This window comes from Panthera tigris, chromosome C1 (genome assembly GCF_018350195.1).
Source record: "Panthera tigris isolate Pti1 chromosome C1, P.tigris_Pti1_mat1.1, whole genome shotgun sequence".
In the NCBI taxonomy this organism is placed as follows: domain Eukaryota; kingdom Metazoa; phylum Chordata; class Mammalia; order Carnivora; family Felidae; genus Panthera; species Panthera tigris.
This window is the reverse complement of record NC_056667.1, coordinates 137,924,823-138,213,180: the sequence shown is the minus strand read 5'-3', so window position 1 is coordinate 138,213,180 and position 288,358 is coordinate 137,924,823. Positions and strand designations below refer to the sequence as shown.

The 288,358-nt window shown below is 36.9% G+C and overlaps 2 protein-coding genes, 1 long non-coding RNA gene and 1 pseudogene across 4 annotated transcripts; 2 read left to right on the top strand and 2 right to left on the bottom strand.

The window, feature by feature from the left end:
* Positions 1-55,909: 55,909 nt before the first annotated feature.
* On the bottom strand, positions 55,910-215,515 carry MBD5 (methyl-CpG binding domain protein 5). 2 transcript variants are annotated; one of them, XM_042994409.1, is made up of 13 exons: positions 214,469-215,515; positions 197,041-197,162; positions 128,799-128,972; positions 117,672-118,345; positions 108,181-108,283; positions 106,880-107,060; positions 99,406-101,541; positions 86,219-87,244; positions 84,374-84,585; positions 79,419-80,627; positions 68,567-68,640; positions 59,973-60,048; positions 55,910-57,060 (listed from the first exon to the last, which is right to left on the bottom strand). In XM_042994409.1, the coding sequence occupies exons 4-13, from the start codon at positions 117,782-117,784 to the stop codon at positions 56,989-56,991; spliced, it is 5,202 nt and encodes a 1,733-aa protein (XP_042850343.1). In that variant the 5' UTR covers positions 117,785-118,345; positions 128,799-128,972; positions 197,041-197,162; positions 214,469-215,515; the 3' UTR covers positions 55,910-56,988. The 2 variants fall into 2 exon arrangements, with proteins under 2 accessions (XP_042850343.1, XP_042850344.1); XM_042994410.1 differs by lacking the exons at positions 128,799-128,972; positions 197,041-197,162; positions 214,469-215,515 and adding an exon at positions 126,685-126,786.
* Positions 86,500-92,753, top strand: LOC122240918. The gene is made up of 5 exons (XR_006220709.1): positions 86,500-86,587; positions 87,197-87,322; positions 89,116-89,152; positions 89,858-90,023; positions 92,607-92,753. It is a non-coding gene; the product is annotated as an uncharacterized LOC122240918 (long non-coding RNA).
* LOC102955096 (ATP synthase F(0) complex subunit C2, mitochondrial-like) lies at positions 205,442-205,831 on the bottom strand. Its single transcript, XM_042993891.1, has one exon. It carries the CDS (start codon positions 205,829-205,831, stop codon positions 205,442-205,444), a length of 390 nt encoding a protein of 129 aa, XP_042849825.1.
* Positions 215,516-288,261: 72,746 nt separating the features above from the next.
* The window catches only part of LOC102955389, a 650-nt pseudogene continuing 553 nt past the window's right edge, over positions 288,262-288,358 (top strand).

Here is a 288,358-nt window from a genome sequence, read left to right as displayed (position 1 = left end):
GTAAATCAACAAGTGCAGCAAGTCTGGCTAAAGAAGGGCATGGCAACCGCAGACTCAGAGAGCTTAGAGTTGAGAATCCTCATTCTCCCCAAGAGGATAGTCACCTAGACTAGGATAGGTACTAGCTGAGGCTGAGGAAAATTGAGAACGGGTAGCAGACAATGAGGACCAGTTGTCTCAAGATCAGCTTTAGCTGTGGGGGCTGTAATTTGTGTCATTAACCTTATTTTAAGTTTCCCTAGAGAAATGAAGAATCCTGGGGAACATGTTTCGAATGAGATATGTTTCTTATACTAAAAAGCAGATCTTAATGCACAAGGGGTGGACTGTAGTGCACTGGCTAGAATTCCCCCTTCAGGGCTGAGGCTGAGGCACACACTGTATCAGCTGCTCTAGGAGTGTTGTTTGCCAGAGGCTTGGCTTTCAGTTGAGTCTCTCCCCAAGAATTGCCCTTAGCTGAAGGCAGGGATCTCACCCCCAGTTACAGTTATGCCCCTTGCTGGTCAGCCAGGATCTGATGGACATGAGGGTCTGGAAGGCCATCTTGACTCAATTTGAGACACATCTCTGTAGGGCCACCCCAGCTTCAGAGCTGAGGCCTCTGTTGTGACTGCATCACAATGCAACTTCTCTGTCACCCTGTTTCCCCCATTCCCCTACAGTGTTTTTCTGGAGAGTACATTCCAACAATCCACCTGCACACAAATCTCCACCTCAAGTCTGTTTCCTAGGAAACCCAACTCATAATATTGGTGATTGGACATTTTAGAAGCTGATTCCACCTCCGCTTTGTGAATACCCACAAAAGGGAAGCTGAGGGTGGGGGGTGCAGAAAGATGACAGGGAAATCTCAGAGATACCCCCTTGCATCTTTGGCTCCTGGTTGGCTCTGCAGAGCAACAGCAGCAGCAGGAGTGAAACCAGGAGTTCTACAGGCTCAGACATTTCCCTTTTTCTCTTAGTGGTTCTCCAGAGCCTGAAGCCAGAGGACCTGTCTCATTGCTCTTTTGTGCTGGTTATTCTGCCTTTCCTGACATCCTTGAGAGGCCTCCTGTTAAGCAATCAGCAAAAGAGCTGACTACTGCCAGAAATGAAAATAAAAGTGCTTCTTCTACTCTGTTCTTAAATGTCTCCTAGAAGAGAAACTAAGGGATATTTCCCAAACAGGATGTGGCTTAACATTTTTCTTTTAAAATACATTTTTAGCAACCTACGGTAAAAGAAAGTTTTATCCAAAAAAGAAGCTTTATCAACCTCAAAACCATTTCATCACACTTCAATTCTCTTCAACTTTTAAAAATGTGTCCTTAAAGTCTATTAGTCATCAAAAAAAAAAAAATTAGAGCAGACCAGAAACAAAGTTGGAGAGACAATGAATGATTCAGAAGATCGCCCTTGTGGTTTGGGGGCCCAGCACAAACTGAGAATTTGGCTGTATATATTTTTGTCAGATTTTCCGCAGTCCCAAATGTAGAAGTCTCCATGTTTTTTTTAAAATTTATTTGTATTATATTATTAGAAGTCTCCATGTCTTAAGGTCAGTGTCAGAGCCGGCACAAATGGCAAGTAGAAGGATGAAAAATTGGTAAATAAAGAGTTGCCTCTGCTTCTTCCCTGTGGTCACACAATCCTACAAAGGGGACTGGAGAGAATAGGCTCATTTAACAGGTAGGTTCAAAGACTGCTGGCTGCTAGCATACTCTACCTTCTTCCCTGTTCCAGTGCCTTCTCTGATGCCCACCCTCCAGGCCCAAGGAAACAAGGAAAGGAGACTGCCACTTAGTTTGTATTATGATTCTCTCAGGCAGAAGGGAAGGTGCTATGAATGCCAACTGGTAAGTGGAAAGGGATGGCTGGAGGTATTTACTTCAGTCTGTCTCTGCTGCCTGTCATAGGGAAGGACTGATTTGTAGGACGGAAGCTATCCATACCACCTGAGAATGTTCAGGTCATGAAAGTGTCAGTTTACCACAAGATGCATTGATGCAGCATTTCATTGGCCACAGTCAATTTCCTAATAAGCTGACTCTCCTCTTCTTTCTCATAAAGACAGAGCTATCAGGTGCGCTTTTGCTCCAGCAGACTACCCTACATCTGGAATACATAGTTACAGGAACAAGCACAGGAAGAGTAGAGCCCTGCCCTGCCCCCTGCCTCTTACTCTCCCTCTGTGGGGTCCCCAGCCTTGACCTTCCTTCCTTTCCCTGCTATCATTCTCCAACTCTTGTCCCAAAAGCTGGGGTGAGGATGTTTCCAGAAGGCCCAGGAGCCTTCTTTTATCAGGCTAGCCCTATGGAAGATCCACTTTGTACCTGTTAGCACAAAGAAAGCCAGGATGTGGTGATGCTGAGAAACCCCACATGCACAGCACTCTGGGTGGTGCAATAAGGCAGTGTGTTCACCAACGCCCATGCTGCTCTCACCAGCTCACGCCCAGGTCTGGGCAACACTGGCCCCACAGGGGACATTTTCTACACTCTAGAGAGCTTTTAATTTGTGTTAACTTAACAAAATTTTTAACCCTGAGGATGGCCACAGTCTAATATTATGCTCACCCTTGGGCTCAGGAAGGTTTCTGGTTCAAAAGGAAAACAAAGGGAACTGTGGTCCCTCAGGGGCATGGATTTTTTCTCAAACATTTCTCTGTGCTTTTACCTCATGTTCTGTGTCCTTCCATCAGAAGCCTTTCCACCATCTGCAGGTCCTGCCATGTCTTTCAGTCCTGTGGCTTCAGTCAGCTGGCCTACGAAAGAGATGAAACAACACCATGGCTGTGGTGGAACGAGTTGCCAAAGGTCACTTTGTAATTAGGCTGCTTCTAGAAAAATCTCTTCACCTTAACCAACTCCTGTTGGCTATTCCACACTTGATCTTAGCCAAAAGGCTGAGAAGTGATCCTGTGTGCTAATCCAGAATAGGAAGACTGCTGAGAAGGCACAGTTCTGAAGTCCTGCCATTGAGGTATGGCACATGCAGTGATAAAAGGCTATACAGAGAGACAGCATAGAGGAAGAAGTACATTATCCTTTTTCTTTTTTCTCTTTTTTTTCCCTTTAAAAGTGAGGTGGTCAAGAAGCCCTGTAGAGTAGACAGCTGAGTGAGATGTTAAAGTACAGCTCTCAAAGCTGTTGCACTATTCACAGGTAGGAATATGGCAGTATGGACCCTGGAGGTCAAATTCTGCCTCCGCTGCTTGCTAGCTGTGGGGCCTTGGGTAAGTGATTTAACCTCTCTTGTCAGAGTTTCCTCATCTATAAAACTGGAGAAAATAAAAGTTCCTGACTCACAGGTTTATCGTGAGGATTGGGTGAGTTAACATAAGTGAAGCTCTTAGCATAGTGTCTGGCATGTATTAAGTGCTCAATAAACGTTGGCTAGTAGACAATTAAAATTATTACTTTTCTTTATTTTTGAGAGGCAGAGAGAGAGCGCGTGTGGGGGAGGGGCAGAGAGAGAGGGAGACACAGAATCGGAAGCAGGCTCCAGGCTCTGAGCTGCCACCCAGGTGCCCCGACAGTTTTCGTGTATCTGCTTTTACCCTTCCTGTGACAAGAGTCTTTTCATCTGGCCAGACAGATATAGAAGTAGAGAAAAAACAAAACCCAAAAGATGGAGAGAGAAGAGGAGAAGAAAAGAGACGGGTCTGGAAGAGTGAAAGGAAGGGCAGAGCTGCAGGTATATCCGGGGGTTAGGATGGCAGAGACTCCCACAGGCTGCTGTGGCCCAGGTGAGAGCCTTCTCCCCTGGAGAAGGAGTGACTTGGACATTCCAAAGAAGAGGCATTGCCTAAGCTCTCACAAGAATCAAAAGGAGAGTATTTATATGATTTCTGAGAAAACTGAGAAGCTGTGAGACCACAAGTGTGGAAGATACACACCCCCCAGTTTTGCTGTCTACTGGGGATAATGCAGCATCATCAGTGGGGGAGATATGGTGGGGCACCCAGGGAAGTCAGTCCATGCACTTTGCATTGTTTTTATATGAGGTGGTGTAGGATATACAGAATCTTCTGTTGATTACATTTCTTGGTGTACTTAGGATACCATGATCCAGTATTTCATATGTTCAGGAATGCTGGGGAAAAGGGCAGGAAGCACTGTCATTTGACTACATTCCATGCCACTGATTGCCACTGATGTTTAAAAAATGCCTTGTGTGGCTACCACTAAGGGATGAAGAAGACTTCCCAGGTAGATAAGCAGGAAGGGGAGAGGCCTATCAAGCAGGAGGAAGAATGTGTCTAAAAGTCCGAATATGAAGAACAGCTTGGAATGTCTCAGCGATAAATTTTACCTGAGGGTAAAGTGCAAGCACAGGGAGGTGAGGCTGAGAGCTGGGGCTAGGAGGGACATGGTGGGTCTTGCCTGGGTACTTGGACTTGATTTTTCTGAGCTGTGAGAAGTCACTGAAGGATGTTGAGTAGGGGAATGCCATCTTAGAACAGTGGAGAATGGTTTCAAAGGGGCTGTGACAGACAGTGGGAACAATATTAGAGGCATCCTGCAATAGTGCAAGAAGGACTGATGAAGGTCCGAGCTGCTGCAGGACTCCAGGGGTGGGGCAATTTACCCTCTGGAACTTTGCCAGTGGAACTTGGAGAAATTACCATTAAGAGAAGGGATGATACCCTGGTTTCTGGCTTGGGTGATTGAGGGGATGGCGGTGGTTTAGGACGCAGTATGTGCAAGTGGAAAGAAAACATCCCGTATGATGCAGGGCGGTGAGGACAGGCTGGGCGGGGAGGGCAATGTGTATACATATGAGCAGAAAGAGTGGAATTAGTGGAAGATGCCTTTTCTAGGCTAAATGGACAAGACGTTCAGTCTATTTGCGGTTTTTTATGATCATTGCCACCTCTTCTCTTCTTTAGAGAGGGAATATTTAAAGACACTCCAAAAACAGAGCAACTAATATTTACTAAGTGCTTCCTTTGTGACTTCTTTGGGTGTTAGGCACTTTGCATATATTACTTCATTGATCCTCAAAACAGTCCTATAAAATGAATATTATCATGTCTAGTTAGTGACGAACACATTGAGATTCAAAGGGGTTAAGTAAGGCACTAAAAGCCTCACCGTTAATAAATGATAGAGCTGATACCACTCAAGAAGGATAAAGAAAATTTCAGGACAGAAAAAGTAAGAATTTTTCACCGTTCATATTTCTGGGTGGGGGAAGACAGGCTAAGAAATGTAGGTGAACAAATGAACTTTGGCAATTTTATTAACACCTTATGTTTACATGTTCATGCTTTCGAAACATGTTCACATCCATTATCTCAGATTTCTCTCCAAATGTCTACATGAGGCATCCAGGGCAGATGCTGGCATCTCTATCAATCCATGAAGCAAGTTAGCTAGTCTTTACGCCAACTGAGCTGCTGAGCATCGCCCCTGAGCAAGTCACTGTTCACAGGGTGTTTGCTGAAACTTCACCCATGGTCCTGCTCACAAGAGGTTTACCATCTTGTAAAGAGTTGCTATAGGGGGCTGTGGGGCACACAGGCTAAGTGCTAATTGGAGGCTTTCAATCATTCATTTTCAAAGGAGATTCCCCAGATTCTAGTGCCTCTAGAGCAATGGTTCTCAACGAGTGGAATGATTTTGCCCCAGACATTTGGTAATGTCTGGAGACTTGCTATATTCTCCCATCTTTGGGGGCGGTGCTGCTGATCTCTCCTGGGTAGAGGGCAGGGATGCTGCTCCACATCCCACAAGGCACAAGACAGCCCCCACAACAAAGAATTCTCAGCCCGGTGTGGCTGTAATGCCAAGGTTGAGAAGGCTGCTCCAAGTTAATATGATTACTTGATTTGAATTTCATTTTTTAAATTACACTTTATTTTAAAATAGCAATAAAACAATAGCTATGCTGAAAATTACATACGAAATTTTAATGCATTGTACTCACCAAAGGATTAAACTTGTGCTACCAAATTAAATGCTTTTGTGGAGACTTGGACTAAATCTTCCCTACACGGTGAGTGTGAAGGAGAACAATGTCTTAACATTACCTGCTATGAGGAACATCCTACAGTTTCCAGATAATTATTGTTTTTGAAAATGTACCCATTTGTGACTATGTATCTGTCAGGATTTTCTCAATAAAATACAGAAATAAATTTGGAAGCTGAGGCTGACACAAGACAAGCAGTCATCCACAACACTCAATTTCATATTTTTGTATTTATCAAACAGCCCAAGTGATTGGCTTTGAAAGTAAATGTTAATGGGGCATGTAGGTGGCTCACTTGGTTGAGCGTCTGACCTCTGCTCAGGTCATGATCTTGCAGTTCATGAGTTTGAGCCCTACAGATCCTCTATCTCACCCACCCCCTCTCAGAAATGAATAAACATTTTAAAAAATAAAACAAAAGTATGGGGCTCATGGGTGGCTCAGGTGGTTAAGTATCCAACTTTGGCTTTGGCTCAGGCCATGATCTCACAGTTCGTGGGTTAGAGCCCCTCATCGGGACTGTCAGAGCCTGGAGCCTACTTCAGATTCTGTGTCTCCCTTTCTCTCTGCCCCACCCCTCCCTCTCTCTCTCAAAAAGAAACATTAAAAATATATATTTTTTTAAATAAAAAGAAAAATAAAATAAAAGTAAATATTAAGTTTGAACTTGTACAATTGAATTAATGAATGAATACTGATCTCATTCGGGGAAAAAAACAAAAGGCCTGTGTATTAGAAAGAAATTTGGAAAGCACTGATACGGGGCATAGGATTCGTGGCCTGGCCTTCAGAGAGCACTACTCAGACCAGCAGCGTCAGTGCCACTTAAGCGTTCGGTAAAACGCATGATCTCCGGCCCCGCACCAACCCCCCTGTATCAGAATTGGCATTTTCAACAAGACTCGACACATATTAGCGTTGGAGAAGCACTGGTCTATAGGACTTCACAGAAAAGGAATCAAGTAGGGCTTACGGTATAAACAGACTGCGCACAAGGTGGGATTTCAACGGGGCATGACTCCAATTAACTAGGCAGGGAAATGTGGGGAGGGCCTTTCAGGTGGGGGGAGGGGCAAGATGAGAGGCCCAGTAATAGACCACCCTGGCCAGACAGAGGATTCTGCGAACAGAACCCTTAGGACCAGTTTGACGAATCTGGGGGCAAAGGGGAACTTGGGGCTGAGGAATGCAGACAGCCAGCCAGCTCGCCGGCTCCAAGCTGCTTCCTCATGGGCTGCTTCCGGCCCCCTTACCTTGTTGACAGAGCAGCTTTGGTTGAATTCTGGGCCAGAATCACCAACCACTTCACCACCATGAATCAATTAAACCTTCAATAGCCCCAAGAAGTTGGGGCTCATTATCTCCATTTTCTGGATGGAGAGCCAACCACTTCCGAAGCTGTAATTACTGAAGGTCAGAGGGCACCCGAGGCAGGAAGTCTGGTCTGTAACAGCACATTCTTAGCCCTCCCAGGTTCTCCCTCTCCAGGGGCACTGAGGAGCTGCTCACAGCTGCTGGGACCCCTTCCAGAACTTAAGGGGCTTCAAGGAGCCCTGGCAAGGAGAAAAGGGACTATCAGTGTCTCCACTAAGGCCGGGCTCTGGGAAAAGAACAAGACTCATCTTGAGTCAGGAAGGGGGAGGCTTCTGAAAGGGTTTGCTGGAAAGACGCTTGGATAGGGGAGCAAGAAGAGGGTGCTGGAGAGGGGTGGAAGAGAGGCAGCCACAGGGGAGAGCCCTGCCTCAGGGGGAGGCCTCTAGTGGGGCGATTCCTGAGAGGAGCTCGAACTGTGATAGCCCTCCAGGCCAGCAGCAAAGAAACTTCAGTTAAGAATCACTTATTTTTCTTAAGAATACAAATAGGCTTAACTGAAGCCTTGTGTGTCAGCTGAATTCTTTACAGGCCCACAAATAAACCCTGGGAAATGAAATGTGCAGCTTGGCCGTTGGCCTGGAGTTTTGATTCTGACTGGGTCGTCCCTACCAGCCCTGGTTTTGCTCGGAGTCTGTCACAAGGTCAGCTTTCTCCTGACCTCTTGAGAGACGTGGTGAATTTCTAAGCCAAGGTAATGGACTCGACACCAGTAGAAAGACAAGTGCCTAAGGATAAGAAGAGGTGTCAGGGCGAGCTAGCCCGTCCCTGAGGGCCCCTTCAGCCACCCTGTCCTGAAGATGGAGAGTCTGGGACCCTACGCTCACTGCTCAGGGAATTTGTTGACATTCAGCTGGGGCCCCTTAACTCTGCCTTGAGGCTGATTCATCAACTCCTGGAGGCTGTGTTGAGGCCCTGCCTCCCCTTGATGCTGCCCTTTGATTCCTGGTTAATGACTCCCAGCTGTGCCGTCCTGAGTTTGTTCAGACTTTCTGAGAAGGAATGGCTCTGAAACCTGAGCTCTTCACTTGGTGGCTGTGGACAGGTTTGGGGACACAGCAAGTGCTGCTAATCTACAGTGGAGGCAGCACCATGGCCTGGGGCGTCTCCACACAGGGTGGGAGAAAGAGGCTGGGATTGCCAGGGGCGAAAGCAGGGAGGTCATCCCCACCTCTGGGCCTCTCAGACCTGCCAGACAGGCCTCAGGCACAAGGTCTTTCTCTAAACTCAAGGAATGATCTTTGAGACAGGTCTCAGCCTAAAGAGCCTAGGACTTCACCAGAGCAGAGAGACATGGATCTCGCCTCTCCCCCAAATTCCCGAAACTATTCTCTGATGGTTGCAAAAACCCGGGGAGGGAGTAATCTTAAGCTGAGGGCACCTTACTAAAAGAAGCCTGTTTGGGACCTTCTGCAAAGTACACCTAGGGAGGGGAGAGTGTAAAGAAAAACAGGGAGGCTCCAAGTTCATTATGCATTCAGGTAAGGGGTGACCTAGGAGGGGTCACCTTCCTCAATCAGGGAGGCAATGTGGGCACTTGAGAGTCTCCACGGGAGCACTTCAGGGTAAGGCAGGGGCTGAAGAGAGAAAGGAAGACAATGAAACTCAAAACTGAGGGGTCAGTGCAGCCCCAGCCTAGGTCCCAGTTCCTGGTGCATTGGAGAGGAAGGCAGGTCTGGGGGCTGGGCTAGATTTGAGCTGCTGGGGCAGGTCATGAGGAGACCAGACACTGTCACAGCTGACAGATTTACCTCTCCAGAGGCCAGGGCAGCAGCGAGGTCAGGTGATTTCAAAACCTGAAGGCCTGGGGAAGTGTAGGATAGCCGTATACCCATAATGTATAATTATATATACATACACGCCAACTAGCCACTAAAAATCAGACTATTCTTTGAGAATACTTATGTGTATGGGGAAATTCTCTTGACATGCTTGCAAGTGAAAAGAAGCTAGTACTACAAATAGTGGACACAGATTCCACTTGCTTTGCTGAATACACACACACGTACACACTGGAAATCCACTGACACATTCACACTGCTTATCTCTGTTATTGTAGTACTGTGAGGAGCGTTTATCTTCTTTATATTTTTCTACACTTTCCAAATTTTCTATAAGCAGCCTGCGTTGCTTTTATGAACAGAGGGGACAATAACCGTTTCCTTCAATGATAGCAGATCTATGTAGAGTGTTAAAGAGTCAGTGGAGCTGTGAGCCAATGTGATGGGAGCTTGGTGAACACTGTTAGTTGCCTAAAAGCACCCATTTCCCCTTCTTCCTTCCTAACTTTGGCCAAATCAGAGGGTAACCTGGGGGCTTCTAGGCAGTTCCTTACTCCTGTGAGAGAATCACAGGAAGAGATGGTCCTTCTAACCCCCTCCTTCCTCTGGACTTTGGCCTGTCTGGGCACAATGCCCACAACTGCTGTGGCTATCAGTGAGGGAGCCAAAGAATCCTCCAGCCCTGAAGGTGGTCTTGCTCTGGACTTCCTGTCATGTGGAATGCCATATTTCTATATGGCTTACTTTGATTTAGGGCTATGTTATTAGTGGCTGGAAGCCTACCAAAGGATAGAGAATTCGATTGGTTGTATATTACCTTAAGCAAGGTTGTTCTAATGGTTTAAAGATCCCAGCACCTTTTTAAAAAACTTTCAAAACTTGGAAGCTCTTGTAAAAAAAAAATTCACCATGTATTCAGTGTGTTTACACGTGGTTGGCAAATGGTAGGGAAGCAAAATGTGTAGAGATTTATAGTCAACCTCCATGTTAAATAGGGAGAGGGCCTGAAATAATAACGGTAAGGTAACACAAAAGTCTGTGTAACACAACTGGATATTCAATTCAGCAAACAACTATGAAACCTACATGCTAGGCACTTAGCACTGAGGTATCAAATCAGAATCAGACACTGGTCATTTTCCTTGAGGTGCTCTTAGATGGTTAAAAAAAAACACATTTTTTCTAGGTTGTATTTCATCCAAATCATGGAAAAATAAATGCAAAACTATTCATCTAGCAATAATTGCACCGTTCACCTTCTGTACTGCTCTTGATTATATACTTTGTAAGAAATGTACTGTTATAATCAACATGAATGCAATTCAGAGGCAGAAAAATAGGAAGGAATTTGATTCAGAAAGATCACATAAAGTATGAGAACAAAACTGATCTTTACCCCCAAATGCTAAAAACTATGTTCTGCTTATAAAGTATTACTTGGAACTGTTATAGATCTTTCCCAGGGTCCAGTTGGAAGAGAACTACTTGGGGCTTGGGGGAGTGCGTGCTGGGCCTGCCCACCAAACTTTACAGTAACACAGGTAGAGACGGAGCCATTTCTCCAGCAGCCGACACCCCTGCCCCTTAATTCCAGGACCCAGAAGTAGAAATCCCTCAGTGAGTGTAGAAGATTCCTCAATCAAAAATCACTCCCATCTCTGTGCTGACAGTGCAGAGTCTGCTTGAGATTCTCTCTCTCTCCCTCTCTCTCTGCTCCTCATCTGCTCACACCATCTCTGTCTCTCTCAAAATAAATAAATACCCTTAAAAAAAATCACTGCTACGAATCTAATTATACACCAGAGAACCTTTCCTTTGGGTCAAGTAGAATAGCTCCATGAATCCTTTTCAAAATTCTAGTTCTCTTAGGAGTGGTGTTCAAATTAATTCACAAGAGTGGCTGATTCAATTTTTCAACAAAGCTCTGGGAGAATGGGACACAGAGGATGAAGAGAGAGATTAAGGGACTGTTGTTTGGGAAGTCTGGCACAGGAAGGAGATCCAGATTGGAAATCCCTGGCAGGTGGAAGGCTGAGTGAGGGGCCGCGAGACAAACCACCTACTTTTTCCTCTCTCCTAGGTCCTATTTCTCATCTCAGCTTAGCCTTCCTCTTTTGAGGAATGCTTAAATAGAAGCCAACCTCAGCCAATAAACTTTCTCAAGTTTTGCTCCATGGAACAAGATACCTTTATCTTGTCCTACAAGATACCCTTAGAAAATTCTGGGTACTGAAAGCTCTTGGAGAGTTACAAATAGGTGAGCACATTGATGCCTCTGCCTCTGATTCCTGCAGTTGGGAATCCTAATCTGTGATTGTGCAATCCAGCATTTTCCAAACTTTTTTTTTGATCAAAGAGCTCTTCAGTGCATGCGAATTATCATGTCTCAGCAACATATTCTGAGAAATGCTTATCTGATGCTCAATTACAGTGTTTTTTTTTTTACCTGGGTTTTTAGATCACATAGTCCTATACTCCCTTCTTTTTCCATTTCCCTAGTTAAGTGCCACCTATAGCATGTGAATAGGAAAGAGAAGAGGCCAAAGGCACACTGGACCCTCAGCTCTTCTTGTCGGCTTTCTTAGCAAATGATTTCATTGGAAATAAATTTAAGCAATTCCTTACTTTGTAGTTAGCATGTTAGCCACAGATTGCAATTATCTAAACTCAGTTCTTCATTAATCTGGAAGAATTGGAAGTTGGCTTTTACTGACTTGTTCTCAGCAACACTTGGCTCCGTTAAAAGCAGTAGCCTCCCTTAGGAAGCATCTTTTCATTATTCTGTAGTCTTTGGAAAAAGCCCAAACACCTCTCCTCCCCAAGGGGAGCGGGTTCAGGAAAACCACTATTATTCCTGGCCAGAAAACGTTTCAAATAGAATCATCACAGATATAACTGGATATTCAGGATGTTGCCTGGAAGACACCAAACCACTGGATATTTGGGACCACAAGAGACAAACCCAAGAGCTCATTCTAAGATCCTTCCTCAAAGTGATCTCTCTGAACTAAATACTGAGAATTTGTTAAAAATGCAGAATGTGCCCCTCCCCCAGACCAGAGAAGCAGATTCTGTATTTGAGCTAATCCCCAAGTGATTCCTATCACTTGTACATCAGAGTCTAAAAAATATCAGGATTTATCCCATCATTTCTCATTCATTCAACGAGTAATTATTGAGCACCACACGATACAACCGGCTCTCGTCTAGGTATTGAGGAGATGGTGGTTAGAAAAAAAAAGCAGAAAAGTTCCCAGTCCTCATGCAGTTTATACTCTAAGGGAGAGATAGACACAGACAAGTTTAAAATGAAAGATTGCAGGAAATGGTAAATGCTCAAAGAAATAAGCAATTATGGATTAGAAACTGACTGGGAAGTTGGGGGTAAGATGCAGTGGTCAGGGAGGGTCTGTCTGAACAGAGATCTGCACTGTGACACAGAGAGTGGTCCTAGTGGGTACCACTAGGGGTAGAAACATTCCAGGCAGATGGCACAGCCAGGGCAAAGGCAAAGGGGAGAGTAGGAGCTTGGGAACAGCAAGAAAAAAGGCCAGGGTGTCTAAAGCTTGGTAAATTAGGAAACTCAGAGGTCAGGAGGTAGGGAAGGGCCAGATTATGTGCACCAGTGGTTCTCAAACTTAGTGTGCATCTGAATCATGCCAAGGAGGGCTTGTTAGACACAGATTGCTGAGTCCCATCCCCAGAGTTTCTGACTCAGCAGCTCTGGGACACAGCCCAAGAATTCACATCTCTAACAGGTTTCAGGTGATCCTCATGCTGCTGGTCCAGGGACCACACTTTGAGAACTGTGGGGTCTTGTAAGGAGCTCAGTTATATTCTAAGTATGATGGAATGCCATTGGAGGATCCTAAGTAGAGGAGTGACAAAATCTGATTTTCATTTTCCTCTGTCACTGCCGGAAGAGGAGCAGACCTTTCCTGTCATCCATTATCATCTGAACTCGCATCCCTTTCCTGCCTTGCTCATCTCCTGATTTGGGTTTTGTTTTGACTTGATTTTTAAGCTTTTATTTAAATTCCAGTTAGTTAATATATGGTGTAATATTAATTTCAGATCTACAGTATAATCACCACCTGATTTGACCCAATTTCCTACCCTTCCCCTCCATGTCTTCCCAAACATTTCCACTGTGTCTTCTGGAATCTCCCCACCCCTCATTCTTGGATCTACAATTCTTACACATCCTCAGCCCATGACTGCCTTCCCTGCCACTTCTTGGCTTGGTTAGAGCCAGGCTGGTCCCAAGGACACTGTACTTCTGCAGTTTTTTCTGGGAGAGCCTGTTTGATCTCTTGGAGCACACAACCTTAAAGGCCAGGAGGTGGTAAATGCAGGTGTCTGCTTGTTCTCCATTGTTGTTCCCAGACCATAACTCTTATTCCCTCTTACACAGCCCCTGCCTGGTAGAAGGTCCTCCTGCCTGATTCTATCACTAGATCATGTCCCTGTTCACTGAGGGCTACAGGCCCTGCCTCTCAGTCTTCCTGTCTACACAGCCCTCTTTTGTCAACCTCAGTGAGGTTAACTACACCCATGTCCATTCCAGCACCCTGGGTTCTCTGTTTCCTTGATCTTTTCATCTCTAATGGCCTTTTCTTCATTCCACCTCAAGGTCATAATCTGAACCTTGTCACCACCAGAACTTCATGCCTCTGCAAGCCCCTATGCCCACCATCTTCCCCAGCTTCCTCTCCTTCAATGCACTTGTTCAAGCGCTCACTGAAATAATTCTTCAACTCTGTTGAGATCTCCTTTCCGTTGACTCCAACACTTTTTGCTCTCCATCAGTCACCTCTTGTGTTCAATCTTCTTCTCCAACATAAAGTCCATCACTGTGAACCCTCCCATCAAAACCTCTCATCTGTCTGATCCCCTTGTCTTCTAGGATAGAACCCTACAAAACACCAAATGGATCCAATCATCTATTTCTCTATACTTACACTCAAGTAATTTAAAATTGCTATGGAAAACCATGTCTGCCCTGTAAGCAGACTGTTTTCACTTTATGTTCATGATCACAGACCTCAAAGGAGTGTACATAACTGCTAGGTAACATTACTGTGTTTTCTGGTAAACCAGCATTCATATTTTAATGCCTTTTTTATCTTTAAAAGATTTTTTTAATGTTTATTTACTTTTGAGAGAAAGGGAGAAAGAGAAAGAGAGAGACAGGGTGTGAGCTTGGGAGGGGCAGAGAGAGAGGGAGACACAGAATCTGAAGCAGGCTCTAGACTCTGAGCAGTCAGCACAGAGCCCGATGTGGGGCTCGAACTCACGAACGGTGAGATCATGACCTGAGCTGAAGTCAGATGCTTAACCGACTGAGCCATCCAGGCACCCCCATACCTTTTTTATCTTTAAAACTCCCATGTCCCTTCCTGCTTCTTACTCAACTGATGAAGCCTTCTCATATTTCATTGAGAAAAGAGAAGCTGTCACATGAGAACTCCCTCATCTCCCCATTGTCCCTGAAATCTACCCAAGTGCACTTGTTGGCCTCTTCTTCCCTCTCTCTAGTCAGATATGTCTGTTCCCATTAAAGGGCCATCAGTCCCCTGGTGCTCAGGGTGGCCTCCCCTCATTCATGCAGTCACCCTCCATAGTGCCTCCATCTCTACTGAATCATCCCCACTGATGGATGCACATGCTTTGGTATCTCCTGTTTCTTCTGTGATTTATACCTGTACTTCTAAATAATGCAGCTATTTTTTAGCTTCTTCAATTTTAGACACTTTCAATTGTCTTCCTGAACCCCCTTGTACACATTTCCCCTCCTTCCATCCTCCCAGTGTAGCTATATCACCAATTTTAGTTAAGTCAATGTTCAATATTTGCACTGTGGTCACTTAAGTACTCACAGCTGAACCATTATAATATGTTATTCTTTTATGGGTCGACTTTGTTTTTCTTGGGGTTACTAATTACCTCATTTTTTCATTGCTTAGTTTGTAAAGTATCTATTACTCCTTTCTTTCTTTAACCAAACTTTCTAATCAAATTATAAAATCCCTCTCATGAGTCACAGGTAGCTAATCAAGATGGCTTCTTCACTCTTGAGTCTGGCACCTGGGTTGTTAAGGCTAAAGTACACAAAGCTGGGAATGTCGACCTGTGTACTTGCATGTAGTCTCTCCAGCATGATGGTCATAGAATAGCTGGACTTCTCACATCATAGCTCAGGACTTTAAGAGTGAGTGTTCTGGCAAACTGGGTGGAAGCTGTATGGCCTTTTAGGACATTGGTTGGGAAATCACATAGTATCGCCACACTGTATCAGTTGATATAGGTTCACTCAGAGTCAAAGTGAAGGGACGTAAGCCTCACCTTTCAATGGGAGGAATGGCAACGAATAAATGTGGCTATGATTTAAAACTGCCACAGAGACACATTTATACTTGCATATGAGTCAAATGTCTTTGGAGGGAATAGCAAGAAATTGGTAAGGGGAGAAAACTGGGTGACTAGGGAAAGAAGTAGGAAAGAAATTAACTTTGTCCTATAAGCCATTTTGTATCTTTTGAATTTTGTGTCATGTGCCTGAACTTTTTAAAAAATTAAATATTATTCACCATATCACAGCTTTGCCTAGAATTGCATCTGTCTCTAAAGGTCTGACAATTTCTAGGATACTCTAGACCAGTGCTGTTCAACAGAACTTGCTGTGATGATGGAAATATTCTATGTCTGTACTGTCCAATATAATAGCCACTAGCCACATGTGGTTATTAAAATTAAAATTAAACTAGACAAAAAGTTAATTCCTTACTCACACTAGCCACATTTGGAGTCCTCACCACATGAGTCTAGTGGCTACATATTGAATAGTATAGCTCAAGAAAGTGGGAGGGGCTTACACAAGTGGGATGAGGGTAGGGGAGCCTGAGAGGCCTTGGGTCAGTGGTCTCCAAACCCTTTTACACGCGTGCTTCCTAAAGTAACTTTAAGGAAATACATTACCCCCGCAAAAATTAAAGTTGCCATCTAAATCTTTACCTTTAATTTGAAAAATTTATTTTTGGGGCACCTGCGTGGCTCAATTTGTTAAGCGTTGTGGGACTCTTGATATTGACTCGGGTCATGATCTCCCAGTCCGTGGGACTGAGCCCCACATCCAGCTGTGTGCTAACAGTGCCAGAGCCTGCTTGGGACTCTTTCTCTCCTTCTCTCTCTGCCCCTCCCCTGCTCACATTCTCTCTCTCTCTCTCTCTCTCTCTCTCTCTCAAAATAAATAAATACACATTTTTTTTAAGTTTATTTTTATTAGGAGTTACAAAAGATTCAACATTCCGTAAGATGAGAACTAACTATAATTAGAATAAATATTTCATGAGATGGTTTGATAAGATAGGTTTAATTACTGAATCATGCAGATTGAATCTGAGAGAAATTGTGTAAAAAATTTAGCACCACTAACCTATCCTGCTTTAGTTGTTCTAAATTTAGAGTATTTCAATGTGGGCCATGCTTCAGCCTTAACGGAAATACATGCAAGACAGGGAAAGACAGGAAGCCCTAAGAGGCAAAGATGCCTTGATGAATCATTAAAGAACCTCTCCAGAAAGCAATATATCAATTCCTCCCCACTTTTTGGGGGGGCTTGAGGTTTTCATACCCTAGAGCAAAGCTCCGTGGTGAGATTATCATGAGTGAGGGGGACATGGGAACTTTTGTGAGACAGTTTCAGAAATGTGTACTTGGAAGTAAAGATTCTGAAAGCAAAACTCTTTAGATCATTCATGGACATTTATCCCCTTTAGAGTAGACCCTCAGGTGTACTTGAACCCTGGTTTGAAGATGGCTGCCATAGGAAGATGGAAGCTGGGCTTGACACCCAGGTGCCTGCTGGAGTAAAGATGAGGACAGGTCCCAGGTGCCCCTGAAGCTGAGATGGGATGGCACTGTCAGCGTCACTGCCACAGCCCTGGCCTGCTGTCCAAGGCTTGTTTGTTACTAAGGTGGAACGATTGCCTCAGGTTCTTCCATAGGAGCTTGCTTTCCTTGTGTGGAATTGTTAAGCCTTTTCCAAGAGGAAAGGGCCATGCACAGGGCTTCCCGGACTTGGGAACAATGGGCAAGGGCAGAGTGAGTTTCTTCTTACCAGTTGATTCTGTTCATACCTCCTTCCTCACCACTGCTTCCCCCTTCCCTCTCCATCTAATTACTTCAGATGGAATATAGATTAGAGATGAAATTGGACAATCATAGTTCACTAGAATAGGGGCAAAAGGGCTGAGAGGAGCTGACCCGGTGCAACAAAGTGGACAGTAGTCTAACTGAGGTCTGATTAGAGTGGCCTCCCCACAGAGCTGTTTATCTGACAGCAGGAGATTGCTCATAAGATAAAAACCTCACATAGTCAAAATTCCCCTAAAAAGTCTCTGAAGTCAGCCTCTGAATACAGCTCACAGGGTGGTGTTTATGTGCCATACTGGAGACCAATACATCATCTCTCAAAATGTCCAGTATGGAAACCATTTTTTCCTTCTGGCCAAAGAAGGATAGATCAATGTTTCTTTGGTCAGATACTAGATGTGTAGTTGGCTTGCACCTAAGAATTATATTGTGTGAAACATATATTTCTTTGAACCCAGGAATCACACTAAGCATGTAGGGTGCTGACACCGTGAGAGGCTGGAGGGAGCTGAGACCCTGGGGGCAGAGCAGAGCTCTGTTCTCAGGCCTTCCTCACACCAGGGCAGATGAGCATTGTGTGAACTCAAGGGCAGAAGCCCTGAGCACTTATATGGCCATTTAAAAACCTTCCCCTGCTCTTCATTCTTGGCCCAGCAATCTGTAGTTGAATTTTGTGAGCCTGCATCTGTATATGGCATGTCTCTCCTGTATTCCCTCACTTCTTTACTATTTTTGGTTGTCTCAGAAAGGTAGCAGGTACTTAGCAATTGCTGCTCCTTGCCATGCCCTGGGCTAAGCAGCCTGTCCCCATCTTTGAGACAGGGGTTAGCATATAAGTCCTTCAAGGGCACCCCACTCTCCACTTAAAGTAGACCCTCCTCTATCTACTTGCAGAGCCATAAATGATACGGATGACTAGGAAGATAGACATGTTTGGCTTACTTCCTCACACATGAGGGCCCTGAGACTGCGGCAGTGAGAGGAGTATCGGTGATTAAACACCTAATGATCAGATGAGAGGAATGGAGTCCTCCTTGGGGGGTGGCAGAGGGTCCCAGACACACAGCAGCTGAACAATTTGAGTTGAAAATGAAGACAGATAAGTCTGAGAAAGTGAAGGTACTTCGTTTGCCAAGAGGGGTGCCATCTTGATGATCTTCAGTGGAAGAAGTTTAAGTCAGCAATGTATTGCCTCTAATTTTCTGCTTTGGGGTGATGTGTAAAACATCAATTACTAACTATACTGCATGTTAACCAATTTACCTGTAAGTGTCATTATAAAGAAAAGCAATTGCCTACGGTGAACATATTTGGCTTAATAGCTTGTAAGACCTGTCTCCATTTATTCCATCATGTTAATGTTGGTTGTGGATGCTCATCTCTTCTTGGAAATGGATTCCATATTAACATTGTCACAAGAAAATGCACATGCTGTTTTCTCTTGCCATAGCGCAGCCCCATTAAGCTTACGTTGTCCATTTCCCAAAGACCACGTGGGAAGGTGTGCGGAGGCAGGCTCAGCAAGGCTCCCCCTTGGCCAACTACCTAACTAGCCCATCTCACCCTGCAGACTCCAGGAAAGACACAAGTACAAACCAACCAGAGAGCAAGTGACATGAGCTCCCCAGGGAATCGTACTTCTGGTCCAACATTACCAATAGACTGCTTCCTGCCATTTTTAATAACCTGACTGATGCTTTATTACCTCTGTCACTGTATTTTATTTGAAGTACTCATTACCAAACTATCAGGATGCTATTTATCCAAGTAGAAAAAAAGGCTGGTGTTTCCCTTTGTAACTTGGAACCCAGCCCTTCTGCATCTCTCTCAGCATCAGGGCTCATCTGTTCCTGAGTCAGAAGCCCAAGTACCATCCACACTAGAGTGTCTGCCCTGGAATTATTAGTTGGCTTGTGCACTCTCTGATCACACATGGTCAGGGCCTGTCTTTTAAACATGTCTTCATGCCTAAACTCGCGATTCTGCTCACACTTCACCCCTGTGATTACCCTTCCACTCTTCTTCTGCTAAGGTCTAGTTGCAAGCAAGGGCATTCTTAGTTCTGACACCCACCAGGCATTCTCTCCCTTTACCAATGCTGACACCTTTTCTCTCTGAGCTCCGACAGCCCTTCCATGCTGCCCAATTCCACGGCACCTATTTCTGCCCTGGAGTTGCTAATGCATTTGTATGGACAAGTCTTAGCTTCCTAACCAGGTAGGCCTTCATCTTCTTCAGAGCACAGACTTTGGCTTATTTATCTTGGTTTCCCTCTCCCCCCTTACTGGCATGTCTGGCACCAGGCCCTGCACAAGTAGGGGCTCCATCCATGGATGGAGCTCTGTTGCCTGTGCAGCACCCAGGGCCAGAGCTTAAGAGAAACACTTTGGCCTCTCAGCATGCAACCTGTGGGTCCACAGCTCCTCCTGCCCTCAGCCTCCCTGTTCTATTCTGGAGTCAAATAGATCCTTTGGTGGGCAAGGTGGTCTTTGGGGATTCCATGCTGGAGTGCTGAGTGGCAAGCACCTGGGTGGGCTCTATCTATCAGGTGGGATCACTCTGAGAGTCAACGCTTGGGAAACCCTCAGGCAATAGACAACTTGAGACCACAAGATAGAAAACCAAGGTAGGCCCTGCCTTTGCTGTATCTCTTACTTGAATTCCTCAGACAAATAAAAAATAACCTTTTTATTCCCTGCCATTTGACCACGGTAGTCCCTGCTCCTAGCCCTGCCACCTTCCTGTCCCCTGCAAAGGAGCTTTAGCCCCTCCATGTGGGCAGGGGTGGAAAGGTCCTGGTTCAGGTCTTTATTCAACAAAGGTTTATGGAGAGCCTACTTTGTGTCAGTGAACAAAACAGACCCTGTCCTCAGGTACTCACAGAAAACACCTGTAAGAATGTAGAGGAAACATTTGGACAGTGGGAGTCAACAAACCACCTCAGATTTCATGTGTCACAGAATTCAAACATATAAAGAGCTCTTTCACTTATGGAAACATCACCCTTATCAGCAACACGGAGATTTCCAAATAGGAACTGGGAACCTGGTAAAGCTCAGGGTTGGTGGTAGAAAAAACATTCAGAAGTTCCTGGGGTCTTCCTGATGGTCTTTGTGTTCATTTCCTAGGGCTCCCAAAACAAAGTGCTACAAACTGGTTAGCTTAGAACAACAGAAATGTATCATCTCACCGTTCTGGAAGCCAGAAGCCCCAAATAAAGATGTTGGCAAGATGATGCTCCCTCTGAACACGTAGGGGAATACTTCCTTGCCTCTTCTTCGCTTCTGGAGGGTGCTGGCAATCTGTGGTGTTACTTAGCCTGTAGTTTGCTACATAACCCCAGTCCCTGCCTTTGTTATCACACAGTGTTATCCCCACATTTCTGTGTCTTTACTTGGTTGTCTTCTTATAAGGGCACCAGTCATGTTGTATAGGCTCCTTATAAGTAGGGCCCATCCTACTTTGCTAGAACCTTATCTTAACACATTATAATGGTGATATATTTCCAAATAACATTTTGAGGTACTGGGAATCAGGACTTCAACATATCTTTTTTAGGGGGACACAATCCAACCATAACAGCATTGGATTGGAAGAAACAGGGCCAAAGATAGATGTCCCTTCACAGCTGGAAATCTAATAGGAGAGAGAGTCAGAGATGACCACAAAACTCCTTTGAAAGTGGAAATATTTTCAGAAAGCAAACACTCACGAACACAAGGGCACGGGTTAGGAAGAAAATAAGTCTTGTGGAGCAGCATGAAGGGGAGAGGAAGTAGAGCAAGAATAAGAAGAGAGGAAATACTACTTGGCAATGAGAAAGAATGAAATCTGGCCTTTTGTAGCAACGTGGATGGAACTGGAGAGTGTTATGCTAAGTGAAATAAGTCATACAGAGAAAGACAGATACGATATGTTTTCACTCATATGTGGATCCTGAGAAACTTAACAGAAAACCATGGGGGAGGGGAAGAAAAAAAAAGTTAGAGAGGGAGGGAGCCAAACCATAAGAGACTCTTAAAAACTGAGAATAAACTGAGGGTTGATGGGGGGTGGGAGGGAGGGGAAAGTGGGTGATGGGCATTGAGAGGGCCCCTGTTGGGATGAGCACTGGGTGTTGTATGGAAACTGATTTGACAAGAAATTCCATATTAAAAAATAATAAAATAAAATAAAATAATAAAATAAAACTAAAAGAATAAGGAGAGAGGAGGTCAAGGGAAGGAGGAGGCACCTGAGCCCAGAAAGACACACAGGCAGTGAGAGGCATAGGAAGGGAGGGCAGGAAGAACGTTCTGAAGGACAGGAAACCACAGACGCAATGTAAGAAATCTCGTCCTTGCAAGTAATTATCTTGGAGTTCATTAAGCAACTTCCTGCATGAAGCTAGAAGGGCAGTGAGTATTCTGTCCAGTGAGTTGATAATCCTGCTTCATCTTGGTTTAAAAGGTGGAAGAGCACACGAGAGAAACCCAGGGTCATAGCATTTTGAGCCAGTTCCCCTGAGCTGTGGCCCCAACCCCGGGCTGATAGACACCTCAGCTAGGGGACTGGCAGAAATGCCTGGAGGAGCAGAGCCCAGGGCCTGGCTGGATGCCGCCAGCCCCAACCCTCAGCAGGAAGTGGCACCCCCAGATCCTCCCAGCAATCTCCACACAGGAAGAACACCACCCCTAGCAGCCAGCTAGACTCCCCAATGTCACCCTGTCCATCTCTCCTCCAAGGGCACTTGGCTATAGTTCTGGCTGAGAATGAATGAATGGGGTGGGAGGAGCAGATTCCTCCATGTGGGGTTATAAGGAACCATTTACCACCTCCTTCCAGACAGAGGCTATACAAAGCACAGATCTTTGTGGAACACTGATCTTCTTCAGGGTCACCACTCAGATTTAGGAAGGAGGTGGCAGTTCCCCCACAGCCTCCAGTCACCCAGCATCCTGGGCTAACATACTAGACTTCCAGGTCCTCATGGTGGGTCTGAACCTCTTGTGTCCTCCCCCCACCCCCAGAAGTGTCCCTCAAAATAGCCCTATCCTGTGTTCCATTTGTTCCTAATAGTTGGCAAATCTTTAATTTGATAAGGTAATCAGAACAATGTAAAAGCCCCAACATATTATTAATGGGTGATCGTTATCAACTGACTCTCTTAGAGATTTTGCTTGCCCAGAGCAAGAAGTGACTCTAGGCACTTAGGTAGGAGTCATTTACTGAAAGGTCAGGCAGAGCATGGGCAGAAGGAAAAAATCAGCTGCTATGGGAAGCACAGCTGAGCAGAAGTGACTCTTGGGAATGTCTTCTTGGTTATCACCCTGGTGGTTCTGGCTGCTTGGCACTGTTCCCTTGGATTTGACCTGGCTGTACTACCTGTGGATCATCTCCAACTGGCCTGGGCCTTTGGTCCCGGCCTGTAGCATTTGGTTGGAGCTCAAAGTCCTGTGTCTCTCCAGTTTTCTCGAGGTGGGGAAAGACCATCCATAAATTCAGTTTCTGTAGTAGAAAGTATAGCCCTTTCTCCTATTTTAGGATTCTTCCAAAATAGGAAGAGTGTTCCATGAGGGCAACTCAAAAGAACAACTGTCCACAAAAATAATATGGTGAGTATTTGGAAGGGCCTCCTAATACAACTCCCTAATCCCAAAGAGTGCCCCTCTGGAGATTTCAGGCAGTATGGCGGTGAATGAGGAGACTTGCCTGATGTCGTAGATAGAAGCCCTAGAAGTCAGTCAAAGCTCAAGTCTTCTGATTATAGATCCATGTGCTTGCACCAGCCTCACTGAGTGCCTTGTACATAGCTGATGCTGAAGCAGTATTTGTTAAATTAATGAATGAATTGTGGAGTCTCCCAGTATGTAACCACCTGCCTCAAATACATCGTGAAATGAAGCAGGTTAGAATCATCAATAAATAAAATAAAATAAAATCTGAGGGCCCTGGGGTAAGAAGTTATTTCAACTCTTCCACATCTCACTCTCCTTATCTGGTAAGTTAAGAAGTTGGGTAAGTAAGTAAGTTAAGGGCTGATCTCTAAGAATTTACTTTTGAACAAACTATGAACAGAAATTTGTCACCTGTAAGACAATTTAAAATGTTTAGAAATTTAAACACTGCTTAGATAATTTGGTAATATTAAGGAATGACTGTTAATTAATTATTTTTAAATTAATGTCATGGTTTGATTTTGAAGAGTGCCCTTTAATATGGATGGACCAAGAGGACATCATGCTAAGTGAAATAAGCCAGAGAAAGACAACTATGACATGATATCACATATATGTGGATTTTAAAAAACAAAACAAATTAACAAATAGCAACAACAATAAAAAGCAGAAAGGCAGACTCAAATATGGAAAACAAAGTGGTGGCTGCCTAAGGGAAGGCATTGGGGGAATGGATGAAATGGGTGAAGGGAGTTAAGAGGTACAAACTTCCTGTTATAAAATAAAGAAGTCATGGTATAAAAAGTACAGTATAGGGAATACAGTCAATAACATTGTAATATACTTACTGTGGTGAGCATTTTGTAATATATGCAATTGTTGAATCACTAGAGTATACACCTGAAACTAATTTAATATTATAGGTCAACTATACTGCAATTAAAATTGAAAAAAAAACCAAAAGTGTTCTTGTCTTTTAAAGATACATGCTAGAATAATTTTGGATGAAATGATACAATGTCTGGGATTTGCTTTATCACGAAGTGAAGCAGGAAAGCAGGTAGGAAAATAGATTAAAAAGGCCGGGAGTTGCTCATCGTCAAGGCTTGGCAATGTGTATGTGGGGGTTGGTTGCACCGTTTTGTCTACTTTTTATATGTAATGAAATTTCCATAATGAAATGTTTTTTCAAAACTTACAATTCTCTTTTCCTACAGCCCCTGTAGTGCCCATCCCAGTCAGAGCTTATGGTAGACCCTGGTAGCTGCTGACCAAACATCTCTTGTTCCCTGGCTCTTTCTTAAAAACAAAAAACAAAAACCCAATTCCATCCAGGCACTCACTCTTCCACACAGCCCCTGTGACCCAAGGTAAGGTGACCCCAACCCAACCTCCAGCCCTAATTAGTCTCAGCAGATAAGAGTGAGGCCAACCTTCTCACTAGTGAGTGCTTCTGAGAGGATGAGGACTGAAGGAGAGCTTTGCTAGGACTCTGAGAGGTTTCTCCCTACTCCTAGAGGATCACTGAAAACACTTTTCTCCTGTTGGAAAGAAGCAGGTGACCGCAAATGTCCAGCAGCCATGCTGTATCCTAGAGGAAACCAGCCCCAGGAAGACCGAACATGCCGAACAGCAGAGCAGAGAGATGAAAAAATCCAGAGTCCCTGATAAGTCCACTGAACTTCTGGATCCGATAAGCTTGAAGTCCACCCTCTCTCTGGACTCCTCATTATACAATATAATAAATGTTCTTTTTATTTTATTTTATTTTATTTTATTTTATTTTATTTTATTTTATTTTATTTTATATTTTTTTTACAACCAAGAGTATTTATAAGCAAGAGAACCTTAACAGACCCAATCTCAGTGAATAGTTGCCTTGACAGTGGTGGAATGGGGACCAAACTAAAGGGAGGGATTCCCCCCACAGTACGGCTACCACCATTTAGGATGCAGGAAGCAGTCAATGAAAGAGAAAAAGAAGGGTGGTGGTAGGAGGGATCTTTCAGAAGGTGGAGACATTGTTATACTCTGTACCATTTTCAGCCCAGATAGTTCTTCCTGATGTCTGGCCATCTTGCTTTGAATGACAATAACCTAAAGCTGCATAAACACGATCAAGGGTCACCATTAGGAGAGTTGTGCCCAGTCCTTGCTGCTGTGGATTGCCTTTGAAATATGATGGCACCCATTTCTTGGCAGACATTCCTCACAGATATTATGCAAATCTACTTTTCTTGTTATGGGATGCCGAGAAGAGCCATTAGCAGAAGAGGGTGATGGGAGAGGGTATGCAGCCAGTGGAGGGCTCTGGTTTTCCCCATACATTAGAGATGGAATTGTGATCTTCTCCTTGTCTAAGTGTTCTTGCCTCCTTCTCAAGTGGATTGAAATCCAGTGGACAGCACCCTTGAATGAAGCCCGAGGTTATTTATAAAGCAGAAAGTGTCTCCTCAGTTTCCAGTGGGAGATGGTGTTGAATGTTTTCATCCTGTTACTCCTCACTCAGTCTCTTATTGGTTCCACTTTCTCTGCCACAGCCCCAGTGCAAATCACCACCATCTCTCACCCAACAACTGACCAAAGGGGCACAACTACCTCCCTGAATGGATTCCTGCCTCTTTCCAACTCCATTCTTCTCACCACAGCCAGAATGATCCTTTAAAAATGCAAGTCTGATGGGGGACCTGGGTGGCTCAGTTGGTTGAGCTTCCGACTTCAGCTCAGGTCATGATCTCACAGCTTGTGAGTTTGAGCCCCGCGTCAGGCTCAGTGCCGACAGCTCGGAGCCTGGAGCCTGCTTCAGATTCTGTGCCTCCCTCTCTCTCTGCCCCAACCCACTCGCATTCTGTCTCTGTCTCTCTCAAAAATAAATAAACATTTAAAAAAAATGCAAATCTGATGGTGTGTTTTCCTTTCCTGGAACCTGTCAGTTGCATTCCACTGGCAACCAGGGTCTCCCTCCCTGTTCTCTTCACTCCAGACACGAGGACATTCTCTCACCTCAGAACTTTCCACATATGCTGATCCCCTAGGTTGGAGCTGTCTGTACTCCATCCTTCCTCATCATTTGCACACAGGCAACTCCTTTAGGTCTTACCTTAAATGTCACTTTCTTGGGGAGAAGACTTCTTACCCCCAGCCAAGCTACATACTCTTTACTTGCACCCACAGTATCTTGCCTTTCTCTTTCATAACATTCAATGTCATTGGAAATTTTGCTTAACATCTCTCTTCCCCATTAGATTTTAAGCTCAAAGAGTAGAGATTTTGTCCATATTGCTTTATACTCCATCCCGAGGACCTACCACAGTATCTGGCACATAACCGACACTGTGGACACAGTGTAAGTAAATATTGGTTGGTTACCTAGCAGGTGCAATCACAGTTGAAGCCTCCCAAAAGTGTGGCCCCAATGATTCCTCCAAACCCTGTTCAGCCTCTTGCATTCATGGAGCTTCACACCTACCAAGTTCCTGCTCTAGAGGAAAGAGTATGGAAAGAAACAGATGTAGACAGATCAGAGTCCAATTTGGAACCAAAAAACAATGTTGTTGCCTTACAGAGCAAATGGCTCATTAGAATTCAAGACATTCCCCTTCCAAGCACACTTGTTTCTTATTGTTTGCTCTAAAGTGTTTTGTGTGACTCAGAGATACAGACTACAGACTTGAAACAGAAAGCAAAGGCTGAGAGGAAGAAAAGCCGGAGCCATTTCCCGTTCAGTGACAGCACACACCAGGGAGGAGAGTGTCCTTGTCCTCCCCCTGCTGCTTCGGCAATAAGCAGAAGGCTTTCAAGTCCCCAGGTCAATGCTCTCTCCTGGACTACAGGCAGAGGTCTAGCAAGAGAAGCCACAGGTATGGTGTCCAGGGGGTGGGGATGTCAGGAGGTGCCATGGGTGGGAACTGCTGGTTCCTTTCCCTTGGACACTCAAGTAGTTCAACTTCCTGAAAGGAGATGTGATGGGGTGGGGAGAGTGCACTCTTCTTCCTCCACACTAGGCTGTTGGGCTTCCCTTTTCAGGATTACGTAAGCCTCATCTTCACTCAGTGCCAGTGGACACCCTCTTTTCTTCACAGCCAGCCACAACCACTAGAAATTCATCGCCAAGAATTCCTCTGGGAAAATCTTGGAGTCACTTTATCCTGGAGTTAGATGTGGAATGGCTGAGACCATTCTGTTCAGGGAATGGGTTTAGTTGAAAGTCAAGGGAGCCCAGTGGCAGGTTCCCAGACCCAGTCAGCTGGCTAAGGCATCATGGCTTCCTATAAGTGGGCCTGGCCTCAGGGACTCTGAAAGCCTGCCATATTGGATGGAGATGGAGAAGGCCAGAAGATGGGAAGCATGAGGACAATTTTCAAAAGGTGCAGGGGTGATGATATTCAGTAGGCCTAGGCTTGAATTCAGGCCATGCAACTGAGAGCTAGCTCTTCACTTCTTGAGGCTCAGTGTCCTATGAAAACATGGGTCTTGAAATGTATGTGGATGCCCTAACACACAGTATGCTCTAGATTCAAGAGGCAACTTGTATAATTATTACCCAGGGGTTGAGCTCAAGAACCTAACTTCCATTCCCTTCTGACTCACCATGCTTCCTTCAGAGTGTTTTTTCCAACACATGAGCTGACTCCATCAGCCCTCAGTGAGGGAGATTTGGGGCCTCCCCGGGGTCCACTTCTCAAACTTTTCTGCTCTAGTGTCCCTAACAAGAGTGAATGTGTGCCTCGGAGCACCAGAGATGAAAATTCCTTTAAGTCCCTTGTTCTATTTTAAAAATTCATGTGAATTAGGGGTACCTGGCTGGCTCAGCTGGTAGAGGATGAGACTCTTGATCTCGGGGTTGTGAGTTCAAGCCCCACATTGGGTGTAGAGATCACTTAAAAATAAAATCTTTTTAAAAAAAGGTCATGTGAATTTATGTATCTTAATCTGTAATATAGTCCTGCTTGTTTAATATAAAAATAATGTATTCTTCAGCTATGCAAATAAAATGTACAGTTCTGGGAGGTCACTGGGAGAAGGAGAATGCACTGACCACGCACATCTGAAACCTTGTTTCATTCCCCCCATAACCGTTTAAAATAGAGACTTTTTAAAAAGAATGAAAACATTACAGCCATTACAAAGCAGAATGTGAGCATTCCCCACACTGTAACTCCCTAAAAGAAACCCTTGTGAACAGTATCTGTGACACCTTTCTTTTCCTTGGCCTTGTGAGTTGTTGGACGTCCCTGCCCCCTGGAGTCTGTGAGGTGTCTCAATTGTACAGTCAATTGCAGACACCGTCCCCACCCTTTCAATGGAGAGTGGCAGCCTCCTGCCCAGAACCCATTCTGTTAACTCACTGTAAGCTTTGACCTCAAGTCAGCTCTGTCAGAAATCAAGAGAAGTGTTAGGAGGAAATCTCACTTCTTCAGACTTTTGCCTGATCTTTATTTTAGAAGTAGCTGAACCTAATGGGAATGTGTTGTCTGGCAAAGCCACAAGCTGGTAGCCAGCTCCTCAGGGGTCAGTGTGCAGAAAGAGAGGAGGTGATGTGGACTTCAGTTCAGACCCTGGTGGGGAGGGAGTGGAGCTGGATGGTGTGCTGTCTAGGACTCCTGCTTTGTAGTAGAGGGGCTGGGATTGGAAAGAAGCTACAGGCAGGTCAGTGACCTGCTTGCAGTGGGAGCTTCCAAGACTCGGGTCCTGAGGACAAAATACAAGGCAGGATTGGGATAAAGGTCTATCTCCCTATGTCTGCAGGGTGTCCAGGAGCTCAAGGAGGAAGGCACTGCTTCCAGATATCCTGGCCAAAATGGCCATGAGTGGCTTTGGGGGCAGCGGTCAGCAGTGAGGGGCCAGGCAGAAGGGCCTGAGAGCAGAGATTGTTCTTTCACATAGACAAGTCTCCAGCAATACCCAGCGGGAGCCTTACAGGGGATGCCAAGGCACAGGCAATGGGCCAGTATAACTGAATGTTAATGCTTATGTGGCCTAATAAGTATTCGCATCCAGGGACATCTTGAAGAAATTCTGTTTAGGGAAGAATTCTGTCAAGCATTTAATCATGGGATTTCTTCTGCCTGTATATGTTCCTAAAAACAAAAACCAAAAAAACAAAAAACCCCACAAAAAAACCCCCACAAAGTGGAACTTATATGTGAAATGAATTTGCCCCTTCAAAGTGGTACTTTTGGAGCTAATGCACACATTCTAGGATGCTCGTGATATTTGCAGTAATCATCTTTGGGAACTGACTTCAGAGCCATCCTAAGAGTCAGACCTCAGAGTCAGCTGGTTTGATCACTCAGCTTATGCTTCAGATGTGTCTTTGAATAAGTTTTGTTTGATTCCAAAGATGAAATCCTCCATCAAGTGATTATGTTTTTTCACCAAGTCTGTTCCTCTGTAGACAGTAAATTTCTTGAACCAATGGAGCATGTTGGGCTCATCTTTGGCTGCAGGAGACCTGGCCGGGCACTTGAGAAATGCTTGATCAATATTTAGTTCTGTGCTTGTTAACTACACTCCATAGGCCTATTTCTGCCGCTGTTGTGTTTTGCACACATTGCAGACACACATTGCAGACATCGAAACATTTGGGTTTTCTTCTCAGGTGGCTTTTTGTATTAAATAGTTAATATTTAATCCAGAAAAGGAAGGGTTATTCTAAATCTGCACCCACCAAAACCCACAGTAGAAATGCCTTCTGGAATGAGCATCAACAATTTAGCCTTTTCTGTTGGTTGATGTCACAGAGAACAGTCTGTCAACATTTTTCCCTATGTTGCTTTTCTTTCTGGGGGCACAGAATAAAGATGAAAAATCACAGCTCTGGGAGCAAACAGAATAGAGAGCTGGCACTCGAGGGATTGATTATGTATTCACTTATTTATTATAATTTTTTAAAAAATGGCCCAGCTGCTTCAGCTTACACAAGCTGGGCTGAAATATTTCAGTTGATAGTATTCTCATCTGGTGGTTATAATACTGTTTTTTTAACCCTAAAAGGAGAAAATAAAAATTAAGTAAAAAAAATAATGCTTGAAACTAAGATTCAAACATTCCAGTATTCTCAAGAAATGGCCACTGTTTTGTTCTCCCTTCCTTGTGAGTTGATCCATAGTAGCCATGTTCACCAGGGGTACACGTGGGAACCAGCTCACCTGGGAGAATTTTCCAATTGTTCACGTGTCCCTCATGTGACCTAGAAGGCCCAGGCCCAGACCTGTTCACTTGTACGATGCAGACCACTGATTGAGAATATGTGATCTATAGCAATCTGACCACTGCTGCTCTGTTATTTCTCTCCTGTGGTCATCATTATGCCAAATTAAGTTACGTTTTGGTCAAATGATAGACTAGCTCAACTCCAGCTGTCTCAGAGAGAAGGAGGAATGTATTGGCTCATATAACTGGAAAGTCCAGGGAAAGGTTTGGCACAAAATATTACTTGATTCAATTACCTAAATGGTGTCAAGATCAGGCTTCTCTTATCTCTTGGCTTGGCCCCCTAATTGGTACTTTTCTCACACAAGCTCTTTTGTGAAGGCAAGATGGCTGCCAGCTGCTCTGGCCTCATAACCTCCAACTCCATTGGAAAGTTAGCCTCTATTTATCAACTTTTGGAACGAAATTCTGTGATATGTCTCTCCTTGGTTCAAATGGGGTCCCAAGTATCTATCTCTTCTGTACCAGACAGAATTCACTCAGAATACAGAAGCCACTCTAGATATTTAAAGCAGAGAGGGATTTCATTCCAGTACTGAGTTCTTACAAAATTGGTGGATGGTCTGAAGGAGTGAGATAGATAGATGATAGATAGATAGATAGATAGATAGATTTTTTTAATGGTAGCACTGGGGTTTATTAAGTTGTGCCTTAGTACAGGCTCTGGGACTTGCCCGTGGTGCTCTTGATGTATAAAGCCTGGATGTTCTGCCAATTCTTCTTGAGCAATGGTACCAGGAAATTGACAGCTAAGTGGATGTTGTGCCCAAGCTCATCCTCTGTCATCTTCACATGGCTGATAGCCACTGCCAGATGCCACACCATCTTCAACTGGGAATTTAATTATGGACTTCACTTCATCTACTTTGGCCATCACGTTTTCACTGTGGATCAGCAAGGAAAGGAACTTGCCAGCTTTATTCAGGCCTGGTACCAGGATTTGTGACATTGCCTCCAAACTGCTTCTGAAACCCAAGACACAATTGACCAGATGTGGAACCACTGCTTCATGGAAAGTGTCCATAAGCATGCATGCCTACAGAAAATGTGAACATCATGGGACGCCTGGGTGGCTCAGTTGGTTAAGTGGCCGACTTCGGCTCAGGTCATGATCTCGCACTCCGTGAGTTCAAGTCCCGCGTCGGGCTCTGTGCTGACAGCTCAGAGCCTGGAGCTTGCTTCGGATTCTGTGTCTCCCCCTCTCTCTGGCCCTCCCCCCATTCATGCTCTGTCTCTCTCTGTCTCAAAAATAAATAAATGTTTAAAAAATTGTTTTTAAATAAAAAAGAAAAGAAAATGTGAACATCACAGAGAAATTATCTCTTCCAAATACAGTTTGAATGGAAAATTTTGGGTAATAATTTGCATTCCTATCATTGCCTATAGAAAAGTATAGAAAGGTGGTTTTTAGCTGTATAACTGCTACAATATGGATAACACACTGGAGGATGGTTTGAAAGGAGGAGAGTGGGAGGGTGCAAGGCTTTCCTATGCAAGGAGCCACACCCCCAGCTTCTGGGACTATCCAGGGTCAAGTACACCTGTAGCCCAAGGATTAATAGTGGGATCAGATTGGTTGTCCAGAGGAAATTTATGTTATGGGTTATAGTCTGGGTTAAATTTAGTTTATATTATGCTGATACTAGAAGGAGAGGAAAAGATGTTGGGTGACAAAACCCAAAATTGTCTCCTGCAAGGTGTATGATGCTTTATCATTACAAGTACCTTCACCTACACTGTTCCATTTGATTCTCACAAAAGCCCCATAACTCGAGGAGGAGTGGGGGGGGGCGGGGTAGGAGGTGCAGTAAGGTCAAATACGGTTGTTCCCATCCTATAAAGGAGAAGTCCAGGAGATGCTTCGGAGGTTAAGAACCTGCTCAAACTAATCTCTTACAGCTGGTGAGAGGCAGCACTTGCATTCAGACCCAGTCTCCTGACTCCTGACTCCAATCCCATTTCCTTGGGCTACAGCAGAATGTTCTTTCTGAAACAATGGTTCCAACCCCCCAGCCCTCATGTGTAGAGCCTTATGCCAGGCTTTTCCTTTAAGGAAAGCATTCCTCTGCTTTTCAACAGCTATGGCCAGATTGGAACACAAGGTCATGGAAGATGCCAATACTAGAGAAGAAGAGGGAAACTTTCACAAGTGCTTGGATGCTTTGTACTTCTCTTCATTTGGTCTTTATCTGAAGAATGAAACAGGGAGTTTCACATTTGTTTGTTTAATGCTGGGTGTTCCAAGATGCTATAGTATCATTTCAAATATCTGAATTTAGGACATAGATTGGCTGTTTCTCCCAAACAGCAATATTTTTAGTATTAGCCATTCCCACGTAAATGCAAAATCTTCTTTGATAATAGATCAAAGCAAATCCCTCCTCCTAGCCTTCCTTGTGGGCTGCAAAATGACAGGGTTTGCATTACAAATGGCTCCTGGTGTCAGCACCCAGGAAACCCCCGCTGCCTTATCAGCAAGAGCTTCCTCTCCATGACTCTCAGAGATTCAGGCCACCGCAGTGACAGAGATCTCAAAACTGGACTACACAGTGTCCCAGAGGCACCACATCCCAAAGAAGGGGACTTGCCTCGAGGCCAGTGGGTCAACAAGACTCTAGGGACGTGTTCCTGGGGAAGAAGAGCAAACATCACGGCCTGCCCCCTGGAAGTTCTGCCTCGAGGTCAGACCTTGTGGGGCGCACACAGCGGCTGCATGCAAGGCATCTCCACCCCAATGGGCAATAGGGCCAAAACTGTGATCAAGGACGTTCTTCCTTTTCACATGTGTGGTTGAGGCATCACACTCCTAGAATCCTCGCCATCTGTCTTAGCTCAGGCTGCTGTAACAAATTACCATAGATGGGGTGGTTTAAATAACAAAACTTACTTCGCACAGTTCTGGAAGCTGTAAGTCCAAGATCAAGGTCCTGGCAGCTTCTGTTCTGATGAGAGCCCTCTTCCTGGTTTGCAGATGGCTTTCTTCTCATATCCTCACATGCTGGAGAACAGAGAGAAAGAGCAAACTCCTGAATCTCTTCTTATAAAAACAGTTATCACGTTCGCAAGGGCTCTACCCTCATAACTAATCACCTCCCAGATGCCATACTTCCTAATGCCATCACATTGAGGGTTAGGATTTCAACGTGCAAATTTGAGGGGAACACAGATATTCCGTTTATAGCATCATCTGGCTGTAGAGAAGACTTTTGGCAGAAGCTGGTCACTCCTGAGGTCCTGGCCCAAACTGGCTAAGTTGGGCCAGTCTTTTTGTCATTCACACCAGGTCTCAGTGAAGCCTTTATGACATTTCACACAGTGAGCTAGTTAGTTCTTTTTTTCTCTCAATGCTTCATTTTAACAAAGTTAAGAAAACACTTCTGTTATAGGCTGAATTATGTCTTCTTCCAAAATATGTATGTTAATCTCCTAACCCCAGTACCATAAATATGACTATATTTGGAGATAGGGTCTTGGAAGAGGTAATCTAGTTAAAACGAGGACATTAGGTTGGGTCCTAATCCAGTATCACTGATGTCCTTATAAGAAAAGATTAGGACACAAACATGTACCAAGGGAAGACCGTGTGAGGACATAGGGAGGAGACCGCCATCTGCAAGGCAAGGAGAGAGTCCTCAGAAGGAAGGAGCCTTGCTGACCATTGATCTAGGACTTCTAGCCTCCATAATAATGAGAAAATAAATATCTGTTGTTTAAGCTACCCAGTCTGTGGTACTTGGTTACAGTAGCCTTAGTGAACTAATACAACTTCCCTCCAGACCAGCTGGTATGATTTCCTGCCTCCGTTCTCCAGCCCTTTTCCTTGATAGCACTACTGACCATTTGTCCTCTGGATGCAGAGATGACAATGAGGCCATCACTAGTAGGTGTGTGCTTGGAGCCCTTTCCCAAGTACGACCATGGAATCATCCACTTATTCTCTCTTTCCCTGGACTCTCTCTAGGGCAAGAAAACAATAATGGCTTACCACATGCTTCTGGCTGGGGAACATTTCATGAAGGGGAACTTCCAGGGGGAGAGGGCCCACATGTGTTTGATGCACCTCCTTGGTTCCCACATTTACCATTCTAGCCAACTGACTCACCACATATTTACACCTCCGTTTTCGCTCAGCATCATTGGTTTAATCCATTTGGACCCCACCTTCCTAAGTTTATTTCCAACTATGTTGTCACAACACACAGACACATGGATTGCCTGGATTGGCTTGTGTTTCCTCCACAGGTTTAGTACTTTGCCTCATGCAGACATGATGGACTCACCCATCTGAACTGATCAGACTTTATCGATGATGACAGTTGACACATTGTCTTACTTTCAGCCCTTTACGGTATAGCTTGTGTTCTTGTTACAGTGTATTTAATAAGCATTGTGAACTCTTAGGAGAATAAGGATTAAGCATATTACTAGTGGTTGTACGGGGAAGGTTGCATCTCTTTCCCAGAAGTCTTATAGAACCTAGTGTTTTAGCCATCCTGGTTGCTCCATCTGTACTCGAGGCAATGGTATTTATATCTCCTGTCTCCTTAGCAATTGCCTCTTTGTGGACAAGCTTTTGCTGGGACTCTCTGTGACCTCCCCACTGTACCCAGCACAAGTCCTGACATGCACAGGGGCTCAATCAAGATATCCTATAGGAATAAATTATGCTTATTATTTAGATTAATTTGCACTTATTAGTCATTTTAATTTCAAAGTATTTCTCCCTTTTCATCTTCACAGTAACCACCAGAACAGTTAAGGAATCAGAGACATGTACCTGATGTGATTAAAAGGCTTAGGCCAGGGTGCGTAAGAAATATTAGAATGCCTACTCGTCTGTATTTTTAATTTTGTAATTCAATGTATGTTTCACTGATATTATTAATGTGTTACATGGTACAGTGTATAATATAGTACATGTATGCACATGCCAACAAACAAACAAACAAACGAACAAACACATTGCAGCTGCCTGCTGAAGAAGTTTCCCTAAGGGGTTGGCATTTTTAGCAATGTTTTGAGACTGAACCAAGACTAAGAACCAGCCATTCCTGTCCCTCTGAGCCTCATTTCCTTACCTGTGACACAGGACCATCCACAGGTGTGGTCCTGTGACCAGGGCTCCTTCCCAGCTCTGCCAGTCCACTCTGTATGGACTTATCTAAGGGGCAGATTCCCCTGGAGCAAGAGAAATTCCTGCCTCCTTGGACATTTTGGACTCTGGCATGATGATGCGTGTGATGTGTTAGCTCTGCTCCTGGCCCGGAGAAACCCACGTGTGATCTCTGCCATTAGTATTACTACTGAGAGAGCCTTAAATGATCAGCACTAAATAAATGTTTGTTAAATGAACATGTGAGGTGCTCTGAAGACCAAGTCCCTGCCCTGGTGCTCAAAGGATATGTGTCTTCCTTACCCTGCTCCTTGGTAAGAGGACCAGTGGAAAGCAGGACTGTAAAGTCTGTAATTTGTCCCTGTCTCCTGCTCCCTTTAGGGTCTAGGAAGGGGATGGGAGATTGAGAGTCTTTGACTTCATGAAAACCTGCAGAGATAATTCTTCATTCCTCTTTTGCCTGATGAGGTGCTGAGTTAGGGTATCCCCATGGGATTTGAGGGTAGCCCTGCCCTGCCTTAAGCCCGGATGGCAGTACAACCCTGGCCATCCCAGCCCCCAGTTCTGGGAGGCAGAACCAGAGAGTGAGAGTACTCCTGGGCCCTGGAGTACTGGGGGAAGCAGGGCCTGCTGCCTGGTGCTCCGGGGCCCCTCAGAGCAGTGCTTATTATACCCCTTCATTCCAGCTGGAGGTTTCTGGAAGGACAGCCCTTTTCTGAGAGCACGGGCAGCTACAGAAACCTGGCTTGTAGTGACATCCAGAGGTCATGGAGAGAGGCAGCTGATTGGCAAGGGAATGCATGAGGGTGGAAATATTAAAAAAAAATTTTTTTTTTAAATCTTTATTTATTTTTGAGAGAGAGACAGTGTGTGAGCAGGGGAGGAGCAGAGAGAGAGGGAGACACAGAATAGGAAGCAGGCTCCAGGCTCCAAGCTGTCAGCACAGAGCCTGATGCGGGGCTCGAACTCACGAACCGTGAGATTGTGACCTGAGCTGAAGTCGGACGCTTAACCGACTGAGGGTGGAAATATTTTCATCTTAATTTGGGTGAATCTACAGTTGCATTTTTAGCTGGATATCAACGAGAGCCTGGAGGCACAACATTCCCTATGGGCACATTCCCAGAGTGCAGACAAATCCCGCTCAGCCTGCCAAAGAGAGGGTCCCAAGGGGAAAGAGATCTGCTACAGAATAGCAGAGACATCTACACACACACACAGCACAACCAGAGGGTCTAGAGAGCTTCCTCAGACGTCAAGTGCATCACTGAGCTGGGCAGCTTGTTACAGACCCAGGTTTTGAAGCCCCGCCTCAAGGATTATGACCCTGGGGCTCTGGGGTGGTTCGAGGAAATTTGCAAATGAGCTCCTCAGGTGTTGCTGATAGGGTGATCTGTGAGCCACACTTTGGGAAACACTTTCTTAATGCCCAGAATTACAGTGATGAGAGTTTCGATTGCAAAGCCTGAGAACTAAATAATTTTGAAGCCTGACTCACTTTTGGGGGAGGCGGGTCTATTCCCACCCAACTACTCCAGAACACTGGTTGCAGGGTGGGGAAGATGGGGTATGGTTAAGGAGACAGAGTGCCAGGAATGAAAGAAGGAGGAGATGCCAGTTTAGCAAAGGAGGTAGAGGATGCAAAGATACTTTCTGATCTTTAAATGCGTACTGCTCTTTCCTCTCTCCCTTATCTGGACCACTGTGGGAGGCAGCAGGGTGAGGACGAATCAGTCGGTGAACTTACTCCTTGTAGAGGCCAGGCTGGGCCAGCCTCAGTGGGGCCCCGCTATAGTGCGTCCTCCCTGCCTCCCCTGAACCTGCCAGGCCCCTCCAGCACCCCCACACCTTCTCACCTTTCCCCCACCCCATTCCACACAGGCCCACCCCACCTACCATCTTCTCCCCAGGAGAGGCCTCAGCGAACATGTTGGGCCTTGTTCTCCTCTTAAGGACAAAGGCAGGTTGGGAGAAGGCAGGAGGCCATCACCGGCTGCATCTCTACCAACTGGCTTAGGCGATGATAGCAAATGGGTTTCAGACCCTGCTTAGTAAAGCCCCACCTTGGTGGGCAGGTTTCTAGAACTCACTTCTCCCCTTTTGATCAGAGCAGCCCAGCTCACAGGTACCTCCTTTGTTTCTGCTTCCTGGCAAGACTTCTTTTGAAGACAGGCTTCTTGTGGTTTAAAGAAAAAAAAATGTTTTCAACCACAAATCTAGTGTGACTGCCTCGTTTTTCAGATAAGGAGGCCCAGAAAGTTAACTCGCCTTCCTAGCTTTCAGTTTTGATTTGGGTATTTGGAATATTTTTGTAAATGGGATCATATTTTTTATCCAAGTTCCAAAGTGGAACCAAAAGAATTATAGTGAAACAATTTTTTTTGGAAAGCCAAATTCAGGTCAGTGACATTGGCCATGGCTAACCAGCCAGCCAGCAAAGCAAGCTGCCAGAAAGGAAGGAGGCTGCTTCCCCTCCCCCTCCCTCCTTAAGTGTATGCAGCTGGGAACACTGGGCTGGAAGTCGGTTTGCAGAGCAACCCGTAAGGCCCTGATTTCTCATGTTCAACCTTTGTGTATCCAGAGTCTACATGTAGCCTCTAAACGCCACTCTTCCAGGTGTCCCCTGGCCACTGACCAGTCCCTCCAGCGTTGGACTGTGTGAGGCAGGAAAGAGAAGAGGGAGAAACAGGAGGACACACAGATGGGCTTTGCTTCCGGCACCAACCTTCTCAGCCCGCTGCTCGCCTAGCTGGCTACCTCCCGGTCTCAGTCTGCCTGAGCTGCAGGCTGGGGGGCTTAAATAACAGAAATTAATTTTCTCACAGTTCTGGAGGCTGAAAGTCCACGACCAAGGTGCTGGCAGGTTTGGTGTCACCTGAAGCCTCTCTTCTGGGCTTGCAGATGGCCGTGTGCTTGCTGTGTCCTCATGTGGCCTTCTGTCTGGGCACGCACTCCTGTGGTGTCTTCTTATATGGACACCAGTACCGTTGGATTAGGGCCCCACCCTTGTGACCTCATTAAAGGTCGTATGTGCCCATCACCCTGGGCATTAAGGCTTCAGCATATGAATTCTGGGGGACCTGATCAGTTGTAATAGTCCCCTGAATCCGGCAGCAAGAATGAGTGGGGCAGAGGCTTACCCTCTCACACATCGTGTCAAGCGTCACCTGACTCAGGCCCAGTACAACTCTCACTGACTTTTTCAACAGGCAACTATGGGCTGGGAACCCATGGCCCACAGAGAGCTGCTTCCTCCTGTTTTGCTTATGGAGATCTGAAATCCTCAAAACTCAGCTAGGCGCTAGGAAACGTGCCCTTGTCTGATGTGACCCACATGGGACCTGGCTGCCCTTTGAAATTTAGGTTAAACCTGGCTCAGACTCTAATTGCATGGCCTCCTTGCAATTTCCTTGCCTTATTTTCTCCAGCTTCTGACTTCTCATTGTGACTTCTTGGCCTCAGACTGGAGCAGGAGTTTGCCCCTTTATGGTTCCCACACACATCCAGACTCACGTAGCATTTTCCCTGGTCACTTACTTTCCTGATTCCAGGCAGGGGCAGAGTGAGATTATACCAGTAGGGAACAACCTTCTGCAAACACCTCCTGTCTCCTCTCAGCCCCCCCGACCTTTCCCAAAGTCCATGCTCCCCTGCCTTATTTGGCCCCTGAGAAGTGGGGTTCAGTTCTGGTGCATAGATAATGCAGTGATGTGCTACCCAGATCCTTCCTTTCAGGGCCAAGGCACACATTCCCCCATCCACATGGGGTGTTGCTTCTGAAAGTCTCAGAACTGAGCCTCTTCCCAGGAACTGCCCTTGACTCAAGGGAGCTGCCTCACCTAACAGAGCATCCCAAGCTCAAAGACTTCTCGGTGAGGTGGGTACAAAGGCACAGCCCATCACTGTGGGGACAGTTCTGAAGAGCTCAAGTTCCCCCTGGAACTGGCTGCTGTCATTGCTGTGACTTCTCCCTCTGCTCAGCCAGATGCCCTCAGTCCTCACAGGTGTTGATACCGAGCACACTCCCTGATAAGCTTCCTGCACTCACACCTCCATCTCAGAGACTGTCTCTGGAAAACCTGACCTAAAATGCCAGGTCTGGCAGCCACAGGGGGCAGCCCCATTGTGCTGATCTGCACCTTCCTAGTCTCCCTAAAATCTTGATAAGTCAAATTCTCTCCATTTTTTAAAATCATCATTCCCATCTTATTGACAGAGAAACCAAGACTCAGAAAGGAGGAGGCATGTGAGCCCAACCTCACCCCTTGTGTTGTGTTGCGCTCTCTCAAAAATAAATAAACGTTAAAAAAAAAAAAAGAAGAAGCTCCCTCCTTCCCTGAAACCTAGCTACGGAGGCACCTGTTACCCCACAAAGGGGTTATCCCAGCATCTTTCCCTCAAATCCAACCTCCTCCCTCCAAAAACCTTCCCATAACAGCTACCAGAAAGGTACAGCCTGAATTATGTGTCAGTCTTGTTTGGTTAGTTAACTGGCTACCATATGGCACTGTGGGTGCCTGATGGTAAAACTAAGCCATATGGTTCTGGCTATGGGAGAGAAAAAGTCTCTCCCTTGCCCTTAATCCCATCCTCCTGTGCTTCCTTATAGGTCTGCTACATGGACACCCCTCTTTCTTTCATTTGGAAAGCCCAAATCTCCCCATCTGGTTTGGTTTGGGTTATTTTGGTTGCCGGGAGCTGAAACCCATTCTGGATGGCTCATATGATCTCAGGATATCCAATAAAACAAAACTGCCTGAGCTTAGGAAGTGTTGACTCCCAAGGGCTGCAGGAAGTGCCTCTCATGTCCCTTTCAAAGGGCAGTAATGCATGGTAGCTAAAAGTAGGGAGTCAGGAGTCAGCCTACTTAGTTTACATCATGGCTTTACTGTGGGTCATCTTGGGCACCACTTCTTTGTGTCTTGGGTTCCTCGTCTGTACAATGAGGATAATCACAGCACCCATATCCAGGGATTTTTGGAGAAATAAATGAGGTACTATCAATGTAAAGGACTTAGTACAGTGCTTGGCATATATGAAGCACCGTGGCTTCGTTATTGTCTCTTACTCATGGCTTCTCTAATTTTCTCCTTGTATCTGTTGTTCTCTTGTTCTTTCTTTCCCAGCCACTCTCTGTGGGCCCTCATGACTTGGATATGTACGTGACCTGAAAATATCCACTTTATTTTCCTTTGGTTTTCAGGTCAAGGGTCCATTCCCATGGAGCATGCTTCATCTGTACCTCTTAGTTTGGGGCTCCTATGAGAAGGAATGTGACTGTCCCCAGTCATCCTTTTGAGCCTAATCATTCAAGTGAAAGGTCATTGGCAGCTTAGATCAGCCCTCCTCACATCAGGTGCCCACCTCAGTGGAATCATCTGAGGCTGGGAGCATGGAGCTAACCAATGCCCTCTCCCTCAGAAGGCCCACTGGGCAGGGGCAGGCTCTAAGAGAAGGGTGTGTAGGAAGGGCAGCAATCCCCAACTCTGCTTGCTGCATCACTCTGTGAAGCTGATGCAATCTTTGACTTCCCCCATGACTATGGTTTCTCTCACCACACATGTTGAAAGAGTAATCTTTTATGATGGCTTTGCATCCTCTCTACCTCCTTAGCCCTTTGCATCGGACCGCCTGCTCTACCCACTCACCCAGAAGTAATTCCTTGAAGACCTTGCTCAGCCCTTTTTCTCCTTGAAGTGCCTGCATCATTGAACCTCCCAATCACCTCCTCTGTGAAATTTTCCCCTCTCACTTTTCAGGCTGCTAACCAGCCTTATGGTCCTCCAGCCTCACTCATCAGCTTAGCCACTTCTGCTACTTTAACGGATGCTTGGGCATCTAATCTTGTCTTAGATTGTAAGCTTCTAGAAGGCAGACGCTATCTTGTACAACTTCATATTCCACAAAGGCTTCCTCACAGCAAGCATGTAACTTACATTATGAGTGTTTTAGTCAGCTTATGCTAGGTTAAGCTGTAGTGACACCCCAAAATCCTAGTGCCTGAAACCAACAAAGGTTTATTTCTTGCTCATGCTCTTTATTTCATGGCTCTTGCGGGTCAGCTACAGCTCTGCTGAGCTCCATCCAGCTTCATTCTACATGTCTCATCTTCTGGGGGATTGAGAGTGAAAGAATACTCCTCATCTAAAATATAAATTTGTGGATACAGAAAACAGCAAGAAACATGACAGAAACACACAGTGACTCTTGAGGCTTCTTTTTGGAATAGGCTCTGTCACTTCTACTCACAATTCACTGGCCAAAACTAGTCCACAGTCAAGTCTGATTGTCAGCAGGGTGGAGAGGTAGAAAGACATCACAAGTATTTAAAAATGAAGTCCTTTTATAGAAAGAGGTTGTAGACAATTAGGGGAAATGATACAGTATTCTACAAAATGATTAAACAGTACTGTTTAAGGGAACCTTGACAGAGAGAGGCTTAACGGTATTGCATAGGAGGGGTCATGGTATCCACATTTCTACACAATGAGGGATCCATTTTAAGTTATGACTCCAATCAGAATATAAGTAATACCTCCCATGAGAAGGGTCATAAAGCCCTTGCTCCTTTTGGTGCTGTAAATGTGTAGTCATCTCCACAGGGAAAGCACAATAACCATCAGAGTGTGCAGGTGGTAGTGATAGGAAGCTACGGACCCTACCATCCCAGGGCCATTTTTCAGAGCTTGATGGAGGAAACGGAAGCATTTTGAAGAAAACAATTGACACCTAAGTGTTCAATGGCTATGTTTGGTGTAAATGTTGAGGCTTATCACCAAGAATCTGTGGCAAGAGGCAGCAGACGACAGTGGACAAGAACAACACAGGAAACCCAAAGTTGGCCTAGATCAGACCTGAGCTGTGCCTTCAGCTAGACAGATTAAGAGTTATTGCCACTTCCCTAATGAAAGGGAGCCAAAGACAATCCTGGAGGCTCTTTGGTGTAAGCATAAAGAAAAAATTTATTTGATTCTCACTACAGAGTGTTGGGTTAGTCTCAGTGGGTACTTGGAGTTGGTTTCATACTCATTGCAGAATTATTACATATCTGGACCAAATGAGACCTACCTTCCACGTAGATTCCTGGTAACCAAAGTAGGCAAAACAAGGTGAACAGCCCCTCAATCCGGAATTTAGTCTTACTGAGGTTTGTTCATATCTGGGTATGACAAGTGCCATAGACACTCAGTAAGCATATGCTCAGTGAGGAAATTCATTCTTCCTGGAACAGATTGGGCTTGATGCCAATTACTGGGAAGGATGAACAGGCTCCTAGTGGGACTGAAACTAGTTAATGAATTCCATCACTCTGTCAAGGACACGAACTACTTGTTATAGGGCATGATTTAAGAACCCAGAGGTTAGTGCCCCCCGCTTTATTAGCATAGGCTAATTTTGAGCAATTCATGATACAAAACTCACCCTCTAAACTAGCTGTAAAAATAAATTGAACTGGGGCGCCTGGGTGGCTCAGTCGGTTAGGCGGCCGACTTCAGCTCAGGTCATGATCTCACGGTCCGTGAGGGCTGTGAGTTCGAGCCCCGTGTCGGGCTCTGTGCTGACAGCTCAGAGCCTGGAGCCTGTTTCAGATTCTGTGTCTCCCTCTCTCTGACCCTCCCCTGTTCATGCTCTGTCTCTGTCTCAAAAATAAATAAATGTTAAAAAAAAAATTAAAAAAAACATAAATAAATAAATTGAACTATACACACTCACCATGAATTTTTGTAATTTCACATAAAAATGTTGGAGGCCTGGGGGGAGTTCATGTTACACAGCACATAGCATCTTACAAATCCCTTTGCAGGAAAGAAATCTCTTTTAGATGTCTCTGCTCCTAAAATCTCCTTCTGATTGTCTTATGGAAAAAGGGGTGGGTTGGAAGGTCTGGAAATTGCCTATTTCTTCACCATTCTTCCACAACCCTCAATACCTCTCCCTTCAAGAAGCTCCCTCCTGGGGCATCTGGGTGGCTCAGTTGGTTGAGCGTCGACTTTGGCTTAGGTCATGATCTCACGGTTTGTGGGTTTGAGCCCCGCATCGGTCTCACTGCTGTCAGTTCAGAGTCACTTCTGGATCTTCTGTCTCCATCCTTCTCTCTGTCTCTCCCCCACTTGCACTCTCTCAAAAATAAATAAACATTAAAAAAAAAGAAGGTCCCTCCTGCCCTGAAACCTAGCTAGGGAGGCACCTGTTACCCCACAAAGGGGTTATCCTAGCATCTTTCCTTCAAATCCAACCTCCTCCCTCCAAAAACCTTCCAATAACAGCTACCAGGAAGATATTTTCTCCTTATTGTTAGGAACTGTACAAGCATATTTTGTGTGTGAGGTTGGATACAGTTATACATCCACTTATTAACTTTGAAAAATCTATTTCATGCACCTGAAACTCATACATGCAAAAGAGAGCCTGAGGAAATGTTGACAGTTTGGCTATTAATGGACAAGCCTGCCTGGGCTCCTGTCCTGGGACTGCCACTTTCTACCTGGGTAACATGGACAAATTATCTAAGGTCTTCAAGTTTTAGATTCCAGATTGATGAAATGGGGAAATAACAGTACCTGTCCTGTAGAATATGGGATAGTTTGTCATCTAACTGTCACACCATGTAGCGTGCTTAGCATTGTTCCTGGCACATGGCAAGTGCTCCGAAAACATTAGCAATTATTTTATCTTAGCAATACTTACAGAGCAAGAAGAATATGTTCCAACCACATGTTTTGTTCAAAACTTACGTGGTGGTTTTAAATTTTTTTTCACTCCATCAAGAAAGGCAATCAAGGGGCACCTGGATCCTCAGTCAGTTAAGTGTCTGACTTTGGCTCAGGTCATGATCTCATGGTTTGTGAGTTCAATCCCTGCATCAGGCTCTCTGCTGTCAGCACAGAACCCACTTCAGATCCTCTGTTCTCCCCTATCTCTCTGCCCCTCCCCCCGCTTGCACTGTCTCTCTCATAAATAAATGTACATTTTTAAAAAATGAGAATATTTCTTTTTTTAAAAAATGGCAGTCAAATTTCCCTTTTCTAGAATACAGGCTGGCTTAAGGGCCTTGCTTCTAACCAATTAGATTGGGTAGAAGCAATGACATGTGACTTCAGAGGTTAGATTAGAAAAGGCAATACAGCTTCCACATGGCTCTTTCTCTGTGTCTTGGAGTATTTGCTCTTAGAAGCCGGACACAATGCTGTGAGGAAGCCCAGACCACACAGAGAAGTCAAGTGTAAGTGTTCTGGCCAACAGTCCTTGTCAAGGTCCTGGCTGACAGCCTGCATCAATCAACCACTGGACATGTGGAGGGGAAGCCTTCATCATGAGCCCTCAGGCATCACTGACTACTACCAAGATGTCGAATGATAGCCACCCAGCTGAGGTCGGGGTAGGCACACACAGGTGACGTGTACATAGTGGTGGTGAATCTTGACAGGAGGTGCCATTTATGTTCTTTGTTCTTTTCTCCTACCTTGGAAAAAAGGAGTTTCGTAGATGCAGAACAACATATGAATTACATGTCATCACGTAAGTGGCATCATTTTTAGGCATGTTGACAAGCACACTACCATTTTGTCACCTGGAATGACAGAATGTGATACTGGGACACCCCACCCCCATCTTCCCTGCCATTCTTGATACAATTGTCAGGCTGTCAGGTCATTTGTCTGATCTCACAGGGATTTGTTAATCTTGGTCATGGAAATTTCAGACATTGAGACGGGCTGGTATAAGTTTTGGTGCCCATCAAAGCTCATCCCATGTAGCTTCCTGTTCTGGTCCTGGAGAAAGCATTAGCTTCTTGCCTAATGAGGAGCTGTGCCTCATATAATCTTTTGTAGTAAAAAAAGAGAAAGGCAAAATCCAGTCGGAGGGATCATAGCCTGCTGTGAGGTCTAAGGACAACATGCACACATCAGTGGGATTGTTCCTTGTTGCCCCATCTGTTTGATTTGATTCAGTCCAACAAAAAGGACAGTGTGAAGTGAAGGACTGTGTTGGAGGGGGGTGAGTTACATGGAGAAAGTGCTTCAAAATAAAAACTTAAATTAAAATATAAAAATAAAATTAAATTTAAATTTAAAAAAAGTACTTCAAGAAATTGTCTCTTCATTGTCAGTCCATGAGTAGGTATATCAGACAAAGATTAACCCAGAAGGCCCTAGCAGGGTTGCCATTGAATCTTAGAACATTAATTTGGGGGGGGCGCCTGTCTGGTTCAGTCAGGAGCACATGCAACTCTTGATCTGGGGGTTGTAAGTTCAAGCCCCACGTTGGGTGTAGAAATTACTTAAAAATGAAATCTTTTTTTTTTAATAAAGACCATTAATCTGAGAATAAATCTATTATTTACTTGAAATTAGTAAGCCCAGTGAATGGTGTGATTTGCTCAAAGTCACATGGATAAACAGGAGCAGAGCTGAGACCACAGTATAAGACTTTTGATTCCAACCTTATGGCTCTGGGTTCTAAATACAATCGTATTAAGTTGTTGACCTTAACCTAGCTCTTCCCTATGCCTTAATTTTGGAGATCAATAATCTCTCTCTCTCTTTCTCTCTCTCTCTCTCTTTTTAAGAGAGAAGGAGAGAAGGGCAGAGGGAGAGAGAGAATATCTTAAACAGGCTTCACGCTCAGTGCAGAGCTCAATGCTGAGCTGGATCCCATGACCCTGGGATCATGAGATCATGATCTGAGCTGAAATCAGGAGCTGGACACTCAGCTGCTCTACTGATTCAGGCACCCAGGCACCCTGAGGTCAATGATATCTTGACTATCTCAGAGAGCAGCTGGGTTTTTACCCTGAGGTCAATGGAGTGAACTTGAACTGTTGGCACTTTTCCAGGAGGATAGGAAGAATGATCCAACCTCTTCTCTGATCAGAGTGACCTTTCTAAAACAATATTAAATGGTGGCATAGAACCCTATGGTCATCATAACACTCATTACAGTTTAATAATCTTTTGGTGTCTGTCTTTGACCCTAGGCTATACATTCTATGAGGGTTGGAACATGGGAGTCACATTTACCATTGTATCCTACAGTAGTGCTGGCATATGTGAAGTGCACAATAAATAGAAATATTTGTTGATATGTGTATAGATAAATGATTGTTGCTCATCTGACTTAAAATGTTTCAAATGGCTTTCCATGTTCTGCTGGCCTAGAAGACCTGCCAGCACCCCACTTCCACCATGAGCTAGCTGGCCTCTCCTTACTTTCCAGGCTTATCATCTCCCGCTCTCCTTCCTGGAAATCAACTCAAGACTTACTGAGTCCCTCACAGTTCTCAGAAAATCATGTTGTTCTCTACCCCTTCCTATCCTCCTCCCAGCCCCTAGTCTTTCACTTTATTCCTTCTCGTAATATTCTTTACCCCTGCTGGCAATGCCTGAATTCCTACTCTTCCCTAAGTCACTTAACCTGATTCCCCAATATTTAAGTCTCCCAATATTCCAAAGCTGTTTGTAACTCACACCTTGCAGTGGCTCTTACCAGTGTACTACAATGATTGTTTATACAACTTCCTCACTCACTGGAATGGGAGCCCTTGAAGGAGGGGCTTTTTTAACTTTCTCTCAGAGATAAGACGCTCTGTAAATATTTGTGGAATGAATGAATGAACAAAAAAATTACACCTCTTGGAAATCTTGGCATTATCTGGAAGCATGGAAATGTACCTAAATATTTAGAAGTCATCATTGTCCACTTGGTTTATTCTTTAGGGTTACTTATAAAGCTTCTAGGGCTCTGAGTTCAGATGAGAAATCTACCATGAGCCAATTTCCCTCTGAGCTGGGTTCCTCAAGAGAATATTCCGCAGGATAGTTAATTCCAAGATTTCTAGGACAAGTTTGTCTTTATGCCTTGAAAAGGCCTTTAATACATGAATCTGAATACCTTTGTATTTGCACATTTTGCTTTTCGCAAAGCACCTTCATAAGTATGTTCATTTGAACTTCATGGTAACCCTGTGGGGCAGGAAGTATAATTCCAGTTCCCCTAGGGACAGATGAGAAAGCTCACATTGGAAGAAGTTAAGGCACTTATCCAAGGTCACACAGCTGAGCTGGGCCTAGAACCCAGTTCAGCTCTTTTTCCACAATATCATGACTTAATGAATGAGATGCCTGGAACTACGCAATTTGGCTACTTGTCAAGAAAGTTCCAGAACTTTCCTGAGACTGGGGACGCATGGAGTACATGTGCATGTGCACAGTGAGGGTGCCTGACTAGGTTTGTGAGCATGGGTGTGGCCTCTCCTACCAAGAGTGGCATGGGCAGTGCTGGGCCTGCAGTCAGGGTTGGCAACTCTCCTGAGCAGGTGACAGAATCTGACAGTGACTCTGTCTCACATCCAAACAGACATAATTAATAGACACTTTGAACTTATAGAGAGATTGAGGTTATTCATATAACCTAACATAAAACATGGATTCCATGTTATTTATCAGATTTCCAGGAATGCTTTCTTTCCCTTACCATTTAAGTAGAACTGAGCACAGAAAGTTGAGTAAGAAAAACTGGGTCCCCCTCCCGCAACTCCCTTTGATCGCTCAGTGCTATCACTGCCTTTGCTCACTGAAGCAACATATTCTGGCCTCCCTGTATTTTGTCACTTAAAGCAATCTCCGAATGTGGATACACACACCTCAGGCACAGTACAAGATAATCCACTGGGATGAGAGAGGGGAAAAAAGAAAAACTCTTATTTCTGTTCAGTTAATCTCAGTCTTTCTTAATTTGTATTTTGTGTGTTTCATAACGCACATCTATAATTATTGCAGTAGTACACACAACACACACACACACACACACACACACACACTTGTATATAGTTAGTCCTCAAAGTTTGGCAACCACTGCTTCACAACAAGGAAATCCATTCTTTGAGGGAGAAACCACACCTCTTGTTGATTTTGTTCTTCACTCAGAGAGCCATGCCTCCTCATGATGGCAGTCACCATGGTCTGATCTCTTTTGGCTGACCTGATTGCCTTGTGAAGCACAGAATCACAACGCACACACTTTCTCTCCTCCCAGGATGCCCCACCTGCTCCACGATCGCCTTGGACATTTGGGAAGAGCTGGAAAACAATCAGAAAGGGGAGGGAAGGGTCTCTCTCGCCTTTGGTGACTCTTGCTCAGACAGGCAGCTTATCCATAGCAAGCCAGTGCACTTCACGCCAATTCTTAAACGCTTTCTTTTCCAGCTCCTGTGAGTGTCTGCTTCCCCATTCTTTGCCAACTAAACCAGAAGAGTGAGACTCAGCCTGAAATCACAGGCCCCTGACCTCCATGCTTGTTTTGAAATTTGAAGGAACTTATTGATCCTAGATGATCTCTATTTGATTGGGAAAGGGGGATAGAGCCCATAAAAGGTCACAGAAGATTTCCTAAGGATATGTTCTCTGACCACAAAAGCTGCTTAAGATTAACTTGGCAGGAAAAACTATGTTCTGGGGAGGATTCAGTCACAGTCCAGGGACCAAAGCTCCTGGCGACTAGTCCCCCAGATGCTTTCCCACGTGTGTTGTTCTACAGCAGCCCAGGATACTGAACAGACGGGAAACCCCAAAGAGGCTCTGCCCCTGGGACCTAAGTGCTCAGTTAAAATCGACTCCCTCCATCAGTGTTTAACAAATTTTGCCCCCTCTTTTAGCAAGATGTGACTAAGAATTCAGTCTAAAAAGTCTAGGTTCAGTATTTAGACATAAACTTCCAATTTAAAAATAAATAATAATTCTTAATGACACTTGAAGATACTATCACTTCAGATTATTTGTTCTTTCCTTTCCCTTTTTGAAAGCATGTCTCAGTGTATTATCTCTTCTCATTTTCATATTAGTCCTCTGAGTATAGCTAACCCTAGGAGAGTTATGAACACTTTCCTCCCACCCTCCGTAAGTCTCAATTTTTTTTTTTAGGAAATTCCTGATTCTTGCTTGGTTCACAGTCTTACTCCTCTCAAGAGCATGCTTGTTTAAATCAGGGAAAATAAATAAATGGTTAAATGTAAACAGTAGGATCCTCTAAAGTGATCATCCCACAGAAGACTGGATCTTTCTTTGAGACAAATAAAAGCTATGTCATTTCCGTCTGTGGATGAAGGAACTGAGGCTCAGCCCCTACTATTAGAAGTAATAATAATGACAACATCTAGACTTGCATAGCATTTACTCTATGCCTGACACTCTTCTAAGTGCTTCACATAGATTGATTTATTTAATCCTCTAGCACATTGATGATTCTATTATCCCTTAGTTTTCAGATGATGAAACTAAGGCACCAAGAAGGTAATTTGCCTGAAGTCACACAGCCACTGAATAACTGGTTTCGCATCCTAGGAATCTAGACCCAGGATCTTTTTAGTGATTTGTTCTAAATCATGGAGTCAGTCAGCGGTAAGAACTGGGACCCCAAATTTCAGTCTCTTAAGTCAAATATACTCTTCTCTGTACTAAGCTCTGTAGTCCTGATCTGACTGATTTGAAATTGTTTAAACTTCTCATACCTTGAGCTACTTACTCAAAGAACTCGTTCTGACTTTACTCTGAGGCTGAAAGCTAGAAGTTCTGTTTCTACCATGGTTGCCACAGTCAGTGAATGTAGTTATCTTCTTAGAGAAGTCATTTTCCCGCCTAGTTTATTAGAAAACCATTTTATTGATTCATTTCTGCATGTGGCATTATGGGAAGTAGAATTAATCTAAGAAACACCATAGGTAGAAGATCCAGAAGCACAGGGCTGGATAGGAGAGCCAGAAAAGGCTTCCATGATGCAGTTTGCTTGGGCCAGAACTGCCTTGGACAGGTAAATAGCACTTTCCTACCTTTAAAGCCTTTCTGGAGAGACACAACTCCTCCTTACCTGTGACACTTCACTGGCAGGAAGCTCCCTTTCCTGATCTAAATCTTTCATACTGCAGCTTAACAATACACGTTCTCTGAGGACCTGTTATGTGACAGGCGCTAAGAACTTTATCTGCATTATCTCATTCAATCCTTAACCCCATGAGGGAAGTGTTCTCCTTTTACAGGTGAATCTAAGCATAGATAGGTTAAATAACTTGCCCAAAGTTAAACAACTGTTACTGGCACAGTCTAGATTTGACTGGATATGATCTGTCTCCGGGACCCAGTTTATCAACGTTATAATGGGCTGCCTCCCTGTCAAGGGTCCGTTTCCTGTATACAGGACCTGTTATAGAGGGAAGGCCTATTTGCTGGCCTCTGGATCATAGGATTGAATGCCTGTCATTGCACTGCCTCTGTTGTTGTTGTTATAGCTTTTTTTTTTTTAACTGATAATTAGCTTTTAAAGCCCTTATGTTCAATGTTCATTGAATGTAGGAGGTGATAATAGTGGTTGGGGATACTTTGAAGGGCATGTACCTAATAATGACCTGGGATGGATGATGAAAGACCCCTGCGGTCTCCCCTGCTGTGGGGTAGATGCCCCTGTAGCCAGATGGCCTTGTCCCGGGTCCCTGACTCCCTGTAGTCCTGCTTTTCTGGGCTTTGACAACCCTTGGTGCTTACCTGGCACCTCTGGCGTCTCGTGAGCTCTTCTGCAGCTTCCTGTTTCCCGGTGGAGCTGTGTGGGAGGAAGTAGGCATGCCGAAGGTCTGTACCTGACCTACACTTACCTGTGCATTCTGGTTAGCAGGCCTCACTTTCTAACATTTCTTAACACGGTAATGCTTTGGGGTTCTAAACTTCTGTGGCCTCTGATCATCAAAATAGAAACATTATTGGTCTGCCAGCACAGCACTAATTTGTGTGAAGGAAATAAGGGATTGATGCTACCTCAAGACTGGGACGGGGCTTTGCTCAACAAATGTGGCATGAAGAGTTATGGTGGGCCCAGGATGTTTTTCGCTTTTTGAGGATTAAGTGCTTTTCGAAAATGCTGTACTCCAGACGAGATCTATGCTCCTCAGTGTCGTCTCACTCCAAATGCCTGTTCTTCCCATAGCTGTCGGAATAGTCTTTCTAAAACACAGACCTTGATCATATACACCCCACCTTAAAACCCTGCAGTACTCCCCACCACTGCCATGCTAAAGTGCAGTCTGGGGAATACTTGTCCAGATCCCCCTTAGGGCTTCACCCCACTTCTCTTCTCGACTGCCTCATGCACGCTACTCCTCAGCTGTTCTCTCACACTTCCGCCAGCCTCCAGCCTTACGCGTGCCATTCTCTGTGCCCCAACACACTCCTTTACCCTCCTCCAGGCCACACACGTCTTCTTTGCCCCATTCCTATTCATCTTTCCCTCATCCTCACTAACCTAGGTCAGGGGCCTGCCATGTGCTTCCCAGACCAGCCCTTATCACCCTTTATTGTACTTACGTGTTCCACTGGCCATCTCCTTGGGTTGCTCTGTGGGGGCAAAGAATGGGGTCTGTCTTATTCACTATTGTATGCCTACTGCTGCCTACTGGGTATGGCATAGAGAGGAACCCAAGAATATTTATCAAATGAATAAATGTATCAGTGATATCTGCAAGATCTACGGAACTGCTTCCATCAGAACTAAGAGGAGGATCGCACAAAAACTACTGATACTTGAACCAGACTGCTATAGAGAGCTGTTAAAATGTATACATGGCATGGTCTCCTTAGCCAAATTCCTCATCTTGACCCAAGGCAGGCAGCTACACTATCAGCCTTCTATTACCTGAAGCTCCATACACACATCCAAAGCGGGCTATTAGCCTTCTTGTAAACTGAATCATGGCATTTAGATAACTCTCCTAAGCCCAACATGGGAGTTCTCAAAACATGATTGTCTTGGGTCTTATGATCACAAACGCCAAATGTGCTCAACATGAGGCTGAAGCTAATATATTCACTTCCTTATTGATGGATTGAGAAGCACTACTTTGGCATGGATTTTGTTTTGGATTTTGATCTAGGAATCAGTTTCCTGTTGATTACAGCAGGCAGAACATGCCAATATTTCACACAGACATATGTCCCCTAACTGATTCTGTTAAGACAGTGGTTTTCAAGTCTCACTTTGTCCCCTACGCCCACTCTCCATTCCCCACCCCCACCCCAGGAGACATTTGGCAACGTCTAGCATCATTTTTGATTGTCACAATTTGGAAGGGATGGTACTGGCATCTAGTCGGTAGAGGCACGGGCAGCTGCCAAACATCCTACAATGCACAGGACAGGCCCCAGGACAAAGAATGATCTCACCCAAAATGTCAGTAGTGCCAGGGTTGGGAAGCCCTGCATTGAGGCGTCCCTCTGTAGACACATTGGTGCATGAGAACTAGGCCCTGTTTATCTGTGTAGTGCTTTCCAAGATGTGTGGAAACAAAGCAGAAAAGAACAAGTTAAAAAATGGTAAGAAGGCTGTGGTTCTTCCCTTGCCTATGATTTAGAAATTAAGATGCACAGCCTGTTCCTAAAGCAGAATAATTCAGTTTGGGGAGGTTTCCTAGGTAGGTCCCAATCCCAGATCAAGGACTCTCCTATGGAAATATAATAAAAGGCATTTAGTATGGAATTGAACAGACACTTGAGTGTGAAAAGGAGTTTTGGTGATTTCAAAACCATATTTGTTTTCCACATTGAAAATGTTCAGGTCATTTTCTTGTCCTAAGAAGATAACCACTTGGACAAAAATATCCACTTGAAATGCAGGTGAAATGTAAATTGCTACTCTTCTACACAGACAATCCAGTGTATTTATACTTAATCCATAAAGGCATGATATTACAAAACACATTTGTATATTGTGAAGCCATCTGGCATCAAATTTTCCAATTTATAGACAACTTTGTATTTACATAACAAATTATTAAATCAACCATCTTTCCGGTTTATAAAAGGTCGCTGAGGTACACACACAGTGTGTATAAAAGCAGATAAGGCTGATATTACATATTTACAGTAGATACAAATTAATCTTTCATATTTGAAGATAATGCTTTTTATATATTTTTTCTGTATCAGACCCCCCACTGTTAGCAGGATTTCCCATGCTTGAGTTGTTTATTGCTTTTTGGCTCACGGATTTAAAATTCACTTCTGGGTTGTTTACACGTATGAATTACTAATGTTCTTATCTCTTTGGCTAATGCAAATGTGATAGAGTGAATGAAAGAAAAGATAAATTAATTCAATATTACAGTTCTGGCTGTTGATATTATTTTTTTCATAGCCCCCAAATGAATCAAGTAACGCACAGCTCATTTTATAGGCTACATTGAAAAGTCTTGAGACTTGTGTTAAACACCATTTGGGCATCAATGGGGAAAGTAAACAAGGTATCATATTTTCGGTAAGGTCTAGAATCTTGGCTTCCTTTTCAGAAAGAGTAATGTCACCAACATCTGAAGCATCTTAGATTTTAAAATCTCAATGCAAAACCACTTGTGACTTACAAGGGAACATTGCAAACTGCAGAGAAGATTACCGGAGTTAACCACAATGTGTTACCCTGGTCTGAAATGAAAAAAGAATTACCTCATGGAATAAGTCAGTTGGGAATCTTCATAAAACTTACAGAAAGCAAAATAGCAGCTCTCTGCTGTTCCCACAATTCTGCAGTGTTATGTTCAAAAATGAAGGTGGGGTTTACTTGAAAAAGAGACATTGCCAATAACTCAAAGTCAGGGTCCAACTACAAGAGTAAAAGTGGCCCATGATATCACTAGGGATGAATGCTATTAAAGCATTTACATTCACAAGGAGACTGAAAACTACAAACCAAAAATATTCCTTTAAATAAATAAAAACCCTGATTACTTTTAATGCTACAAATGAGACAAATCAAACAAGAGCTGCTCAGTTAATTTTCATTCGCTTGAAATAATCTTTAAAAACTACTTAAAGATGTAGTTTATTCTCGTTGTGCTTCCTAAGACTGTTAAGGGACACAAAATAAAATGAGATTTTCTTTTCCAAGAGGGGTATTATGTTCTTTAAAGGAGCAAAAAAAATTTTCATTGTTTCAATTGTCAGATTTGTTGGGGGGAGAAAAAAGTTTACTTTAGGAAATAAAAAATTTACTAATGTATAAAGGCTAGCCTTCATTTTTAAAAAATGAATTGGCTTCAATACAAAGAGAAAGAAATGGCTCTATGGGCAAAATTCAAGTATGAGTGACCAAGTTTTTAATTGTAAAGTAGGTGCAACATTTAAAAAAATGTTACAGCACTGCATGACCTGTAATGCTAACAATATTTACATTAACTGCTTACACGAAACCATATAACTGTAAAAGAGAGGGGGGAAAACCCCATGTGGACTGGAACAACAACACCTAGCAGCCACATCAAAGCCATAAGCAACCAGTGAAATCATGGGCACAAACATACTTTACATGGTCTACAGATGTAAAGTATACATTGGTGGGGAACCACACATCTAATTAGCTTAAAATATCTAAAAGAAGGCCAGGTGGACACAAACTCGTTCTAAAGACAGGAAAGGCTAAAAAAACTTCTACGTATCAACACACACATCCACACCCACATATACGCAGACACACGCCATGCACAAACACGCATATGCATCTATCTGGGAATAAAAACAACCATGTAGACAGAACAGTAGAAAAGCAGATCGGTGGGGGGACAACAAAGGACATTTATGGTTTAAACATAGCAAACACGCAAAGATGTGTCAACTGAACTACACAAAAGATTACTTAGGGCGACTGCGCGAAGGACTGGCAGGCAATCCCACTGTTACATGAAAGACAAAATGGACCTACCCCTACAAGGAAGGTTTCCTGCCTCCAGGCCATGAAGCCTGGGTGCCAGTTGTATTCCATCAGGCGTGGGGGTAGGGGTGAGGGTGGGAGTGAAAGTACAGTGAGACACAGGAGACCCAGGAGACCCTGGGGGGAAGAACTAAGAGCTGTTGCTATCAAAAGTGAGCCCTGGTGGAGTGCTCTGTGCTGTGGCCCCAAGAAACCAACTGGAAGAATGACCTTGGTCTCCTTTTTCCTGAGTTACTGGAACTCTGCTACATCGTGGGAGTGAGGAGTATGCGGGGTGGATGAGAGGGAGGGATAGTGGAGGTGGTGGGCATCTGGGGGTCCAGAGCCTGCTATTGAAGGGCTCCCGGTAACTGGAGCATGAAGCTGTTGAGTGAGCCCCAGGCTAGGGGACAAGGCAGCGAGCGCTCTCTAGGGGTTCATGGGTTTAGGGGTGGGGGCTGGTGATTCTAAGAATAAAGGGATAATGGATCCCTTCTTTTGACAATCCATCAGCTGAAGTCAGGCTGGAGGCCTGAAACTTCTCTCAAGTGCGTGGGAGACAGGGTTATACCACCACCACAAAAATCGTGAAAAAAGACGGAAAATCATGTTGTGCTACATTTCTTATTAATAACCTTGTACTTTACAATGGCTCACAGTTTTAGGTTTGTATACTTGTAATGTAGTATTTTCTCTCTACATTTGTTTCACATTTTTTTTCTTACTTAATATAATATAAATAATTTGGTTAATAGATTTAACCTGCACATTTCAGCCACATTAATATATATAAGAATCTGTTAATGGTATAAATAATTCTTTAAATAAAATAAATCTGATATGTTACATAATACTGATAAAAAATTACCATTGCTAATAATTTTGTAAGCCACCTTCACTTCTGGTTTGAGTAATACTGATGAATGGCTATGACACTTGCTGTGATGATTGGTATTTTTTTTTTTTTTTTTTTTTTTTTGCCACTACAAGAAAACTGACTTATAATCAACCTTACCTCTGATAATGGTTTTGAAGGGGGGCTTTTGCCTCCAGGTGTGGAAACAGAGTTTTATCTTGTCCGGTATTGTTTGCCAAAAAAATTCAACTCTGAGCATCCATGGTGGTGCGGCCTAAGCTATCTGAGTCAAGAGGTGGCTATCAAACATTAACTACAGAAATGACTGAGTAAAATATTCCATCTAAGATTTTTTTTTTTATAAAACCTATTCTACTTTAAAACTTAGGTAAAAAAAATATGCAACAAATGGTTGCAGTTTCTGAATTCTTAATTTAGACCTGTGAGCCCTCATCCCTTTAGGAATCTGCAAGGTTTTGATTTCCTAGGCACCCGAAATCGGGTCCAGTGCTTCCGGATAAGGTTCATTCCAAACAGACAATAGAAATGGACACTTGGTGGTGTGCAATGTATGTCATAATTCAGGTAATACATTGTCATGCCTTTTCTCTGCTGTTAAATACAAAAACAGCATCTTTTACATTATCATAGAAAAGCATTTAGGTTGTATTTTTATTTATCACTTTACACTGGTAGTCTCTGGTAGGTGTACTCCATAGAAACCAAAGAATTTTGTACACTATTTCTTTGTACAATAAAAGATAAAGTGTGCATTAGGTACGCTTGTACATGACAATATTGTACAATATTTACATTTCTGATATCGCCATGAAATTCTGCATTTTCTATATACAACATTGAAAATTCTTCAGAAACATGTGGACATTTCTTATAATCACAATTTTAGTATTATAGAAAAAGTTTCTCAGTAATCTCTTGACCATTTATTACTCTCATCATTCAGGGATTTTGATTGGTTTTCCAGCATTCATTATCCTTCCTCATCAAAAAAAATATCGTATCACTGTTTCTTTTAGCACCCTGTGGTGGTGGTAGCTATCTGCCATAGTATAAATACTGATATAACAGTGGCTATATCAATACCTATATAGAGATAATATCTGTGCACGTTCCTTTAATAAACACTGCGCATTGGTGGAGTAGTCCCTGTTATCTGGAGATCTTCCTCCTCTTGGGTTTGGGGGGTCTCATTTGTCTGTCTCCCTGTGGGATTTGGTGAACCTGGAAATAAAGAGGTGGGGAAAAAATAACAACAAAGGTTGAAAGTACAAGCACCATTCGATTTCTGACAAAGAAACAGGGGAGGAAAGAGATTCCACCTTTCATTTCCAACCACTGATCTCCTAAGCCATTTAAAATTTTTACCAAGATCTCAGATCTTAGTGTGTCCATAGTCACTACAGGGAATGAGGAGTCCTAGGAACAGGTAAGCAGAGCAAACCTGTAACACTGGAACGCAAGGGAGGAACCAGAGAACATCACGTGTGGGAAATGACGTGTGCAGTTGCTACCTCTGCTGTGCATTTAAGACAAAAATAAAGCCCTTTTTGTTAGGGATCCCTAGATCGCCAACTTCAGCAGAGTCTAGAAAAGCAGAAAAATACATACCAAACATGTTTTCTTCTTTACTTCATCACCCGACTTATTTTACAACTACTAAGAAGGGTCAGAGATGGTAAGAATATGCACTCAGCTCAGCCCATGGAAGTTTATTTAAGAGAACAATCAGAGTGAAAAATAGAAGATCACTACCATCTGTTGGCAGATCTGAGCTTATATAGTCTGGAAAGTGTAACTGATGAACTCATCTCTGTATACTAAATGCAGAAACTGTAGCAGTTAGGGCTGTGTATCAGATTGAGCAGGCATGGAGCATGGCAGAGTATGGTTACCAGGTATCGGACAGCAGGTATGGTTTGGAGGGGCAGAGAACAGGTGCTAGGGAGGTGATCAGGTGCCCCACAATGTATGTGGTTACTGACAGGAGAGGGCAAGCCTAGACCCAGGAAAGGCAGGATGGTCCCAAGGCCGTGGTGTAGCTAATGTTTAACAACCAGTACCCTGTGGAGGGACACAAGCCGAGTGTAGGATATGCCAATTTCCATGGTGTACGTACTTGTACCACAGCCAATTTCAAAGTTACCAACATAATGTCACAGAATTCATAATTAGGAGATGTTCCCAATCAGCTCTCAAGATCCACTACAAGTTGGCTTAATTGTTTTAAAATAATGTTAAGATAACAACGAAGGCCAATGCTATTCGAAGGCAAACGCAAAAAGCTGTTTTAAGAACTTAAATTTTAAAAGTAACATTTATAAGTTTGTCACACTGCCTCTTCCTCCTAACCTGTCCATATACATTTTTTAAAAACCACTAGTTTCTGACGAAGAATGATAACTGAAAACTTGTTATAATTGAGGAAAGAAGTCTTTATCCAAGGCTGCAAACAAGTCTTGGTAATCTGTGAACCAAATATGGCCTGAAAAGGTATTTTGTTTAACAGCTATATGATGTTTCAATGTTTACAAAGACAGTTGTCAACATGAAAAAAGTTGGAATTTCACTTCTAGACTTAGCACCTTATGAAAAATTGGAGGAGCTGGCAATTCTGGCATAATTTCCCATAGGTTTGGACCTGCTGGAGTATGGAAGAAGGAGTTCCTTCTGGAGAGAGCATGGGTTCCAGGTTGCCCCAATCCCATCACTCCTCACTGCCTGCTGGCCACAAAGGCCAAATGTCCTGCAGCAAAGACCAGCAAGAGGCTCACTGAACCCATTTTCTCTTCTTCCTGAATGGGCACATTGTAGAATGCATTTCCTAGTCCATTTGCCTTAAGAAAGCCAGATGAGGGGGTCAGTCCAGTGGAAAACAGCAGAAGTGAGGAGCCTATCCTGGCACCCCTGTGCATACACACTTCTCTCACCTGCTGGGCTGCATGCAAATGATATGAAGGAGCACTCGGAGGCCCTGAGGAATGGGGGACACTAGAAACAGAAAGAAGAACCTGGGTCTCTGAATGACTGTGTGTGGAAAGCCCTTCCCCAACCGGCACCAGACCGAAGTAAGCAACAGTCTCTATTGTGCTGAGCCTCTAAGGTAGCCTCCCTGACCTCTAGTTGGCATTTTTCAATCCACTTGAATTGCTGTTTTTTCTCACACCTGACCCGCTTTACTTAGTGTATTTGCCTGGCCTTGGAAGGTGTTGGACTTCATGATCCCTGCTTCCGACCTTTCCTACATTCTGTCAGGAAGTTTAACTTCTCAGGGCCTTAATTCATCCATCTGCAAAACGATGGGTTAGATCACAACATCTCTAAAGCCCATACCAACCCCAACATTCTATGAGTCTATAACTTATATCTGTCAATAAGTAGCCACTGAATGGGTTGTTGGGGTCCAGGTGACTTTAACACAAAGTGTTGAGTGAAAGTAAATTAGCTTTCATTGCTGAATAGCCTTGGATAATTCACATTTTTTAAAAGAAATTACCAAAATTATATTTTGAGTGTTTACACTCACCAATGTTTGAATTAGAGAACAATGATGAAACTTCTCACATTCGATACTATTATGTGAACAGTTAAGTAAAAATGTAAAGAAAGAACAGACACAACTTCTTGAAAACCAGAGGTTACTATGTTCAGTAATTTAACAATAGGACTTTGTGCCAAATATTTTACTTTTTAGGTAACAATAGAAAGGAAATGAGAGGTCGATACACTCTTGATCTTGACCCTATTGTTCAATATCCCTCTCCCCCTTTTTTTTGGTTCTATGGACAAAGAGAAATTTGCATTATTGAATATTTAGGCAACAGTAATGGCTACTGCTGTGCAGAGAGTTAAATGCATAAAGCTGTGGTTTGAACTTTATTTTTTGCTGCTTACGTTTAGAAGGAATGTTATGTGGGAAAAACAAAAGTTATCTCAGAAAAAAGACACAGTTAATACTACTAGGTTATTTTTTCTTAAATTACTTTGAATCTTTTCTGATATCAGTCTTTTTTGGAGCCTAGTAATTTAGTATTGCTACGTGAGTTGCTTGTCAATATTGAAGATGCTTTACCAAAAAGTGTAATACAATTTATTTTCAAAGAAACATAGTATAATGGAAAAATAAATTAACTTACAGTCCCAGACATTTTGTCCAGTTCACTCATGGCCTCATGAATAGCAGCTTCTAAATGGTTATTTAGCTTTCCACTTCTGGAATTAATGAAAACAACACACCAGATTAACAAATTAAGGAAACAAAGTCTCAATTTAATCCCCTAATCAGAAAACAGAAGCACCAATTCCACCCTAGAAAGTCAATTTATATTTACATTTGAAAAAGTCAGATGACAAACATCCCTGGATTCTCACCACTTAATACTAATAAAAGTCGCAGAATTACGAAAAAACGGAGCACATGATAGGGGACAATGGATTCTTTCCCTTTCCACATGCTTCTTCCACAGTCGGATGATTTTGCAAGAAAACTGGGCCGTGGGTCTCTTTTCCCACAGACGCAGCCTGTCGTCCAGGATTCCAGCCTGCCCTGCACTGCCTGTTCTGGCCTCTTTCTCAGGCAGCCAGGCTGCGTGGCCAGGGGGAGGGCGGAGGGGCTGAACTGCAGACTCTGGCCACTAGGGAGCTCCCTCTGCCCTCGCTGCCGTATCCCGGCTTCTGAGTTGAGCAAGTGAAGGCTGAAATCCTGGTGCCTGCACAAGTTCTGGGTGGGAAACAGTTTAACAATCTATCACACCTAAGGCTCCCTCCTGGGCCCACCACCTTTTCTGCGAAACCAAAGTGACTTAACTATTTGAACAGATAAAGAATGGCTGTCTCAGAGTGTCTATCGCTCATCTGACTTTTTCTCTCTACTCGGCCTAGCATTACACGCATGTGCAGCCTGAATAACACAAAACGGTATATTCAAACTATAGGAAGCTGTGCAACGAACTACTTAAAACCAGGCAAATCCACACCATCTACCTCTGTAATTAGGTACCCTTTGTCTATTCTAACTAACTTACTTTATTCTTTTTTATGCATATAAATAGTTACCCAATTATTCTGAGTACTAAGCTGATTCATTTCATTTATCTTGTCACAACAATTACTAGAAAAGCTGCAGAGATAAAGCTGCAGGCTGTCAGCATGGTTTTCCAAGAGTTAAGTCTCACCTCGGCACGTACACGGAGATTGGAAATTTGCAGTTGGGGAAGAATTTGGCTCATAGTTCCATTTAGTTTGGCTCACGTCGTGTTTAAAAACATATTTGAACTTTAGTGGAATGCCTTTATATGAGGCCTTTTGGTTTACCACAGCCCCCACCAGGTTTTACCCTCATACGCAGGGACTAGACAATTCGTACATTTAGTTTCTGTGTATACCCTGAGGAGTATACTGCTGGGCATATCACGGATGTTCCACATACTTCCTAAATAAAAAATCTGTCCAAAGCTAACACGACGTCTGTATATTCTGGGATATACATATATGAACTTGAATCAGTTTAACTGGAAAAAAAGATTAATGTATTGGTTTTAACTAAATTATGTGGGCAATACAACAGCAACCCCTTACCTTTTGCCAGCCTGTAGGCTAGCCTCTAGCTTTCACATTCTTCCTATTTATTCTTAGAAATATAAACAATGCAGAAAAGTGCATAGAATAAGTTAACCTCTAACAAATCCACTTCTGAAAATAAACTGATAATAAATTATTATTTCCTTTCTTTTTTATTAAAAAAAAAGCTGAAATTCCCATTTGTTATCAATTCCTAGTCTCATTCTCTCCTCCTCTTCTCCCCAAAGGCAACTATGTTGTGTTTCTTTATAGTATGTTTTTATACTTTATACGATATATCCATGAATGGTACGTAGTGCTGTCTTTTATGTGTGTGTGTGTGTGTGTGTTTAATATACACACAAAGGTGTCCATCAAGGGTGGTATGGTATACATGCCCTTCTGCAACTTGTCTCTTTCTCCCTTATCACTGTTTTCGGGCACTGTTTAAGTTGATATAATCTATTCATACACTGTCTTTTATTTACCTACCTATTCCAATTTTAAGGGACCATGGGCATCTCATGGAGTTGGTCTGAGTTGCTTTCCCAGTGAGGAGTTTGCCAAGCCTGATTCTGGGTGACTGGGCGGGGGGGGGGGGGGGGTGGAAATCAAATGCCAGGATTCCATGGGGTCATGTAAGCTTGGCTGGGGTTGGATTGGGATCCCATTTGTGGGCTGTTTGGCAAAGGTCTTGACAGTATCACACATTGCCTAGTTGCCTAACACTATTACACCTTGTGTAACATGTTACATAGATTTGCCCTATTTCTTTTGTACTTAAAAGTATGAATATACATTTCAAAGGATATTTGTTATGGATTTTTATTATAATACCTTATGGGTTTATATTTGACTACCTAAAATTCTAAATGTCTAAAATGAAGGTAAAACATTTCAATAGAAAACCATTAGAGAATTTTGGTTCTCTCACTTTTACCTTAATAACAAGAATTGTTACTATTTATTGAAAATTGTCTATTTGCCAAGAGTTGTGTTAAATCTTTACATACATTATCTCATTTAATCTTTACAGCAAGCCTATGAAATCAGTATATGACAACTGTTTCTATGCCATACTTTATGACTTTATAGGGAGAACTGGTGAAACCGATTCTAATTTGTCAATGAAGAACATGGATATTTAACTACAGTTTTTAAAAGTAATAAATTCAAAGAGTCATGAAAAAGGTTTCCCTATGAAAAGTTGCAATAACATCAGCATTAAGGTACAAAAATAATTCAACATTACTTGCTGAACAAAAAGATAGAATTTAGGGGTCACCTGGGTGGCTCAGTCAGTTAAGCATCTGACTCCTGATTTTGGCTCAGGTCATGATCTCACAGTTCATGGAATCAAGCCCTGCATTGGGCACTGCACTGAGCATCAAGCCTGCTTGCGATTCTCTCTTTCTCCCTCTCTTTCTGCCCTTTCTCCACTTGTGCGTGCGCACACACACACCCTGTCTCTCTCTCTCTCTCTTAAAATAAATGAATAAACTTTAAAAAAAGAGAGAATTTAGGACTTTGTGATCTCTTTCTTCAACAAGATATTTAAAACGTTTATAAAGAGTTTATATTAACTTAAGCTAAATTTATTTTTCCTTTAACAAACTTAAGTAGTTAACAGAGGGAGAATTGACTACTTGTGGAAGAGAGAATAAATACAGAGAGGTGGGGCATGAAATTACTTGAATGCATCATGAGGTTCAAGAGGTAAAGGGAGACTCTCCCAGGTGTTAAAGCTGCAGACTAATTTTTACACTAACTGGTCAGGTCAGGGAAGAATGCACTTAAAAGAGGAAGAAAAATTTCCATGAGTTCATGAAATGAATAATTAGTCAAAATTCAGTCTTCCAGTACAGAGGGCCTCCCTGTGGAGTTTCATCCACTATTTTCTATTTCCTGCTGACATTTAATAATAAACATTTTTACTAATGGACACTCTAAAACCTACTTGATTAAGCAATAGATGTTCATATAATGACATTTCTAGTTATTAATGGAGATAATTGCCACTTCCATTTTTCACTGCCTATATTGTCACACATTATCCTTATCTTCACTAATCAAGGAAAAAGGCAGGTACACATCTGTGAATGGTATAAGAAATGAGGGAAATGAGGAACCACATGTCGCTCTACACTGTCAGTTTAGAATTTAAGCAACTCGCTTCATGTAGAATGGAACAAATTTGGGTGAGACCTAGACATCAAGAATCGTAGATTCTGAAACTTAATCCGCAGAGAAAGTATGAAGAATTTAAGGAATTTAGCATAACTATAATTTCTTGATCTTAAAGTGGAAATAGGATGTATTTTATCACTTTATCACTTTTGAACTCCACAAAAATCAGGTTACCAGATTTTAAATTTATGTGTAAGTATAGGTAGAAGATTTGATCCTCATTTCAATGAAAATCATAGCAAATCTAAAAGCTATGAAATTTTTTTCTTTAATGAAGCTATTTCCTCTTTCAAGTATAAAATGACCCTGAGTAATGTTTTCAATAAATATGTTAATATTTCTTCTGTGATTAGGCTGTAATAAGCATATATGTTTAAAGATATTTATTATACAGTTTGGTTGTAGAATATTAAAAATTAAAATGATTACATAGAATTCTAAACATCTAATATGGTGGTAGAATGTTTCCACTGGCAAAAATATCTCATAATTTCATTTGCTTCACCTGTATCTTTATAATAAAAATGGCTGTTTACTAAATACTTACCATGTGCCAAGTACTGTGTTTATATGATCTATATAATAACAATGCTAAGAGGTAGATATTAATATGCCCATTTTATTTAAAAAATTTTTAATGTTTATTTATTTTTGAGAGAGAGAGAGAGGCACTGTGTCAGCAGGGGAGGGGCAGAGAGAGAGGGAGACAGAATCTGAAGCAGGCTCTAGGCTCTGCTCTGAGCTGTCAGCACAGAGCCCGATGCGGGGCTTGAACCCATGAACTGTGTGATCATGATCTGAGCCGAAGTTGGATGTTCAATCGACTGAGCCACCCAGGTGCCCCTCTATGCCCATTTTAGAAATGAAGAATTTAGGCTCAGAGAGGTTAAGCAACATATGCAAGGGCACACAGCTATGAAGTGATGGAAATAGGATATGAACTCAGGCCCAAAACCAGCCTCTAAATCATCTTATTCAAATGCCACCTTCCTTTTTCACTCACTTTCTCTCTCCTTTTCCTTTGTCTACAAAAAGCAGTCACATCATTGCCATTTAAAAAATTCTTCCAGTTATTTTTCAGGAAAATTTTATATTACAGGTAGAAAGAAGACCAAACTAATTTATATCAACTCTCTCTACTCCCTTCTCATTCACTCTTCAACCCATGGTCACTTTGTTTTTACACCTGCCACTTTATTGGAAATGGTTTTCACTAAGGTTGCCAATAGCCTCCAAATTGCCCAGTTTCATGGAGATTTTTCAGTTCTTGTCTTACTGGACTTCTGTTTATCATTCTGGAAGCTTTTAGCCTTTGGTTTCTAACACCCTGCTCCCCTGACCCCCTATTCTCTTCCTCCTTTTTGATGATTCCCATCTGCTTCATTATCTCTAGTAAACATTCAAATGCCCAAGAGGTTCAATCCTTAACCCACTGTTCAAATTGGCCAAAGGATCTCTGTGTGATCACAGCCATTTTTACGTAGTCAAATATCACTTCTTCCCAGTGTCAGACATGGGTTCAACATAGTCCACAGGCACCCCACATGCACTCAACAGCCCCCCTGTACTAAATGCCATTTCAGTGTCTCCACCACCCACCAGGTCACCCCAGCTGAAACCCTGAAAGTTGTCCTTGATTGCTTGCTCTCCATATTCCAACCAATCACCATGATGTTTTGTGAATTTTCCCTCCTAAATATTTCTTGACCACATTCCTTCTCCTCCATTCTCATCACTCCTGTTCTGTTTTGAGCCCTCATTCTCCCTTGACTGCTGCCATGGCATCCTAAACAATGTCCCTGTTTCCAATATGGCTCCCCTAAAATTTATCCTCCGTACAGACATATCTAAAGTGAAAATCCATCTAGCTGTCCCATCAGGCACTTCCAATAAGATAAAGGATCCCACTGGCCCTTACTAACCTTTTCATGATCTGATTGCTGCTTATACCTTTGGCCGCGTCTTTTACAATTTCCTGTCTGAGGCTTTATAGTCCCCCAAATCCAACTGCTGATCTCATCTAAACATCATCCCACCCCACCCCATCTTGGTCTTTGTTTTCTTTGTCTGGCTAATATATATGTATTGTGCAAGACCTGGCTCAGATATTTCCTCTAGAAAGTCTTCCTTTACCTGAGTTTAATGCCACTTTCTATGATCCCCAAATACACTATACATATTGCTGTCATTGCAATTTTAACATTTTAATGGCCTTTGCTAAACATGAGCTCCAGGGGCTGTAGCACTGGGCCCAACACAGGTTTTTGCTCAATTAGTCTCCTTAACTAGGGCAATAACTAAATGATTAAGTAAATGAATAAACACATGATTGGGTTCAATACACCATTCATCACTTATGTGACCTTCAACTAACTATTAAGGTTATTTGGGTTAAAGTGTCTTCATTCATAAATAGGCATAGTTATTCTGGCCCATCTTGTGATTGGGAGAATAAAATAATCGAGTTTAAATACTATATGCAAAATGTAAAGTATTCTAATGGGCATTTATAAGGCAAGTTGGTCTGAATAGACAATAGCATAATAAATAAAGCTGTTTTTACTAAAGTTTGCCTTAGATTTTCTTCTTTTACCTCTCCAATCCATATTCTAAGTTTATGGTTTCATGAGTTTACGTAGATAATGCCACTTAGGACCCATGCAAATTCACCACAACTTGTAAACTAGCTTTGAAGAAAAACAATTTAAAATTGCTATTTATTCCTCATTACCTTTCAAAATTGATTAATACCAAATTTATGGGGAAAATGAAATTCATTTCAAGGCAGTATATTTATAAATATATATTTAAAAAAATTTTAATGCTTATTTATTTTTTGAGAGAATCAGAGTGTGAGTGGGGGAGGGGCAGAGAAAGAGGGAGACAGAATCCGAAGCAGGCTCCAGGCTCCGAGCTGTCAGCACAGAGCCCAATGTGGGGCGCGAACTGACAAACCACGAGATCATGATGTGAGCCGAAGTCGGGAAGCTTAACCCACTGAGCCACCCAGGCGCCCCTCAGGGCAGTATATTTAAATATTTTAAGGAGTTATTTCATTTCTGTGTTATCAGTCAATTGGATATTTTGCACATAATTCAGCTAATGGCATATCTCACTAGAGGAAAGATTTGAGAGATCTTTTACGTCAAATAAACAAGTACTATTGAATACTCCATAGCAAACAGCCCATTGCAAGTTTGTGATTTAGGTAATTTGCAATTTCCCTCCTTTTCTCCAGACCTTGTATTAATTCTATGGGCCTTATCCTACTACAAAGCTCTGCATAGCAAGTAGTACTTCAGTCAGAGCAGAGGGGACTTGCCTCACTGTATTCCTTATCAGATCTACAGCAAACCTGGCTATTCACTTGATCATCACCACAACCCTCACTACCTTCCAAAGAACTCCTGAACAAAAGGGGGAGTTTGCTTATTGTGGATGGCATCTTTTTGTGAGACATTCTATTGAGATGAAGAGTCTCCCCAAGAGTTGTTGAATTTTAAAATTTTACCTCTGGCAAGAATTATTAAAGATACCACTAAAAGAAAGAGTGCTCTTTAATAGATACTATTGATATCATTATGTACATAAGACACACTATTAATCATTCTGATCTCATAATTCTTAGATGTTCGATAATGTGAAAATTGTAGTAATTGAGGAGGTATGTCAATTATATGTATATATTTTTAAATGTTTATTTCTGAAAGAGAGAGAGAGAATGAGCAGTGGAGGGGCAGAGAGAGAGGGGGACAGAGGATCCAAAGCAGGCTCTGCACGCTGACGGCAGTGAGCCCCATGCAGGGCTCGAACTCACAAACCATGAGATCATGACTTGAGGCAAAGTAGGAGGCTCAACGGACTGAGCCACCCAGGCGCCCCCATTATATGTATTTTTAAAATAACTTTTCATGTGCATGTACAGAAGCACATTTGTAGTTCTCTACCTTAAGATGAAATAATAATTATGATACATAAAACTACATTGTATGACAGGGAAACTGTGTTTCAAACATTATCTACTTGTCCTTACAACATTTACCCAGAACATACTAGAAATATTTGAATAATAACATCCCAAAGTAAAACTTCTTGTTATAATTCCAAAGAAAACCTATTACTCCTGCCCCAAGAAAAAAGAATTATTTACCATCACTTTGACTAATAGTTAATTGGATGAAATTACTTGTGTAAAATTGGGGATATCTCCTCAGCCCTCCTCCTGAAGGGACAGACTTTTTTTTTTTAATTTTTTTTTTAACGTTTATTTATTTTTGAGACAGGGAGAGACAGAGCATGAACTGGGGAGGGTCAGAGAGGGAGACACAGAATCTGCAGCAGGCTCCAGGCTCTGAGCTGTCAGCACAGAGCCCGACGCGGGGCTAGAACTCACGGACCGCGAGATCATGACCTGAGCCGAAGTCGGCCGCTTAATTGACTGAGCCACCCAGGCGCCCCTGAAGGGACAGACTTTTACTATACTTTTATTTTTTAATTTTTTAAATTTTTAAAAATTAAAAATATATTTATGTATGTTTGTATGTATTTATTTATTTTTTAGTAATCTCTACACCCGGTGTGGGGTTTGAACTCATGACCATGAGATCAAGAGTTGCATGCTCTCTGACTGAGCCAGCCAGGCACCCCTTGCTATACTTTTAGAAACTACTTAATTGGCAAACATTGAGAGTGTTTCTTTCCCAGTAAATGAGAGGGATGGATATGGAGGGAGTGAGGAAAGAGATGATGAAGAGGAACATCCCACACACAGTACAAATTGTTAAGAAAAGAAAATATTTTCTGTAATAGCTAACTAATTTGGCTTGTCTATAATGATCCTCTTGGGCGATAACCATTAAACTACACTTAGGGAGGCCCTAAGATGGACAAAATTAGTGAGATTTTCTTGTCCCTATGAATAAAACCCAGTAAATTATATACTTGAGAAAGAAATGGCAAAAAAATAAATAAAATTGGTGCTTACTTTCTGTTCCTTTTCCGGGCTCGGCTGTAGGCTTCTAAACCTTCTGTTAGTGTCTTCAACTTCTCGGGCTCCACCTGAGTGAAGGCATGAAGACCAAACCATATTACCCAGACCTGCAATTGTTAACACCGTTTTTTACTTTCCTGCTGTGGGGAGGGAAGCTTAACTTTCACTGCCCTGTCAGGTGTCCTGTCCTTGCTCAAGCTGGGGCTGATTGTGTGGCTCCAGGCTGTAACATCAATGGAAATGAAAGATTGGTTGGCTTTCCAATTGTCAACAGTTTGTAAAGAATGTTTTAAGAACAAAATCGGCAATTTAAATAACCTTCAATTCACAAAATCATATAAATCAGAGATGGTTTGCTTCCCCTACTGCCTGATACCCAGCTACTGCAAATCTGTACTCCAGGAGAAGGGGGACAGAAGCGGTGGTGAGTGAAGGGGGGCGGCCCAGCTACTGCAAATCTGTTATTCCAGCAGAAGGGGAACAAGAGCCATGGGGGCGGCCTTTGGAGCTGGCAGACGGAAGTTTGAATCTGACCTCCTCGGTTTCTAGCGTGAATAAAACACTCAAATGTTCTGAGCTCAGTTTCCTCCTGTTTAAAATGAGGACAACGATACCTACCTTCCTGCTACTATGGCTGTGATGATTAAAATGCAGCAAGTAATGTTGAACACAGCCAAGCACAGAGCGGCTATTATTACTTAGGACATGTTGGGTTCTGCAGAGGCCACAATTTGAGTGGGAGGTGGGCCACCTTAGTCCTTACTGCTGTGGGAAAAGGTGTGGCTACACCTTGTGGGTGTGTCCTCTCCCTTCTTGCTTCATCCCTGTCAGCCTGTGTGAAGCTTGCTACTTCTTCACAGTGCGGCCACCAATGGTGGCTGGGGTGTTGGTGGGGGTGGGGAGGTGCAGGCTTTGCCATTTGCCCCCAGTAATCTCTGTCACGGTTCTTGAAGCCACCCCCCACCAAGAAAAAGTTACTAAATAAGAAAACTTGTATGTAACTTGTGAATAAAAAGACCTTTAGAAAAACATTGTTATTTTTTGTCAATCTTAAAAAAAAAAATCAACTTAAGTAAAAACAGTGTTGCTTGCTGTGTAAACACAGCTTCAAGGCAAGTCTTCTCAGCCATCTCTTAGCCCCACCGCCCCTATGCTACTTTTATATAAAAATTCAAGAAGTTGTCAAAACGCCTCATGGGTAAGACAATAAATACTAAGAAGCAAGGAAATGATTATTAACTTTTCTCTTGAAATCTTCCTGAGTCATGAATATCATTATTAAGTAATTTTTCTTTGACCCCTTCAAATTGAGCACACAGTAATGGGTAACAAAGGGTTTCCTCTCTAAAGTTTGAAAACAGGCATTTCTAACTATTCAGTGAGGAAAACATATAACGAAGACACTTTCCTCTTCACAATTTTGTATTTTGTCCTAAAGGATGCAAATACACACAACTTCATGGGGGACACCCAATCTCTTGGATGCTAGAAAAGGAGACAATTTTGTTCTAACAGCACTTCACAGGAGCCATGAAGGAAAGTGTCTTGTTGAAATAAAAAAGGGAAAGGAAAGGAAAGGAAAGGAAAGGAAAGGAAAGGAAAGGAAAGGAAAGGAAAGGAAAGGAAAGGAAAGGAAAGGAAAGGAAAGGTGCCTGGATACATTTTCACATTTCATGTTAGAAAAGAGGCTTCATTTTGTATTTACTCACATGAAGAGCATAGGAAAGATATTTCACACATTAATTTATGTAATCTATAGCTAATTCCACAGATATTTAAATAACCTCCTTTGGTAGTAGGAAGGAAGCTCTCTTGTAACATAAACTCGTATTAGACACAAGTCGGTGTAGTGAAAGATCTCAGAAGGGAATGATGCAAAGCAACAGAAAGTGGATTCACAGTGAAATAAAGCAAGACACCAACATGAAGACCTACCCCCTTGGTCTTAGTTCCTCAAAGTTAAGTTAAAACTATTTTTTAAACCTCAGTTTTTATTTTTAGTTAAATAAAGAATAAGGGGTAATAAAAACATTTCTTGTGTGTTTATTACAGGAAAGGTACTGTTCTATCATTTAATATGGTAATACTGCAAACTAGTATTATTTTTGTTGTTTTACACATGGGACTCAGTGAATTTAAGTAGCATAGCCAGCATTGAAACTCAGATATGACTCCAAAGCACTCAACCTCTCTCCACCATACCAACTCCAATATACATTGAAGTATACAGTCATTTAAACACCCACTCCCCCACCACAGATATACCAAAAAAATAGATCAAATTAATTTAAATCAATTACATTTTTACAAAAATTTAGATAACACATGCCTAAATTTATCTTTTAAAATTTTTTATGCTTGGATAATTTTCTGGTAATTTTGCTGAACTAATACTCTTCTGTGATTTTTTTCCCCCATTTAAATTGCCTGTAAGGCTGTAGGTACTCCATAATGAACTATATTATTTATAAAGGATTCAATGACCTTGACACAGAAAGCAATGATGGTGCTTTCCAAAACTAAATATAAATAAGATACACATCACTGTTTATTTCTGATTTGACAAGACCATACATATCCAGAGGTAAATGTTTAGTTTATTTTGTTTCAGAATTTTAGTACTCTACTGGATTGTGAAATATATGAGGAGCGTACATTGTTTGTAGGGAATTATTCATACACTTATGCAATATTCAAGAAACTGTTTAAAGATACCGCCGTCCCCTAAGATGGTATCGGAGAACAAAATAAATTCAATTTCTAGTCAAATCGAAATCATATTTAATGATTTAATGAATACTCCCTCATAAATTACTTAGCTAACTTGTAAATGAGGAAAATACTGAGAAATCAAATACATAAATGCAACATTAAAAAGGAAAAACACACAAATATTTTTATAAAACTTACACTGAAGGAGCCAGTAATTCAAGACACTTAATACTTTGATCTGTAATTATAACCTTATGTTCCTGTATAGTCATAAGTCAGAAGTTCCATAAATTATTTAATTCTTATCTTGGTGAGAAATCAAGGGAGGACTTTATAATGTATCTTTCCTCATAATCTGCCCCATATTCTTACTCAAATAAGGATGATGTGAATAGTAATGACCAACATTGAATAACTCTCTTCACAGATGTCAGTTGAGACTTAGAAAAAATTACCAGATTTTATATGTATTTATAGTTCACATATTACCTCATGTATAAATATATTTTTTGACTCCTAAAATCCTCCTTTCACTCATTCATATTCTTTAGACATCACAATTCTTCAACACAAATAGTTCTATAGCCTGTTTGTTCAGTATGGTTGGAAATATACCCAGAAACATACCCATATACTCTTATAGGGAGGAAGTTTCAGACTTTTCTGAACAAATCTGAATCTCGGTTGCTGTTTTTGTTCATGAGGCACACATTAAAATTTGGTAATTTAACTAAGTTTGATTTGGGGTCAACATGGTAGCATGTAGTGTATCGTAGAGGTAACTTAAATCTACAACAGAGGGAGACACAAACCTTTAAGGGAGCCAAACTGACCCTCTGAAAGTGAGGTGGGGTATATGTTAGAACCTGGATCAAAGATCTTAGATCACTTTTTTTTTTTTACGTTTATTCATTTTTGGAAGACAGAGAGCATGAATGGGGGAGGAGCAGAGAGAGAGGGAGACAGAGAATCTAAAGCAGGCAGCACAGAGCCCAACGTGGGGCTCAAACTCACAAACTATGAGATTATAACCTGAGCTGAAGTCGGACGCTTAAACAACTGAGCCACCCAGGAGCCCCTTAGATCACTTTTGAATAGAGCCAGTTAGGTGGACACAATGTCAAAATTTCCTGCAAGCTTGAAACCTGGTAATGGGATTGCATTTCTTGGTGATTTACTTGGCTCCTACTTAGTGCTGAGGCAAAGTTGTTCCACAAAGGTCAAAGGACAGAGTACAAGCCACAATCCAGATTTCCTAAGACAGACAGGACAGCTGAACTCAAACCCGCTCTTCATTCCTTACATCTCCATCCAAGTTTTACAATGTCCTCAGCTCCTGTTATTGGGGAATGGTACTGTGCACAGAGTACCAAGCTTAGTTTAGGAGACCAGACAGGGTGCCTGGCTTAACTGCCTGTCATGTGTGTTCTTAGGAACGCCACTTTGCTGAGTGTCAGCTCCCTGGCCTGTAAAATGGGGATGGTTGTGCATCTTTATGGGTCATTGAGAGAATCCAAAAAGATAATGAAGACAACGGTGCTTTAAAAACACCAAAGTGTCACTGGTGTCACGTGAAACAGGACCAACCTTTAAACACTTTTAGTAGTTATATATTCATATGTTTATATTAGAAAAATACAAAGAACATTATACCTGTGATTTCACACATATTATATCTTAGACTAAGACTGAAGGAGTTATTTAAAAAGTGGCTTGAATGGTGCCTAGTTCATAATAGGAGTCCAAAAAGCATTTGTTGAATAAATAAATAAAGGAGTAAGTGAATTTGAATAAAGTTTCTAGCTAAGTGGTCATACAGGTAGCATGCAACTTTGGCTGAAGCCTGGGAAATACAGCTCTGAAGCAACAAGCAAATATGAGGCATTTATCAGGTTCATTATTGTCAAACATTTATTAAACAGTAAATATTAAAAAATATCTTCAACCTGAAAAAGTCCTGCTAACCTAAGGGCGATATTTCAGTATTTTTTTTTTTAAAGAATGGGAAATAATGATAAAGAAATATTTTGGAGTAAAGAGTTGACTCACCTGTGACAGAAGGATGAATCTAATTTTCCATCAATCGTACTCGTGGAAAAATCCCTAAAGCGAATCCCATTGTTCTTCCAAATGAACTAACCAAATACACATGAACAATTTTTGCCAGTAGCATTATCTGAGGTTGTGTGTGTGTGTGTGTGTGTGTGTGTGTGTGTGTGCGTGCATGTGTGTTTCCTTTCTTCTTCACTTTGGAAGCAGTGTTTTTAAGTAGTGGAAAAGTATACTACAGGACTAGAATAAATCTATTCTAAATGTACAACAAATTTCACGTTGATCTGCCACACATAAATGGAATTAAATGGTTTGCGTAAGCTCATATTTCTAAAGCAGGACTGTTTAAAAGTTCACATCACAGAAACACGCATTGGCCTCAGACTAACTCTATGAACACTGTCCTGACAAGCTCGAGGACACTGTGTGGGTCTCAGCTATCTGCAAATGGAACTAGGCCTCCTTTCCCTCTTTAACCTTGTTTAGGGAAAAAAGGCTACAAAATTCCACAATTCACTTCAGTGATGTTTACAGTCTCACCCAGGCTTTTACTTTGCTTAGTCTTTTTGCTAATATTCACATTTTTGGTCTTCTCTATTTCTTCATTTTTATTATCCTCCAAATTTTGACCAGGCACTGACTTTGTTAGCCTGGATTTTATCTTGCACAGAACTTTCCCAAAACTATTTTCCTCCCTTTTCAAGGAGATTCTGTTGCTACAGAGTGTTGATGGTCTTGCCACCCCACCAGCCACAACGCAGCCCAAATACTGTGGTTGGTGACTGGGTGCAGAGACAAGGACTCATTTCCAACTGTAGTTAAGAAAATATATAAGGCAAAGGTAATACACAAAGAACACTTTCGACGAGAATAATAGTACTAAAGAATACAAATAGCTAATTCTGATCATCAAGCACAGGAAGCTGGTTCTTCAAAGTAAAATGTTTAAACATCGCAAGAAAACTCAAACTTAAGCTATACATTCCCAAAATGCGATGGTAAGCTGTCTTTATGTTTCACACTGTCAAAATATGTGTGTGTGTGTGTGTGTGTGTGTGTGTGTGTGTGTGAGAGAGAGAGAGAGAGCGAGATAGCCACCTGACATACAGAAAGTGTATTTCCTCAAATAAGTTTAGTTATGAGTTTTAATAATAAATGATGGGTTTTGTGTCATTTGAATGACTATTCAGAGAATTATTTTTATCTCTACCTGCCAAATATAATCATGTGAAAAAAGGCAAAGTGTAATTCTAAAGACAGAACCCTGCCCACTGCTATTAAAAACATGCCTTTATTTGGTCATGTAGTGTGGCACTGAAATGTAGAACTTTTCTGGGTAATCAGGAGGTGTCTCTACCTGTCCACCAACAACCAATGTTCCATTGAAAAGAAACATTATGGTGCCAATCTAGAAATAAATCCTATCCTAAATTTGGCTCAAGGCAGACTACACATTGAATGTAAGAGCAATGACATGAAGACCAACGGGAAATGTTCAAGAAGAGTAAAATTTATGTACTAAAAAAGGAATTTTATTATTTGATTATTACTTTGACAGACAATACTTGTAGGCTAGTTAATGTAAGATCAGAGATGGCAGATGATAATTTCAAAATATAGTTTAGAAAACAGGAGCACTTTTCCCATTTTTAAATAATGACTGAAACAAGTATATAAAGATACCCATTTCCCCCACCCCCGTTTCATAGACTCAAAATGCCTGTACATCATGGTGGAGGTGGAGAGGTGTAATGCCAGCCGAAGCCACTTCCCTTTCCAAGAATTCCCTAATACTGTGCCAAGACCTGGCAGTGCGCCTCTCCGGCTATGATGATGTACTGGAGCCCAGCACTGAGGGCTTATTCTTGGCCACTGAACCTTAAACTGTAAAGGATTTATGGTTCAGAGAGAAACTTGCATCATTTATTTAGAAAAAGTATAAATATCTTTCAGGCCATACTTCATTACAAACTGGTAACTGAAGGAAAGAATGTAGCAGAGGGTAAGGAGATGAATGCTACTTTCTGAGTGGTGTAATACCAGGCACAGGATATTCTCCAGTGTTGTCACATAGCTTCAGTATTGGGGCAGTATTCTGCAGGGGCGATTCGGTCCAACTTTCCATGGACTGTTAAAAATCTCTACTAATTAAAATTGTTGTATATGTGGGGGTGGGGTAGGAAGGTAAAGGAAGAAAGTCTGAGTTGGTAGTTTTTAGCAACACTGTTGGGAGGGACTTTCAAGCTTTAAAATGCTTCCAAGTAGAACTCATGCTTGAAATGAACAGCTAATAACAACTTGTAATCCGATACGCCAATTTGTATGTGATGTGCTGAACTTGATTAACAAATGGTTATAAACTATTTCATCCATTAAACATATATATTATAATCCTCTCACCCTCAACCTGGTTAGTAAATCTTTTATTCATGGATAATGCATAGGTAAACAATAAATAAAGTCAAATTACCACAATTCCACGGTGGTGAAATCCAAATTAATAAGGTTGTTTAACATGAAACAACAACAACAACAAAACAAAAACAAAAATAAAAAAACCACAAACAAAGAGATGAAAAAAAAAATGGACAAGGAGGCTAATTTTTACTGAGCCTCATTTGAGTGTTGGATAATCTACTTATGGTATCTCATTTAATTCTTAAGACATTATTTTGAGTAGGAACTGATATTCCCACTTGGGGGGTGAGGAGATTGCAGCTTGGGTGATTAATACAGCTACCCAGCATCATTTAGGAAACTGACAACCCTGGGATTAAGCTCATGTGAGAATGCCCAAAGCCTATACCTCTTTCTGCCATACTCTGCTTTCTCTCTAGTTCTCTGTAGACTATGTTTATAGAGTACTTGATGTTTTGAAATAAAACCTCTTAGGAAGCAATCTCAAAAAGTGCTGAACAGTTCTAATGCATTATTAGTAATTGTTACATTTAATATCCCACCAAAGATTAAAAATGCCTTTCTAAGACCATAAACTGACCAGGTAGGTCGTTTACTATGACAGTTGGCTAAGGTATCAACTTAAGGACAACATGGACATCTCGGCCCTAGGCAGACATCAGTGCTCCAGTCACAGCATTGATCTGTTGGTCCAGAGAGGACCCACACAACCTGAAAACAAGATTGGTGCCCAGCTTAATTAATTACCATAATTTTTTTTTCTTTTTACTTTGCTTGCTTCTGAAAAGAATTTGAAGTGGTTTGCTGAGAACAAAGACTGCAACAGAAAATAAATGATAGGTTTGTGGGATGTGGGGGTGGGGAGAGATAAGATAATAAATCTATTCTAACACTTGAGTTAACATACACCTTATCTGGAGGGATCTGACAGAATCTTGGATTAATTTACTTTGGTGGACATGGAAATAGTATGAAAAACTGAGGAGCTAAGAAGGTTTAAAATGATAACGTGTAAGAAAATTGGTTACCTAACCTTTTCTTCTGAGATACTACAAAGATAAACACTAGGGGATGTGGTCCTAACATTCCACATTAGCAAGGTGGAATCAATTAGATTTTCCTATAATAAACAAATTGTTTATGGAGTCAGTCTCTATCTTTCTCTCTTGACTTTATTAAAATGTCAGCCTTTGCTACAGTATATAGAAGGAAACCTAATGCATTGCTTATCTTTTTAAAAGCAGAAATCTGATTATTAATGTACAAGACTTTATTTGTCCAGCATTGCTGAGGACTAAGGGGTTCTATGTAAATAAAATTTACATCATGACTGGTTTGTTCACCGGACTAAGAGTACACATTTTAAAAATGTTTTACTGGAAATCTTTTCAAATAGAATCATGCTTTGTCTTACACAGATATTGAACATAGTTTAATTTTTTCTTGATAAACCAGAATCATCAAGACATCAAGGAAAGGCCATTTGGCTTGAAGTCAGACAGACTTGTGTTTGAAATTTCGCCTTTCCTGGTCTTATACATTGAGAACATTGGCTTTCGGGGGCATCATTAAATAAGCTATGAGGAAGCCCTTCCTTTGTTTTGTGAACTATAGAAGAAAAAACAGTGTTTGTGAAACAGCACTTTGTTTTGTTTTTTTTTAATGTGCAAAAGTGAGGTAGGTCCTGAAAAGACCAGAGATTTTTAAAAATGTTATGTGCCCTAGAGCTTCTAAGGCTGTTATACCTTACTTTTTAATGATAGATAAATATTTCATGTGTTATCATTAATATTTTATTATATGTTTTCAATTTTGCACCTCTAAATATATGCTTTACATTATTTTTTGTGAATCACTAAAAATATTTTTAGCGTATCATGATATCAAGGTTTTCATACTAAGGTTGTCAGAATGCCAGCTTACAATGTCAGGCAGTGGGGAAGGACATTTGAATTGACAGAAATGTTATGCTCCCTGTTAGCAATTCATCTATTGCCTATAATAAGGAAGAAGAATCTGGATATTTTAAACACTTACAATAAACATAGTGAGTGAAAACCAGGTGCTTATTCAAATGCAGCAAAATAAATGTTTCTTGGACTCTTAGATAATGATTTTTTTTAAAGTGTATCTCCCCAAACATTAGTGAGCAACTCAGTCCCAGGAGTTTGCAAACACACACTAACCAGAAGATTAGGACCATTGTTTAATGTGAAATGTGTTAAAAGTACATGCCTTTATTCTCCTGAGGACATGAAGAGATATTTAGACAAGGCATTTAGGACAGGAAGAATGTTTCCAGGAAAGGGAGGCCATAATCTTTTTTTTAGCTAAGCTTTTTGTAAAATGGCACCTAAAAAGACGTGGTTTCATTGCACAGAGATTGTAAAACAGTTCAGCGTCTACATTTTAAATTTGTAGCAGTCCATTTATATTATAAAAGCCCAGTTTTGCTGTTTCTAATTACTTTTTGAATAAACTGTCAAAAATATTTAGGTTTATCAACCTAAAGAATGTTTTGTCTGGTCTCAGAGAGATTAGAGAATAAAATGTTTTGTGAACAGGAGTATGGAATTCATTTTCTTATCAAACGTAGAAACATTATGCCCAGAGCATATCCTGACAAGTATATATTAGGCATTATAAGCAACGGGTTTAAGGACCTCCTGGTCATTTGGAGAAAGACAATCTTTTTATTGTGCTGGCAAAAATGTTTTTGGTTTCCTGCCATTAAACCTAAGTGCCAGTGGAAGTTTGAGCAGAGTTGAAAATAGCTTTATATAATATACTCTTTAAGAGAATAATATATATTTGTAAGAGTAATTTTTATTTCCTAAGGAGATGAAAAATTACGTTTCTTCATTACATGTGGGGAATGTGCATAATTATCTCCTCCTGGTCAGATATAAATTTTTCTATCTGCTTTGAACATTCTGCATATTTCTTGCCTCGTGAGCCAATTCTACCATTGTGAGAGGGGGTAAAACCCAGAAGACCCCTACTAATTTCTTCTAAATTGAATGGTAGTTTCATGGAGAAGTTTTCATTTAATTTATATGATCAGATTGTGTTAAGTAGAACCAGACTGTGGGGTTAAACATTTCCATATGTTATAAAGCCCCAGAACTTTTCCTGAAAGGAGACACCATTCTGAACACAGACGTTACCTGTGGCTTCCAGAAATGGCTGCAATTGCACCCTGGTTTGGCCCTCTCCTCAGCAGTATGTGTCACATGCGAGCACATGGAGGAGACGCTGTCCCCTGGCACTTCCTGTTGCCCTACCTCTGCCACACCCGTGGACTCCAAAGGTCACCAGATTTTTTTCCCAGTCATTGCTACTTGCCTTCATCCTCTGGGTATGGAATGAAGAGTTAGATAAATGCAGGGAAGGAAGGCAGAATTAACAAAACTCTGGAAATCTGGTTTCTAGGTTACAGGCCCTTGTGGAATCTACGAATGCTTCACAACTCACCCCTTGATAGGACATTTTGGTGACTACAACCATCCCCTCTTCATTTTATGCTCCAGAAGTTTGTGAGACCTCAATGAGTCATGAAGAATCCTAATTTCAAATCCAAAGAATCCAAAGTGATGATAACATAAAATAACAATTGACATCTGAGCAAAGGTTAGTATTTGACAATGGATAAAGATTGGTATACCTTCCCTTCCTCGGGGCTTTGTTGACATGAATTGTGAACGTCGTCTTCTCTTACTAATTTTCCAGGCCAAGAAGTGAGTCCTTTGATTTGGCCCCAGACCAAGTCGCCAACATTGAACGTCCTTGGCCTATAATGTATCAACTCATTTGAAGAAGGGGAATCTGGATTCCTTAGGTCATCTTCACTACTAATGCTCTTAGCGTCTGAAGGGCTAGGCACACACCCATTAATGCTTTTGGCATTAAAGTCTCCATTGTAATGGATGTAGTCTTTGACTAGAGAATTTTCCAAACTATTTGAGGAGCTTGGAGATTGCTCCTCTAGGACCAGGTCTTGCCTTGTGGTGCCCAGCAGCTCTCCAAAGCCCCGACTCTGTCGAGGTCTGTTCCCATTAATGTGTGCACATCTTTCCACAGTGTTCTCTAGTCTCTCCTTAAAACTCATCATAGTTCTTTTGTAGTTATTATACCTGAAATTTTCCTCCAGAATTTTATCCCCTTGACAGTTTCTTGGTGGTAACAGTACCGGGTGCTGTTCCCCAGGCAGAAATGGCAGTGTGGAGACATTGTTGGACCTTTCGTGACAAGGACTACTGTGGACATGGCCTGGATGATCTAAGAATTCCTCACACTTCCACCTGTTTCGCTCTCCTCCAGGGCTTTGCTCCCCATCCCACTGTTTTTTGGATGTGTGGCAACTTGCTGACTTGAAATATTCAAACCCATCTCCTTCATTTGAGTTCTTCCCATGGTCCAGATTCCTGGGCAGCCGAGCCCCTCTTGCATTCCTCAGCCTACCATCATGATCGACACTGCCCATGTTTCGTCCATGAATGACTGCACTGACAGCACTGGGGAGACTTAATGGGTCACCAATCGAGGCAGTGAAGGCACTCATGGCACTCAGAGCCGGAATGGGGCTGATCTGAGTTGTACTGTTGACTGCAGTGGTGATGACAGCCTGCACTCCTTTGCTGGCTGCATCAACCACTGCTTTGTAAATGGCATCCACAGAAGCATCGCCTGGGCCGCCCACGATGAGGCCGTCCTTCACCTGCTGACCAAGAGATGAGTCAATCCTTGGCTGCAACTCACAAGATGGATCTTGGAAAGGTGGAAGTGGGGTGTTTGGATTCTCAGGAAGAGCTGTGAGCCCCGGCTGAGTGCTTATTCTTTTGTTTAGGAGAGCTGCATCTTCCTGCATTCTCACCTTGAAGAAACAGACAGGAAGCAATGAGAGAGAGAAAAGTCTTTAAAGACCTCAAAGAGAAAGACCGTATTTTTAAGATTTGCCAAAATGCAAACAAACATAACAAGGAAAGAAATATAAAGGAAGAGCAAGGCTCAAACATGAAATAAAAAGCCACTCTGTTTACAAAAGCTTGTGTCCTGATCATATTTGGGTCCCGTTTCTTTGGTTGAAATCATTTCACAGATTTTTTTTTTTAGAAGAAATCATCATTACCAAACATTCTTTAGCAAAGTTACAGGTGAGGTGGTTGGACACAAACTGTTTTCAGGTGATGACTCCACCTATTTACCTGTCATTACAGGTTTTGCAACTTGGAATTCAAAGAGAGAAACAAGTCCATCACCAGCACTGCTCGAATTACAAAGGGAACCAAATTTTGAAAAGGATTTCTCACTCACTTATATTTCTACTGAAATACAACGAAGCTCCCTCCCTCTCTCTCTGTCTCTCTCTCTCTCTCTACATATATATATATATATATATATATATATATATATATATCTCATACTCTTTTCATAACAACAAAATGTTTCTGATATGACACTATTTTTGAAGGTTTCGGATAGAACAGTGACACCTATTCTTCAATCTTACCTGGCTACTGGTTGGGGGACACCCCTCTGCTGTCAACAGTGTCAATGTCTCTCTATAGATGTGACTGTTAATTGGGAAGAAATGAAGGGAGGGAATGCCCACTAGGTAAGAATATGCATGTTCAGGACAGGAAGGATGATGCAGTTTGAAAAAGTCCCCAAGGTTATTCTAATTTCACCAACCCCACTTAAGAATTGCTGCTTCAGACCCTTGACACATCAATTTTTCCCCTCAATGATCTCTCCCTTCTTGTCTTCACATCCTTTTCCATTAACCAGAACCTGGGATCCATCAGCTTATCAACCACTCTCTTGTTATTCTTCCCCTATCTACACCTACCAGATAAAATCTCAATCTGGGATCATTTTCACTGCCTGCTTATCTGTATCCACAGTGAGGTTGCTGAGTATCTGTCTAGGAATTCAGGGCGTTCAACTGCAGCTAGGGGTTTATTGTTCTCATCAATCCAGTGACCCTTTAGTTAGGTACCATTCTCCTTCACAGCCATTCAAATCTTCATCCACTTCTTGAAGCTGGCTGCTTACCATCTCTAGCACTATTCTTAGCTGATAGCCTTACTTAACAGAGAAAATGGAGTTCATAAGGTTAAGAATTCTCATAGTTCTTATATTCTGCTACTCTCTGCCCCCTGGCAGGACACACTTCTCTGCAACTATCTATGCCCCCAATCCTACCCTGCTTCCCAGCGTAAGGGAGCCCTCTTCTGCTCTCTGAAGGTAAATCCTTCATTTATGCTCTGGATCCCAAGGCACTCCTCAGGGATCTTACCTCATCTGTTATCCCTTGTCTTCCTTATGTTCAATCTTTTCTACTTTTCATTTTTATTTTTCTTTTTCCTTTAGCATACAACCATGTGCATAGCTTCCATATTCTAAAAGTTTGCATTCAACCTACGTCTGTTTCTCTTATGTTCTTCCTAGTCACGTTTTTGAAAGAGTAATCCATACTCTTTAATCCTAACCTTTTCATCCCTCCACCCACTGCAATCTGTCTTGTGCTCCCATCACCCCACCAAAACTGAATTCCACCATCACTGGTGATGTCCTAAATCTAGTGGATTCTCTTCAGGCTTTATCTGCTTGTTTCAGATTCTCAGTGACATGGCTGAGCACTTTCTCTTCCCTTCTAAATTTATTTTATTCCACAAGATGTACATGAACATTTTCTCATTGTCAAAATAGACAAAATTTTCTTTATCACTACTCCCCACCCAAATCTGACTTTCCCATCCCACTCTGATCCCATTTCCTTTCTCAGAAGTAATCAGTGCTGGAGAGCATCCTTGCAGATACTTATTTTTAATACATTAAGGTGTTCAGGTGTATAGCTGATTTTGTTTCTTTCCTTCCTTCTTTCACATAAATGGTTTTGTACTTTAGTATTGTTCTATAATACTACAGTATTGAAGTCTTGCAATCTTGTGGATCTTTTCAAATCAGTTATATAAATCTACCTAAACCTTTTAAAGTACTAGGAAGATGGATATACCATAATATATTTAATTATTTCCCTACTGATAGACACTTAAGTGGCTTCTAATTTTTGCCACCACAAATCACATTGTAATGAACATTCTGGCATGTGCCCTTTTGTTCACATTTGAAGATTTCTCTAAAATAGATACAAAGAAGTTGAACTTCTGGGTCATAGGGTATGTATATTTATTTTTTACATTATTTTTGAAAAATGCTTATTTTTGAGACAGAGAGACCATGCACGGGCACAGGGGTGGGAGTGGGAGAGAGAAAGAGGGAGACAGAGGATCTGAAGTGGGCTCCGTGCTGATAGCAGGGAGCTCAATGCAGGACTCACACTCACAAACCACAAGATCATGACCTGAGCCAAAGTTGAACGCTTAACTGACTGAACCACCCGGGCATCCCAAGGATATGGGATGGTAACCACCCAGGCATACCCAAGGATAGGTATATTTAAAAACCTGATAGGGGCACCTGGGTAGCTCAGTTGGTTAACTGACTGACTCTTGGTTTCAGCTCAGGTCATGATCTCACGGTTTGTGGGTTCAAGCCCCAGGTTGGGCTCTGTGCTGACAGCACTGAGCCTGCTTGGTTGGGATTCTCTCTCCCTTTCTCTCTGCCCTTCCCCTGTTGGCTCTCTCTCAAAATAAATAAAAGAAACTTAAAACAAAAACCCTGATAAACTGTCAAGTTACCTGGATTTGTATCAGCATACAATCTGTATCAGCATACAATCAGACCAACAATATCTCTAAAAGTCAGCAAGGAATATCAATCAATCTGATTGACACATGAGTGTTGTAATTTGTATAACTCTGATTACTCTTTTCATATGTTCATTAATAATTTATTTTTCATTTTCTGTTCATATCTATTGCTCATTTTTCTATTATCTATTTCTATTTCTATTATCAATTATCTTTTTTCTTCCTGATTCGTAGGAGCTCTTTTTGTGTAATGAATGTGGATTACTTGCCATTATTATGCAAGTATTTTCTGCCAGGTGCCACTTGTCTTTAACTTTGTTTAAAATGCCCTTGATCATATGGAGATTTTAAAGTTTTATGTGTTCAACCTTATTACTTCTTTTCTTTTTGACCTCCTGATTTTGTAACTTACTGAAAGAAACTTCTCTGCCTCAAGATTATTAAAAAAAAAATCTGTATTTTCTTTTTATATTTATTAAGTGTCATTCTTACCATCTAGATCCTTAATCTATCAGAAATGTATTCAGCTTGTAAAGGTAAAGGAAGGCTATGTGGCTGAAGCCAGGGAGAATGGTGAGGGCAGGACTGGAGAGTCAGGCCAAGTTGGCATGTTAAAGATGTAGATTTCAGTCAGGAGAGCAGTGGAAACCACCAAAGGGTTTAAGAGGATCATATGATCAGTTTTTACTGTCCACTCCAAAAGGACCACTGAGAGGCCTCAGTCAAAATAAAATAACCTTCACACAAAAGACTGGAATGTTTAACAATAGTCATTCTTGGGAAATAATAGTAAGTGGATGTGAGAGGGCACATGACCTCCTTTTTCTGTCTCTTCCCCCCAGTTAAGTATTTTAACAGACCTAGACATTGTTTACTATTTGAATAACCCAGGGAAGGAGAGTACCTGAAAGTTCTGAAACAGACAAGCCATAGGGTTACTGTTAGCCGGGCAAGGAATTGTGGGCTGTCCTTGAAATGCTTGCAGGTTCTGGTACCCCTGGAGAAGTTGCTGCTGCGGCTGCTGATTTGGAGGAAACATCTGATTGTTGTTTAACAGCGACTGCAGATGAGTCAGTTGATGGTTATTCAATGTATTGTTTATTGAGGACATGTCACCTATAGTTTGAAAAACATAAAATGTAAGTCAGTGTGACTCTTCAGAGATCCTATGCCTATCTATGCACCTGAGGATTCCTGAAACAAAAACTGAAAACTGCACTTGGCATGGTCATTCTTTTCTCTTTTTCTCATCAATGTCTTACTAAGTGGTAAACAGAGAGTATTATTATTAATTAATTTTATCTTTCGTAATTAGTTTTTTTACTTTATGTCCTGGAGACACTACTTAGTTTTTGCTCTATCCATTAGCCAATCATTATAGATTGAGCTTCAGTGTTATAAACTCCTTGATATTATTTTTGTTAGAGCACCTAAAACTAAAGGTGGAAATTAATCGTAAAATGTTTTAGTAATCATAAGTATCTGAGCAAATTATTAAAATGAGTGGATCTGATCAGGCCTTGTTAACAAAATTTAGTTCTCATGCCACAGTCATCAATAAATACCACCAAATAAAATCAGATTTGGCCAAGGAATATGTATATTGTTTTTAAATAAAAGGTTGGTCACCTAAAATTAAAACTGTAAAGAAAGCTAATAATACAAAAGAATTCATTGCCATAATCATTAAAAATGAATATTATTAAATCAGATGGGATTAGTCAACAACTAAGTTCATATTCATAATTCAAAATTAACTTGTTTTAAAATTACATTGAAATTATCTTGAAGACAATGCCATTGAAATTGTCTTGTAACTTGAAATATGTAAACCTGTGATGTATTTTAGGTTATTTAACTATTGATTTTGACACCAAATAGAACTAATAAACTATAGCAACTATTAAACTATAAAATTAGTAAACTATATTCTAAAGGTGTCCATAAAATCTGGAAACATTATTATTAATTTTTAGGTACTTCAGATGCCCTTTTGACAGTGTTATGTGTATGTGCCTCTTTCCAGACTTTCTAGATAGATCTCTGCACTTAATATTACAGCTATCTGCATCAGTCAGTTGGATATACTTGCATTATTTTCTAACTTTTTTGCGATAGAATAATATACGTGAAGGATTTTGTTTTTAAGCCACAAAGTTCTAAGGAATTATACTGGCTGAGGAAATCTAACAGCAGCTATTGAGACTGTCTGTTTCCTTGAACTTGAGCAAAATTTATCTTTGGATGTTTTTATGCCTTGTTTCTTATTTTGCTGGATAAGCATTTACTTTTGTTTATGTAGGGGTCACCTGGAAGAAACACTTCCTCAAACAGTTTCCATCCACAGTGCAGCCGCTCATACTAACCCTGTGATGCCACACCAACTAAAATTCAAATAAGAGTTATTTTTATGATGGGCCTGTGCTTTATTGTTTGGAAAATAAGACTCTACTTGGCTTAAGAGAATGATAGGTAGGTTAAGTTTAAGTGGCATCAGAATTAGAAGATCAGAGAAAGCAGATTAAAATGTTATTCAGTACTGCTAGAATAGGGGAAGAGGAAAAAGTCATTTTCATGTTTGTATAACTATGGGTGTGTGTGGGTGTTATTATATTTAGTTCCTTAAGCAAGCTGTGACATAACAAAAACATTTTTAAAAATAGTGTGACAAAATGGAGTTTTTAAAAAGGAGAAAATAGAATTAGAAAAACGTTTCTTTTGTAAAAATTTGTGAAAAAATTTAACTTACCAAGCAGACCTGTCCCCAGTAGAGGGTTAAGTAGCTGTGGCACCACAGAGTTACTGTTGAGTTTAGCTGGACCAGGTGTATTCCCAGCATTATTAGATATATTCAGCAATGTTTCTGCCATTGACACCACTGCTGTCCCACCAAGTGTTGAGACAGTCAGTGCTGCCACTGCTGATGATGTAGTGGTTGTGGTAGTGGTTGCCTGGGAGGAAGTTGCTATGGAAACCTCTGGATGATTAGCGGTGTTGGCCGATGCTGAGTTCAGGACACCTCCCAACAGCTGGGGATTCAAGGCCATTAATCCTGAGGCCCCAGTGACAGCTGGGAGGAACAGGGGGTTAAAAGTAGTGTCACTGCCTGCAAAGCTCGGTAAAGGGTTCCCCAGGGGGCTGGTTAAAAGGGTCTCAGCTCGGCTGTTCTCTGACTGATTGCTTGGCAAATGGTCTGGTGGGGCTGTCATCTGTGTTAATGAGGGTAAAGGGGTATTTTGCTGTTGCAAAAGATCTGAGATGGTCAGATTGAAAGATGGCAGGGGAAGCATGGCAGCTGCTTGGGCTTGGTTCTGAAGCAGGGCTGCTAAGAGCTGAAAGTGAACAGGCTGCAATACCTGCCCATCCATGTCACCGGAGAGAAAAGCTAAAGCAGCGTTTACATTCGGGTTGAGAAAACCTAAAGGGTGGAGGTTGATCTCAGACTTGCCTTCTCCTGCTGAAGGCTGGAGGATATTTAATAGATTCTGGTTTAGGAGATGCTGTTGATTCACTGGCAAAGAGATAGGTAGAGAACTGAGGAGGCTGGGGTTCAAGGGGTGTGGAAGATGGTTGTTTGAAGTGCTGTTGGATGGAAAATGAAGTGCGTGCTCTTGGCCAACATAAGGAAAATCACTCCCAATAGGCAGCTGACTCTGCAGTGGGTTTCCAGCTGCGGTGGTAACTATGACGCCGTCTTGAAGAACAGATGTTGTCTTTGTGATGGCAGGGTGGCTGGTGCCAGCTATGGCTATGGAGGATGATGGTCCTGAACCGCCTAAAATGAAGAAGAAGAAGAAAAAACACTTATTAATTATGGACGTTAAAGAAGACAACCCCATAAAAATACGTTAAGGTATATTTCAATTAATTTGTTACACACCACCTTTGGGAATTTAGATAAGATTAATTGTAATCAGAGATGATTTGGCACTGTTTAATAACACTTAAATTTAACTCTATACTTCCTCATCTACTTTGAAAATAGGTATATTGAAGAAGTTTAGAAATATTAAAAAATATTAAGAAATAGCTAACTATTCTGTCAAATAGCCTGCTTTTCACAAAGTGGACAAGGTGATGAAGATAGGGCAATCTGTGCTGTAGCTGGTAGACAAAGGTAACAAGGCTTTATTTTTCAAAATATGTTTTCATTTAAGAAAATGTTTTTGGTCTTTATTTATAACACTACCTTCCTTTTAGTGACAAAAAAAACCCTAGAATATACATGAGAGTATAAAACAAAATACAAAATACCTATGGAGATAACTATTAATATTTTAATGTGTAGTTCTGCAGGCTTTTCCCACCTGTATGTATATACATATGCAGACATATATACACATATTACATATTTTAACAAAAATGGAATCATGCTGTTTTGTAACCTTTTTCTTTTATCGATAGGTTTTGACTATCTTTCCATGTTAAGTCGTGTTAACTTTAGAGCCATTTTACTACTATCATGTATGAATATACCAAAATTTAATCAATCTACAGTCATGGATATCTGATTGTTTACAATCTTTTACTGTTGTAAGCAACACTATGGTAAACATTCTTATTAACTCATCTTTGCCAATATGCTCAGTTATTTTCTAAGGATAAATTCTTAAAAGTGGAATTCCAGGGACAAAAGGGTTTACATATTTTTAAAGCTTTGAGTACATATTGTCACACTGCCCTACAGTGAAGTTGATCAATGCACATTCAACTTACATTTTCATAAACAGGGTATGGCAGTGTTCATTTCTCACCAACACTATGTTTTATCATTTAATTTTTTTTTGTCACTGATAGCATAAAGATACTCTGTACTTAGGATTCCTTAAATCAGACCAAATGCCATCACCCAAATAGCATTCTTAATCTTGAAAGTCTTACGCTTCAGACGAAAATTCAAGGAACTTAATATTTAAAAATATAAAATTTCAGTTGCTTATTATAATCGTTTTAGTTGTTCTCAATCCAAGCTGCACAATAGAATTACCTGGAGAACTTCAAACAAACAAATAAACAAAAACAATGCCTGGGACTTATCCCAGGCTAGTTGAAAGCTCATCTCTTAGGGTACAGCTTGAGCAGTAGTATCCTTTGAAATCACCCCTGGTGATCCAGATGCACAAGCGATGGGGTGAGAATCACATTCTGTTGAAAAGGAGCCTACAATCATTGTTTTCATAAAAGGTCTTTCCCTAAAGAGAAGCATTATGTAATATATGCATTCATCAACTATTGTTACAGGCTTATGTAACATGTATATGATATAATGAACAACACTAGTGTTACTGAAAATCTAAAATAATCCAAACACTTTACTGCTGTGCTATGCCATCAAAAACTTTATATTTGACCATGTTACCATTGAGACCTTGTATAAATACATATACGCAGAAATGTTTCCATAGTTGTAATAGTACTACAAATTTTATATGCTTCTTGTTTTCTTCTAATGGAATAACACAAGAATTTTTCCTTTTTGGTATATGGACGTTTGCATGAATATTTTTAACCTTGTAGTCTATGGATTGTTCATATTTGTTGACCTATTGTGATAAAGTTTGGTATTTATACTTTTATCATCGTATATAACACAGGGATGAACATCTTCCTGCATATGATACTTTGTTACCTTTGAATTTTCCTTAGGAAAAACTGGCATGATTGTTGTGAGAATCAAAAACAGGTCAGTGACAGGCTTGTAATGTCTAAAAGTCTACACAAATAAACGGAGTTATCATTGTCAGCATTATTATTTACATTAGTAGCTGCAGTTAGTAGTGGTGATGTAGTAATAGTAGTAAGTATAAATCAGTATATCCAACACACCTTATAGAATATCTCTATATTGCATGACTTTGCAATTTTTCCCAGCTGTCATGTCTGTCTTTTTTTTAAGTTTTCAGTGTTTCATTTAAAGAATGAGATTTATAAAAAATCTGTTTAAAAATATATAAATATTTATAAACCTTTATCACAAGACAATGACTATGTGCACAATGAGTAGAGTAAGAACATATCAAATGCTGAAGGAGGCATATGGTATACAATCCTTTAAATGTTAATTCAGCTTTGTAACAAAACAGTCAACACCTTAAGCATTTCATTGCTTCGTAAAGCTTCCTATTTCTGCAAGTGGCAAAAAATGTGCTTTATTTGCATTTTGAAACCATCTTTTTAAACAAGCCAATAACAACTCTTATTTACTGGTAATTGCTATCTGTGGCCATTTTTTCCCGTCTGCTAACCAATAATGACATATTTAAATGTACAGATCACTGTTCTTTTAACCACAACCAGAGCACATTTTCAAAATACTCTAGCAAGGCATTATAGATGTAGGGTTTCCTTAGAGTTTACCATTATTAATATTTTTGTCTTGTTTTTTAAGAGAGAAACATCTACATTTAGGAGCCATTTGGGGACATTATTCTAAAAGTTCTTCATATAAGTATTCTTGAGGAATGACAATAAAGAAAGTATGGTTGCTCTTGAGGAATGACAATAAAGAAAATATTACAAACAAGAAGGTTGTGGACATCCCAAGCTTCTTAAGGGTAATATGTGGATCAAGCCCTATTTTTTATTTTCTCTAACTTTCAACAATGAGCAGGAAGGCTCTGTTAAATAAAAGGATAGAAATGGTGATATAAAACAACCACAAAAACAGCTCCCTGCCCTTTCCTGCAGGAACTCATTGTATAGGAAAAGTGATAAACACACAAATCTCCCTGTCTTTCTTTTTCCTCTTTCGATACACATTTATTGGGAGCTTATATGAATCAGAAATGTTAAAGCTCTGTTCACAGAGCTAGTGTAACTATAATGCAATATGCTAAGAGATTTGACGGATATACAACAAAGGGACAATTGGAAAACTAAAGGTGTGAGGGTAAACTAAGCAATGGTAACATTTGATCTGGGATTTGAAACTGGAAAAGGAGATACAAACAAGGTCATTAGAAAAAAAGAGAAGGCGATAATGAAGTGCATGGAGGATAATAAAGTACTTGGAGGTACATATCCTGAAAACAAAGAAACTGACCAAAAATATTGTATGCTGCTTTTCCACACACACCTCCCCTCCCACCATGGTTAAACCTATTGCCTTAGACAAGCAGCACAGAAATTTGAAATTATCTTTCTAAACCATTAAAGGCAAGGATCACTTCTTATTTCTGAGACCTAACATGGTCTCTAACACACGGTTGACATTCCAAAAATGTTGGTTCAATGAATCTATTAAGAACATAAAACCGGCATTCAACGTCTAGAAATCAGAGCTTTTGATGCTGTGTGTGTGGCATGTGTGTATGGGAAGTAAGGGAGAGGATACCATCCATTTGTGGATAAAGTAAAAACTGATTTCAGTATTGGTCCAGAGCCAGGAGGTCAGGGACAGGAAAGGAGATGGTTGGAAGGTGACAAGTTACTTTAGACTCTCACGTGGTCCAGGGAGTTAAAATCACCTTACAGAGGAAGAGGCACATTCCAAAGTATTCTGAGTTAGTTCTTAAAGTCACTCAGAAATGCTTGGGGTCATCCAAAGAAGACCCTGAATTTTTATATCTGGAGTGAAATTGGAGATTGCTTATTTCTGAGCTGCTTAATCTGCTTAATAGGCACTCTCTGGCAAACCTACTTCACAGTTCTGCATAAAAACCATATGGTCTCTGGAAGCACATGGAAAAAAAATGTTTTCTTAAAGATGAATTTTTTTTTTCCCAGCCAAGATGTTTTGTACTTAAACTAATGAAAGGGACAGTTACTAAGTTCTTTTAAAAAGCAAACTATTCACTAAACAATAAACAGTTAAATAGCCAAATGGCATCTGGAGCCTGGAACAAGTAAGTAAGTTGGAGAAGTCCTTTAACTGAAAAAAAAAGATTATTTCACACCAGCCAGCAGCACCATGAACTGGCACAAATTCTTTTTCTCATTGTCTCTGTTGCTTTTAATGAAGTAGGAGATGAGACTGAAAAGTCACCCAAATAAACTTTCCTGGAGTGAGGTCACGTGCCTAGACACCCAATCAGAGATTGAGATAAACTGGGACAATCAGGAATTGACACTGTTAACCTTCCCAGTGGGGTAGATTTCCAGATGTAAACAGTACTCTTTGCATACACATATGATTTATGACGTGTGTGAGTGTATGTATATGTGTGTGTACACACAGAAGTAGCACCAGTAAAATTTTTAAAGGTTTTTAAAGGATATTTTCCTATTATTACTAGTTTCATTCTTGAGATGTTTTTTCTGCTTCATTTAAATTTTTTTTTTTGCTTTTTAGAACAAAGGTAATATCTACCGCTTTAGATTTATTTCTCTTGTCACCAATATTCTTTAAGGAAAGTCATTGTTAACATTATGCTAAACTCTTCTATGGTCGGCTCTTAAGTATTAATATTATTGTACATGTCTTCGTATCCACACAAGAGATGGCATAAAACTTATACCAAATGGACCAAAAGGGCTTTTAAAATGTCATTATACCCATTTGATCTATATCCCCAATTTTGAATAAACACTACTTTATGCTAGAAAAGTTTTTCAAAGTTAATATGCCCAAATACTGATTTTTATCTATAAAAATTTAAGAGCCTAAGAGATGATTCATATAAAAGATATGCCTTCACCATTTGACCTTTATAATTTGCTTTGACAAGTGTACTTTAAATGCAAACAAGGTCAATGGTAATCCTTAATAAAAATGAATGCTTGTAGAAACAAGAGGAAACATCATGCCCTAGTGAGTCTAATAAATATAATTCACTTTTCAATCCTATGGAAATAGTAAAAATTTTTCCTCTATACTTAAAGGATTAATTTAAAAAATAAATAGATAACTTGTATGAAAAGTCTAGATCTTCCAACAAGACATTATTTTCCCAAGCCTTAGTAATTGCATTGTATATGTATTTATAAAAATATATCAATTTCTATCTTTGTGCTTTGGATCCTGATGTAAATTCCTAGCATTCTTTTAGCAGAAGTAGGCAGGAAGACCTAGGGACTGGTGGCTATTTGCTCTGTAAAAGGAAGGGAGGGAGGGGGACCCCAAACCAAAGCATTTAGAGAAGAATTGGGGGTAAGGGATCAATGGCAGTGTCTAATGAAATGCTCTCCGTCCTTAACAGGGCCAACCTGGTGGGGAGGAAGAAAAGAAGTGGAAGGGATGCTTGAATACTAGAATATGAAGTTTGAGTCATGACTGTATCAAGATCAGTCTTGTGGTGGTAATGGTGTCAGGCAAAAAAAAAAAAAGTGAATTTGTGTGTGTGTGTGTGTGTTACTGATCATTTGTTTCCTTAACACAGAATTACTCTTATACTGTTGGAGTAAATGCAAAAATGCTTGAGATGTTTCAAGTAACAAAGTTTTGGTTTATTTTTAGAAATGCTTTTTATCACATGATAAAAATTTTTATTGTAAGGAAACCAATTTTGAGAAAAGAGGTTAAATCCCTTGCTTGGTGGGATTTCTGCTCTCTGAATATGAGTGTAGAGTAACACTTAAAATGTTTCAATATTCCATTCAGAAGTTTTATCTCCTTATTTTGTTTAATGAGCAGAGTAAACTGAGTTTCTAAGTTATAAATACAGTTAACTTTGTGTCCTTCCATTGTATACTACTTTATCTGCAGTGCTAAAACAGTGCTTAGCACATACTAGGTGCTCAATAAATATTTGTTGAGTTAATTACCTCATGAATATTCTAAGACAGTTTAGACCTATTTGGGGCTGCAAAACCAACTTAGTGTGCCCCAAACAGTATATTTTGATAAATGAAATAGAAAAACAAAAGAATACATTGTATATCTAGGGCACTATTTTGTGCAAACTGTTTCTGCTAATTTATATATATGAGTGCTAGGTCATGTTAGTAGGTGATAAAATCATTTCAGTGGGCCATGACTGTCTTAGAGAAAAAAAAAAAGAAAGAAATAGAATAAGACAGGATAAGATAGCATGGGATCAAAAAGATCAGAGTGCATCACATATAATTGTTTTATTTTTGGAAACTTTTGTTATAAATTAAAAACATATATCTAGTGGATTATAATGCAAGTTAATTTCTTACTGTAGGAAGGAAGAAGTACCAAAAGGCTGAAAACATTGCTTTGGAGTCAGGCCTCTGAGTTGCTCAACTTTGTGGGGAGTGGTTTGTGGAGCTGTGCTCCAGGAAGCATGTTTGTCAGAAGAGGTGTCCCTGTGGAGTTGTAGAGCACAGGAGCTCTGCCCTAGGTTATCTATGATAAATACTCTCCCTTGTACCTGTACCCATGGGTCTTGGACAGATATTTTGAAATTTCCTGGACTAGCTCTCACCGAGGAGTAGCTCAGCAACTCCTTCACACTTCTGTTGTTCCATTTTTAATCTGTAGAAAGGTGAGCTGTTACTTTGAATTTGCAAGTATAATTCTTACAAAATAACTTTTAGTCTACTCTTTGCTTGACTGGCATTAATGCTGTTTGATGTAAGTTCCTATAAAGGAAGAGCACTAAGATTTATCTAGTACTACATGCATGTGGAAATGAAATCTATTTTGATGATACCACAGGAATATTTTTAAGCATTATTTTTAATGAGTCAAATTTGTGTAGAGTGAACATCACTGCCTAGAATTGGGTACTTTTAGAAGCTGCATCAGTGTTTTCAGACCACTTGATTTTAGTAAATAATAGCTTAGGCATGTCCTAGAGAACTGAAGGATTTCTAGTGACTTCATAAGTGAGTTTAGTGTATTGCAATGGAATAAAATTCTCCCAATTTGCACACTGGGACAATTTATTTCTTGAAAGGTACAAAATAGATCATTGAATCAGCAAACATATCACACCACTCTGAGTTCTGTCTTCACCTTTGATTATACAGACTCAATGTCTAAAGTCAAACATATTTTAAGTCCTTCTTTTGTACACAAGGAAACATTAAGCCTCGAATATGTAAACAAACAAGTGGTGTAACCCTGATAATAGGAAACCTTCTTAAACAGCAAGACATTGTTGTAAAAATATCTTACAGCAAAGAAGAAATGGCTCATTTTGCAAAAACTTAACTGAAAGAACAGACATAGATTTTTATCACACAATCAAGAATTTAATAGAGTTTTGGTATTGGCTAAAAAACAAAGCAGAAGGCAACTTTTAACCTGGAAGCCTTGTGCATCAGAGGAGGGATAAATTCTAGGCATTTAATGTTTGGTTGCAAATACTGTCAATAGCAACTATTAGTAATTCATTCACAACCTTAAAGGAGCCTTTGCCCTTCTTCACTCTACATTAGTCTCTGTAAGACTAGAAGATTATTTCCACACAAACGTCACGTATCCTGAGAGGGCTAATAACTTACATAGTACAATCCATCCGTGAACATTTTTATCCCATATTCTCTTTGCACCTGTAACTTCAAAGGTAGGGAATGACAGTTTCCCTTTATTTTCTTTACTGGCATGTTCTGAGAATAAATAAATACATAGAACATAACACCAAGCTCATTGCTTTGCAGTCTTTTACCTAAAGTGTTCTTTTGTGGTCTCTATTTCATTTTCTTATACCTACCATATCAATGGCTGTACTGAGTTTCAATCACATGCTTTTTGTGCTGAAAGAAAAAACACTTTCTTTTCCAGAGTTTTTAAAAAATATATATAAATATCCGTGAACATATATTTATTCATAGGTTTATTTATATTCTTGTTAGTCAGTGTATCTCTTTAAGAGTTAAGGCAAATAAATGAATTATTTTCTCTTCTGGTACAAACTCATACTCTTCCTCTTCAGAGGATTCTATTTTCCTGTGTTTAGAAGAGTTGATTAAATGTTTTTTACTAGAAAAAAAAAGAATATAAAAGGGGTTTTGAAGTGAAAAAGTTGTATTTAATGACTATCACATTGGAGAAGGTAAGGTTGTTATTAAGTTGGTTAGCAGAGTAGTCCCAATCTTTTTGCTTCTTCGAAATTGTGAAAAACCACAGGGCTACGGAAGGGATAAGCTGTCCCAGGGACACTGACAGGACTTGGTCCTCTGCAGAGGCCAGGGTTACTGGCGTGTGTGATCTTGTTCTATGGCCACAGCGGTCAGAAAACTGAGGAGGCACAGGCCTGATAACATTTGCCAGTCAAGGGCACCTGATTTGGGATTCCTCCCTGAACCAAAACCCCACAGGACATGTGCTGGAACCATTTAAATGCTGAAACTTGGCTCTCTTCATAAATGGAAAGTTGCTTTAAATGGACACTACTGATGGATTTCAGAACATACCTGCATTCAACAGTTTGAGTATTTGAACTGAGAATCAGGAACTTTGGGGTTTGGTTTGCCAGACCCAGCCAGGCTTGGCTTTACAACTTGAGGAATGTCAGCAAGGATCCTACTGGTCATTTTCTAAATCTGTTACATGGAGATACTAAGCTTTACTTGTAATTTGAAATCCAGAAAGTGAATAGAAACCTGTAAACTTTACGATGCAAAGTGTTCAGAGAGCTTTAATGGAAAGGCAATTTCAAAACAGCAAATAGAATTAATAAAACCTTGCATAGTCTTAAATTTTAGAAATATTTTCTAAGCATTTTATATCTTTTACCTGATTTTTTTTTTATCTCAGCCTCCAATTCCCATATTTGAGATGTGATACATTTTTAAATGTTTCCCATGGAATCCACATGTAGGCCTAAAAAAATCAGTATCCGGGTTGTTTATAATAGAAAAACTCTCTTTAAAATAAGTTTCTGACAATAAATAACCAATCAAATTAAGTGTTCTCAGAGCGAGTGATTTCTCCTCTTAAAGTCTTACTGTAACATTTTTGAGTTGCTTAGGAGAGTGGAAAAGGCACTGGATTAAGCAGGTTACTTGAATTCTGTCCGGGCTCCGTTACCAGAGAGAAGAGTAGCACTATGTTACCTGTGGGTTTCTTTCACCTTCACTGTGTTGTCATGCTCGGAAGGGCAGAGCTAGCATCTGCATAGGTGCCTCCTTCAAAGGTCTACTGACACATCGCCCAGTAGGAAACCCATTCTTATCTGATTGAATGAGGTGATACAAATTCATTAAAATGAAGGTCAACAAATGTGACTCACAAATGAGGGGCAGTTCTCTTGACAGTTTGGACATTTCATCTGTGTTGACACAACATCCTAGCATCAGAGTACGGAGAGAAGGCAAAAATCACTGACCTTTGTCTAAAAGTGCATCAAAAGTTTACAAATGTGGCTTGTAACATGCACTGATGTGTTTTAATGTATTACCTGTTGGGTATTTTTAAACATTTTGAAAGTGAAACATTCAAAGTTTTTTTGAGTACTGAAGTTTTTAGATGAAGAACTTACACAGCTGGGAAGAAAATGGATTTTACGATCAGATGAACCTGAGTTCAAATTTTAATTCAGTTACGCACGAGTTTGGTCAATTATTTAAATTCTCTGAAGTTCAGTTACTCATGTGTAAAATGGGGGCAATAATACCTTATACTTTAGAGAACTACACAGATTAGAAAGAACATAGGTAAATCACTTGGCACGTCATAAGTACTCGATAGCTATGATAGCTTTAAGCAACATTTTAAGAGTAAAATGTATTTTTCTTCCAATGTCTTATTGGTATGCTAGGGCTATGTAGCAGAGATTATAGGGATAGCTGTGACTGCCACCTGCTAGCTCACTCTGCATGCCCAGCCTTGCTACTTATTTCATGGATGAATAAATGTCAGTGCAAATAAATATTTAGGCTAAGCAATTATAACGACAGTGCATTCAGTTGACACAGTTTACTGTGCATCAAAAAGAAACATGGAATTAGAGACGTTTTCAATATTCAGCTCATCAAAAGAGTTACAGTAATTAGTAAATCTACCCATTTTCACAACCAGCTGCACATCAGATCTATGTACTTTAATTAGTATTTAATTTTATTAGGTTTAATATTTTAAAACTTCTTACTGACCTAGATTTTTTATCAAAGTATATGCTTTCTGTTAGCTTACACATGATTGGTCAAATCCATATCATTACTAGACATTTATTCTTGTACAATTTAGCTATTTATATGCTAACACTTTTCTTAGATTAATAAATTTTCAACCTGTGTTTGACACTCCCAGCACTGGCAATCCAGATCTGATGCTTTACAGAGGTTCATGGAACAAGAAAATACATGTCCGAGACTGTATAAAATAAGTCTAAACTGAACATTCAGAAGAAACAAAAATATAAATAAATGTTGGTCTTTTCCATTACGGATGAATTGAAATACATCATTAATAAAATATATACACTTTGCAATATTAACTCAGACCTGAAACAAAGTAAGTTGAGGTAAGGGGTATCAAAACGTAAAGATATATAATACAATGAGACTAATAATGTCTCATCTAAATGATTGAAGGCATGCTTAATAAATATGGTATATTTTAAAATAGTTACTGATTTCATGTCACTTTCATCTGCTAAAAGCATAAGGTTAAATTTTCACTTTTGTGGAATTATTTAAAAAGGTATATGAGTCATTGAAAAGTTGGAAGCCCCTTTGGAACAAGTATCCTGTTAAACACATAAAAAATAGTTTCATGAGATTCTTTAGACTAAGAATATCTAGAAGGCACTAATCACTTCAATTATCTTCTCCACCTTATATTCTTTTTAACACAAGAGGTCAATGAACAGTTCATTAAATACTGACACCAAAACATAAAACAGCACAAGTTGTGGAGGATGGCAGGTGTAAAGAAGTGATTCCAGGAAGGAAAACACTCAATGTTACTACCAGCAACAGAGACATGTAGGTTCTAATGCTTTTCCAGCATGACGGTATAATACAGTCTATACATATCCAAACAATGTCTTGTTATTAAAAGCCTCAGCAGTTTTCTCATTTCCAGTAGCAATCTGGTTTTCAAAGCCCGTTGTATTCATATCTGAACAATATTGTCTCTACAATTATCTTTTGTTTCCTCCCTGTCATTTCCTACAAATCTCTCAAACCATTAGTGTTGGGTTTTGGGTATTCTTTCTGAAATACTTCCATGGTGAAATTTCCTGATGTCTCCATGAATTTACCTCTTTAGTGCTTCTTTACTGATTTTTATAACAATTTCTGATGACCCTATTGCACAAAACACAGTTCTTTCTAATGTGTCTACTTTTAAATAAATTGGTCTCCTTCATTATAGTGGATGAAGAGATATAATAAATTTGGGTTCAAAACCTTAATGTCAATGGTAAAAATAATGGCTAAATTCTACAAGAAAACTGTAAAATAATTTCAAGATCAAAAATTCTGGAAATCAGGTTTTCAAGCCTTTTTTATTAGAAAACTTAAATTATTATCTTTTTTTTTAAAAGGGAGTAGCCAATATCCATTTTTGAATTTTCTCAACAAATAATAATAAAGGATAGCAAACTAGGATAAGAAAACACATTAGAAGGCAGCTTTCTACTTCATACAACTTCTAGTTACCTTTCCTATCCATTTACCTATTTCTGGTCAGCAGCAAGAACAAAAATTCTGTTTATTTTTGCCTTTTTGGGTTTTCCAAGATGAGCATCATTTACCTGAATACAAACAAAAGCTAGGGGAAACGGCTTTTCTATTGGCATAGACCGAGTACATGTCTCGTGAACCAGGAAACCCTGCCTTCTATGGCTTCTTTTGTAGTTTAGAGTCCAATGGTTATACAACCAACCGAAAGTCAAACAAAATTCAAAATGACAGATTGACAACAAGTAACGGAAACACATGGAATCCCCTTGGTTGTTATTTTTTCTATTAGACAAATCCCTAGCATTCTGTAAATAAAATTATAAATACTAAAGAAATGATGACAATTTCACAATGGGGAAAGGATCATTTCTTATCATAATAAATATTTTGGTACAAATTTTAAAAAACGTAGAAAAGTTTAGTACCTTGGGGTACTTTTTTCTAATAAAACCATACCTGCTTCAGAACTTGTTTGATTATAGCTGCTAACAATGCTGTTTGGTATCACTGGAGTGGAGGACGTTGAAATTCTTGACTGAGGTGGATTGGGATGTAATGAATTTCCTAAAGCCATGCCCGACTGACTGAGCATCCCACAGTTCCCGCTAGCCTGAATCTGATTTATTAAACCTGCAAGATGGTGGTTTGGGACTGGGCTGTTACTGTGAACAAAGTTAGTGTTTGCATTGTGGCAGTGCACGGCTTCCCCTCTCAAAGGTATGTTCTGTGTCAGTGAATTCTGAAGAGCACTGGAGTTCATATTGGGATCTGTAAAATGCAGCTGGTTAGCAGAGCAAGGCAAAGCAGTATTTGAGCCCCCACAACCCGGGGTACTATTGCTACTCAAGTGAGAGCTTTGACAACTCATAGACTGTAGTAACTGAGACATTGAACTGATGGGAAATGAACCCTGACCCTGCTTTCTTAGCAAGTCGGGTCCAGGTTTAGGAACTGCAGAACTATCCATTTGAGACTGTCTGAGCAAACTCAACACTGTGGTAGGTGGCTGTTTTCTTTTCCGCAATGAGTCTTTTTGCTGAGACATCAGCTTATCTCTTAGTGCTGCTCGACCACTTTGCCCTTCCCCTGTTGGGAGAAGCATGTTGGCAGTAGGAGTGAACATGGTGTTTAAAGTGCTATGTCCTTCAGTGTTGCCACTGCCAGCAACAGCTCCAGAATTGCTACTGCTGCTACAGTTGTTACCAGCAAGTTTGTTTTGATTTGCTAGCTGTGCTTTGGCTGCTGCTGAGAGTAAACTACTTGCTGGAAAGGAGGCAGCATTGTGCTGGTTCAAGATCTGATTTAAAGGCATTCCCAGCAAACCAGGCTGACTCTTTATGGAACCACTTCCGGCAGATGCAGTCGCAAAAGCTGCACTGCTTGGGGAATTTAGTACATTACTCATTCCAGCAATTAATGGGTTAGGGATATCCTTGTACTGATGGTGTCCATCGGACTTGGTAGAAGGGCTTGATGGCATTGATGGCCTTGGGGACCCTATTGTTGACCTTGGTGACCTGGGTGGAACCTTAATACCACTACAAGTGGCCTGGGGTCCTAGAGGTGGCATCATGAAATTTCCGTGATCTGATGATGTGGAAGATGAGCGTGATCTTTGGGGCGATGCCTCAATCCTTCCAATTCCAGTCCCCATCATGTGCACTGGGGATGTCACTGGAGAAGGGGACAGGGAGGTTGAAGCTGAATGCTGAACTCTTTGTATATGACTCCCATGATTCATATGACCAGGTTTTACGGTTGGCAAAGGGAGATTACTTGGCAAAGGAACAACAGCAGGAGGCATGCTTACATTCATCACAGGTACCTGAGAGTGGACATTTGAATGGAAACTAGTTGGATTAATGATAACAGGGTTCTGATTCACCGGTTTACTGGGAATAGGGTCAAGAATGCCAAGTGGATCTTTCTCGGATGTTAATGGCTTTTTCTGAAGAGCACAAGAAGGTGGAGGAGGGGGAGGTGGGCCTTGGGGTGGTTTGTGGTGGAACATTGCTCGTGGTATTTCCATATTAGTTGAAAAATTACACATTGGTTTTTTCATTACTGGACTCTTTGTAGTCAAGGTTGGGGAAAGAGGTATATTAGTCCTTCCAGCCATTGCACAGGATGACTGTACGGGAGAACCGTGTAGCATTACTGAAGGTGGAGAAAGAGGAGTCCTATTTAGATGAATAGGACTAGAATTGGGAGCTCCATGAAAACCAGGATTATTTCTTGGGAAAACATCAGGGCTTCCAAGTGGGTCAGTCCTTGGAGAGATTGAGCCATCTCCATATATCTGGGAACCTGACGATGCTGGGCTGGGGAGGCCTCCATGGCTGCCACGGAATGGAGATTTCTGTCCGTGTTCACTGCTGCCCAGTCTCTGCCGGGGGTAGATGGGGTGGAGTTCTTGTTGCTGGCTTCCAGGCAGTTCTTGTACATATAGCCTTCCCATGGCATTGGATGATCCAATCATTAACTTGAAAGGATTCTTACATTCAGGCATTACAGAATTTGTAATTCCTTCATGCGACTTATTTCTTACAGATCTTGGAGTTGCTGCCCGAGAAGGTACTACTGGAGTTGCATCTGGTGTGAAAGAGAGAGAGAGAAAAAAAGAATTCTGTTAGTAGTCTCAATTCTTTTGTGTTGGCATGGGGGGAGTGAAGGAAAGGAGGAAATGAGGAAGGGAGGGCATCTGGAAATAGAAATTTTCAAAAAGAAGCTGTGACTCTATGCAATTAAAAAAAAGTTCTGTACTCTAAAATAAACTTTGATGGAAAAAAAAATGCACATTATTCTCCCTTAGTTGACCAAAAGTTCTCAATAACTGCTCATTATGCTTGTTTACTTCTTATCTGTTGAGAAAGGATGGGGATCTGAATCAGTACATACTGACATTAGCCATCCTAATAATATTTATAATGTGAAGACTCAAGATTGACAGCCCATACAGAAATGGCAATGTTACTATCTTGTTGGATTTGAATTTTTTAAGAACAGGGTTACATCAGAAAATTAAAATCTGCATAGTATAATTTCTTATAATTTAAATGCACGGCCGGGGGCGCCTGGGTGGCGCAGTCGGTTAAGCGTCCGACTTCAGCCAGGTCACGATCTCGCGGTCCGTGAGTTCGAGCCCCGCGTCAGGCTCTGGGCTGATGGCTCGGAGCCTGGAGCCTGTTTCCGATTCTGTGTCTCCCTCTCTCTCTGCCCCTCCCCGTTCATGCTCTGTCTCTCTCTGTCCCAAAAATAAATTAAAAACGTTGAAAAAAAAAATTAAAAAAAATAAATAAATAAATGCACGGCCATTTTCACCAGAAAGTGTGTTACCCTATAAATCTTTCTGTTTCCTTACTGAAACTTCCTCAGGACAGCTACAAAAACTCTTCCTTATCTCACCATTTTTACTGTGAGAGCAAAAGAGTCTTAATTTTTGTGAATTAAGTGGATGGGATTTTGAATCTTTTAAAATGGGAGTGATAACAATAGTGAGGGCAGTGATACTGCAATCACGCTTAACTTCATCAAGTCTGTAACACTATCCAACACTGCAATTTCTTTGCCCTTGATCAGCCGTTATTGTAAAAACAGCCTTAGTCAACCAACTTAGGCAAAAGATTGCAATTCTTTTATTAGGCTGGAATTCCTATGCAAAATTTACTCAGAATACTAAAATCTTCAGTACTGGTTTCCAATCGAGTATTCTCTTTTTGCAGAAAGCATCGCTCCCTCTCTGGCTTTTTGGAATCCCTTCAGTTTCTTTGGAGATCAGACAGAATATAGGCAACAAAAGCAAGCTGGCTCATCACACAGAATTTTCATTTTATCATGTCCGAAGTCTAAGTTTAAGTTTTTTTAGCCCCTAAGGATGTTTAACTATTTATAAAGTTGTGCCTTTTAAAACAGAGATGGCAAATACAATCAGTTTCGTATGCCAATTCCCATCAACTGGTGGTGGCTGCTTAGAGAGCTATGTAGAAAGATGTCGAACTCCAGCTGGGCTCTGTGAGAAAATGCCAATGAGTCTTACAGGCACGGGATATGAAAGTGGTCCCATGTATACCATAAACTGGCCACCCCAATTCCGAGACTTGTAATATATTAGCAAGTATACTTGGATCCACTTGTAGTTAGAGGTATCTTTACTTAAATGGATAACTGTAGACTTAAGATAAATACCCTTTTCCTATCTGCTAGATCATATATAGGTCAAATTATATCATAACAATTTCTAAGACTGTGGTTATCAATCTGGGGTAAAGCGAAGACTAGGCAGGGTATATTAAAGAAATAAGAGAATGCAGTGAACATATAGTTTTCTTGGAAAAGTGGGCTTTCTATTTCTAGTATGGTAGAGATTATTTGATACAGTGGTTTCTGCATATAATATATGAAAAGTTGAGAACTAATGATATAAGAGAATTGCAGCCGATAAAGTCAACTTATTTTCTTGTTAAAGACAGAATTTTAAGGTTTATAATTAAAGGAATAAAATATGAAAAATACTTGGAGCATTGCACATAGCATCTAGTGAGAACACAGGTGTCTGTAGTAACATCACTAGCATTATTATGTGATTAACCGTGTCTTCTTTAGTAACAAAACCACTGAGTTGTGTCTGTTCTGAGTGTTTATACAGTGTACAGTTTATACAATATACAGACGTTGGCATCCTTATATTCAACAGAATTTAGAAAACAGCTGTGGTTTAGAAAGGATGTCTTCCATACCTGGGGAAAAATAGTTACCATCTTTAAAATGACAGGAATACTGAATAAACAAACAAAAGTCATGCTGATGTTATGTTACGTTTAGGAATTAAGTAGTATAAGAATTGGCAAATAGAAATGCTAGGCACTCATCAAGTGTTTTCATGTACACTCAAGTAGACCTTTCAAAAGAATAAACAGAAACCAAATATATCCTTATGCATGCAAAATAAAGAGAGATGTAAACTACTATATGAGTCTTCTTAACTTTTAATTACTTAAATCCCAACCCCATAATATAGTTCAATATTAGGAATTTGAAATAAACACTATGTCTGAAGCTAGTGAAAGAATAGCAACTAATCCAATAAAGCATATCATTTTTTAAAAGCAGAGGTTTTAGGGTTTTTTTAAAAAATGTTTATTTATTTTGAGAGAGAGAGAGAGCAAGCAGGGGTGAGGCAGAGAGGAGGGAAAGAGAGAGAATTCCAAGCAGGCTCCATGCTGCCAGTACAGAGCCCGATGTGGGGCTCAGTGTCATGAACCATGTGATTATGACCTGAGCCGAAATCAAGAGTGGGACGCTTAACTGACTGAGCCACCCAGACACCCCATAAAGCATATCGTTTTAAAAGCAGATGGAGATACACCTCTTATACCTGTACTAGTTAAAGATTTACGTTTAATTTCAATAATGAAATTTGTATGTATAGGGTATGACAAAGGACCTAGATCAAGATACTAGTAGGGCCAGGGGTGCCTGGGTGGCTCAGTCAGTTAAGCGGCCAACTTGGGTTCAGGTCATGATCTCACGGTCCGTGAGTTTGAGCCCAGCGTCGGGCTCTGTGCTGACCGCTCAGAGCCTGGAGGCTGTTTCGGATTCTGTGTCTCCCTCTCTCTCTGACCCTGCCCCGTTCATGCTCTGTTTCTCTCTGTCTCAAAAATAAATAAACGTTAAAAAAAAAAAAAAAAAAAGATACTACTAGGGTCATTAAAAAAGCAACAAGGCAGACTTTGTAGAAAGAGGTAAAATTGATATAATGTGATACGAGAGCGGCAGCAGATATATGCAGGGTGATATGCAAAAATGAGAACAGTTATATCAAGGTGGCAAGATAATGGTATACTTCAAATAATTTATTACTATTAAATAGGTCTTTCAATTGTTGCAATATCTTTTAGTTTAAGAAAATGTAGCTCATTAAGAGAAAAAAAAATTTCCTAATTTTTTTTTCTTACATACCTTTGTGGAGCAATTTTTTTCTGATCATTCCTGTTAAAGTTCAAAGGTTAGAGGGTTCTTGAAGAAGAGCTCTCTGCTAATAACTGCCAAATTTGTCTCTTCCTACTCTCTTCACATGAGTTCTAAGTGTGAATCTTTAATTACCTGTATGATGTCACAACTGTTCCTCTTTGTATCTAAAGCTGTCAGTAATTTGGTCCCAACTTACTTATACAGGTTTAATCTTCCATTCAAGTCAGACTAGTTTCCACATCATCTCTTAATTACGCACCACTCATCCTGAATAAGAATTTTCTTATTTCCCTCATATGTCCAAATCTTAACCATTTTCCAGGGCTAAAGATTTCTCTGATCACTGCAGTTTATACGTATCATCCCTAATTTTCAGAACTCTGCAGAACAATGTATAATTTGCCTTCAAAAACAAATGCTTTGGTGCTTAGCCATGTTTTATCTTGAAATATCATTCAAAATATTGTAATATTTTGGAAGGAGTTCATATCCTAGCCCATACAAAAAAAATTTCCTCAGTCTCAAAGTATAATTCCACAAACTACATATTAGTTATAAAGGGAAGAGTTACCTTAACAACAGAGAAAAGGGAAGAGTTACCTTAACAACAGAGAAATTGGATATACCTAACTTTATCCAAGCACTCGAACTTAATGTCATCAATATGGGATAAACTGACATATGTGTCTTCTAATGAGGACATAACATTACCTATGCAGTATTTCTACCAAACTGTGTTTAACCTGAGTATGAATAAATATCTGGAAACAATTAGGCATATCTGAAATGAGAAACACCTGTAAAACTGACCCAGACTCTTCAAAAATAGATTTCAAAAGACTGGGAAATTGGTGTAGATTAAAGAAGTATAAAAAGTTAATGCAGGGGCGCCTGGGTGGCTCAGTCGGTTAAGCGGGTGACTTCGGCTCAGGTCACGATCTCGCAGTCCGTGAGTTCGAGCCCGGCGTCGGGCTCTGTGCTGATGGCTCAGAGCCTGGAGCCCGTTTCAGATTCTGTGTCTCCCTCTCTCTCTGACCCTCCCCCGTTCATGCTCTGTCTCTCTCTGTCTCAAAAATAAATAAACGTTAAAAAAAAAAATTAAAAAAAAAGTTAATGCAGTTGTACAATCTTTGATTGCATCCTGGGTTTAAAAAACTGTAAGAAATTATTAGGACAACTGGAGCAGTTAGAATATACACTGAATTTTAGATAATAATATTATCATCAGTGTTAAATTTTTTGAATGTGATAATTAGATTGTGGTTTATATAGGAGAACATCCATGTGTTTTGAAATCTTTAGAGATGAACTGTCAGAATAATTGCAACTTCTGCCACAAAATGTTAATTGTTGAATCTGAGCAAAGGGTACATGAGTGCTTGGTGAACTGTTTATGTAATTTTTCTGCACGTTTTAAATTAAAAAAAAATAAAAGTATATGTGTGTGTGTGTGTGTGTGTGTGTGTGTGTGTGTGTTTGGTGGAGGTACAAAAAGCTCCTGACAAAGTGACTTCTCTTAGTAGGTGTTCAATAAATAGCTATTCAGTGACTGAAAGAACAACACTCTGGATGATATTGCTACTTGTGGGGGAGGACTTGAAACCACATCCATTCCAGCTCTAGCAAAAAGGTGACTTTTGTTTCCTAAAAACTGATGGCACCTTCTATTTTGTGAGCTCAGCTCTACATACTTGCACAGCATTTGGATGTGCTAATTGGTGTTTATTCTGCTCAGTTAACTCAAGGATTTAAATAGGAAATGTGGGGAAACAACTTTGTAGGAATTTTTTAGAACTAATTTGCTATCTGTAAAAAAAATGATAAAACACAGACAACTTTAGAAGCACTGTGTATGTTTTAAAAGGGGACTCAGAAAATGCTTCGCAGAGTGATTTCCAGTGACTCTTCTGGGAGAGAAGTTGCAGAGGCAAATTTCTAAACCCTTCACCGTATTACATACTTGTTCCTCCCCCAGGACTGGTGAGCACCAGAGAAGGATGTGGGGCTTCCATGCTCTTATGAAGTGTGGCCACTGCAATGATTTTTCTTTTATGTATGCATAGCTTTGTGACATCTTCATCTGCTTTAACATCTTCTGCGGTTCTCTGTTTCACAGCAGCTCCAGGATCGAAATTAAACACCTGGAAAAAGCACAGCCTCTGTTAGAATATGTCTGTAAAAACATCAGATTAAAAAAATCTTATCATCAAAAAAAAAGTTTTGTATAGATTAGGGCATATATCTGAATAAAAGTGTCTTGAGTTTTTAAATTTAAGAAAAACAGTTTTATATATAATCCAATAAATACTTCTGCTGGACTCATGGTTTTTAGTGATAAAGTAAATAATGAAAATTATCCTAATTCTAAGATAGCCAAGGTAAGTATATGGAAAGGTATAATACCTGATAATGTTTTTAATTTTAGATACTTCCTGATGTTATAACAGTACAAAAACAGATGAGGTATAGTTAAAAAAAAACCAACAACAACCCTAAAAGCTGACATTGCTACATGCTAACTTTTTCTTTGGCTTTATTTAATTACTATATTAATATTACTTTTTCATGGATTTAAAAAGTCCATTACTCTATTTTTAAAAAATCTTACTTGCTGTGTATATATTGATAGGCTGTTTCCAATGCTTTGTGGCGGTATGTGTGTGTGGAATGAGGTGAAACAAATAAAAGGAAAAAGTGGTCTATTAATCTTTAGTTCTAAAATTAGCACATAATAGATACTCAGAGAACAATGTCCTGTTTCTATTCTACTCTAAAATAATACTTTGTCATTAAAAATAACTGTATTTTTTTACCTTGCAAAGGACTAAAACAGTTTTACTTTTGGCTCAGAGGGCTCAGCTTTGCGATTTTAAAAGTATTTGTGGCAGATTTATCAACACTCATGCAAAAAATAATATTGCAGATTGAGTAGTTATAGTAAGGAAGAAAATATTGCGCTATTAAATAATGGGCATGGGTATAGCTCAAATGAAAAGGTGTTAAAAAGATTTTGGTGAAATATTTAATATGAATATAGGTTTGTCACCTTTGAAAATGACTGGGACTTGAACCATTTTCTACAATTTTAAGCATTCCAGAGTGCATGCAAAAGATATCTAATTAGATAAAGACTTTAAAATGCATATATGATTGGAGAAGTAATATACAAATGAAATGCCAGATGAGAAAAATATATGAAACACCTAAAAAAACAAAAAACAAAAAACAAAATGGCCAATAGATGTGTTGTGAAATGGTTACCTTGGGAAGAATAAGAGGACATTCCAAGCCACACTTGCATGTTCCGTCAGTAAGCAGGTATGTTTTAACCTGCTCCAAGCAAGATAACAAAGACCCACTGGGACTGTAAAAAAAGTTAAAAAAAAAATATCAGGAAATAATTCTGACTGCACATATTATATGAAAAAAGGCGTAACTTAAGTCTTACTGTCCTTCAAAAGATAACATTTTCCTATTAAGGAAAATCATTTTCTTTGTCAATATTATGTTATCTGCTAAATTACATCTTTTAACACTATCGGTCTTTCTTCTAACCAAACTATTTCTCAGAAAAATAGAGATTTTCATAGAAAATTAAATAGAAGTATTTTGAAAACCAAGAGTGGACTAAGAACGGCAAAGAATGCTATCCTTAAGAAAGTACAGAAACAGGCAAGAGAGGAATGAGAAAACTACATGAAAGTAATCATTATTTTAAAGTAGATCTACTTTTAAAAGCTGTTTGAGGAAAGACTGAAATTTAGAAACATGTTGGAAGTCAAACCAGAAAGTCATTAAGTCTACAAAAGTTGTGGCCAGCAAGTTCTTCCTTTTAATCTTGGAATCTAGAACCAAACTGTCCCAATGTTAAAAACAGATTTCTCTTTTTTTCCCCAATCCCCAAACATTTCCCTGCAATGTTTCTTTGTAGATAGATAAGTATGGTCCAACTCAAATTGTACTGGGGAACCAAACCATTTTGGCAAGGAAAGAGGAGCAATGCAGAACTGACAAAGATCACGAACTCTGTAAGAAAACAGGGTTTTAGATGTCAGAAGGTGCTGTGTACATCTTCTGGCTGGTAATTGGGGGTAATGCTCTCAATGTTACTGCTCTGTGGTCACAAAAGGCAGTATTTTCTGTGAATACTGATCAAGTTCAAGTCTACAGGTTAGGTACAAATTCAGATGGTAGGACAAGTCTTTTGATTTGTATTTACAATGAAGGTTAGTTTAAAATGGGCAATCTGTATTAATATGTTGATTTTAATAGTATTAAATAGATATTATGCTTTGAAAACTATTATATACTTTTCATTCAAGAATAGCTTTTATTTATGACTATTTACTAAAACTTTCACTTTAGTCTTCTGATCGAATTTATCCAGAAAAAATACTCTCCATGTTGTATACAAAGCATTACTCTACTGGGGGCAGACTGCTTGCATAAAAACACAGGTAATAGTTTCATATCTATACATAAATAAGGGGCGCCTGGGTGGCTCAGTCGGTTGGGTGTCTGACTTCAGCTCAGGTCATGATCTCACGGTTTGTGAGTTTGAGCCCCGCCTCAGGCTCTGTGTTGACAGCTCGAAGCCTGGAGCCTGCTTCAGACTCTGTGTCTCCCTCTCTCTCTGCTCCTCCCCCACGTATGCTCTATCTCTCTCTGTCTCTCAAAGATCAATAAGTTAAAAAAATTGTTTTTATACATAAACCAGTTTTAAAATGCAATTCATATTTTATTTATGGACAGTCAAAGAAGTGACTTATGCACATAGAAAATCTCATTTAAAATCCTCAATTTTGTTGACTGAAACATTCATTTGTTTAGACGAATACTTTTTTTCAGATGATATGTAAAAAGTAATAATTCCCATATTACAGACTCGAGTTCCACCCCAGTGGTAGGGGCAATCTCATGCTTTTGAAAGTCTGATAGTGTTAATAAAACAAGATTACCATTCAGATGTCATGTGAAGAATTCATAAATTTTGTGAAAAGAAACTGCCTAGCATTTTACAGTTAAAGAAAGTGTATGAACTGAATCCTAGAGGAATCTAATGGTAAAATTAAACATGAAGACAAGAATTCCTGAATTCTATTAGAGTACTCTACTCTAGACACTTAAAAACATTTCCTCTCAATCAGTCAGTTGAGTTCTTTCCTTCAGTTGTAGCTCTTTAATTAACTTTTGTGAGTAATAATTAACATAAAAAATAGCTACAAGTCTTATGGCACAGATAAAGCTCAAAAGATTGGAAGCAGGTGGGAAATTTAAGGTGCAGCCTCAATGCCACCCTGAAGCAGGAGCAGCTGGAGACTACCTAAAAATCACAAGCAAACTGCACATTGAGAAGGGAGCTACAGAAGGAGGGCTAGCTTCCTATCCATGTTTAAGTACTAATTTAACCAGTTATATATACAAACAAATAAAAAACCATGCTGACTTAATTTATTTGATGGTATTTTACCTTATCTGACAAAGTTTGCTTCCACAATAATTCTCAGTGTATAGATTTGAATTTGGAGAACTCACACTAAATGATAATAAAGTCTACTTACACTTGGCAAATCATGAATGAACAAGATAAATGACAGATTCCCAGACTTAACTTGGTTTCACTCAGCTCTCAGCAGTCTGAAAAGCTGATGTATCTTTCTTATGTAGTTTTATAAGATGAAGTAAAAAAATTAAATTATCAAGATTTTAGAGTCATTTGCTCTAAGATGAATATATTTGCTCCCTACAGACTAGAATAACCACAAATATAAACAACAACATTGAAATCTTGCTATATTTATAAGAAAATATTTTTAGTAGTTTTTAATAGCATTGGCAATAGGAAACTTGGAAAAAGTTATCCCATATGACCTTGTCCATCTTATCTACTGTGGGGTGAGCTCCACATTCTCTGCTTTCTTATACCTTCACTCCAATTAACATAGAGCACATCTATACCATTGCAGAAATACTTATGTGCAAAAGAATTTCAACAGGTAATTAAGTTTACCTCAACAAACACCTCAAACAAAGCAAACACACCTGAGATAGAATCTGAACTGACTTTTGAGTTATTAAGGCATGAAATTGTTTGTATTCATATCATAGAAAATACCTCATTCATATAAATACATCTTTGCACAAATGGAGAATTCCACTGAAGCTGCGATACAAATCATCACACTGAAAAAAAGAGCATTAATGTAATGATACAACGTGATATCTTTTAAAAAGTCCTAAGCCTGTTTCTAATAGTTTTTTAATTATATCACAAAGAAAGATTTGTTATCATAAGCTTTCATACACTTACTGATAAACTACAAAATAAGTAACTTAGGGGCGCCTGGGTGGCTCAGTCGGTTAAGCGTCCGACTTCGGCTCAGGTCATGATCTCGCTGGTCTGTGAGTTCCAGCCCCGCGTCGGGCTCTGTGCTGACTGCTCAGAGCCTGGAGCCTGTTTCAGATTCTGTGTCTCCCTCTCTCTCTGACCCTCCCCAGTTCGTGCTCTGTCTCTGTCTCAAAAATAAAGAAACGTTAAAAAAAAAAATTAAAAAAAAATAAGTAACTTAGGTGCCACTTGCTTAATAATAAGACTAAAACTTGATCAAGGTTCAAGATGGCAGTGTAGGAAGATCCTGAGCTCAGCTCCACCCATGGACATAATGAATCTACAACTACAACACGAAGACCTAGAAACTAGATGAACAGAATCTCCACAACAGACGGCAGCACTGAAATGGATGGAAGAGGCAGAGAAACAGTCTCAATAAGGAAAAGAACTCTAGGGAGGAAGTTCCATGGTCGAGAAGGATCTCAAAGGTATGATATTTGTCCCTTAAAAGCAAGAGATTTTGCTGATGTGGGTTGCCTCCATATCAGGCAGTCCAACCCTTAGATCCTACATAGGAGGGACAAGCCCCCCAAGTAGCTGGCTTTGAAAACTAACAGAGAATATGTCTGGAAAAAACTACCTAATTATAGGGAGAAAATCTGGTCTCAAAAGGCTAATGCACAGACTGACTTGGCCCAGAAACCAGAGCAAAAACACTCAATTGAAAAGCGCATAGACCATAGGTGAAGGATACCTACTTACCAATCTTGGTGAGCCTTCTGGAGAGGCAAGAGGCAGCAAGGCCTCTTCTCAAGGACTGAGACCCTGGCGACAGTCATTTCTTCTACCTCATTCTGCCATGCTGCACTGGTGGGCACTATTTTGGAATCGTTCTACTAGACCACTAATGCAAACAGGATATGCCCTGCTGAGAACTCTCCACAACCTTGTACCTCCACCAGCCTTGCAGCAAGCAGGACCCTAGTTGTGCCCACTAGCATGTCCGTAGCAGTTACCCCAGTGCCATACAGCCATCCAGGCCAGGAGCCAGCCCTATCCACAGTTACATCCACAGCATTTGTGGCCACACTACCACAGAAGGGTAACTGCTGTCCACACAAGGGACACCCCTGTAGCAGATGGCTCTGGTGGCCAGGTAGGATTTCATTTCTGGGCCCATAGGACATCTCATATATAAAACTACTCCTTCAAGACCGGGAGATAGCTGAAATGCCTAATACATAGAAATAAACACAGAGAGGTAGGCAAAATGAGGAGACAGAGAAATATGTTCAAAAGAACAAGACAAAACCTCAGAAAAAGAACTAAACAAATAGAGATAAACAATCTATTTGATAAAGAGGTCAAAGTTAATGGTTATAAACATGCTTACTGAACTTGTGAGAACAATGGATGAACACAGAACTTGAACAAGGAGAGAGAAAATATAAGTACCAATCAGAGCTGAAGAATATCATAACAGAACTGAAAAATACATTAGGGGGAATAAAGAGCCGAAAAGATGTCACAGAAGAATGGATCAGCAATCTAGAAGACAGAGTAATGGAAACTGCCTAAACTGAATGACAAAAAGAAAAAATAATTTAAATAAATAAGTAAAGTTTAAGAAATCCCTGAAACAACATCAAGCATACTAACATTCGCATTACATATAGGGGTTTCATTAGTAGAAGGAAGAAATGAAAGTGTCAGAAAACTTATTTGAAAAAATTATAGTTGAAGATGTTCATGACCTGGGGAAGGAAACAGACATCCAGGTTTGGGAAGCACGAGAGTCCCAAACAAGATGAATCTAGAGATCTACACCAAGACACATTATAATTAAAATGTCAAAAATTAAAGATAAAGAGAGAATCCTTTAAAAAAGCCAGAGAAAAGCAATTTAGTTACATATAAGTAAATCCCCATAAGACTATCAGCTGAATTTTCAGCAGAAAATTTTCAGGCCAGAAGGTAGTGACATGATATATTCAAAGTAGCGAAAGGAAAAAGCTTACAACCAAGGATCCTTTACCCGGCTAAGTTATCAATCAGGACTGAAGGGGAAGATAAAAATTTTCCCAGACAAGCAAAAGCTAAAGGAGTTAAACACAACTAAACTTGCTTTATAAGCACTGTTAAACTGGGCGCCTGGGTGGTTCCCTAGGTTAAGTGTCTGACTCTTGATTTCAGCTCAGGTCTGATCTCACGTTAGTGAGTTAGAGCCCTGTGTTGGGCTCTGTACTGACAGCATGGAGACTGCTTGGGATTCTTTCTCTCTTTCTCTCTTGGCCCTGTCCCCTTCTCTCTCTCTCTCTCTTTCTCTCTCTCTCAAAATAAGTAATTAAACTTAAAAAAAAAAAGACCTATTAAAGGGAAAGTGGAAAAGGCCATGACTAGAAATAAGAAAATATATGAAAGAAAAAAAATCCCACTGGTATAGGCAAACATAGAAAAGGTAGTGGATCAACCTCTTGTAAAGCTAGTATGAAGGTTAAAAGACAAAAGTAGTAAAATCAATTATATCTACAATAATGAAAAGATGCACAAAATAAAAAGATGCAAAACATGACATCAAAAACATAAAATGTGGGGAGAAGAGCAAACATGTAATGCTTTTAGAATGCTTTCAAACTTAAGCAACCACCAACTTAATATAGATTTCTATATGTATAGGATGTTATATATGAACCTCATGGTGACCAAAAACCTAAAATAGATACACAAGAAAATAAAAAGAAAAGAATCCAAACATAAAACTAAAGAACATCATCAAATCACAGAGGAAGAGAGGAAGAGAAGAAAGGAACAGAAGAACTACAAAAACAACCAGAAAACAATGAACATAATAGCAATAAGTACACACTTATCAATAAATGCTTTAAGTGTAAATGGACTAAGTGTTCCAATCAAAATACATAGGGTGGCTGAATGGATTAAAAGAAACAAAACAAGACCCATCTATATGCTGCCTATGAGAGACTTAGTTCAGATCTAAACACACACACAGACTGAAATTGAAGGGATAAAAAAAGATATTCTATGCAAATGGAAACAAAAACAAAACTGGGGTAGCAATACTTATATCACACAAAATAGACTTTATAAGAAAGGCTGTAACAAGAGACAAAAAAGGAAATTTACAAAATGATAAAGGGATCAATTCAACAAGAAGACATAACATTTGTAAATATTTATTTACCTAACATAGTAGCACCTAAATATATAAAGCAAATATTAACAGACACAAAGGGAGAAACTGACAGTAATACTATAAAAGTAGGGGACTTTAACACCCCACTTACATCAAAGGGTAGATCATTCAGACAGAAAATCAGTAAGGAAACACTGGCCTTAAATGACCCACTAGACCTGATGGACTTATCAGATACGTACAGAACATTCCATCTCAAGTGCACATGGAGCATCCTTCGGGATACATCGTATTTGACTGCAGAGTAAGTCTCAACAAGTTTAAATCATATCAAGCACCTTTTCAAACCACAACAGTATAAAACTAGAAATCAATCACAGGAAGACAAATTGAAAAACCACAAATACGTGGAGACTAAACAACATTCTACTGAACAACCAATGGCCAATGAAGAAATCAAAGAAGAAACCGAAAAATATTTTGAGATATATAAGCACAACATTCTAAAACCTACGGATGCAAAAGAAGTGTTAAAAGGGATGTTTATAATGATACAGGCCTGCTTCAAAACACAAGAAAAATTCTAAATCTTTTGAGATATATAAGCACAACATTCTAAAACCTATGGGATGCAGCAAAAGAAGTGTTAAGAGGAATGTTTATAATGATACAGGCCTGCTTCAAGATGCAAGAAAAATTCCAAAAAAGAATTTAATCCTAAATGTAGATGAACTAGAAAAAGAAGAAACAAAACCCAAAATTAGTAGAAGGAAGGAAATAATAAACATCAGAGTGGAAATAAATGAAATAGAGACTAAAAATAAAAAAAAAATAGAAAAGATCAATGAAACTAAACGCTGGTCCTTTGAAAAGATAAACAAAATCAGAAAACATTTAGCTAGACTCATCAAGAAAAAAAAAGGGGGATCCAAATGAATAAAGTGACAAATGAAAAAGGAGAAAAAATCCTGAATAGCCAAATCAATCTTGAGAAAGAAGAACAAAGCTGAAGGTAGTCACAATCCTGATTTCAAACTAAACTACAAAGCTATAGTAATCAAAAACAATATGGTACCAGAACTAGCACAAAAACAGACACCATGATCAAAGGAACAAATTAGAAAGACCAGAAATAAACCCATGGTTATATGGTCAATTAATAAACAACAAACAAGGCAAGAGTGTACAATGGGGAAAAGACAATCTCTTCAATAAGCGTTACTGGGAAAACTAAACAGCTACATGCATAAAAAGGAAACTGTACCACTTTCTTATACCACACACAAAAATAAGCTCAAAATTGAAGACTAGAATATAAGCCCTGAAACTATAAAACTCTTAGAAGAAAACATAAGCGGTAACCTCTTTGACATCTTAGCAATATTTTTTTGGATCAGTCATCTCAGGCAAGGACAGCAAAAGCAGAAATAAACAAATGGGACTATATCGTACCAAAAAGCTTTTTACACAGTGAAGTAAACCATCCACAAACAAAATGGCAACTTACTGAATGAGAGAAGATATTCACAAAGGGTATATACAATAAGGGGTTAACATCCAAAACATATAAAGAACTCCTACAACTTAATATGAAAAAATCAAACATTCAGATTTTAAAATGTACAGATGACCTGACTGGACATTTTTCAAAGACATACAGATGGCCAACAGGCATATGAAAAAATGTTCAATATCACTAACCAGCAGGGAAATGCACATCAAAATCACAATGAAATATCCTCTCACACATGTCAGAATGATTGTGATTAAAAAGATAAAAAATAACAAGTATTGGTGAGGATGGGAGAAAGGGAACCATTGCACACCATTGGTAAGAATGTAAATTGGAGCAGCAAGTTTGGAAAAAAGCATGGAGCTTCCTCAAAAAATTAAAAATAGAAATACCATACAATCTAGCAATTCCACTGCATTGGCCATGCATACCACTTCTAGATATTTAACCAAAGAAAATGAAAACACTAATTCAAAAAGACAAATGCACTCCTATGTTCATTGCAGCTTTATTTGCAATAGCCAAGATATGGAAGCACCCTCAGTGTTCATAGATAGATGAATGGACAAAGGAGATTTGTACATGCACACACACACACACACACACACACACACACACACACACACGGGAATATTACTCAGTGATAAAAAAAAGGATGAGATCTTGCCATTTGTGACAACATGGTTGATCCTAGAGGGTAGTATCTAAGTGAAATATGTCAGAGAAAGATAAATACCATATGACTTCATTTATATGTAGAATCTGAAGAACAAAACAAATGACCAAACCAAACAAAGCAGAAACAGACTCATTGATATAGAAAAGAAACTGGTGGTTGCCAGAGGGAGATGAATGGGAGGATGGACAAAATAGATCTTTCAGTTATAAAACATGTTAGACATAGGGAGGTAATGTACAGCATAGGGAATAGTCAGTGTAACAATTTGTATGATAATAGATGGTAACTAGACTTATTGAGGTGACAATTTCATAAAGTATACAAATGTCGAATCACTATGTTGTACTAATGAAACTAATATAATATTGTATATCAGTTAAGAAAACCCTGAAACTTCTTGGCAACAGTTCAGTTATTCCATTCAACTTGCTGTACACAAGATATATGCCACCAAAATTTTAAAAAGCAGGCATTTGCATTTTATTTGTATGATTTTAACTTGTGATATGAACAGCCATCTCCATCATGACTTTTTCTCTTTTACTGTTATATGCAATGGAATAGATTTAAAACTGTGCAGAAAAAATTAGGGAAATTATTTTTAGTTAATATCAGGAATTAAGAAGACTAATGATTGAAACTGTCTATAGATAAAGACACTCAACCTTATATCAGAAAAGCCAGCGGAAGCACGATGAAGGACAGAATAATACAGTCAAGAAATAGTGGGTTTATTTCCAGTATTTTACATTTTCCTATGAATGTGGTAACGGTGCTTATATGTTTCTTTTAGAAATCTTCATATTTTTCCTTATCCTTGTTACAGAGATAAACAGAATGACACCTTATATAAACACAAGTAATGCATAAAAATTCTCTCTTGTAACCTAAGGCAATTTACATTGCAAAACAGTACAGAATAAAACGTTCAAATATTTCTAGCAGGAAGGTCATTTATTCAAATTTATGTGAGGTGCTGTCAGTGACGGTATTTTGTTCCTCAAAAGAACAGACTCTACCTCCTTAATTTGGGGATTGCAAACTTGGAGGTGACACGGATAATAACAAGGCTCACCTGACATAAAGCACTCCATTTTGATCCACACGACGCTGCCAACCCACAGGAACTTGTATAGCTGGAAGACCTCCATCTTTGTCCCCTCCGTCACAGTCCTTGCCTCCATTCATTTTCTGTGTCTGCTTGGGACTTTCCAAAGATATCAGCAATAAGATGATATCCTTATATTACAGGGCATGATGGCCTTCAAAAATGGCCAGTGCAGCACAGTTTTTCCCAGACTGTACAAAATGCATTGGGAAGCTTCGGCTCAGTTTGGAACCAAGTCCTTGAAATCTGCCATTGTGGAAAAAATCAGTTTCCCATTATAATCTACATTAAATAACCAATATTTAATTCCTAAGGATGGTCTACATGGGTAAAAATGAGTGTTTCTGACTAAGGAAAATCATATTCACCAATGCTGGTACCTGTCTGAAGTGGGGGAGGGGAGGAGTGTAAAGTTTTTAGTTCAACATTTTGTCTTGAACCTTGATGTCAGACTAAAATAACCTCTATTGTCTAGAAACCGGTCTCATTTTTACAGTGTGAGTCGGTTAATATTTCCAGGTACTACCCGCCTTTAGAGGCCACATTCTTTAAACTTTCTCTTCATCTTCCAATCTGAATCCAAGATGTTGCAGGTTGGTTCATCTGATGTTTTCATGTCTTCAAAATTCCAATAATGTAGCCTGAAACATATGTAAATGTGTAAACTGTATATTTAATATTGAAAAACCGAGAAGCCGCACACTTTTAAAAATGGAATAAACTGCTACGTGTACCAAAACACTTTGATGTTCTCTGCCATGAACATCACATGTCAAATTCGTCTTTTCTTCTTCCAACTTGCTCCACTCACTCTAGTTAAATCAACTTGCTTGCTCTTCATCACATGTAACTTTCTAATTATTAAAGATAGACCCATAATCATGGCATATCACACACACACATAACCTCCTTCTTACTCACAAGAAAAATTTATCACCTCTTAGGTTCTGACAATTGGAAAGTTGTGTGTTAATCCAGTTACATTTTCTCACTCTTTAATTGTAAATATTCTTATGATTTACTTTTCTTTTCTAATCATTTTATTAGTCTGAAGAAGAAAAATTTTTTAAAGAAAAAAATTAAAAGGAAATCTACAGTACCTTTCCAAATATAAGAGATTTCCCCACCCCCAGCCCCCCGTTCTTGCATATAAGAGTGGGAGTTGCTTTATAGTTAAGATTTACAAATTCCCATCCATTACGGGGTACTCTGTTAATTCCTTTATTAAGTCACAAGGTGCTGCTTAGGGAAGACATACTGGCTTGAAACAATAGCAATAAGGGCTAGGGTGGAAAGCTTGTAAGAGGTCATCTTAAGGGATCTGTTAAATAAGAAAAGATGGCAAATAAATTTTTAGAAGATTTAGTACTTACTCCTAATGGAGAATGTGTTATTTCTTGTGGTATACAAGCCTTTCTATAATCAATTTAATATATAATGTGTGATTATACTGTGGGACTCATGAAACTTACTAAAAGATGAATGAAAATAATTATTCTAGTGTTATATAAGTGGGACTTGTGGCTTGTGATAAAAATTTCCAGTGACAGCATCACCCACAGGTTAAAAAAAATGCTGTGTCTCAGACAACTTAACTGAAAGTGAAGGTGTTATGCTCTGGAAAGGTCTGTATTAAAAGACTTAAGATTCATATGAAAATATTAAAATTACCTCAAAAAATTTAAATAAAAGGACTTATATTTTAGATGTTTAAAATATGTATGCATAACTTAATCAATGAATGAAACAGTGTAAATAGACACATAACTACTTTACTTACATTCCTAAAAAAACTTACATAATTAAGTTAGCTCTGGACATTTTTTGAGCTTTCTTCACAGGAGAATGCCTTATGCTAAAAGGCATCATGTATTCAGGCATAAGCTCTATTTGCAGCTTGGGCTGAGACAGAAAGTGTTGCAATGAAGCATATACTCATTTAGCTGAAAGTCACAAACCATGGGCATGGATGTGGTAAACATCATCAGGCAATGGGAAAAGTAGCAAAAATTTATTGGGAAAAATGTGGGGTATAAGGAAAAGTGCCAAGTAGTAGCATTCCCAATGGTGTCTCAAGCTAACTTGCATTGCTGGGGCCACTCCATTGTGTCTATGTTTCTCACAGAAATGACCTACTTGTCTCCCATCCACTGTACCTTTAACTATGACCCCTGTTGATCATTTATGAGTTTATTGACGTTTCATTCCACAGTTAGTCAACAGCTATTATGTACGAGGTGTTATGCTATGTGCTGCAGTACAACGATGGTGAAACCCTTCTTTATCCATAGTCCAGTATAATGTTTGGCACTAAAGAGATGTTCAGTGAGGAAGAATATAAAGGAAAGAGGGAGGAAGGATGAGAAAGAATGGAGAGAGCAAGGAAGGGTCAGTCCGGTCCAGTAGAGTTCCCAGTGCTAGTGGAAGATGGGAAAGAGGCATGAATTTTGTGCCATTCTGGACTCCCAGTTTTGGTAAATAGTGACAGACCCTGATTATTGAACCTGTTTTTTTTTTTTTTTTTTTTTTTTTAACAGCCCTTTTTCATGTTCATTTTATTAATTTGCTTTTCCTAATGAAATCTCTTTAGTGGTTTGTGATCATTAGATTGAACTGGCTTTCATTCTCCCTACTTCTGTTTTTGAGCTTTGTGATCATTTGATGCCTATTTTCTTTCCTTTCTTCTTTCTTCTTCTTCTTCTCCTCCTTCGCCTTCTTCTCCTTCTCCTTCTCCTCCTTCTTCTCCTTCTCCTTCTCTTTCTTCTTTGTTTGCCTGCTCTTGAATGCAACTCCAACTTCCCCAAGACTGGCTGGTTCACTCCATTAAGTAATTTGTGTATCCGCCAGATAATAACATTGGCTCGATTCCTGCCAAATAACTCTCTCATATTTCAGTAATGAAAAATAGAAATATCTGATGGCTGGGTTTTGCTTAGACCAGCAATTCTCAGAGCATGGTGCTGGGACAATCATTACTGTCAATAATGCCCAAGAACTTGTCAGAAATATAAATTCACAGGCCTGGCCCCAGACTTAATGAATTAGAAAGCTTGGGGGCCCTTCTGTTCTTTAAGAAGCCTTCCAGGTGATTCTGATGCATGCTCAAGTTTGAGACCCACTGACTTAGACTAATGCCCCTGCCTCCCTTCCCAGGACATGGACGTTTTATTTATTTATTTATTTATTTATTTATTTATTTATTTATTTATTTATTTATTTTTGAGGAGGGGATTGTTTTTATTTTTTATTTTTTATTATTTTTTTTAATATGAAATTTATTGTCAAATTGATTTCCATACAACACCCAGTGCTCATCCCAACAGGTGCCCTCCTCAATACCAATCACCTACTCCCCCCTCCCTCCCACTCCCCATCAACCCTCAGTTTGTTCTCAGTTTTTAAGAGTCTCTTATGTTTTGGCTCTCTCCCTCTCTAACCTCTTTTTTTTTTTCCTTCCCCTCCCCCATGGTCTTCTGTTAAGTTTCTCAGGATCCACATAAGAGTGAAAACGTATGGTATCCGTCTTTCTCTGTATGACTTATTTCACTTAGCATAACACTCTCCAGTTCCATCCACGTTGCTACAAAAGGGGACATGGCCCTTTTATATCTCTACACTATGCAGGCAGCCAGCCCTCAACTTCCTTTTGTCCCTGGGGAAGAGGGGTGGGGGGATGGGGCAGCCATCCTTTTTTTGTTGATACTTCAGCCTTCTAGAAGCAGCTCAATTGCAAGGGCCTTAGGGAGTCCTCACAGAGTGGAGGTCAAGTATCTACATAGTTATCATTTATTTATCTGTAAGTGGCACCTATTTCCTCAACATTCATTTGTGAATTTGGAAAATTCGGAGATGTTTGAAGGTGAAAATTAAATTGGACTGTAATCTCAGTGTTGAATAACTACTGCAAACCTGAATGTACTTTCTTTTAATAGTTGTTTTTAGAAAATTTTAAAAGCACATGTTAAAAAAGAAATTATTATAACAATAAACCACTACTCCAAATTCACAATGTCAGCATTTTGTCAGTTTTGCTTATTTTTAAAAATAAAACTCCATTACAGATACAGCTAAATACTATCTCCCTCCCCCACCCGTCTCTCTTTTTAGTCCTATTTCTTTCCCTTCCATCTTAAAGGCAACCACCATCATAAATCTGGTCCTCATTCTTATAGGCTTTGCTTTTATATGTTTATTCCCTGTATATGTATATGTAAACAATATTTGGTATTGGTATATGTGTTTCAAAATTTTTATATAAATACTATTACACATATATATCATTCTGCAACTTGCTTTTTAAAATTCAACACTGTTTGAGAGTTATCTCAGTTGAGATACATAGATCTGTCCCTGTTTCAGACATGTAGATCCAATTTGTTAATTTTTAACATCTGAATGGTATTCTATCATATTATTATAGAACTATTTATTTATTGGTGTATCAATCATATTAATGTTAGGCTGTAGAGTCTGCACAGTCTCAATTTTTCAGACACTGCCAAGTTGCTCTCCAAAGTTGTACTGAATCCAAGTTTTTTTCATGTTCTAAACATGTCTTTTTCCTTTAAATATTGGATCATGACCACTTTGTACTTTATTTTCATCCTGAGCATTTTACTATGGCATTAAATATTTTTCCAAAATATTATTTTTAATTGCTGGATAGTATTTTTGGGGATACACACACACAGACACACACACACACACATATATAATTTATTCACTTCCCTCTTGTGAACATAGATTTTTTCCTAGACTTTAGCAACTACAAATAAATCTGAGATAAATATTTCAGCCTTTTTGGCATATTTAGTGAGAATTCTTTGTTAAAATGGAATTGCCAAATTTTAAGACCCTTGATAAATTTCTTAAAGTGACAAAAGGGTAGTTTTGGGAAAGCATTTCAGGCCATGTTTCTCAAACTTTTGAAACCCTCTTGTATGTCCTCTTTTGCTAAATATTAAAATCTTCTCTTTGCCCCTAAGATTCTGATAACTTTATTTCCTAAAGAGATTCATCATAAAATATTTAGTCATGCTTTATTTTTATAGTTTATATCTAAAAACAATAGTTTCTCCTCTTTTCCAAATTTAACATTAAAAAAAACCCTGCACATCCACAACATTTTCCCTTCATCTCCCCCGAAGATTCCATTATGACCCACCTTGTTTATATGGCTTGGTTTAAGCCCAATAGACACAGGTTAAAGCAGAAAAGATATTGTGATATGAAAGGTACCTACATCTCACCAACACTCAGGATCAGGGATAGATCTTACACTTAGGACATAATTCAAATTTATTCCACAAACAATTCTAGCAACAACAATATAAAATTCAAAAAGTGGTGTGTGGGGGTGGGTGGGTTGTGGGTGTGTGTATATTCTGAGATCTACCACAATTCTACAGACATTTTAATTTTTCTACTTTCTTTAAATATGCAAATTAGTTTGGGAATTGGCTTTTAGTGAAATGAATTTTAGTGGCTTGATTTACTTCTTTGCATTGGCTTCTTTTGATCATTCAGAATTCAAATTAGATGTTACCTCCTCGAAGAGACTATACTGTAAGCCATAGGTAATCTCTCAAACTTTGTCAATTCACTGGTACCTCTCATCATCCATTTGTTTATCATTTATTTGTTTGTTTATTGGCTTTCTCTCCCCATAGACTGTAAACTTCCTCACAGCAGGGACCATGTCTCTCTAGGTCCTTCCTATATTCCTAGTTTCTGGTATAGTGCCTGGTCTGCAGTAGGAGCTTAAATACTTCCTGAAGACTGCATATTCAAATCAGTCAACATAATTTTATATTCTGATTTTTACCATGTAGGCTTATAAAAATTTAGCAACACATGCATCTAAAATGAAAGGTTTTTTTTTAAAGTTTATTTATTTATTTGAGAGAGACAGAGGCACTGTGAGTAGGGGAGGGGCAGAGAGAGAGAGAGAGAGAGAGAGAGAGAGAGAGAGAGAGAGAGAAAGAGAGAGAGAGAATCCCAAACAAGCTCTCAGCACAGAGCCCACTGTGGGGCTTGAACTCACAAAACTGTGAGATCATGACCTGAGCCAAAACCAAGAGTCAGACGCTTAACCGACTGAGCCACCCAGGTGCTCCTGAAAGAGAGGTTTTTAAAAGAAGCCAGTGGAAGCTAATGAGTGTGAATGTTGACAAAATATATAAAAGATGTTTTGCTCTAGATTTGTCCCTGATCTCATAATCTCTGATAATTTCTGTGTAGAAAGTATGATAGGGCTTCTAAGAAAATCAATAAAGTGACTTTATATTTTATTTGTAAAGTGCATCAGTTTTATTTATGAAGTGGTTTATATATACATTTTAATTGGATTAATAAAGAAACCATTAAAATAAATGAATCCAACAATTTAAAATTAAACTTATATTTCAATAGGATGCTAATTAATACAACAGACCTTTTTTTCTTAATCTGCTTTACTGACATTCTTTTCAACCTAAGAATAAACTCACTAGTTTATGCAGTGTTAAATGTATATTTTAAAAGTTATACTCAAAGCACCATGAAGACTATCAGATTATGACATCATGAAAATAAGTAAGTAGGTATTCCTCATAAATCTTTCTGAATAACATCAAATGTTATAAATTCTTCTCAATAATGTCACACAAACTTTACTAATGGTAAAATAATAAATTGATTTTTTGAGTCATGTGATATCATGAGTAAATTCTATTAAAATGTTTATAATGACATCACACATTGATCTTGTGCCTTGTGAGGTTACTTGTATATATATAGTAGGATTGAATGAATACCAGATGAACTACTGATTTTTCAAGGTAAGACTACGTAAATTAGTTTACGTAAAATACTAATATTTTATAATTATATAAGTCTAAATCATTTATTTTTATATGCTATGATTATAAACTTAGCCCTTGAAATGTTTAGAGTGAAATAAGGAATCTATTCCATTCCAACATTTGCAAGTGAATGTCTCAGGTTCTCCAATGAGACCAAGTCTCCCGTAGAAGCTACCTTTACACTTAAATTCCAAAACAATATGTACATACCACAACAGATATGATTGTATTAAACAATAACATCAGCATTAGAATTTTGGAGAGTAATGTCTGAGTGGCTACAACATTATTATCATTTGATTGGGTAATAAATGGATATACTCATAATCTTTCCATTATTATTAGTTAAATTATGCTTGTTAGAGCAACCCTAAATCACATTTCCCCTTTTCAATTATCTTTCACCCTCATATCAATTATTCAAACAGCTCCTTTACAGCACTTAGCCAGTCCTCCCATCCAACCTTCCCATCTGTTTCACCTTTCACCTATTTATTCAAGCTATGCATTTTTATTTATGAACACACTTATCTTGCAGTTACATCTTTTTTCATTTTTAAAAAACTGCTTCATAGATTATTCCTATTTCCACTCTGGTTATTATTGCCATTTGGTTCTTAATTTCATTTTGCAGCCACTTCTTCTAAAACATACTTCTCAAATGCATCCTATGTAAGGCTCTAACGGGTTCTGCTACCGAATGGGCTCTACTTACTTACCCCAAACTACCCTCAGTGCATTTACATTTGTTTTATACAGCTGTGTAGAGTACCATAAGCACATCTTTCCTGCCCTGATTACCAAAGCTCTCTAGTTTGAATGTCTTTGCCCTTTTAATGCAGAAGAGTATAAAAATTCACAATCTGTACATGAGGGATCATATTCACATAGGAAAGTTACATTTTTTCACAAACTTGGAAGGTACAGGGATAGGCTTCTCAGAGTGAGGCCAGTTCTCAGTCAAGGTAACAATGGCCTATGCCCATTTATGGTTAGGAGAATTATTTATACCAGGCCATTTCTTGCTGCCAACGATAGGCAACTTACACATACATCCTTGCCATAGAGAAGCCTTCAGAGAACTAAATGCTGAGTACAAATAGTAGACTGCAATTGGCCTCAAACACTCTGTAGCTCCTTTTACCAGAAGGTAGGATTTATTGTTCCACACTTTGAATCTGGGCTGGCCTTGTGACTTGCTTTGACCAATGGAATGTGATGGATATGCTACTATTCAAGTGCTGAGTCTAAAACTTGATAGGCCTTGCATCTTCCACTCTCGCTTCCTGGAATGCCATTGTCTCAGGACCAATCTGAGCCTGCCTGCTTGAGGATGAGCGTCCACATGGAGACAAAGAAGTCCAGCTGGTCCAGCCAGTCCAGCTGAGGGCCCAGTCATGTAAGTAAGTCTAGTCAAAACGATATGGAACATGGATGAGCTGGCCCCACAGAGCCCAACCTAGACTGCAAACCCACAAAATCATGATTATTTTTCAAATACCTCCAAATTATACTGGAAACAACCTGAAAGTCTAAAATAGGGTTTTATGTAAATTAATTACTGCTTTTAGAAGCTATGTAGCTCTATACTTTATTAGCTTGTGATCTTGGACAAGTTTTAACATTTCTTTCCTTATAAAAGAGAGATTATAGCCCTACAGAATTGTTCTGTGGATTAAAGTTAAAAGTTTTAAACCAGTGCCTAGCATGTGGCAAATATGTGAGTTGTTGCTATTTATGCATAGCTATTAAAATCATGTTATGGAAAATTTAATAGCACTGGAAAAGATACATGATATTGTCAGGTGAAAAAAAACATACTACAAAGTTGCATGTAGAATTATAAATCTTGGGGAGCCTGGGTGGCTCAGTCAGTTAAGTGTCTGACTTCAGCTCAGATCATGATCTCATGATTCATGGGTTCAAGCCCCACATCGGGCTCTGGGCTGAAAGCTCAGAGCCTGGAGCCTGCTTCAGATTCTATGTCTCCCTCTCTCTATGTATCCCTCACCCACTTGTGCTCTGTCTGTCTCTCTCTCAAAAATAAACATGAAAAAAAATTTAAAAAAAAGATTCATAAATCTTCATTTACAAAAATGCTACTACATATGTAGATGCAGGAATACAGAAACACTAACCTCTCAGTGGTTGTCTCTGGGTAGCAGGAATATGAATGATTTTTATTTTCTTCATTGTTTTTCTGTATTTTCAAAGTTTTCCAGAATAAAAATCTATTGACTTTGCAATCAAGAAAAATATTATTTCCAAAAAACTAAATATTATATCCATAGAACAGCCAATTAATGTTTTCCTAATCCTTAAAAGCACTAGGAATACTTTTTTATTGGAAACAGTCACAAGCTTTGTAGCTGGTATTATGCTATTATTTCTTTTTCTGTTTTAGCCAAGTGAAAAAGATACAAAATACTGCATTAACTTGGATGCTCTAAATACTAGAAATGAAAATTAAGACTATCCCTTTGACTGGTTCTAAAATGCTTCAGAGTGTCACTCTTACTTTTCTGCTTGGAATACGTCTCCCATCCCTACATTCTTGTTCTTCATCAAACCAACTTCTGTTTATCTCAGTTTAAATGTCACTTTCTCAAAGAGGTCTTCCCTGGTTTCTCCAGTCATTAGGTTTTCCAACTCTAACTTGGGTTCCCCTTTAATTCTTCCTTATAATATCTAGTAATTCACATGTATTACTACACATAACTGAGCTTTCATTTCACCCTTGTCATTCTACCTGCCTGCAAAGAAAGAGCAAATTGAGACAGTTAACTTCAAGTTAAAGCCTCCTTTTGTGCCTTTAAAAATATTTAAGGAAGTAGAAATTGAGGGTCTATATACATATGTAGAAAATGCTTACTATGCATTTTAAAAGCTCTCTTAAAAGCCAAAAAGTGCACAATCACCAGCTCATATTCTGTAAAAAAGAATTAGAGAACTGTTTTAAGTATAGTAATAGGTTACACCAGAACATCTATAAACTAATTGATAAAGTCACTATATTGCTGAGGGAAAAATTATCTATGATTTATTTCTGTATATTAGTCACCAGCAGAGTTTGCTATTTTTGCTTTTCTATAGAATAGTGAAGTTTCTCATAGAGGATATTTTTAAAAAATACTTGTCTACATTTACATAGTCTATTTTAGAGCAAATTTGAGGAGTAACTTTCACATCTTATCTGTACGTTACTGGTATTTTGGCTACTCAAGGAACAGCTCAATATACATATAGGTCAAATCATTTTTGAGAAATGATGTACATCAATATTGGTTTTTCCCCAAACTGTACTAGGAATGAAACAATTACAAACTATACTCATTTGGGGTTGTATAACATTTAAATAACTAATATTTATATACTCTTTTAGTCTTTTATATACTCTTTTACTTACTTACTTATTCTTTACTATACTCTTCAATTCACCTGGCAACAGACGCCAAGTTCGTACTTGGAGTAATCAGTTCTGTAGAGAGGTAACGGTGACCCCTAGTAACCTCGAAAATAAGTTCACTCAAGGTGGAAACAGGAAGACTTGTCAGCCATTGTAGAAACCTATCTAAAGACACTGTCTCTAAATATGTGTAAGTATCTAGGAACACTCTGGTCCAGTCAACACGTCCAATAAATGTAATTAAATGTAAAAGAGAAGTACAGTCTAATTCATTGTTCCATAAGGTCTCTAAAAAAGCAAGAAGAGGAATATCGTCTGTACATGGATTCAAAAAATAAGAGTCCAAGATACACAATCTCTAAGTCCCATGAAATAAGCGACCTTTTACTGTGTTTATGCAGCTCACATATCAGGAATAAAATGAGTAAGTAAGTAGTAATACCTGCAGATGTTCAATGGTGTCATATGAAAAGTATCTCAAGGAGACTCCATTTAGCATTTTACTGCTCACTGGAATGCTGAGGGAGGCAGAGAAAATGTAGCAGCCGAAGAAAACTTATGCACACAGTACTCAGGTTGGAGTGGAAAGGAGTTTTAGTATCATAACACCAAGCATAGAGTATCTTAGAGAACATGCTGAAGAAAAGCAAAACCTATAGAAAATAACATCTCCTATTTAACAAAGAGTTAAGCAAAATATAAGACCAAGTTACAAACAGGAGGACTCTGGGCCAAGTCCTATCTGCGGAAGTGTTTGGCATGTACACAGTTTGAGAATAATGATGAATTAGTTGACAATATTTAAATGAAAGGATATTGCATGAACATTTGCATTTCCTGCTTTACCTGAGAGACTGGATGATGTGGTAATACTAGGTCAACATTCCTGCCTTGCAACAATTATCTGGAACGGAGCAGTGACTGCTCCTTCAGAAAGGACTTGGCTCTCCAGTTCAGTGCAGTGGCTTCCTGCTTCATTCCCACCAGCCTGGCCTCTGTAGGCACTTGGGTTTCCAATCTCTGGAATAGAAAGGACCTTGAGATAAGGCTTGAAAGACTCACTATAGTCCTTGACAAGGAGTACAATTTATTTGTTTCTTAATCACCACTTAACCTATAATTCGTAGTGTCTTCACAAGGGTGGAGGATGAACTCTCAGTGGATCATCATACATGATTAGTTTGTGAAGGAGTTCTAGTAAGCTAGCTAAAACCAAGAGCAGATAGCGAACTTTCTTAATAAAATTGAGTTGACCCTGAAACTGTGGTGATTTTTGAGTTAGAGGAGGTAGAGGGTACACAGAATTCTCACCCAACTTCAATCTTCTATCTTCCATTCTTTCTTAGCCCCATCGTCAGTAATACCACAAATTAGCATTATCTCAAGAACTCATCTTGGGATCAAAGAATCATGGAACCAAATTGTACATTACCATTACTGAGTTATAAAATGCTGCTCTCCTCCCCCTCGCTTTTAATATTGTTTCCTTTCAGCCAATAAGGGAAAAGATTACTTATAAGGACTTTCGAAAGTGTACTTGAGACCTTGTTAACCCTTATCCTATTTTCTCTGAGACATCAAGGAGACACTGACAAGGTTCTTTCTCAGTCAGAGCAAAGTAATCCTTGGGACAGTGTAAACTCATTTGTTCTCTTTCCATAGCTAATGAACAACCTTCTGATTATTTGTTGGATTTCATAGGTGATTTGATATCATTAAGTTCATAACTTGGATATCAGGTACAAGTATTTCAGTCCATGAAAGCAAATAAACAAATGGGTTATGTTTGGCTTATAAATTAATTTCTTGTAAATACAGATGATCTGCGTCAAACCCTAGAGGCCCATCACCCTTGAGAGCAATGGAAAATAAATTTTTTCTTCTTTTCTTTTCTTTTCTTTTCTTTTCTTTTCTTTCTTTTTTAAAGTAATTTCTTTGCCCAATACAGGGCTTGAACTTGTGACTCTGAGATCAAGAGTTGCACGTCTACTGACTGAACCAGCCAGATGCTCCTCAACATTTTCTTTTAATTGGAAGAGTAAGGACCACATCCTGGACCAGCCAACTTGCTCTTTTTTTCTTTTTGGTTTAGGGCCAAAGCAGGACAGGGGGATGTGTAGGACAGGGTGTACAGCATGCTTGAGTATTGCTATTTCTCAGAAAGCAGCCAGGAGAGACAAAGGAGCAATTAAGGTATGCAGAACAAAGATTAAATAACAATGTCTCTATAATCTTGATATATTAAAGGTACTCCAAGTATTGGACTTAGTGTTTTAAGCATTTACTAGCCATCCCCTACATGTGGAGCACAATAATGGATACTAAGAAACTGGACATAAAGAGAATACAAGCCCCATCTCAAGAAGCTATGCCTTGGAGGTGGAGGGTAGGGAGCTGTGCAATCCAATAAACAGGTAATTATAAAACTGACTGACACTGGCTACAATAGGGCTAAATATGTAGTGCTAAAGGAGTACAAAGAAAGAGCTAGTCTAGTTCTCAGGGATCAGAGAAAGGGGGATGCTGGATACATTTAAGGATGCATTGAAATTAGACAGACAAAGAAAGGTTAGTAGGAGACGTGAAATTTCACCTAATCCATGCAAATGATCTTAGTTTCAAAAGATTAATATTAAAGATTTTACTCTTCTGTCTGGTAATATCAATTCTAATATTGTACTTATTTTTAGCTGGTAAGCAAGCATAAAGGTCTCATTTTGTCAGACCTTTTAACCTTGAGATGGTATAAGGGATGAAGCATTAATGAATATTTTCCACAGGAAGATCTGGATGTCTGCCTCATGCCTGAAATAGAAAATGGTGACCTGACATCCAGATAAGCAAAGAAGAAATACTATCAAAAGACGATGATTCACTTCACTAAGAAAGTATTATTAGATGTGAATGCATTGGAAGCAGAAGCTAAAAGGAGCAAGATATGGATGAGGGAGTCTTAGCCTATAGATAGAGTAGTTCAAAACTGTTTGGAAGTATATCCATTAAAAAAAGAAGTTCCTAACTGATGAAAATAAGATGGTTATTGTTCTAAAGTTATTTTAGACAAATGTATAAATAATATTAGCTGACTTCCTACCATCTTCTGGGAACAGCACTGAGCATTTTATACATACATCTATTAACTAACTTAATACTTGTCACTGTCCTATAAATAAAGAGTATTGTTTTTTCTTTTCTAGAGTTAAGGAAATGGAGACAAGATAAATTAAATAACTTTACCTTCTCTTTTCCTCTTTGGTAATTTATATCCGCCTTTCCTATTTTATTGTTTTTCTCCTTAGTGTTTATCACTAACATACTGTATATACTATTTACCCTATATTTCCTCTGATAAAGAACATAAGCTCTGTGGGCACATGGACATATTAGTCATCATAACAGATAAAATTCCCTAGAATTTTTTGCTTTAGGTTCAATAGCTCCTTGAAGGCTAGGTGGATCACAACTTTTCATTTCTCATAGCACAAAGTACAGAACCTTACACATGAGCATAATCAGTAGGCATATACGGAGCCCCTGTCACGCTTAGCACTGCATGTGTCACTGTAAGATAGGGAAGGACAAAATACCATCAGTGTTCTCAGAGAACTTAACACCTAGACACAGAAATAGGTAGAAGCATGAGGCATACCTAGGGCGTTCCTCACCTACGTTGTACCTAGGGAAGCCTCACATTCAGGTCCAATGTGAGTAATTTCATTACTTCTCTTCTTCAACTACCTAACGATGTCTAAAAGCGCTTATCCACCACTCCTCCCAAGACACCCTAGTTAGTCTGTGGCATTAACCTTTTGTGGAAATGCCAGAACTATTCACAACTCTATGCCTATGCACATGTTGTTCCCTGGACATAGAAAGATTTCCTTCCACGTTCTTAAAGCAAGCAACCTTGTGCTCTTTAAACTCTCCGGTCAATTCTTCCATGAATCCCTCTTTAGACTCCTTCTCAGAGTTACTCATTCATTGCTCTCTCATTCTACAGTGCTGCTTACACATATGTAACAGCACTTAATACACTCTGTTTTATGTACACACATTCCTTGCTTTATATACCCTGTTTTTGAGGTTGCCAAACACATTACCAGGTACATGATATGCAAACAGTGTACTCTAAGTTGAATTATTTGTTTTTCTCACCTTTCAAAATGCTAGAGAATGTTTTAAATCCCCTGAAATATAATCATAAAATAAAAAAGTTCTTGTTAGGAATATGTTAAAACCACCCAGTGATATATGAAGGTGGCTAACTGCAGATGAGTATTCAACCAAAATCAAATGGAGGCTGTATAGAATCTACTTTTCTTATTCTATTATCAGTACAATTTCTAAATGCAGGGGCTGTCTACAGTGCCTAGAGGAGTGCCCGGTACACAGAGAATTACTTGTGAGTAAGTGAATGAGTGCTTGTACGCAAACAGAATGCCATAGCATAAACTAAATGTGCTGTAGAAATTCAGAGATGAGGTAACAAATAATAGAAAGAACAGTGAGGTAAGAGGAGGTTTAGAATCTGAAATTTTCTGGCTGTATAACTTTAGTAAGACAATTAACCTGAGCTTTAACTTTTTAATTTGTAAAAATTAATGGGCTGAACTAGATCAGTATTTTTCAAATTATTTTTGGTGTAGATTTCTTTTGTCTAAGGAAATCTAAATGGAATCTCCATTACATATTACATATGTATAATCTCCATTGCTTACTGGTAATAATTCATTATATATATAATATGTATAATCTCCAATGCTTGCTGGTAATAATTCATTTTATAAGACCAAATTATAACATTACTTATTAAAATTCATCAATAAAAATAAGGGACTACTTTGATTAATAGAAAGTATGAAATCAAGAGATATGGGTGACAGTTGCAATTTTAAATCATCTTCAAAGGAGTCATTTCTGTACTTTGTTCTGGCTTTATAATATTAACACAGTTCTGATTACCACAGAAAAGCTATTGCTAAAGGCAACTTTTTTTTTTTTTTTTAATAGTGAATTTGGCTTCAGCAACATTAAGGTCTCTGCAATTAAAATGGTCAAGAAGCTTGAAGGGAGAGTAAAGAAATCTTTTTTCCACGGACTTCAACCTGTATTACAAAGCTGTAATCATCAAGACAGTATGGTACTGGCACAAAAACAGACACTCAGATCAATGGAACAGAACAGAGAACCCAGAAATGGACCCGCAAACATATGGCCAACTAGTCTTTGACAAAGCAGGAAAGAATATCCAATGGAATAAAGACAGTCTCTTCAGCAAGTGGTGCTGGGAAAACTGGACAGTGACATGCAGAAGAATGAACCTGGATCACTTTCTTACAGCATACACAAAAATAAACTCAAAATGGATGAAAGACCTCAATGTAAGACAGGAAGCCATCAAAATCCTTGAGGAGAAAGCAGGCAAAAAACTCTTTGATCTTGGGCACAGCAAATTCTTACTCAACACATCTCCGGAGGCAAGGGAAACAAAAGCAAAAATGAACTATGGGGACCTCATCAAAATAAAAAGCATCTGCACAGCGAAGGAAACAATCAGGAAAACTAAAAGGCAACCGACGGAATGGAAGAAGATATTTGCAAATGACATACCAGATAACGGGTTAGTATCCAAAATCCATAAGAACTTAGCAAACTCAACACCCAAAAGACAAATAATCCAGTGAGGAAATGGCAAAAGACATGAATAGACATTTCTCCAAGGAAGACATCCAGATGGCCAACCGACACATGAAAAAATGCTCAACATCACTCATCATCAGGGAAATACAAATCAAAACCATAATAAAATACTACCTAACACCTGTCAGAATGGCTAACATTAACAACTCAAGCAACTATAGATGTTGGTGAGGATGTGGAGAAAGGGGATCTCTCTTGCACTGCTGGTGGGAATGCAAACTGGGGCAGTCACTCTGGAAAACAGTACGGAGGTTCCTCAAAAAATTAAAAATAGAACTACCCTATGACCCAGCAATTGCACTACTAGGTATTTATCCAAGGGATACATGTATGCTGTTTCGAAAGGACACAGGCACCCCAATGTTTATAGCAGCACTATCAACAGTAGCCAAAGTATGGAAAGAGCCCAAATGTACATCAACAGATGAATGGATAAAGAAGATGTGGTGTGTGTGTGTGTGTGTGTGTGTGTGTGTGTGTATACATATATATATGTATATATATATATACACATATATATATATGTATACACACACACACATATATATGTATACATATACATATATGTATACACACACACACAATGGAGTATTACTTGGCAATCAAAAAGAATGAAATCTTTTTGCCATTTGCAACTACATGGACAGAACTAGAGGGTATTATGCTAAGTGAAATTAGTCAGTCAGAGAAAGACAAATATCATATGACTTCACTAATATGAAGACTTTAAGACACAGAACAGATGAACACAAGGGAAGGGAAGCAAAAGTAATATAATATAAAAACAGGGAGGGGGACAAAACATAAGAGACTCTTAAATATGGAGAACAAACAGAGGGTTACTGGAAGGGTTGTGGGAGGGGGGATGGACTAAATGGGTAAGGGGCATTAAGAAATATACTCCTGAAATCATTGTTGCACTAAATGCTAACTAACTTGGATGTAAATTAAAAAAATAAATTAAATAAAATGGTAAAAAAAAGTCTTGTTTCCAAAATTGAAACACTATATCTAATCATTATTCATGTTTCTGGCCATGAATGTAAAATATAGGCAAGAAATATCCAAAACTAAAATTAAGCAAGAAAACTTGCTTGCTTTAATACAATATTATCATATTAATCTGCCATCGCAAAACTGTTAAGGAATGATAAGGATACATGGTGGGAAGATACTCCTATGTTGTGTTTGCATTTTTTCAATGAAGCATACATATGCTGCAGCAGTACTCTTGTTTGTATAACTTGATTTGGATAAAAAATAGTGAACTCAAGTTTTTAAAAAGCCCAGCTAAAAGCTTAAAAATAAAAATGCATACCCATAAGAAGTTCAAAATGCACATGAATATTGGTAGCAAAGCTTTAGTCAGCAGTGCATAAAAATATAAACTAGTTGGGGCACCTGGGTGGCTCAGTTGGTTGAGCCTCGGACTTTGGCTCAGGTCATGATCTCACAGTTTGTGAGTTCGAGCCCCGCTTTGAGCTCTGTGCTGACAGCTTGGAGCCTGAAACCTGCTTCAGATTCTCTGTCTCCCTGTTTCTCCCTCTCTCTCTCTCTCTCTGGCCCTCCCTTGCTTGCACTCTCTCTCAAAATAAATAAACATTTAAAAAATATATACAAACTAGTGTCATGGTTTACTTTTATTTCATGATATGTTTATGTGTTTGTTTCAGGATGTGTTTCCAATGTGGTATAATGCATTGAATGTGCATCTTAAGTTTTTTTTTACAGTGTTAATATATTTTTAACATTTAAATTTGTGTCCCCCATAAGGAAACCTTTGAAGAATCTCTTCTGAGTTGGATGCTCTTCTGGTCCAGCCAATTCTATCATTTCTACCTAATCTAGAAAAGCAAGAGAGACTTCATAAAGATGACTTCAATTTTTTCAACTCAATCTTACATATGTTTACTGAGATTAAGACACCCACTGGGGTGCCTGGGTGGCTCAGTCAGTTGAGCGATGGACTCTTGATTTTCACTCAGGTCATGATCTCACAGTTCATGGATTCCTGACCCTGAGACAGGCTCCACATTGATGGTGTGGAGGCTGCTTGGGATTCTGTCTCCCTCTTTCTCTACTCCTCTCCTGCTTGTGCACACGTGCGCACTCTCTCTCTCAAAAATAAATAAATAAACATTAAAGAAAAAAAGAAAAAGACACCAATGGAACAGGGAAAAGCCTGATCAGATTGAAAGTGTAAAGTTGTGTTAAGAAGTTTCATGAATATAACTTTAAAAAACATGTCCATCTTCCTAGCATAGGGTGAATCTCTATGTACATAAGCTCAAAAAAGTTTTCATATCATAAATCTGTGACATTTCTAGCATAAGCATTGCTGGTCTATAGGTATCTTAACTCATAAATGCAATCTCATTCCTATGTAGTTATTTGCTGATAATGACATCTGTCAGATGGAGAATGACTTAGTGATTTTGCAATTATTTACTTGAAGAACATATTCTAATTTGAACTACAGAGGAAACTCCCTTAGCTGACCTCCACTTAAACAAATCTTCAACTAATCAAAACACCATTTCTATTTGAAAACAGACAAATGTTTACCTCTGCTTTTTACCAGTTGAGTTGTATGCTTTCCAATATTAGTTGTGTTGTTTCCAAAACTGTCTGAGTCAGTAACACTTGCTGGTATAATATTTAATAAAATTTTTGTAAACTATGAAATGTAAGTATAAAAAAAGAATGACTATTTCTGTGAAAATTAAGCTAAAAACATAACTTTTAAGACAAGCCTCCTAAAAAATGAGGTCAAATAAGATGAAAAAGTGGAGAATCTTGGGGTGGGGTGGGGGAACGCTAAAAATGTTGACTAATTCTGTATTCAAATCATCTTGCAAGTGTCTTTGAATTCTTGTTCCTCTTCAAAGTTAAAAAAAAAAATAGCATATAAAGACACTGCTGTAAACTCATTGGGAACAAGTAAACTCATAGGGAAATGTTTTGATCTAAAAAGACTGTTGACTACTCTTACCTATAGAGAACCAACTGATGGTTACCACAGCGGTGGTGTGTGGTGGGGATGGGTGAAATAAGAGATGGGGATTAAGGAGGGCACTTGTCATGATGAGTGCGGGGTGATATATGGAAAGGCTGAATCACTAAATTCTACTCCTGAAACCAATACCACTGTATGTTAACTGACTGGAATTTAAATAAAAACTTAAAAAAAAAAAGATTGTTGACTGAATGTACACTTACAGATTATAAATTGAAATGTTTAATTATAAATATTTTTAATGATCCTTTGCTTTAACGCATCTTTTTGATTAATGAACCAATTAAGGGTTGAGATTGTGATGGATAAGAGGTCTCTATTACTGTTACAAAAGTAATGTTTGTTTGTGACTGAAAGTATGAATTTGTTGAAATGATGAAGTTGTTTGCAATGGAAGGTCTATTTTCATTTGATTCTCATTATTTTAAAAATATATTGATAAGGAAGTTATATAATTATTAAATGAAGAATCTTTAGCGAGAAACAAACTTTGAAAAAAGATATACCTAACAATATCCTAAAAATAATTGATGCCAAAAAATGACAGAATTATAATCAGAAACTAATCAATCCACAATCAACATACAGTGATTGTGATAAATTTATCAGTGGAAACTGATAAATCAATTAGGCAAGAAATTAATAAAGATATACATGATTAGAAGTACATAAAATGTTCAATCTGATGGAAATATACAGAGGATTATACAACGTGGTAAGAATTATAAATACACATTTTTAAAAAGAACACATGAGATTGGAAAAATTAGCACAGTATGGTGGTTGTGAGCATGGATTCTGGACCCAGACTGCTGGAATTAAAATTTCAGCTCGATTACTTTTTAGACTTAGGGTAAGTTACATCTCTGTCCCTCCGTTTCCTCATCTGCAAAATGAAGATAATAATCATATCTACCACATAGTGTTGAGCAAATTGAATAAATGAAGATTTCTTAAGCACTTAGTGCCTGGCCCATAGTCAGCGCTATATAAATATTTGGTAAATAGATGAAAATAACTGGCCATAAAGACAATCTCAAAGATTTCAAACAAATGAAATCACACGGAATGTATCATCTGATTAATTTCCATAAACACAGAATGTCTTAAGAAACTAATATCCCTAAATACCCCTGTGTTTGCAAATTTTAGAAAGAGTGACTCATATATGGCAGCCTTGAAAGTCAATATGAGGTCAGTGTTCATAAATTTATGGCATAATCCAAAATGTGATCTTATTTACCAGAATATGACTTGGCAGACAAGACAGCAGAATGAATAGAGTTGGATTTCTGGATTACTGAGGATAGGCATGGAAAAAGCAAAAACAGAATAGATCACATGTTTGCAATTTAATATAAAAATGTTCTAAAAAACATACACAAATACACACACAGGATGTGTGTGAGAGAGAATGATAAAGCAAATATGGCAAAATGTTAATTGTTGAATTTGTGTGTAGAGATAATAAACAGATACATAGATAAACAGATATCTAATAAATAGATAATTTATATGTACTGTTGTAACTTTTTGGTAAGTTTGAAATCATTTCAAAATAAAAAGTTTTAAAAATGTAGGGGAAACATGAACAAAAATAAAACAGGACCAGGGTTGTAGAGATGGGTGAGCAAAAGACAGAGAGGGAAGGAAGTTTGAGATATGGCAACTGTGTCACTGAAGATATGGAAAATAGAATCTAAGCTGGAATAAAGGTCTATATGAAGAACATGCAATACAGGTATAAGGAAAGGAGGAAAGGAAATATAAGTGGATAAAAGGCAGGAGAAATGGTCTGATCTGAAGGGGTTAAAATGTTGGGGAGACAAAACATGGACTCATGAAAATTATAAGGCAAAGTGGTTAAATGCTCATATAAATAAAAGGCAAAAAAATTCTGTTTAAGGTGAGAGAAGGTGACTATAAATGGCTACTGTACTTTTGAATCTCTTCCTTATTTTGCCTAACTCCCTTAGCCTCATATGTGGGTTGGAATAACTCACATTTAAGGTAAAGAAATGTTTATATGAAAAACAAACAAAAACCAACAAAAGAAAAGACAAGAAAGAAAAAAAAAAGATGTGGAGGCTAAAGAAATTGAGAAAAATAATTCTGATTCATCTTGCACGAATAGAGAAGGACTAAATTTGGGAAGGGGAACAGGTAGAGAAGGTAAACCTTCTGGAGAAGTTGATAGAAATGGGCCCCTTCATAGGTATTTATGTGAAATTGTACTGGTATTAAATATTGACTAATGAATTGGTTTTGAATATTTAGCAGGACCAACAACTGTTATATGAGATATACTTAATAGAAATAAAGAAAAAAAACCGTTAGTACTTGAGGTCAATGTGATCATTTACTTAGAAAGCTCAAAATGAAAACTTATTAGAACCAATGAAAAAGATATTTAGAGGGTGGCTGGGTATAAAACCACCATACAAAAACAAGAAAGGGAGAATTGCCCTATCTAACAGTAAAATATATTAAAAAGTTGTAGTATTGATGTAAGAATAGGCAAGTAATATAATAGAAGAGTATGGCCACAGGTAAAGCCATAGATAAGCAAATTCATCCTAAAGGTATCATTCAATTCTATAGGAAAAGGATGGCCAATTCGATACATAGAATTGGGACAACTGGATACCCATTTGGAAAAAAAGAATGAATTACTTCCATAACTCATGTAATTCACAAAAAATACATTCCAAATGACTCAAGACTTAAGTAAAAAATAAACACTAAATCAAACTAAAATATAAGCGTATTAAGATAATATAAAAAATATGTTTAGGGGCGCCTGGGTGGCTCAGTCGGTTAAGTGTCCGATTTCGGCTCAGGTCATGATCTCATGGTTTGTGGGTTAGAACACCGAACTTTGTGCTGACAGCTCAGAGCCTGGAGCCTGCTTGGGATTCTGTGTCTCCCTCTCTCTCTGCCCCTCCCCTGCTCATGCTCTGTCTCTCCCTCTCAAAAATAAACATTAAAAAAATTTTAAAGACTACGTTTATGCCAGATTTATGAAGCCCTTTTAAAAGAGATGAAAAGCAAACATTGTAATGAAAAAGATTGTTCAATTTGACAACATCATAATTTAAAACTTCTGTTCAGCAAAAGAATAACGAAAAACGTAAAAGATAATTGATAAGCTAGAGAAAGTATTCAAAACATATTTAACAGTCAAAGCATTAGTATCTGAAATGCATAAAGAGCTGTGAAAACAGTGATAAAAAGATAAAAGGTCCAAAAGAAAAATGGACAATAAATATGGATAGGCTGCAAAGGTAAAACAAAAGGCTAATAAATGTAAGAAAGGATGCTTAGTAGTAGTCAGAAATGCAAAATAAAGCAATAAAGAAGTATCACTTTTCACTTATAACAAGGTAAACATGTTTAAAAGATTGGTAATATCAAGTTTGATTGAGTATGGGAAAAGTAGTGGCATGAACTACTTAGAAGGACAAACTGTTACGTCCTTTTAGGAGGGTAATGTATCAGTATCAATATGAATTTAAGATGTGCATATCCTTTAAAACAGCAATCCCTCTTCATCACACATGGAAAAATAATCAAATATGTGCACAAAGAATTATGTATAATGGGAGGCGCCTGGGTGGCTCAGTTGGTTAAGTGTCTGACTCTTGGCTCCAGCTCAGATCATGATCTCACAGTTCGTGGGTTTGAGCCTCGTGTTGGGCTCAGCACTGACATTGCAGCCTGCTTGGGATTCTCTCTCCCCTGTCTCCTGCCCCTCCCCCGCTTGTGTTCTCTTTCTCTCTCTCTCAAAATAAATAAGGTTAAAAAGAAAGAATTATGTAAAATGATATTCATAGTAGCATTGATCACTAGAATGAAAAACACAAAATAACCTAAATGCCTATTAATTAGGGAATGGATAAATAAATAACAGTTATAGAAGATAATACAACACTTAAAAGAGATAGTTCTATAGTGATATGGAAAGATTTCTAAGACATAGTGAAGTATAAAGTAACGAAAAGAGAGTTGAAGCACATATTCTAAGTGTAAAAACATTTAAATGACATTTAAATATCATACATAAGGTTGTAGTACTTTTAGTATCTATAGATGGTGAAATTGGGTTTCCTTTTGCATAAAATACCATGCATTTCCAACCTTTTCTTCCCTGGGTGGTCTTAGTAAAAACAATCTTTGTATCTTCATCTTCGGAGACTGAAATTACATGTTAGTTCAAACAAACATGTACTGAGGCTCTACTATGTAAGTACTCAAAACCAAACAAAACATGGTATACTTTCTCCAAACCTTTTTGGAAATTACTTGAGAGGCTCACTTAAGTGGCATGAAGCAATCAGGTACTTAGAAGAGAATTATGTTTATTTTTGGCAATGGGCACGAAATGAAATTGTAGTTTCAAGAGCTGAGTCTGGCATAAAATTTAATGCATAACAGAGGTGCATGAGGTCCAATTACTCATATTAAATACTGGCTTTCTATGTTCATTAACATGGACTTTAATATTTTATAGCAAAAAAGCCTAGAATGCTAAACATAAGCTTTTATAAAAGGATTCGACTTTGTTTATTTTCATTATGTAAATATCCTTAGAATTCTTCAGCTTGTAATTCCAGGTTTTTCCTTGATGACTTAAAATGCTTAAAAGAATTTTTGGGGGACCAAGAATGAAAATATGACAGCAACCTTGATACTAACATTGAACACATTAATGTGCTATATTTGAGTTTTAAGAATACTCAGCATGGGAGAAACTCTTGGGAATCTGTACCAGCTTGGACACTAAAGCTCTAAAGTTGGCTTAGGAGGCTTTATGAACATGAGGAGAGGAGATGATGCAAGCAATTTCATCTCTGGGCAAATCAATTTAATGTTAATGAAAAAAATTTCCATGGCAACGTAATACAGAAGCAAAAGAGCAGAATAAAAAGATAAAGCTTTTTTTTTTTTCTTAGTTCTAACTATAGGTACTATTTGAAGACTTTATTCTTCATTGCAGCTTTTTGTTTTTAAATTCATAATTAGGATATGTTTTAATATTTTTATTTTTATAGTTTTCAAGATGGATACTAATGACTCAGATTAACCAATCAGCTAATAAATTAGTCTCTCCTGACTTACAAAGGATGTAAAAAGATTACATAGCTTTAAGGGACGTATATTAATTTAGCTCATAGCTGAGCAGTATTATAAGCTATTGATTCATTACATTGGTCAGAAAGATACCTAAATTAGAATCAGAAAACAGATGGTGACAAATAAATAATCTATTAAACACAGCAGGCAATCACAAAACATAGCTAGATTTTTTTACACTAAAAACAAGAGGGACAAATGAAGGAGTTTGCCAAATTTATAAGATAATAATCCTGAAACCCTCAAGTAATCTTCAAACTTAGACTACTAGGTCATTTCCTACTAGTAATAAGCAATTAATAAATAAATCTGAAGACACGACTGCAATGATAATTCTAATGCTTCAAGCGCGAACACTTCAATAGACAACTGCAGTAATATTTTTTATATTTTAATCATGAACACTTCAACAAACAATATCATTTAAAAAATGCCAGGATATTATAGTACAAGTGCTATGATTTACCTGTATTAAATGACTAATGTTGAATAATAAAGAGATAAAATTCCATACCATTTCATATTTTCAACCATGGTTTTATATCAAACATTACCAAACAGTTCACTACTACATAAGTTCTGTTTTTTAAAGAAAATTCCTCAATATACTTGATATATATAAGTATTCACTAATATTCATATAAATATAATTTAACATATTATGTATAAAATATGAGTCACTGAAAAGTTTCGTATCATCACGAATCTTACAAAATACAAAAAGATCATAAACAGTTAAAAATGAAATTATATTCAGCAAAGACGCATGTTGCGAGAAATGTTGATGTTAATCTTTTTCATTGCTCATGAATAGACACACAAGGGTAACTGGATCACACTGAACTAGTAATTTGGATCATGAGATTTTTATAATGCCTATGTGTCTTTTTTTCTTCGCTGACCTTTTTGATACCAAAGCATTTAAAAAACCTTTGTCAAAAAGTGAATTTTATTCTAAATTTTATGATTTGCTTTTTAACATGTTTATTCATTCATTCATTCAAAAACTGAACCAGGTATAAACTCGGGTGAAATTATTTAAATTGTTCTTTAGGGTCTACTATATATCAGGTATGGTTCTAGGCACTGGTGACATTGTATACGGGACGTTGTAGTGGTGGCAACAGAACAAAACCAATAAGCAAATATATAAATACAATAACTGCAGGTCATGCTAAGTGTTATGAAAGAAATAAACAGGGTCTAAGAGAAAACAAGGATGGGGGAGGAGGGATCTCCTTTAGAGACATGGAAAGTTCTCTGAGGAGGTGAAATTTGAGAGGCCCAAAGGAAAAGAAACTGGCCATGAGAAAAGAATCGGGGGAAGAGCATTCTAGGCAAAGGAAACAGCATGTGCAAAAGTCTAGAGTTGGACAAGAGCTGGGTGTGTTCTAAAAATGAAGTTAAGATTGATGTCACTGGAGTGTAATGAGGGAAAGCGGGAGTGGCACGAGATTAAGAAACAGGCAAGGAAGGAACCATGTCGGCTGCCTTATTCATCATCACATCTTGAATTTTATTTTTAATTGCAATGGGAAAACAACAGCAAAGTTTAAACAGAGGAGTGACAAGACCCTAACTGCACTTTAGGAAGTTATTTCTTTTTAGCTATATTAAGAGTGGACCGGTAGAAGCAATCTGCTAGAAGTCTGGTGATAAAAGCTGACAAAATTTTGGATGCCTATTCACAATGGTCTCTTAAAACTACTTTGTATTTAACTCTGAATAATAATAGGCACAACTAGAATAATTGGAGAAATGGGTCATGTTATCTTGGGGATTGTAATAGCCTAGGAAGTGCACACTGGGAGTGGTTACACAGGTATTTTAGACTTTGGAAAGCATATTTCAAAGTATTCAAAGAAGTAAAAGTGCATTGTAAGCATCCATTATAAGGAAGGCAAAAAAGGTTTTAAAGTTATTTAAAAATTTTTAAAAAGAGCATTCTGATCATAACCATACAACTAGCCTAAGCCCAAATATAAAGAAACCAGAGAGAAATCTGTAGAAGCTCAAGGGGTTGTACAGAGAGCTTTCTATGTGGCTTAGTTATAAAGAGGCTGTGTTTAAAAGGCAAAAGGAAAGAAAGGGACATAAATCTAAGATTCAGCCTTTAAGACCTTGTGTGATTGGACCTCTGAATACTTCCTGACCACATTTTATAAGTGTCTCTCCAGTCATGTCCTTTCTTCTGTTCCCTGAATATGTCAAACTAATTCTTGACTTTGGGCTTTTGCAGTTGCTTTCTCTCTTCTAAAATTGTTCTAATATTTGAACTCGAATATCACCTCAAAATACCATCTTGTTTATTTTCTTTATAGCACATATTGCTAACTTAAATAAAATACTATTTATGTGTTTATTGTCCTTCTCCCGTCACTAGAATTTCAGCAAGAGAGCAAGGACTTTGTCTATTCTTTTCATGGCATTATCCTCACTGCCTAGCATAGCATCTGACACATTATAGACCTTTGATAAATGGATGGAAAAAAGGAAGAAAGGTAGAAATAGGGGAGGGAAAATGAAAAGGCATCTGAGAAAAACGTCCAAAAGTTTATTAAATCCAGAATAAAGTAGGGTTTTAGAAAAATCCTAAAGATATAAAAGGTACTTTCAAAGATATGATTAGAACAGGAAGATTAAAGTATAGTTGGGTAAGCAGCGGCAATAATAAAATAAAATTAGAAGAAAATTCAATTTCAATTTTGTTTCTATTTTCTTGATTAAGGAGAATAAATCTTATGTCAAAATGAAAAAAATATATCTGATTAAGAATAAATCATGGAGGACTTTTGGATTCTAGTCAAGATGGAATAACAGGGGTAAGATGTACTCTTGCTTGAAACAACCCCCACCCAGAAAAAAACAGGCAAAATATATGAAACAATGCTTTTTGAAGACACGAGACACCAAGCAACCAAAAGAGACAACCAGGAAACAAAGGATAGGAGCCCTAGAATTGCCTTAACTTATTTCCTTGAGTGAGTTTCCAGACTATGTGCAGAGAGGGTGGACCCAGTTGGAGCTCAGCAGACTCTCTAAGCTAAGAAGACATAGCTAGTGTCAGGGGAGACCAAGGCAGTGTAAGTTTTCAGGACAGAGTGTGGGATAAGAAAGAGCTCCAGAGGGAGATATACACAGAGATCTGCAGAGGGTTCCCCCCTTTTTAAATATGGGACTTCACATATACTTTATTATAATTTAAGTAAGCTCTATGCCCCATGTGGGCCTTGACCTCATGACCCTGAGATCAAGAGTTGCATGTTCCAGGGTGCCTGGGTGGCAGTGTCAATTAAACGTCCCACTTCAGCTCAGGTCACCATCTCTTGGTTCAAAAGTTCAAGCCCTGCATCAGGCTCTGTGCTGATAGCTCAAAGCCTGGAGCCTGCTTCGGATTCTGTCTCCTCTCTCTGCCCCTTCCCCATTCGTACTCTGTTTCTGTCTTTCCCAAAAATAAATAAAACATTAAAAAAAATTTTTAAAAAGAGAGTTGCATGTTCTACTGACTGAGCCAGCCAGGCACCCCAGAGTGTTCCCTTTGAGTATCTAACAGAGAACTAAACAGTGCATGCATGTGAGGAGACTAACTGAGGCCAAGGAAAGAATTCCCAAAAAGGATAAAGCAAGTGGGACTTGACACTCACACTGGGCTAGTAGCTACTATACTATATAACTAATAGATAGAGTAAAATACTCAGGAGTATCTTGCTCAGTAGTGGGGAATATGTAGACCTAAACACTTCTAGTCCTGCCTAATGAGTTTTAAAAGAAAGACCTAAAAGGATCAAATTGTTATTTCCAAGTAACTTAACTGCAATCCAGAGCAAACCTGAAAAATATTTATATGCATACAAAAATACCCAGGACCCAACAGACAAAATTCAAAAGGTCTAGCATCAAATAAAAATTATCATACATGGAAAAAAGCAGAAAAATAAAACACAGAGTGAGGTGAGAAATCAATCAGTCTTTGATGAACTTCCAGCGAATTATGTTGAGTGACAAAAGTCAATCCCCAAAGGTTATATACTATAGGAGACCATTTATCTAGCATTTTTGGAATGACAAAATTTTAGAGATGGAAAATAGACCAGTTGTTGCAAGGGTTAGTGATGGGGGTAAGGTGGGGGGCAAGATAGAAGTGGGTACGGCTATAACAGGACATGAAGAGGGATTCTTGTGGTGATGGAACTGTACCTTGACTATGGTGGCAGATACAAGAACCTAAACATGGGATAGAATTGAACAGATCTGAAAACATATGGGCACGCAAGTAAGTACCAGTAAAATTAGAGAAATCTGAGCAAGATTAGTGCTTTCTATCAGCAAATTCTGGTATGATATTTTACTAGTTTTACAAAATGTTACCATCAGGGGAAAGGGGATAAAAGGCACAGGGGATTTCTCTGTAGATGAAGTTGAACTTCCAAAGATGAAAAGTAATAATTTATCAGATGAAAAATACACTTGGTGGGATGAACAGCAGATTAGAGATTGCAGAAGATTAGTAAACTTGAAGACATAATAGAAACTATCAGAAATCAAACAAAGAAAAGAGATTGAAAAAAAATAGAGTATCAGTGATCTGTGAGGCAATTCAAATGGATTACTATATGTGAAAGTGAAATCTCTAAAGGAGGAAAGAGAGTGGGGGACAAAAAAAATTTGAAGAAATAAAGGATAAAAATTTCCCCAATTTGATAAAAACTATAAACTCATAGATTTAAGAAGCAGAACAAATTCCAAACACAAAAAGCATAAAGAAAACTACACTAAGGTACATCATAATCAAGTTGTTCAAAATCAGAGATAAAGAAAAAGTCTTAAAAACAGCCAGTGAGGGGAAAATGTTATGTACAGAAGAACAAAGATAAGGATGATTTTTCAATGAAAACAATGCTTATGAGATGACAGTGGACTCTCATAAAGTACTAAAAAATCCCCCCAAATCTGTCAACATAGAATTCTATATATAGCAAAAATATATCTTCCAAAATGAAGATAATATAAAGACTTTCAGATACACAAAAACTGAGAGAATTCATCATTATCAGACTTCCAGTACAAGTATGGTAAAGAAGGTTCTTCAGGAGGAAGCAAAGTAATACAAGATTGAAAGAAGGATCTAAGACAAAGTAATGAGGAACACCAGAAATAGTAAGTATATGACTAAACACACATTTCTTCTATCTTATAAACATATTCTTATATTTAATTTTTAAAAAGATAATTGACAATTTAAATTTTAGAAAATGTAGTGCAGGGTTTATTTGAAAAAGTAAAATATATGATGACTATACTACAAAAGCCATAAGAGGAGAAATGGAAGTACACTAATTGTAACGCTCTAATGCTACAAGTGAAGTGATACAATATCATTTGAAGGTAGATGATGAGAAGCTAATGATATATGCTATAATCCCTACAACAACCAATAAATAATGAGACAAAGAGTTATATCTAAAAAGCCATTAAAGGAGATAATCAAATCATAAAAAGTACTTAATCCAAAAAAAAAAAAAAAAAAAGAGAAGGGAAAAAGAACAAAAACACATTGGACAAATATAAAAAGGGAAACATGGGGCAAATAGCAAAATGATAGATGTAAACCTGATTATATCAATACCTATATTAAATGTAAATGGTCTGAAAACCAAACTAAAAGGCAGAGGTTGTCACATTGTATGTCTGTAATCATATAGGAAAAAGAAATAAAAGGCATCCAAATTGGTAAGAAAGAAATAAAACTGTCACTATTTCCAGATGACATAATACTATACATAGAAAACCCTAAGACTCCACCAAAAAACTATTAGATGTAATAAATGAACTCAGTCAAATTGCAGAATACAAAATTAATGTACAGAAATTGCTTGCATTTGTACATACTAGTAACAAAGAAGCAGAAAGAGAAATTAAGGGAAAGACTCCATTTATACTTGCAACAAAAAGAATAAAATGCTAGGAATAAATTTAACTAAGAAAGTGAAAAATCTTTATTCTGTAAACTATAAAACATTCATTAATGAAACTGAAGACAACACAAGCAAAATGGAAAGATATCCCATGCTCATGGATTGGAAGAATTAATACTGTTAAAATGTCCATTTTACCCAAAGTAATCTACATATTCAGTACAATCCCTATCAAAATACCAATAGCATTTTTTCACAGAACTAGAATGAATAATACTAAAATTTGTATGGACAAGCAAAAAACCTGGAATAGCCAAAGAAATATTGAAAAAAAACAAAGCTGGAAGTATCACAATCTCAGATTTTAAGATATACTATAAAGCTATAATATCTAAAACAGTATGGTACTGGCACAAATACAGACACATAGATTATGGGACAAGGTAGAGCCCAGAAATAAACTCATGTTTATATCGCCAATTAATCTACAACAAAGGAGGCAAGAATATACAATGGAGAAAAGACAGTCTCTTTAATAAATATTGTTGGGAAAACTGGACAGCTACATACAAAAGAATTAAACTGGACCACTTTCTTACACTAAACACAAAAATAAACTCAAAATGGCTTAAAGACCCAAATGCGAGACCAGAAACCATAAAATTCCTACAATAAAACACAGGCAGTACTTTCTTTAACATTGGCCTTAGCAGCATTTTTCTACACATATTTCTTGAAGCAAGGGAAACAAAAGCAAAAATAAATGACTGGGGCTATCCCCAAAAGAAAAGCTTTTGCACAGTGAAAGAAACAATCAACAAAACAAAAATCAACCTACTAACTGGGAGAAGATATTTGCAAATGATATACCCAAAAGGGCTTAATATCCCAAATATAAAAAGCATGTCTACAACTCAACACCAAAACCCTCAACCTGATTAAAAAAATGGGCAGAGGACCTACATATTTTTTTCCAAAGAAGACATACAGATGGCCAACAGACACATGAAAAAATGTTCAACATCACAAACCACCAGGGAAATGCAAATCAAAACCACAATGAGATATCACCTTAAACCTGTCAGAATGGCTAGTATCAAAAAAAAACAAGAAAAAATAAGTTTTAATGAGGATGTGGAGAAAAAAAATTCCTGTGCACCACTGGTGGGAGTGTAAATTAGTGCAGCCACTGTGGAAAACAGGGTGGGGATTCTTCAAAAAATCAAAAATAGAAATATCGTAAGATCCAATAATAATTCCACTATTTGGTATTTACCCAAAGAAAATGAAAACACGAATTTGAAGGATATATGCACCCCTATGTTTACTGCAGCACTATATATATACACATTGGAATATTACTCAGCTATAAAAAGAAATGAGATCTTGCCATTTGCAACATAGATAGACCTAAAGGGTATTATGCTAAGTGAACTAAATCAGAGAAAGACAAACGCCATATGATTCACTTATATGTAGAATCTAAAAAACAGATGAGCAAACAAAAGAGCAGAAATACATTCATAAACACAGAGAGCAAACTAGTGGTTACCAGAGGGGAGAAGGATGGATGGATGAGCAAAAAGGTATAAAGGGGAGTGGGAGGTACAGGCTTTTAGTTATGAAATGAGTAAGTCAGGAGGATTAAAGTTATAGCATATGGAATATTATCAATGGTATTGTAATAGCATTGAATGGTAACAGATGGTAGCTATACTTGTGGTGAGCAAAGCGTATGGTATAGACTTGTTGAATTGCCATGTTGTACACCTGAAACTAATGTAATGTAATGTTATGTGTCAACTATAATTCAATAAGTAAAAAAACAGATTGGGATAAATGTCCCAATAAATAAAAATGCAATAAAATACTGTGCATGGTAATAAATGAACAATAAATAAAAGTAAAAAAGCAAAGCCCAAGTATATGCCACCTATAAAAATCACAATTTAAACATAATGACATAATAGGTCAAAAATAAAATTATGGACAAAGATAAATCTGTTAACACTAATCCAAAGAATGGATACTTTAATAGCCCAAACTAAAAATAACCCAAATATCTATTACAGGTGGTTAAATGAATTTTAGTATATTGATAAAAAGAATGTAACTCAGGGGGAAAAAAAAAGAATTACTGAGTTAGGTAACAGAAAGAATAAATCTCAAAATAATTTACTCAAAATAATCTCGAGTGAAAGAGGCCACACGAAAAGAGAGTGTATACTGTTTTATTCCATTAATATAAAATTCTAGAAAGTGCAAACTAATCTATAGTAACAGACAGCAGTGCAATGGTTGCCCGGGAAAATCAAGGAGAGTGGGAGGAAAAGGGAGGTAGCAATTAGAAATGAGTGTAAGGAAACTTTTGGTGGTTATGGATATGTTCATTATCTTTATTGTGGTAATGGTTTCACATATGTTAAAACATTAAGTTGTACTCCTTATATATGTGTTGTTTATTATATATCAACTATATCTCAATAAAACTGTTCAAAATAAATAAATTAAAAAAGGAAAAACTCTTCCTTACAGAAGTATTTCAATCAATAAATGCAGAAGAAATGAGGGAGATAGAAAACAAAACAGATGAATCATTAGGGAAGGGAAGAAAAAAATAAGATAAAAAGAGAGGGAAGCAAACCATAAGAGACTCTTTTTTTTTTTCAATATATGAAATTTATTGTCAAACTGGTTTCCATACAACACCCAGTGCTCATACCAAAAGGTGCCCTCCTCAATACCCACCACCCACCCACCCCTCCCTCCCACCCCCCATCAACCCTCAGTTTGTTCTCAGTTTTTAAGAGTCTCTTATGCTTTGGCTCTCTCCCACTCTAACATAAGAGACTCTTAAATACGGACAAACAGGGTTGCTGGAGGGGCGTTGGGTGGGGGGATGGGCTAAATGGGCGATAGGCATTAAGGAGGGCACTTGTTGAGATGAGCAATGGGTGTTATATGTAAGTGATGAGTCACTAAATTCTATTTCTGAAATCATTATTACACTATATGTTAACTAACTTGGATTTAAATAAAATTTAAAAATAAAAAAAAAAAGAACACCACACTAGTAATTGAGGCAGGCATGATCCATTAGCAAATTCTAAAAACACTAGGTGAATGTTCAAGAAAAGAGAAGATAATTGCATGATATCAAAGTATCTCCTTCCAAATATTTATTAATTACAAAGGGAAAAAATAGCAACTTTACAGTGGAGACACCTGACACACACACCCTAAACCAAGTGATCAAGGTTAACATTATGAATAATAGTACATATCAACATCATGTGACACTTGTTATAGTGCCCTGAGGAAGGTACATCACTTCCAGTATTTGTTCCCAAAATGAATAATCTCCTATAATCAGGACAGAACATCAGATAAACCCAACTGAGGGACAGTCAATTGAATGTCTAGTTAGTAGTGAAAGTGCCAAGGTATTAAAAAGATAAAAAGAGACTATGGAACTCTCACAGATTGGAGGAGATGAAAGAGACATGAAGACTAAATGTAATGTGGGATCCTGGATTGTATCTTGGAAAGAAAAAGCACACTGATGGGAAAAGTGGTGAAATCAGAATAAAGTCTATGATTTGGGTAATGATATTGTAACAATATTAGTTTCTTAGTTTTGATAATTGGATGGTGGTTATGCAGAGTGTTAAATTAAGGGAGGGTATGGGGGTATATGGAAATGTTCTGCGCTATTTTTGCAACTCTTCTAAAAGTCTATAATTATTACCAAAAAAAAGTTTTTTAAACCACAAGCTTGCACAAGAGAAAAAGTAGTTACAGATTTCTAGCTGCTTTAATAGATCTTTTATTTGTATCTTGACCTATATGATTGCCTGAAAAAAACGAACAAGAGAACCTAGAGATGAAATAACAGGATTGGTGATGGTAATTTTTGAAGCACTGTAGAGACTAGAAGAGATGATGGAAGGGTAGATAATGAAAGAGTTTCTAATTTTTTTTAAAAAAGGAGCAAAATGTGGAGAGCTCAAATGATAAACCAGTCAGCCTTTAAATCATGCTTTTTAGCCTTGTAAGATTTCCAGAAGGAATTAATGAACAGATAGTTTTATGTGTACTTAGAACGGAAGGCAATAATAACTATGAGCTCGTTCAGCTTCACCAGGAACAAGTTATGTCAGACTAACATTTATCACTTTCTGAAAGGATGGCTTGTTTGACAGATCTAAAAAATCCTCTAGACCTAGTAACTTTGATTTCAAGAAGGTATTTGGCAAAATCACTAGAAATCTTGTGAACCAGATGGTAAAATAAGAGCTAGATGATATTTCAAAAGTTGTACACATTCACTGAATGACTATTTACAGGTTTACGACTCAATGTCTAAATTCAATCTCCTATCAGAATTCTCTATTGGCAAATCTAAAGGCTTTCTCTACAGTCGTATCCAAGTAAACATTTTCTATTAACCAGGATGAAGAAACACTGAGTTGGAAGAATGGTTGATGGCTGCAGAACAGAATTAGGATCCAAATATCCTTAGAGGAATTTTGAAAAAAATCTTTAAAAAATAAGATTGAATGGAAGATAGAAGAGATATAATTTATAGTATATGATATAAAAGAGATTTTTTTTTGGCTAACTGCAAGTTCAGTAAGTCTGTACAATGCAGTTGGTAAAAGAGTTAGCAAGATCATATTTATCAGAGAGTAATATTAACCCTAAATTAGAACGTGAAATTCTTCTGATAAACTGCAAGCATTTCCACTCATCGAATTTCTTTAATTCATAGAAAAAATGAGAATAAATAAATCTTTACGATATATGGAATTTCCATACTTGGAAACAAGAGCTAGAGAAAATAAATAGGCAAAGACAAATACTTATTAATCACTGGTAATAGATTCTGAAGTCATATTCCTGTTGTGTCTTAAGTGCTAGCCTTACTTTATCTAGAACCAATTCTACCTTTATGTTATATATTAGGATTCTATCTGAGATTCCATTAGATGAATCTTCCCACATTTATAAATAAAATAAAGCAAAAATTTTTTTGATCTTTTAAAATACAAAGATTAGAAAATAGAAAACAGAATAGGGCCCACATGATAAACACTCATGAATTAACTAGACAACAGTAATAAAGCCAAATATAATCAAGTATGCCACGTAATCAGCTTGCTAGGGTTTGGCAGTCTTTGCTAAATAGTTTGCTTCAATATAAATCCTTTTCCCTTTCACACATTTATTTCACAAAGAGAGACTAAGGGCCTGAACTAGAATTCTGAGAGTGAGAGTAGAGAGAAGAGATACAGTTGAGTAATATTTGGGATCTGAAACAAGCAAGTTTTATGGATACATGATGTAGGATGTATGGAATGTAGGAAAGAAATGGCAAATAGGTTTTAATTCACGTGCGTTATCAGTCAGGGCCTGGCAGAAAACAAGACAAGTACACTCAAATTAATTAAAATAAAAGTAATTCATGGAAAACTTTACATGCAAAGATGTGGGCAAGATTTATGGAAACTAAAAAGGGATAGTATATGATCCCAGGGCTGGCAACAGGAGACCTATGATCACCCCTAAGTCAGAAATGAGGAGGAATTGATAGGAGTTGTGCCTTTCAGTAAAGAAATGTATCCAACCTGTTGCAACCCCTGTAAGAATAAATATCCCAGCATCACTCTTGTCCCACTTTCCAACCTTCTGTGAATGCCTCTGAGAAAACCCAAACAGAAGACAGGGCAAGAAATCTCTTGAAGGAGTCTTGCATAAAAGTTATTGCACAAAAAGCAGAGTAGCAAAAAAGCAGGGTACCAATCCTAATTGATTGACAGTAGTTGTCTGAAACACCATGTAGAAAAGGATTCTGTGATGTCCTGCAACTTCATTAGGACACATAATCATGAAAGGCATACACCTATTATTAGAATGGGATGAGGCAGTGTTAGCATGTGTGCTCATGAGCCCTATGTCTGTAACAACCATGGGTTGGAGGAAAGGCAGCATGTGTGTCGTATGTTTTCCAACCCTGGACTATGAAGACTTTCATGTTTCTAGTTGGTCTGAATGGTAAATGGCTATACCAACAAATATAACAAAAAAAAATATAAGAGAACAAATTCTGGAGCAGGGATGATACATTCAGGTTAGGAAACGCTGACTTTGAAATGTTTTGATTCTGGGATGCCCAAAGACCATCCGTAGATATTTGAATCTTAAGTTCTGTGGGGAAGTCTAGAATGTAAATAGGAGCTTTGGAATCCACAGTTTACAGGTGATGAAACCATAAAGTGAAGAGAACACAGAGAAAATAAATAGTGGGTATATATGAAATCAAGGGAGTATCAACATTAAGTAAAGGGCATAGAAAAAGCCAGCAAAAAGAAAAAGAAAAAGAACAGTCGGAAGGTTATACACAGCACCAAGAAAATGTAGACTCAAAGAAACCAAGAAAGCAGAATATTTATAGAAAAAAGTTGCCATGAATGTCAAAAGTTGAAGAAAGGGCAGTAAAATCTAGACTGAAAAATATCCACTGGATATGACAATTAGAAGATTATTGGTGCCCTCAATTAGAACAGTTCCAGGAATGTAATAAGAAAGGAAGCCCAATTTCAATGGGATGAGAAGTTAATGAGAAATAAGAATCTGAATACAGCAAAAAATAATCTTTTGAGTACAATGGATGAGGTGAAAAGGAGAATGAATTGATGGCAGCTGGATGAAAGGAGGATTTAAAGAGGATTCTTTTTAGAGTGATTAAACAAATAAAATTAGAGTATGAGGAGAAGAAAACTAATGGAGTAAAACAATATATAAAAATGAGAGGACTATTACAGATGTCTGGAGCCTGTCCTACCAATGCATCCCTGAGGAAAAATGTTTTGCTCACAGCTGCTGTCCACCATAGTACAGGTTATATTATGTGGCTTCTCACTCCTCAATACCGGTGATTGGCTAATGTAGGCACATATGTTAGCTATCTATGACAAAAAGATGAGTTAAGTCAATTGGATTATCTTTGTTAGGAGTATGAAGTAAGAAATATGAAAATAATTGGCTGATTAGCAGTATAATGTCAGATGGAAGGATGGTGATATGAAAAGAAAGGATAGTGTACTCAACACCAAAAAACAATCCAATTTTAAAATGGTCAGGGGACAACAGAAATTTTTCTAAAGAAGATCTATGGATGGCTAACAGACATATGAAAGGATGTTCAACATCACTAGTCATCAGGAAATGCAAATCAAAAACACGATGAGATACCACCTTATACTCATTAGAATGGCTAAAATCAAAATGACAAGAAATAACAAGTGTTGGTGAGGATGTGGAAAAAAAGAATCCTTGTACACTGTTGATAGGAACGTAAATTGGCATAGCCAATGTAGAAAACAGTATGGAGTTTCCTCAAAAAATTAAAAATAGAAATGTCGTATGATCCAAAAATTCCACTACTGGGTATTTATCCAGAGAGAACGAAAACACTAATTTGAAAAGACATATGCACCCCTATGTTTACTGTTGTGTTATTTACAATAACCAAGATATGGAAGCATCCTAAGTATTCATCAATAGACAAATGGATAAGGAAAATGCAATACACACACACACACACACACACACACACACACACACAAACGGATATTACACAGCCATTTGAGACATGGATAGACCTAGAGGGTATTATACTAAGTAAAATAAGTCAGAGAAAGACAAATACCATACGATTCCATTCATAAGTGGATCTACAAAAAAGAATAAACAAACAAAAAGGCAGAATCAGACCTGTAAATACAGAGAACAAACTGATGGCTGCCAGAGGGGAGGTGAGTGTGGGGTTGAGCAAAATGGATGAAGGGGAGAGGGAGACACAGTGTTCCAGCTATGGAAGAATAAGTCACAAGGATAAAAGGTACAGCATAAGGGATATAGTCAATAATACTGTAATAGTGATGTAACAGGAGAGATGGTAGCTACACTTGTGGTGAGTAGAGCATAATATATGAACTTATCAAGCTATACACCTGAACCGAATGTGACATTGTGCATCAACTATACTTAAAAAAAAAAAAAAAAAAGATAGTGTAACAGCAATTAGCCATGTTAAAGCTAAAGTTAGAAAAAATTAAAAAAAATATGAGTGGCAAAAGGAAGCATTTATAAGGTAGAACGTGAGGAAGCCAGTTCTCAGAGAAACAGAAGAGGACAGAGATGTGTGGAGAGAGGCAGAGGCTTCCTGAGAGACCATGTCCCTTTAAAGTAGAGACCAAGAGAAAGAGAGACTCCCTGGTATCTGATAGCTTTTTTTTTTAAGTTTATTCATTTATTTTGAGAGAAAGAGAGTGTGTGTGTGGGGGAGGGACAAGAGAGAGATAGGGAGAGAGAGAGAGAATTCCAAGCAGGCTCTGCACTGTCAGTGCAGAGCCCAAAGCAGAGCTTGAACTCAGGAAACATGAGATCATTACCTGAGCTGAAACCAAAGTCAGTTGCTTAGCCCACAGAGCCACCCAGGTACTTTTGATAGCTTTCAAGTTATGGTTCATTGATATCCTTACATTAACTCCTCTTTTCTCTTAACATGAATTAGTTTCTGATCCCTGCATCCCAACCTCCAATCTTAAGACCAGGAATAAAGCAAAATCATGGAGAAGTCAAAGTGGAAAGGGTTGCGTGAACAAGAAGGGAAAATCCAATCCTCAGTGATCCTAAGAAAGAAAGAATGGGTGTTAATGCGGGAATCAGAAGGAAGTCCATAGCTCAAATATATTTATCAAAAAAAAAAAAAGAAAAATATTAAAATTAAATGAGATAAGCATCTACCTAAAGAAGTTAGAAAAGAACCATAAAGCAAGCCCAAAGAAACAAGAATGAAATACAAATATAAGGGCTGATTATACAAAGAACAACATCAATAATAACTACAATAATAATAAGAACAATAGAAAACCAAAAGCTGATTTGAAAACATTAATAAGATAAGCAGACTTCTGACAAGACTGAAAACAGACAAAAAAGAATGTGTAAACAAACAAAATATGTACTGAAAAAGGGGAAATAAGTATAGACACTATAGAGATTAAAAAATAAGAATGGGTGTTATGAACAACTATATATTAAAATATTTCAAACTGGTTTTGTTGATTGTTTCCTTTGCTGTGCAGAAACTTTTTATTTTGAGGTAGTCCCAATAGCTTATATTTGCTTTTGCTTTCCTTGCCTCAGGACATATATATCTAGAAAAATGTTATGGTCAATGACAGAGGGATTATTGCCTGTGCTGTCTTCTAGGATTTTTATGGTTTCAGGTCTCATGTTTAGGTCTTTAATCCATTTTGAACTTATTTTTGTGTATGGTGTAAGAAAGTGGTCCAGTTTTATTTTTTTGCATGTAGCTGTCCAGTTTTCCCAACACCATTTGTTAAAGAGACTTTTTTTCCCATTCAATATTCTTTCCTGTTTTGTTGAAGATCAATTGACCATATAATTGTGGGTTTATTTCTGGGTTTTCTATTCTGTTCAGTTGATCTATATGTCTATTTTTGTGCCAATACCATACTATTTTGATTACTCCAGTGAAGGAAATAATCAACAAAACTAAATGGCAACTATGGAATGGGAGAAGATATTTGCAAATGACACATGAGATATGGGTTAGTATCCAAAAATTTATAAAGAATTAATACAACCCCAAACCCCAAAAACAAATAATCCAATTGAAAAATGTGCCAAACACAGGAACAGACATTTCTCCAAAGAAGACATACAGATGGCTAACAGACACATGAAAAAATGCATGTGTCAACATCACTCGGCATCAGGGAAATGAAAATCGAAACCACAAGGTGATATCACCTCACATCTGTCAGAATGGCTAAAATGAAAAAGACAACAAACAACAAGTGTTGGCAAGGATGTGGAGAAAAAGGAACCTTCTGGCACTGTTGGTGGGAATGCAAACTGGTGCAGCCACTGTGGAAAACAGTATGGAGGTTCCTCAAAAAGTTAAAAATAGAACTACCCTATGATCTAATAATCACACTATTGGGCATCTACTTCCAAAATACCAAAATCTTAATTCAAAGGATACATGCACCCCTATGTTTATAGCAGCATTATTTATAATAGCCAAGTTATGGAAGCAGTCAAAGTGTTCATTGATAAATGAATGAATAAAGAAGACATGGTATATGTGTGTATATATATATATATATATATATATATATATATATACAATGGGATATTATTTGGTCATAAAAAATAATGAAATCTTGCCATTTGCAACAACATGGATGGAGCTAGAGAGTACAATGCTAAGTGCAATAAATCAATCAGAAAAAAATAATATATTTCCCCCATATATAGGATTTAAGAAACAAAATAAATAAGCAAAGAAAAAGGGAGGGGGTGGGGAGAAAGAGAGAGAAACAAACCAAGAAACAGACTCTTCACTACAGAGAAAAAACTGATAGTTGCCAGAGGGGAGGTGGGTGGGGGATGGGTGAAATAGGTTACGGGGGTTTAAGGAGTGTAGTTGTTATGATAAGCACCGGGTGATGTATGTAATTGCTGAATTTGGAATTGTTGAATCACTCTATTAGACACCTGAAGCTAATATAACACCGAATGCTAATATTTTAATGGAATTAAAATAGAATCAAATTAAAATTAAATTAAAATATATTTGAAAATAGAGATGACTTATATAAATTCCCAGGAAAATATGAAACATCACAATTGTTACAAAAATAAATAAAGAACTCAAATAAATAATAAAGAAAATGAAGTGGTAGTCAAAGACCACTTCTCCACTTATTTTTATTTTTTTATTAAGTAAATTCTACCTCTAATGTGGAACTTGAACTCATGACCCTGAGATCAAAAGTCACATGTTCTACTGACTGGGCCAGCCAGGTGCCCAAAGACCACTTTTTTTTTTTTTTTTTAAAGAAACTCCAGGACCAGATGGTTCTACCAAATTTTCGAGATATATATATAATTCTTATTTCATGTAAGTTGTTCCAGAAAATATGAAAAGAACAAAAAGTACCCAAGTTATTTATGAAGCTAATATAATCCTGATCCTAATACAAGATAAAAACAACATTGTAAAAAACAATCTAACCACATGGTGAACTTAGTATGGCAGAAAAGAAGAAAAGGGACCTTATACGTTTGTTGATGCAAAAATGTATTCAGTATTTGCAAAATCGTAAATCAGATTTGTAGCATAAAGCAGTAAAACATATAAGTTATATACTAGACAGTAATAGTACCATTGCCTAAATTTCTACCTTAAAGTTATAAGCATGACCTTTTCCTTCCAATTCAAAATTATAATATATTCTCAGTAATTTTCGACAACTCCTCTTCTTACTCCCAATCTATCAACTTCCCTTCCTTGTCATTGTACTGTGTCATTGCTACTAATCCCTCATGTGTGTAGGGTTGACCATGAACATCGTGAACATCTGCTCTATCTCCAGTTTATCTGGGAGGAGGCTGGGCTTTCCTATCAAAGTTGGTGAACTTCAGGCTCAGAAAATCAGACTTCCCAAACCAGGATAAAAGCGAGAAGAGATTAGCGTCCTGGACAAAGGAGATGTCTGCTATTGACCCCCAAATCTTGTATGTCTGGTTAACTTGAGTTGGAATAACTTAGAAACACTGGTTTATAAATCATAGGAATGAATGAAATTAGCAGTGTTCTGTTCTTTTGATTTTTGGGGTGCACATCTTTCTCAGTATGGCTTCAACATCTATTTCCTGCTACTCGGTGAAGATGACATAAGGCTAGAGATGTCTTTGGAAAAGAGAGATGTCAGTCACAGACCATGTTGCCTTTTTGTTTTGTTATTTTAATTAGTAGGGGAACCAGCAAAGTCTGATTAATTTACTGTTTACTTTGCTTAATTCTAGACTTTTGACTAGGTGATTTATTTCTTTACATTATATCATAGGGGTTAAAGAGGAGATCCTTAAACCTATAGAAAACAGATTAAGTGGATATACATTTAAAAGATTAGATAGGAATATTTTTCCACATGATTGCCAAACTTCTCAATTCCCTAAAACATTCAGGTAGTTTCCTTTTTCCTTTATCCAGAAACTCTCACAGGAGTCAGAGCTGAGTAATTTCTTTGAAGGCTTTTATCTTAAGCCCTTTTGGTTTCTATATAACAAAAAAGTCTATCTAAAGGTCTGTGGTCTATATTGTTTTTGGAACTAACTACATCCCAATAATAGAAAGCTAAAGGAAATATACCATTACTCCTAGTAGAGAATTTATAGGGTATAGTTAAGAGGTTTGAAGGGCAGCAAAGTTTTTAAACTTGGTTTTAACTGCTCCAGTTTGCAATTACATTGAATGAAGAAATGAAAGTGAATCTTTCATTGTAAACACTATCACCTAAGTGAATACTGGACCAAAATATTTCTTTAAATAGAGCAAGAGATAATCATTCCTAAACTCACTATAACAAGTAAGAATGGGACAGATTTTACAAATGCTGCCTATGCTTCAGGACTGATAGACAAATGCAGGACAACCATCCTGTAACAGATAAAGAGAAGTTCCTCGAGTAAACTAGTGTAGGGTAGACCATTTAGCACTGAATCAGAGTTCAGGCTAGTTCTTGGTTTAAGTTGTTGTTTGATTTGGAGCAAGGTATAAAAGAGCCACAATATATATATAATACTATTAACAAGTAATTTGGAAACATGCTCACCATTATTAATCATCAGGGAAATGCAAATCAAAAACACGATGAGATATCACCTCAGTAGCTATCATCAAAAGACAAGAAACAACAGGTGTTGGCAAGGAGGTGGAGGAAAGGGAACCCTTGTGTACCGCTGGTGGGAATGTAAATTGTTGCAGTCATTACAGAAAACAGTAAGGAGGTTTTTCAAAAAATTAAAAATAGAACTACCATATGATCCAGCAATTCCACATCTGGGTATTTACCCAAAGAAAACAAAAACATTAATTTGAAAAGGTACATGTACCCCCATATTCACTGCAGCAATATTTGCAATAGTCAAGATATGGAAATTACCTGAGTCCATTGATGGATGAATAGATAAAGAAACTGGTATATACGTATACAATAGAATACTATTCAGCAATCAAAGAGAAGGAAATCTTGCCATTTGCAACAACATGGATGGATCTAGAGGGCATTATGCTAAGTGAAATCAGTCAGACATAGAAAGACAAATACTATATGATTTTGCTTAGATGTGGAATTAAAATGAAACAAAAACCAAGCTTACAGATATAGAGAACAGATTGGTGATTGCCAGAGGAGGAGTTAGGGGAAGGGCAAAATTGATGAAGGGAGTCAAAACATACATACTTCCAGTTATAGAATAAATAAGTCATGGGGATATAATATACAGCATGGTAACTACATGATATTGCATATTTGAAGCTTGCTAAGAGAGATCTTAAAAAAATGTTTTTGTAACTATGTATGGTGATGGATGTTAACTAGACTTATTGTAGTGATCAATTCACAACATATGCAAATATCAAATCATCATGATATATACCAGAAATTAATATATTGTTTTATGTGAATTATACCTCAATAAAAAAGTAGTAACTTGGAGGATGGGACACAAATAAAAAGGCAGGCAACAAAACTCTTTCAGTACCCAGGCTATGGTGTACAATAGTGGTTCTTCAACTGTAGAGTGCTTAAGAATTACCAGCGTCATTTGTTAAAATGCAGATAGCCAGGCCAGACTGATGGTATTCTGACTGAGAAGCTATAACATAGCATCTAGGCATCTGTATATTTAATAAGTACCTCCAGGTAATTCTGACAGGAGAGGAAGTCTAGATATAATACATTGAAAAAACTGGTCTATGATATAAGAAAGAAATAAAATATTTGGCAGTTCTCCATGTAATTTTGTTAATAAAAAGCAATCAACCCCATAACAAAGATTTGAAATTTGGAACTTTTGCTGTGTTACTGTGTATTGTCTATGCAGCTCTTATTATAGAAATAGCCATAGCAATAAGGAAATGCAATATCATGTCTTCCAGAAAGCCCATTCTAGTATGAACTTTGTCTATATCATTAGAAAAATACACATTTTCAATAAATAGCTCCATTTTTACATTCAGAAAAAAAAAAGCCAATGAAATCATTTCTACTTTGTGAGAAAAAAGTAAAACAGAAATTTACATAATGTAGTGTACCAGACTGAAGGAAGCTACAGAAAAAAATTATTAAATGTTCCATTTGCTTTTCAGTAATTCAATACAAGTCAGAGAAAACAAAAAATACATAAAAAGGTCAATGGAAATACTATTTTATAGAATACATGTTGTATATTTATATTCCTTGAGGAACAAATGCAAAACCTAAGACAAATGAATATTACCTTATCTCTTTTCAGAACAATTACTTGTAAATATTTGCTTTTATCTGACAACTTTATCAATATGTCTATTAGCTTTCAGGCTATTAAGCTTTGACAAGATACAGACTAATTGAAGAAATATGACTATTGTAAAAATATCTGGAAGCTTCCATTAATTCTTACTTACATGGTTAGTAAAATCAGGCAGATGAACACATTAGACTGGAATGCTGCCTGCTGATAAGAAACCCGTTCTTTGTTTTAGGTGACGCCCAAAGTACATTACTTATGAAATATATGATGTCAAAAGAAAAGCATTCTAGAGTCAAAAATTACTTTCAGGCTGGAAAAAGAGATTTAAATAGTATAAATTACATTAGATCATCTGGGTATTTGCTAAAATTCAATGCAGAGAAATATTAAATCATTGAGTCATTCAGTCTGAGCAAAGCAAGAATATGTCAAAAATATAGCTGGGCTGCAAATTAAACCTGAACATTTTTGTTTGTTTGTGTTCTAAAATATAAACTCATGTGACACAACTATTTTTAGATATGAATTTTTTCCCTAGTAAGTACTGTTCTTTAACATTGTTTTCTGCAACATCTAAAGAGTAATCAACATTTCTCTAAGCCCTTTATGGAAGATTAAAAAAATCCCTTGCAATATACCTTGAGACTATCTAAGATTAAATAAAATATTCAGAAACCTCAAAACATTTTCTTCTCTGGTCTCTTACCATTATAAGGTTTGTTAAAGAGTCCTGGGAGTTTCAATTTACTGACTTGAAATGTAGACTTTACAGACTTATGCAGAGTGATTGATGAATATGCCTGTTAAGGGATATAACCATTCCTATCCTAATCAGGCTCACTTAGTTGCTTTTCTTAGAGAAATACAAAAAGGAATTCCTAAAGAGGTTAATATAAGAATTTCTGAACACCAAGAGGATTAAGAGTGTGGGGTCCAAGTTCTATTTACTTTTTTAAATTAAAAATTATTGTTATATGGACTGAGTTGAGTTCCCCTAAAATTCTATGTTGACGCCCTTAACCCCCCAGTATGACAGTACTGGAGAGAGGGCCTTTATGGAAGTAATTAAGGTTAAATGAAGGTTAAATGAAGGGTGGTATCCTAGTTCAATAGACTAGCATCCTTATAAGAGGAGAAAGAGACAATAAGGGTGGGACAGCACAGAAAAGGCTATATGAGGACATAGCAAGAAGGCAGCTATCTGAGGCAAGCCAAGGAGAGAGACCAGGATAAACCAAACCTGTCAATATCTTGATCTTGGACTTTAGCCTTCAGAACTAGGAGAAAATAAATACCTATTGTTTAAGCCCTGCAGTCTGTGGTAGCCTTATAAAACTAATATATTTATATTAAGTATATAACATATATGTCATATATATGAGTTATAAAGCATAATAATAAAGTAAATGCCCATGAACACACACTAATTCCCTAATAAAACCCTGCTCCAGAGGACATCATTATTTTAAATTTTGTATTCACCATTAGTTTGCTTTGAAAAAAAAAGTTTTATCATATATTTAAGGATCTTAAAAGAATATATTTTGTTCAGTTGGTCAAGTTGTCTACCCCTCTGCCAATACCACACTTTCTTAACTTTATAACAAATCTTGTTACCTGAGAGAAGAAATTCATTAACCTTATTTTTCTTTAGGAGTCTATTGGCTATTCTAGCCTCTTTGCTTTCCCACATAAAATTTAGACCCAAGTAGAGTTCCTCAAATACCCTGTTAGGGTTTTTCACTGGAATCCCATTGATCTATGAATCAAAAATTTGGAAAATTTCCACATTTCCAAAAATTTGGAAAAGACTGATGTCTTGTCTATATTTAATCAAATATATTAGTGCAACTCTCCAGTTACACCTTTAATGTTCCTCAATAAAGCTTATAGTATTTTTTTCATAAAGCTCTTGCACACCTTTAATTCTTTGTACTTTATGTCTTTGTGGATATAGTAAATAGTATCTCCTCTAAAATTTTTTAATGTTAGAAATGTAGTTTATTATTGTATATTGATTTTATAGTCAGTCACCAGGCTAAATTCTCATTATATTTCTGTTTCCCTGTAAGTTATTTTGAGTTTTCCATGTAGACAATCATGCCATCTACAGATGAAGGCAGTTTAATTTCTTCCTTTCAAATGATTATACTTGATATTTCTTTTCTCTTCTTGTGAGGACTCTGACCTCCACTAAAATGTTAAATCATCTTGTTCTAATTTTATTTTATTTTCTTTAAAAAATTGTTTTAACATTTATTTATTTTTGAGACAGAGAGAGACAGGGCATGAAAGGTGGAGGGGCAGAGAGAGAGGGAGACACAGAATCTGAAGCAGGATCCAAGCTCTGAGCTGTCAGCACAGAGCCTGATGCAGGGCTTGAATCCACAGACCGTGAGATCATGACCTGAGCTGAAGTTAGACACTTAACCAGCTGAGTCACTCAGATGCCCCATCTTGTTCCAATTTTAAAGAAAATGCTTCTAGTATTTTATTGGTAAAACTGATATTTGCTGCGTATTCTTGATAGATACCCTTTATCAATTTAGGGAATCTTTCCTTCTTTTGCAATTTTGCCAAAAGGATTTTTTTCTCCCCCATTAATGAGCCAACTGAAATAAAAAAAAAAAAAAGTCTATTGAGATGACCATGTTTTTTTTTTCTCCTTTAATTTGCTATGCTAAATAGCATGTACAGATTACCCTCCAACCCTGCCACCAATATTAAACCATACTTGCATTCTTTAATGCCCTTCTTCATCATGATGTATTTTCCTTTTTTTATACATTGTAATATTCTGTTTGCTCAAGTTTTGTGTAGGATTTGATATTAACATTCATAAGTGAGAATGAATTGTACTTTCCCTTTCTTTTGCTATTTTTGTTTGGTTTGGATATTAAGGTCTTGATAGAGATACATGTTGCTGAGTTTAAGAATAATTCTTCCTTTTTCTGTTTTCCACTAAAGTATGTAAATTTGAAATATCAGAGGATATTTGAAAGACCAGAGGTCAATTGTAATGATGTGAGATTTGTGTTTTTTGTATTAATGAGAAGGTTTAACAAAATAGTTAATTCTTTAAGGGTTACAGGTTGACCCTCACTTTTTCAGTTTTTTCTTGAGTCATTTCTGGTAAGGTATAATTCTCAGGGATTTGTACACTTCACCTAAGTTTTCACAATTTATTGGTATAAAGTGTCCATAGAAACCTTTACCTTTTAGATATCTACTCGATTTGTTAGTGGAGTATTTTTACTCATAATATTGTTTATTTCTGAGTTTTCTCTTTAATTCTTAACTGATTAAACATTCAGAGGTTGATTTATTTTAAAAGAAGCAATTTTAGGCTTTGCTGATCCTCCCTGCTGAATGTATGTTTTCCATTTCATTAATTTTCCTCTTTGTTATCTCATCTTACGTCTTATTTATTTATTTATTTATTTATTTACCAGTCTGAAGTGTTCCTTTTACTTGAAGCCTTTTGGTTCTAATAAAATTTTTTAAATTTTTTTCTTAATGTTTTTATTTATTTTTGAGACAGAGAGAGACAGAGCATGAGAAGGGAAGGGGCAGAGAGAGAGGGAGACACAGAATCAGAAGCAGGCTCCAGGCTCTGAGCCATCAGCACAGAGCCCGATGCGGGGCTCGAACTCACAGACTGTGAGATCATGACCTGAGCCGAAGTTGGACGCTCAACCGACTGAGCCATCCAGGCGCCCCTGGTTCTAATAAATTTAATACAGTTACTGATACATCATGGGCAGAAGATACTCTTTGGTTAGTTTCATTCTTTTATTGCCTCTTTAAAAATTTTTTTAATTTGTTTTTTTTTTCAGTTTTTATTTATTTTATTTTTTAAATTCACATCCAAGTCAGCATATAATGCAACAGTGATTTCAAGAGTAGATTTCTTAATGCCCCTTACCCATTTAGCCCATCCCCCCTCCCACAACCCCTCTAGTAACCAACCCTCTGTTCTCCATATTTAAGAGTCTCCTCTGTTTTGTTCCCCTGTTTTTATATTCTTTTTGCTTCCCTTCCCTTGTGTTTATCTGTTCTGTGTCTTAAAGTCCTCATATATGTGAAATCATGTGATATCTGTCTTTCTCTGACTAATTCACTTAGCATAATACCTTCTAGTTCCATCCACGTAGTTGCAAATGGCAAGATTTCATTCTTTTTGATTGCCGAGTAATACTCCATTGTGTGTGTGTGTGTGTGTGTGTGTGTGTGTGTGTGTGTGTGTGTGTGTGTATCACATTTTCTTTATCCATTCATCCATCGATGATGGACATTTGGGCTCTTTTCATACTTTGGCTATCGTTGATAGTGCTGCTATAAACATTGGGGTGCATGTGTCCCTTCGAAACAGCATACCTGTATCCCTTGGATAAATACCTAGCAGTGCCATTGTTGGGTCATAGAGTAGTTTTATTTTTAGTTTTTTGAGGAACCTCCATACTGTTTTCCAGAGTGACTGCACCAGTTTGCATTCCCACCAGCAGTGCAAAAGAGACCCTTTCTCTGCATCCTCGCCAACATCTGTTGTTGCCTGAGTTGTTAATGTTAGCCATTCTGACAGGTGTGAGGTGGTATCTCATTGTGGTTTTGATTTGTATTTCCCTGATGATGAGTGATGTTGAGCATTTTTTCATGTGTCAATTGGCCATCTGGATGTCTTCTTAGTTGCTCATTTTCTAACTCATTAAACTGGAGGCCTATGTCATGAAATTTCAGCCTCCCTCCCTTTTTATAACTAAGCATTTAAGGTTATGTATCCTATAAATTTGATTATGTTTAGTTAAACATATTTGTTTCATCAAATTTAGACAAATTTAGACAAATTTGTCTAGTCAAAAGCATTTTTTTTAGCTCATGACTTACTCTTTTTTAAAATAAATTTCCAAATGTATAATCATTGAAAAATTGATCTTTTTGCTCTTGACTTTTATTTATGTAAGAAGATGTTGGTCTGTAAGACAATTCTTTGAAACTTACTGACCTTTTGGGCTAAAAATATAGTCAATTTTTGTAAATGGTTAGTTACTTGAGAAGAATGCTTATTCTCTAATTGTTGGGTGCACAGTTTTACATACACAAATGTACATTAAACTTTATAATGATATTGATCAATTCATTCCTTTAATTGTATTGAATTGTAATATATTTTGGGGCTAAGTTATTATGTGTATGCAGGCTTAATATTATGCTTTTTCTAGTGAATTGAACCTTTTATTATTATATAGTAAACTCTCCTTATCTCTAGTCATGCTTGTTAAATTAAAATTGATGCCCCAGCTTTTGTTCGCTTGGTGTTTGCCCAGCATAGCTTTTTACTATTCTTTTATTTTCAACCTTTTAATGTCTGTATGCTTCCAAAGTGTCACTAACTGCAATTGCCAATGTATTTAGATTTGTTTTGAGTATCATATCTTTTGTTTTTTATTTGTCCAACTTTTCCCATGCTTAAAACAAAACAAAACAAAAACAAAAACACGTCTCTTCTTGCCTTAAAAAATGGACTGGTATAGTTTTTATTTGTTTGAAACGTACTCCATTTTCTCCCCTCTATAGGATTGGATATCATATACTCCTTTTATACTCTTTTAGTGAGTTACTTTGAAATTTCACTATGTACTGATAATCCCTCCTGAACTCTTCCCCAGGCTTTCATGCTGTTGTTGTCTAACATTATATTTCTGTCATTTTTTTCAACCCCTGAAACTTTAAATAATATCTATTATTATTATTAGCAATAGTATTTATACACATTTTATTGGGTTTGCTCCCATTTGCCAATTTTTCTATTCATCATTCCTTCTAGTATCTCAAATTTTCTTTGTAATAATTTTCCTTTTTTTCTATCATTCCACTGATTTTTTCTTAATCATTTTCTTTCATAAATTCCTTTAGTTTATGTCCGTTGGTGGTAAACTATGTTTTTGCTTGTCTATCTTTTTTACACCCTTGGCTTGAAAGAAAGTTTTGCTAAGCACCCAATTTTAGTTGACAAGTATAGTTGATCCTTGAATAACATGGGATTTGGGACGCTGGCCCCCTAGTCAAAAATCCATGTATACATGTGACTACCCTCAAACCTAATTACTATTAGCCTACTGTTGACCAGAAGCCATACCAATAACATAAACAGTTGATTAGTACACATTTTGTATGTTGTATGTGTTATATACTGTATTCTAACAATAAGACAAACTAGAGAAAATAAAGTGTTACTAAAAAATCATAAGGAAGATAAAATACGTTTACAGTACTGTACTGTATATACTGAAAAAAATCCACATATAAATGGGCCTGTGCAGTTCAAACTCATGTTGTTCAAGGGTCAGCTATATTTTCTCTTAGCACGTTAATATTCCATTAATTTCTAGTTTCCTTTTTTGCTGTTGAGAAGTCTGTTGTCCACTTCATTGTTTTTTCTTTCAGGTGATGTGTTTTTCCCCCCACTCAGGCTGCTTTTAGTATCTTTTCTTGCTTTTAATGTCCTGAAGTTTTACAACACAATTTCAAGGTCTTGATTTCTTTTTATTTTTCTTGTTATATATTGTGATTCTGCTATCTGTAGACCCCTGTTCTTCACTATTTCTAGAAAATTAACAGTTATTAGCTCTTTAAATATTCTCTACCCTTCACTTCCTCTATTATCTTGGTGGGAGTCTTTGGTTAGTCTCAGAATTTCACATTTTAGCCTACAAGTCTCTACCTTTATTTCACGGTTTTCATGTTTTTGTCTTTCCCTGTTGTATTCTGTCATTTTAAAACATTTCTTCGAATCCACTAATTCTTCAGCTGTGTCCATGCTGATATATAACCCACTCTGCCATCTACTTGTCTGTTGAGTCAAAACCCTCATTTCCACTCTTCTATACTCTGTTTTATATTGTTAGAATACGGAGTGTGCAGATGTCTGCCCGCTCTGACAAGTTTCCTATTAAATTCTTCCAATAAGAGGCACCAGTAGGAGATTATAAGGGAAGAACTGTTAGTGGGGCAGTAGCGATAAGGGGATTATGGAACCCAGTAGTTTGAGAAGAGGCAGTAAATTTTTGGTAATTCAAGCACTTGTTGAGGTGACACCACTTTGGTGGATCCAAAAGTAAATGCAACAGTATCTCAGTGAATTTAGGCTTACAGGCTCCAACCAAGGAATGTTAGCAGCTTCTGAGCACTGGCTATTACTCCTTTTCTCTTTTTTATTTGCTCTGCCAGTTATCTTCTCTTTGTTTTTCTAGTTCTTTCTAATAACCTAATTCCCTGTATGAAATGGTCCTTTAAAATAATTAGAATAGTTTCTGTTTTATTGACTAAATACGAATGTATCTATTCATTAAAGATTCCTTTTTCATTTGACAATTATATATTCCACTTTTTAAAGTTCAATTCTGCTGGATTATTATTATTTTTTAACATTTCAGATTTGTTTTAGCATATTCTATATCAGCTGTAGTCTTGGGGTCTACATTTGAAGTTTGTCTTTTCTGCTAACTCTCAGGGTGGCTTATTTCCTTACGTGTTTGATGGATTTTGATTATGAACTCAAGGAGGACAAAAACCCCACCCAGAAATATTTCTTCCAGCTTCTCTATCTTGCTATTGGCCTATATAGTTTCCTTCTGGATTAAGTGTTGTTCTTTTCATTTACTATTGAGAAGACCCCACCTGTCATACTTTTACTGTTTGTGCCTTAGTTTCTATCCAAGTTTTTTTCTTCCCTGCTTAAGATTTTATTTCTACCTGTGGAACTCAGCAATGAGAAAATATTAAGTTTTATGCAGGATTTGATTATTTTGTATTAAGGCAGCTCTTCAGAGTAATCTATTACATTGCTAAAAATAGATGTCTTCATACTGATTTTCTACTTATTCCACTTCTGTGCTATTTGAATATTTTCAAATTGGTGTTATTTTTATAATAAAAATTCTAGTTCCTAAAAAACTTTAATATAGCAGTGCAGACTTCAGCAAAAATGTATTACATTATTTTTTCCAGTTAAAGATTTTTTAAATTTAACAATAAACTATAGTTTTAATATCAATTTATGTTTAATTATAATATTTTTATATGTTGCACCTTAATTTCTCTAAATCCTTTTTATTTAATGTAATAATATATAAAATTTAAGTCTCACTAGTATTAAAAATAAGAAGATATAAGCCACAAAAAATTTTGCTTTCCAAATAGGACAATGGATAGCCAATAATTATGTTTGTAATTACCTAACCACAAATTTGTAAATAAGTATTTTTCATATATATATTATTAAAATATACCTAAGCTATGGCAAATTCCACATGAATTTTAATTAGATTAATGGACATTATGGAGATACATTACAATACAGCTAGCCAAAATTAATAAATAAAAATGTATTGATCAGAATCTGAGTTATTTCAAGATAATATAAGATAAACATTTCCCCTCTTTTTTAATAATAGAAAAACCTTAAGTATTTCTGGTAAGAAAGTTCTCTGTAAGTGAGCTAAAGAGCTATTTATGATATAGTATAAAAACTGAAACTACCCTGATAAAAAGTTGAATTATTTATTCTACTTAAAAGCAATATGAAAAGAAATTTAATCATGCCCTCATACTTGCAAAGCTATAACTTATTAAGCAGTGAAAGAAATGCTTAATGTAAGGAAATTAGATGTTACTCTTCAATTTTGGAAAGGTATGCTCCTAAACTCTTAAAACAGGTTAGCAATTTTGGAGGTTAATTTGAAAAAGCAGCAATATGATTCAGGTCAACTTTGAAATTTATCAAGAACCAAAGGTCATGAAACTGATTTTTTTTTTTACTTATTTATCTTCGCTTAGAATAATTAAGGATTAATATATAAAACCATTTCACTCACATAAACTATCATTTTTTAAGGAATGAAAATATATATAAATTAATGAATACTGAAGAATGCATTACAAGAAAAAGACAATTTATAAGGCTTATCTATAGTTCCTTGATATGCTTTGAATTACAGAAGGATATGCAGGAAGTTTTTTAAAAGAGTGTTTCCATGCTCAATCCCAAATCCTGACTATATAATAGATAATTTCCCTATTGTGGGAACAACCTTTCAAGTAAATTTAATGTAATGACAAAATGGATACTTTTATTTCATTTGTTCCCATGATAACCTTAAGAAATATGTTCACCAAATTTCTGAGGCACAAAGTTTAAATCCAAAGTATGAACTAACTTTTCCTCCCTTCCTTCCTTCCTGTAGGTATCCACTGTCAAGATTATCCCTGAGGAAGGGAGAGGATGCAGAATGTTTATACTGAACAGAAGGGGAAGAAGACAAAGCAAAACAGAAGTACTAGAGGAAAGAAGTGAATTACTAGAGGCCTACACAGAAGAGGTAATTAGATTGACATAATTTCATACATTTTGAGGAAAGAATTTAGGGGGAAGCAGTGAAAGACAACATCAATGGTCAGACTCTAAGAAGCAGAGAAAAAGTAGTCAAAGGTGGTATTTATTTATTTGCATAAATTGTTCATAAGCAAAGACATAGTTGCACCTTAGCAGCTTTCAACTGGCAATGTTTTAGTACCCTAGGAAAATCTGCCAATGTCTGAACACAATTTTGATGATCATTATAGGTGTGTGTGTGTATGTGTGTGTGTGTGCATGCACACACGTGCATGTACTAACATGCATGCTATTGGCATCTAGTGGGTAGAAGCCAGAGATGTTGCTGAACACCCTACATTGCACAGGAAAGCCCCCAACGACAAAGAATTATCCATTCCAAAATGTCAATAGTGCTGAGGATGAGAAACCCTGCCTTACAACAGCAGAAGTGCTCCTCTCTTAGTTCAGACATGAATGATGGTTAGAGGAGCTAACATTCGGTAGAAGTGACTCACTAAGAAAACAATTTAGGTGCCTACTGAAGGCAAAGATTGGGATACATTTCTCAGAGGAAGACAATGACCTGTACCTGATCCCTAGAAATTTTAAATGATATAATGAAGATTTAAGATGAAAACTATCCAGTACAATGTCATCTGTGGACATGGGTTACCTGTGGCTACCACAAAGTTTCAAACACTTTCCTTATACAGTCACACCTTGTTTCATTGTGTTTTGTAGATACTGCGTTTTTTACAAATTGTGGCAACACTACATCAAGCAAGTCTATCAGCACCATTTTTCCAGCGCCATTTGCTGTTGTGTGTGTTCTGACTGTTTTACTGACCAGCTGTTTTCCTGTCTCTCTCCCTCTCTTCAGGCCTCCCTATTCTCTGAGATACAATAATATTTAAATTAGGTTAATTAATAACCCTACAATGGCCTTTATGTGTTCAAGTGAAAAAGAGTCAGTTGATGCAGCAAACTTCACTGTTGTCTTATTTTAAGAAATTGCCACAGTCACCCCAACCTTCAGCATCTACTACCGATTAGTCAGTAGCCATTAACTGAATCAAGGCAAGATCTTTCACCAGCAAAAAGATTGCCAAAAGCTCAGACGATGGTTAAGCATTTTTTAGCCACAAAGTTTTCTTAAGGTGTGTATATTGTCTTTGGTTTTGGACAGAATGCTACTGCACACCTAATAAATTACAGTGTAGTATAAACATAACTTTTACATGCACTGGGAAGCAAAAAAATTCATTTGAACTCACCTTCTTGTAATATTCATTTTATTGCAGTGGTCTGGAACTGAACCCAAAGTATCTCTGAGGTATCCCTGTATTTTGTTAATTTTCTCCGGTATGATTCCAGTTTTCTTAAGGCAGAAATCAGACAACTAGCATTCTCAGACTGTCTTACAGTTAGGTAAACACCTTAGGTCCCAGCAATCAAATTCACAGAGCGTGATTTGCAAATGGAAGCAAGAAACTTGAGGATGCAGCCTTGGAGAACTTCATTTGCTGGTGGAGACATCAGGTTCTTTGGGGATAATAGTGACATTCAGTCTGATGCGTCTTAAGTGCTTGGTGCCAGTGGAAACAGTACTTTGGGACAGGAGCTTCTGGAATATGCTCCCATAATGTTACTGACTGTCTTCAGAGCTGCTCTGTGATTCTGTTAGCTACTTAATAACTTTCAACATGTCTCCTTTATTGTTAAACTGGCCAGAGAGGGTTATGTTATTTGTAATAAAGAATCTTGACTGATACAATAATGTAAGATTTAAAAATATTTCTTCCCTAAATGCCTTAGCTACCAATAAAGTGACTCAACTTATCATCAGTAGACCTAAGACATACTATCCAACTCTGATGTTTTAAATCTTGTGCTTATAGTATTTTCATTAATAACATGTACAATACTTTGGAAAGGATGCTAAAATAAGAGAAAAGTCCAAGGCTATCTCATTCAGGATCAATATGTAACATAATATTTATACGCAGCAGGCATTAAATAAGGTTAGCTAAGGGGTTACCTTGAATTCAAAACAAATTCACTATATTGGAATAGTGACCAAGTATTTAAAATAGTACTGTTTTCTAGTACATCTGCCTGAGCTATCATCTTCTTCAGTATCCCAGAGTCCTGAGAGGACATAATCTGTCCTCTATACCACAACCCTCAGGCAAGGGAATTGACTGGTCACCTTTAGGCTCATCTACTATGGAAAAACACTGAAATGGAAGGTCATTAGGGGCTAAGCTTTCATTTTCTGCTCTTTAATATCACCTTCAATTTTAGGTTCCACGTAGAAAGTGTTCAATAGGCACTGGCTAACTAACTATAATTTATGGAGGTTAGAAAAATAAGAAAACAGGACACCTTAGTAAGACTCATAAAAAGAAATACAGAACCTGGTATCATATTGCTTAGTATTGCTCCAAGAGTCTTTTACACTGTAAATGGTAATAAGATGGTTGAGGCTTGTTAGATACCTACATATACATTCAAATTGTTTTATCTGACTTTGTAATTAAAAACTACCTGAGCACATGCAGGTTCATGTGTATAAACACACATTCACATGTACAAGGATTCTTTTTGTTTGTAACAAGTAAAAGGCCGGTGTGCTATGTACTAAGCTTTGCAACAGTCTAAATGTGGCAAACTGGCATCTAGTAAGGCTCTCCAACCCAATCAAATATTTCAGTATATCAGTAACGTAATCATATATGCCTAGATTCAACATTTAAAACGAATTTGTGCACCGAGAAAGGAGAGTGTGGAGGAAGGCCACAAAGTCAATAGTAGTATTGTGAATAATTCTAATCAGTAAGTACTAAAAAACAAGATAAAAAGGGATTGAGTCACCTGATGACTACTGAGAGTATTTTATTTGGTTCATGTTTTCGTTGAGGACTTTCTAATAAACGTAACTGGTTTCAAAGTCTCCCAAGAATGTGACTTGCATTTAGATGGAAGCTTGTCCATTTACTCTAAGCCATCATCAATATTTATATAATATCAATACTGTTAGTTTGAAATTTTCAAAGTCTTGAAGGTTCTAAAACACTTTGATCCAGATAAGTCTTATGGTTTATCAATTATTGGAAAGATAATGGATGTAATGTATAATAAATGAAAGCAAAAATGGTATTTGTATAGCCTCTCCTTTCAATAACAAATACAGAAGAACATGTTTGTATTTTTCCCCATATCACATAAATAAACAAGGATCATTACTGTATTACAACATTATCTGGTTATTCAATATGTACTTTTCACTGTAATGAAATGCTATCACTGAACAAGAGTTATTATAGCATAATAGTATCTTATCAAAGATACTATATCTTGGGACACCTGGGTGGCTTAGGTGGTTAAGCATTGGACTCTTGATTTCAGCTCAAGTCATGAGATTCAGCATAGTTCATGAGATTGAGCCCCATGTTGGCTCTGCACTGGGTGTGGAGCCTGCTTGAGATTCTCTCTCTCCCTCTCCCACAAACCCTCCCTAAAAAAAAGATATTATGTCTTTCTGCTTCCTGAAAAGTTTATATAACTATGTTTAGAAAGCACTTTTTACTTTTTATTTTTAAATTATTGTTATTTTTTAAGTAATCCAGTGTGGGGCTTGAACTCATGACCGCAAGATCAAGAGTCACAGTCTCTACTAACTGAGCCAGTCAGGCGCCACTGCTCCCTAAAAAATTTGAATAGGTAAGCCTATTCATAAATTAGGTGTGCTTGCTTTCCTGTGATATCATAAAACTAATATTCAGTGTTTACTAAACTCTGTTCTTACCAAAGTTGAAACTTAATTTTATATCCACATCAACACATAATTCTAGAAAAAATTCAGGACCATATCCTGCTAAACTATGTGTTTATTCCAGTATGCAACTAAAGTAGGTCTTCATTACACTGTAAAGAGCTAATTAGAACAACTGCTCAAAGGCTAAACTGCTTTTCTTTAGTTACCTTGCTAGCAGAGTTGGTGGAAATTAGAGGCAGAATTGTAGAAAACGACTACCCAACCTCTCAACCTCAAGTATCAGCGGCTTTACACTAAGTCTTTTTGCATGATATTCAGCTATCAATCTCCTCAAACTTCTTGAGCCAGCTATATTTTCTTTCATTATCTACTTCACTTAAACTCATGTTCTCTTTGCTACCCTTTCCCACCTTCTTACCTTTCACTTAGTTTCTGTAGTTTCACTTTTTCTTGTAGTTAGAAATCTTCCTCTCTGTTTAAGGTGTTTCTTCAAATTTATAAGTACTACTTTTCGGAAACACTGCAACATATTTTTCCTACTGGTGATGATTCCCAGTATAATAATGATTTATTGTACTCCACACACAAGGATGAAGGTAATGATCCAACTATATTAGTAGGCCATGAGTTTGAGTCAGCTTTTTAGCAGTAAAGGATGGACTTTCATTAATGAACCCACATTGTTCTCCCTGGGTGCCTCAGAAAGCCAATGGTATGTATGAGTTGTGTGGCCTGAATTGGTGTATGCAGTTAACCAACCATAAAGGGCCTAACAATCAGAAGAAATGAGACAAATATTTTCTTAAGAAAAAAAGTCCATTATTATTATTTTAGATATCTAACACAAATGACAAGATTGCATTTGTTGTAACATTTATCATATCATAGATATTCAATAAATTGCTAGTATTAATGAGACTAATGTTTACCTTGAAGTATACTGATTTGGATCACAAAATTCACCTCATATTTTTCTAATCCCATCTTTGGTAATCAAAATCATTGACTTCCTAAACTACCCAGTATGGATTAGGAACTCTTACTACATACCTTTATAGCACATTGTACTACTTTCACCACATTTATTATCCTGCATTGTCATGGTTCAGTTTGCTTCTCAAGCAACTCGAGAATGGGGACTATATCTTCTATGCCTGCAGCTTTAATCTAACCATAGAACTTAGCAAGTATGTGTGTGATTTATGCTGAGTGAATGAATGAATGAATGAATGCATACAAACATATATACAAACAAACATAGAAGCCAAAGCAGCTTTTTCAACAGGGCATCAATCAGTAGTGAATTTAATACATTCATTTTTTTTTTAATAGAAAGGTCACTAGATGTATTAGAGTCTTAAGAGGGTCCTAATACTGGTATTATAGGGGGGAAATCATTGGGAAAAAATCACTTCTATATTTCCAATTGAGCTATTTATTTGGACCCATACTAATTAGGAGATTAGAGAACCAAAATGGCTTTCACAATAAGTGTAAGGAGATGATAAAGTCATCTGAAGTAACACAGACCTTACTTTGAGATTCTGTGACTTTCTTTCCCCCTCTGAATGATGAATTTCTTACTAAAAGATCAGACAGTTTAGAGGAGCTTTAGTAAAATTTTGAAAATCTTAAAGTTCTGGAATTAACCTAGTATTTATAGCCTTGCTTCATAGAGCATTTTTTCCCTCCATCTGCTGGTTGTTGATATGGTGTAACCTTATATTCAGATTACAGAAACACAGCAAGAATGAGTTTCTCTTTTTTAATATATTGCAATAAAATTCTGGCTTCAAATCTTGGTGTGAGACAGTTATTCTCTCACTAAAAAAATCTGAATGAAAAAAAAGTAGGTCAATATTGGTGCTGAATCCATTCTTATGTAAATAAGAGCTCCAAGGTTTAATTCTATAAATAATTTTACATGATGCCACATGACCATTTTCACAGATAAATTATACAGTCATTAAAAGGGCAAAAATATTATTGACATGTTTTATAGAATACATTTTGAATGTAGACTATAAAGTTCTTGGTAGAATAAAAAAAAAAAAACAAACCTAAAATAAAAACCTAGTTTATTTGCCGAAATGCTTATACATTTACCTTTCCTTAGAAAGCTATTAAATTTTCTGTAAGGAAACAATCCTTCATGTCTTTTAATATTTATAATGTTAAGAGTAATAATAGTCCTTTTTACACGAAACATCAAAACAATTTTAAAAGCCTGCTTCAGAGGTGCTTGGCTGGCTCAGACGCTACTCTTAATCTTGGGGTCATGAATCTGGACCTCATGTTGGGTGTAGAGATTAGTGAGATTAAAAAAAAAAAGCCTGCTTCAAGCACACTCATATATTCACACATAGTTCCTCTTAGTTTACCACTCTTTGAAATTGTGTTTTTGCTTTTGGTTTAGACTCTTGTAATTAATCAGATGATATATGAATCTATGACAGCTTTTGCCTCTTGACTGTCTATTAAATGGTAAATAACTTAAAAAAATTAAACTACAATACAATTTAGTCCTCCGGGGTTTTTTTTTGACTTACCAATGTCAAACCACTAAAAAGTAATGTTGACCTCTGAACAGAAAACAAATATTGATTTGTTTATAAAGACTCTATAGCTTATGAACACAAAGAAGGTAGAATTTATGCTTTGAGAAAGATAAGGAAGTAAAATTATGTTTTATATGTATATAGATAAATATATACATAATATATGTGATCACATACATAATATAAATATACATAAAGTGCCCAGTTAAAAAATTGTGATGCACTCAAAATATTAAAAATTGAGGTTATTTTAATAATTATCCCATTTTAGAAATAAAATATACTATAGTAATTTATGACACAGGCAAGTATCAAAAACTAGGCAATTTCTTAATAGAAAATGTTTTTTAAAAGACATGTTTCTCAATTTAATACATAATCTATCACCTTTATAGAGTTGTGACAATGATTTATTATAAACTGTAGAGGGCAAAAAAGGTTTCTGGACAAAGCTTTTGTTACACTTAAATTAGCCAGGTAAAGTGGGGCATGAAGGATAAATAAATGTGTGGCAGGTGGGGTGGAGGTTGGGGAGAGGATGGATGTCGTAGTTTTATATGTCTCTTGAAATAGCTCTCTATTGTACATCTTCTAAGTGCATTCACCTAAAATATTAATACCCTGAATTCATATAGCACATTTAACAGAGAATTTAACGTGGCTCACAAATAAACGACCTTTTCTTGAGGGAGGGGTGATTATTAACCATCATATTAATTTTACCTCATACTTTTGTCAATTTGAACAAAGTGCAAGGGGTACATTTCTAAGGTTTGGCCTTTTTTCTTACATACTTGTAACAATTTGAACCATTATACTGAAGTAGGTTTTAACTCTCCATAGGTATACTCAAATTTTAAAAAAAGACTACATCTTTTTATTTCAGTACAAATCAAACTTAGATGTTGCAAGAAGAGGATGAGGAACTCTCGAGAAACTTCATCCAGATTCCTCAGTTGTTTACATTTTGCCCCCTTTGCTTGTCATCTAAATATCTATCTAATTTCTTCTTTTGAGAGAAAACTGGTAAATGTGCCAATTTACCTTTAAAAACTTCAGTAAGTTTCCTCAAGACATACCTATTCTCTTACACAGCCACAATGCAATTTTTGAGATCAAGAAATTTAATATATCTAATCCACAGTTCATATTCAATTTTTGACAACAGTCCCATAATGCCCTTTTAGCATTTTATACTTGTTTTTTTAAACCTGTGGACCATGATCTAATCCATTATCACACATTATGTTTAGTTGTTAGTTTACCTAAAAATGGAACTTTTCTCTGTCTTTCCTTGTCTTTCTTGATCTTGACATTTTTGAAGAATGCAGGCCTGTTATTTTGTTTAGTGTTCCTCATTTTTAGTTCGCCTGATATTTCCTCTTGATTACCCTTAGGATATGCATCTTGATGGGAATATTACAGATGCAATGCCTTTTCCTTTTCAAGCACATCATATCAGGAAGCATATGAAATGTCACTTTAATCCAATACTGGTGGTGTTAACTTTGATCAGTTTGTTAATGTGATGTCCACCAGTTTTTCCACTGTCAAATTACTAAGTTTTCTTTATAATTAAGAAGGAATTTGTGGGAAAATATTTTGAAACTATTTTATATAAAATTTAACCATTAATTTTGGTGTCTACTGGTGATTTTCGAACACCATTATCCCTTGTCTTAGTTGGCATAAAGATGAGCTTTCTCTTCTCTCTCATTTATTTATTTATTCACTTATATTAGTATGGGCTGATGGATCCTTATTTTATTCAAGGTGTTATATAATTCATTACTATCGTTATTTATTTTGATGTTCAACTTGTTCCAGATTTGGCCAGTGAGTGTTTTTTCAAGCTGACTCTATTCCAAATATTTTTGCAAGTAAATTTTCCTTAAAAGACTTCCACCTTTCACTCTCTCTCTAAATAAATAAAGTGTTCTTCCACTATTTTTTTTTCAAAGCAGAAAGTTACTATAATGTCAAATTCAAAAAATTCTAGGAGAAGAACATGCTAAGGATATGATACTGATGATTACTAAATTAAGTGATGACAACAACTGTGTTCTATTTTGGAAAAGCTATTTCTTCTTTTACTGTTATTTTCTTAGAGTTGTAATGTATGTAATTTTTTAAAGTACAAAATAATATGTGCATGATTTTAGAGTATTTTATCTAGAAACCATAAAGACTAACACTATATAACAACTTTAAAAATCTTTAACACTCTACTGTAAATACTCTAAAATCATACACATATTACTTTTTAAAATTTTATTTATTTATTTTGAGAGAGAGAGAGCATGAGCAGGGGAGGGGCAGAGAGAGAGGGAGAGAGAGACAATCCCAAGCAGGCTTCACGCCATCAGAGTAGAGCCCATCATGGGGCTCCAACTCATGAACTGTGAGATCATGACCTGAGCAGAAAACAAGAGTTGGGTGCTTAACCGACTGAGCTACGCTGGTGCCCTTTATACACATATTATTTTTAATTAATTAAAAAGATCTAATTAACCTCATCTAGATAAGGAGTTTCTACACAGCAAAGGAAACAATCAACAAAACTAAAAGGCAACCGATGGAATGATAGACGATATTTGCAAATGACATATCAGATAAAGGGTTAGTATCCAAAATCTATAAAGAACTTACCAAATTCAGCACCTCAAAAACAAATAATCCAGTGGAGAAGTGGTCTAAGAATATGAATAGACACTTTTCCAAAGAAGATAGCCAGATGCTAGCAGACACATGAAAAGATGCTCAATGTCACTCATCACTGGGGAAATACAAATCAAAACCACAAGGAGATACCACCTCACACAGGTCAGAATTGATAAAATTAACAACTTAGGCAACAACAGATGTTGGCCAGGATGCGGAGAAAGGGAAACACTTTTGCACTGCTGGAGGGAATGCAAACTGGTGCAGCCACTCTGGAAAACAGTATGAAGGTTCCTCAAAAAATTAAAAATAGAACTATTCCTATGACCTAGCAATTGCACCACTAAGTATTTATCCGAAGGATATAAAAATGCTAACTCGAAGGGGCACATACACCCCAATGTTTATAGCAGTAGCCAAATTACAGAAAGAGCCTAAACGTCCATCAACTGATGAATGGATAAAGCACACACACACACACACACACACACACACACACACACACACACTGGAATACTACTTCGCAATCAAAAATAATGAAATCTTGCCATTTGCAACAATGTGTATGGAACTGGAGGGTATTATACTATGTGAAATACATCAGTTAGAGAAATATATCATATGACCTCACTCATATAAGAAATTTGAGAAACACAACAGATGAACATAGGGGAAGGGAAGGAAAAATAAGATAAAAACAGAGAGGGAGGCAATCTATAAGAGACTCTTAAATATAGAGAACAAACTAAGGGTTGCTGGAGGTGAGGTGGATGGGGGGATGGGTTAAATGGGTGATGGGAATTAAGGAGTGCACTTTTTAAAAAAATTTTTTTAATGTTTATTTATTTCTGAGACAGAGAGAGACAGAGCACGAGTCGAGGAGGGGCAGAGACAGAGGGAGACACAGAATCCAAAGCAGGCTCCAGGCTCTGAGCTGTCAGCACAGAGCCCGACATGGGGTCAAACTCAAACTCACAAACCGTGAGATTATGACCTGGGCCAAAGTCAGCTGCTCAACCAACTGAGCCACCTGGACGCCCCAAGGAGTACATTTTTTGGGATGAGCACTGGGTGTCATGTAAGAAATGAATCACTGGGTTCTACTCCTGAAGCCAAGACTACACTGTATGTTAACTAACTTGAATTAAAAAAAAAATCTAATTAAATGTGGAGTTGTTATAAGATAATCCTGTAAACTAAGACATTTTTCAGGTAACACTGGTCCTTCACAAGCACACGGTTGGTTATAAATGTACATCCTCTTTTTCCTTTAAGGGTTAAAAATGTACAGAAATAATTTAAGATCATTGAATATATCATCAGAATTACAAGGAAGTCTAAAATATATTCAGTCCTGTATTTCCCAAACTATGAACTGAGAATCACTTAATATACATGGTACAGATATAGAGTAATACAAAAATCTTTAATACTATATCCATCTTTTGGAAATTCACAATGCACATTAATATTGGGTATGGTAACTTGTTTCACTTAACTTTGTTTAATATAGAATTTCCCAAATTTCAGCACTGAAATTTGAAACTTTTTAGAAGGTCATCCTGAATACCTAGCTGGGATACAGTAATCTTCTCCTTTTTCAGAAAAGAACTATCTTTTACAATGTCTCATACATAGCTGATGGCAGATCCAGAACAGAAAATACAAATCTCCTGCTACTAATAGTTCTGTGTCTTGTTATAACACACTGCTTCCTGTATTAACATAAGACCACTTCCAGATCTTTTCAGTTGGAGTCCTCTTTACGAAGAACTAGTAAGAGAATGTAATTTTGAAAAACATGCTTTGAAGCTCATATTAATGTCTAGGGATTGCTGTCCAAAATATGAGATCAGTGTTGTGGAGTCTAGCTTCTACGACTTAACACATTATGTGATCTTTCAAAATAAGTAGCTATGGCAATTGCTTATTTGTCTGTCTATATAAATAATGTGAGCCCTTTTTGTATCAAAGACTGGATCACATGCAAGGTTGCAATAGCTATATTAGTAAATACTAGGTAAATTCAGCCATTCATTCTGCCTATACTTTACCTTTTAAAAATGGCTTTGCAATAGCTGATTAAACACTAACTAAACAGGATAGTTTCTTAAACTGGTGTCCTGAAGAGCACAGCTCCAAAGATGGGATTTGATATGATGTAAAATAGTGTCAAGGTCAAACAAGTTTGGGAAATGTTGGGTTTATAGAACTTTTCCCCTCCAGGACTACTCAGAAGCCATTATATGATAAAGGGCATTGTGAATTTTTAAGAGAGAAAAATATGAAGAATGTGTGTGTGTGTGTGTGTGTGTGTGTGTGTGTGTGTGTCTGTGTGTGTGACTTTAATTCCCCAAATTTACTTGACAACTGATATTTTCTCCCTACTTTGATGATAAAGCTTTTAGAAGATTGTTGTATAAAATAACAGTTTGGGAAATACTGATTTGATTTAAAAAGGAATGAGCTGGAGACAAATCAGAGCTAGGTTTACTGTTTGTTCATTTATAGTAAGTTTTTAGTCCTGATAAGTCTTTAATGCCCACTCCCCAAAAAGGTATTAATATGCTTTCTGTTCAAAGTCCTGCTTCTGGGCCACTCTCTAATATCTGTTTATTGTTTATTGCATCTCATTCTGCTCAGCATCTGCCTCATTTAGTTGCAATTCTTACTTATTCCTCTCTCTTCCTGCACGTCAGATTTTTAAATTAAAAAAAATTTTAATGTTTATTTTTGAGAGAGAGAGAGTCAAAGCGTGAATGGGGGAGGGGCAGAGAGAGGGAGACACAGAATCTGAAGCAGGCTCCAGGCTCTGACCTGTCAGCTCAGAGCCTGACATAGGGCTGGAACCTACAGACCACTAGATCATGACCTGAGCCGAAGTTGGACTCTATGACTGCGTCGCCCAGGTGCCCCACCCTGCACTTCAGATTTGATTCTCAGCATTGGGTTTCCAGATTATGTCCTTAAACTCCCCAGCACAGACTCTGGGTATCTGCCTTCATACTTGGTAGTTCTCCCTGGCTATGTAAAACAAACAAACAAACAAACAAACAAACAAAAAAACACACAAAAAAAACTCATGAAAAAGTTTGGCAAGCTAATCTTTTTATCATTAAGAGGACAAACAAAAACTACACAGCTAATCCTTAGCACATCTTTGTTTTAATTTTATTAGCTGAGAATTGTGATGTAATCTGTTAGTTCTTCTACTTTATGATATTTTTTCATTGAGGAAAGAGGAACCAAGTGAAACTTTTTCATTATACATATGATGCTTTACTTGAAAGTCAGTCACCTGTGTACATGCTTTAATTCATTCAATGCTTTCCTTTCAGAGTTTTATTTTTACACAGAAGTCTTAAAGGGTGAACTAGCTTCTTCTACATTGAGAGAATATGGCTTCCTGAATGTAAAAGCTGACTTTTTGTTAGAGATGTTCTATACCAAATTGACATATGATAAAATTAACTTCTCCTGATGAACATAATTTTATAATGCTGATTCTAGATACTATTTTATTTTTTAATAAATTAGCAGAGTTCACTCGAAATTAGGAAATAAAAACTAATTGCACCTTATTGGGTTAGATTTCAAAATTAGCAGATTAGTATACTTCTAAATACAAGGTAAATAATGGTGGGGGCCAAAATCCATGATGAGTCACAAAATTTTAAATGAACAATGATTACGTGTGCATTTGTAACTGGAAAGGAAAGCATTATGTTTAATATTTGAATCTTTTTAAACAGTATTTTAATGCCAGCTTAAAAAATGATTGTGCAGACTTTCAGATACCTTTTAAAATATCAGCAATATGAAACAGTGGGCATCCTGTAATTCTAGCATGTGGAATCAGAATGTTTCCAAGGTTTCAAAGTAAATATCAGCAATGCAGCACACTCTACCTCGATTTTCAATATCTAGGTCACATGGACCACTTTGAATACTGTGAATAGGAAAAAAAAAAAAAAACCAAGCAGGAAGATTTCTGTAGAGCTACCAAGAATTCATAACATTCAGATTATGACAAAAAACATATCATGGTTTTTAAAGTAATAATTCCTATATAATATAGAGAATAGTGCCTTAAAATGAATATCTGATCTATTATGTAAACTAAATAAACCTTTGAAGAGTATTATATTCTTAAATAAATATCTTCTGTTTTTACTGCTCCCTCAGATGTGTGTGTGTGTGTGTGTGTGTGTGTGTCCATCTGAATAGTCAGAAACAGAGAAGAATACTGAAAATAAATGTATTGTTAACTAAAAAGCACATGCAATTTAGGAAAAGTCCTGCCATAATTAGCAGTAATCAGAAATTCTAACTTCCATTTACAATAAAGGCAAATAGTTATGGTAATAATGGTATCTGAAAGCGCAATCTTTTTATTTATATGAAAGAGATATAGAAGGTTGACAATATACTTTAATTATGAAAAATGCACAGTGGTTTTGTAATTTCTCTTCTCCATAAACATATAGTTGCAGATATTTGGAGCCTAGAATTGTCTTTACTGTAGTTTTTATTATTTTCCTTGAAATCTACTGAATTTATTAATTATGAATTTAAAATTTCTCTTTGTCCCTTTCTCAAGTTATTATGTGAAACACAGAAAGTGAAGATGGGAGACTCTAACTCAGCTACCACTTACAATTTTTATACATATATAGTTCTTTTCATGAGAAACAGAAATGAAAGCAACTTGACTGAGTGCATTTTTCTTAATCTATTTGATAACACTAGAGGGAAATCACATATGCATCAGCGTAACAATTAAGATGGGAAATGCTGAAAAACTACATTTAAATGAGTAGGATTTACAGAGCTAGAGTTTTAATAAAGATATTATTTATATTACAAAGACTTGGTTATAATCAATGTATATTATTTAACAATACTAAGCCTTGCAAGTATCTTTTAATGAAGCACATCAAGGAGCTGCTTAAGACTGCCAGGAAGCAGAAAAAACACTGTTTACATGTAACATACCATTAGTTAGCTGGAGTTCTCTTTAAGGCCTCAAAATTTTCATACAGATACTGGCTCGAGGATTTGGATTAAAGAATTTACTATAGTCACAGAGATATTTCAGAGGTGGTTTAAAAATGGGTCGATAGTCCTAATATGAAAACCCCACAGTGAATATACTCAGCAGGAAAAAACTGAGAGCTTTTCTCCTAAGGTCAAGAATAAGACAAGGATGCCCACTCTCACCACTTCTTTTCAACATAATAGTGGAAGTCGTAGCTTCAGCAATCAGACAACAAAAAGAAATAAAAGGAATCCAAATTGGTAAGGAACAAGTCAAACTTTCACTATTTGCAGATGACATGGTATTATATATAGAAACTCCACCAAAAACTACTAGAACTGATAAATGAATTCACTAAAGCCTCAGGATACAAAATCAGTGTACAGAGATCTGTTGCATTTCCATATATTAATAATGAAGCAGCAGGAAGAGAGATTAAGAAAACAATCCCATTTACAGTTGTACCAAAAATAATAAAGTTTCTAGGAATAAACTTAACTAAGGAGGTGATAGACCTGTACTCTGAAAACATTAAAATATTGATGAAAGAAATTGAAGACACAATGAAATGGAAAGACATTCCATGCTCAAATATTTAAAGAACAAATGTTGTTAAAATGTCTATACTACCCAAAGCAATCTACAGATTCAATGCAATTCCTATCAAAATACCAAATATAGCATTTTTCACAGACCTAGAACAAACAATCCTAAAGTCTATATGGAACCACAAAAAATCCTGAACAGCCAAAGCACCTTGAAAAAGCAAAGCCAAGCTGGAGACATCACAATTCCAGACTTCAAGTTATATTACAAAACTATAGTAATCAGAACAGTATGGCACTAGTACAAAAGTAGACACACAGACCAAGAGAACAGAATAGAACATCCAGAAATAAACCCACAATTATATGGCCAATTCATCTTCAACAAAGCAGGAAAAGATATCCAATGGGAAAAGACAGTTTCTTCAATAAATGGTGCTGGGAAAACTGGACAACTGCATGCACAAGAATGAAACTGGAACACTTTCTTACACCAGACACAAAAATAAACTCAACATGGATTAAATACCTCAGTGTGATACCTGAAACCATAAAAATCCTAGAAGAGAGGACAGGCAGTAATTTCTCTGACATTGACCGTAGCAACATTTTTCTAGATATGCCTCCTGAGGCAAGGGAAATACAAGCAAAAATAAACTATTGGGACTATGTCAAAATAAAACGCTTCTGTACAGTGAAGGAAACAATTAACAAAACTAAAGGGCAACCTACTGAATGGGGGAAGATATTTGGAAATGACATATATGATAAAGGGTTAGCATCCAAAATATATAAAGAGCTAATACAACCCAACACCCAAAAACACAAACGATCCATTTTAAAAATGGGCTGAACATATGAACAGATATTTCTCCAAAGAAGACTACAGATGGCCCACAGACACATGAAAAGATGCTCAACATCACTCAGCATCAGGGAAATGAAAATCAAAACCACAAGGAGATACCACCACATACCTGTCAGAATGGCTGAAATCAAAAAATGCAAACAAAATGTGTTGGCAAGGATGTGGAGAAAAAGGAACCCACTTGCACAGTTGGTGGGAATGCAAACAGTGGGAAGCCATTGTGGAAAACAGTATGGAGGTTTCTCAAAAAGTTAAAAATAGAACTACCCTATGATCCAGTAATCACACTACTGGACATCTATCCCCCAAATACAAATGCACTAATTCAAAGGGATACATGCACCCCTATGTTTATAGCAGCATTATTTATAATAGCCAAATTATGGAAGCAGCCCAAGTGTCCACTGATAGATGAATGGATAAAGAAGACATGGTGTACACACACACACACACACACACACACACACACACACACAATGGGATATTATTTGGCCATAAAAAAGAATGAAATCTTAGCATTTGCAACAACCTGGATGGAGCTAGAGAGTATTGTGCTAAGTACAATAAGTAGTCAGAGAAAGACAAATGCCATATGATTTTCCTCACATGTGGAATTTAAGAAACAAAACAAACAAGCAAAAGAAAAAGTGAGAGAAACCAAGAAACAGACTCTTGACTACAGAGAACAAACTGATGGTTATCAAAGGGTAGGTTGAGGGGGAGGATGAGTGGAATAGGTGATGGGGATTAAAGGAGTGCACTTGCTGCGATGAGCACTAGGTGATGTATGGAAGTGTTGTATACCTGAAACTGATATAACACTGCATGTCAATTAAACTGAAATTAAAATAAAAAAATAATAAAAAAAATAAAAATAAAAATGGTCCCGGGGCGCATGGGTGGCTCAGTCGGTTAAGTGTCCAACTCTGACTCAGGTCATGATCTCGCAGTTTGTGGGTTCGAGCCCTGCATGGGGCTCTGTGCTGACTGCTCAGAGCCTGGAACGTGTTTCAGATTCTGTATCTCCTTCTCCCTCTGCCCCTCCCCTGCTTGCACTCTGTCTGTCTCCCTCTCAAAAATAAATAAACATTACCAAAAAAAATAATAATAAAAACAAAAAGGTTCCATAGGACAAAGAAAAAAGGGAAAGAATGAACATTATATATTTTATCTCATTTTAGTTATCACTGCCAACCTATAAGATAGTTATTTTCATCCTCATATCTGTCAACTTACTGCAAATAAAAGATTATAAGCTTCTAGAAGTTAATGGTTGGTTTAAGACTAATTTAGTGCTATTCCATGCAAAATCACATTTATATTCAATGATAAGGTATCGAGTGATAGATGGAAACACTACTAGAGTAGTTAGAGATTCAATTACTTCTGAAGAAAGTCACTTTTGTTTTGGCCAGGGCAATTTTATGCTAAATATATATAAAACATATATATTTTATGATATAATGATATATAAATATGCATATATTTATATATAGCATATATATTTTATAATATAATATAAATATATAATAATACATATATTTTGCTTTCAGTAGGAGAAAGTAACTTGTTTCTAGATGATTGTATTTTGTTAAATATTAACCCATTTATTTATTTAAGAATATACTATTTACATCAGTATTTTAATAAATAGTTTTATTACTATATCTTGGGCTTATACCACTTTTATGTAAGTAGTATAAGAATCATAGTTAATTATAGGAGAACCTAGTCTATTAGTTGATGCTGCTATAAGTTAAATTTTAGAGAGTGATCTTTAAAAATAATTTTTTTTAATGTTTATTTATTTTTGAGAAAGAGAGGGACAGAGAGCAAGTGGGGGAAGGGCAGAGAGAGAAGGAGACACAGAATATGAAGCAGGCTTCAGGCTCTGAGTTGTTAGCCCAGTGCCTGTGGGCGGGGCTTGAACCCACGAACTGTGAGATCATGACCTGAGCGTAAGTCGGACACTTAACCAACTGAGCCACCCAGACGCCCCAAAATGATCTTTTTAAAATGACATTTTATCTGGTCGTTTTTTTGAGTAGAAATTTTCAAGGCATTCTAAAGATGGTAAGATCATACATGGTTTTACTTCTTTTAAGACCTACTAAAATGATAGTACAGGAATAAAAAATAAATAACACCACAATGGTTGGGCCATCAACAGACGAGAGATTTTGAAAAATTAATGTGAGCTAGAAAACAGAGAAAAACTGCAGCCAAGGGGCACAGGAAACCACAGCCTAGCAGACATAGAGTGATAAATGTTTATTTATTTTTGAGAGAGAGAGCACAAGGAGGGGAGGGGCAGAGAGAAAAGGAGACAGAGGATCCAAAAGTGGGCTCTCCACTGACAGCAAAGAGCCCAATGTGAATCAAACCCACAAACCATGAGATCATGACTTGAGCTGAAGTTGGATGCTTAACTGACTGAGCCACCCAGACGCTCCAAAAAAAAGGAAGTTTAAAAGGACTTCCAGGTAATATCCTCAGGGACAGCGAGCAGACATCAGATCCACAAAATAGTAATAATGACAATAATTATAATAATAATTATAATAGCAAATACATATAAGGCTTACTCAATCCCAGATTTTATTCCCAGGGTTTTATGTTTATCAGCTCATTTACTCAGGGTTTTATGTTTATCAGCTCAGCTCAGAACTCTGAGATAGGTGTACTATCATTATCTCCATTTCAGGTTAAGGCAGAGACACAGAATTTAAAGTTGCTTAAGATCACAGACTTAAGCGTGGGAGACTGGGATTCAAACTCAGTCTGGCTCCAGAATCTACCCTTTTCAACTTAAAATAAATAAAAATAAACAAAAACTCCAGAGAATATGAAAGACTCAAAAAATAAAACAAAATTTTATATTTCAACCTTCCTACAAATCTCTTTTTGGGAGGTTTTGTTTTAGAATGAAGAGCACTGCAAATGGAAATAGATTTGAAAAGAAACAGAAAGTATCATAAGAAAGATGATCATTAGATGTTCAGCTACGCAGTCCTTCATAGAATGACAGATATTACAGAAAGAAGAAAAACAATAAAGAAGGAAGGGAGGAAATTACTAAAGAAATAATGCAAGATAACTTTCTAGGAATGAAACTCCTTAGATGAAAATGCTCACTGAATTCAACAGTAAAATATGGACAGAAAAAAGCCAAGACACATCATCAGGAATTGAAAAGCACCAAGGAAAACCAAGATGGGGCCTGAAAGTTGCCAGAGGGAAAACGAGCTGCAGGCTTAGGCTGGTGTTAATGAATTTTAGAAAACTTTCCAAGCTCGGGGAGAAAATGATTAGCATTCCAGAGAAACTAGAATTCAGATGGAAGCAGTTAGGCAGCAAGTGCTTCTCTTCAGCATATTCTTTAAAGGTGGTGCCTTTTCTACAAGTTTAACACAATGATTGTTAAGACTTTTATAAAAGGAAGTTAGCAGAAGAGGCACAAAATGTCAGTTTTTATATAGTATCTCATGTGGAACAAGCAGTCAAAACTGTGGCACTTAAAAAAAAATGTTTATTTATTTTTAATAGACAAGCAGGGGGAGTGGCAGAGTGACAGGGAGACAAGAGGATCTGAACCGGGCTCTGCACTGACAGCACAGAGCCTGATGCGGGGCTCGAATTCACGAACCATGAGACCATGACCTGAGCAGAAGTCGGATGCTTAACTGACTGGGCCACCCAAGCACCCAAAACGTGGCACCTTTTAATGTGTTTTCTTCCTTTCCGATACTGATGCACACACACCTACCTCTCCCCTTTCCCCCAGTGAGGCCGGCCCCCAGGCCTGTACCTTCTGATGTTAGGACCTGGATACACCTCTAATGAGAATAAAATACACAACATTTCAAATATGTGAAAGTTCAAAAAATTTATCATTCAAATATTTTTTCATTGAAAGTGGCTGAGGGATATGCTTCATTAAAGGAAGATGTACAATGAAATAGAGAAAAATGTGGGTTGTCTGTCATCATGCCAATGGGAAGAACAGGAAGGAAAAGCCCAAGGATGACAGCTGTGTAGCCAGAGGATGTAATAAGGCTCCAGAAGAGCATTTCCAAGGAAAAAGAATAAAACCAGAGAGAGAGATCACAGCATGTTATATATAATGGAGAGTCAGAAAGAATCGGGGATATGATAAAGAAAAATAATGTACAAAAAACAAAAGCAAATTAAAAATTTTAAGAAAATTGAAAAATTGCCTAAGTCAGGACATATAACCAAAGAAGACTATTTGGGACTATAATCAATCACTAACTAAAATGATTCTGTCATCAGGCACTGTTTTAGCTATCGGGAATATAGTGAGGGAGCAAACAACAAACAAAAATATCAAACAAATTAGCAGAAGTAGATGGTATTCCTTGCCTTCTTGAAGCTATAGTCAAGAATGGGGAGAATGAAAAGTTCAATGAGGTAAGATATATCATTTATTTAACAATAAGTGCTATGGAGAAAAACATAACGGGAAAAGTACAGTAAGAATCTCACATAGAGGGGCACCTGGGTAGTTCAGCTGGTTAAGCATTTGAATTTGGCTCAGGTCATGATCTCATGGTTTGTGAGTTCAAGACCCACATCGGGCTGTCTGCTGTCAGCACAGAGCCTGCTCTGGATTCTCTGTCCCTCCCCTCTTCTCTCTCTCTCTCTCTCTCAAAATAAATAAACTTAAAAAAAAAAAAAAAAGAATTCCAGGTAGGGGAGATGCTATTTCCAATAAGATGTCCAGGAATGGCCCTACTGACTGGCTGCCAGTTGGTTTGAGTATTTAAGGAAGAAAAAGATCAGACAGTGCAGTCATCTGGGTAATGGATGTTCAGGTGGAGGACGCAGCAAATGCAAAGAGCCTTTCCACACAATAATGTAAATACTTGATTTTGGTTATAAAATAGATATAAATGGCATCAATTTTAGAGATACAAAAGTGAAAGAACTGAGGACGGAATCACAGAGAAGGTGGGTGCACTAATGTCCTTGTCTGACAACAGGGGACAATCCCAAAGCAGCATCTATGGTTAAAGGTACTGGTTTATTATCCACAGTTACAACAGAGAAATCAAAGAAAGATAAAACTAACTGAGGAACAAAAGAGAAAAGGTAGAGGTAGGGTAGAGTGAGTGAGTGAATGTATAATGCCTCTTTTATTTATGTGTATGATAATAGATGATACCTAAAAGTGACAAATAAAAAATCTGAGGTGAAAGCAAATGACATTGACCTGAATAAATGAAGATATCAGAAGGAAAAGTGGAAAGAGAGGTGAGGCATAAGTGGGAGAAATTGGATCACAGAACTGTTGATTTTAACCATGTGCACAAATTTGATTTAAACCACTCACCCCCCCACCCCCCCTGCCACACACACACACACACACACACACACACACACACACACACACACCCTTTGGAGGTCTCCCATTACTCGTAGGATTAATATCAAAATCCGAAACAAGGCCTCGGGGGCCCTTCCTCTCTCACCAGCCTCACCTCTTTCTCCCTCCCCCACACTCTGCTCTAGCCACACCTCCCTTCAGGCTCTTCCTGAGCAGGCAAGGCCCTCTAAGCTTCTGAAGCCTCTGTCTATGCTATTCCCTCCATCTGAAATGTTTCTGGCCCAATATTCCCACTCCTGGACTGACTTACCCATCCGGTCTAGTAGGTACAAGAGCCTAGGGCTCACAATAATACTCTTAGGGGTCCACAAAAAAGCTTTCTTTTAAAATAAGGGGAAAAAACCCTTTTAGGTCAAAGAAAATATTTTAATATACAATATTAACATACTTCTCTCTATACCAGTATAAATGCAAATCTCAATTTTAATATTGTTTATGGAGGAAGGTACCCACAAAAGCAAAAGTGTCTAGGGCCCACCAAAATCATTGTGTGGCCCCCTTGGTCTCCAATTCCCCAATTCTACTTGCCGCCGTGAATCTTCTCATCCCTTAGCTCCCAGCTGAAACACTCCTTCTTCAGGGACTCTGCCTGATTCTCCAGGCAATATGCAGTCCCTATGTATATTCTCCCATCATTTTGTAATATGGAAACAAACTAAATAATTGTGTAAATTTACATTTAATGAAATCAGGAACTGTGTCTACCTCATTTACTGCTATATATTCCCAGTACCAAGCCTTGTATTCACTGATGTGAGACTCTGAAGGACTCAGAATTTTCTACTGTGGTTCTCTCAAGTCCTTGTTCACTTTTCTGATCCTAGATTTACTACTGATTAGTCTGATTGACTCAGTTTCTTCATTTTAAAAATAGGAATAATAATGGGAGTTATGAGTTAGAATAGTGCCTGCCACACAGTAATAACATTCTTCATGTTATCAGATAATTACTCCTACACTACCATTTTTAAAATTACTATTATCATCATCATTATTATTTCATACACTGGGTGAATTAGGTAAATATTTTGTTTTGTTAATTTCCTCCCTTTTACTATCTCTTATGTAAATATGTTTTTAAAAGTTGTGGATGCCATTTTAACAACTTAACTCACAAGGGTTTAGGAAAAGAGCAAATAGCTGTAAAGACCGAGGAGAACTGAAGTTTTGGTAACTGAAAATACATAATTATCCATGAAATCAAGACTTCGGGGCTTTCAAAATATCCACACCCACCAACTCATAATTTTACATGATAAGATCAGGCTAGAAGAATACTTTAGCAAAGTATAGTAAATCAGAATTCTCTCAAACACAAATTTCCAAGAAAATCTAATAAAAATGAGAGGTTGAATTTATTATCTTAAAAAAATCTTACCTATTTCCCTCAAATAGATGCTCTGCAGAGTTGAAAACAATTTTCAATAGTGATATTACTTTCTTAGAGTTATAATTTTTTATACATAATTCCTTCTGCAGGTAAATAAAAATACATACCCCAAAGCAGTAAAAATAAAATAAAGCAACAGTAACTGAAAAGCCTACCAAGGGTTTTCATTTTGGTAAACATTTATCTCACCATCTAAGCTTCAGACTCCTGATACGACCCTCGGGATAAAATGACAGACTCAGGTTTGATTCCCTCTGGTATTTCAACCAATACTGTGTACAACCCGAGGACCGTTTTTTTGAGGATAAATGACTGGCTAGGAAGACTAAAGTCCCGAGGCTTTGCCTGGGGCCTATAATCTCACCTAATCATTATTCACAATCCCCCAGAAAAGCCTCGAGCTAAAATTGTGATTGCTATTTAGAACTAAACTTGCAAATTCATTTTTGAAAATCTTTTCTTCTTTTGTGATTTCATTTTTTTGTTTAATTCATGACCACCTTTAGATATCAACTATAGCAAGCATTAAAACCTAGAGCAATAGTCCATCTGTTTTGAGTGTTGCTTTCTTTACTAATTTATAAAAAAGATATTTTAATAGCAAAAATGCCTAAGGACTACATTGCGTAATACATGCAACTAAAAATGTAAAGTCCTTAAGGGGATATGAAAAGCAGTGATAATGGAGAAGAGTTCTGTAAATTTAGAATTTTGTAATTCAGTTCTCATAAGCCATTTTCAATTTGAAAAGCCAAAATAATTTTTATAAATGCAAAGATGAATTGAAGGATGCAATATCCTCTGAAAATCAGGGAATAAGCTAGAGTCAAGCGCCATACCACAAATTTCTTTAATTAACCTTTCACTTTTTTTTTTTTTTTTACTTAGGATGTAAAAAATACTTCTTGCTATCTATCCTGCCAAAATGTTCCACTCTTGCTTATTTCTAGGATTGGCCATTGCAATCCTCTCTGTGTTCTTCCACTAAGTCTACTTTATTTAATAGTGACATATAATTTCTTACTGATGGTAACACTTAAGAGTCTCCTCTCTTAAAAACAGCACTTAAGAGTGAGGGCTGTTAAGTCTCAGACTGCCTAGACTAGAGTCAGATTCCTTATCTCTATAAAGGGGATAATAATAGTTGTTACTTCAAAGTATATTGTGAAGATAAGTGAGACAAATGACTTAAAGTATTTAGTAGATTGTCTGGTACTTAATAAGTACTCATAAATGTTAGTTATTGTTAATAATGAAAACTTTTTAGAACCTTTACTTCTTAAAGGTCTCCTGAGAAAACAAAACACATTTGCTTGACTTTGGACAAACTTGAGTTAAACTCTTTTTTCTTTTGTTTTCTCCTTTATAAAATGAAATAATCTGACAATATTAATCCAAAGGTCTTTCTTAACTGTAAAAACTTACATAATTTTATTTAGCTATGGCTAAGGTTCAGACTTATTTTCCTTTTCTGTTTTTAATGTGCATGGACAATTCTTTTTCTGGTTGAGACTAACTTTTCTTCTTTGATTAAGAACTACATCTGATGATATTCTGTACCCCTACTAGCCCTAGGAATCATGGGGTATTTTCCCAATTTCCTATGATGAAGTATCATATTCACAATCAAACTCTACAGAAGCCCCTAAGAAGGTATTGCTTTCTTCTGAACTGATACTTTAAAAGTGAATCCGATATTAATTACATATAATATGTAAAATTTCGTGTTCTATGTAATCCAAGGATTAAACAAAAATTTGTTATGTTTTTGGAGAGGCATATGTAAAGTTTTATTCAAAAATGTTAACTTATATGGCAAAAATGAAGTACACAAAATAAAAACAAAGCATCATATCAAAATATTAAAAAATGAAAAAATAAGAAAACATAATTGTATCACATGTGATTTGTAGTGTTGATAGTCTTAATATGATTCTTCATTCTTATCAATAAAGAAAAAGCCTCAAAGACCACCAAGAATAATTTGGAATGGGGCATAAGTGACATAGGCATGAAAGAAATATAAAAGACAAATAACAATATGCAAAGATATACATTTTATTAGTAATCAAATAAATGAAAATTAGAATGCCATATACTTTTCTCATTTCAGATTTATTTAAATTGAATACCAATGGCATTGGTTAATACCAATGGCAAAATTACGGAGAAAGTGGCACTCTGATGCACTGTTGGTGGAAATGCAAATTGGTAGAGCCTTTCCATATATTTCCCCTTAAAAGAATATACCATAAGCTAGAATTTTCCAAAGTTCAGTGGGATGTTGATATGTTCTGATGTTATTTTGTGTGTGTGTATGTAAAAGTCTAAATTTAATTTTAAATGTAAATGTATACAATGGCATTCAAAAACTTTTCTTTCCCTTTTTTTTAAATAAAATTTATTTTTCAGAGAAGTTTTAGGCTCACAGCAAAACTGAGTGTTAAGTATAGCAATTTCCCATATTGTCCCCTGCCCCCATACACCACAATTTCTCCATCCTGTAGACAGATGTTATCTTAAGAAAACATTCTATAGTCAAGTAAGTTTGATTTCTCAGACCTTTGTTACTACTATACATAGGTATTCTCCAAGATGGTGAACAGTGGTTCTTTATGTAATAGGCCATGGAATCCTCTTATCAGAGAGTATGCTTAGGAACTAAGAGTCTGCAACACTTACTTTTTTGGAAACTGTCCTAAAAAATCACTAGACACAAATGCAAATATGTATGTACAAGAATGTTCACTGAAGTCATATTTAACACAGGAAAAAACCTGGAAAGATTCCATATACTCAATAATTGGAAAGTGGTTACATAATTTATGTTATGTTCTTAAACTGGAATATTATATAACCATTAATAATGGAAATGCAGATGATATTTACTGACATTACACATAAGGCAATAAGTTGCTAAGTAAAGAAGCAATCTAGCCAAAGAACATTTATATCCTATTGTTACCAATCCTAATCATAATATTATATGGACACATATATTATACATTGTATACAAATATATCAATGAATTCAGAAAGATATACAACAAAATATAAAGAGTAGTTATCACAAGGTGATAGATTACTATACTTTTCTGTTTGTCTTATCTTTTTTTCTTAATGAACATCTATTAATTTTATAACAAATATTTTTTAAAGGCAATGTGTTTATACGTCTTAACTGTTTGGAGACATCTGGCATTTTATTCTTTAGGTGTCAGATGCTTTTCATATTTAACAAAAATTAAGTTCACAGTCAAGAAAACTATAATTATATAAAGAATTCATACAGAAAAAACAAAATTCCTACCTTCTGGAGAGAAACTGATAAAAACATAACAAGTGCTGTGAGAGCCAGCAGCGTAATGGAGGCAGTAAATCTCTAGATGCTCTATGCCTTTATGAGTCCCTATAAGGGAGTACCTCTTCTCTCTGTAACACAAATAACATAAATACACAAATTTATTTAAAGGAGCAGCTGAATGAAAATCATCCTTAAGTATAGCTTGGAGCTATACAGGCTGCTTGTTTCCAGGTGTGATCTCACAGGTAAACAGTTAGAAATATTACCACTTAGTCTCTTTATGACCTTGGAAAAGTTACTTATCTTCTCCAAGCCTCAGTTTCCTCATCTGTAAATAGGGATAAGGATATAACCAACTATAAAGATTAATATTCATAAAGTATTCATAACAGTGCCAGATACTGTTGCTACATACGTGGTTTCTACAAATAAATACCTGAGTGGGATTGATTGTATTAATAGAGACCCTCCACAGAGCACATTGCTATTAGTGATATTTTACTTCTGTTAACATCTCAAGTAATTCTCATCTCAATCCTGTAAAGTATTGTTATTATTACAAGCTAGCCCTCAGCTTGCATACCAGAAACTTGATTTTATCAACTCCCTAAACTGATACAAACAAACTCACAAACAACTGATCAATTTAAAAGAGAACCCCTTCTTTCTCCACCCCCTCCCCAAATGATATCCATTGAATAAAATAGTATGTACTAATATCTGGTCTGTGTAAGTACTGAACCACTTAGACATTATCTGATTAGTATAAAATTAAAGCAAGGAGAATTAAAAACTCATATTGGACCTTTCACTAAGCCATAGTTGTATGATATGCTTTTCTATAGTGTTACTGTAGAAACATTGGTAGGAAAACCAATTTCCTCGTATTCTTGGTAAGATACCTTGAGGAGGCACGGCATCACCAATGAAGTATTCTTGCCAAGAATATTCAATCTGAATCTAATAATAAAATAAATTTTTAGAAAAAAAATCTAAATTAAAGGACATGTTGCAAACATTGGCCCAGACTTAAAAAATATCAGTGACATGACACAAAGAGGCTGGGAATTTTTTTTTTAGATTAAAGGAGATTAAGTGGATATGACAAGTGAATAAAATGCATGATCCTTAATTGGATCTTGGATTGGAGAAAAAAAGACAGCTATAATTACTGGACAACTGGGAAATCTAAACTGCAGACTTCAAAAATCTCTATCGGTTAATAAATTTAAAATTAACTTAGATGGTTTGTACCTGCAGATAAAATTATTCATTAATTCATTTATATTCATCACGATGTGTTAAATACCTATTCAGTGTGATAGGCCTGAAGATGACAAAAATTCCTGCAAGTAACAAACCCTAAAATGCAGATATGGCTTAGCCAAAGAGGTCAGGTGAACTCAGTCTGGCAAGTTAGCAAATGAAGGTATGTAGCTAAACTACTTATCTGTTATATTTGAGACTCTGACCATCTTCCTACTGAAGTATTCTTCTTTCTAACGGAGGGGAAATTTTCAGAATGTTAGAGCAGGTCACTGCTGCTTCATGCTGCCTTTAGTAAGGTTCCACAAGAAAGAGAGGCACATCAGGAAGCAGAGAAGGGAAAAAAAAAGATAGCTTTGCCAAAAGAGCTACTTTCTGTCTGTGGCTGAGAATCAGATCATCTGAAGCCTGGCAGGTTGAAAAAGCCAAATTATAAATGTTTTATGATCAACTTTTACTTATTTTTGAATAGGCTATTTTCATGATGTAGAATTTGAAAGGTACAAAGAGGCAGTGAAAATTTCTCTTCCACTCTTGTCCCCAAGACAAGACTGTTTTCCCTCCTCAGAGGCAATCTCTGTTAACAGATTCATGTATTCCTCCAGAAATGTTTAATGCATTGCGAATCTACAGTTGTATTTACAGAAGCAGAGCAGGTTATACACTCTTTTACAGCTTGCTTTCTTCATAGTATGTTTTGTCAATTGATCATCTCGGTACCTATAGAGTTACTTTTATTTTATTTTATTTTTTAAATTTTTTTAACATTTATTTATTTTTGAAAGAAACAGAGCATGAGCGGGGGAAGGGCACAGAGAGAGGGAGAGACAGAATCTGAAGCAGGCTCCAGGCTCTGAGCTGTGAGCACAGAGCCTGACGCGGGGTTCAAACCCACGGACCGCGAGATCATGACCTGAGGTGAAGTCAGACGCTTAACCGACTGAGCCACCCAGGCGCCCCGCAGATGTTTTCTTAAGCAAAGCAAATAAGATACTGGCCACCAGGAGGAAAGGAGCATTGAGATGTCTAAGTGTAGAGTACTGAAGATAATAACTAAGGAATGTACCTGGGAGGATTTTCTTGGAGACTTCTTTGGATTCTAAGCATGCCAGTGTATTGTGGCAGAGCATCTGAAAAGTTATTGAAGCCTCTGCCATGAGAGGGGTGCAAAAGTGGCTAACACTGAGTTGGCAGACATAAAGGAGACTGAGGTTTGAAGAAACAGGGCAAAGAGTACAGGGTCCTTACAACTGGAGACTGTGGCAAGAATTATGGCAGTAGATCCCGTATATGAAGTCCAGAGGCCAAGCAAGAGGAATTATGTCTTGGTGGATGCTGGTACATGGTGCCGAAATGTCAAGGGTCAAGCAATAACTCAGAGGAGACAAGCAAGCAGAGAGAGGGGTATGGAAAGCCACACTCATCCATTGATGACAGGAAGGTATGAGCCTCCCTGGAACCTGGAGAAGTAGAAGGGAAGGAGAAAATCCTTCTAAACTAAGGGTAAAAATCTTGGTTTAAAGCCTAAATTGATTCAATTTTACTTCAGAAGTAACCAACTACCAATTGGTAAGATTAATTCTTCCTTTATCTGTGGAAATGGTCATGGGAACAGTGACATACATGTATTAAGTATAACACATTGTTTGGCCCATGGTTGGTGGACTTAATTTCTCTAAAGTTAAAACTATGTTGCCCAGATTTTGATTTGGAAAATTTGACCATCTTTTTAAAATTTTTTTATTCTTTTAATGTTTATTATTTTTGAGAGAGAGAGAGACAGCAAGCGGGGAAGGAGCAGAGAGAGAGAGAGGGAGACAGAATCTGAAGCAGGCTCTAGGCTCTGAGCTGTCAGTACAGAGCCCGATGTGGGGCTCGAACCCACGAACCACGAGATTATGGCCTGAACTGAAGTTGAACGCGTAACCAACCGAGCCACCCAGGCGCCCCTGGAAAATTTGATCATCGTGTCATATGTCATTAATATACAAGATTGAGCTCTGTAAAATAAGGCTCCTAGTTACTGTTATCAGGCTGATGGAGTAATAAACATCCCCATATGCCATGAAGGAAGCAGGTCTCTGTCATAATAAAAGCATTTAAATATAAAATACAAACATAAACAGCACTCCTCTCAAATATACCCTAAGACTGAGGATAAGGATTAGATATAGTTATTTCCCATTTCCCCCAAATAGATATTATCTTTTTTAAAAAAGGTATTTATCTTAAATCTAACAAATGTTAAAAAGAAACTACTTGGTGGATAATAAAAACAATATTGATTTCTGATTAAAGAGGTAGATTGAACATACACATTTAACTACATTCCTTTTTAAAACTGTACTAAAATACAATTTAGTATTAAAATTTTTATTAAAAAGCATAAATGAATGAAGAAAAGGAGAGTGAGAGATGAATCACAGTAACAAAAATTTGGAAGCTAGACGACAGAAGGATGGTAGCTGACTGACAGCTGATTCAAACAAGCAATTCATTTTAGGTAGTAGGTAAAGGCAGGAAGCAATTTCATTTGTACTACAGTTTCCACAAAAACTTGGGAACTGGTGGCACCCAAACTTGTGGAAATGAGTTAAGTAAGAGCAAACCTAGTTAGAAATCTATTTAAGAATTAGTCTTTTGCATTATCTCTCTACCATTCACAACTGAACAAGTACGCCTCCCTCTCTCACCCTGGAAGAAGAGTAAATATTTACTCTTTGAAGTGTATAAAACAGAAGATTCCCCAAACTGGGAAATTTTGAAGAATTCTGGAGGGTAGAGTACTGTATTTAAAACAGAATTAAATGAAATTTTATATGATAAATATTAAGGCTCCCAAGTCCTCTTCTACTAGGTTTGCAGAATGCTAGTAGCCCATCATAAAACTGGAGAGTGGAAGAGTCTCCTTTGGTGAATATAACTGGAATTTAAAAAAATGGTGCTCAATGAAATGATATTGGAGGTTCCTGAACAAAGAAGCATATTCAGATCTAGGGAATTCATAGTCATTAAGCTCCAGTTATGTGTTATCCTGGCATCCCCCTTTCTTACTATCTGAAATATGAACCGGGACAGCCAATGACCGCTAGACATCTGGGGAAAGCTCCTAACATGAAAGATGGAGACTAAAACAAAACAAAACCAAAACCAAAGCCAAAACAGAAAATAGAAAAAGAAAAGAGAATTAAAAAAACAGAACCCTATCTTTAAAGAGATAAGAGAAGAACTGCATCCATGAAACAAAAACACACTGCTTTATTTATTTATTTTTTAAGTTTATTTATTTATTTTGAGAGAGAGTGAGTGAGAGAGACAGCAGGGCAGGGCGGAAGGAGGAGAGAGAGAGAATTCTAAGTAGGCTCCTCACTCTCAGCACAGAGTTCGATGTAGGGCTTGAACCCATGAATCGTGAGATCATGACCTGAGCTGACACTGAAAGCCAGACAGTTAACTGGCTGAGCCACCCAGGTGCCCCCAAAACACATTGTTTTAAAAAAAGAAAAGAAAAAAAAATCCTGGAAACAAGAAACTACTGCTGGGAAACAAAATCATGATAGAAATGGAAGCCTCAACAGAAAGGTTGGAAAATCTCCCAGGAAGTAAAGAGATTAAGAGAAAGAACATAGGAGAGAAAGGATATGAAGATTAGAAGAGCAGTCTAGGATGTTCAACATTCAACTAACAGAAAAAGAGAAAAGAAAATTGAGAAAAAAATCATCAAAGAAATAACTTATGAAAAATTTCCTAAATTAAAGAGCATAAATTTCTACTTTAAAAGGGGTCACTGAGTGCCTGAATGAAAACAGATCTCCAACAGATCACATCATAACAAAATTTTAGAACTCTGTGACAAACAGAAAATTATAAAAGCTCCCGGAAAGGAAAAATATATAAAACAGAAAGTAGAATGTCTCTCAACTTTTCAACACTGAAACTAAAAGACAATAGAGATAGACCATAAAAATTCTGAGAAAATAAATTCCAAACCAGAATTCTGTATTTAGCTAAATATCAATCAAATATCAGTAAAGCAGAAAGACATATTCAGACAGGCAAGACCAAAACTATTGGTAGATGTGCTTCTTCAAAATGGGAGAGTAAATGAAGAAGGAAAAGACATTAAAAACAAGAGTTTCAACTCAAAACAGGGACACAAGAAGTCCGAAGGTGATAGTGAAAAGTAATCCATACCACGTGGGAACAGAGGTTGCTGTTGAATCAGAAACAAGTACATAAGACCAAGCAAAAGAAAAATGAGACAATCATTAATTTTAGGGAAAACAGACAATTGGAAACATGATGTGGTTCGGCCATGAATTAAGTTTACAAAGATATAAATGTGTTTAATGAAGTCTTAAACATCAAAATCATGATATAATTGTATTGAGAAGATGAAGTATTTGTGGTGATGGGTGGGGATATAAAAACTTTAACTTTACTGTTAAAGTTTTACTTTACTTTACTTTACTTTTAACTTTACTGTTTCCATACTGGGAAATTAATAGATTATATGCAAAGCTGAAAAAAATCAAGAAGTAAAAATATAATCGTATTATTGATGTATTTATTTTTATTTTTTTGAATGCTTATGACAGCTTTATCATAAATAGCTCCAAACTGGGAACTACTTAAATGTCTATCAATTGGTAAACAGATACACAAATTATAGCACATCTATACAATGAAATACTACTCAGCAATAAAAAGCAATAATACATACAACAGAAGAATCTCAAAAGCATTACATGAAGTGAAAGAAGCCAGACACAAACCCTACATATTGTATTATACCATTTCATGACAATCTGGAAAAGACAAAAGTACAGAGACAGGAATCAAATGAGTGTTTGCTACAGGCTGTAGTAAAGGTGGTGGTGGGGGGAGACAGATTATAAAGACACACGAGAACTTGCTGGGGTGATAGAAATGACCTATAGCCCAATTGTGATGGTTACATTATGTTATACATCTGCCAAAACTCAACACATTATACATTTTAAAATGGTGAATTTTATTGTATGTAAATTATTCCTCAATAAACCTGAATTCATAGGCCATAAAAGGCATTGTAGCTTTATCCTACTTCTCTCTGGGATCACTCACTCTAAGGGAAGCCAGGTATTGTGAGGACACTCACCACCCTTATGGAGAGGCCCACATGATAAGGAACTGAAACCTCTTGCCAACATGTGAATGAGACACCTTGGAATCTGATCCTCGAGCCCCAAACCTTGAATTAACTGGGGCTGCTGCCCTGGCCGACATCTTGCCTGCAACCTCAATAGAAGTCTTGAGGCAAAACCAACTAGCTATGCCAGTCCCAAATCCTTGACCCAAAGAAACTGTGGGATAATAAATATTTGTTTTTTTAAGCCACTAAGCCTGGGGTAATAATTGTTACACAATTATAGATAGCTAATATACTGTGAGATGGGGGAATAATCTCAGGTGAAGTTGGTGAAGTGGGTAGAGAGCAGAGATCTTGTAGACTTATAGGCATTGTGAGTACTTCAGATTTGAGTCTTAGTTCAATGGTAAGGCATTGGTAGTTCTATTCAGAATAACCATCACAATTTCACTTTAAGTGTCACTCTACTATGGAGTGGTCCAGAATGGAGGCAGACAGACCAGTTAGGAGGCCATTGCAGTAGTCTATGTGAGATGATGGTGGTTTAGACTAGGGTGGTGACAGCGGAGATAGATGCATAGAGTCGAGGAAGTAGAGAGGAATCAAAGATGAGTCTAGGGTCTTTTGGTTTGACCAGATGAAATGAGAATAACTATAAAAGGAATATACTGGGAGAAGTGAGGGATGAAAGCCAGTCCCGAAGGAGTGTATAAGCATGATGTATTTGTTGCAAATTGCAAAAAGGTCAGTACGGTTGGAGTTTATGGTGACTAAATGGGAGGAGAGAGTGATGAGAAAGGAAGCTGAGAAAACAGGCATGGAAGAAAGACCCTATTTACCACCATAAAGTATCTGGACTTCATGCAGCTAGCCACTGGAAGCCACTCAAAAAAAATTTTTTTAATGTCTATTTATTTTTGAGACAGAGAGAGACAGAGTGTGAGCAGGGGAGGGGTAGAGAGAGAGAGAGAGAGAGAGAGAGAGAGGGAGGGAGAGGGAGGGAGAGGGAGGGAGACACAGAATCCGAAGCAGGCTCCAGGCTCTGAGCTGTCAGCACAGAGCCTGACATGGGGCGTAAGTCACGAACCATGAGATCATGACCTGAGCCCAAGTTGGATGCTTAGCCGACTGAGCCACCCAGGCACCCTGCCACTCAAAGATTTTAAGTAGGAGAGTGACTGATCAAACTCACATTTTAGAAAGGTAACTAGCAGCAGCAATAAAGAGTTTGGCTTGAAGATGGGAGACATTGGAAAGTAGGAGATATTTTAAATAACTTTCTTATTTTAAGGAAGCAGCAAAGTATAGTAGGAAGAACAAATGGCTTTGGAAGCAGACCCAAATTCAAATCTTTTTAATATTTAAGTTTATTTATTTTGTGTGTGTGTGTGTGTGTGTGTGTGTGTGTGTGTGAGAGAGAGAGAGAGAGAGAGAGAGAGAGAGAGAATCTCAAGCAGGCTGTGTGATGTCAGCACAGAGCCCAGTTCAGGGTTTGATCTCACAAACCATGAAATCATGAAATCAGCTGAAACCAAGAGTCAGACACTTAACCAAATGAGCCACATAGGCACTCCCCCAAATTAAAATCTTGACATAGCAAATTTCCATCTATTACAAGTTGAATCGTGTCTCCCCTCCATCTCCAATTCATATGTTGAAGTCCTAACCCTAGTAACTCAGATGTGACCTCATTTGGAAATAGTCATTGCAGTTGTAATTAGTTAAGATAAGGTCATAGTGGAGTAGGATAAGCCCCTAATCCAACAACTGGTATCCTTATAGAAAGAAAAAATTTGGTCATAGACATGCATGCAGAGATAATGCCATTTGAACATGAAGGCACAGATCTACAGGTCAAGGAATGCTAAAGATTACCAACAAATCACTGGAAGCTAAGGGAGAGGCATGGAACAGATTCTTTCTCATAGTCTTCAGTCTTCAGAGATTCTTTCTCACAGTCTTCAATTATACCCCAGTAACCAACTCTGTTGACACGTTGATCTTGGACTTTCAGCCTTCAGAACTGGCATAACCAATGATAAGGCTCCCAAACACAGTCCCAATTCCAGCCCCAGAACCAGCCACCCCAACTGTGGCAGCCCCAGCCCCAATGAACTTGGCTGCTGTGTCGATGTGCTTTGAAACAGCGCTAGTTTGGAAACTGTGGCTAGGAATAAGTGAGGTCAGGGGACGTGGGGCTGCCCAGCTGTTGAGGCTCTCATCTGTCAGTGTCTCTGGTGGTTTTAGTGCCACTGCAGACAGTGATAGGCTCGACAGCTGAGAGGTGCTCCTGACCAAGAAGGGGGCAGAGACGAACTTTGCACAGGCGTACATTTTCAGGGGATGAGGGACTGTGGCAGGAGAGTTGCTCCCGGTGCAGAGAAGACAGAGACTAATCATATTATTTAGAATGTTCTTTTTCATAAATATAAAAAGAAACAGCTAAAAATAAACTGAAAATGACTGCTTCTGGGAATCAGAAAATTGGTGGAAGGAATTGCAGAGCAGGGGACTGCCTCTGTTTTGTTTTTGTTTTGTTTTTGTTTTTAAGTTTCATAGGACTCCGTGACTTTTTAAACTATGTCCATGTGTAATTTTTATAAATACAAAACAAAACAAAAAATAGCATAAGATTACCATTAACAATGATCTGTGAAACTTAATAGGTGTTTATAAATTCTTTTTTTTAAAGTATTTATTTTTTTTGAGAGAGGGGAGGGGCAGAGAGAGAGAGAGAGAGAGAGAGAGAGAGAGAGAATTCCAAGCAGGCTTCGCACTGTCAGTGCAGAGTCCAACGCAGGGCTCGATCTCTTGGATTGTGAGATCACGACTTGAGCCATAATCAAGACTCAGATGTTTAGCTTTCTGAGCCACCCAGGAGCCCCAGGCATTTATAAATTCTTAAGTGTCATTGCATACGAATTGTTGTATTATACAATCGTATAGGGCAAGTTTTTAGAAAAAAAGTGTTGCACCAGACAAACACCTGCTATGGCAGCGAGCAAGTACTTGGCAGGTATTTAAACATTGCTACTTTAACTGGTAACAATGAAAAACAAAAACACGCACTGTTTTTGTAGAGGCTTCTAGACTTTAGAGGTTCTACCTCTTTTTAGTATATAATCTTGGACCTCTTTTTGCTTATGATTCTTTATCTGTAAAACCCTTATTTCACAGTAATGTTGTGATTGCTAATTGATACAGGAACAGTCTTTAGCACACTGCCTGAGACATAATAAATGGTTAATAAATAATTGCTATTTTAATTGTAATTCCAAATTCTTAATTCTTTATTGTCAGAATCATATCCGCTGTACTTCCTTCCACGCCCTTCCATAGAACTTGGAGCAATTTATTCCCCATAAACATGTTGTTCAACCACCCCACAGAGATCAGACTCAATTGTTACCTTAAAATTAATCATGACTGGTATACTTTGAAACATAACTAGAAATAAATGTCATACTTGGAATCACGTCTCTCCCTTTTTTTAAATCCATTACTGCTTTATTTTATTTATTTATTTATTTTATAAAAATAAATGGCATCCAGGAACAGGGTTTGTAACCAGAAGACCTAAGTTTGGGTAGGTCATTTAACCTTTCAGAGTATTCATTTTCTCATCTGTAAAGTGGAGATGATACCTGCTGGAATGGACATTTGATGTTTGCCTCCCTACTACACTTTTCTGCTACTTCTGGTAACTGTATACTGATTTTCCTTTGGACAACTTATCCATTTCCCAGCTCTAGAGGAGGGTCTTACTGCCAAAGTAACTCAGCATACTACCCTATCCCACTGTCCACAGTTATGTGTTCAAGGATGAGCACTTAACCAAATCAGGACCAGTGACACTAAAAACTGCCAGTGTCATCAAGTGTGGAGCTGACAGTGGAGCCAGGTCAGCTCCAAATTAGCCTATCTGAAGACCATTCCATGCTATGGACCAAAATATCCTTTTTTAGTCTAAGCCAGTGTGTGTGTCTGTGCTGTAGGAAGGGTAGGGAGGGGTAGGAGAGGTAGGGCAGAGAGGGAGAATGTTCTTCACTGCAACCAAATGAATCTTAACTCCTATCTACCTTATAACCATTATCTCCACTACTTCTAAGATCAACTGAGACAATAAATGAATTAAAAATTTGGTAAACATAAAGCAATATGCAAATGTTGTTACTATTATAATTGTTAATAACAAAGCCCAACTCCTTCAAAAAGCGAACTATATCTTGCAATGGTCTTACAAAAGATTTTCACAAAAACCAAAGTAGCCTATTTAAAATCTGGACATGTTAGATATTATTTGTGAATATATGTTTTGTATAAAAACATATGAATATGCAGTTGTTCAAATCACTGTAGGTCATGCATGTGACAGTAGCTCAGGTGGCATCCTTACTCATCAAACTTAAAATGTTAGGCTAGTATCCCCCAATCTCTATTTTACCCTTTGATATTTATGGTTGTATGCTCCATAAACCTGTTTGAATCTTTTAGAAACTATGTATTTTCTACTAGTTACTTACAAGTGAATTTTATCAGACAATTAATTAGTCAAGTCTGGAGTATTTTACAATTGTTTTATTATTTATAAATAAGATGCTAATTAAAGGGAAACTGAAAAATGGTAACTGCTTCCTATAAAAGCTGACTTTATAAAATGTAAAATAAAATACTTTGAAGTCAGAGGAAAAAATTGGAAGTAAATGGATATTTCAAATGAGTTCAAAGGCTTTGAAAAGGTATTTGTTTGCTTAAATAGATCTATCTCTTCATGTCTATAGGATTAATGTGACTGGCAATTCTTTTCTTTCTGGCTAAAGCAATAGTAAATTGTAGCTCAATTCCTATTTCATTTCTCAGAAACTGAGTAAGTGCAGCTGAAATAAATGCTGTTTTAAAGTATTTGCTCCATCCGACATGTCCATGGTCTTATTTCCAGATTAGGCTCCTTCAGGTAAAGGATCAGCTAATCAGGTAATGAGGATGATTTTTGGTCTCACCTTTCATTATCACTACCTGATGAAAAGAATGAATATAATGATTTCATGAAATGTTTCATGAATGTAAACATTTTCTTATGATGAAAAATATCTTAAAAAAATGAAAAACTGAGCTATAATCACATTTTTTACAGAAATAAAATGATGAAAAAAAGAATGATATTCTCTAGTTGAAAATAAGTTATGATATCAGTTTTGCAGGTAAAAGTTTCATAACAATTCAAAATAGTATTAGATTGATTATTAGTCAGAAAACAATAAAATGCTTCAATTCCAGTTTTCTTCCTAATAAATTCCAGTAACTCTTCTTAATAAACCAGAGTTACTAACTGGGCCTATGAAGAGTCTGGTATTTTAATATGTATACTTTAAATCAGTTTTGTCTTTCAAAATGGTTATTTTGGGAAGTTATAAACCAACCCCAGAAATGCTGGAATTGTTTGAAGTATTTTTGGAATTTATATTTTGTTAATTGCCTTTACAATTAGCTTTTGCACCACACAAGATCTCTTGTTGTTTTTGATCCAAAAAAGGCATACATAACTTTTGACCCACTAAACTTAGTTTGAGATGACATTTAGTTGGTTTCAGAATTCAGATGAAATTAGTGTGTAGATTCAAAATAGTGTGTCACAGAACAAAAGCAATTCCATAAATATTTTGTGCAAAGGCAGTGCTTATGGAATGAGTCTACAGTGTAAGTCTACAATAAGTCTCTCAAAAGTTCTACTGAGAAAGAGTCAAATAATAATGCAGATTTAAAAATTTTGTGTTTGTCACTTTCCCTACAATTAACATCTTAAATTAGGAATCAAATAGCAGTCTGAATATGCAGACATAATATATTAAATTGTAGACTGTGCAATTAAGTTTTTCTAAAATCAGTAACTCCTGGAAATTAATTCAATTTAACAAGCATTTATTGAGTATATTCTACATACCTATAGTAGTGCTAGGTACAATAGGAAATAAATAAATAATACAAAGCCAGGTCCTCAAGGCACTTATAAGCTAACAGAAGAGGAAGTTATATACAATAACCACTAAAACATTCTACTTCACTTCATTCTAGATTGGACTATTCGTTGTTTTTTTTTTTTTTTAATTTTTTTAACGTTTATTTATTTTTGAGACCGAGAGAGACAGAGCATGAACAGGGGAGGGTGAGAAAGAGGGAGACACAGAATCTGAAACAGGCTCCAGGCTCTGAGCTGTCAGCACACAGCCCGATGCGGGGCTCGAACTCACGGACTGCGAGATCATGACCTGAGCCGAAGTCAGCCACTCAACCGACTGAGCCACCCAGGCGCCCCTAGATTGGACTATTCTAAATGAAGTTATAATCTTAATTGTATAAGTTAATTTAAACATTTTAGTGCTTATTTTCTCATGTGTATCGTATCACCACTACCTTTGTGTACCTTTATAAATACATATCACATTAAATTGTGTAAATTTGTTTATATGTCTGCCTCCTCAGCTAGCCTATGAGCTCCTTCACAGTAAGGACTAGAGTAGCATAATGTCTAATATAATGTGAAACATGCACAACAACTGTATGAATCATAAGGCAGGAAGTTAAGTGTACATCTAAAAGATGCAAACTGGTATGAGAAAACTGAACAAAGAATGGTTTAATTTTCACTGGAGAGCTTGGGGAAAGCTTCAAAAAGACAGCTTCAAAGAAAATTGAGATCTCAATAGAAATAGAAGAAGAAAGAGAAGATATAGATGGATGGAACAGGAAAGGTTTGCAAAAGCATGAAAGTAAAAAAGTACTGGGTATGCTTTAAAACTTCATAATCTAGTGTAACTGGAATTGTAAGCTTTCGTGGTTTATTAACAGATGCATTAGAGGTATGGAGAAGTGTAGGAGGAGAAACACCTAGACAAGTCAGTAGTGATCTGAGTGGGTTTGTTTTTCCACACCTGTACAACTGGGGGACCGATACAGGTGTCATGAAAATGGCCTTTGGGAATCTGTCACATGACCGAACACAATTCAACTGTCTATACTGTTTTAGAATAATGTAGAGCACTATTTACCAAACGGTATTTTAGGGATAATACACTCAGAGAAGTGTAATACACTTCTGGGTTTGCAGAGCCCAGTTCAATCTAGCGTATTTTCCCAAATAATTTGATCATGGAATCCTTTTGAAATTCCCATTAACATCCCAGTTTGGAAAACATTATTGTAATTTCCCTATGTTTAATATGTAAGTTTTCACTATACTTAAACTCAAAATCTGAGTCATCAGATCAGTCTGTTTCAAGCCTCTTGATGCTATATTACTAATGGGAATAACTCCTAAATATCCACTAATTTGGTAGTAACAGAGGATATGAGACAGGATCATGATAAATAAGATTATCAACATATTTATACTTGTCTTATATACCTAAACGTACCTGAAATATTTAATATTTCATGACAGATTGATCAAGACTACAGTGAAAATTAGTGAAATAAACATAAGGTTGACTTAGATATAATACCTCAAAAATATCAAGAAACTGGAAACAAGGTGAATGTCAATAAACAGAGGAATAGTTGAATAAATTCTGGTATATCCATACTATATAAGATATTGCAGTCATTAAAAATATTACAGGGGAGGGGCACCTGGGTGGCTCAGTTGGTTAAGTGTCCGACTTTGGCTCAAGTCAAGATCTCATGGCTCGTGAGTTTGAGCCCCTTGTTGGGCTCTATGCTGACAGCTAGAAGCCTAGAGCCTGCTTCAGATTCTGTGTCTCCCTCTCTCTGCACCTCCTCCGCTCATGCTCTATCTCTCTCTGTCTCAAAAATAAATAAACATAAAGAAATTTAAAAAAAATAGAGGGGAACCTGGATGGCTCAGTCAGGTAGGCATTTTGACTCTTGATTTCAGCTCAAGTCATGATTTCATGGACAGGCTCTGTGCTGATGGCATGGAGCCTGCTTGGGATTTTCTCTCTCTCTCTCTCTCTCTCTCTCTCTCTCTCTCTCTCTCTGCCCCTCTTCCCTGCTTGTGTGCTCTCTCTCCCACTGTCTCTCAAAATAAAATAAATAAACTTTAAGAAAACTAGAGCTGTTTCTACAAGGTATTATAGAGTAAGAAATGCAAGATACAAGGCTGTGTGTGTGTGTGTATATGTGTGAGAGAGATCCCATGTTTTAAAGCAATGAACAAAATTCCTGTCTCTGTATATGCATATGCATTGAATACAAGAAAGATAATATACTGGGTTAAGAAGAAAAGACTGAATAAAGATATGATCATAATTTTACATATATGTAAAATAAAAATAAGATCCAAGTAAATGAAAAATATTAAAAACTACAAAATTTACATCAAAGTTAATTATGACTAATACGGTAAATCATCCTCTGTTTGAATTTTTTGATGGTTTGCCATTAATTCAGTGGGACCTGGGGTAGGTGGGATGTATGTTTCTTAGAAATTGTCATATATCCCTTCATGATCTGGTTCCTATTTTTTTCACATTACCAGTGTATATTCTACATTCCAGCTATTCTAAACAACCTAGCATTTACTAGAATGCCTTGTGCTACTTCATATTCCTGTGTCTTTGTGCACACCAGGTCCATTGCCTGAAATGTCCTTTTTTTTCCCACTTCTCTGTGTATTGAATTCTTACTTAAAAAATTTATGCATAAGGGGCGCCCAAGTGGCTCAGTCAGTTAAGCATACAACTCTTGATTTTGGCTCAGGTCATGATCTCATGGTTTGTGAGATCCAGTCCCGCAGCAGGCTCTGTGCTGACAGTGTGGAGCCTGCTTGGGATTCTCTCTCTCCCTCTCTCTCTCTCTCTGCTCCTCCCCCCGCTCTTTCAAAATAAACAAATAAACTTAAAAAAATTACATGTAATATCTAGTCATACAAATACAAAATACAGGGGCACCTGGGTGGCTCAGTCGGTTAATGGGTCTGACTTTGGCTCAGGTCATGATCTCACAGTTCGTGAGTTCGAGCCCCAAGTCTGGCTCTGTGCTGACAGCTCGGAGCTTGGAGCCTGCTTCAGATTCTCTGTCTCCTTCTCTCTGCCCCTCCCCAGCTTTCACTCTGTCTCTCTCTCTCTCTCTCTCTCTTTCAGAAATAAATAAACATTAAAAAATTAAAAAAACACACAAAATACATAACATTTTCTATCACAAACATTAAGTAAGTGTTACAGGAATTCAGAGTCTTGACTGGGACAGCCAGGAAAAGCTATTTGAATTAGGTCTTGAAGGACTAGCACTTTAACAGAAATGAGATGAGATGGAATTGTAAGCAGGGAGAAAGGACAAAATCCAAGATATATAGGTAGTATCAGTGCAAGATATCTTTAGAACACACTGCTTGGTACAAAGAGGGTATGTGGTAAATAACTGTGGATGGGTAGGTGGATGGATTTATCAGAGATTAATGCAGGGAAATAGCAAGTTATAAGATGGGAAGGTTGGGATGGGGCCAAGTAACTGGGTCTTAAATATGTAGTGAAGATACCCAAAATCTATTCTGTATACCTGGGCTCTTCAAATAGGAGTATGTATATTTTATGTGACAAGAGAAAGCCCAGAATACACATGAAGCATCTTTCTGACTCATCAATTTTATTTGAAAATTTAGAATTAAGTAATTTAAATGATATCTAATTTTAAACATTATTTTTATATTAAACCAAATAGATGGGGGGTGTCTGGGTGGCTCATTTGGTTAAGCACCTGACTTTGACTCAGGTAATGATCTCACTGTTTGTGAGTTTGAGTCCTGCATGGAGCTCTCTGCTGTCAGCACAGAGCCCACTTCAGATCCTCTGTCTCCCTTTCTCTCTGCCTGTCCTCTACTCATGCACTCTCTCTCTCTCTTTTAATGTTTATTATTTTTGAGAGAGAGAGAGAACAATTTGGGGGAGGGGGAGAGAGAGAGGGAGACACAGAATCCAAAGCAGGCTCCAGGCTCCAAGCTGTCAGCACAGAGCCTGACACGGGGCTCAAACTTGTGAACTGTGAGATCAATGACCTAAGACGAAGTCAGAATGGTCAACTGAGACACCCAGGAGCCCCCCATATAATAAACATTTAAAACAAAACAAAACAAAACAAAACAACCTGAACAGATGTATTATAGAGTGGGGTGCAAAATTTGTGTGACTTTTTAAGATAAAACACAAAACTTCAAAGAAATGTTGAGCTTATGGTGAGGGGCTTTCAGCTGTGCTACCAGATCCTGGTGTATGATGTTTACATCCTTTCCTGGCAGTGGAAATGTAAAGAAAGTCATGAAAGGGATTTGAGCAAGGTAGTAACAGCACAGAAGTGATGATTTATTTGTATTAATCTAGCATTAGGATGTCATCTGGCCTAGGATGGGAGAACATTAGAAATCTGTACCCTAGCTAGAGAACTACTGTAATAGTCCATCCAGAATGGCAGCTATCAGAATGGAAAGAGGCACAGCAAACTCCATGAAAGAACTTAGTATTTTTTTTTAATTTTTTTTTAACGTTTATTTATTTTTGAGACAGAGAGAGACAGAGCATGAACGGGGGAGGGTCAGAGAGAGGGAGACACAGAATCTGAAACAGGCTCCAGGCTCTGAGCTGTCAGCACAGAGCCCGATGCGGGGCTCGAACTCATGGACTGTGAGATCACGACCTGAGCCGAAGTTGGCCGCTTAACCGACTGAGCCACCCAGGCGCCCCAAGAACTTAGTATTTTAACCAATATTGCAACTCCTGTAAGTATTAAAACTTATTCAGGGATACTAGACCTCCCTTATGTTGCCAGGCAGTCTACTGTTGGTTAAGTAGCAACTCTGACACCAGAATGCTTAAGTTTAAATTTTGACTCAGGCACTGACTTGTGTGACTTTGTACAAATTATTTAACTGTTTTGTACCTCTAGTTCGTCATTTGTATAATGGGGGTAATGATACTTACTATTAGCTACTTCACTAGATTGCTGTGAAGATTAAATGAGTTAATATATATAAAGCACTTAAAATAGTACCTGCCTCAGTAAACACTAAGTGCTACCTGCTATACTTACTATTATTACTGTCTTCAAAATTATTTATAGTGACCTTCATCTTCCTGAGATTTTAAGTTTCCGGGAATTAGGGAGATCTATAGGTATAAGTATACATTCTCTGATTCTGTGATGGTTCTGGAAAATCCCTGGATTCTAGAATATCAACCAAGAGATTGATGAGGGCATTAAAAACATTATAGATTGGGTCAGTTCACCAGTACATTTCTACCCTCTTGCCCTTTCTTAGAATTAAAAAAGTCTCTTTTGAGTTTGATAATTTCTTTTTTAAATGTCCATAGCAAATGTTTCTGGCACCTGGTAAGAGTATAATTGTTTGAAGAAGTAAATGTTTTCTGTTAAAATTAATTGTTGATAACAAAAAATGGAGAAAAAATGTATTTAAATGTACTCAGAATGGGCAAACTCGATGATATCCTGCATGTTATGGTATGCCACAGCACATTGATAGGTTTTATTAGGCAGAATCACATGAAATTACCCATATTAAATCAATTTTGACTAGCAGAAATGACAATTTCATACAGTCCAACTTAATATCCCTTAAATGCGCTTTGGACGAGGAATATACACTTTTATTTTTCTTAATCAAATTCTACACTTTTCTTTGTTAGTTAAAACAACCAAGAGACAATGTGGACAAATAAGGTCAACAAAAGCCAACAAAACCACTCATAAAAAGTAACAGTCTGGAACTTTGAAAACTCTTGTCTTTGCCTTGAACATTTGATTCTTTTCCCTGCTCCTGCTGTGCTGTTGTGGTGAGCAGGCTGGTCTGATGGGTGGCCTTACAGACTTCTCTCTACCAACTGTTCATAATTAACCATCACAAGTGTTGCCTTTGTTTGGAATACTGCTTTTTAAAGTATGCTTAGAAAGGTTTTCTGGAAGGGTAAACTTATTCTTCAGAAATTAAAGTCCTCTGCCTATACCAATGAATGAAAAACCAAATTGTTTGTTTGATTTACCACTGAATACCTTTTGTAATCATTTGGGGGATTTACTCAAATTCAGAAGGTCATATTTATTAAAATCAGTAGCAGCTCTAATTATTTGGCTGATTACCTGCATTCCGGCCATCTGTAATCATTATTTGACTCTCTGAGACCAATTTAACATACAAATAATATCTTCAAATTTAATTTTAGTTTTGAATGGCTTTTGAAATAAAGACAATAATATAATGATGATATATAAAATGATATACTATAAAGAGACATTATTAACATAGTGTGGTATATCCTTTTTTTACTTTTCGTTTTTAGTTTTAAAAGAAAAAGATGGAAGCTACTCTAACTTTTCAAACAAGCAAACAAACCCAGAACTGCTTTAATACCTAGATATCAAAAGAATCCAATCTAAGTTATATATCTGTATGAAATTAAATGGACTTGATAAAAATTAGAGTCTCTTCATTAGCAAAAGTTACTAATAACAGTAAGAAACATGGATAAAATATTGCCCTAGCCTGTTCAGCATCTTAGCGTCAAAGGTTCAAGGGCTGCATAATGACAGAGGGAACATCTTCACTTTGGATTGCTCCAAAAGGAAAACTTTAGGATGAGTAGGAGGACATGGCCAGAAGGCAGTGATCAGCTTGGAACAATATAGACCTCTAAATGTTATAAGCAGAACTCAAATCCAAGTAAAATCACCAGCATTTCCCCACCTCCAATATTTTATTCATGCTACAGAGTAATTTCTTTCAAAACAGAAATCTGAGCATTACATCTGCCATTTAAAAACCCTCACTACCTTTACATTGTTATTGAGCTTATTAAAAATAAAAATGTCTTCAAATGGTCTTGTAGAGGTACTGTGATCCCATTATTTAATTCCTCTAACAGCTTTCTATTCACTGACACCTTTCATCAATTAGTTCACTTCTATCTTTTAGGCGCAGGGTCCCTTCGGTTCCTGGTATTCTCTATGTTCCTTCCAGTCACATGGCTTCCTACTATGCCTTCTGCCTAGAATGTCCTTTCCTTGCCTTTTGACAAAGTTAATCCATATTCTACTGGCAATTAACAATAAGACACTATGATTTATTCTTATTTGGCCTGTGAATGAAGTGCTATGAGGGCTATAGAAAGGTGACTGCTTTATTAGGTGTCTCTATATCTTAGTTGCCAGTGATAGAAACCAATGTGGTTTAATTTCAGCAGAAAATAAATTTATTAAAAGATAGGAAGCATCTCACAGAATTCTCCAGGAAGCTGTAGAATCAGCTTTGGAGGCCACCAGCCATGAAAAGAGGCTGCAATGTGCAATGCTCCTGCTTGGAAGCTTCAAACTAGATGCTACCTCTAGAACAACTTCTCTATTTTTGGAAACTGGAAGTTGCTGCCCATTGCTACTACTACCTTCTTTAGAAGTCAAGTCTATGACCTGTTTTCTCATGTCTCTAGTTTTTGCTTCAAAGATTGAGGTGTATATGCCTAATTGGCAGAGTCTTGTTTATGAACTCATACTCAATGTGTGAGGCAGGCTGGGAAAGTAAGCAGTTGGCATTTTGAGTCTCTGAGGTAGGAACTATCTTTAAGTCAGAAGGTAAGGGACCCCTTAAACACAGAAAGAAGGATCTGATACTAATTAACCAAGAAGAACAACAAATATCCACTAGATTAAAAATGGAGATAGAATTGAGGAAAACTTTTCAGAGAAGGTCGTATTTTATTTATTTATTTATTTATTTATTTATTTATTTATTTATTTATTTATTTAAAATTCTTTTAAAATAAATTTATTTATTTTGAGAGAGACAAGAGACAGCACAAGCGGGGAAGGGGAACAGAGGGAGAGAGATAGATAATCCCAAGCAGGCTCCATGTTGTCAGCATGGAGCCCAACACAGGGCTGAACTCATGTAACTCTGAGATCCTGATCTGAGCCAGAACCAAAGTCTGATGCTTAACTGATTTAGCCACCAGGTGCCTTGAGCAGGTCGTATTATAGTTGGGTCTCTCTCGCTCACTCTCTCTCTCTTGTCTCTCTTTTTTGGCTTTTGTTGAGCAAGATTTTATCAGACAAAGTAAAAGCAAGTGTTAGGGGGGATACTGCAGGGAAAGAGAAGATAATAGCAATGGGCTTTAAGTAGCTTTAGAATCAACTGAGAAGCTTTTGAATAAATTATTACACATAAAAATTCTGATTCCATAGGAGTGAAGTGAGGCCCTGGTATCTCACATAATTATCAGAAGACTGTTGCAATCAGTTGGTTAAGCATTTCTGATATCAAAAGCATGGGCATGTGAAATAAATGCTTTGTTTGGAGAAAGTAGTGAGTTGTTGGCCCAGTATGAGTAGAACACTCATCAGAGATGATCAGAGATGAGGCAAGAAAGGTAAATAGTGGCCAAACAGGAAAGATGATGAATTAAGCTCTTAAAATTTAATATTAGAACTCTTAAATAAGTTCTGAACTTTAGACAAAGTTCTTTAAACAGAGGACTGACAGCCTTTTGCCAGGGAAGCTCTGGGAAGAGAATGAAAGAGAGACCAGCCTGAACTCGTGCAGTTTGGGTTAACTGGGGGATAGTCTTCCATCAGAGAAAGGGGAAAATTTCCCTATCCCTGCTGGATAGAGGCAATAAGTGATAAAAGCCAAGACTGGCTGTGATCCAGAAGTGCTTATTCCTTTTTCTAGAAGATGACCTACAAAGTACCATCTATATGAACAGGTATTTGAACAGGTTGCACCTATTCACACATGTTGACTTCAAGTCTAAACATGTATTGTGATATTTGGGGGTGCTGTGATTCTTTGCCATGTAGTGTACAAAGTCATTTGTGGCATGATGATGCTGATTTCTAGAGCTAAAACCAATAGACTGATAAACAATAAATCATGCAGTAACAAAGATCCTTCTGAGAAGAACAGAATGGTTGATGGGATCCCATCCAAAAGTAAATGTCCCAGATCCACTTGAGAACGGAGGAGGAGTAAGGAGCTTACCAGTGAAACAATCATAACTGGCAAAAATTATAAAGCACAACTATTTAAAAGTTCTGGAAATTGCCCTAGGGGTAAAACCAAATGCAGAAACATTTTGCAATTGTAATCAGCCCTTACTTACAGAAAAGTTTTACTCCAGGTGAGGAAGGCTGAGAACAATGTGGCCCCAATCAGCCTTGTCCCATAGACGTTCCACACCAGGAGGGGCAAACAAAGAATATCAGAGGTTACTGTTCCACCAATTGTCCCACTCATAAAACAAGGGTGTCACTCCAAGAAAAGTGGGACACTGTCCCTGCCCTTCACTTTGGAGCAGTGACTCAGAGATTTAGCCCAGGGACAGATGCAGGCCTTGAAAACAGAGAACTCTAAAGTTCTCTCCAAAACAAGTCATTTTATTTAGAATAGTGTAGAAAAGTTTAAGGGTGCTCTAGATACAAGTAAGCAAGTAAGAGGAGGCTAGTAATTCCACACAAGAAACAAGGCCACATCAGCGAAGGCAGGCCACATCAGTGAAGAATTGGAAATGACTGGATTTATCAGTTACCAACCAGTTAACACGCTAGGAAAATGGTGTTTTTACCAGAGAAAACCAAGGCTAGAGACAGCTTAGAATAGTCCCTCCTTGGTAGGAATAAACTTCAAAGAAAGGCCTCAAACTACTCTAGCAAAGGGACCAGAATTTAATTGGATCAGAGTGTGGAGTAATTTGTGTCCCTAAGCCTTATCAAAAACAGTACCGTATTCCACTGGCAATCAGTGAAGCTAAACAGATGTGTGAGATACCAATAGAGGCAGACAGCATAAGAGAGATCAAGGAAAAGAGATAGTCAAAAGAGCTCTGTTATAAATACTATCATTACATGGTGACCATGTGCGTGTGCAAGTCTGAACCCTTTGAGGAGTATTATCAGAAGCTGACACAGTGGGGGAAACAGACTTCACTAAAATAGTCTAGCTAAGTAATTAAACGAATAAATAAGCCAGCAACAACAAAAAGTCCTGGGAAAGAGGATCTGTATCTAGAGTTGATATAATATGTTATTGAAAATGTCAAGGTTTCAACAACAACAAAAAATTATAAGACACGCAAAAAACTGACCCAAACACAGGGGGGAAAAAATGAACAAAAACTAATTAGTGAGAAAGTCCAGATGTCAGACCTAACAAAGGCTTCAAGGGAGCCAGTATAAATATGTTCAAAGAAGCAAAGCCAATACAATGACATAAACTATTCAAGGAGAAATAAAATAAACTGACTCAGGAAGAAATAGAAAATCTGAATAGATCTACAAGTAAAGAGAGTGAATTAATAATTTAAAAACTTCTCACGATGCATCAATATAAGTTCATCATTTATAACAAATGTGCAATTATGGTGGGGGATGTTGATAATGGGGGAGGCTATGCATGTATAAGGAGCAGGAGGTATGTGAGAAATCTCTGTATTTTCTCTTCAATTTGCTGTGAGCCCAGGTGGCTTCACTGGTGATTTCTGTCAAACATTTAAAGAACAATTAATACCAATTGTTCACAAATTCTTTCAAAAAATAGAAGAGGAGAGAGCATTTCTCAACTCATTATGAAACCATTATTACTTTGATACAAAAGCTAGACGGACATCAGAAGAAAACTACAGATCAGTATCTCTTATTAATATAGGCTTAAACATCATCAATTAAGTAGCAGCAAACCAAACCCAGCAACATATAAAAAGGACCATACACCATGACTATGTGGAATTTATCCCAGGAATTAACATCTAAAATCAATTAATTTAATACACCATAACAGTAGAATTAGACAAAGCCCATGTCATTATCTCAACAGACACAGAATAAACACTTGACAAAATCCAACACCTCTTGATAAAAACACTGTACAAATTAGAACTAAAAGGGAATTTCCTCAAACAATAAAAAACATGTATTAATAATCCATAGCTCATATCATAATTAACAGTGTAAGACTGAGTGCTTTCTTCCTAGATTAGGAAAAAGACAAAGGATGTCCACTCTCATCACTTCTATCCAACATTGTACTAGAGGTTCTAGCCAGGGAAATTAGGCAAGAAAATGAAATATAAGGCATCTAGATTGGGCATAAGTAAGACTATCTCTATTTCAGATGATATGATCTTGTATATAGAAAATCTAAAGGAATTCTCTAAAACTATAATAATTTATGAAAGAGTTTGGCAAAGTTGCAGGACACAAGATTAATATGAAAAACCGGTCACGGGGCGCCTGGGTGGCTCAGTCGGTTGAGCGGCTGACTTCGGCTCAGGTCATGATCTCACGGTCTGTGAGTTCGAGCCCTGCATCGGGCTCTGTGCTGACAGCTCAGAGCCCGGAGCCCATTTCAGATTCTGTGTCTCCCTCTCTCTCTGACCCTCCCCTGTTCATGCTCTGTCTCTCTCTGTCTCAAAAATAAATAAACGTTAAAAAAAAATTAAAAAAATTTTTCTCTATATTAACAATGAACAATATGAAATAAAGTTAAGAAACAATTCCATTTAAAATTGTATCAAAGGAGTAAAATATTTAGAAATGAATTTATCAAAAGAAGTATAAACTTACACTCTAAAAACTACAAAAGATTTGAAGAAAATCAAGACTTAAATAAATGGAAATACATTTCATGTTTATGGATGAACATGAGCCTTAATATTATTAAGAGCAATATTCCCCAAGTTGATCTTCAGATTAAATGCGATCTATAAAAAATCACAGCTAGCTTCTTTGTAGAAATTGACAAACTGAACTTAATACTTCTATGGGAATTTAAAGGCCCCAGAATAGCCAGGACAAACAATCTTGAAAAACAAGGACAAAGTTGGAGGACTCCTTATATCAAACATCACAAAGCTATGGTAATTAAGACAGTATAGCACTAGCATAAAGATAGACATACAGGTCAATGGAATCAAACTGAAAATCCAAAACCAAATCTTTTATGGTCATTTTCAATGAGAATGCTCAGGAAATTCAAAGGGGGGAAAACAGTCTTTCCAAATGGAGCTATAACAAACAGATACTCATAAACAACTGAATATGATTTTTATAAGATTAGGGAATACAAATAAGCGTCAGAATGAAAATAGTTCTACCACTCAAACACAACTGTTAAACTGTTTATTTTTGCATATCTTCTTCCAGACTTTCCCCCTATGCTTTTTTCTTATAAAGCACTAATACTACTATACCTAAATTTCATGCATTTTTAAGCCAAAAAGCCCATGTTTCAACAGATACTTTGCAAACATTATGTATAACAACCTCATTTTTTATAATATAATAAGCACTATAATTTGCTCACTATCATTCACTATTGTTTATCATTTAGGTTCTTTCCAAATTTAATTATTATAAATAATCTTGCAAAGTTTCCTTTGGATAGGGCTTTTCTAGACTTCTTTAGAATAGATTTTTAGAAATTGGTCAAGGATAATAATATCTCTAGGCCTCTGATATACATATATACCTTAATTGCTTTCCAAGAGTTGTACCAATTTATATCTACCAGCAGCATAAAAAAATACAGTTGACCCTTGAACAACATGAGGGTCATGGGCACTAACTCTCTGTGTAGTCGAATATCCATGTATAATTTTTGACTCCCAAAAAACTTTACTAATAGCTTATTGTTGACCTGAGGCCTTACAGATAACATAAACAGTTGATTAGCATAAATTTTATGTTACATGTATTATGTGCTGAATTCTCACAACAAAGTAAATTAGAGAAAAGAAAATGTTATTAAGAAAATCATAAGAGAAAATACATTTACAGGACTATGCTGTATTTATCAAAAACAATTCATATATAAGGGGACCCATATAGTTCAAACCCATATTGTTCAAGGGCAAACTGTACCTGCTTCTACACACCTTCATAAACATATCATCTCATTTTCAGGAGCATTATCATCTTTAAATGTCTTAAGAGCATGAATCTGAAATTCTACTTACAACCTATATTGGAAGAAGAACTAATTATAAGTTTAGTGATAAGGGTGATATTTAATATTTGCTATAAAGGTTTTGCATATTTTATGAGATTAATGTACCATACATGAAATAGGAGTCAAGTTAATTTTCATTCTGGAAAAGAATGGATTTGTATCAGTCAGATCAAATAAATATTTTGGCTATATCTACAAGGCACTGTAGTAGTAGTGGGAGAATGCAATGGATTATAAGAAGTCTATAGATTGGTTGGAAAGGTATAAGCACAAAAATACTTCAATAGTAATAGGAGATTTAAATAAGTTTCACATGGGGAGCCTGGGCAGCTCAGTCGGTTAAGTGTCTGTCTGACTTTGGCTCAGGTCATGATTTCATGGTTTGTGAGTATAAGCCCTGCATCAGGCTCCATGCTGACAGCTCAGAGCCTGGAGCCTGCTTCGGATTCTGTGTCTCCCTCTCTCTCTGCCCCTCCCCTGCCTGCACTTTGTCTCTCTCTCTCTGTCTCTCTCTGTCTCTCTCTCAAAAATAAATAAACATTAAATTTTTTTTTTAAATAAATAAGTTTCAAAAAAAAGCAGAAGGTTTCAAGGTTGGTACAAAATTATTTGTCAAAAAAGCAACATGGAAAATGTAGCTTCTAGAAGTTCAGAGGAGACAGAAATCATCTCAAGTTAGGATGGATTTATTTACTAATTACAGAAGTTAGTATGTATATATAGGAAACCTTTCTATAGAAAAGTCTTTGTCTTAACATTATTTAAAGTCTTTGAACAATAAATGTTAGAATTTTAAAAATTCTGATATATGATTAATGTTTATAATATTTGACCATTAATATGGGCATTAATAGCTCTCATTTCTAGATTACTGTTTTTTTTTCTTTTCATTTCTACTTCAAGACTCACTTCTAACAAATTAGCTTGTGAAATAATGTACTAAATTCATCCCTGCAGTGAGTGGTTAAATGTACCTGTCCTTCATCTAATCCTGTCATTAGGGCTTTCTTTTTCATTGTATGGATTTGTGCTTGGGGCATTTATTGTAATGTAATAGTGAGTTAACTGGCACTGCATTCTTTGGTCTATTATCTATCACACAGAAAAATATCTTGGGTAGTAGAATATTGTTCATGTTAAATAAATATCACTATCAACAATGACAGCCCAGTTTAGTCAATACTGTGAATGAATTTCCATCTTATTACTTTGAAGAAATCAATTCGCTTTTATTCAAAGTCTGAAGTCTACACACACACATACACCCATATACAAACACATTTCTGTGGTATTTTTAAGAAATAGTTGATGAGTTTTTGTAAGATGGGGAAGCTTTTACATTAAACTTGAAAAGCTTCAGAATCTGCCATCCAGAAAGTCACAGTTCCTTATCTGAAAGACTAAAGACAAAACAGAGAGTTCCCATTATCTGAATATTCATCACCCAACAGAAGTTCTCATATTATAAAATACTGATTAATGCATACATTACCCACTAATTGTTCCCTACTCAAATATTCTTCCCTCTTCAACACTTACCTATTATGATACAAGTTTTGTTAGTTGTTTTTTTCTAAATCATTGGACATTGCAAATGTATCTATTCTTTTAGGATTCTGTTTATGGCTATAAATAATATAATGCAAATTGACAAAAGTCAGTATCAAGGAAAAATGCAGGATTTCATGAGGTCAGTGAAAGTGATATTTGAGACTATTCAAATAGCACATAAAGCTATTTAGACCAGTTAAAAAGTGAAACAGAGAAAATCAGCAAGGATCATGACTCAATAGGTGCTTCAAAGGGGAATAATTTGAACATAAAAAAGTGGAAAGACCCTTGGGAAAATTGAAAAAACAAAGACCCTGAATATTTTTGCAAAGAAGTATCCTCTTTAACAGCATCCTAGAAAGTTAAACATTAAGGGTAGGATGTCATATTGTGTTATCAACTGTGTTACAAATAACAAAAAAAAAATTAAAATGCCATTCTTTCTTTAGTGATTTTTATTATTTCTACACATAAAATTATAACCTGTATTTAAATAGCTGTTGGTTTAACACTTTCCATAATAAAGTCCTACTAAACCTTCCTTTTCTAGTTCCATGCCCCCACTACTTACTATACATCTTTAGTTTCTATTTCATTTAGATTCCTTGTCCCGGTACTGATTATTCTTAGATAACAACAATAATAGTACAGGACAGTCATGAAAAGAATTTTGATTCTTAAAATAAATACAAACAGAATTCCTTTTTAACACAGATGTGAACCTTAAGTTCATGTGCTCATAAACAAAGCATTCCATAGTTCTAATACAGTGTTAAAAAGAAAGCAGTGTCCATCATCTTCAATCTTTGTTTATACCATGAAAGACTTCGATGCAGAATGTAGGGTATTGGGTGAACAAGTAATTAAAGCTCACCTAAATAAACAGAGGTCTGTAAAGTCTGGAAGATTAAAATCAATGAAAAGTTATATGGTAAGTCAGCTCGTCAGCTCAGGGATCGAAATCCAGAAGAAATATGATCATAACTCTGATTAACTTTGCCGTAACATTTCTCAGCAAGTAAGGCTTTTTAAAGATATATATTAAAAGTCAAATGACATGGATATGGGATAATCAATCTATACATGAAAAGCAAGGATCATTTGGAAAGTAATAAAAATCAATGATAGTTTTCCAAGATGACAGGAAAATATATTCATTTATTTAGAGGAGAAAAAAAATTCCTATGTTAAGTAGTCCAACCGTTAAATAAAATGTCAGATTTCATGTTTGTAAGAACAAATACTTTAAGAACAAGTACTGCATTTTTTTAACTGAAATATTATTGGTATATACTATATGGAAACTTGAGAATACTGGTAATAAAAACCAAGTGTTTGCTGATGTTTAAGCAATTAAAACTTTAACTAAAGTATAGAGTATTCTGAAGAATAAGCAGAAAAAAAATGACTCAAGTGGCCATGTATAAAAATGTAGTGAATTAGAGTACACACCCCATTTAACAGTTGTGTGATAATATGGATGCCTGTGGCCAGATATTCTGATTATTCAAAGTCAGAGATGTGAATTTTACTGTAAAATTTCCAAATTTTGAAAGATTATATGACAAATGACACAAGCCTGCTGGCTGAATCTGGCCTGTAGGCAAGAGGTTTTGCAAACCTGGTATAAAGTAATACTATTTTGGTTATGTATAGTTGATTTACACTTATAATGAAGAAAATGGTTCCAATACTTTAGCCCAATCTTCTCGTGTCAATCTTATTAATATCCTTTCTTTCAGTAAGTTGACACAGGGAAATACAAAGTTGTAAGATCTTAACCGTGCTTTCATTTCCAAATGTTTTGACATTGGGTAGGATGCAGAAGAGAAAAGAGAAGCTATGTGTGCATCCAAACTTACGAACATTTAGTGAAGAATAGTTACAATCTCAAAGATACACAACTACAATCTAGACTCCTTTTTTTGTTTTGTTTTGTTTTCCTTCAGTTATCCCTTAGTTAATCAGAATGACAGAATGCTGTGAATGGAGTTGTCTATTTGTTTCAGGAGCAGATGGGAAAAGTAGCTGCTTTAAAATGTGATTAAAATATGAGGCCTCTGTTTAGTATTTATTTTTCTTTAGGCTTAAGCAACTTTAATCAAGGGAAGAAGGACCAAACAGCTGCTGCAGCTCTAGTCCAATGCTTATGTCTCTGCATGGGAAATGCTATAACAACAAACAATCACAGCAAATAGACAATCAAATCTATCTTTTGCCAAAGCTGTGAGAAAAAGTCACTCATATATTGTTTTGGGGGAGTCCAGTGTGGGTGTACAATCTTTGTGGAGAGTAACTAACCAACATTTATTAAAATTAAAAATGCATTTACTAGGGGTGCCCAGCTGGCTCAGTTGGTGGACTACGCATCTCCGGATCTCAGGACTGTGAGTTCAAGCCCCACGTTGAGTGTAGAGATTCCTTAAAAATGAGTCTTTAAAAAAATGCATTTACTATTTTGTATTCTGGATATGGTGGTGGTTACGTAAATCTATGCATGTGTTAAAATTTACAGAACTGTACATCCAAAGAAAGAAATCAGTTTTACTGTATGATAATCTTTTTTAAAAGAGCAAGTAAACCTAGTATATTAGTACAACCTAGTATAAAGGTTGTGGCCATTTTCAGGTTAATAATCACAGCACCTTAAACGTGGGCAATGTTTTGACAATTCTCATCCATTGTCTCATCTGATTTTATAATTACCCAATTAAGACAGAGACTAGTCTCCAGTTTTTGCAGAAGGCTACATCGAGGCTCCAAGAGAGGGGAAGTGACTTGCCTAAAGCCACATGGCAATGGAGCAATGAAGCCCAGACCAATCCAGGCCTGTCTACACAATTCTAAACAGGCCCATCCCCAATGCTCCCACTCTGTTGCTCTGAGATGGTTGAAACAATAAAGATTTTTTTTAACATTTATTTATTTTTGAGAGACAGAGAGAGACAGAGTATGAGCAGGGAAGGGGCAGAGAGAGAGAGGGAGACACAGAATTCAAAGCAGGCTTCAGGCTCTGAGCTGTCAGCCCAGAGCCCGATGCAGGGCTCGAACTCACAAACCATGAGATTATGACCTGGGCCGAAGTCGGATGCTTAACCAACTGAGCCACCCAGGTGCCCCGAAACAATAAAGATTTTTTTTTTAAATGTATTTACTCTCTGACCTAGTAATCCTGCTTCAGAAATGTATCCTTACAGATACCATACACATGTACACAACAGTAATATTTGTTTTCACTGCAGCAGTGTTTATGTCACCAAAGATTGAAAAAAACTCAAGTGTTCCTCCACCAGGAGCTGATTAAATAAACTATGACATACTTTCAATGGAAAACCATGCAGCTCTACACAGGAATAAAGAATATTAACAACAGGGGCGCCTGGGTGGCGCAGTCGGTTAAGCGTCAGACTTCAGCCAGGTCACGATCTCGCGGTCCGTGAGTTCGAGCCCCGCGTCAGGCTCTGGGCTGATGGCTCAGAGCCTGGAGCCTGTTTCCGATTCTGTGTCTCCCTCTCTCTGACCCTCCCCCGTTCATGCTCTGTCTCTCTCTGTCCCAAAAAAAAAAAAAAAAAAAAAAAAAGAATATTAACAACAAACAAACAAACAAACAAACAGCAAATAACCCCTCCACCCAGAACTCCAAGCTAAGTTGGTCAACAAAGAAGGCAAAGTACAAAATAATATATGCACTATACTACGATTTGTGTAAGAAAGGTGAGAATATATCTGTATCTATATCTATCTATGTTGTTATGTTTATGTGTATAAACAAACAAGAAAGTTTACGCAAGAAACTAATAATAGCCTTGACCAGAATGGGTTGGTGGTGGGAGAAGATGGGGACAGGGGTAGAAACAAGATTCTCAGTGACTACTTTTTAATATTATTTTGAATTTTGAACCACACTGAAAAGTTAAGACAGTTAAGAAAGGGATTATAGGCAGCTGAATGGAGCTATGTTTATGTGCTAACCTTTTACTCTGCTCTCAGAAGCAGCAATTTTACCTTAACCTTTCTCATGCTCTAGCAAGAACAAAGCATGTTCCACTTAGAGTAATTTCGGCTACATTTGGGTCTGGAGAAGGAAGGGGAAATCTGTACTGGGGACTTAGGTGGAGAACACATTTACTGTGACTTAAAAAGAGCCATCCACTAAGGATAAGCAGCTTAGTTCCTGGATTTGTTCATCATAGTCCACTAAAGGTATGCAATAATTTTATCTGAAGAGTGAAGGAAATACCTACTCAACAGATTTCAGAACTAAAATTAGGATTCCTTTATTTCTGTTTCAAATTGTTAAGAACTAAATGTTGTATGCTGTGTTTGAAAGAGCGAAGGATTCTAAAACCTTGGCCTCAGCAGTTAAACCATCAAAGACAAATACTAGATCATCCATATCTACTTCATTACCATCCCCTAAGAATCATTCTTCATAGAACCCTCACTGAGAGTTCCTTATTGTAAAAAGTACAGAATGATTTGTAAGTGAAACAAACTTTCCAGCCTCAGGGTTACCTGATTTCCATAGAAGCTCTGTAAAGCTGCTACAAATGACAAGAGGCATTCATAGCTTATACTTTTAGAGTGATTTACAATTTATAGATTAAACTCTCCCATCTCATTTCATTTGATCTTACACTCTGGTATGTGGCGATTATTAACTTTGTTTTATAAATTAAGAAATTGAGGTTCAGAGAGGCGAGCGGTTAGATAAGATCTTACCTCCAGAGATTGGCAGACAGGCAGAGGCCAGACTGGACCCCAGATTTGATTCTGAGACCAAATGATTTTCAATGATCACACAGTTATATATATATACATATATTTGTATATATATGCATTATATATGTGCATATATGCATTATATATTTGTATATATATATATTTGTATATATACAAATTTGTATATATACAAATATATAATGCATATATGCACATATATAATGCATATATATACATATATATGTATATTTGTATATATATGTATATTTGTATAAATATGTATATTTGTATACATATATATTTGTATATATGTATAAATATGTATGTATATATATACAAATATACAAATATATATGTATATATACATATATACAAATATACAAATATATATGTGTATATATACATATATACATATATAATGCATAAAATTATTAATGCCTGCCATAAATACACATATGACTAGTTTAGACATAACTAGTGATAGTTATATCTGATGAGAAGGTTAAGTCTTAAAGTTGGTTTGTAATGGGGCACCTGGGTGGCTCAGTTGGTTAAGTGTCGACTTCGGCTCAGGTGATGATCTCACCGTTCATGAGCTCGAGCCCTTGCATTGGGCTCTGTGCTGACAGCTCAGAGCCTGGAGCCCGCTTTGAATCCTGTGTCTCCTTCTCTCTCTGCTCCTCCCCCGTTCGTGCTCTGTCTCTCTCTCTCTCTCAAAAATAAAATAAACATAAAAAAAAAGTTGGTTTGTAAGGAAAAATATCCAGTAGTAAAAAGTATCTTTAGAGATCATTAAAACACTCACCAAGTAAAAAACATGTAATATGGGTGGTTCAGCAACCCTGGTTCTATTAAATTTCAAAGTACAAATTAATATATTACATAAACTTATATTACATAAATAGGTATATACCTGAATATTTTATGTTACATGCACTTCACAAAAAAGAATGACTACAGGTGAATTTCTACAACTAAATGTACATATCATGCAAGTGCACTACTGTACCGATAACTAACATTCACTGAGAGCTTCCTGAGAGTCACATATTATGCTAATTTTTATGTTACCATATTTAATGCTTTACAGATGTCTATGAGGTAGATCCAAACTCACAAATACAGATGATGAAACAAAAGTCTTTGAAAGTTTTAGTCACACAGGAAGTAAATACCAATGACACAATTTAAATCCATTCATTTTGAGTTTGGAACTCACACTCCTGGAATATGAATTAGCGTTCATACTCTCGTTTGGATGCACATAACTGTGCATCAAACAAGGCAGCAGAAAGAATCTTATAGATATCAAAGATGATAGGTTTGTCAAAGATTCATAACCTAATTTCCAAATTCTTATGTGAAAACTATGGCAATAGGACTTCTAATCAAGATGGCACTGGAAACACACATTAGAGACTTGTCTGTTTCAAATACATAGCATTATAAAGTACAGAGAGAAAAAAATCAAAAGACATGTGTACTAAAAAATTTTTTGTTACTGTTTATTTATTTTTGAGAGAGAGAGAGAGAGTGTTAGCAGGGAGAGGCAGAGAAAGAGGGAGACACAGAATCTGAAGCAGGCTCCAGACTCCGAGCTGTCAGCACAGAGCCCGATGTGGGGCTCAAACTCATGAACCATGAGATCATGACCTGAGCCAAACTCGGATGCTTAACCGACTGAGCCACCCAGGTGCCTCAAAAGATATATGTGTACTAAAAATAAAAATCCCCATGTAACAGAACACAAAGCAATAAGTAAGGTTGGTGGTGTAGACTTGTTAAGTTCCAGGTCTGGTAGCAGACAGAGACACCAGGGGTTGATATTGTATGGTAGTGGAGATGAAAAAGAACACCTGGCAAGAGAGTTTAGCCAGTCTCACTGCATGAAATCTGCACTGAGGAGTGATTCACCAAACTTTGAAAAAGAGACTGGAAAAAGTTCAGCTAAAGCTTATGCAAACCCAGGGATCCAGAAGATGAAGACAAAGCCAACCTCCTAAAATATAGGACAAGACCCTCCTGCTGCCCCTACTTACTCAATGATTAGAATGAGCAGAAAAAGAGGAGATAAGAGAGAAAAGTTTTCTTTTCAGTACAAGCCTGCAAGCTAATTTCCAATGCACATGAGGAAAACTTAAAGCAAAGAAAGATAAGACCTCAACAATTAGCAGAGTATATAAAGTTAAAAAGAAAAGAAATATGCAAAACAAATACATACACAGAGCAATCAGAAAACATCTTAAAAATGAGGTTTTAAGATTCTCAAAGAAATAAAGGAATAATATCTGTAAAAAGAATGAGAAAATATGAAACAAAGTCATAAGACAAGAATATATGTATATAAAAATACATAAGAAACATCTTTGAAAATGAAAATACTCAGGGCGCCTGGGTGGCTCAATCGGTTAAGCGTCCGACTTCGGCTCAGGTCATGATCTCATGGTTCATGAGTTCGAGCCCCATGCTGGGCTCTGTGCTGACAGCTCAGAGCCTGGAACCTGCTTCAGATTCTGTGTCTCCTTCTCTCTCAGCCCCTCCCCTGCTCATGCTCTCTCTCTCTGTGTTTCAATAATAAATAAACATTAAAAAAAAAGAAAATGAAAATACTGAATTAACTGAAAAAGAAAACATTAGTAGACACCAGAAATTCTAAACTGGATATAGGAGAAAACACAATAAACTGGAAAACAGATTTGAGAAAATCACAAAGAATAAGACACTGAGATACAAAGAGATGAAAACTGGGAAAGAGTAGTTAACAGTCATGGAGGATAGATGCTTTAACATATATCCAAACAAAATTTTCAGAAATAGAAGATAGAAGGCATGGCAGATATGCAATGTTTGAATATATAATGGTTGAAATATTTCCAGTATTAAAGGTCAGTATGATACCCATGATTAAAAGCACCATAATCGTTGAATCTATAGAAATATACATGAAAATAAATTCACACCTCAACCTTTCATATAGCAAATGCAAAAATCAAGGTTAATAAGAAAGTTTTTTTTTTTTTTTAAAGTAGGCTCCATGCCCAGTGTGGAGCCCAATGTGGGGCTTGAACTCATGACCCTGAGATCGAGACCTGAAATGAGATCAAGAGTCGGACACTTAACCAACTCAGGCACCCAGGCACTCCAAGAGAAAATCTTAATACCATAAGAGAGAGAGAGAGAGAGAGAGAGAGAGAGAGGTGGGGGGTGGGGGGTAAGATTATCTGTAAAGTAACAATAATTAATTGGCAGGCTTCTTATCTATATCAAAAGATTCTGGAAGATACTAGAGTAGTATCTCCAAAGTACTGATGGAAAAATAACTGTAACCTAAACATTTAAATGAACTAAATTACCATCAAATAGGGAGGCCAAAATAAAGATATTTTTAGGCCTATGAAAACTAGTTTATTGCTAGACATGTTGAAATTATTTCTTATAGCCAAAAAAACCCCTCCAAAATAAAAAACAAAACAAAAATAAAAAACAAAAACCCCAAAACTGAACACTGTGGAAAGGCATGGGACATAAGAGAAAAATGTGAGCACAGAAATCAAACTAATGTGTGTTTTAGAATAAAACCAACAGGAGTAACTGGGTGGCTAATAAGTGTCGGACTTTGGCTAAGGTCAAGATCTCACAGTTCATGAGTCTGAGCTCCATGTCGGGCTCTGTGTTGACAGCTCAAAGCCTGGAGCCTACTTCAGATTCTGTGTCTCCCTCTCTGTCCTTTCCTCACTCATGTCCTCTCCTTCTCTCAAAATTAAATAAACATTAAAAAAACTTTTTTAAATACAATAAAACCAACAAAACACCAAGGAGAAATTACAATTCTAAATACATTTGTAAAGAAAGGTAACAGATAAAATGTGGAGATTATTTAGGGAGAGAATATTCTAAGCAATTTTAAGTTTCGTGAGAAAATACTATAGTACTTATATATATTAAAAATTTATGGGTAATAACTAAAAGAAAAGAAATGCAAACTTTATAGCTTCCAAACTAGCAGAGTGGAGAAAAAAGGATGAGAAAGAAAGAAAGAAAAAAACAAAATAAAAATGGGTCCAAATATGTCTATGACTACAATAATCATAAATGTATTAAATTAACTTCTTAAAAGAAAAATACTATCAAAGTGGGCTTAGAAAAATAATTCCAGCTTTATTATGCTCAGATGGGACACACCTAGAACAAAATGGTTTGGTGGTATAAAAATAAAAAAGAATGCAAAAGACTTTCCAGGCAGATACTAGCTAAAAGAATGTATGAATGTAGGAGACAACATATTAATAAGCTTTCCTAATAGCTGTATATTAAAAAAAACCCAGCTCCAAAAAATAGGGAATTCCTATTATACATACATAATTACTGATTCAATTTATTTGCTGGTTATTGGGCTTTTCATGGTTCCTATTTCTCCCTGTTTCAGTTTTGATAGTTTATATGTTTCTGAGAATTTATTCATTTCTTCCAGGTTATCCAGTTTGTTGGCATATAGTTTTTCATAATATTCTCTTATAATTGTTTGCATTTCTGTAGTGTTGGTTGTCATTTCTCCTCTCTCATTTGTGGTTTTATTTATTTGGGTCCTTTCTCTTTTCTTTTTGATAAGTCTGGCAAGAGGTTTCTGAATTATATTAATATGTTCAAAGAACCAGCTCTGGTTTCATTGATCTGTTCTATTGTTTCTTTAGTTTCTATATCATTTATTTCTGCTCTAATCTCTATAATTTCCTTCCTTCTGCTGGCATTAGGCTTTGTTACTCTTTTTCTAGCTCCTTTAGGTGAAAGGTTAGGTTGTTTATTTTGAGATTTTTCTTGCTTCTTAGGTAGGCATATATTGATTGATATTTCCTTCTTACAATTGTTTTTGCTGCATCCCAAAAGTTTTGGACCATTGTTTTCAGTTTCATTTGTTTCCATGTATTTTAAATTTTTTTTAAATGTTTATTTATTTTTTAGAGAGAGAGAGACAGAATGCAAGTGGGTTGGGGGCAGAGAGAGAGGGAGACACAGAATCCGAAGCAGGCTGCAGGCTCTCAGCCGTCAGCACAGAGCCTGACACGGGGTTCAAACTAACGAGCTGTGAGATCATGACCTGAGCTGAAGTCGGACACTCAACCGACTGAGCCACCAAAGCGCCCCTATTTCCATGTATTTTTAAATTTCTTTTCTGATTCTTGGTTGACTCATTCATTGTTTAGTAGCATGCTGTTTAACCTTCATGTATTTGTGGACTTCCCAAATTTTTTCTTGTACTTGCCAGGGACTGAAGGAGAGGGGCTGACTACAAAGAGATACAGGAAATTTTTGCGGGTGATGGAAGTTGTATAAATTAACTGTGGTGGTAGTTAAATGAATAGGTAAATTTGTCAAAACTCAGAATAGCACACTAAAAAGATGATTTGGTTTTATTTAAATTATACCTTAATTAACTTGATTTCAAAAGGTCTGCTTAATTGCTTAAAATAGTGGTAAAAACATTGCCTCAAACACATTTATTAAATTAGAAAAATGATTAAAAATCGATCAAATGTTTTAATCAAACAAGTAAGATAAAACCAGAGTAAATGTAGGAAACAAGGTGAGAAATGATGAAGATAATCTAGCAAGACTGATGAACAAAACAAACAAAAAACCATTATGGGTATATACATAAACTTTACAGACTTAAAAAAGACTGCATATTCATATACAGACTTAAAAAAATTTTTTTTAACATTTATTCATTTTTGAGAGAAAGAGTGTGAGTGGGGGAGGGGCAGAGAGAGAGGGAGACACAGAATCTCAGGCAGGCGCCAGGCTCTGAGCTGTCAACACGGAGCCCAATGCAGGGCTCAAACTCATGGACCTGCAAGATCATGACCTGAGCTGAAGTCAGATACTTAACAACTGAGCCACCCAGGTGCCCCAAATCCAGACTATTAATAACACCCTAGGACATATTTGATACCTAAATGAACCGATCAACTTATTTACTTTTTTATTTATTTTTGAGAGAGAGAGAGAGTGTACAAGTGAGTGAGGGACAGAGAGAGAGAGAATCCCACAAGGGGCAGAGAGAGGGAGAGAGAAAGGAAGAGAGAGAGAATCCCAAAGTGCGGCTCAAGCTCATGTGATGTGGGGCTTGAATTCATCAGGTGAGATCATGACCTGAGCCAAAGTTGGATGCTTAACTGCTTAACCAACTGCACCATCCAGGCACCCCTGAATTGGTCAATTTATACTTATATATTTTATATATATATAAATATAAATATATAAATATATATACATATATAATATATATCTGGGTTTTTTTCTGGTAGAATTCAAGAAAGGAATGGGTTTTACAAAATGCCTCATACGGTCATACTCCAACCAAATTTTAATGATCTGTATTCATTAAACTCTCACTAGGAATATTTTCCTTATTACTAAAATCTTATCCAACTTTTCAGTCCCAAGGCTTTGATCTTTCCATAAGCTTTTACCATTTCTTTCCATTGCTCTCTAATTGCCTTACCTATACGACTGTTGTCTATTCAACCTCAACTTACACTTATTTTGTATTCTTAACTGGATTTCACATAATGCTCTATAACTACTGTGAGTGACAAATGAAATTGTTTTTTTTAAGACTGGTGTTGAAGAAAGGAAGACACGATTGCTTTCTGAAGTTATAGAGATGAGAGTACCTCAATTGAGTATATTAAAACTAGAGAAAAAATAAACTTTCCATTTCCTCTTCTCTGGGTTTAAATTTTTTTATGGACCTATATAATCTTCACCAAAAATTCTGAATTCCTGACACTGGGTATTTACAGAACTGCTCTTTATGATGAGAAAACAGAGAAAAATCATCATATGTACATATAAATAAGGGGTTCCTTCTGAGGAATCATATCAAATATTTCCTTATGAAACAGATGTACGTCAAGAAAGAGCAGATCACTTCAAAAAATATCTTACATGATAACTAAAGGCAATGTATGATTCTTGACTGAAACTTACAGAAAATAAATGCTATAATAGGATAGTATCAAAATAAATGGCAACATTTGACTATAAGACTGTATATTGGGGTGCCTGGGTGGCTCAGTCGGTTAAGTATCCGACTTTGGCTCAGGTCATGGGCTCGTGGTTTGTGAGTTCAAGCCCCACGGTGGGCTCTGTGTTGACAGCTTGGAGCCTGAAGCCTGCTTCAGATTCTGAGTTACCTCTCTCTGCCCCTCCCTTGCTCTCTCTCTCTCAAAAATAAATAAACATTAAAAATTTTTTTAAAAAGACTGTATATTACATGATAGCATTGTATCCATGTTAAAGTTTATGAACTCAATAACTAATTCATTGTTGCTTTGTGTACTGTAAGAAACATCATCTAAAATGAAAAAGATGGAGCGCTTGGGTGGCTCAGTTGGCTAAGTGTCCGACTTTGGCTCAGATCATGATCTCACAGTCCGTGAGTTTAAGCCTCGTGTCAGGCTCTGTGCTGAGAGCTCAGAGCCTGGAGCCTGCTTCAGATTCTATGTCTTCTTCTCTGTCTTCCCTTCCCCCTCTCATACTCTGTCTCTCTTTCAAAAATAAAATTAAAAAAAATGAATAAAATGAAAAAGAAAATCAGGTTGACATCAGACTTCTCTCACACAACCATATATAATAGAAGACAATGGAGCATGCTCAATTAGTTTTTAAAAGTAAAAGATGTCTACCCAAGAATTCAAAGCTAGCCTAGCTCTATTATTCACCTCTTTAAAAAAAAAATTAATGTTTATTTTTATTTATTATTTATTTATTTATATTATTTACTTTTTATTACAATAAAAAAGTGTGTGCATGCATGTGCATGGGGGGGGGCAAAGGTAAGAATGAGAGGAAGTAAAATTATGTTGAGTCTCTTATTGTACATACAGGGAACTATTATATAATTGTATTCACGACACTGAAAGAAGGATGTAGCACTTGCAGAGTAAAAATATAATATATAACTCACAAATGGGAATGAGAATAAAGATAAAAAAAAACTTAGCAGGTTCAGCAAAATATAGGAAGAGAAAAAGAATAGGAAAAAGCAAAAAAATAAGTATTAAAAACACAGTTCAGCACTAAGTACACATGATGAAAAAGTTCCATATCCGTGAGGAACACAGGCAAATTTAAGTACTCTCACTTTCCAGGGCTTCTATGAGATAAGATAAAGAAAGAGAAGAAGAAAATGTTTTCTAAAAAGAAGTGTAAAAAATAGTATAAAGTAAGAACAAATCTATTTTTTTTCATAATAACAGTGAGATCATTCAGTTCTTTGACTAAAAAAATAAGACCTTTAGGCTTGTCTAAAAAACAAAATCCAATCCTTTGCTGATTTCTATGTTACATAAGCAATTTTATGCTGTAAGACTCACATCTTAAAAATTTATAAGCAAAAGTTAACATTAAAGGAACAGGGAAAGATCCATCAGATGACACAAACCAAAAAGCAAGAGCAGCAACATTAATAGCAATACTTGTGGAAATCAAAGCAAAGTATATGATACAGGCAAAGTCAATTATTTTTAACTGATTAAAAAGTATGGATCTACATTAAGGATATATATTTTATGAACTTTATGCTACAAATAACATAGCACTGAAATATGAAAATATTTGAAATTCAAGAAGAATATGAAATTTTGGAAGTAATTGTTGGGAAAATAACTTTTCTCACAGTCATTTTTACAAATCAAGCATCCAGAATTAAATTAAAAAATCAACCAACACAATGTATGTGCATAACTTTGGATATAGAAGAGACCATAATTTTCTTCAAATGTCCATGTAATGTTTATCAAAATTGATTATATTGTATACCACAATAAAAACTTCATTGAACTTCAAAAGCTAAAAAATTTATAGTCTAGCAACTAATCACAGGACAATAAACCTAGAAACTACTGATTAAAGATAAAAAGAATAAATAATACTATCTAGAGACAAAAAAAATCATTCTCTAAAGAGGAAATAAAGTCATAAATTAGATATTTCATATTTTAAAAATAACAAAAAGGCAGTCAAAAGTTCTTAAGTTAGGTTTCAGTTACGAGATGAGAGGTTGAACTCATATTTCTATCTCCTATCTCTTGAGATCTCATTAAAATACTAGTAAAGAAATAATTTTTAAAGGGAAAAAACATACAATTAAGAGAAGGGATGAAAGACAACCTATCAGTGGAAAAGGGAGTTTAACAACTTCAGAGAGAAGGAAAGTAGAAGGAGTTTTAAGTGCTAAAGCAGAACAGTAAAGCAGGGAGCCAACCCACTTGAGGTAGCCCAGAAATGCAGAAAACACAAAATATGACAGACTTTGGTAGACAGACATAGAGCTGAAAGCAGGAAATAAATGAAAGTCAGAAGACAAAGTTGTGCATTTCCCAACTACTTGTCACCCTAGGATGATCAGCAGTCACTTCCACCCTTACTTCAATTAAAAAAAAATGAGGTTTCTTGTCCAAAGAAATTTCACACACCATCTGGTATGAATCAGGGTGGCTAGAATGAGAGGCAGTGCTTCCCATCAGAGACATCAGCATTTTACACTTAGGGTTTGTAAAACACAGTGACTATTTTCATGTATATCTCATACAAAGTGAAGTCAGCCAATATACGAGTCTATACTAAAGCTCTTCTATTTACTCTATTTAAAAAGTAAACAAGGACCAAAGATCATCAACTACTTGAAGTATATCTGCCACAACGAAGAGAAAAATAAAGACCACAAATGGGGGGAAACTGACTATGGAGAAAGTGGAGAATATTTACAAAATATAAAATAACTTTGAAAAGCTTCCAATACATCCATAAAACAAGAACAGGATATCATTAAGAAAGAATGAGGTTAAAATAAGAAGGAGCCCTTGGAAATTAATATATGATTACCAAATTCAATATTTGGAAGTTTGGAAAATCAAGTTAAGAAATATCTTTAAAAAACAGAATAAAAAGTACAGGATAGGCTTTGAGAAAGAAGTTAAGAGTTACAGAGGATTGATTTTAAAGGGTTACCATTCAACTAACAAAAAAGCCTCAGAATGAAAAAAACTGGGGATATATACAAGGAAAAATAATCATAGAAATAATAAAAGGATAATCCAGAGATTAAAAAAGGATATAAAACTCCAGATTAAAGGATCCCTGTATGCCAAGCATAATAGATTTTAAAAAAATCCATAATTAGGCATAGCTTCATGAAACTTTGGACCACTAGGTAAGGAGATCTTAAAGCCTTCTAGTAAGAAGAAACAAGTCAGATAGCAATCATCTGATGAGCAATACTGGAAGAAATGGAGCAGTCTTAAAGTTGTAAGAAAATGATTTGAACTCTGGTATCTAGCAAAAGCAGTTTTCAAATATGGAAATAGAATAAAGAATTTTTCAGGTCTACAAGGACTTAAAGAATTTACTTCCTATACATACTTTCTGGAATGATTACTTGAGCTTTTGCATCGAATCTAGCAAAAGAAGAGAGGAAATCAAGAAAGAGGAAGACTCGGGGATCAAAGAAATAACTCTCACTCAGGACATTTGATTAGACACATGTTTAACTCTCAGACTAAAATATAGACTAGCAAATTGAAAAAAAAAGGAGTGACTGAAGGAAAAAAGAGTAATTCACAGAAGAATATTTAGCAAAAACACATGCCAATTCAGTTAAGTCTTATTGTTAATGTGCATTGGCAAAAGAAAATTAAGTTATAATCTATCATGGTTGTGGGTGTAGAGAAAGGTGAGAGAAAATTCAAGCATTTTAAAGTTTTTGTTTTGTTAGGATTTACTGATTACGTCTATATTTTATTAAGAGAATGAAAGTTTCTTATACGTGGGTGTGGAAAAAAATTAATACAGGATGCAAAATTTCCAAACCACAAAAAGAAAAACCAGGATAAAAAGGAATATTAGATCAGTTCCACTGAAAGCAGGAAAAAAAAATAAGACAAATAAATATGCAAAAAAGTAATAAGTAGAAATCTAATTATGAGGCAGGAAATAGTGCAAATGTATCAATAATCATAATGCATACTAACAAATTCTATTATTTCATTAAAAGACAAAGACTCTGGCTAAAAAGAAAGAAGGAAAGGAAGGAAGGGGGTAAGGATGAATGGAAGGAAGGAAGGAAGCAAGAAAGGAAGGTAGAAATTCCAGCGACAAACTAGTTTAAAAAGGCACACTTAAATCAGTATGATGGAGCAATGTTGAAAATCAAAGGATAAAAAAGATAAACCATATAAATGCTAACAAAAGAAAGCAGCTATAAGATAAAAAAAAATTAATGTTTATTTTGAGAGAGAGAGAGTGAGCATACGTGTGTGAGCACACAGCGGAGGAGCAGAGAGAGAGGAAGAGAGAGAGAATCCCAAGCAGGCTCTATGCTGTTAGTACAGAGCCTGATGCAGGACTTGATCTCATGAACCATGAGATCACGACCCGAGCAGAAATCAAGGGTCAGATGCTCAACTGACTGAGCCACACAGGCACACAGAAAAAACTTTTTAATTGAAGACAAAATCCATTAGTTATGACATGAAGGGTATTTAAATTGAAAAAGTCAAATTCCAACAAAAACATAATAATAATCTTGATGCCTTAGTCTTATTTAGAAACATATGTTCTGTACATACACACATACACATATATATACTATTAATATATGTAGTATGTGTAGTTTAGTATACAATAGTACATATTACATAATATATAGTATTTATATTAGTATATAATAGCATATAGTATAATATATATACTGTGTGTATATACACACACACAATATTCATAGTACATATCTGTTTGTATACACATACACACACAGATATTGTTTACTAATATAAGGAGAAATAGTCATATCTACAACCATAGTAGAAAACTAAATAGAGCGTTTTCATAAATTAACAACCAAGTAGGCAAAAATAAATGTCAGAAATATTAAGCTTCATCAACAGAAAATACGTATTGTTCGTAAATACCCATAGAGGATAATTATGTATTAGGCTATAAAGAAAATTGCAATAATTCCCGAAGTGGAAATTATGCAGAGCATATCATCTAAACTAAGAAATAACACTATCAGGGCACCTGGGTGGCTCAGTCAGTTAAGTATCTGACTTTGGCTCAGGTCATGATCTCATGGGTCGTGAGTTCGAGCCCTGCATTGGGCTCTGTGCTGACAGCCTAGAGCCTGTTTCAGATTCTTTGTACCACCCCCCCACCCCGCCCCTCCCCTGCTCGCACTCTGTCTCCGCCTCTCTCGAAAATAAACATTAAAAAAATGTTTTTAATAAAAAAAATAACACTATCAATCGACAGCAAAGAAATAACTAAACACATATCCTCTTAGAATTAAAAAAAATATTTTTCTAAATAATGCCTGTATTAAAGAGGAAATAAAAAATAGATTACAGACTATTCAGAAATAATTGACCTCAGAAAAAAACCCTAGAGCTTTAAAAGTTTTTAAAAATGTTTTACAAAAACATTTATGTATTAAAAAAAGAGACCTACTTTGAAACATATGAACCAAGCATTTAATTCAAGGATCAAGAAAAGAAAAATAATATAAACCTAAAGAAAAGAGAACAAAGAGATGAACAGTGATAAAAAACAGAAATAAAGAAAACAAAAACAAAATGGTACACTTGGACCACCAAACAAAAGCTGGCTGTTTCTACAGTCCAGTAAAACAGATAGTTCTGGTACTATTTCAGTATTTTGAATGATCTTAGAGAAAGAATAAAAGCCTTTAAATTTACTTTAAGAAACTGATGTACTTTGCTATGAAACATGACAATGATATAAAACATGACAATGATAAAGCAAAAATAAAAACTGAAAACTAATCTCACTTATTCTTTCATTCAGTATTTACTGAGAGTGTACTGTATTTCAGGTACTGCACCAGGGACTACGGATAAAGCAATGAATAAAAAGACAAATCCCTACCCCACCACCATTTGCTTATTTTGAAAATAAGCAAATCAATACACGACCAAGTACAGTTTATAAGAGGAATATGAGCTATCTATGTTGAGTATTTAATAAAATATATTATTATATTGATAGGTCAAAAAACCCCATATGATCATCCTTAAAAATGGTTAAAGTTATTTGATAAAGTTCAATATCTACTTCTATTTAAACTACTTTAGGTAAATAAGAAATTGTGCATGATATACTTATTTAACATTATTCTGCAAGAATTAGCAGTGCAACCAGATAAAATTATATGAGATGCAAACATTGGAAAAGATTTGGAATTATCATTATTTGCTAATGATAAAACTATGTACATGAAAAAACTCAAGTGTACCAGTTAAGCTAGTAAGATACTTCATGAAGTAAGATAGTTCATGCCTGTTATAAATAAATGTACAATGGGTGCAGGGGTGGCTAAGTCGGTTAAGCATCCGACTTCCGCTTAGGTCATGATCTTGCGGTTCATGGGTTCCAGCCCTGCGTCCGGCTCTGTGCTGACAGTTCAGAGCCTGGAGCCTGCTTTGGATTCTGTGTCTCCTTCTCTCTCTCTGCCCCTCCCCTGCTCACGCTCTGTCTCTCTCAAAACTATATAAACATAAAAAAAATTAAAAACAATAAATGTACATTAAAAATAAGAACAAGAAGAGTTTTATATAAACAGAAACATAGTAGAACATGTAATAGAAAAAAAGAGAGTTCACAACAGCAACAATGGTAATGGTAATACCATAGAAGCTGCACTATTAAAATCAGTGGGAATAGGAAGAGCTCTACTAGACAATATGTCGGGCTCTGTGTTGACAATGTGGAGCCTACTTGGGATTCTCTCTCTCTTTCCCTCTCTCTCTGCCTCTCCCCTGCTCATGCTGTCTCTGTCTCTCAAAATAAATAAAAAAAACTTAAAAAAATTAAAAACTAAGAAAATTTTAAAAAGTGGGAGATAAATCAGAATTAAGTGTAGCTTGATTTGATTGAGTTATTTTATTACCTTCTGTACTTTTAATATGTTTGAAATATTTCATAATGAAAAATAGAAACTTTGCAACATCTATAGTCCATTTGATCTTTATTTTGGTGTAAATTGTGAGATTAGGGGACTAATTTTATTCCCATTGCCACACTATTGAATAATCCATGCTTTCCCCATTTTAATTTGAAATGCCTGCATCATATTGTAAATTTTTCTATGCTTTTCTATTTCTGTCTTCGTTCTGTTCTTTTTAATGTCTATTCTGGCCTCAATACTAATGTTTTAGTTATTAAACCCTTTAAAATAAGTTTATAAATGAATAGATGGCCAAACCTATATTACTTCTCCTTCTCTTTCCTGTCCTTCTTCCCCTCCCCAAAACATTTGCCTGGTACCTCCTTTGTGTTTATTGTCCCTCATAGCATACCAAGTAAATGTTAGAAGATCTGGAATAACTCCTGATGAAGCTTGGAATACTTTATGCCAGCTCCATAAAGACAGGGATTTGTTTTATTTTTTGCTGTATCTCAACAGCTTCCACAGAATTTGACATACAGTAGTGTCTGAATATTTGTTCAGTGAATTCATTCATTTAAAAAAATGCACAAAAAAACCCTGAAAAGCTAGGATTTTATTATATTAATAGACTAATGGGAGGATATTTTGCATCTTTATCATATTTAGTCATGCCAACATGGATCTGTTTGTTAATGTGGTTTTAAATGTCTCCCAGCAAAGTTTTACAATTTTCTTCAGCTAAATTGTAAATGGAATTCCTTTTATGTTTATCCTTTGTATGATTTTTATTATTATTAATATCCTTTTTCTTTCTTCTTAAAAATTGGCATTGGTAAACAGGGAGTTACTAAATTTGTGAGTTTATTTTTTATTCAACAAACTTGCTATCTTCTTTTAATCTGAAAATAATATTTTGTGTTTTGCTAGCCAATCTATATATTTCTCTTCTTTTTCTTTTCTTATTTTATTGGGTAGAACTTGTAGTAAGTTGAGATGCTGGAGTGATGATAGGCAACATTTTTTTTTTGAGACTTTCAAATGGAATGCTTGCTGTTTTATAAATTTTATTTTTAGATTTTTGTAGATACCTTTTTATCAGATTAAGAAATTTTCCTTCAGTTCTTAATTTGCTATTTGTTGTAATTGTTGTTGAATTTTACTGAATGCTTTTTACACATAATTATACAGTTTTTCTCTTTTAATATATTCAATGTAGTAGATTACCTTGATAGATTTTTTTTTTTTTAAAAAAAAACATTGAACCATTCCTGGAATAAAGCCTACATGCTCAGGAGATAATACCCACATACATAAACATTATTCACTTCAATCTGCCAATATTTTATTTACAATTCCTGCATCAAAGTTTCCATGTGAAACTGGAATATAATTTTTCTTTCTTTATTGTTTTTGCCTTATTTTGACATTAAAATCAAAAGAGAGACACTTTCCCACTGTTTCTGAAATATTTCTTTCCTTTTTCACCTTAGTCTGAGCCACCATCTGAATTATCCTCTAATCCTCCCTTCTTTTCAAATTTATTTTTTCTATTCCCTGACCCCATTTTTTCCTTCCTGCATTTTACCACCTCACACATACTCTAGAATGTAAGCTCCAAGAGTAAGGAGTTTGGGTCTCCCCAGAAATTTGGCTTCTATTACCTATAACCTTGTTATAACCCTATAACAAGGGTTTCAAAATTTCTGTTGAATAAATGAAAGAAATAAGATCCTACTTTTCATCGTTCAGGCTGGCAAAGATAAAAAGCTTGAAATGCCCATATTGACACTTTGGGGAAAAAAATGAACATACATTTATATGCATATATTCTAAAAAGTAATTCGAAGATAGCAACCAAAAGCCTTTAAAATGTGATACCTTTGACCAAAGAAGGGTAGTTCTAGCAATTTATTTTTTTGATATACTCTAATAATGTGAAAACATTTTTTATCAAAGCATTGTTTACCAGGAAAAAATGGCAAACAACCTAATTGTTCAATGATACGTAATTTTTAAATAAATTATGATACATCCATTGAGTGGAACAGTATGTACTTCTAAAGTTGTCATGGAAAGATGTTTAGGACAAATTGCATACTTTAAAGATGGTAATATAATATGCACAATCATTCTATTCTGGTAAAAAAGTTTACTTCTATATATTGAACAACGCCTAGAATGTGCACAAAAATATTGCTATGGTTTACCATTAGTACTAAGATAAACAAAACTCTTTTTCTTTTCCTTTACCCATATTTTTCTACCTTTCTATCATGAACACTATGTTTTCGTTGAAAAGCATAATTTTAAAGCAAATTCTAATATCACGCTGTCACCAATTTAATGAAAAGTCTCTGGGTTTGGGAAGTAAGATCAAATATTCAAGTGTGTGTACGTGTGTGTGTGTAAATGACATCTATTGTGGGCTACTCAGTATCTGAACACACTTCTTATTTTGGGGAATCTCACAACAAATTACTAATGAGAAATAATGTGACTTAGGTTCAGGCAAACCAATGCTTCCATCTAGAACTTTCAATTCTGTGACAGCAATGCAGAGACACAGAAGTCATTAGCAATTACTCATTGAACATGTGCCCAACTGAGATACCAAACTCCAAGAGTGTCCAAGGGCAGCAGAGTGCAGCAGCATGATGAAGAATGTCCAGTGGAAACTATGTTAGCAGCAGCTCCTAAAGCAGAATTCCTATGGCATAATATTGGCTATGCTTTGCCTTCTTTGGTTTCTACTACATTCTTAAGCCTGGTTCTCCAGTGCCCATACAAATTCTGTAGAACTCTATGATATGTTTCCAAAAGAGTCCTTTTGTGCTTTAGACAGGTTCAGCTTCTATTGCTTAGAATAGATGTACAGTAGGAAATGTACAGTATAGTAGGAAAGGCACTGGAGGATATATAGCTCCTGCAATCCAAGAACATCTATTGTGGTGAAAAAGAGAAATAGTCAGTTGTAACTACATGTGATAAACGTTGTGATCTAGAGCACATACTGGGGCATATGGTATAATTCTCAATTAGTATAGCTGGCATCTGGTACAACTGCTTTGCAATTATCACCAGTTAATGCTCTTGCATTTCAAAAATTGCCACTATTTTTCTAGGTAGTTCAAAAGTTTACTAGAGAGTGCATGGGTTTAATGCCAGAGAGATCAGGTATGAATACCAGCAATGATATTTACTATTTTGTGACCTTGGACAATAGATCTAATCTCTCTAGGTCTTAATCTCTTCATTTGTTAATTATTGTGAGGATTCAACATGATCATATTAAAATTTCACATATCCCATGCTGAAATTCTTAACTCTGCTCCTTTATTCTGTGGCTCACATTATATCTACACTTTTAATTCATGTATACTTCCACTATAAACACCGCTTGCCAATATGATCAGTTCTTTCTATCTCATCAGAATATGAAACTCCTATGCATAAATCTAAATATCTGCTTTATTTCATACTATGCATCAGCTACTGCAGTTCTGGTAGAGAAATTAGAAATAGCCCATATAAAGTCAAGCTGCCCTTTGCCCAGACTCACAATGCTATGTTCAGATAAATACAAACAAAATGGTAGCCCATATCCAAAAAAGCACTGAAAAGTGAAAAAAAGAATTTAAATCTTTGCTGAACTCTCATGAAGAAGAACTAATGTAAGATTTCATTGCTAATACATAGCAAAAAATCTTAAAATTCTCTTTTGTCATCTCCTTAAATCACAGAGTAGGGTAGCTGCCCAGAATCTTAACTTAGACCCTCAAATCTTCCTCAAACTATCTCTCTAAGCTCCACCTAATATAACTTTTTCCCTTAATACATCCTTTCTTCCAGTCTTTCTGGATTATTTTCTCCCTCTAACTTCCTAATGTAAATGAATCAAGCTTTCTCAGCTTCTTTCAATTCTCCTCCCTTCCCATCTATATAAAACAGCGCGTGCACGTGCGCGCGCGCACACACACACACACACACACACACACACACACACACACACAAATGGCCCTGAAGCCTGAGCAAACAGAAAAAGATTGATTAACTTTTAAGTATTCATAATCTTTTATCCTTCCACATGCCTTCCAAATTTCTCCTTCCCTCATTCCCAACCATCTCTCCCCTTGTCCCTTTCTCCCTTCCTGCCCCCCCCCTTTTCTCTCTTTCTCTCCCTCTTACTCATGCCCACACCCCCACACCCACAATTGTATAGAGTTGAGCCATGAAATATTTTGATTTGAAACTGCAATTGTGTCTTTAAAAACGCTTGGCAATCCTACATTTTCCTGCTTGGTCTTTTACTCTTTCCCAGCTCTGATCTTTCTCCTGAGCTACAGATTCACAAATGTCTCTACCTTCTGAACATCATCATTTGGGTGCTTTATGGGCATTTCAAACACAAAATTTAAAGTGAATGAAAGACTCAGAAACTTGCTCCTTAAATCTTCTTTTCTCTCCTGTATTCTCTATCCCAACTATCAACTTTCACTTGGTCAGTCAAACAAAAAGCCCTGGTGTGATCCCTGGCTTTTCTGCTTCCTTCATACTCTATGTTCATTAATCACCAAATCCTGATCTTTCTCAGTGTTATAATCTGTCACATTGTACAGTATTATACACATTAGCTGTTACTACCCTAGATCAGACTAGCTTCCATGTTTTCCTCTATCTGGTCTTCCTGTTTCCTGGTCTGTCTTATTTCAGTCCACTGTTTTTACTATTGTTAAAACAATCTTTTTAAGATGCCAATCTCATTCCGTCACTTAACAACATGGGTTCTGGAGTCTAACTGTTAAGTTCTGAACCTGATTTAATCATCAACTAGGGAGAGGGGAAAGTGTATGTTATAGTGGGTAAGCACACAGACACTAAAATCTGTTTGCCTTGGTTCAAATGCCAACGTTATCTTTATTAATAGATGACCTTGGAACTATTAGTTAAATTTGTAGGACATGATCTTCTTAATTGTAAAACTGAGATAACAAAAGAATCTATACTACAGAGAAGTTGTGAGGATTACATTAATAAATAGAAAGCTCTGACAGAGCCATGTAAATGCTATTATTATTATATGGCCTTACCTAGATATATAGCCTTTTAGTTCTTCAGTCGCCCTATCTATAAATCGAAGTAATATGTACAACACAAGTTTTTTGATATTAGACAACATAAAGAGACTCACATTAGATGTCATATTCTCTGTTAAAATATCCTCTTATCTCTCAATTCCCCAAGGCAGAAATCAATGTATATGCCGCCAGTGCCCCAGTATGTGCTCTAGATCATAACGTTTACCACATGTAGTTACAACGGACTATTTCTCTGTCTTCTTCATCACAATGGATGTTCTTGGATTGCAGGAGCTACATAGCCTCCAGTGGCTTTCCTACTGTACATCTGTACATTCCTACTGTACATCAGCAAAATTTTATTCTACAAGTTAATGAATGAATATATATAAAGTGCCTTTCCCAGTGTCTACCAAATAATGTCAATTCTCTTTATCAATTTTTCAGTCTGTATGGGGATGATGGTAGGACAATTTCCTACTAGAGTTCTCTTTGCTTTTAATTTTGACCTCCACCAAAGTACTAGGTCATTTGGTGATGAGCCCTTTTACCTGGATCTAAGCCAACTGTCACTGCTGAGTTTCAGTATCCCAACCTCAATAATCTCATAATAAGAAATTAAGTCACTTTTCCATTTCTGTGTCTTTTTCTGAAGGGCCAACACTGAAGAAAAATGTCTCTAACAATAGTTCAGGGCACATTCTTCAAACACTACAATGCCATCATGACATCATTAAAATTGATTCTTTCCCCACTAAAACATCTTCATGGAACAGATGAGGTTTGTTAAGTTTAAAGATTTTGCCTTGGAGATCCCTTAACTCTCGGAGGCTTTTCATAAACATATTTGGTATTTTACACATATTCATAATTAAAATATGAATGTGAATCATTTTCTTTCAGTGTTTCTTAATGAAGACACCTCTTATAATTTGGATAAATCTTTGGAAAAATCTTTGTTAGATGGGACTGTTCCATCCTCTGCAAGAAATCTGAGACTTCTGGACCCTTCCACTAGCACTCTCCAATGGCAATAACACTTTCCCATCACTGTGATAGCCAACAATGCTTCTAGACATTTCCAAACTCTCTTTGGGGAGCAAGAGTCAGGGGGAACAAAAATGATCACACTTAGATGAGGATCATTTTCAGTTAGATCATTCATCTAACCTTTAAAATATATCCATTTCTCTGGTATACTTATTACTTTGTCCCTATATCTTACTGATGAACTCAAGGCAAAGGTAAGGGTTACTTATTTTCTCTCTCAAGAAATGTATTTTTTCTTTACAGAGGTAAGATGTTAAGAAAAATCAACACTTGCATTAATTGAATAGGTATATACTTGCTAAACATTATCTTTGAACTATTTTTATTTGTAGTTAGTTAAACCTGCAAACTTGGCACTCTCTCCTACAATGTGAAGGAATTCCTCCGAAAAGTGACCACAGTTCTTCAAATCCATGACTAACAGATATTTTACATTGAATAGAAATTATGTAAAATGCATGTTTTAAATAGATTTTTATGGAAAATTCTACCTATCTAATTATTAGGTATAGTAAGTTACTGGGAAGTTTCTTAAAAATACTATGAATAGATACTGAATATTTTCAAATGCCTGTCATTTTCATCAAAATGGTAATCCAAACTAAAAATATCATAAAAATGAAGACCAATAATTTTTTATTTTGATGATAATAAGAATGACAAACTACAAAGAAGTACAAATTGTATGGGACTTCTTGGCTTTCTTTACTTATGACAACCTCACTGCAACAAGACAAAAAATCAGTGAGATAAATGATTCAAATACATCAAATAATAAAGTCTTCTGAAGTAGAGTTTTTATATTTCAATTGGAAATATAAACAAAGTCTTATTTTATAATGCAAATCTAACCTTTTCTACTTTGAAATAATTGCCCTGGCATGTTTCTTACATTGTTTCGAAGAAGTCAGGCATACCTACCTTTCCTCTTTGCACCCATCTGATTCCTAGCTTTTTCTTTTTAAAGAATATTTATTAAACATTTGTGTGTGTGTGCCCACAGCACTCTATTAAGTACTCTGAATTATGTCAGGGCAAGAAATGAAGGAAAAGGGGAAGCGCAAATTAAAACAACAGTGAGATATCGCTACACACCTATAAAATGGCCAAAATCTGGAACACTGACAACACCAAATGCTGGCAAGGATGTAGAACAGAAGAAACTCTCATACATTGCCTGTGGGGGTGCAAAACAATACAGCTATTGGGGAAGGCAGTTTGGTGTTTTTTTTTTTTTTTATAAAGCTAAACATACTCTTACCTTATGATCAAGTAATTGCACCCCTTGGCATTTAAGCAAAAGAGCTTAACATTTATGTCTGCACAAAAACCTACACACAGATGTTTACAGCAGTCTTATTCATAATTGCCAAAACTTGGAAGCAACCAAGATGTCCATCAGTAGGTGAACAGAGAAACTATGGTATATCCAGACAATAGAATATTATTCGGTACTAAAAAGCTATCATGCCATGAAAAGGCTGGATAAATCTTAAACACATATTACTAAATGAAAGAAGCCAATCTGAAAAGCTACATACTCTAGAGTTTCGATGATACGACATCTGGAAAAGGCATAATTATGGAGACAATAAAAGATCAGCAGTTGTCATGGGTGGGGTGGGAGTAGGGATAAATAGACATAGCAAAGGATTTTTAGGGCAGTTAAAATACTCTGTATGATATTATACATGTTTCCAAACCAATAGAATGTATAACACCAGGTATGAACCCTAAGGTAAACTATGGACTTTGGGTGATTATAATATGTCAGTGTGGGTTCATCCTTGGTAACAAATGTACCATTCTGGTAAGTTATGTTGATAACGGGGGATGCTGTGCATATGTGAAGTTAGGGGGTTATGGGAAATCTCTGTACCTTCCTCTCAATTTTGTTGTGAATGTAAAACTGTTCTAAAAATAGTCTTTTTAAAAAATGAAGGGAACCAAGAAAAAAGGATGTATTTTTAAAAACACACTATTTTTCAAATAGCTTGCTTTCTAGAAAAAAAAAGCCTTAAAAAAGAACTACATGCAACAAGCATGGTACAAGCCACAAAGTGCAAAGTGGCAGAATGGAATAGTAGAAAGAACACTAAACTTGAGTTAGAAAACTTGGGATCAAATCCAAATTACTGTGAAATTGGGCAAGACATTTATATTTACTTTTTCTAAATCCCAGTTTTCTTTCCTGTAAAGTAAGAATATTAACATTTATTTTAGAGTTGTTTGGAGAATTAATGAGCTAAATCTCTGAAAATACCAGCATAGTATAATGACTGGCACACTTAACTAGCCACCCATTAAATGTTTCTTTTCCATAAGTCTAGGAATGGAAAGCAAGGGGGAGCAAAAACTGGCGGGATTTTTTATAGTTTTATTACTTTGCCTACATGTCATAATTTATAGGGGAAAAACACTATCACAATGTATAGAAGAGCAGGAAACCCCTGGCTGTCTTCATTCAAACTTATTTCTGCCAAGTCATTCTCCACTTTCTGTATTATCTTATGGGACCCAGTGAAGAAAAAGGTGTATTGTATGGCTAGATGTTAGCTGTAGTAGCAGAATTCAGAAACACTGTTTTTTACATTGGGAAAATGGTCTATGAAGGCAGCTATTTCCAGAAGAGCCAAAAATAGAAAGTAGACAGGCATGCTATGAAAGTAGCTAGAAAGGCAGCTCTAGGGCAGGGCTTCTCAACTGTAACACTAATTGCATTTTGGGCCCCATGGCTCTTTGTTGTGGGGGGCTGTGCTGTGCATTGTTAGATGCGTAGGAGCATCACTTGCCTTGTATCATACCCCACTAATCATGACAACCTCAATTGCCAATAGATATTGCCAAATGTTCCTTTAGGAGGAAAAACTGCCCCTGGTTGAGAATCGCTGATTTAGATGGTAACAATGGAAGGAAAAGAAAAAGAAAAAAGAGTGAGGTAACTAATAATACTGTCCAAAAGATTCACAGTTAAAAAACAGGCACAATTTTAAAAGATTTATCAACACAAAAATGATACATGTTTATATGAATCATGTCTGGGGAAAACTATCAGCAGTAGCTCTCAAGTAGATCATGTCATGAGCAGACGAAGAATAAATGTCGTATAATGACTGTGTCGAAGGTCAGAAGCTGAGCGAAAGAAATAATGAACTGGGTGGGGGTAGACACAAAGATATGGGAGTGAGCCAGGTCTGTGGTGATTTTTTTCAGTGTGCCAATTTTAACTTTTTTTTTTTTTTTCCAAAAAACTAACTGAGGAAAACATGGTAGTAGATGGCAGGTGGATAGACAGGCAAAAGGATTAGAAATAGTCATTTGAAAGCATAATCAGATTAAAATATAAAAAGTCTTTTGTCCACTTTTCTTTTTTTCTTTTGAGGGGGTATTGATTTGTAATAATTCTTTTTCAATTACATGTGTTAAAAAGTCCTCTCCAGTTTGTAACTTGTTTTTTTCATTCTCTTTAAGGTGACTTTTGAGAGAAGAAACATCACAATTATAATGCAATAAAATTTAATGATCTTTTCCGTAATGACTTTTTTCATTTTGTATCTTAAATTTTTCCCTACTCTGAAGATATTTTCTTAAAATTTTATAGTTTTGCCTTTCACATTTAATTCTTTACATCACTTAGAGCTGGTCTTCATATAAGGTATGAAGCAGGGGTCACAACCATATAAATGTCTCTGGGCTGTCCTAATTCACTCCACTGGCCACCCCACCTGTCTTTGCACCAGTATAGTACTGTATTAATTACTAAAGCTTTATATTAAATCCTCAATGCTGGTAGGTCAAGTCTCCCCACCTAATTCTTCTTAAAGAGTATAATATCATTACCTTAATCCCATCTTTTATTTATTAAACAGATGTCTTTTATGTTCTGTGCAATAGTTTTAACATGTGAAATGTTTGCAAATCTTCTTCTTAGTATGGTTTCTGATACTCTTTCTTGATACCTTGTATTGTAAGTATTTAATATAAACTCATTTTTTTTGGCGGGGATGGATTTTATCTGTGGGAATTTTTTGAGTCCTATATTCTAAATAGATTCTTTAGGAGAGAATTCATGTTTGCTTCTACCAGTGACTTGGGGGATTTTAAACTTGGGACCACACTAAATTCTTGGCTTTAATTTTCCTTTTCATATCATATTCATAGTGTGAAGCTCAGTAGCAAACCCACAAGACCAGCTTGTGGTTACAAATGATTAGGGAGGCATTTTATTATTCTCAGGGCCAAGATAGGAACCAATCAGATTTTCTTGAAGTGCTGTAGGAAGTGATAGGCTGATCTTATTATGCACTCTCACAGTGAAGGTGCAAAGATTTGGAAGTCTATGCTGAGGGGACCTTATGTTTATGAAGAATCTTGGACTTTGATTCTTTCTTGTTCCTCTTTCTTTCAATGAGGGCAGAGTCTGTGAAACCCTAGCCCAGGGCTAACCAGGCTCGACAAATACCCTAAAGCTTACCTCTCTGGATGGCACTTTTACCTAGGTTTGTTTGTTTTGTTTTGTTTTAGCCTTTTAGGATAAACACACCATCACCATCTTTCACACCATCTTTCCAGTTCATAGTTGAATGCAATATTATGTTTATATCAATCATATCATTTTTAATTGTTTATCATGAAATGCTAGGGTGTCTAGTTCACCATACTAACAAGACATAAAGGTTAAATTTTATTTTTCTCCTCACCTTATCTATCTGTTCTCTTTTCTTTTTTAATTCCTGGTTTCAAAATACAAGATACTCATTTTGGAAAAAAAACCTCAAGTGATATGGAAGTATAAAAGTAAAAAATCACAGCCTCCTATCCAACCTTCCCATAACTCTAAGGAAAAGACACTGTTATAGTTTGCTCTCATACAATATATATTTTTATTTTTACAAAAATAGTATTATGCCTACAAACATTCCCCTATTGCTCCTTAACATGGTTCTAAAAAATAAACAAACATACATCAGGTAGAATTTAACATGTCATTAATTATAGATCTACATCATGAATATTTTCAAAAAAAAATACTGTCTTGCAAATATTGAATTTCTTTCTCTTTTCTTCAATATAGAATCCTATTTTCTGAAAGACATTCTGAAAGTGTATTTTAACTTGTTTTATTAAATATGCAATGTTTCATTACGGATCCACATTTCACTTATAACTATGTTATTTACCAATAAACATAGATTCAACATATTTTCAAGGTTTGATATTCTCATTTCTCTTTGTAAGACTGCATGATCAGAAGTTATCAACCTCAATGGGTTTAGAAATTTGTAAGTTATTAGTTAATAGTGGGTTTACAAAATATTCCCAACATGCTATGCAGGTGGTATTTCAAATGACACTAAGCAGATTTAAAGTAGTTATACTCCTTAAAGGGACTCAATATTCTCACTGGCTTTGAGGTACCACCTTCTCTGGCTGTTCACATGTGCTATGAAAGAATAGTTCTGAGAGATCAAATGAACAATTAGTGACATTTACCAATATTTTGGATGTCCACTATCTAAGAGGATAGATGTTACACATATTTTAAAGATGTGCTGAAAACCCATACTAATTTATTTAAAGTACTAACTGATTAAAATATTCCACCAACTATAGAAGTTATTTATTGTGAGAAAAAGATCAAAGATCTTTGTTTTAAATTTTGTCTATTTTATCAAAAGATGTTTTAAATATGGCTTTTGGAAAACTTTTGGAAACAAGGGAAAAAGCTCTTTAAGAATTAAAGTTCATTTCTGGCAGGGACGGGTTGCAGAAGCTGCAACAAAACCTGCCACAAGTTTAATAAAGTTTAATAAAAAAACAACTGTATAAAAATTAACATTTATGCCAACCGTATTTTCAAAGAATAGTGACAGATAGGAAAAAGAATAGGTGGAAAGAATTTTTTTTTCTAATTATAGAAAGCTCATGACAGAGAACAAGAGAAAAACTCTAGGCAATAAAAAGTGCTCTACATGGAAGGAAATGTAATTATAGCATACTAGGTTTTGCAATGAAGAATATTTACATAACACCAGTAAGCTAATTATTTACTTTTAAAACTACATTGGCAAGACGCGGGGGCAGAGAGCTACCAGGTGGTACAAGTGAGCTAGGTCATCATCTAATGATAATAGATAAATTATCTATAATTTCTATCTGTAAACAATGTATAATAATGGTAAGCTTACATAGAGCAGTAAAAAACCCTCCATATTATTTACAAATAGGTGGATGAATTACTTGGGAAAATAAAAGCAAGTGAAAGTTAAGGCAGTTAAAAATTAAAAGCAGTTAACTGTTGGTGGGCTCGTAGGGAGGGGACGCTCAATACCATTTGACTCAACATACGCAAATAATATTTTTTTTTTCTTAAAAAACAAAGGGAAAAGAGTAAGGTCCTAACAGGGAATCTAAGGCTGCCTATGCATTCTCACTCCACTTCTGCATTTAGTATCCAATGGAGAATCAATGTAGCGTGATGAGGGTTGGGTTTGGATACACACAAATATGGGTTTGAATTCTGGCTCTGCAACTGACCAATTCAAACATCTGTGAGATGTCGCTTAATATTTTACAGGCCATTTTTTTTTGTATATAATTAGTCGGTAATGATTTCTACCATGCAGAGTTACTGTGAGGACTACCAATAACCTACGTGAAGCATATGGCATGTAGAAAATGCTTGTTTAATAGTAGTTGCTATTATTAATCATTACCTCTTGCTAAGGAAAACAACAGCACACTCAATCAAAGTTTATAATTTCTTTTTTTTTTTAATTTTTTTTTAACGTTTATTTATTTTTGAACAGGGGAGGGGCAGAGAAAGAGGGAGACACAGAATCTGAAACAGGCTCCAGGCTCTGAGCTGTCAGCACAGAGCCCGATGCGGGGCTTGAACTCATGGACTGTGAGATCATGACCTGAGCCGAAGCCGGATGCCTAACTGACTGAGCCACCCAGGCGCCCCCAAAGTTTATAATTTCTAAAGCTACAATCTTATTTTGGAATCTAAATCATATAACTATCAGGTGAGTTTTATTATCTGCATTTTACAGTTGAGCACAAAGGATAAGCATGCATGACCATATCTTTCTATTAGTAGGAACTTAAACTTGAAACAAAGCTGCAAATAGTCTCTCTCAAAAATAATTCTGCCTCATTTAAACAATAAACAGGAAAGCAGAAAAGGCCTTTTCTGAGGTTTTGTAGAATGTTTTAATCAACAAAATTTTTTCATTATAGTTAGCAATAGGGTGATTAATGGTGGGGAAGATATAAGAAAAGTTCCAAACAGAAAATAGCTGTGAATCTAGGTACCAGTCCAAGGCCCAAGGCTTCCTAGTATTCAAAAGGTACAGAGAAATGTAATTATTTTTACTTAAAGTAGCCTAGATAATAGACCTAACAGAACTCTAATAGTAGAGTTAGATTCAACTGTGATCATGTACTTCCTGACCTATTCATTTGTACCTAAGTCTTCATAACTCTGTAAAGCGGGTTAAAAAATTCATCATTCTTGGGGCACCTGGGTGGCTCAGTAGGTTAAGCATCTGACTTTGGCTCAGGTCATGATCTCACAGTTCTTGAGTTCAAGCCCCATGTCAGGCTCTGTGCTGACAGCTCAGAGTCTGGAGCCTGCTTTAGATTCTGTGTTTCCTTCTCTCTCTGTCCCTCCCCTGCTTGTGCTCTGTCTCTTTCTGTCTGTCAAAAATAAATAAACATTAAAAAAAATTATCATTCTTTTAAAATGACAAACTTTAAAGAAGGTGGGCTATTGACATAACTTTTCAAGTCTGATGCTGTCATGTCTTGTTATAATTCATGGAGTCAAAGAAAGAAATGCTCATTCATGTGACATCTACTCCCTAAATCTAAGCACAGCATCTAGGATACTGTGAACCACCTTTGAAGGCCCAGATTTGCAAATCCAGGTCTGTGAACAATGAATTAGAATTCAAACTAAATTTAAACTTTGATAACAGGGAATTAGTCACCAGTGCTTACCACAGTGTCAATGCCTGGCAGACAGCAGGTGCTTGGTCAATATTTGTGAAATGGATAAATAAATGAGTGAAAGAGTGAATAATTCTTAAGTGATTATTTGAGTTTTCATTCTGCAAAGATAAAATGACCAAGTACAAAATTAAATAATAAATTATTTTATTTATAATGCATGAATTATTTTTCCTTAATTGAAAAAATAAAATAATATAGATTAAGTGAAGTATCACTTGTAGGAAAAATTCTGCCACTTACATACATGTAAAGTCAGTGGTATAGTTTCACTACTTCTGTTTCATAATGAGGTATTTTCACCTATCCCTTAGTAGCAAAACTAATGAGAACAGTAATAGTAAATGTAACAATGTTTTTTAATCTAAAATACTATAGTCACTATAATATAGGCCTGACATTTATTATCTCATTCACACTTCACAACAAACTTATGAAACAGATTATCACCACATTTGACAGGTGAAGAAAATGGGGAGTTTAAATAGGTAATTTGCACAAGGTCACAAAGATGATAGAACCCAGAGAAAAAAATCAGCCTAATTCTAAAATAACTGGTTTAACCCTAGGGGCAGTTAACACACACACACAGTCCTACCACATCTCGCCTGCTGTCCAACCCCAACCATGACACAATATTTTATCTATTCTTTCAACATCTATTGTACACTAATTATACTCCAGGTACTATGCTAGGCTCTCCTAAAGATCACTTGTAATTCTGAAATACAACAAAAAATGCCACATACCAATACTGCTCTCTGGAACCACACTGTTGAGGACTAGACTCTGAAAGTTTCCACACTCCGTTCATATGCATGTGTGACATGTGTGCTTTTGTTTGTCTTTACTAAGCTACACACTTCTTTTAGGCAGGGTGGTACCAGGTTTATTTTTATATCCCTTAAAAATGCCTAGCACAGTGCTTTGCTCATAAAAAGTTCCTAATAAACACTGTTCAAAAATAACACTATGTGTAAATTGAACTAAATTTCCTTGGCTGAGAGAAAATGTAAATGAAGATTTTATCTTCCAATCTTCTGTGCAATTATCTTATACTTAAAAAAACCATAAATTCCCAAAACAGGACAGTTTTATTATTTTAAATCTTTTATTGGTAAGATTTAATAAAATTGTTAAATTTTCATGGAAACATATGAGATCTATGCTGATAAATCGCATGTGCATGTAAATAGATTTTATTTGCTTTTCATATTTTATAACCTTAGGTAATTTTCTTTTTATAACATGGCCTTCCCCTACAATCCAAGTTAGGACATATGATTGCACAAGGATAAATTGATTCCATTTTAAAGAGGATAAATAATAATTTTTCTGTTTTTTTCTCAGAGCCATTATTATGATTACAGAACTATATGAATACTTGATTATGTAAGAATTAATATAAAAAAAGAAACCACATCCTGGCAGGAATTATTTTATTTCCTCTTCTGACACTGCATTTTGCTTTTTAGTCTAGATAAAAATAAAATCAATTTGAAAAGACAGATTTTAATCTGAGATGATACTGAGCATTTTTGTGTGTGTGTGGAAAAATAAGATATGTGGCAATTCATACTATGCGTTAGAGATATGACTCTGGCCCTGAGTTTACATGATTGATGGGTTTCTATCTGAATAGGCATAAATGTGAATCGTAACTGTAATAATGCTTACCAGAGACAGTGGATATGACCTCAACCAGTTTCTCCTTTTATCTTTAGCATTAAATTGTTTCCTCTATAGCAAAATGTTTTTGAAAAGCACCCATAAAATCCTATGCATTAGTTAAAATATAACACAAAATAACACATACACACATCCATAGCATGATTTCAGTAGACAAAACAATGATGTTCACTATTCCTAGAAAACCTCATCCAATAACCAATTTCTGAAATTACATGCTTGCCCAGGGTACAAATCATTCATTTGTGAGTTAAAATAAACCCAGAGGGCAGAATAGTTGCATAGCAGTATATTTTGTATTATTTTCTTTACTGACCATATATACAAATGCTACTTATTTTACTAGGCCTGAGTATTCTCACTGAATATTCTGTCTGGCTCTAAAATTAGAAACTTATTTAGACTCATTCTTCTCTGATAGGACAAAAATGCTACAGTGCTATCTTCTGGTCACCAGTCAGTTGGCTGGCTCCTAAGTGCTCACAGAAGAGAAAAGGACATCATCACTCAGTACACTGACCATGTAGTCTTATTGTTAGTAATCTTTGTTTTGTTGTTCCTCCTCTAAATCATAATGAGGCTTTTCTCCTTCTTATATGGTATAATACTGAAATTTAAACTGGAACCCCTGGGAGGCATAAACTTATCTTGCAGAAATGATTTAATTAATCTGTGCTCTTATTACTTAGTAGTAAGATCTTAGGTAAGTCATCCCACATAGTAATATTTGACATTCCAACCTTATAGAATAACTATGGTAATAAAGGGTAGCAGCATTTAAGAAGTCCAATGAAGGCCCTGTGCCACTTGTTTTACATATACTGTCAAATTTAATATTCAAAGCAACCAACCTTATAAGGTAAATATGGTCATTTCCACTTTATATATAAGGATACTAAAAAATCATAAATTTGAAGTAATGCCATAATAAATGGCATAACCAGGAATCAAACCTAGGTCTACATGACTAAACTGATCATGAAGTGAAATAAAATATATGAAAGTAAGATAATGAAGTGAATAGGTAATTATAAAAGCAAAAAAAATCCCAGGAACTGCAATCCTGGTGATGGTACAGTAACTTGAAACAGACTTGTTATCATCCCATGGTAACAATTACAAACTGAAAAAATCCTAAAACAAACAAATAAAAACAACTATTTAGAGACTGATCAAAAGTAGCCAAAACCAGAAAAAGAGACTCCGACCCTTGAAAGAAGAGAACATTCCTGGACAAGATCTGTATTTATATAGCTTTTCCTCTGAGGTAAAAAGTTGTGGGAGTAGCCAGAACTAAAGCAGAAAGTCACATTCTTACTGGCTTGAGGTATTAGAGGCCAGAGTTAAGGGCTGAAAGAATGGTTGAAAATTGAGGGTTGTAGTAGGACGTGGATTTTGGAAAGCAGGGAAACACAGAAGGAGAGATTAAAAATTTTGCATATATTTCCCACCCCTGAACTACACACACATGGAGAAGACTTCAAAGATCCTACTGGAAAAAAATAGCTGAAAGGATGAAAAGGGATTTCTGCTGCTTCCCATTGCACAAGACAAAGAGTTTGGAGTTTGAATCCCACCAAACTGAAGCAGCTTGGTGAACAACTTAGACTTTCCACAGAAATCCCCAAAAGGCCACATTTTTGGAGTTAAGATTATATCCCTGTATTAAAAGAGTCACCCCAGGATTTAAGGTAAAACCAAAAGAGACCCATTCTAACGAGACATAAAACCAAGCCTTTACTAGAAAAAGATAAGCAGCCAGTAATTTAACTGTTAGAAAAAAAGTTAATATTCTCCAGAGGAAAATAATAGAATCCAGAGTCTCTGAAGTATATAATCTACCCAGTATAGAATAAAAAATCTCAACACATGAACAAATAGGAGACTGTGACCAAAAACTCATAGAAAAAGCAACAACAGAACAAATTCTGTAATAACTGAGAAAGTACTTTAATGCAGCTATTATAAATATTATCAAGAACATGGGAACCGTGGTTGACTTAGTGGGTGGAGTATGTGACTCTTGATCTTGGGGCTGTGAATTCAAGCCCCATGTCAGGTATAGAAATTAGTTAAAAATAAAATCTTAAAAATAAAAATAAATACTATCAAGAACATAAAAAATATCATCATGATGAGTGCACAGAGAATCTTAGAAGAAATGGAAACAATAAATAAGAATCAAATACACTAAAAATGGTTAAAATTATAAATTTTATTATGTATCTCTTACCACAATAAATTTTTTTAATGATTTAAATTGAAATTATAGAACTGAAAGTGCTTTATCAAAACAAAAATTCACTGGATGGCTTAACAGCATATTGAAGATGACAGGAAAACCAGCCAGAGAACTTGGAGACAGATGAACAGAAATTTCTGAAGAGTCTCAGTGACCCACATAGCCAAGAAACAGAATCAAGTAATTTATCATACATGTATATAGAGTCCCAGAAAAAAAAAAAAGAAAGAGAAAATAGGCAGGAAAAAATATTTGATTAAATAATAAGTAAAATTTCCCATGTTTGGTGAAAAAACATTAACCTACAGATCTAAGAAGCTCAGCAAAACTCAAGAACAAAACATACAAAGAAACGTAATCTAGGCACATCATATCAAATTGCTAAAGAACATGGATAGAGAGTAAATCTTAGAGTTGCCACAGGAAAAAAGAAAATTTAATTCTGTCATCAGAGAACTGATTCTTATAGTTCATGTAACTCTAGAAATTCAACTGTTCATTCAGTCCTATTTCACTTTTTAAAGAATTTTTTGATTTGCAATTAGTAAAACCTTGGATTGTGAGTAATTTATTCTGTGAGTGTTCTGCAAGATGAGAAAATATTTCTAATAAATTTTAACTTGATAAACAGTGATGTCCTGCAATACAAGTAGTACATGTCGCCGAACGCCACATGATCACAGCTGAGCCAATGGTTCTTGAAATTCGCTTTGATATACAAGTGCTCTGGATTACAAGCATGTTTCTGGAGCAAATTATGCTTGCAAATCAAAGTTTTACTAAACCTATTTTTCCTTTACTCAGAGCTATGAGAGCTATAATAGTGTGTGTCATATCTATAGTGGGAAAAGTATTTATAGGTTCGAAAAAGTTAAAATAATTAAATTAATATTGTTCTGGATATACTATCTAATTAGGTAGAAGAAAGAAATAGAGATATAAATATTAGAAAGGAAGAGGCACTACCCTTAATAATGGATAAATTCAGATAGAGACTTAATAAGAAAATAGTGGATTTGAACAATACTATAGATCAAATGGACCTAACAGACAACTATAGAACACCCCATCCAATTAACAGAAAAATATATATTCTTTCCAACCATGTACGGAACATTTTTGAGGACTGATCATGTATTAGGCTACAAAACAATTCTCAAAAAATTCAAGAATATAGAAATTATAGCAAGTGTGCTTTCTATCACAATGGAATGGAATTAGAAATCATAATAGGAGGAAAGCTGAAAAATACACAAATATATGGAAATTAAAGTGTATACTCCTGAACAAGCAATGGAGCAAGGAAATCAAAAGAGAAATTTAAACAATATCTTGAAACAAATGAAAATGGAAACACAACATACCAAAATGTATGGGATATAGCAACAAGCAGTTCTAACAGTAAGGTTTATAAATGCATACACAAAGAAAATAGACCTCAAATAAACAACCTAATATTACATCTCAAAGAACTAGAAAAAGACCAAACTAAGTCCAAAATTAGCATAATGAAGGAAATAATAAAAATTAGAGCTGAAATAAATGAAAGAATAAGGAAACAAAGGATTAACAAAGCTAAGACTTGGTTCTTTGAAAAAATAAACAAAATTGACAAACCCTTAGCCAGACTAAGCAAAAGAAAGGACTCTAAATAAGATTATAAATGAAAGAGAAGACGTTACAACAGAAACCACAGAAATATAAAGGATAATAAGAGACCTACTATGAACAATAATATGCCAATAAATTAGACAATCTAGAAAAATGAATACATTCCTAGAAATATACAACCTACCAAGACTAAATCATAAAGAAAGAGAAAACTCAAACAGACCAATGAGTAAGATTAATTCAGTAATCAAAAATTTTATAACAAACAAAAACCCAGGACTTGATAGTTTCACTGGTGAATTCCACCAAACATTTAAAGAATACCAAACCATCTCAAACATTTCCAAAAAAATTAAGAGACAAGACTTCTAAGTTAATTTTTACAAGGCCAGAATTATCCTACTACAAAGGCAGATAAGGATACTATAGTAAAAGAAAACTACAGGTCAATATACCTAATGAATATACAGACAAAAATTTCAACAAAATATTAGCAAACTGAATTCAACAGCACATTAAAAAGGTCTTCACTATGATCACGTGGGACAGATCCCTAGGATGCAAAGATGGTTCAATACATGCAAATCAATAAATGTGAAATATCATAATAACAGCATGTAGATCAAAATCATACAATCTAAATAGATGCAAAAGAAGCTTTTGACAAGTTCCAACATACTTTCATGATAAAAACCCTCAACAAAAATCTCAACATAATAAAACCCTGTATAAGAAGCCCAAGTTTAACATCATATATAATGGTGAAAAATCGAAATCTTCTCTCTCCTATAAGATCAGGAGCAAGACAAGAAAGTCCACTCTCACCATTCCTTTTAAACAAAATACCGGGAATGCTAACTAGAGCAACTAGGCAAGAGAAAGAAATAAAAGTCATCCAAATCAGAAAGGAAGAAGTCAAAATTTCCCTGTTTGCAGATGATATGATCCTATACACCGAAAAGCCTAAAGTCTCCATCAAAAAACTGTTATAACTAATAAATGAATTCAGTAAAGTTTTAGGAACAAAATCAATATATAAAAATCAGTTGCATTTCTATACAATAACAATGAACAACCTGAAAAAGAAATAAAGAAAACAATCTCATTCACAGTAGCATCAAAAACAATAAAATACTTAGGAATACCTTTAACCAAGGAGGTGAAAGACCTGTACAATGAAAATCGTACGACACTGATAAAAGAAAGTGAAGAAGACAAAAATAAGTGAAATGATATCTCATGTCATAGATTAGAAGAATTAGTATCATTAAAATGTCCATACTACCAAAAGTCATCTATAGATTCAGTGCAATCCGTATCAAAATTCCAGTAGTATTTTTTTTTATAGATAGAAAAAATCTTAAAATTCTTATGGAATCACAAAAGACCCCTAATAGCCAAAGCAACCCTGAGAAAGAACAAAGCTAGAGACATCATGCTTCCTGATTCCAAACTATACTACAAATCTAAAGGAATCAATAATATGGTATTGGCATAAAAACAGACACAAAGACCAATGGAATCAAATATAGAACCCAGAAATAAACCCATATATATGGTCAACAAGGCCCCAAACCGACAAGGAAGGAGCCAAGAAAATTCAGTGGGGAAAGGATACTCTTTCCAATAAATGGTGTTGGAAAAACTGGATATTCACATGCAAAATAACAAAAGTGGACCCTTATCTTATACCACTCAGAAAAATTAACTTGAATTTAATGCTTAAATGTAAGAGCTGAAACCATAAAACTACTAGAAATAGGAAAAAACTTCTTGACCTTGCTCTTGGCAATGATGTTTTTGATATGACATCAAAAGCACAAGAACAAAGAAAAATTAAACCAGTGGGACTACATTAAACATGCTTCTACACTGCGAAAAAAAGAAAATCAACAAAATGAAAAGGCAACTTATGGAACAGAAGAAAATATTTGCAAATCATATACCTGATAAGGGGTTAATATCCAAAATATGTAAGAAACTCCTACAACTCAACAGCAAAAAACCAAATTATCCAATTTTAAAAATGGCAAAGAAAATAAATAGACATTTTTCCCAAGTAAATACCAAAGGTATGGTCAAAGGTACATAAAAAGAGCCCAACATCAATAATCATCAGGAAAATGCAAATCAAAAACCACAATGAGATACCACTTCACACCTGTTAAAATAGGTATTATCAAAAATACAAGAGATAGTAAATGCTGGTAAGGATGTGGAGAAAAAAGAACCCTTGAGCACGGCTGGTAGGTATATAAATTGGTACAGCCATTATGAAAAACAGTATGGGGGGGTCTTCAAAATATCAAAAATAGAACTACCATATGACCTAGCAATTCCACTTCTGGGCGTATATCTGAAGAAAATAACATCACTATCTCAAAGAGATATCTGCATCCCCATATTCACTGAAGCATTGTTTACAATAGCCAAGACATAGAAACAACCTGTGTCTATCAATGGATAATGAAAATGTGATCTGATGTGTACATGCATGTGTGTGTGTTTATAACATGAAATATTCATCCATACAAAGAAGGAAACCCTGCCATTTGTGACTACAGGGATGAAACTTGAGAATATGATGTTAAATGAAATAAGTCAGAGAAAAACAAAAACTGTATGATCTTACTTATATGTGGAATCTAAAATAAAAATGAACTCATAGAAACAGAAAGTAGATTGGTGGCTGCTGAGGTGGAAGAAATGGGTGAGGGTGGTCAAAGGGTACAAACTTCCAGTTATAAGATGAGTAAGTTCTGGGGATCTAATGCACAGCATGGTGACTATAGTTAACAATACTATATTGTATACCTGAAAGTTGCTAGGAGAGCAGATCTTAAACCTTCTCTCCACAAACACACACACACACACACACACACACACACACACACACACACACACACACAGGAGCTATATGAAGTGATGGATGTGCTAACTAAACTTATTGTGGTATTCATCTGCAATACATACTTATATCAAATCATCATATTGTACACCTTAAACTTATACAATGTTATATGTCAACTCAATAAACTTAGGTGGGAGGAAAGGAAGAGATAATTGTATCCTTATTTCCATGATAACATGCATGTATATTTGAGAAACCCAAGAAAGTCAACAAAAAAACCCCTAAAAGGAATTTAGAAAGGTAGCTAATTACATAATTAGTATATGGAAGTCAATGATTCTCCTATATATATATGACATGCCCAATTATAAAATAAAAACTAGTAACAAACTCATTTAATATGAAAATCACAAAAATAATAAGTAACTCAGAATAAACAAATCCGGATATCTATAATGTAATCTGTTTTCAGGACAGATATAACCATTATTCAAAGACTCGTTATTCTGCCTAAATTAGTCTTTTAATAAGATTCTCATTAAAATACCAGTAAGATTTTTTATTTTGAGAACTTGAAAGCTGACACCAAAGTTCATCAAAAAACATGTCATTATCTACAAATATTTTGAAAAGAAAAAAAAAAAAAGAGGAGTAAAGAGGAGACCAGTCCTTCCAGAGTATAAAAACACTGTGAAGATACAGTAATTAAGGACTTTTATACTAGAGAAGAAATAGACAAATAGAAAATGTATACCAGAGAATCCTGAAATATATTCCAATATACATAAGATTTTAATCCAATATACATATGATAAAGGTGACTTTTAAAAAAAAGATTAGTCAATACCAAAAAAATAAAAATAAAATAAAAAATGATTAATCAGTAAGAGCCGCTGGGACACTAAGAAAATTCCAGGTTATTTAAAGATTTAAATATAATATAAAAACTTTATTTAAAAAAAAAATTGGAGGGGAGGATGAATAGGCAGAGTATAGAGGATTTTTAAGGCAGTGAAACTACTGTGCATGATATCATGATAGTGGGTACATGCCTTTATAAATTTATCCAAATCCATAAGATGTACACCGATGGTGAACCCTAAGGTAAACTGGAGACTTTAGGTAATAATGATGTATCAATGTAGGTTTATCAATTGTAACAAATGTACCACTGTGGTGGGGAAATTAATAAGGAGGAGGCTATGAATGTTTGGAGGCTGTGGGCCTATGGGAAAACTCGATATGTTTCAGCTTTACTATAAACCTAAAACTGCTATAATAAAGTTTCTCAACAAAAATTAATCCATAAGAGTAGGAAAGAAAAAATGGTGTTATACTCTTGGACATAATCTAAAGAAGCTATAAGAGAAAAGACTGATTATTTGACTAAACCAAAACTTAAAATTTCAGTATGGGAAAAAAGAAACTACCACAAATCAAGTCGAGTGCAAATTAAACTGTAGGAAAAGGTGTGAAATACATGAGAAAAGGTACATTTTATTAGTGTACCAAGAATTCTTAGAATTCAATAAGAGATAAAGGAAAGGCCATTAGTAAAGAAAAATGGATATGCTGCATTTATGTAAAAGAAAGCATATACAGTATATGCCTATGTATAAGTGTGCATATATATGTGTGTGTTAAATGTATGTACACACATAAAGAAATCCTTCAGAGGATTTCTGAAATGATACATAAAATAAGTTAATACAAGTTACTTGTGGAAAGTAGAAATAGGATAGTTTCAAATTTTACTTTTTATTTTATGCTTTTTCACATTATTTGTTTCTTATTTTAAAAATCATGAGTATGTATTGCTTTAATAATTCAAAAGCAAAACCTAACACAACATATTCCTTCTGAAGAAACTTACCGTAATATGCTGATTGTTTAAACCAACACACATTAAAATTTCTGTGGTCCCTCTTTCCACAACTGACAGTATTACATACTGAATTCTATTATGGAGTTTAAACATTTCAAAACAGGTAGTGATTTACTAAAATCCAGTAAAACAAAAAGCAGTAAAATTCTGGAATAAGGGAAGTTATCTAAATATAAATGTAAACTCAATTTTACTTAAGGACTTTTTTTCTTCTCAAATTGTTTTTGAAGTACATAGCAGAAGAAAGAAAATAATTATTGTTGTTTTCATTTTGCTTCTTTCAAGTCAGAACCACAGAGTTTTCTCTAGAAATTCCTTTCCCTTCACTCCCGCTGAGGCGCCAAATCAATAGAGTCCCGTCCTCCAAAGCCCATTACACTCTCAGACCTTTCTCTTATGGATGCTGTTTCTCTATCCGCAGCAGTTTTTATTCCAGGAAACTGGCCTCTCTCCCCAAGATTCTGGCTATTAACAAGCAATAGCTGTATCAAAAGCAACTTGATCAGTTGTAGACTCAGTAAATGAGCATACAGGCAAGGAACAATGATAGTAATTAACATTACGATCCGAGTCTTAGCCTTTAGTAATTTGAGATACTGCCTATAGCATATCATATAGAGTTTTCAAGAAGTTTCTCCTCAAACATCCTGGATCAAGATGAAACTTTTTCTAATAATCATAACGCAACTTCTTTCTGAACAATTAAGTACACTGGAATTCCTATTTCATGTATTTTGGTTAATGCCTAAGTGGTAATACAAATAACCAATTCATGTATAAATGAAATGCAATTACTCAATTGCTTCCATGATACTTTACTGTAGTGATTATCAAATCTATTATGTTCTATGTTTCTTCACATCCACAAATTGTATCTACTAGTATGGTGTCTGACACATAAAACCTTTCTGAATGTATAGATGGATAAATACATGTAACAGAAGAACTGTCAATTACTTACAAACATAGCAGATGGGATAGAGCAGGTTAGAGAGGGCCCTAGAAGTTTTCTAAAACTGTAAGAATTCCATAAGTCGCCCCTATCCTATTACTCCCCACCATAACTATCACTGTCATACTTCTAGCATGTAAGCTCATTCACTCTCACCAGGAACATGCTATTGATATTAAGTCCTCCATAAAAGAAATCAGTCCATTTCAGTCTCAGATATACGTTGGGCCTTGGAATATAGACATTTGAGGGCAAAAGCACAATGCCCTAATGTTCTCCCTAGGTATGTTACCAGTAATTCGGGGCATTTACTTCACTCTTACTAATGTCTATCAAACTATAAAGTCCTTACTGTTTTATGTGCTAATTTATGTCTTCAAATTCCTTACTTTTCAGTTCAAAGTTTTACTAATTAGATCAGCACACCTCTAAGTAGATACTATGATTTCAATTTCTGTGAGGCACATTCTTATCCAGACGTCCAATACTTTTGTATCATTTCCACTTCTACAGAATCCAATTCTATGGAATAAATAATGCTCAGTCACACAGGTAGTAATTACCAGAATTGAAATTAACCAGTAGAGATAGGGCTAAAACACCTACATTTTTAAAAGTTCTCCAGGTTATGGTGAAGCATAGTCAGGGTGGTGAACTGCTACTGTAGTAATTTGATCCAAAGTTTAGAAAATCAAACTCCATTCCTTAAATAGTCAACTGCTCATTTAATCTTGTACTTTGTTTTCTTTCCCCGGAGTTTCAACATTCATTTGGAAAATGAGATAAAAATATAAACCAAAGCCGTAAGTCCTTCAGTTTACTGAAAAATTCTGGGAAATAAAGAACATATCTCCACTCTGCAGCATTTCAAGCTCTCTGGTTTCTGTCTGTTTATCTCCTATACCAAATTTAAAGAAGATATTTAATGTGAAAGGTGTATAACTGAATTAGCTTCAGAACTTCCTTACTTTCAATATCATTTTTTTTGGATGCCGTCTAGAAGTAGAGGGGCTAATTACAATTTCCTTCATTCACTTCATAAACATTTATTGAGTACCTATTATATGCAAATAATAATGTGAAGCAGGTTTTACCTGAAAGAAGAGTATGTTTCAGAAATTTTATGTGTTTCATGTAACAAAGAAAAAACAAAAGGGCCTCAATTCAAGAATTTTTGTTTTTTATCTTTTATATTTTTAAAAATATTAATTCCAATATAATTAATGTACAGTATTAGTTTCAGTTGTGGAATATAGTGATTCAAAAATTCTACACTTATTTAGTGCTCATCATAATAAGTGTACTCTGAATTGTCTTCACCTATTTTACCCATTCTCCCACCCACCTTCCTTCCGGTAACCATCAATTTGTTGTCTATAGTTAAGAATCTATTTTATTCTCTCTTTTTTCTTTATTGCTTTTGTTTCTTAAATTCCACATATGAGTGAAATCATATGGTATTTATCTTTCTCTGACTGACTTATTTCACAAAGCATTATACTCTCTAGCTCCATTCAGGTTGCAAACGATGATTTCATTCTTTGCTATGGCTGAGTAATATTCCATTGCATATATACACTATATCTTCTTTATCCATTCATCTATGCATGGACACTTGAGTTGCTTTCATAATTTGGCTATTATAGATAATACTGCTATAAACATCAAGGTGCATGTATTCCTTTGAATTAGTATTTTTGTATTCTTTGTGTGAATACCCAGTAGTGGAATTACTGGATTATATAATAACTCTATTTTTAATTTTTTAAGGAACCTACATACTGATTTCCCTAGTGGTTGCATCAGTCTGCATTCCCACCAACACTGCAAAAGTATTTCTTTTTTTTTAATCTTTATTCATCTTTGAGAGAGAGAGAGAGAGAGGCGATGGGGGAGAGAGAGAGAGAGAGAGAGAGAGAGAGAGAGAGAGAGAGAATGAACAGGGGAGGGGCAGAGAGAAAGGGAGACACAGAATCTGAAGCAGGCTCCAGGCTCTGAGCTGTAAATGCAGAGCCCAATGTGGGGCTCAAACTCATGGACTGCAACATCATGATCTGAGCCAAAGTCAGATGCTTAATGGACTGAGCCATCCAGGAGCCCCAAGAGTATTTCTTTTTCTTCACATCCTTGCCAACACTTGTTTCTTGTGTTTTTGATTTTAGTGATTCTGACAGGTGTAAGGTGATATCTCCTTGTGGTTTTGATTTGCATTTCCCTGATGGTGAGTGATGTTGAGCATCTTTTCATGTGCTGTTGGCCATCTGGATGTCTTCTTTGGAGAAATGTCTGTTAATATCTTTGGCCCAATTTTCAACTGGATTATTTGTTTTTGGAGTGTTGAGTTGTATTAGCTCTTAATATATTTTGGATACTAACTCTTTATTGGATATGATATGTCATATGCAATTATCTTCTCCCATTCAGTAGGCTATCTTTTAGTTTTGTTGTTTTCTTTGCTGTTCAGAGCTTTTTATTTTAATAAAGTTATAATAGTTTATTTTTGTTTTGTTTTCTTTCCTTAAGGACACATATCTAGAAAAATGTTGCTAAGGCTAATGTCAGAAAAATTACTGCCTAACCTCTCTTCTAGGATTTTTATGATTTCAGGTATCACATTTAAGTCTTTAATCCATTTTGAGTTTATTTTTGTGAATGGTGTAAGAAAGTGGTCCAGTCTCATTCTTTTGCATGTAGTTGTCCAGTTTTCCCAAAACCATTTGTTGAAGAGACTTTTTCTCATTGCATATTCTTTCCTCCTCGATCAAAGATTAATTCACCATATAATCATGGGTTTATTACTGGGTTTTCTGTTCTGTTCCATTGATCTATGTCTATTTTTGTGCCAGTACCATATTGTTTTGATTACTATAGCTGTTATATATTAAAGTCTGGGATTGTGATGCCTCTAGTTTTGTTCTTTTTCAAGATTCCTTTGGCTCTTCAGGATTTTTTTGTAGTTCCATACAAATTTTCACATTATTTGTTCCAATTCTGTAAAAAATGCAGTTGGTATTTTGATAGGGATTGCATTAAATCTATAGATTGCTTTGGGTAGTATGGACATTTTTGCAATATTTGTTCTTTCAATCCATGAGCATGGAATATATTTCCATTTCCTTGTGTCATCTTCAATTTCTCTCCTCAGTGTTTTGTAGTTCTCAGAGTACAGGTCTCTTACTTTGTTGGCTAAATTTATTCCTAGGTATTTTATTATTTTTGCTGTAGTTGAAAATGGTATAGTTTTCTTAACTTCTCTTTTGTTGCTTCATTTTTAGTGTATAGAGATGCAGTGGAGGGGCCCCTGGGTGGCTCAGTGGGTTAAGTGTCTGACTTTGGCTCAGGTCATGATCTCGTGGTTCGTGAGTTTGAGCCCCGCATTGGGCTCTGTGCTGACAGCTCAGAGCCTGAAGCCTGCTTTGTAGTCTGTGTCTCCCTCTCTCTCTGCCCCTGCCCAGCTCACGCTCTGCCTCTTTTCTCTCAAAAATAAATAAACATTAAAAAAACTAAAAAAGAAATGCAGTGGATTTCTGTATGTTGATTACTGAATTCATTTATATGTTCTAGTAGTTTTTCTACATACACTGTTATGTTATCTGCAAATAGTGAAAGTTCTACTTCTTCCTTACCAATTTAGAAGACTGTTATTTCTTTTTGTTTTTCTGATTTCTGTTGCTAGGGCTTCTAGTACTATGTTGAATAAAAGTGGTGACAGTGGACATCTTCCTCATCTTAGGGCAAAAGCTCTTAGTTTTTCACTATTGAGCATGTGGTTCTTTTATATATAGCCTTTATTATATTGAGGTATGTTTACTCTAAACCTATTTTCTTAAGGGTTTTTATCATGAATGGATGTTATACTTTGTCAAACGTTTTTTCTGCATCTATTGAAATAATCATATGATTTTAATCCTTTCTCTTGTTAATGTGACATATCATGTTAATTGATTTGTGAATATTGAACTACTCTTGTATCTCAGGAATAAATCCCACTTCTGGTGAATGCTTTTTAAAATGTATTGCTGGATTCTGTTTGCTAATACTTTGTTGAGGATTTTTGCATCTATGTTCATTAGGGATATTAGCTTGTAGGGTTTTTTTGTTTGTTGTTTACTTGTTTGTTTTGGTAGTGACTTTATATGGGTTTGGTTATCTGGGTAAAGCTGGTCTCATAGAATGAATTTGGAAGCTATCCTTCCTCATCTATTTTTTTGGCATAGTTTGAGAGGAATAGGTATTAACTCTTCTGTAAATGTTGGGTAGAATTCACATATGAAGCCGTATGGTCCTGAACTTTGGTTTGTTTGGGGTTTTTTTAACTTTTCTTTTTTTTATTACTGATTGAATTTTATGGTTGGTAATTGGTCTGTTTAAATTTTCTATTTCTTCCTGATTTAGTGTTGGGAGTTCATATATTTCTAGGAATTTATCCATTTCTTCTAGGTTGTCCAATTTGTTGGTGTATAATTTCTCATAATATTCTCTTATAACTCTTTGTAAATCTGTGGTGTTGCTTGTTATTTCTCCTTTTTCATTTCTGATTTTGTTTGCATCCTCTCTAGTTTTTGATGATATTGGCTAACGGTTATCAATTTTGTTGATTTTTCTAAAGAATTAGTTATGAGTTTCATCGGTCTGTTCTACTGGTTTTTGTTTGTTTTTTGTTTTTTGTTTCATTTCATTTATTTCAGCTGTAATCTTTATTATTTCCTTCCTTTGGGTGTTGGGTTTTGTTTATTTTTCTGTTTCTAGTTCTTTTAGGTATAAGGTTATGTTGTTTATTTGAGATTTTTCTTGCTTACAGATAGCCCTGTATTGCTATAAACTTCCCTCCTAGAACAGATTTTGCTGCATTTTCAAGATTCATTTTCATTTGTATCCATGTATTTTTTTAATTTCCTCTTTGATTTCTTGCTTGACCCATTCATGGTTTACTAGTGTGGTATTTAACCTCCATATATTTTTGGTCTTTACAGATTTTTTCTTGAGGTTGATTTCTAGTTTCATAGCACTGAGAGTGGAAAAGATGCATGCTGGACTCCAATCTTTTTGAATCTGTTGAGACTTGCTTTGTGGCCTAACATATGATCTATTCTGGAGAATGTCCCAAGTACACTTGAAAAGAATGTGTTTTCCACTGTTTTAGGATGGAATGCTCTGAGTTTATCTGTTAGAAACATCTGATCCAATGTGCCATTAAAAGTCACTGTCTCCTTGCAGATTTTCTTTTGGATGATCTATCCATTGACATAAGTAGGGTGTCAAAGTCCTCTACTATTATTGTATTACTATTGATTACTTCTTTTATGTTTGTTATTGGCTGCTTTATGCATTTGGGTGCTCTCTGTTGGGTGCATATATATTTACAATTGTTACATTTTCTTGTTGGATTGTTCCCTTTATGATTATATAGTGTCCTTTTTTGTTTCCTGTTACAGTCTTTGTTTTAAATTTTATTTTGTCTGATACAAGTATTGCTATCTCAGCTTTCTTTTCATTTCCATTTGCATGATAATTGCTTTTCCATCCCTTTACTTTCAAACTACTTGTGTCTTTAGGTCTGAAATGAGTCTCTTGTAGGCAGCATATATATAAGTCTTGCTTTTTAATCCATTCTGTCATCCTAGGTCTTTTGATTGGAGTGCTTAGTCCACTTACATTCAAACTAATTATTGATATGTATGTACTTACTGTCAGTTTATTCCTTGTTTTATAATTGCTTTTGTAGTTCTTTTTTCCTTTCCTCTCTTGCTCTTTTCTTTCACAGGTTGCTGGCTTTCTTTAGTGATATACTTAGATTTATTTATTTATTTATTATCCATTTTTGATTTGTGGTTACCATTAGATTTACATATGACATTTTGTGCATATAGCAGTCTATATTAAGTTGATGGTCACTTATGTTTTTTTTTAAAGTTATTAAACTGCTTTTTTTTAAAACTTGTTTTATTTTTTATTTTTTAAAATTTACATCTAAATTAGTTAGCATATAGTGCGACGATTTCAGGAGTAGATTCCTTAGTGCCCTTTACCCATTTAGCCCATCCCCCTTCCCACAATCCTTCCAGTAACTCTCAGTTTGTTCTCCATATTTATGAGTCTCTTATGTTTTGTCCCCCTCCCTGTTTTTATATTATTTTTTGTTTCCCTTCCCTTTGGTTCATCTGTTTTGTCTCTTAAAGTCCTCATATGAGTGAAGTCATATGATTTTTGTCTTTCTCTGACTGACTAGTATCACTTAGCGTAATAACCTCCAGTTCCATCCACATAGCTGCAAATGGCAAGGTTTCATTCTTTTTGATTGCCGAGTAATACTCCATCATGTATATATACCACATCTTCTTTATCCATTCATCCATCGATGGACATTTGGGCTCTTTCTATACTTTGGCTATTGTTGATAGTGCTGCTCTAAACATGGGGGTGCATGTGTCCCTTCGAAACAGCACACTTGTATCCTGTGGATAAATGCCTAGTAGTGTAATTGCTGGGTCATAGGGTAGTTCTATTTTTAATTTTTTGAGGAACCTCCATACTGTTTTCCAGAGTGACTGCACCAGCTTGCATTCCCACCAGCAATGCAAAAGAGATCCTCTTTCTCCGCATCCTCACCAACATCTGTTGTTGCCTGGGTTGTTAATGTTAGCCATTCTGACAGGTGTAAGGTGGTATCTCATTGTGGTTTTGATTTGTATTTCCCTGATGATGAGTGATGTTGAGCATTTTTTCATGTGTTGTTTGGATGTCTTCTTTGGAGAAGTGTCTATTCATGTCTTTTAACCATTTCTTCATTGGATTATTTGTTTTTTGGGTGTTGAGTTTGATAAGTTCTTTATGGTCACTTATGTTTAAACTCATTTTAAAACCACTAAATTTTAGGGATGCCTGGGTGGCTCAGTCGGTTAAGCAACTGACTTCGGCTCAGGTCATGATCTCACGGTTCATGGGTTTGAGCCCTGTGTCGGGCTCTGTGCTGACAGCTCAGAGCCTGGAGCCTGCTTTGGATTCTGTGTCTCCCTGCCTCTCTGCCCCTCCCCAACTTGTGTTCTGTCTCTCTCTCTCTAAAATAAATAACATGTAAAAAAATTTTTTTTTTAAACCACTAAATTTTAACTCCTCTCCCCCCATGTCTAAGGTACATGGTGTCACACTTAACATTCTTTTATTTTGTGAATCCTTTGACTGATATTTATAGATATATTTAATTTTACTGCTTTTGTGCTTTCTACTTTTATTCCTCCTGCTTATGGTCTCTTTTCCACTCGAAGAGTCTCTTTTAACATTCCTTGTAAGTCTTGTCTAGTGGTGATGAATTCCTTTAACTTTTGTTTGTCTGGGAAACTCACCCATTCTGAATGATAGCTTTGCTGGATAGAGGATTCCTGATTGAAGTTTTTTTTTTTTCCTTTAGCACTTTGACTATATAAGGCCAGTCCCTTCTGATTTGAAAAGTTTTTGCTGAAAAATCAGCTGGTAGCCTTAAGGGGTTTCCCTTGTATGTAAATGTTTTCTTTCCTCTTGCTATTTTTGAAATTCTCTCATTATCTTGGCATTTTAATTACTATGTGACTTGGTGTGGACATCTTTGGGTTGATTTTGTTGGGGACTCTCTGTGCCTCCTGAATCTGGATTTCTATTTCCTTCTTCAGATTTGGGAAGTTTTCAGCTATTATTTCTCCGAAAACATTTTCTGCCTACTTTTTACTCTCTTCTTATTCTAGGAGCTCTATAATATGAATGTTATTATACTTGATGGTGTCATTATGTTCTCTCAATCTATTTTCATTTTTTATTTTTTTCCTCTTTCCTGTTCAGCTTGATTGCTTTCCATTACTCTGTCCTCCAGGTTACTGGCCCATTTTTCTGCCTCCTCTAGTCTACTAATTATTCCCTCTAGTGATTTTTAATTTCAGGTGTTGAGTTCTTCATCTCTATTTGGTTCTTTTTTATGTTTTCTATTCTTTTTTAAGAGTCTCACTGAGGTCCTCCATTATTTTCTCAAGTCTAGTGAGTATCTTTATGACCTCTACTTTAAATTCTCTATTAGGTATATTACTTACCTACATTTCATTTAGGTCTTTTGCTGTGATTTTGTCCTATTCTTTCATTTGGAACATATTCCTCTGTCTCTTCATTTTGTCTAACTCTCTGATCTGTTTTTATGTGACAGGAAAAGTCAGCTACATCTCCTGCTCTTGCAAGTAGTGGCATTATAAAGAAGAGGTCTTATAGTAACCTGCAATGCAATGTCCCCTGCTCACCAAAACCTGGTGTTTCAGGGGTATCTCCTGTGTGTGTTTTGTGTGCCCTACTGTTGTGGCTGAGCTGCATTTGCTTTCAGTTCAGTGGTCTGCAATGGCTCTCTTTGCCTATTATGGGCAGGGATGTCTACTCTTACCACTGTTGTTCAACACAATACTGGAACTCCTAGCTTCAGCAATCAGACAACAAAAAGAAATAAAAGCATCCACATTGGCAATGAAGAAGTCAAACTTTCACTTTTCACAGATAACATATTTTACATGGAAAACCTGCAAGACTCCACCAAAAAACTACTAGAACTGATATATGAATTCAGCAAAGTTGCAGGATATACAAACAATGTACAGAAATCGGATGCATGTCTCTATACCAATAACGAAGCAGCAGAAAGAGAAATCAAGGAATTGATCCCATTTACAGTTGCATTAACAACCATAAAATACCTAGTAATAAACCTAACAAAAGAGGTAAAAGATCTGTATGTTGAAAACTATAGAAAGCTTCTGAAAGAAATTAAAGACAAAAATTGAATTGAATTGAATTCATGAATTGAAAGAACAAATATTATTAAAATGTCTACATCTCCCAAAGCAATCTACACTTTCAATGACATCCCTATCAAAATAACACCAACATTCTTCATAGAGAACAAACAATTCTAAAATTTGTATGGAACCAGAAAAGACTTTGAATAGCCAAAGTAATGTTGAAAAAGAAGATCAAAGTTGGAGGCATCACAATTCCAGACTTCAAGCTGTATTACAGAGCTGTAATCATCAAGACAGTATGGTACTGGCACAAAAACAGACACATAGATAAGTGGAATAGAATAAAGAACCCATAAATGGACCCACACACGTATGGCCAACTAATCTTCAACAAATCAGGAAAGAATATCCCAATGGAAAAAAGACAGTCCCTTCAGCAGATGTGCTGTCTCTTTAAGGTTGGGGATTCAATTTCCTCTTGTCCTTCCAGCTTTCCTGTAGCTGAGCTTACTGATTTTTAAAGTTCCAGGTGTTAAGCCCCAGTGATTGTAAGAACTCACAAATTATGCCCCACAAGTTTTCAAAGCCAAATGTTACGGAGATTTGTCTTTTCTAGGTGGGTTCTTATGCCTGGGGTGAGGGTCTTTTTCTTTCCTCTATCCATGCCCTTGGTGTCCTTCCCTCCTGCAGAAAGTCCTCTGGGTCAGTTTGGCTCTTGACCACAACTCCTACCCTATATGGCCTCTTTCTATTTCTTGTGGAGAGTCTGTTCTGCCAGTCTTTGGGTCATTTTCTGGGCTATTTACACTGAAGCGGGTATTATATAGCTTGTAGCCATAAGATAAAGTGAGCTTAGGATCTTCCTACTTCATCTTTCTTCACTCCCATAACAGTTTATAATGCTTTACTTCCCTTCCTTTTTAGAAGCCCAAAGATAAGAAGACACACAGAAAATTTTCTTATTGAAGTTCTGAAATAAGAGGGTACATCTTGTGTAAGTTGTATTATATGAAAAGTTTGTGATAATTATTTAAATATATGGGAAATGGCCATAAAGAAGATAAAAATGTACTGATGATATATATACCACATACTGAATTATATATTAGAAAGACTTCACTAGAATTAGCTTTATTAGAATAGGCTATAGAATTAATGTTAAAAACATATAGTGGCTATGTTCATTTTGAAAGATCAACAATGTTTCTTAATTTGAATTCAAAGTTAATTTCTTACCCATGAAAATAAAAAGTAGCTCTGGTTTGAATCATGATTAGCAAAGGAAAAACTAACTCAGTTCATTTACAAATATAACTACCAGTACAATTATAAATGCAAATATGATGCCATCTCTAAAGTCTTTAGGGAATCTCATTTGTTGATGTATGGATACAAGCCTCAATCATAAAACTGTAAAACTAATATTTGAACTCTGAGCTCAAATAAACCAACAAAATGATAGATATTGTTTTATAACTTTAAATTATAGAGCTAAAGAGTAGCTGGGCAAAGGTATTATCAAGAAACATCTATGTTCAAGAAATGGTACTACCAAATCATTGTAAGCAAAATATGTACATCTACTAATAGAGCGTATCTTGTCACAAGTGAAACAACCTCTTTCCTAGGAAAAGGAAATTCTCTTGTTTTTACAATCAATTTTTCTTCCCTAACTTTATTCTCAGTTCAAAAAAATATATGACAGTATTATTGTTTGAGTTGTGTTACCTCTCCCAAAATATGTTTAAATCTTAATCCTTGACCCTTGAATGTGACTTTGTTGGCACATAGGGTCTTTGCAGATGTAATCAAGTTAAGAGGAGTCATGCTGATATAGGGTGGGTTATAGTCTGACTGTGGCCTTATAAGAAGGGGAGAAAAGACATAGAAACATATGGAGAAAACCATGTGATAAGGGAAGCAGAGATTGATGTAATGAGCATAAACGGAAGAATGCCAAGATTGTTAGGCAACACCAAAAGCTAAGAGAAAGGCATGTAACAGATTCTTCCCTACAGTCTTTAAAAGATCATGGTCCTGCAGAGAACTTGATTTTGGACTTTCAGCTTCAAGAACTGTGAGAAAATAATGTTTTTCAAAATTTAAACCACCCAGTTTGTGGTAATTTGTTACAGCAGACCTAGGAAACTAATAAAAGATCCAAACTGCCTGTTTACTTTTATTTTTCTAGTGGAAATATCAGTTTCTCAGACTAAGCACCTGATCAATGTATACATAAAAGATACTTAATCCCAAGAAGAAAATTCTTCAAACCACTCTGCCTTGCACATGGAATATTTCTGCAAATAATAGTGGTTGATATAAAGTTAAAATTTTAGAGCAGGCAGTGAGTTGATGAGTACCCTAGTAAAATTACTTACAAAGTTTGGAATGTATAGTTTTCATGAGACCCAAAGGTTAACAATCATTTTTCCTAACAACTATGATTTTAAACAGTGATTTTTTGATAAATTGCATTTTCACATGTTTAAACATAAACTGCTTGTTAGGAAATTTCAGTAAACAAAATTTAGTTCCAGTACAACAACATAATGGTGTAAAACAAATTTGGCATGGGTATAATGGGCAAATAAACTATTTCTTTTGTAAGAGTTGAGCTTACCATGAGGAAGTCTGTTTTCAATCATTTTAAAAAAGGAGAATAACTATATCGCCTATTTATTGAATTATGAGCTACGGCAAGTGCTAAATACCTAAGATTTTTAACTACATCACCTATCTCATTTAATTCTTGAAATTATATTACCATGCAAATTTTAAAAATTTACAAATTGTGGGTCAAAGAGAACCAATAATTTGTCTATGGTCACACAGCATGGTAGGTGTGGCAGAGTGGTGGTTAATTAGTTAGTGTTACTATGTTCTTTGAATTTGGCTTATTATATAGTGGACTCATAAGTTATACCTGCTATGCTCTAATTGTCTTTCTAGGTGCTAAAAGTTTTTACAACTATAATATTCAAATAAGCCTTAAAATATGGCAAAAAAAATTAAACAGCACTTTTGATTAGAATTATAAATATCTGTGGCTTATTAATGACATGGTCATAAATAGAATGTGATTCAAAGAGAACAAATGACTGGTTTTTAGTATAAGGTGGAAGAAATATAAATTAGAGCTATCTGACAGAAGATATGTTGCTTTTGGGGTACTTGGGAGGCCCTGGGGTACCTCTGATAGCACAGAGCCTGCCTGAGATTCTCTCTCTACCCCTACCCCCTGTTCCCATTCTCTCTCTCTCAAAATAAATAAATAAATAAATAAATAAATAAATAAATATTTTTTTAAAAAAAGATATATTGCTGTGGTTAAAGAAAAACTTAGATAGAATATGATATGTGAATAAGTCAAAAAAGGAAATATTAGGGAAAATTTGACAAAAATAGACTGCTTATGGAGAATCAGTGTTTATGGAAACTATTCCTACTAATTTAGCAATGGTCAGTCTTAAGTATTTTCTTAAAATAGTTAAGTGGATTGTATCAAACTATGAAAGTTTTAAATCATGATTAAAGTATAATTCTAAGAAAACAAGTTTTAGAAACAACCACTGAAAGTGTATAGAGAGGGTCATATGAACTTCCTATCCCCGAGAGCTGTTCTACTAGATTGGTTTGCTAAAGGAAGCAGTGGAAACTATTTCTTTGAAGATCCTTAGGAACAGAAAGCACACATTGCCAGCAGTTCAGAATGGGTTAGGTGTGTCTCTGCCAGAAGGCAGCCAGTGGATAGCCACTCTTGGTTCTCTAAGCCCAGTGACTACATAATAATGCTATTCTTAAAACTGTAGAGGCAAGGGCAACACAGCTGCTTTTTCCTTTCTTTGGTGATCAGGATTTGCTGTCCAAAAAGTTGCAGAATAGTGTGAATGTAATTAGATGAAATTTTCCCCAACAGGAAATCAAGAATTAATTCTGACTCTAGTTACTGAAAGAAAACTCAGAAGCTCTACGCTGGACTTTTTAAACATTTATGTCCTCCTTTACTTAGAAAGTGTTCCTCTATGTACAACTTAAAAAGCAGACTCGTTTGCTAGATGACCTCAGGCCTATGAGTTGAATTAGTACTAAATAAAAAATTCTGAGCATATCTACAGTTTCTTTGTTTGTATAAAATCCTTTGAAAAATTCAATTTTAGTGCATTCTACTTAAATTTTTATGAGTTTATTTTTTATTTCATTTCATATTCATCTACTTAAGGTTTCATATTTCATGAAGGTGGCAAAGGCAGATTCCTTATATTTATACTTTTTTTCTTTAAAATACAGTCAATTTCTTTCCAAGCAAACTTTCCCTTTAACTGGTAATGTAATTAATTTCAATTTTGAAGACGGCACTGTGGTCCACAATCCTTGGCTGACTACTCTTCCAAGAACAATAAGAGCTGCTTAGAAAGGAACTAAAAGTTCCATGAGTTCTTTTGATGCAGGATTCTCACAAAATATAAAGCTGTGAGGAATGTAAAGGGATGACTTTCCAAGATTTTGGAGCACTTCAGAATAGTTGTTAAAAATAAGTAAGAAAAAATGCTGGAATGAAACAAAAAAATTTCATAAACGGTATGGATCATTCCAACCAAATAAAAAATAATTATAATCCCCCGAACTATTTAGTATTTGTAGTTAGATGATAGATGTGTCCAAGATGGATACAAATAGCACTGTTTTCAAACATGGGTGCTTAGTTTCTGTTACTTAAATAGCTTAACTATAAGAAATAGCTATATTAGCTATGCTTCATATATAAAATTGCTATATTAAAGAACATTTTATTTTTCCATTAAAATGCAAGATAATACTACTTATTTCTACATACTTAACAACAGAAAGCTCATAGTATAAATATTTCATTGCTTGCCTCCAAAGAATTGTTGACATCCTTTGTGGCCATCTGCCAAGGTGGTCATTCCTTTGTGTGTGATGGAATTAGAGAAGTATCAGGGTTCTATGGATTGATGAAAGAAAGTATTCTGTGCTCTTGGCTTCTGATATTTGTTTCCTTGGTCCTGTTAAAAAGGAAACAAGAGTGAATTTACCAATTTTGAACAGATAGCCAGTTATTGTGTATTTCTTTAGATTCACATTTAAGGACACTTTGAGATGTTTATGAGTTCTCATTAAGAATCATAGAATTTTAGCCTTATACACAAGTTGCTAAATTTATGACTGCAAGCAAGAAAGAGCTACATCAATCAGATGATCCAATCCCCATACTTTGCACTATAGGGAACCAAAATCCAAGAGGTTAAACAACTCAAGCAAAGTTACAGTCAATTAGTGTCAGGGCTAGTATGAAGAAACAGTTCTTATTACTTCAAGTTTAGGGCTCTTTCTTCTGGTTGTCTCTTAGCAGGTAGAAGAGAATAATCTTTGGAAGAGGGAGATTGGGAAAAGCATTATCATGACCAAGCTAATTTCTCAGCCTTAATGCTTACAGAAAATTCTGGAAACAACAAACAAAAAAACACAATAATTTAGTAATATTTAGATAAATTCATAGCGCAGCATTTGCTCAAAGAAATATTTTATTAAAGTATGACTAAGATACTATTTTATTAATAAATTAAACTTTACCATTAAATTTCTGAATTTCAAACAGAGCTAGGATCCTTTATTTTTCCAAAAGAATGCTATTTTTATTATTCACAGAGAAAAAGAGTGATGTTTTTAAAAAGAAAATTGTATCTTAGATACTGCCTTGATCAAAACCCTCCAAAGATTTCCCGTAACAGTTGTGATAAAGTCTTCTCCTGAGCTATATGATTTGGCCCCTGTTTACCTGTCAGCCTATCTCATAACTCTCTTCTTGCTTGGTATTCTACAGCCTTAGTGGCCTTCTTGCTCTTCCTCAAATATGCTAAGCACACTTTTGGTTTCTGTATTTGACCTTGGTCTTCCCTTAGACTGGAACACTTTCCCCAGATAGCCAAATGTTTGTTCCCAGTAACTGAAACACTTTTTCTCTTAAGAGCATCATTGCATGTTTCAAGAATCTGCTCAAAAGTCACCTCCCAGGGCGCCTGGGTGGCTCAGTCTGCTGGGCATCTGACTCTTGATTTCAGCTCAGGCTGTGGGATTAAGCCCCATGTTGAGTTCAGCACTGAGTGTGGAGCCTGCTTAGGATTCTCTCTCTCCCTCTGCCCCTCTACTTGGCTTGTGTTCTCTCTCTCTCTCTCTCTCTCTCTCTCTCTCTCTCTCTCTCAAACAAACAAACAAGCAAACAAAAAAGTCACCCTTCAGAGATGCCTTCTCTTATTACTCCAGTCAAGCAACCTCCAACACTCACCCTTCCTTCCCAATAGGACCCCATTCTTTATACCTATATCTGCTTCATTTTCATTCATGGTATTTATAATTTGTGATGTTATATAGCCCAACACAATCCTTATAGGAACCACATATATTTTAGAATTAAGTATTATTTGAGTTTTTAAAGGTAATATGGTACATGTACTGTAATTAGGTAACATGCTCCTCCTTCTGTATCTGAGAAGTCTAGTAGGTTAATATATTTACAGCAAAACATTTACACATTCTAAGTGGGATTTTAAAAAAAGATAATAGCCTCATACAAGTTTCACTATTAAATGAATTAAGATTATGTCAGGTTTTACCACAATATGAATTATAAACACCTTCAATTTCAGAGCTTTTTGATTTTGGAATTTCACATAAGAGATTGTGGAATATCCTATATATTAATTTGTTTACTGCCTCTCTTGTATATTTGTATTCCATGAAACACAAAGGAATGACCACCCAGTATGCTCACCAGACCAGAGATTTTTGTTTTTTGTTTTTGGTTTTTTTGCATTATAACTAAATCCTAACCTGTAAGAATATATTTCTTCTCAATTGAAAGAATAGTAAAAAAACATATTTTAAAAGCTTCTTAAAATTACTTCTTCTTTTAAGGTTCACCAGAAGAAAAATATGATAAATGGCCTTTCAATAAAACTATAGGAAACAACACCTGGGTTGTGTGATACAGTGGCAAGAATTTTCTACTAGAATTCTAGGGATCTAGGTTTGATCTTCCTTGCATTCCCATTTTCTAGTTAATTCCTTATCTATTTATCATTCACACATCCATCCTTATCCATCTAGTTCTTTCTTTTTCATTTAGGTATCTCACAATTCTTGGCTGAATGCATTATCTGTGAAACAAGAGCACAGAACTCAGTGGTCTTTAGTAGTTCTATGATTCTACTAACAGTTAAATAATTGAGCTAGTAATCACTCTGACTATCACAGTTGGCTGACCAGTCTGAAAGATACATATATAACCTTGCTCATCTGATCACAATAACAAAAATAGATACCAGTTTTAATTTAAATTTTAGCATGTCTGCTCAACGCCAATGAAATACCATTTGTGTCAAATATATTTTATGTCACATATATACAGTCCTGAGCTTTTGTGTGAGTTTCTTCATAAGAGTATGCCCAATAATAGCAAGTATTTATTGATCATTTACTCTGTGCCAGCCACTATCCTAAGCTCTTTACAACTTACAATAATTCCATCAGATAGGTAGTAATATTATCCCCTGTGGTATATTGGATCATTCCTCCCTTTCCCTAGTACACCTCCATGGAAGGTATATGTGTACCTCTCTGCTCTTTGACTTTGGACTCAGCCATGTGACTTGCTTTGACCAATGGGATAACAGCAGACATCATGCAAACAGAACCTTGAAATATGCTTGTGCAGTTGCACTTCTTCCCATTACCTTGCTTCTCACTCTGAGACAAAAATGCTTTAGTTAGCTCCAAGGAATATGAGCGACATATGGCTCAGACTTAGATCCATCCTCCACTTGGAACCATGTCCATTTGAGCCCAGCCTTGATCATACTTACTTCAACTTACTTGCGGTCTCCTGAGCAAAAAGTAAAAGCTTATGGTAGTATGCCAGTGAGATATCATGATAGGTACTACAGCAAAAGCTCACTGATAAACTGCTTTTTTTTACAGACAATAAAAATGATGGGCAGAGACTGAGTAACTTGTCCAAACTTTTATAGTTACTTAAGTGATATGAGAGATGAAGCCATGCAGAGTCTCGCTCAAGGGTCCACACTCTTAACACCTCAGCTATAGTGCCACTACGTTATACTAGCTGTATTATATGATATTAAGCCATTTATTAATATAGCAGCAGGTGATTTGGTACATATTAAAATTCATAATTATAAAGGTAGTCTCATTGTCAATAGACAAAGTTGTCTTGCAGTGAAACGTTTCTTCTTAAAAAATTAGTTAAGTACAAGAAATGTACTATTTCCTAGAAGCAGATTAATAAGTCTACATACATATCTCTTGAGGTGGCTTTCCAGCTCATTCTGCTAACATACAATGGACCTCAGTGCCAATATCTCTAGTACATGATTCCAACCCCTGACCTTGGCTAATTCAGGCATGCATCTGTGATCCAAGCTGGATCAGTCCGGTTCCTTTCTGGTATTTTGAAATCTGGACACATGACTGGGAGCCACCATCAATGGACCTACTCTGGAGAAAATTGAAATCACAAGAGCCACGCCTGTTACTTTCTTTCCCACCTGTCAATTCCATGACAGTACCTCCTCAGAAAAATGCGTTTTTTGACTAAGCTTATTAGAACCTGTTTTCCTTGTTGTAACCAAAAGAAATTTAACAGAATAGATTTTTTAAAAATACATTGTTTTTATTATAATTTAAAAATGCAGACTAAAGATTTCTTAAAGAGGAGACCAAATAAAGTTTGCAATTGTTTTACATTTTATTAATTTTGCAATTTATAGTTACGGATTGTGTGTTTCTGATAACCAGTTAAAAATCTTTCAGTATATTAAGAACCATGGGCTATCTGTGAATAGAACTACATTTCAGTAAAGTTGAATAAAGTCAATCTTTCTTTGTAATTCTATGTATTTTATTTTATGCATTAAAAAACATTTTGTTTACATATGGCTTTCCACATTCCTTTGATAACAAAAATCAAGTAAACATATGGAATTATTTGAATTACTAATTCAACTCAGACACTATATATGAGACTCAAATGCATTCCAGACATTGTTTTGAGTCCTGGGGATACGCAAGGACAAAACGGTCTCTGCTCTCACAGAGTAGTGATAAGAAAGAATATGTGGAATATAATTTGAACATTTTACAGTACCATTAGTAATGAACCTAGAGATCTATGTAGTTAAAAGATAAAAGTATCTTAAAAGTGTGAGAATATGGAGGCAAAATGCCTGGAGAAAATTTCTGTGCAACCCTTAATCTATTTCTAATCTTTAAGAGGGGTATATCAGCATAGGGAGCTCTGTCAGAAATCATATGTAAGAGTACATAAAAAGTGCAACCACTAATGCAATGGCATATTTATGTTACACTTTTCACTTTACCAGTGATTTTCATATCTCAGTGATTTCATATATTACAACATGACCTCTTAATACCTCCTTGAGATGAACAGGTACAAATTGAACACCTTTTGTCATCAAGCATATGCTCAAATTACTAAGAACTTTGGAATGGTGTGAAAGACTTGGTAGTGGAGGAGTTTAAGAATTACTTAAAGCATATTTTCTCAACTGGTGGATTTAACCATTTAGAGCAGAGGCTGGCAAACTTCAGCCCAGAAAACAAATCTGGTCTGACACCTGTTTTTGTATGACCTGTGAGCCAAGAATGGTATTTACATTTCTAAATGGTCTAAAAGCATAAAAAACAAAAACAAAAACAAAAACAAAAAACTTTCTATGACATCTGAAGATTATATAAAATTCAAATTCCAGTGCCCATAACTACAGCTGGAACACAGCCATACTCATCTGTTAATGTATTGCTTAATGCTACCTTCACACCTTAATAGCAGAGCTGAGTAGTGCTGGAGATATGTTGGACTGTGAAGGCTAAAATATTTACTACTGACTTTTCACAGAAAAAGTTTGGTGACCCCTGACCTAAAAGATCACAGTTTTCCAAGGAGTTCATAATGCTACAGGCAATAATGACATCTATTTAAACTTGTAATAAAAAATAATAACTGCATAGTTAAATATTTCTTCCCCTTAAGAGCATCCGAGGCAGATGAGTGAATGACTATCCTAGGAACCTTAGAAGTGTGCTTCCCTCTAAGCCCCTAGGCTGTTCATATGGATGACCTCCTTGATATCATGGTGTCTGTGATTATTATACAAGTTTAAACTGTTTAGCTCTCAGGCCTACTTTTGAAAGTTACTGTCACATAGACTGATGGTTAAAGATAGCAAGCACAAAGAACTTTTGGTGACATATAATTAATGAGTAGCATAAAATTTCTACGAAGCCTATAAATTTGCCTTCAGACAACCATCATCAAATCTGTAAGTTGCATTTATCTAATCAAAAGGAATTTCTAGAAGTCTCAAATACTTTTTAAAAAGTCAAAATTCAAAAGAATATGATCCTATCCCAAATTTTCTTGAGCGAAATAGCCTTTTTTTTAGGTTTATTTATTGATTTTTGAGACAGAGAGAGAGAGAGAGAGAGAGAGAGAGAGAGAGAGAATCCCAAGCAGGCTCCACACTGTCAGAGCACAGCCTGATGCTGGGTTCAAACTCACAAACCATGAGATTATGATCTCAGCGGAAGTTAAGAGTTGGATGCTTAACTGAATGAGTTACCAAGACACCTTCCCCCACAAATTTTTTTTTTAAGTAGGCTCCTGGCTCAGCATGGAGCCCAGCACGGGCTCAAACTCACAACCCTGAGATCAGGACTCACACTGAGATCAAGAGTCTGATGCTCAACCAACTGAGGCATCCAGGTGCCCCCAAATTTTCTTATTAGAAATTAAAAACAGCTCATTCAAAAGCATAGAAGATAAAGAACTCGAAAAGATGAGATCATAAAAGCAGTCTGGCACCTACTTTTGATGCTGTAGCTTAGAGTTACTTTTCAACATACATTTAAAAACTCATTTGGCCACAAAGTCAAGTATTATTTAAAATGTCATAATTTTAGATTTACTATTGCATTCTATTGTCAAATCATTTTCTCTCCACATAATTAAAAGTAAATTAAATGAGCAGGTCACTTACTAGCAGTGACACCATTTGAATGTCTCTATTATGTGTATTAAATATTAGTTTACATTGAAAATAAATTTTGATTGGGGTAGTTAGGTGCCTCAGTTGGTTGAGGAGCTGGCTCTTGGTTTTGGCTCAGGTCATGATACCAGGGTTGGGGGATGGAGCCCTGCATCAGACTCTGAGTGTGGAGCCTGCTTGAGAGTCTCTCTCTCTCCCTGCCTCTCCCCAACTTGCATGCTCGTGCTCTCTCTCAAATAAATAAGTAAAATAAATAAATAAATGAATAGATAAATAAATAAATAAATTTCATGATGTAATTTTTAACAATATAGTTTAAGTGATAATGTTTATTTACTCATTCATTCATTATTCTTTCAGCAAACAGATGAGTACAAACTCTTTGACAGCTACTGTAGAAAAAAGTTAAGAAATAAATGACAGGTCTTGCTTTCAAGGAATTTTCAGGCCAGCGGCTGGAAAAGAGACAAGTATACAGAATGTTCAAATACAATTTGATTAAAATTCTCTAAT

Bases quoted from the DNA above. Each gene is read 5' to 3' on its own strand.
- MBD5 (XM_042994409.1), bottom strand. From the start codon at position 117,784: ATGAATGGAGGCAAGGACTGTGACGGAGGGGACAAAGATGGAGGTCTT. The intron at 87,245-99,405 runs GTATGGTTTTAT...TCTTCATTTTAG, and splicing joins TCAAACAAGTTCTGAAGCAG to GCGGTTCAGGACCATCATCC. The intron at 80,628-84,373 runs GTACTCTCCTTC...TGTTTCTTCAAG, and splicing joins GTCTGTTTCAGAACTTTCAG to GTGAGAATGCAGGAAGATGC.
- LOC102955096 (XM_042993891.1), bottom strand. From the start codon at position 205,831: ATGATTAGTCTCTGTCTTCTCTGCACCGGGAGCAACTCTCCTGCCACA.